Source organism: Onychostruthus taczanowskii, unplaced genomic scaffold, assembly GCF_017590055.1.
Source record: "Onychostruthus taczanowskii isolate IOZ18803 unplaced genomic scaffold, ASM1759005v1 scaffold2, whole genome shotgun sequence".
Lineage (NCBI taxonomy): Eukaryota > Metazoa > Chordata > Aves > Passeriformes > Passeridae > Onychostruthus > Onychostruthus taczanowskii.
This window is the reverse complement of record NW_024499239.1, coordinates 17,777,617-18,065,974: the sequence shown is the minus strand read 5'-3', so window position 1 is coordinate 18,065,974 and position 288,358 is coordinate 17,777,617. Positions and strand designations below refer to the sequence as shown.

The 288,358-nt window shown below is 39.1% G+C and overlaps 3 protein-coding genes across 3 annotated transcripts in view; 2 read left to right on the top strand and 1 right to left on the bottom strand.

Annotated features, from left to right (window-relative positions):
* EVC2 (EvC ciliary complex subunit 2) overlaps positions 1-43,022 on the top strand; it is a 61,495-nt gene extending 18,473 nt beyond the window's left edge. The window contains exons 8-22 of the mRNA XM_041403045.1: positions 3,542-3,676; positions 5,158-5,309; positions 14,665-14,989; positions 17,160-17,399; positions 18,944-19,119; positions 25,198-25,357; positions 25,834-26,294; positions 29,403-29,607; positions 30,903-31,025; positions 33,852-34,079; positions 35,771-35,979; positions 37,422-37,509; positions 39,756-39,949; positions 40,893-40,994; positions 41,468-43,022. Of these exons, the coding sequence (XP_041258979.1) occupies positions 3,542-3,676; positions 5,158-5,309; positions 14,665-14,989; positions 17,160-17,399; positions 18,944-19,119; positions 25,198-25,357; positions 25,834-26,294; positions 29,403-29,607; positions 30,903-31,025; positions 33,852-34,079; positions 35,771-35,979; positions 37,422-37,509; positions 39,756-39,949; positions 40,893-40,994; positions 41,468-41,741 (3,072 nt within the window). The 3' untranslated portion in view covers positions 41,742-43,022. The remainder of the gene's footprint in view (positions 1-3,541; positions 3,677-5,157; positions 5,310-14,664; positions 14,990-17,159; positions 17,400-18,943; positions 19,120-25,197; positions 25,358-25,833; positions 26,295-29,402; positions 29,608-30,902; positions 31,026-33,851; positions 34,080-35,770; positions 35,980-37,421; positions 37,510-39,755; positions 39,950-40,892; positions 40,995-41,467) is intronic.
* Positions 43,023-72,174: 29,152 nt separating this feature from the next.
* STK32B (serine/threonine kinase 32B) lies at positions 72,175-229,692 on the bottom strand. Its single transcript, XM_041402882.1, has 12 exons — positions 229,411-229,692; positions 201,869-201,924; positions 193,966-194,117; positions 143,105-143,278; positions 119,494-119,531; positions 112,740-112,829; positions 101,559-101,662; positions 97,896-98,012; positions 96,641-96,766; positions 91,790-91,921; positions 90,953-91,017; positions 72,175-72,313 (listed from the first exon to the last, which is right to left on the bottom strand). Exons 1-12 carry the CDS (start codon positions 229,484-229,486, stop codon positions 72,175-72,177), a joined length of 1,269 nt encoding a protein of 422 aa, XP_041258816.1. The 5' UTR covers positions 229,487-229,692.
* A 27,427-nt stretch (positions 229,693-257,119) lies between these two features.
* On the top strand, positions 257,120-259,807 carry CYTL1 (cytokine like 1). Its single transcript, XM_041402899.1, has 4 exons — positions 257,120-257,341; positions 257,451-257,495; positions 258,852-258,980; positions 259,158-259,807. Exons 1-4 carry the CDS (start codon positions 257,198-257,200, stop codon positions 259,236-259,238), a joined length of 399 nt encoding a protein of 132 aa, XP_041258833.1. The 5' UTR covers positions 257,120-257,197; the 3' UTR covers positions 259,239-259,807.
* Positions 259,808-288,358: the final 28,551 nt, after the last annotated feature.

Below are 288,358 nucleotides of genomic sequence, written 5' to 3'. Positions count from 1 at the left end.
ATCCTCCACCCATTGGGGAAAGCTTTCTGTATGATGCTGATACTCAAGCCTGACAAATAAAACTCTTGAAAGAGTGGCATAGTTTATGCTTCCTTTCATTTTTAACTAGTCATTCTTCCAATATGACTTTCTGTTCTTGGCTTCTGAAGTAATTCTGAAAAGTCGTTTTTAACAGGCCAAATAAACCTTCAAAATTGCATTGATTGCAGCACTATTATTCTTGTAGATAGTTTTTTTATTAAAAAACTCTCTACTTCATCCATCAGTTTCATTGCTAGAGTAATCCCTTCACCAAATTTGTTTCTCTGCCCCAGCCTCTCATTAATTTGACAGGCTGCTGCTGCAAGGGATTGTTTTTAAAGAAGCTGTAGCTTAGTTGGCAAGAGTACTGGGATTATTTGTCTTCAGGCAGAAGCAAAGAGTTTGTTTCATCACAGAACATTTTTGCCATGGCTGTGCATGTGGATAGTGCTTGCCTGAATAGATCCTGAGCACTAGACCACTCATTCCTTCCATGGACCTGTCCCGTGAGTTTCTCTCTGCCTTTAGCATAAGTAGTCTGTTTGGTGATTGGGCACAGGGGCCTCTTGTTCCAGTATTCTCTTCTGCTGGGATCTCTGCCTTCTCAGCTTTTATTATTGTAATAGATAACATGTCCAGACGTGGCTTTCTTGTAATTGAAGACCAAGTGCCCATTCTGTTAAAATGAATGCCATGATTAAACATGACATGAGCTAAAACTATACATAAGCTAGAGAACTCATAGACCCTGGATAAAGATCTAGTCATATTTAAAAAGATTGGACATTTGTATAGCTAAGAATTACAAATGGACTTGCCATAAATCTGTTTTTTGGAAACTCTTTGAGGTGTAAACCATGAAGTAACTGACTGGGTTAGAAAAATAACCTCATAAATGTTTTTTTTAAATTTGGTGTGAATTGATTTGCAGCAGATACTGATGTCTTAAGCCAAGACTGTAAGCTGCATTGGTCTCAGCTGACCATGAAAATTTCTGCAATCTGTTATTACACGTAAAACCTTTTTACTGTGCTTACTATTTTTTCCAATTTGAACTTGATAGTTAGACCTCAAAAAGTTCTTGTGAACTGTTCCGTAGGTAGGTAAAATTAGCTCAGCTGCATTTGAACTGAGGTTTTGTAACTAAAATGTGTGGTAAAGATGTGTGGAAAATACCATAAATTTTTTGAAAAATAAAGCTTAGAAATTATTTAACACATCATGTTTCACATGCATAATATTTGACTTTGGGCTCTGGCCAAGTACAAGGTGTTTTGCAATTAAACCAGTTTGTGCAAGGAAATTAGGATTAGCTGGATAAGGTGTGATATATTTTATTTCACTCATATTGTCAGCTGTCATAAATGCTCTCCATCTCAGATTTATTTATTAAAAATAGCTATTTAAGCCTGTTCATGGATATGTTAAAGTCAATGCACATATATGACTAAGTGGATAGTATTTGGGAATGACAAATGAAGAATTAATTACATAGTAATGACAGTGTCATGCTGCATTGGTCCCATCAGCTTTCACATGATTTGCTTGAACACTCAGATACTATGCTGTTCTTTAAAGTTTTACAAAGCCTTTCTCTTCTGTGCCACTGGAAGAAAGTGCTTGTTTTCCTGGAACAAGGTAATTTTGTGGGTTATGAAAAAAATATGAGTATTTCTCATCTGAGTATCTGTGCCAGATGTCATCCCACAGTGCTTCAGGGCCTGTCAGTACTTTGTGCCTGTGCCCTTGGCTGGGCGAGTTTGATGCTGCATGGGACACTGGTGAAAAGGGAAGTTTTCCCATCTGAGCCTGTTGCATGGGAGAGATGATAGCAATTCGTTTACACTGATTTCTGTGAGGCTTGCTTCCCTCACCATCATGCAAAGCGGTGGGAGCGTATCAGTTCTTGAAAGAAGCTTGGGCCTGTAATGCCTCTTCCCACTGCTGGGATGGCTTTAGAGGTTGGCTTAAGGAATGGCTTTTGAGACCTGCTGATGTGTCCGTGGTTTGAAGGTCGTTCTGCAGGGCCAACACTGGTCTTGACTTGAGCCAGGGCTCTGGCACCTCCCCTGCACCATCTGCTGTGGTGCTTTCAGATGGCATTAAGCATCTGCAGTGTTCTGCTTGGACTGACAGGTCCCCCCCAAAGACATGGACTGTCTTTCCAGAGCCCATTTTCTTTAAGTATAAAAGCACAGACAAAACTGCCTGCCCTGATGCAGGGTGACTGTCCCACCATGTGTCTCAGCTCTTACTTAGAAAGTACAGAGTCACAGTACAGCATAGCCACTGCTTTTTCTTCACCAAAAGAAAAGCAGCTTCTTAAGCAACTTCTTTCCAGCTTCACTGAATCCATAGCCTCACCAGATGCTTGCTTTTCCCAGAAGGCGAGAGAGATCCTTAAATTTCAGAGTGCATGGGAATTAGATAAATGCAAGTGGGTTCAGACAAAATGATGAAGTGGATTCAAAGCAGCTTGTTTTTTCCCTAAGTATTATCTACAGCATCTCCTGTTCCCTGAAAGTGGAAGGATCTCAGTCAGAGTCCTGATGTGACAGAGGTGTCCAATTTCAAGAAACAATTTTCAAATTGTGGGCCATGTTTGAATATCGTTTCCTATGCAGAATTACCATTGACTCTGTGGAATGCTGTCAGGTTTCTGTTCCAAGAAAAAACCAAAACCAGCTTGCAAGCAGCATGTTAATTATTTACAGTTCTTAGGCCCAGCAGAATGATCAGTGGTGAAACATTATACTAATAGCTGTGCTATGTTTTTCATTGAAAGATCTCATAGAACTAAACAAACACAGAATTAACTTTTGCTACATAGAGCATGAAGTAAAAATTAATTTTTAATGCAATTCAATTTAAAGATTCAGAGCTAAAGTGAAAGGTCTAAAAAGTTGTTTGTGGCTCATGGTTCTGCCAGCCTTTTCTGACTCAGGCTAATGCAGAAGCTGCAAGGCTGCACACAGATTGGGTGGGTGTCAGTTGCATGTTTATTCTGAACTCATATTGGTTCTTTCTCCCTGCGCTTTTTACTCAGTTTCATTGAATCAAGAAATGGCCATTAATTAAAGTAGCCAACATCTGACTGACTTTCCAGAGTCTATGAGCAATATCAAATGCCAGAAATTTCAATGAGACTTCTTAGGAGAGTGGCAACTTTGGAAAATAGGCTATTAAGTACAGGGCACCCAAAAGTCAAAGCAAAAAAATACAGTCTGTGGGGTTCTCTTGCTTGAATTACACAGGACAAGGTGAACATACCAAATTTAATTTGGACAAAGGTGAACATAGCAAACTGTGCTGACTTGGAAACCTATTGAAAATACACACTTGTTTGAAAATATTCATCAAGATGTAGTAATGACATAGAGCTGAGAAATCCTGAAGTTATGTGAAGCCATTTAAAAATAATTTACAGTTTGCTTACAGTTACAGTCTTTGAATTACAGACTGATCTGACCTTTTTATATATTAAAAATAACATTTTAATTAAATGATCTTTTCATTTTAGATTTTATACAGCCATGCCATCAGTGCTTCAGCATTCTTCATTGCTTTTTTTGTTTCCCTTGTGTTGACATGTGCTGTCTTTTTCATCATTTACCGAACCCAAATATTAAAATGGAGTTTCTGTAGTAAAAACCAGGTGAGTTGTACTCTCTGTCAGGTTAGGTTATTTAATTTTTTTCGCTGATCATATGTGATGATATAACTTGCTAAGATTGTCTGAAGAGTTTTTGAAGATGAATAAGAAGCCACCAGGTGATGGATTTGGCTCACAGGTAATGTAATCTCTATATCCTCTAAACTTCAGTGCAGTCAGGTTTAGAGGTGAGTGTAAGAATGATACCCTGATAAAAAAAACCTGCTGTTAGTAGCTGGATGTTGGCTCTAGATCAGAGGGGGATTACCCTTTGCCTGTTCATTTCTTTCCATATTCCTCTCTTCCTCCCCTCCATCCCTCAGAATTAGAAGCACGATGTTTCTGGGTTATAAGAAGGTGCCAGAGTAAACAACTTATTTTGAACACTGCAACTTTGGTGCAATTTGTTTTTCTGATCATAGGCATAGGGATTTGAATTTTGGTCTTCGTTTCTTCAATGTGCAATAATATCTTCAGTGATTAAGCAAAACTGATAGGATTGAGGATGAAGTATTTTCATTGTTCTGTCCCAGTTTGAAGTATTTCAGTATATATTGCCCAGAGAAAAAATACAGAATCTGATAGATACTAATCAAGTTGGTGCAATTCCAGCCATTCCTACTATTAATTATTTTTGTGTTTATGTAAACTATAACAACTTCATTTGGAGAGAGCTAGAGACCTTAGTGAGAATATTACAGTGATTGGAGCAGTCCCAAGAGAGGTGTGCTGAGAGCTTTGAACCCCTTGTCTGCAAAAAGGGTGGATCTCATCACTCTGGACTGACCAGAGTAGCTCACAAATCGCTTACAGCCTTTCTGCTGTTGAAAATTACACCATCAGTAACTTTCATTTACTTTAGGTCTGAAAAATAAATCTCTTTAAATGGAAAGGATGCAACTTGTTTCCTTTTACAAAAGAAATAGTGACAATGAATTAGTAAAAAAGGTCCAGTTTGGTCTAGCATCAGATATTTATAATGGGGTTTTTACACAATATTATTAGCCCTCAGTCTGAAGTCTCTGCAAACTGAATCACTTCCATCATGGATAGGATTCGTTTTTCCATGTTGTTCACCTAATAATACTGTAATGTTGCCATATGTAATTTGTATGCCACAGCAATTTTTTTTTAAAATTACCTAGAAAATTTAAAGTGGAAGAAAACTTCCTAGATGACTTTCACAAGTGTTCTGTGTTCTCCATTTCTTAATCTGTATTCCAGATCAGTTACATACTAAAAAAGATGAGTCTGAAATAAAAGTAGTATCTTTGATTTCAGATACATACCTGAATTGCACAACCTCTTTCTACTCTTTCCAGCTTTACAGTTTGATGATAAGTAGAAACCTGCTCACCCAGGGTTAAACTGCATTAAAATTAGATCAGACACTCATTATACATTTTTGTAATAACCTAAAAATTGCTACTTTTTCTCTTTTTTTTTTTTTTTTTTTGTTTGTTTGTTTTTTTTGTTTTTGTTAGGAGGTACAGCCTGATCTCAGCCAAAGTCACAAACTGGAGCATTCTCAATTTAATTCAGGTGATCTCTTTAGTGAAGATATAATTATGAATGACCAAATCATTGATATTCTGTCCTTTGAAGAACCTGGGAACATGCATCAGGCTTTAGAAGAGTAAGAATTCACTGCTATTACATCACATTTATTATTTTTATCATCAACCAAACCTTTGAATATGTTTTCAGTATTTCCTCATATAGTGTTTGTTTACATGTATTACTGCACTGCCTTAGGTTTTTGAACTGTTTTAGACAATCATCTATGGGAACTGAAAGCCATCATATTTCATATTGATTCACTTGTAGAAGTCGCAACACCATCTAGGCCTTAGACATGCACACTCCTCTGGAGTGTGTTTTTCAATCCAAATAAACACCTTGCTTTGTCTCTATGTGGTTCACTGTGTGAAGGGAAACTTCTTGGTGTGCAAGAAAATACTGAAGCAGTCTTCTACTATTGCTTAACAAAAGGGTGGCTTTTGTCCTAGAAAGGAGAGCCCCTGCTGAGTGCCACTATTACTGTTCAGCAGTGTATTTTGAAAACAGCTGGATCAGAGTCTAAGGTGTGACAGTTTGTAGTGCTGCCAGAAAGACACCGTGTACCTGTGATTGCTGGGACCACTGGCTAGAGCAGAGAAACACTCCTGGTATGTTGAAAGGCTTTTTGACAGAAACATGCCACTGTTAAAGGTCATCTGTTCTTTGGCTGAATTTTATAAAAAGTTTATGTGAGGATGAGCAGATGTTGCTTATGCAGTCTTACCATTATCTCCTGGTACGTGAGGTTGAAGGCAGTATTATGCAACTATAAAATTTGTAGAAGCTGAAAAGTTACAGGACCATGGATGAAATTTTCTTTCTTGAAGGATGACTAACAGCATTATTATTTTCTGCCTTTCCCTGATAATTGGGAACTTACCTCTGTAAATTGCACATTGGTCCTTGCTTTTATAACTGTATAGAAACTCAGGGTTTGAGAAGGCTTATCCTGAAGATAATTTCATGAATATTAAGAAGAACAGGATCAAACTTTTTTTTTTAACTCACTTTAGCATTAATTTATTTCAGGGATAGTTAGGTTCTAGCTAGGTTGAAAAAAATGCTGGACTATTTTCAGATACATTATGGATTTGAAAGGTAAATATTTTTGCAGACCTTTCTAAATGTTTCTTTTTATAACAGGTTTATTTCTAAACCTATAAAACAGGATTTGTATCCTTATTTGAGTATGTCTCCAGGGGCTGAAGTTTTTTAATGTTTTTATGAAGTTAGTGCATATGTCTCTTGCTTCCTTTTCTTTCCTCAGTTTTTATTTTGTTAACCTCTAAAGAGGTAGAGCATTGCAGTGAATAACTAGATGCCCATTAGTCAACACTCACTAACCTGCTTCACCTTCTAGGCTATCTTTTCCTTTTCCAGGGTGAGGATAGTAGATAGACCACAAAGATATACAGAGTTACAGTGATTCCTGCCATGAAAGATGATTGAAAAGGTGATGATAGGTATTTTCAGCCAACCAACATCATCTTGCTTGTATGCTAGCTTGGTAATTCCTTCTGGGTGTTTTGGTGCAGGTATGTTTCTTTTTTGTCTATGTGACACACATACAAGCTTGCCAGCATAACTGATATCATCCTTTTCATTGCACTCTCATGGTTGGAATCATTCTGGTCTGTCAGATACAAATGAGAAAAATACTCTGGAAAGTAAGAGCCACATGTTATTTTCTTCTTTGCAACATAAAGCTGATATTTCTTTTAAGAAGTGACAGTGCCAAATTGTTCAGGAGATACATCAGGAGCATGTGTTTGATATTTATGGACAGGGACAGCTTTGGAGTGTAGGCAGTTTGCAGTGTCAGGAGGATTGGCTAGAGAACAAAACATAATTTTAATGTTTCATAAGGAAGCTTCTTGGTTACTCATTTTGTGAATTTTGTCTTAATAAGTTATATCCTTGATGTACATTATGCAGCAAAATAGCTTGACTTTTATTCTCATTGGGTTCCTTGCTGTGTGTATTACTGAATATTGGCTTCTGGGCAGTGAACACTAATGAGGGGAAGTTTTTTGATTTGGATATTTGACTGGCACACTAGAAGATCATGTTCCAAAATGTTGCGGGTCTCTTTTTCTATATGTCTACAGGAGAATACGAAGAAAGCTAAGCAATTTGGGTTTGTGTCCAGTGTGATGGAGGTTAACCATTCTCATAGTCTCAAAAGATACAGATATGTTAAAGAGAACTTAATTTCTTTAAATGGCTTTCCACTACTACACCTTTTTTTTTTTAACCTTCATTTTGTACAGCTCTGCTTCCTTGAGTTTGTCAAAGCTCTAGCTGAATTTGAACCAGATTGCTGGTACACAATACATACTGCCAATTATTTTAGTAAATGTAATATGTACATTGCAGCTGATTGTTTCCTGTGGTAGAGGAAACTCAGGCCAATGTACTAAAGAACAGGATCAAACTGTCTCAAAAAAGCCGTGATAAAAAAATAAAAATTATTTACCATGATCTTAGAAGTTCACTTTTTCTTTTAAAATCTAAATTTCTTGCTGCACGTGCCAGTTTGATTTGCTATGGAGCAAATGTTTTAATTTTTTTAAGCCCTGAATTTAAACTGGAGGTAAGAATTACAGAATCATAGATTCTTAATGGATTGGAGGTGACCTTAGAGATCCTCTAGTCCCAACCCTCCCACCATAAGCAAGGACACCTCCCACCAGACCGTGTTGCTCAAGGCCTTATCCAGCCTAGCTGTGAATACCACCAGGGATGGGCTATAAATGATCATGTTGTCATAGCACCTAGACTTGACTATTCCTACACAGAAAATAGTGAGAAATGGTTACATGGTTAGAACAAAAAAAAAAAAAAAAAAAGAGGAGCTAAATTTCTGTTTTTCATAACTTGGAAAGAATGTAATTAAAAGTCGAGAATTTTTGAAGGGAGAGCATATTCAGTACTCTCTTTTTGTGAAATGTGTACAATGCAGGAGTATGACTAAATAGTAATCACGTTATAAGATGCAGTGAATGCTCATGCTATGAACTACGAACCCTGCATTTGTGGTTCTGTGTTATGAATGCTGCTAGAAACTTCACAAGTGTGTAAACTATACTCTTTTTTATCAGAGATCAACTGCTTAATATATGATAGGAACCTGTAAGACTGGGGAGCTGAAGAAAACAAGTAATTTAAAATTGATAAATACATATCTTTCTTCCTCTTGAAAATGCCACTTTTCTTTGATGTTGGCTAACTGTGAAGTGTTTAGAATTATAAGGGTCATTTCTGCTGTCTACCTGGAATAATTTATCTCATCCAGAAGAGAGTCTTCTTTTGAGAGTTGTGCTGTGCCTGATGCTTTATTCCATATAATTTTTAATGAAGATTGATATCTCCTACCATTTCTGTCATCTGAATACTCATGCTGCATGGATAGATCAGAAGAATCTGAGGAGATCATGGCAGAGTTGGAAGCTCCTCAAGCATTAATGCATAATGCATATAGCAATAATACTTATTTATTATTTTGTTAGTGTCCAGGCTGAAGTTGGTGTTTTTGAAGTCAGTGGTGATGTCTTCACCAGAAGCAGAATTGGGATCTTTCATACACTCTTTTTGCATAGTTGCTTTTCTGAGCAAAAGAGTGAAATAACCATTTTCTGAACTGTGTTGCAACAGCAGTATTGCAGGTAGATGTATTTTTAAAGTTGATTTTCTGAAGATCACTGATTTGTCATATTTCTTATTTTCTGGAAGCAATGCAGAGGTTCTCAGTGTCTTAAATGCTGCATTTTAAAATGTTTTCTAAACATATAATTGTAAGAATTGAAATACTCTCTTTATATTGCTGTGGAGAATTAAAGGAATCTGGTAGGTGAAACTGCTGCCAGATATAATGCTTAGAATTTCTATCAAGTTTTCATGAATCTTTGTTTTCTGAAGAGCTTCTGGTCTCTCAGCTCAATTTTTCATCTTTTTCCATTTTTTATTTATATATTATTTCTTGGCTGTATATCAGGAATCCTGGTTTTGGTTTTGTCAGCATTCTGACTTCTGGAAAGCTAAACTTAACCTGTGACTCACCCATGTAAAAGCACCCTTAGATAGTCCTCATGTACCTTTCTTAGCAATTTCGTTTACTGATGATTGTATTCTCTGTGGGCTGCTGCATGAGCTGTGCTGAGTTCACGCTTGGCTGTGTAAGTGCCACAGGGCTGATGGATGAACTTGCCCAGTTCAGAGCTGGCTGCAGGCCAGTGCAGTTAGTGGTGTATCACAGAATGTCTCCAGACCTGTGCTAACACAGCCTGGCAGCAGGCAGGGACCAGGGAAATGCAACACATCTCACACTGGCATGCTAGAAGAATTTGGGCTTGGGCAGTCAGTAGCTGTGGGTGGGTGTTCAGACCTCATTCCATTGCCTCTGCTTCTGCTTTAGTACAGTTGAAATCTCCTGCAGAGGTTTGTGCCTTATCATGCTGCAGCTGTGTAAATCCCAGCCCTGAAGTGTTTACAGCCTCTGTTGAGACTGGACCTAGCAGAAGAGCATGGAATGCAAAGGAAGGAAAAAAGGAGGGAGGTGTTGAAGGGAGGAAGGCGGTATGGGGCTGCACAGAGGGGTCACATTGACATTCTTTAAAGAACCACCAGCAAAACACAACAACAAACTAAACAGACAAAAAGCCAAAAGATAGCCCAGCTTACTGATACTGTATTACTAATCCCTCAGTAAATGGATAATTTGTGAAACAAAGCACATCAACAGCTTTTGAAGACCTCTAATGCCCATTATGCTCAAATTGGCTTTCTTTGTTTCCTGTGACTAAAGCCAGCACTGCAGGAACTGGTTTTTTTCTGATTCTTCTTGTCTGACTCTTTCTCCATCTTCACTCCTCTGGAGTGTGACAAGGCAACATGGACCATAATGTCTGGATGTTGTCCTCCCATTTCTTTCCTCACTGCAGCTGTCCCATCGTCACTGTGCCCGTGGGTACAGGACGTGCTGCTCTGGCTGTGACAGTGGGTGCCACTGGGCTGGGGTGCTTGTCTGGGTGGTTTGTCTGTCATTCCTTCTTTCCATTCTCCTCGCCATCAGGACTTGGTGCAGCTGCTGTGTCTTGGGGCTCTGAGTCGCTGCTGAAGTGGAAACAGTGGAGACAAAGTGTCCACAAATGGCTTTAAGTTAGTTAATTACATGCTTTTCAGGAGCCTTGTGTATTTGAAGCAGTGCTTGTACAGAAACAGCTACCACAGAGCTCCAGTCTCCTCTGGATACTTTTGTAATACTTGTGCTACTAATTAACTTCCATTGGCAGAGGAGAGATGAGCCTTCTGAGATTGACAGGCTTTTCTGTTTTGATGAGAAAATGTCGTTGAAGGGGAATTTGTTTAATGCTTCTCTCTCCCTTTTAGACTTCAGAAAGTTGTGTCACAGTAATTTCTTATCTTTAAATTCAGAAAAAAAGTTTTAAAAATGTGTTTGAAAGCCATTAGTTATTTTTATGACTGTTAAATTCAGCAGCTCTAGGTTCTCCTGTGCAGAAATTCTCTCTGTGGGCCTGTAATTTGAATAATAGCTCTTAAAGACACAATTACTTGGTCATTAATAAGTGGTTTCCATTTTTTGTAGTGTGTTGTGTTCTGGTCTGTCTTTTTTTGAATTAACTATGTTTGGTTTCCTGACCTCAGCTGCTTTCCTGTATTCTTTCATTAGGTCTGTGGAGGACATCAGTTGCTCAGGCACTCGTTCTGCTTCTCTGTGTTTGGCATCTGGGATTCTCCCCTTCCAGATCTCTCTAACAGATTTTTAAAACCTCTTTCTCTTCAAGTGAGTGAAAAAGCTTTACGCTTGCTGTTTGAAGTTTCGTTTTCTATGTGTCTGTTCAGCTTTGCTTCCCCCACCCTTTTGTGCCGACTGCCTTCTGTACTGTTCTCATCCTTTCTCTGCGTGCTTTGTCCAACAAAAGCTTTCAACTTTTTCTTCAATGGGTTGCCATCAGCTACCTGTACTTCATTAGCTTTCATGTTTCTATGATGCTGATTATGCTCAGGAAGTGAGGCAAGACCTTTTAAACATCAGTTATTGTAACAAGCAGAGTGCAGAGCATTTAAAGAAAATTATTAAATGCACCATGGCTTGAGGAGAGTGTCAGGCTAGAAATTTTTTTTCCTGTGTGACGTGAAACATTTAATCTGGTTGATTGTAAACACTGTTCTTCTGAGGGACTTGAATGAAACCAAATGAAAGCATTCATTTTATTATATGTATAGGATTCCTGATTTACTGACTGTTCGTGTGAAGCAGCATGCTAGGGGTGCCCTCAACCTCTCTCTTTTGAGTAAAGAGCTTGAAGCAAGGTTTCTGATGTGTGTAATGAGCTTGTCTCATTTCTGCTGGCTGCTATCTGAAGATCATGGACCAGAAGCAGAGCACATCAGATGGAAGGGAGCTTTCAAGTTTTTACAGCCACAACCTTTCTTCAGCTGCCACTGCCAAAAGGTGATTTGTGGGTGCTGTCTTCAAAGATGTGACCTGGGAGAGCTATGACTTGTAATTATGTAATTTTCTCTCTGCTGTTACCCTTGGTTTGGTGGAACAGTTCATAAACTTCTCTTCCATTGCTTTCTTCACCAATGTGCTGTCAGGAAGATAAGAATGTGAGTTGCATGTTAAATACACCTGAGGTCCCAGGAGCCTCATTATTCACTTGCTGACACAGCAGCATCAGGTGATTATTACCATTGCTCCTCCTGCATTTTGCATCATGTGGACTTACTGGGGTACTGTAGTTCTCCTTGAGGGTGAAAAGGAGCATGGGAATCTTGCTGGAAATTGAATCAGGTTGAGTCTGTAATGACTTGCAGCAAGTAGGAAGAAGTGCTGTGGGAAGACGAAGGGAAAGATAACAGGAAATGTTCTGATGGTGTTTCATTTTGGTTTTCATTCTTGGGATCACTGATGAAGAAGAGTGGAAAAGTAACAGGGAGGTGGGTGAGGAATAGCTTTAATCTTCTTTAAGGCATGCTTTAAAAAAACCCTGTATTTGTGATAAAGAATAAATTATGTGTTATGAACTATGTAACAGTGTGGTAGAGCTGTGAAGTGTTACTTTTCAAGGAGAGAGATGAGGAATTCAGTCTTTCACATCTCAGTAAGAAAGGGTTAGTAGGTGCTGTGGCAACCATCTATCATTGCATGCTTGAAGAACAGAAAAATAATGACTAAGGAACTTGTTGTTCCGGCAAACAAAGAAAGTTGTAACTCATAAAATTCTGAGGATGAGGCATTCTTTGGTGAAATTACCTAGTGCAACAATTGATTAAAATATTAGTTCTTTGTTAGGGGATGCTTGAAAGCCAGGATGTTTCTCACAGAAGACAGATATGCTTCAATTAAATAAGAGCCGCTGAACTTAAAGCAGGAAGTAAAACAGAAAAATAAATTTGGTGCCTTGGATCTTACCTGCTAGTAATGAATTAGTGAGTCTGTAAAAGAAAGCCTCCTACCACTGCCTCACAGCCATTAGAGAAATATTGTAGCAAAACGCTCCCATTCTCTGATTCCTTGTTTTTGTCTAAGTACATTTACACAACTCTTTTTTTCAAGTTGTCAAAAACAGCTTGATAATAGCTAGCTGTGTCATCAAAAGTCCTGAGACTGTAAGCAAAATGACTTAAGAGAAAACAGACATCTGTATCTGCTGTGTTGCTTCGGCATCCTGTTACCTTGATCCTGCTATCGCCTGCCCCTCTGTCCTGGAACAAGAAGGACTCTCCCCAGGGATCAGTGCCCTGAATGTGTAGGTGGAATGTTACCAAGAAAGCTGTGTACCTCCAGCTGCAGTGTTCATCTGTAGACAGGACAGAGAAACTGGATGCCTGTGTTGTCTTGGGGATATTGTAGCAAATATTAGCTCCTACAGGATCTTCAGATTACTGTGAGAAATGTTTCAGGCTCATGGTACTTCAATTGAAGGAATTTCTATATATAAGGAAGAGGGGTTCCTGTATATAAGGAAGAGGGGGTAAAATGGAGAAGGTTTAGCAGCTGTAGCCAACCAGCCAGCCCTGCAGCAGATTGCTGTGATGAGGACAGCCATCACCAGTGTGTTTCTGTGGTGTCGGGAAATTGCAACAGAAAATCAGTCTGTGGTGGATGATTACATATCAAAGCTCGTCTCCCACATACTTCAGGTATTTGAGTCATTGTAAGAAAACAATTCCATCCCATCAATTTCAAGAGGGGAGAATACATCTCTTGTGCTGTCAGGGAGGCAATGATGATATGTCAGTAGTTTACTTTTAATTAAACTTTACTTGCTTCCATAAGGAAAGGAAAGTTTGACAAAAAAAGCAAAGTGTTTCTAGATTTGCATATCTTCATTTATACAATTCTGAATGCAATATCGTTCCATTCTCTTGCAATTTTTCTTACCAAGATCTTTCCTTACCAAGATCTTTGCTATGGATTTGAAATTTATTCTGAGATTTTTCTGTAGAAAAATTAGACCAATAATTTAACGTAAGCAAAAAAAATGAATGGGTTTAAGCTCCTTAAAGTATGTTTTTTAGGTCCTAAAGAAATTTATGTATATGTGGCCCACACACAAAGAAGTATACAGTGTTGTATATTCATGTAATTTGACATTCAGGAGCAAAATCCACTGAATTTTCGAGTGCAGAATTGAGTTCAGGTGTAGAATTTAGAGTAATTACATTGTATATGAAATTAAAATAATTATAATTCCAATTTAACTCTACAGATAAATGAGGATGTATTTATATGCAACATGACATATTGCATTTTCTAAAAGCTCTTGTATTTCCATCTGGTTTTAATCTCTTTTCTAGAACTCTATTAATGTTCATAAGAGACAGATACCAGCTATTTTATTTGTATTAGCATAAAATTGAAACTGTCCCCTCTTCCCTGCTGAGAAGGGAATACACCAGCCAAGAATATGAAACAGTGGTGTATCAATCTAGATGGGTCAGTGAGTTTAGAACTATTTCACAAAGTCAGTAAAATGTGTAGTCTATTTAGGTGCCCATTTGATCTGCTTCCCAACAGAGATAGCGGGTTGAGGGTTTTTTTGGGGGGAGGGATGTGTCAGATATTTTTACTGGCTTTTATCTGAGGGAGTGTTTTGAGTATTACTAAAGAAGGGATTTTTCTTTTTCTGTGTGACATGAAAATGGAGGTGTGGACATACTTCATTAAAGTTGCTGTAGTAGAAGTTGACTCACCCTGTTGTTTAATGAATGATTACTATCATGATTAACAAACTCATATACTGTGATATTCCTGCACATCTCTGACTGCCATTTCATTAGCCGGTATTGAGTGAATCTAGATGCAATGCAGAGATTGAATGCTCTAGATACAAGGATCTTGTTTTCTGACAGAAATTTCCCGTAATCTGCGATTTGTAACAGTGCTGATTACCTTTGCACAGTTTGGAGGTTGCCAGCCTGACACGGGCAGATGCTGGTCTGGAGGCCAGTCGAACACAGATCTGTAAAGAAGTGATTGCTATGATGATGAAGAACATGGTCTTAAATCACAGCCTCGTTCCTCATGTGGAGAAGAAGATAAATTCAGTTTTCAAAAAGCGATTTCTCGCAATGGAGGAAGAGATTCAAGAGGAGTATGAAAGGAAGATGGTGGCTTTAACAGCTGAGTGTAATCTGGAAACCAGGAAGACAATGGAGGCTCAATGCCAAAAAGCACGAGCTACAAATGAAGAGGCTGAGGAATTAATGAAGAAAATTCATGAAAAGGTAAATCTGCTTTTAAGCCAAGATATTTTGCATCATATGTAGTTTTATGGAGATGGTTTCTCTTTTAGACTAGAACAGCTTAGTTTTCCTTCTAGAAGACTAAAGATCTACAATTAAATGTGTTCAGAAATGTAGATGTCATAATCAGGGTAGCTGTTATGAAGAAATTTTGTTTAATTCACCAGAAAATGAATTTTTCTGGAGACAGTCTGTGACATCTGAAGACAAAGGGTTGTCATTACCCTGTTTGTTTTGGGCTTTTTAAATAATCACTTATACTATTGCAAAGTGTTGTATTTTTATTTACTGTATTTTACTGCAGCACTTTCTGAGATTTCAGACGCTGTATGAAGTATTTTGCACATTCAGAGCAGAACAAACTCCCTGCATCATAAACCTTACATCCTTACATCCTTACATTGGAAGGTAAAAAGCTTCCAATAGTTATGTTCTGTTTTTGAATAAAATTAGAATATAAGCACAACCAAGGGCTGATTTCCCTCTGAAATGAGTGAAGGCAGGCAGAACAATCTGTATTTTAGACAGAGCGAGGAGTGGACTTCTCTTGGAAATAGCCTCTTTGTAATAAATAAATAACTGAAGTCAGAGTATGATTCCTTACAATGCTCCAGTCTTCCATGTATTTTTTTGAGTATATTGAATGCTTACAATAAAACTGATTACCCCCCTTTTTCTTTATTATTATTTTTAACGATTTTCTGTGGCTGAATTGGAAGGATTCTGATAAGTTTTGAATATTTCATCTCTGTAAGCTTAAAATGCCAAAATGTCCCTAGCTGATGTTTCATATTTGTTAAGAGGGTGACTCGGTGGGAACAAATAGTGCAATTTGTTACTTACTAGTGGGGCTTTGCTTCTGGACCACAAGTGGTATTTGCATATCACATACCCATAATTGTTTAGGTCTTTTATGACAATTCATGATTAAATTTTTTTAATATGCTTTCAGCAAAGTGGCTTTGCTTTGTAAGAAATGTATTGGTGTTGGGTCAGTCTGATCTGTATTGAAAATCCTGAATAGTAGGAGTCAAGCAAACAATTAAGGCCAGTCCAGTACCTGTCCTGATCCATTTACCATATCCTGTCATTGCTGTTGCTGTTGACTTTTCTGTCTGTAGAAGGACTTGGTTTTATACCTGCCACTGCACGTGGTGCAGAAGGGCATTCTGGAATGTGAGGGCTGGCTCACAGCCACTCTCCTGGGCAGCAGGTGTACTGACACCCAAGGGATGGCAGTGGAAAACAACTAGAGCAATAACCTCCCCTTCTCAGCCAAGACATAGAATTTCTGTTCCTTTTTGATTAATTATTTGCTGCCTGCAGTGTATCTCTTGGGAAAGAGAAGTGAAGTGCAGAGGGCAGCTCTCCTCAAGATAATTGGTATGAAATTTAGAACAAGACTGACATTGTGACTGTTAGGTAGCTCTGCTGGCATAAGAAGCATTCTTTGCTCTATGGGACATGTATGTTTTGATTCTATAATGACTTTATGCCATCTGAGATTAAAACTATGAATATGTAAGTCTTACTAGAGAACTAAGAGGAAATATTTCTGGCAAAGAAGCTTTTAAAGCAATAGCCATTTAATTCTACTCCATGGTTGTAAATGTAAATCTAAAACAATGCTCTTGGATTAGTTTGTAGAAACTGATGGTTAAAGTAGGTCACCAATAATAAAAAACTTCTCAAGATTTTTAATAGCATAGGGTTTTTTTTTTTCTAATTTTTGTTGTTTTTAAAATATGCTTATTATTCTTTACCTGGTATGCATTATATGAGTCTGAATCTGTTTAATTTTAATAGGATTTCAGGATTGATGAAACCTAAAAAATTAATATATAGTCTTTGTGTTGAATTTCATGGCATTTTATATCATTTATGTTATATAAGACTTGTGAATTTTAAAAGGACTTTATTAGTCCTTTATAACTGCCTTGGAAGTGTTATCTGGATTAGAAACTGGCAGCTGTACAACCCTGCCATCCAAACAGGTGACAACTATACAAAGTGTACACTTATTCAATATTAGCCTTCACATAAACTAAAGTATTTATAAAATTTATAGGAGCTAGTAGCAATGATACTTTAAAATATCTTGAATTCTGAAAATCACTTCTGATGCATTTATTTCTTTCTTTCTTTTCTGCAGCCTGCTATAGAATACAGAAGTCTTCTGGACAAACTTCACAGGCTGGAGCAGGACTGCCTGAAGAGGTTCCTTTTTGTAAAGCAGGAGGAATATTTTGCAAAGGCTTATAGAGAGCTGGCTGTTACCCAAAGAAAAGAGCTCCATACTATCTTTTTTGCACAAATAACAAATGCCACTTCAAAAGGAGAACTGAAGGTGGAAGCAGCTAAAACATTAGTGGAAGGTTACTCTAAAGTACAGGTAATAGAATGACATCTCCATTCCTAGCCTAAAGACAGAATACAAACCTGCAGTAACTTTCAAGAAATGTTTCAGGATTAATGTTATCACTTTCATAATGAGCTTTTGTAGAAAGTATTTTAAAAAATTATAATGCATTCATTATGCACATCTAGACATCTACACAACTGTATATTGAGGTATATGCATATGTTCAAAACCCCCTCGGCATCAAGTGCACTTACATACTTCAGAAGATGTACTGAGCTCCTCAATCCAAATATGTAGATTATTGAAATTGTGGTGTGTCTGAAATACTATGATTATGTACTTAGAGGGGTTCAGTATTTCCAGGTTATGTGATTGAGGGGTGCTGATATACTGTATGTTCGGGACTTAAGTTTTGCTTTCAGTTACATTGTTAACCTCTTGCAACAGAATAGCTTGAGTTGTTTCCTCATGGTTTGCTTTTTTTGTTTGGTTGGTTTTTCCTCCATTTGTGTTGAAAGTCAGTGCTCTGAATTACAAAAGTTCTGGCTGCTTCTTGAGGAAGAGTATGATTGTTGTGGTCCTGGAGGTTGGGGGTGGGGGTTAAAAGCAACACTGGAAGGTAGGTGTCAGAGCATGTAAGGCCCACTCCTAAAACCTGATGCACAACCTTGTATACAGGAGCTACACATGGGCCACTGTCAGAGGGAGATGCAGCAAGCACTTTGTGCAGAAGATAGTTAGGCAGCCAGGTCAAAGAGGTAGATAAGTGAAAAAAGGTTTGACTATGTTTTGGCTGCTCAGACATGGGTCATGTAACTAGCAGACCTTGTCTTGGCTATTTATACTAGCAGAATATCTGCTACAGAGCACTGTGTGCCTAACTCTGGTGTCTGCCCAGACCCACCTGTGGGTGTCTAAACCCTTCCTGTTTGCCACTCTTGGAAGGGGACATGGGTCATGTAACTAGCAGACCTTGTCTTGGCTATTTATACTAGCAGAATATCTGCTACAGAGCACTGTGTGCCTAACTCTGGTGTCTGCCCAGACCCACCTGTGGGTGTCTAAACCCTTCCACTCTTGGAAGGGAGAACTTCTAAGCCAGCCTATGTGCATTGGCTTTCCCTATGCTATACTCAGCATACATGGAAGAGTTAGTTTTGAAGCCAACTTACAGACACCTTTGAAAATGTGACCGTTTATGTAATCATACTGTACATTGTAAAGAACAGTTCTGCTAGCACTGGTAGGGTTGTATGTGTATGTAATTGTGATCAAATGACCTGTTAACTCAGGGCACTCAGGACATGCACTAACTGTTCAGGAAAGTACACACAGCATTGAGGTTATCAGGCCAAGAGCTCTGAACATCATTTATTTTGTTTTGTTGAAATAACCATAATCATTTGATGTGATCATGAGAGTTAAGTTGATACAAGCTTATTATTTTACACTTGTAGGAATTTTTAAACTTTGCCCTATTAACAAACAAATCTGCTCTGACACTCACAGATGTTAGCTGAAATTAGCGTTACATCTAATTAAATGTTCACATTTCTTCACATTCTTTCCTGTAGGTTGACATTGAAGAGCTAATGGATTTTTTGCAAGCTTGCAAGAGATATCACCTGAGTAAAAGATTTTCTTACAGAGAATATCTTATAAGTAAAGTACAGTCAAGGGATTCTCGTGTCTCTGCTCTTATAAATGCCGCGGCAGCCCAGATATTGAGTCTCATTAACAAGACAGAAAGGTAAAGCACTCAACTCTTTCCTTGTCAGCCATTTGACTACATTATCTTGCAGACAACAGACTCTTCAAATGTGTTTTTCTGTGTTACCTAGCAGGAGAGTTACATAAAAATATTATCTTGCAGTTGATTCTAAGAAAATATTTTGTGACTGATTGACTTCGTTAGTTAAATCCCAGCAGGTGCTAAGGTGAGGTTTTGTTGTCTGTGTCCACTTTGTACAGCCCAGAATGAATTGCTGGAAACATATGTAGTACCTGGTTGTAATTCTGAGTTCAGTGGGAACCAGACTGATGTAAGATTCTCAATGTCTTTATACATCTATTATTTGTGTAAATATCAGTCATGTGAAAACTCATGCCTGAGTCCATTGCCACATGTACTAGTGAAGACCATTTGTCTACATGCTTTATGCACAAATATCTGGATTTAACAGGAAAGAAATATTTTGATTCACTTGTGATTGAATGTGTTTGAGGAGCTGGACATATAGTTTCTCTTTTTGAGCTGGAAATCATGAATATTTTCTAAAGAAAATAGATTAAGTTTATAAATAATTTAACTGGAGGATTTTGACTAGTAGGAATACACCTGTTGCAGGGAATTAAAAGGTTGATATCAGGGAAGTAAAAAGTAGTCCTGGAAATGGATTGTTGTGGTACACACATTTAATTTATTTGGGGTATCATACCAGACCCAGGCTGACTGAGTCCTCTGTGATAGGATACTCAGAATCAAGGTAGAGAGGTAGAAATGGTGACTCAGCAGACACACAGAGACATAGTTATTTAGAATTGTGTGGCTGTGAGGAGCAGTGAGGGGGACATTGTGCTGCCACCCAGGGAACTGTGCTAGTTTGGAGAGATTAGTGAAGAGTCTGCCAGGGCAGCAAAATATGTTAATGTACAGGAAAACAACCTAGCACTGCTGCTGTTGGTCCTGTGCATGCAGCTTTATTTGTATATTTCAGATGTCTGTGTTGATGTCAATCACTGACAATATGTGAAATGTGCATTAAGAAAACTAGATGAACACTGATCTTTATGGTGTGTTTTTTCTTCCATAATGTTAATTTAAAAGTAATTTAATATTAGGAAGCAGGAAGTCTGTTAAAAGCTATCAAAGATTGCATCTGTTGATGTGACAAAATAATTTATCAGGGTGTTTATCAGAGTGTTTCCTTGCTTTTCTTTTTGATTGTCCTGTGTTCTGCCTCATTGGACTCATACTCTAAGTTTAGCTTGAATCACCCTGAGTTTATCCCCCAGATTCATTGGTTGGAGAGAGCTTCTTGCAGTAGTCTTGCACTGTTTTGCTAAGGTCTGCAGCTGTGTGCCTCAAAGACAAAGATGTCCTGGAATAGGGAATATAATTCAGACATTTCTTTCACAGAGTTCCCTTCCATCAGTTCCTGCCTCTCTTTAGAATTGTATTATAAGGTCTGAGATGTTTTCGGAAATGATGTGGTTATGTGAAAAGCCTTTGTGAGAACCTCACTGTGTGACCATTGCAGTGAACAAATGCAACTTCTTGAGCTAGAAAAATCAGTTTCAGCCACTGTTTAATGCCTATTATTGCATCTAACAGTCACGAAACAAATCATCTATTAAACATAAAGGAAAGGCACAGTGTTAGTTAATCGGAGACCTCACGGTTCTCATCCCCAAAAATGTATCTCAACCCCCCAGACTTCCAAAAGTAGCAAGTGTTATTACCAAGATGAAAAATTAATCTTTCTAGCACTCTTCTGTTAAACTTTCAGAGTATGCATTGTTTGGTTGTCTGTGGACAAAGGACGTGTGCCAATAGTTAGAGATAATCATTTATAGAGAAGCAATCCCATTTGGCTTTCTGGGCCTAGAACTAGTTATTTTCCTGTAACTTCCCACACCTACTACCACAGTAGTTCCTCTACAGACAAATGTTGGCCAAACTTTTATAATTCCTTCTTTAGGTGGTGTGATTGCAAAACTCCAGAATGTAGTATCTCAGTTTATTTTCTACAGGCAATAGCCTGAAATAGCCTACTATAACTCATAAGAAATTCTTAATTACATAACATAGGCTTGTATTTCAGTTTCTAACTAGAAAGTGATTTTGGGAATGTTTACAAATTGGAGCATTAAAATTTGAGCAGCAAGAGCAGTCCAGTCTGAATGGTACTTTAAATTTGTAACCATAGTATCCTCTTATTTTTCACTTTACCACTGAATCTGCTTGCTAAATATAGATACAGCTCTGTCTTGATTTGTTTTGTCCAGCTTTATAATAGACTACCTTAAACTTACTGTTACAAATGGAATTCTAAAATACAAAACTTAAATGGAGAAGAGAGAAAAGATATAGATTAGGTATACCACAGGTAGATGCAGTGATAAACCAGCAGGTACATATTGAGGGGAGAAGTCTTTTTAAAATGAAGCTTTAATAGTATGTTTAAAATTTATCAAATAGCAAGGCAATTTCAAATTAACAAGAAAAGGATTCTGTGGGGCTAGAAATGAATGTTATAAAAAGAAAAACAAACCCAAATCAGTTCTATGGAGGGCTGTGAAGATCTTAAACAGAGCAGCCAGAGTTTTCAAGCTGTATTTAAATAAAATGTGCCATTTTTCTGGACTAGTTTTTGAATATTCCATGTCTTTCAAAAATCAAGTCTGGACTGCAGTGCAAAAAAGCAAGAAAGGAGAATTTAAAATATAATCTGTGATGATGGATTTGAGGGATGGCTACATAGGCCCTTTATGTTTTTTCTTAAAGAATAGTGGGTGAAAGGGCAACACTTGAGGCAGTGTTTATCTTGGGTTGTTCTTGCTATCAAGAGAGGCACAAGGTTCTTGATGGTTTTAAACTATAACATCAGTAAAACATTGTGTTATTCTTTTGCCAGTATCTTCTTGTTCACAAGAAATATCTTTCTTCTTCTGTCTCTTAAAAATTGAATTCAGTTCTTCTGGCTCATTAGATACTAACAGTTGCAAACTCCTTTATAAATTTTTCCCAAACTTAAATTTTTTCTTTTTTTTTAAGTCCTCAAGGATTTCCTGTGTATTGTGCTTCTAAAGTGTTCAAAAGATTAAAGCAAGCACCTTATGCTGGTCTCACTCTTCTTAATAATCACCATTTAAATGGACCTTGTCCATAGAATGTAGTTTTCTAGTAATGTCTTGGCTGGACATTTGTGGAAGTCATCAGTAATGCATCACTATGAAGTTTTCTAGTAATCTCTTAAAACCTTTTCTGCTTGTAGTGCTCTGCTATAATGGGGGGGGACATTTATTGCCTTGAGTTATTTACACAAATTGTGATCTGGACAACAGCTAGGTGCCAGTTCAGCAGGTGAAATCCTGATGTAGCTGGAGTAGCATGGGTGGAGTCATGCAAGTTCTCTCTCTGTAGTTTCTCTATAGTGATGTGATTCAGCCTCAATGTACATTCAGGCCTGTACAGCTGAATTGATCTCCCTTTTGCTTTAGTGATGCTCCTGTTCCTGTTTCTAGCTTTCATGAAACAATTTTCCTTTGTTGGGGTCCAGCATTCTGGAACCTTGGTTCCCTGTAACATCAAATACAAAGTCCTGCTTTTCACTTCAGTGCTCTCACTCTGTATTTGATCCTTAATTTGTTGGCTTTCATTCAGTAGAGAGAAGTCAAGGTTTCTCTCTGAATGACCTGTGATATGGCTGCTGTTGTCTACACACTTCACCTCTGTACCTTCCTTGGTGCTCACTTTGGGAGGGTCTCCCTTTAAGCATCCTTGGCATTACCACAGTATTCTCCCTCATTAAAATTTGCTTTGTTCAAAGGTATGTATCTGCATATTTCTTCAGTAGTTAAATTTCTGGTATGCTGAGAGCAGGCAATTTTATCATACAGTCTATACTGTCTCATTACCTTTCTCCTCTCCTTTTGTCTTGCATTTCTTCTTGGAGTCCTTTGAGACTAGGACATCTTTTATTCCTAGTACTGTAATTGTTTTTATATTGTATTCATATGAAACCAGAAATGAAGGTGTCTTGCCAGGACTGAGTCTTTTAGGAATTACCATAACACTGATTAATATAAGTTGGCACATAAACAGACATAGGCTTCTGTGGTGGAATACTGCATCACCTACAGTTTTAGCTGTGGAAATGCTGGATCTCTAAATAAACCAGCTGAAACACTGTAGATCCTTTTTTTTAATCCTAAAAATAGGTAGCTATATATCATCTTCCTATGGTTCTGTGTTGCATGACTTTTCTTAAACTTTCATTTGCTGTGTGGTTCCAGCACATCTATCTTTTTCTATTGCAGATTCTTTTCAGTGTTCTGGACAGGGATTTTAATTGGATGCAGCAAGCCTGGGTTTATTTCCTCAGTACAAGAAAGGATGCAGGTGTTAAAAATAATATCTTGGTTATTATCTTTCCTCACTTTCTCACCATAATTAATTACCTTTATTCACCTATCTTTTGCCTTAGGTTCGGTCAAAAAGGAGGGGGAGTACTTAGTTACCAAAAAAAAACTTGGTGCTGTTAGGGAGGTTTTGACATAACACTGAATTTTAACATTGGTTAGTTTTAAGACAGAAATTATCTGGCCAAGAATGATGCTTGGTGGATTACTCTCAAAATGTTAAAAGGTATTTTAATCCTATTTGCCGATTAAAGAAATGCAATAGATAGACTTTGAAAAAGCTCTGCAAAAGAAGGATCTGTTTCGTTGACATAACTGTGATAAAGCACATCTGAGTTTCTATCCAGCACATGCATTATATAGGAGTTTTCATGGCTTGCTCAGATAGTTCTGGATGCTTGAGCAGAAGACGGGGAGGTGTGAATTATGGGTTCTGACCACCCTGGTTACAGTGCAGTGGGTGCAAACAAGCTAATTTGATAATCTTCTGCTTTATTTTAGCTCTTATTTTGAGGATTTTGGTTGGAATTAAGTTGTCACAGTAGCAATAAATCCTAATAAACCAAAATAAGACTCTCCTTTCTGGAGAAGGGCTTGCTTACCACATTTAAATACAATTTTAATTTAGGAATTGGGCCAGGTGTCACACTGGAATGAAACCTTGAAAGCCTGGGATTCATCTGAGTCCTTACTCTGTAATCTTCAAGAAAATGGGGACTGGATAGGTAAATTAAAAGGTATCTGTATAACATCCAGGTTCGGGTCAGGAATTGGTGCTTTCAATTCAATGTTTCGTGTTGACCTTTTCAACACCACATTTTGTAAGTCCACTGTGCTTAATAGAAGTTATAACTCACAAATATCCAACAGCCTGGTCTGAATTAAGATGTTCTTTTATTCTTCTGTTGAATAAGAAGGATTTGGGGAACTTGTAGTGTAAATGTAATAGCAGTCCTGAAATTCAATTTGAGTTTGTGGAGGTGGAGATTTTTTTAACTGTTGCAGCCACAGTTGAGATCTTGTTTTCTCTTTGACATTAAATACTGTAGCAACTGGAGGTAGACCATAATGTTGAACTTCCACTTGAAAGCACTGTGGGCTTATGACTGACAATTTGATGTTTCAGATAATTGAATTTTTTTTATTATTTTGAATTTTTATAATTCTTCTGATGTAAAATTAGTAGAAAGTATGAATATAAGTATTTTATGGATATGCTTTGTCTACTAAAAATGATTTTTCTTTTTACTTGATTACATACTTTAGAGATTTGTTTTTAATAAGGAGAAGGAGTTGTAAAAGACATAAAAATGGCATTCCAGGGGCATTAAATGGAAAAAAATTAAATATGCATAATATATAAGGTTTAAAATTACTCATTTGAATATCACTTACCTTACAAACCGATATGTAATTGGTTTTGCACTTGCCTGTCCTTCCTGTCCATCCATCCTTTCTCATTTCTTTTTATACACCTTCACAAATTGCCTCAATTCTGTGCTCATCTCTGAGATTGTCTTTGAGTATCCCCTTCCTTGTTTGATTCTCCCAGGTATCACTGCTAAAGAAACAAAGATTGTTCTTTGTGTCTATTTTGCTGAGCCTTTTTATGGTGCTAATTGCCTCATATATCCTTTTGCTCTTAAGAATTTGGGATAACAGGCTTCAAACACTGTTATTACAGAGCAGGTCATCTACCTGAAAGTCATTTGGGAATCCTGCTGGACCAAGCTGAGGCTGAAATTAATTTTGTTAAACAGAAATTTGATCATGATTTAAAACAAGAAAAGCAGAAGCTTTGCCAGAAACTCATTACCAAGCGAAGGCAGGAAATGCTGCAAAAGGTAATTATTTTCAATGTTTTTGTTTCCATAGGGCTTATCATGAATTAGAAATTGAATTAATTGAAAAATAAAATTTAGTTCTTACAACAGAGGTCAATACTGCCAGGATTGAAAATAAATGCCAATTGATTTTAACTGTGTACCACCATATTCTGTGTTAATCATGCAGTAATTGATAGCTGTCAAACCACATGATGATGCATTTTTTTGGGTGTTAGCTCTTTTATCTAGCAACAGTCCATATTATCATAGCCCTTGTATCTAGCAATAGTCAGAGTTATCACAGACCTTCCAGGTGCTTGCAAAGCCAATCTGTTGAGGGCTGGGCAAGCCTCTGGACACTGAGAAGCAGTTTTGAGAACATGGAAAAGCAAAAGTATGAAATTTTGCATTGCTATGAAATTCATACTTAAGGAGCTAGAATTCAAGATGTTCTTTTTTCTTAACTTTGTTCCTCCTTTTGGTAAATGAATCAGCAGAAAGAGCATCAGAAGGAGCAGCTGTCACTTGGAGACCCCTTCAAAACTACTGATGAGATTTCTCACTACCTGAGACACTGGAAAAATCTTCTGAGTGATCACACCACGGAATTTGAAGAACTTACTGAAAAGCTTGACAATGAGGCCAGCGAAGAGCTGAAGGAGCTTCTATTTAGCCTAGCAGAGAAAGCTGTTGAAGAGCTTAAACGTGTTCAGTGTGGAGTGTTTGTGCAAGAGCTGGTCAAGCTCAATGTGCCAAAGCTGTTCCTGCTAGAAGCTGTGGAGGAGCACAAAAAAGAAATGGTGGTTAAACACGCACAGCTTGAAAGGGAAGAACATGACAAGAGCATGGCTGCTGAAGAGCTGCTTCAGCTCACCAGGCAGAAGCTAAGCCAGGAGCTGGAAACAGGCATCTCAGAACAAAAGAAAATAAGGAGCTGGGAACAGTCAATATTCATGCAAGTATCTCTCTGCACGCTTTTCTTAGTTACTATGACAAATAGAAGATAACTGGGAGTTTTCACACCTGTCTAGTTGTAATTCCTAATGATCAATTCTCTGTTGGGCACTTAGGAATTGATTTTTTTTTTTAAGCACTCAGCTCATGCAGTACCAGTGGGTGAACACTGCAGTGGAAGTCTTAGGAAGCAGCAGTCTTGAAGCTAAAAATGTGGAATAAAGGTTTTATACTTCCATTCATTCCATGGAAAGTGTCACACATATTTCATTGATTGTTATTCTCAGTCTGTTCTTTGAGCTCCCACACTTTGGAAATGCCAATTAGTATGTCAGACCTAATTGACCTCAAATCCAAGTTGAATATATTCCTTCTAGCCACAAGTCAAGCCTTACTCAGCAGGTTTGGTTTAAGCTTTGGCACAAGTAGTCCCGAAGTGCACAGTGCAGTATCTGCCTGTCCAGCTCATGGCTCCATGTGTCAGACTGGGCTGCTCTGGCCTGTGGACAGAGTGTCCCTGGCACCAAGCCCTGACAGGCATCATGGCACAGACAGTGCTGCAGAGAGGAGTTCTGGCCCCTGGAAGTGTTGTGACCCTGGGGACGTGGGAAAGCAGGTGGTGGCCTTGCCACAGTTGGGAGGCCTTTCACAGGGAGAGTCCATGGCTGTGGCCAGGAGTGGTTGTGCCTCTCACAGTGGGCAGCAAGGTCCCTGAGAGATCAGGGAATGTTGGTGAGCATTTTTTCTTAGCTTTCAAGTACATTTATCTCTGGTTGTTCGACTGCCTGAGTATTTGCACTACTACATTTCCTATACAATGTCTATTTAATAAGAGACATTGTTAGAGACATGGGAACATGAGAAAATAAAATTGCAGCTTTAGGGGAAGCAACTGGAACAGGCAAACCTATAATAAGCTGTGTGGCTCTGAAGGAAATGTACCAGGCATAAGAGATTGAACAAGGAGGGAGAAAAAAGAAGAAGAAGAAAAAAAAAAAGACACTGGTAAAAGTTTCTTCTTCATACCTCTTCTTTAAAGCAAAATAGATTTGTATGGGCAGTTTTATTCAGACAACGTTTTCCTGCCACATATTGTAAAACCATATAGCAGGAATATAAAAAGAAATTTTACCCATTGCATTTGCTTTGCTAAAGAAGAAAATTCAATTTTTCCCATTGTTTTGGTTCTAATTTCAAGGGCTTCATATTTTATTCAGCATTTTAAATACTTTTCTGTGAGTCATTTATATGCATTTTCTAGCTTGTCTTAACTATCTCTTGCTTACATTGCCAAGAGCAGACCTGCAGGAATTTGGAGGTGGATTGTATGACCCATCAGGACTTTACTATTTCTAACTTAGAATTCCATAATAACTCTGTTCCAACCTGCGGTGTGCCTGTCATATATGTTAGATGCTATCTTTATTTGAAGCAGGAGTAAGCTGTTTGGGTTTTTTTTAAAGTAAAATGCAGGAAAATATATACAAAAAATGCAGCAACAACTGTCCTACCAATAGCCTGGAGTAAGCTGTTTGGGTTTTTTTTAAAGTAAAATGCAGGAAAATATATACAAAAAATATACAACAACTGTCCTACCAATAGCCCCTTAAAATCAGTCACGGTCTTTTTCCAGTCCATTGTCTGGCAGTTATGGTATTTTGATGACAGATGCCAGCTCTCATGTTTATGTTCTCATCTGCTGTCTAGTTTTCAAAAAGCATTACTTTGAATGATAGCTTTTCATTTTTGTTGCTTATTAAAGAGACCGTGGGTTAGCCCAAAATATTTCTGAAGATTGTTAATGCTTACAGTCCTTTTTAAATATAGCAAAACTCTATTTGCTGTATTTTATTTCATCTCTCTCTATATATATATCTATGTATGTGGATTTATGGCATGGATTTTCTTCCATGAGTTTAAGACAAGATGACAAATGGTTAAGGATGCTATAAATGATCTGGAGTAATCTTGTCTTTGTATGTGGATTTATGGCATGGATTTTCTTCCATGAGTTTAAGACAAGATGACAAATGGTTAAGGATGCTATAAATGATCTGGAGTAGTTTGGAATAGTCTTGTCTAAAAGTAAACAACTTTTTGAAGGAAAAAACTCATGCATTAGAAGTTTTTAACTGTTCTTTGCTGATTCAGTAGAAAGAAAAAAGGATTTCTAAACTCAAATATTTTAGTGAAATGATGAGGCAGTATAGGCCTGGTATACACTAAATAAAAGTATCAGTACTAATGAAGCATGCAGCATAATACTTTTTTCAATGAAAAGTCCTCTTTAAAAACATGCTGTTCATATTTTAAATACAAACATTTTTTGTGGAATAAAAGAAATTTCCAAACAAATAAAAGTATGTTATTTTTTGTGAAATATTCTTAAGGAAATAAGATACACAAGGTAAGAAGATGAATGTAGTCTGTGGTTAATCAGAACTGAGCATGCTTTGTTTTTAAATCAACTTCAGCTTGACCCGGTGATCAGTTCCTTAGAGATCTGTGTTGAGAACCTTATTTCTGGAAAATGGGAACTTTGAGTAATTCAAATTACTCTTAAAATACATTGCGTTTTTCAGACTGCAAAGTGCCTTTTACCATTAACAGCTGGAACCATTGTTATCTTCTTGTTGTAGAGATGGCATATGCATTTATAATAGAGAAATTTTATTTTATTTTTTCTTTCTCAGTAGCTGTGGCTGCTAAGTGCTGGGAAAGAGCACAGGGAGGCTTTATGGGAAGCTTTTATCTTGATTTCAGCTGAAGTTCAGGGATTGTATTGTCTGAAGAGGTGGAAGGATTCTATGCATAGGAAGTGTACTAAAAATATTAATTTATTTTTAAAATATTCAAAAGCTGTTTTCCTTTGAAAATGAAGTTTTACAGTCCAGGAAGCTCTATATGCAGAATTTAAGGTATCCTCAAGAGCATTTTGTACATGCTGAGCAGTTCATTGCTGTGTGTGGAATCACTAACTAATGTATGAAATAGACAAAAAAAGGATGATCACTGCTGAATAAGTGTTTGTGTGCATGTCTCTTACATTTTGTGCAATATTGCCTAAATCACTAAACATCAAATTGCTCTTGTGGTTTTTTTTTAACAGGCAACTTCTAAGTTTACCTCTCTCACTGTCAGAAGAAGAGTTGCTTACAATGAGGCAAGAGTTGCACTGCTGCTTCTCCCAGGTGGACAGCAGCTTGGCTTGGCCCAAGATAAGAGCAAGAACCTTGCTTCAGGCTTTTGAAATGGAGCAGAGGGACAGCGAGGTGCTGAAAGTGGAGCAGAATTTAGCAATGACCAATGAACAGGTGGGAACAGCATGGGATCAGTGTGGGCATGTGGAAAGGGTTCCTGGGGGTGCATTGGCTGCAGATCTGGGTCTGTAGCTTCTTCATAGGTGCAGCAGCAGCGTACACTTTTCCTGTCTGCATGGACCAGTGCACTTAAAGATAACTGTTTGGGCAGCAGTTGGATAAATAGGTGTTTTTCACATACACCTGTGTATTTCTGTTGCTTTTGTGAAAGTTTTGGGAGTTTCTGGAAAAGACACTTCTATGTTGTTTTGTCTGCTTAGGAAAGTAAAATTCCTTAGTTAGATAGTCTTTCTTGGCAAGAAATTTGGCATGATTTATGTTTCCTGTTTCCAAAAGATTTAAGTGTATGCAGACAGTTTGGGGTTATTTGCCCACATCTAAATATGTAGAAGATGAGGCATACTCAAAGTTAGGAAATATTTCCAACAAGGAGTCTATCTGCCTATCAAATCTAGCACTTTATAAAGAACCCTGTGAGGGGTGTTTAATTCCTTCAGTAAAGTGTAAAAGCTGTGGAATTATAAATGGTTTTCAGTTCTTATAAAGTATGGGGGCCAAAAATGTTTCCTGTATTAGTTGTGTCTGATGCCATCTTAAAAAGGAGGACTTGCCCTTGCTCTGTTTTGGTTCAGTTGTGTTTTCTAAACATGTAAACTATGCTGGGTTAATTGTGCTAGGAATTAGCCTGGTTCAAAGCCTTAATAGTTTCTAAAGTACTGAAGGAGGGAAATGACTTTGCAAAACCTTACAGTTGAACAGATGTTATCATTTCCCCAAGAGTACATATATTTAGTTGGTATTCTTGTAAAGAAATAGAAAGGTCAAGAGTAATTTGATTACATGGAACGGTGCTTCTTAATATTATCATGGTTCATTTGTGATTCACAGACTGTGTGTTGAAAACAATGTAGATCTTAAATTAATATTCTTTGTTCATTTTTAACTGTGCTGAGGAGACAATGTATCAGTTAAAATCTTCTCTTATTATCACTGCTAAAACTTGTTTAAAATCAAATTTATATTCTACGAGTTTTCATGGAAAGGATGAATATATAATTCTACTTGAAATAAATTTTTTTTAAAAATTCTAACTTTGACTGAATGTCCAAAGTGAATGTTCTGAATGAATAGGCAGTACCTTCATTTCAGATGTACTTTCTCAGTGAAAGTCATATTTTTCAAGTTTTTCATTATTTGGTGGATGTATCAGTAATACCAAGTAATAATTTTAACATTAGCATCCTCATATACCTTTTAAAAATAAAACATTTTTGCTCATCTTGTTACAGCAGCATTCTAAAATGGGAAAAACAGGATCCAGGAATAGAAATAAGTTAGATATTCTGAAGAAATCTTTACAGGATAAAATTTTAATTTATGAAGACTCAGTGAAAGGTGAAAATTTGAATAGGGTAAGTACAATCTTTTCTGGACTGAAGTCAAAACTTAGATCTTTAGTAATTAAAGATTGACAGTATTCTATCAATGTGAATAAGAACCATCGAAAAAAGGTGTAAGGTATTGTGACATGATGCATCTCCCTACTATTGCCTGCATTTATCAATATGTTGCATTTCACACTTAATAGTTTTTGCTTTGTTTTAATTTTTGCATCTTAGTTACAGAACTGGTTTCATGTCTCACCCCTCTTTCTTCCAATGGTTCTGGGGCTTGGTGTGTGCAAGATTGCAAGGCTCCCGTAGCTCCTGTGGTTTTCTAGGAAGACTTTCAAAACATGGAAGGTGCTTCAATGCATGCTTCAGCTGAGCAGCATTTAGTTCCTGGACATCTGCTAGTGCTGCTGAAAGTCCAAAAATGGATTCTTAGATCCAAAAGCTTTTTGGGTAGGGTCTGAGTTTATTTGTACAGAGCTGATTGAAAGGAAGTCTTAATTCTGGTGGGTACCTTTTAAAAACACACAGCCCGAATATAAAGTTAATCCCTGAGAAATGAGTGGGGCCGATCTTAATATGGGATTTTGACGGCTTTTTACTTCCCTGCTAGTAGGTGTTCCAAGTGATCTTTCACACGTGTACAGTATGGTTCATATTAGTTTTGCACATCAGCAGGACATTGCAATGATAAGTTTGTTAAACACAGGTGGTGCACAGCTGCAGAAACTATGCATGACAAGCAGGTGTCATTGGTAATTAAAACTGGTTGATAAATAATAGTTTCAAAAGTGGTTACAATATCAATTTTAGTACCAATTTGGACAAAAAGCTATTTTTGTACTTCTTTTCTTTTTACTATGCTTTTCATACCTGTATCCTGAAAACTGAAAAATAATGGGTCAACATGTTAATTCAGAAATAATTTCACTTTTATGTGAGAGCAACACATTTTTTGATTTGGTTGCAGGTGATAAAAGCAAATGTTTATCTAGTCTAGCACCTGGTCTTTGAAAGTGAGAGCAGGTGCTTGGGCAAGACTGCAACAAGAAGGCAAATGTGTTCTAGCACTGTTCATGAGTTTAATAACTGTGGTCTGAGAATGTTCTAATCCTTTAATAGAGGCATTGTAATTTTGACTTCAATACCTAATGCCCTGGTCTTCAAAATTTAGGTGGTTTTGGTACTCTTCCTTGAAGATTACTCTTCCCATCAGATTATGGGCTAAACTTTAGAGGCAAAAAAGTACTGAATGCTTGTTTGGTGAGTGTAAGGCAGTAAATACTGTCTTACATTTTTATTAGAATCTTGTTTTAAAATTGGAAATTTAGCTTCTCTAAACCTCTTTGTTCCAGTTTTAGATGCACCATCTGGCACAGCTGTTGTCATTCTAATTGTATAGCTGGTTTCAGAGCTGGCAAGAGTCAGAAAGAAACTCATGTGGCTAGGGGTAGATAGTAATACCATTTGAGGGATGCAGCATTTTGTTTATTTAAGAGGAGTTCATTTGCTGTATAATGTTGAAGGTGTTTCACCACCCTCATTGTAAAATACTGTGAAATATTTATTCCTATTTTAAAATATTTTATATTAATTTAATATTGATTTAAAGTATGCATTAATAAATATGTTTAAAAGATTAAATATTTCTAACTGTTCTGAAACACCAAGTAGTGGAGTTGGAGCTCTCAGGGCTGCATGTGCTTTCTCTGTTTGTATCTTTTCTCTCTTACAATCCAATTCTTTGGGCCCACATGAATAGTATAGGGAGAGAGAATAAAAACAAAGTGTTAATTGTTTTCTGTAGTCTTTTGAAGATTCAGCTACCTAAATGTTAGATATGCAATGTAGCCATTGGTGTCTAACCTAGACATCCACCTTACATGTCAGTGGAAATCCATATTTTAGGATATGAAACCTACTGAGAAGTATCTTTTCCTTTTCTTTGAGTGGGAAGGGAGCTTAGAGTGACAAGCTCAGATGGAAGCACCTAGAGCAGGTAATTGCAGCTGGCTGCTGTAGACATTGTCCCCCAGAAGAACAGTCACAGTGCAGTGTCCTTGGCTGTCAGTGTCAGTGGCACAGCCTGGAGAGCTCATCAGTCACGTGCATTGGATCCTGTGCCTGCACATGCTGCACTTGCCTTTCACCCTTGAATCGTTCCTGTGGATGTTCCATCAAATGTGTGGCAGCTACACAGTAATTCAGTTAAATCACATTGATTTTATGCTGTTTGATGTTGATCCAATCCAGTTCTAATCTTATTTGAAATCCATTGCCAATAGACTTTTGATTTACAGTTTAACTCTGTGTTATATAAGAAGATTTTTTGTTATTTGCTCAAAGAATAGTATGTTGAATATCATCAGTCAGCACTAACTGACACTTGCCGATTTGAAACTAAATGCAGCCTTTCTGTAAGTTCCATGCTTTTTCTAAGCAAAAGGGCATATTTTATCTGTCCATTTAACCATAGCTAACCATAGATTTATTTGTGTTTCTAGTTTTTAATTTTATTGTAATAAGAATTATATAGACCCTCTGTTTTGGGTTAGCATTTAATATTGAACTTTTAACTACCTGAAAAGAAAGCCTGATTGCTTTAAAGTGTTTGACTGTACTGTGGTTTGGGTTTTGGTTTTTTTTTTGGATTAGAGTAAAACCTTGGAATTGAAGGTTAAAAGCACTTATTGAAATAGTGTATTACATTATAAGATAACAGCACTGACTTCTTTGCTGTCATAATCCTACTTGTTAATTACAGAGTACTAAAATCATAAGTATGCATGTAAAGAGTTGTTGTTAATCTATCTTTTGTGTTTTGGTTTTTGTTGGTTTTTTTTTTAGATTAAGTATGAGTTACAGCTTGAAAAAGAGCGTCACCTGCGCAATCTGGAAAAGAAACTTGGAGAGTATAGTGCTTCTTTAGCCTTTCAAAAGACTGTTAAAAAATCCAAAATGCTGGAGCTGTATACTGCCATCATAAATGTGCAGGCTTTGCTCTTTGAACAACTGAACACATCAAAAACCCTGTCAAAACTGGAATGTATCCAGATTTTAGAAGCACATAATCCTGTAAGTAATATAGTTATTAAAAGAAAAAATTCTGTTAGGAAACAGCCACTGTTAGAGTATCTTTGCTTTAGCTGCTGGTTTGCAGCTTCTGGTGGCCCAGACTTTCTGTGAGTATGTGCACTTCAGTGCATTCAGTAAAAGACATAAAGAGAAGGAGAGCCAAGGAAGATTGTGTATTAGTATTTTTAATTTTTGTTACAGCTGCATGCAGGCCGAAAGAGTAGTATTTTGGTGGCTACTTAATATTTTATTGATTAAAAGAAAGACAGTTGAGAAGTGATTTGGACTCCTGACAGAAGAGTAAATTGTTGTGTCTGTCTTACAGAATTACTCACATTATAATGCTGTCCATATGCAAGATCCATAACCACATGATATGCTTCAGTTGCCAAGTTTTTAGAGATTATCTATACAGCCATACAACCTCCTACCTATCTCACTCCAGTCACACTCATGCAGTTTATATAGCAGAAAATCTGGAAAAACCTCTTCCCTTCACCATATTTATTACATATTTGATATGTGCCAATTTTCTAATCCTTTTTAATACTTCAGTGCTCCGTTTTCACAAGGACCTTTTTTTTCTGCATCTGCTATTTGAAACCATCCAAGTGAGGCTTGGGGAGAGCACTGGAGTAGAACAAACAAAATGGGTTTTTGAGAAAAACCTCTTTGCTAGAGGGCATCATTAGACAGCTACTGCTGTGAAAATTCCTTGTTAAATTTTAATGTGGTCATCTCTACAGAATTTCTCATAGAGTGGCAGTTAGAATGCTTATATGCCTCCAGTTTTCTTGAATTTGTGTTAGAGATGTAGGAAATTGTGAAAGTTGAATGTAGGAAGAGTATGTTTGCTTTTTATGCCATAAGTGTGGGTGGTCTTTTCAGAGAAGTTGCTTTTACCTTCTCTTTCTTGAACAGGTGAAGAAAAAGGAGTGAAGAAGGGCAGAAGTGAGACCTAGAATAGCTTAACACTGGGTTAAATGCAGCTGATGAGGCAGAGGAATATTCAGCATTTTCTCCAAGGTACAGGTTAGGAAGTGGGGCTTTGAGATAGTAAGCAATGGAAAAGTTGAGGTGAGATGGCAGTGATGGGAATATGAAGCTTTCCTTCTGGTGTCCAGTTTGACTTTTTGACAAAAGTGAGATTTTTAGCAAGGGAGATCCAGTCCCCTGAAGACTTTGGATTTTAACCTTTTGATTTTCTGAGCATTTTATTTTAACCCTAACTTTATCAGACTAATTATGAATTATTGCCTTTTAACTTAAATCCCTTTGATATTAGCTGTTAATTTGAAATAACTAAAATTAGTTAGTCTGAGTTTCTCAAGCTCTAGTAGATTTATGCAGCTTAGAAATGGTTCCTCAGTTTTGATCTCAGCCATGATGGCAGTCTAGTTGCTGGATGTCCTCTACAGTGGAAGGTTTTAGAGAGCATTCACTTTTAACACAATGAAAATTGAGCCATAGCTTTCCTCATTGTTCTGATATTCATAACGTGCCAGTCATGCTTACTGAAGCTGTGCAATGAATTGGAAAGTGTAATGACTGCAAGTGGCTGGGTAGAATAAGAAATGAATAAGGTAATATCAGAAAATCTGATGCCATCATCTTTTTTCTTCACTCCAAATGAAATTCATTCTTTCAAGTTATAATTTAACTTCTTATCATCGTGCATTTTCAACCTCTAGGAGATTGAAGAAATTGAAAAGAAGCTGGAATATGAGATGTTGCATAAGGAGTCAGTGCAGCAGCATCTAACGAGTAGGCAGAGGTGGATTCTGGATGGTTTGGGATTCACAAATGAACCTGTGGACACGAGTGCAGAAAGACATGTGACAGTTTTGTTAAGACAGGCCATGAATAAATGTAGGCAATTTATAAACCTGTACCAACAAAGGTAAGTTCTTTGGTCTCAGGTTTTACTATGTTACTGCAGTTCTTATGGATCATGAGATACTCTGGAGAAGCAGCAGGAGGAAACTACTGCTGCACTGGGGAGGGACCATGCATCTGTATTTGATCTCTGCCTTCTTGTGCTGTGGCCCAGAGCATAACTGAGGAGTTGGGAATATTGAAATTAGAAACATGAAATAATAATAACTTAGTAGCATTTAAATGGTGCTTGTGTGTTGCATGGCAGTCACCATTTTTTTTACAGGGATAGCAGAAAAATAATGATACTCCTCAGCATTAAGGAGGAAAATAATTTTATTCCTATTACTTTGTCTCCTAGGAAGATAGGGAGGGAGTTCAGAGCAACATGATCTGCTAGGGTCAGAGGAAATAGCTGAGACAATTTAAATTGAATTTCCATCTCCATTGCCGTAGTGTAGACTGAATTCCCTGGCACACAATTATTTTTGATGAGATGTATAAACTCCTCTTCAATTTCAATTTTCCCTGGCCAGTTTTTAAGTAAAGATACCAGCGACAAATAAAATGCCTCATGGGAGGTATGTAGAACTATCTGTCTTGTCATAATGGCTGCCTAGCAAAAATGGGTGATAATTTGCAAAATTGCAGCCTATTGTATTGCTTTTATTAGAGTTACAGGAGATAGAAATGACATTTCCATGTGTATTGCCCAGTATTAAAAGCCTAGCACATTTCAGGCTTCATGTAATGTCCTCAAAGTGTGCTTTCCATTAGAAAGTGGTTTTCCATAAACCACTGATATATTAAAAATGGCTGTGATAGTGATAAGTCTGTTTTAATTCTGAAAAAGCTGGAGCTCTGCTTAGTTTAGGTTAACAACTTTCCTGTTGCAGAGGTAAAGAGTCAGTAGAGGATCAGATAAATCTCTGCATGAGTATCCACAAGCTAGTAACCTATCAGGGAAGTCTTCAAAGAAACTGCAACTGGGCTTTACTTGAAAACTTACTGAAAGAAACAGGTTTTGTACTTTTGTGCATTGCAGGATTTGTACATGATGTCATCATGTTTTGGTCTAGAAAAGAAAAATAATCACCAGCAACGAGGAAGTTAACTATTTAATATCATATTTCAGCTACAAAAAGATCCACAACTTGCCTTAAAGTGTGGTGATAAAATTTAAAAAGGAGGGAAGAGGATGGGGACAGGTAGAATCACATTGCTTTGGAGAGATTTCAGGTTTGAATTGTGTGTAAGAGCATAGCCTTAGATTCTGCTCTGATGTTGGCTCGGAAGTTCAGGGAAGCAGGGAAGAGAATTCGGCATGTTTTAGAAGTTAGGCTGCTCGCAGCAGATTTGCTGACAGACAGATATGCTTCCCGAATGGGTGACCTTCCAATTTTGTTTCCTATAATACAGTCATTGCACCTGGGAAGATTTCAATGTTAATTCTGTCTTTCACTTCAGCTTGAGAGATGAGCAATGGAATTGCGTGGTGCTTGAAGATCTCCTGGAAAATATAGAAACTAATGCATTTTTGGCAATTTATAGTCAGGTAAGCATGAAATTGATCAAAGCTTCCAAGTTTAAATTACAGCTGTATCTGGATATCAGCTTTTCTTCTTTTTCGGGAACCATTAGATGTATTTAGAGTTACTCTCTGCTAGTAGTTGCTACCTGTTTTCAGCCTATACTCTCAGTCACATCAGGTGATTCTGAGCTACTTTCAGCCTTTTGAATTTTTACTGTTTTACTGAATTCACTGAGTTATACTTCTGTTTATTCATCTACAAATCCTTTCAGGGTTTGTCCTGTTGCATTTCATTCTGTGGAGAGCTGAAGTGCCTGATTTTCTGGTTAACAGACAGATTTACAGTTGAATCTTCATGTAATGAAAAAAGGGTCTTGTTTAGATTTTGATGAGCATTAAGAATGATTTGCATTAATTATGTTTCAAAATTAAATGATAGCAGGACTACTAGTTAAATTTTCTAGTATCATTACTCATACTTGTTTTCAAAAGTGCTTTAAAGATCCTGAGAACATTTAGCCAAAGAGAGCAGAATAGGTCTCAGAGATCTGTCATGTTTATTCTCACTTAATGTTGCATTTTGTAAGTTTAGAGAAGAATAGTGTTTAAAGACCAGAAGTACAAGAGAGTACTATAGAAATTAGACTTAGGTGTCTGTATTAAGATTTACGGCCTTATTAGCATTCCTCTCCAGAGAAGAATCAAATAATTTCTTTTACTAAGAAATTATTAGCCTGAGCAAACATCTTTTTGGTGTTCAACTTTGGTGCCTAGTCATGCTGAGAATATTTTAAGAACTGTACGAATTTACTGATCTCTCCTCAGTCTTAGGATATTGTCTTGTTAAGTCTGGGTGATCTCAGTGGTTTCCCTGTAAAGTCTATGCCAGCACTGAAGAGGCCAGAAAACTTTGGAAAGAATTTTCTTACCTTTTGGAGAGGATTCTCTGCTTGAAGGACAATTATGGGGAAAGGAGGTTGATTGATTTCTTTGTTTTGTATGGATGTCTAAATTTGGCTTAAGACTGCCTTGCTAGTGGTGCTTTGTTTCTTTCAAAGAGGATTCAGATAATCCAGGGATCTCCTAGATGAATTCACTCCTCTGAAAAGTTGTCATACAGAAAAGTAGGCAAACATTTGCTGTGACTTTTTGAAACTACTGTGGACAGAGAACCTGGCTGTCTTCCTGCATGGTGGGACCTTGTGGGTTTCTGTGTGACATGGGCTTTGTAGTCATCTCCTCCATCAACACTTACAGGAGGGTCTGCAGAGTGGTGATAACTCGGCTGTCATGAGTCATTGTGTTTGGCATGTCTTACCTAACTTCAGCTACCTGAGTTACATGTATCGCTTGAATAGACAACAGCAGCTTTTTTTTCTGGCATTCTTTGAGACATTTAACTTGCTTTCATTTGCTTTACTCTTTTTTTTTCCACTTAGTCCTCAATATATTGTAGACTTTTCATGTTTGATACACACAAGAGATCTGCAGAAACACCCTGGGGACGCTGTATTTATGAAAACAGAGCAGAAAATAGCAATGGATTTTGGTGTTTGGAGTGGGGCAGGAAATGGGACTGGCTGAGTGTCTATGGAACAAATAAATTTCAACTCAGTCAATTTGAACATTATATGAATGTGCTTTTTACTACTGACCTTTGGGCAAAAAATGGGCAAGACGTTTGGAAATAAAAAAATGCTACCAAAAGAAAAGCAGGTGTTTTCCTTCACGTCTTAATAAGCTGTTCTCTGAGCTTATCACAGAATTTGTTGTTAAGAGAAGCTGAACAATGAAGTGACCAACCATGACAACTTGTAAAGTTTTTCAAGGCTATTCTTCCCTCTGTAATTTTACAGACCAAGGAGTGCCATATTGCTTCCTTGCTATCTGGAAATTATTTCCTTATAGTAGTAGAATCCATAAATTAGTTAAGCCTTACATGTTAGAATGTAATTGTCATGTGGTTTTTCAAACCAAAGGGCATCAAGTACATGCCCTAAGCAAAAATGCCAAGATCAACTGGTTATATAGCATTTACATTGCCAAAATCCCAAATGAAATGGACCACCATGATATACATGGGCCGCTGTGGGTAGGAACAGTGAACATGAAAGTCTGACAAGTTGATGCCAAAACTGTCACTACTGAAATAATCTTCAGTAGTATTTTTGTTTCCATAATGACTGTTTATTTAATAACAGTAACTAAGATTGGTTAACATTTGTTTTCAATGCTGAATTTGTCTGTCTTCTACTCATGTGATCCTCTAGGAGCTCCGTCTGGCAGGTTATTTAGCTAAACTGACGAGGGTGCCAATGGGGGTGCTGCACAGGGCCCTGAACTTGCTGCTGCCCTCCAGCTCACAAAGTGAGGTCCTTTCTGTCCTTGATTCCATCAGTAAATATTCGGATGGTGCTGTTGAAAGTGACAGTAATGCAGATGAGTCTGGCAGCTGTAAGAAAAGGTAGGTGTGATGTTTTCTGGTAGACCACTGCAAGACAAGACTGTTGTTTTATGTGTATATCTGTTTGCTGGACAATGAGATTGACAGCTATAGAAAAAAATCACAGGTGCATAAATTTCTTTTGGACTATTTTTCTGGGGTAAAAATACTTTAAAACTGCTTCCTTGTTTTGTGAAACATTTTAACTATGATAAATTTATTGATAAAAAAATCATTTTATAAGTTCATTAATTGTCCTTGTTTTGTGAAACATTTTAACTATGATAAATTTATTGATAAAAAGTTAAAATCATTTTATAAGTTCATTAATTAAACAGTTATTTCATAGATTTATAAATCCTGTTCTGATAATTTTCCTTCTCTTCCCTGAATTGGAGTTTGTTAAAATATTTTCCTTCCACTTTTTTTTAATAATGCTCATGACACACCAGGTTTTAGGTGTTTGTAGCTCTTAAAGATGTAAAGGAGATCCTCCTTCCTAATAGTGCAAGTTGCAATGTTGCAGATGTCTGTCCCTTTGTAGTTAATTACTGAAGTTCCAAGTGGGCACTGAGTTTCCCTTTTCTCACAGAGACTGGTAACTCCCAGGGCCTTTGTCACTCCCCTTTATCCCCATTAACATGAGCTGAAATCTGTGCAGTACCACCAAGGGATGCTCCAGGACCTGGGCAGGGGACAAGAGCAGATGTTGTGGCACTGAGCCCAGTCCTTGGCAGATGTGGGTTCTCAAGGAACAGATAAGAGTCCTTGGTACCGTGCCCTGAGGTGTGATCTTAACTGATTTTAAATTATTTGTGGCAGGGCAGCAAAAGTGCTTGAACACTCTTACTGACTGCGTTTGTGCTGTTGCTGTCATGGGTTTGGTAGCTAAAGACAGAGAGGGAATAAAAATGTGTATATTTGGAGATTTGCTGCTGGAAATTTTTCTTTCCTGCTCCTTCAGGAAGAGCCAGGAGATGTGGCAAACACTGGAGAACAAAATAAGGCAAGATCTGATAAACAGAAATTTAGAAAAGATCCCATCTCTAAACAAGAGAAAAGACAGGTAAGGAGAAAACCAGAACAAACATACCTGGGGTTTTTTTTGTTTATTTAATGTCCCAAGATTCTTCTTACAGCTCTTAGAAATCAGAAAATTAGTTATAAGTATGCATTTTCTAACACTGTTCTGTCTAGTGCTTATGTTTCCTACAACATATTTACACATAATAAGCAATATAGTAAATACCTAAAAAGATTTTTGTGTACATATCCACAAAATTCTCACATTTTTCACATACATTGCTCATCTTCCATATATTTATTTATTGTGAGGTTGCCTTTCCTTTTGCAATCTTGTATCTCAGAAAATGATACGTGAATTATTTGGATTAGAATGAAAACTACAATTCTCTTTGTTGAAATATGATTTTCTTTAGCTTCAAAAGTCACCACTTCTGTGGCAAGGTATGGTGTAGGAAGCTGTGCATTTTTTGCCTGAGTTTTCACTTTTCAACTCAATTTTTCTCATTAATATAGTTTGATAAAGAAGAAGAGACTTGCTGTCTTGGAAAAAGCAGCATTCATTCATCTGGGATGTTCACCTGCATACCCTCCTGTGGGACAGCCTGATCCACCAGTTTCTCTGAACTCTGCAACTGCTGAAGCCATAGAGCTGTCAGACACAGGGGAGAAGATATTTTTGTTCCGTGAGCCAAGTGATCCAAAACTTGCTTTGCATACTTTTCCAAGGAAAAAGAAAAAGAACTTTCTTAATTCTAAAAAGGCTGCTCATGCAAACATGGACTCATAAGAGCAACTTCCATTTAGAGTATCAGTTAAGGAAGAGGAAGTTACTTAAAATTCAGTAAAATGATGAGGAAGAATGAAGTGTACAGTTCAAATTACATGTATGTTGTTTTAATCTGATTTGTCTGATATTGGAAACAGATGTAATTTTAGAATGGCACAGTTAGTGATGTGCATCTTGAATTTTTTAATTCTTGTCAGTGCTTTGTTGCACTAGGTAAATATGGGTGTTCTATGATGCACATTCTGGCAGGCAGGACTCTGTGTTCCTTCACTACATTTTGGTAATGTTTGCACTGATTTTACCATAGTTGTATTTTCATAATTTATACAGAAAGGTTATTTATTGCATATAGTAGGTACTGATTTACTATTTTTGTATTTATATTTTTGTGGTAAGCTGCGGTATAGCAGATGACATAGAGAGAAGTAGTAGATGAACCACATGTCCTCTGTTCTCTGATTTTATGTTATTCTAGTTAATTTACTGTTTAACACTGTGTTCCTAATAGAATTTGCAGTCTGTGTTCTTCAATGACAGCTGGTAGTCCAGCTCTTTAGCATGTATTTGTGTAATGAGCCTTACATCCTGGAGTAACTTCAGCATTTGGCTGTTTCTAAACTTACTTCAGTTGAGCTGTGAGTGTTGCTACAGTTCCAAACTTTTGCATATTTACAACCTGTTGCACTCTTTTTACTTGGTGAAGCGGTGTCATCACATTTGCTTAGTAGAAAAGTGAAAAATGTAAATGGACATGTAATGCCTTCAGAAGCTCTTCTGATTGCAGTGCTGCCAATTTTCGCAATTTTAGATATTTTTGAAGTTCTTATTCCTGAATTTCTCTAAATTGATGAGAATGTAATTTTATACTTCAGAAAGAGTTAATTTTTAAACCTGTCTAGTTGACTCAAAGAGTCCTATAAATATGAATCCAAAGAAGAGGAACAGGAAAAGCTAATTAAAATAACCACATGTATTTGTTGATATCTTATATTATTCAAGCCTGTTTTGAGGGGGTTGTAATTGTATTTGAATGCTGTGCTCTGAGGCCACTGTGATCATATGTTTTGTATTTTTTCATGTACAGATCTTCATGTACAGACCTTTTTGTTAATAGGGTGCCATATTATTTAAAAATGAAAATGTTACAATGTATGTGTATCTGCAGTTGGCATTTTTTCCCCTTCTTCTCTGACAAGTTTAAATATTCATTCCACAGAAGACAATTAGTGTTTCCTATGACTAATAGCATTAGAAAATGGATGTAGTAATTAGACTGACAGTCCTAATTATTATATGATTGCATTCTTCAGGCTTTTCATGGAAGTATTTGCTGTCACGGGAAGATGAGTCTGTCAGGGTTGTGGGAGTTCAGAGCTGCTGTTTTAACCATGTCTGGTATTTCATCCCCGAGGCACAAGTGGGTAAAGAGCAGGGTCTGTCCTGCCTTGGAAATGGGCCAGAGCTGCACAGGAGGAGCCTCAGGTGTTTCAGACAGAGGCAAGAAAGCAGCTGGGAAAACTTGCACAGCTCATGGCTGCAAGGAGCACTTGAAAGCTGAAGTGCCTTCTTGAATGTCAGTCCCTTCCAGGATGCCTTTGCAAGCCCAGGCTCTTCACTGTTACAATACAAGAGGGAAGTGACATGAACTCATCTGAATATTGATTACAACATCAATTTATTATCCTTAATAGATAATCTCTGTGTCTAGCAATAGAAAGCTAATTTGTAACTCTCTCACACCTCATCACAAATTTGAAGCAGTTCAGTGACTGTAACTTTCAAGCAGGGAAAGTCACTCTCTGCTATGAGTCACTCTCATATCATGCAGTACATATTCAAAGAAGCATCCAGATCTTAACATCTCTTGTGTCTTGTGAAAGAAGCACTAACTAGGAAATAGCCCACTTCAGTGGAGAGTTAACTTACATTCAGCTTTGAGTCACTCAAGAGGACAGAGGGCCAGCTGTCGATTGTGCAGTTTTGTGTGGGTGCCAGAGGTATTGCAATCCTTATTTCACAGCTGAAATCTCCCAAAGAAGGTGTGTTCTGGACAAGCCATTCAAATTCATCCCATTTGGTTTCACAGTCATCAATACAAGAAGTAATAGAAGGCCGACTTCTTCAGTATTTGAAACATTGTCCAAATCAATTGTGTTCCCCTGGAAGTTCATTGCTTTTCCCGTTGCCCTTGACAGTTTCCTGTGTACTCCCATCTCCATTGCACTGTTGCCTTCCCTCAATATGAAGCCATTGGACAAGGAGCCAAAACATACAAAGAACCAAAAATAACTGTCCTTGGACAGTGATTTAATCCATACAGTGAATAACAATTTACTGGCAATGGTAAATTTTATTGAAGAAATTATTCTCCATGCTAGACTAATAAACTGTAGCTTTGTTATGATTTTTTCAATATGTTCTTCAGTAATGTCAGCTTGCAGCTAACAGCTCTCGTGCCCAGGTTCAGGATTTTCAGGAGGCTTAGTTATGCACAGGCTTTTCAGCATTGTCAACAACCCACCTTTCTGCTCACCTTTCTGTATTTTTGGCTTGGGATACGTGGGTACTGGATTAGCATGGAATACATATTCCCCACTCTGTCAAGTTTTTATTCAAAAGAATACATTTTTAAGGTTGGTGGTTTTTTAATAAAAAGGATCCCACATGATGAAAAATATTTCAGGAAAGATGTACTAAAAATGTCCTGCAGTGATTGAGGCGAAAAAGCTTCTGTGAAACAAGCTAGTTGAGATTTCTTATCATAAATTTATATTTAATTTCTTTAACCTTGGTATTGTGTATTAATTTATTATGAAGTAGAATACACATGTTAGTCCTTATGAAGAATAATTCATACCAAGAGTAAATAACTGGATGTATCTGTGTCAAAGTCAATCTGTTGTAAACAAAAGCAAGAATACCTACATGGACCTTTCACTACAGAAAAATGTAAAAATTGAAGTAAAAGGATTGACACTTTGGTGGAAATAATTGTTATGTTTAATAGGTAACTTCTGTCTTCACTGATTAATGTAACTGTTTTGGGTTTAAATGAATTTTTAAACTGATAATATCTCTTCAATAAGGTCAGTTCTGCAAAGTACTTGTCTACCTTATTTGAACCTGGGGAACTCATGCTGCTTTCTTTCATTATCTGGTATTTACCCAGCTGCTATTTTAACACCTTCATTTCTTCTGGGGAATGTGAAGTTTTTATGCTGTTACTTTGTACAGCCCAGTGCCAATAATTACACTGCCTTTCGTCAACAGCTCCAGCTTCCCAAGAGACTGACAGTGGGATTTGCAAAGCATCAAATGCCAAGTTCACTCATCTGTTGCCCCGTGCTGTGCTTATGTAGCAGGTGCAGCCTTAGGTGTACCAGATAAAGCCTATTTTCCTTGCTGTGTTGTAAAGCTGTACTGTCACAGCCTGTTGAGAGCTGTGTGAGTTCCTGTGAATAGCAATACTGTGTGAGTGACTAACATTGTCCTTCTAGCTGAGTGCTCCAGGTAGGATTTAGCCTTTTCCACATTCTGTTTCTCCACTCAAGGCCTCTTGTAAAAATGACTGGCAAAGGCCACCAGCTCAGGTCTTTAGTCCTGTCTTCCTACTTGTTTTCTTGTTATTCACAGGGAGCAAGGCAGGAAAAGTCAGTCAGACTCCAGCCTTGTGAAAGAGTATACAGTGGGCTCACTGTTTGCCTTTGTGTTGCAGACAAACTGTGACCTAAATTTAATGTTAATCTCATTAATATGTTCCATGAGGACTGGTAATGTCCATCTCTGTATTTGAGCAGTCGTCTTATCTAAAACCTCTAGTTATTTTTCCCACCTCAGCTGTCACAGTGACCAAAAGCAATTTGTTTTCTCCAAGATTCTGAGATTCCTCTGGAGAGCAGAAGACAGATATTTGCAGGGAACTGAATTTTGAAGAAGTCAACATTGTTGGAGCATCTTCTTCAATTATGTCAGAGAAGTTGTCTCACAAAAGGGGCTGTGTATTTTCAACCACTTTTGCTTGAAAAAAGGTGACTGAATAAAAAAATAAATTAAAACCTGGAAGTGGCACGTATCATTCCAAGCCATAATAGAACTCAGAATCTGAGGACAGAAGTTGGCAGATTTGGGCATTGCTGGTGGAATTTCGTTCTTGATACTGTGTAATTGAGAATGACAGCTGGTTACAATGTGTGAATGGTTTTATAGTTACTCAACTGCACAAAGATATCCCTATGTGGTGTTCCAAGAGAAGTAAAATGTTTCTGTGCAGCTGCTAGTGAAGTCTGTAGCTTTCTAGAAGTTCTGTTTTCCCAGTTGAAGAAGGTAATCCTTGGGGATGTGTTTGGTTTTGTTTTTTGGGTTTTGTTTTTTGTTTTTTGTTTGTTTTTTTTTTAAACAAGGTCTAAGAGACAATATACAAATGTAGGTTTACTTTGCAATCTCTGAAAATAGTCCAAGTTGCATCAGTGCAAGAAGCTGCTTGTACAGCAGGGTTTTGTCTTTGGTGTCTGCAAACCCATAGAGTCATTCTGTGTCATCTCTGCTCAGAAAACATCCAGGATGAAGTGATTCCCTACAGATCAGCTCCTACCTTGCCCTCCAGAGTCTCAGACTTTTTGGCTGGAGATGTGACAATTTGTCACATGTACTGGGATCCAAAAACCTAAGAAAAGCTCTGGGCTTTTTTGCCAACTCCTTTCATTCAGTTTTAGTTTTCTGTCCTGAGAGGGTTAAACAAGAAGCCTGTGTGAATCCCAGTGGTGGATGAATAGAGATCTGGGAACTGAGGCCCTGATGCACTTCATTTCACTTGTAAATAGAACAACAAGTGAAAATCCTACCAGCAGTGGAATAAGGCAGTTTGCAGCCAGCTGTTGAATATGCAACATGGCCCTTCATGGAAATTCACTCCCAAATAGCAGTGCAGTGGTGGAAAGGGGATTTATGAGCTGTCTTCTCCAAAGCAGGCAGAGCAAAGCTGTGGAGTCAGCAGATTTCCTCTGAGTTTCTGATGCAAAGCAGTAAACTGCAGCTAATGGTTCACGTGCTGAAAAAGATCGTGGAATGCATCTTGTATGTTGCTGTTAAGAGTAAAGTTAATTTCTTATACCATGCCCAGAGTGTGGAAGTAATACAATGAGGTTATGAAATTACTTTGTTCTGAGAGTAACTTTATTGCTGCCTTTGTGTCTGTGTCTGAGGTTTTCTTCCTAACTGAAGTGCATGAAGAGAGCACTTCATTTGAAAGTAATATTTGCCAGGGACATGTAACAAGAAAATTATGATATGAAAAACCGTATAAATTTTAGAGAGAAAAAAACCCTGCAGAAATGACTGGGCATCTTCTTGGCTCCTCCAGTTTTTATGTGTATGAATAGTTCCTTAAATGTGATCCAATTTACATAAATAAGGATGTCAGGGTTTGGTTAATACAACCCCTGCAGACAGTGATTCAGTGTCATACGCCTCTAGAGAGTAATTCAGTGTGGCACAAAATCCTGCTAGCATGTTCTGGCTGTCTAGGCACAGGATACGTGCTGCAATTTCTTTTGCTATATTTTGATCATCTAAATATATCTAATCAAAGCTAAATGTCATGGCTTTCCTCATAACTGAAAGACAGGTACGGGCACTACCCTGGGATGGTTTCTCCTTCTCTTGGACCTTTTTGCTGTGTATGGCTTCTGCAAGGCAGAGGTGCATTGTCATTGTGCATCTCTTTGCAGGAGATACTAAGTTCCAGACATCGTGGTTAGGAGAGAGAACAACTGTGTTTTATTAGACTAACAAATGCATTTGGGCAAAGCAGAGGGGCTTTACTGCTATTAAGTTGTTTTTCAAGAAAAACCAGAACTTTTCAGCTCTTGGCAGTTACTGTGGTAATAATTTCAAACAAATATAGTATTAGAACTGGTCAATGTTTATCATGAAGGAATGTCTTTCATTTAAAAACAAAACTTGTTTAGCACACAATAAACAAAATTAAATAAAAACATTTGGGCTGGTTTGTTTTCACTTTCCTTTTTCCCCTTTTACTCAATTCTTTTAAATTACTAAAAATCTTTTTCCTTTTTCCCTGATTTTATTTAAATAGGACTTGTTTTGGTTTTTTTTAATAGAGGCAAAACATACTACAAAATGCTTGGACAAAAGAAGTGTTCATTTCAATCCAGTTCTTCATGGCTAAATCCACAGTCATGTGACCTTGTATTAGTACTAATAACAGGATATATATTTAGGGGTCCAACATCCAAAATATGATCTTCAATGATCTTCTCTAAAGATAACTACATTTCAGAAGCCTTGAACTGTTACTTTCCACAGTTACCAAAATGTTAATTAGCAGTTATGTTCCAGTGGTCCCAAAGTAGTCCACTCTCAGCGACACTACATAGCTTAGTGTGTGATTGATCCTGAAATGTGTTTGTCATCTAGAAATTTGGTGGGGGTGGCTCAGTGGGGGCTCTCCAGCTGTGTGCTGCTCCCAGAGGAGCATTTTGTGTGTGATCACTGGAGGGGCTGGCTGGCCAGGGGGTGGCTGGCTGGCTGACACAGAGCACACTAGCTAGAGAAATCAGAGGTACATGTACTTTCTTAGTTAAGAGTTGGGTTTTTTTCTTTCTAATGCCTTCCTAATGAGTCATCAGGGGAGTGTTTTTAAACAAGCTATTTTAATGTTTCATCCTCCAGAAACAGTCAGATATATACAAAGCAGTCCTAGAAATCATGTGAAGATGCAGCTTGATGGCCCTCTCCCGCCTGTATGAATGGAGGCACTCACTGTAAGCTTGAAAGCAGAGGTGATCCCCCTACCAGGCTGAGTTATGTTATTGCCAGAGAGGTAGCCTTTAAGGTGTCTAAATCCTTCAAAATCCTTAGTGTAGTTGTTCTGAAGTCTGAAAATCCAGTCATTCAAGTGGAATTTCAGTGGGAGGAGAAAGTGAGGCAGCACAGTCATCGGGGCTTTGCATTGGGCTTGTTCTGGACCCTTGGAGCAGTCAGACTGAGGGGAAGCTGAGTAACCCCTGTGCTCTTTACCTGCTGATGTTAAGCAACACTTTAGCCTAACACTTTATAACTATCATTACAAGATTTTTGAGTGAATGAAAGATTTCTGGCAAAGAGTTGAATTTTAGCATTGTCACTATGAGAAATAAATTTTTAATGAATGCATTTAATTTATTGCTGCCATTTGTCATGCCCAACAGCTCTTGCCCCTTTTCCAGCTTCTGTGAGTGAGGACTGGGGCTGAGCCCTTGGGGAGTCAGGCACAGACACTTCACAGGAGACTCAAGGATATTATGAGGCCAATGTGCTCAGGATGCTGCCATGCTCAGCTGTAACTCACCGTGCTGGGAGAGAGTCTTGGTTTTATTGCTAGAGATTGTGTTAATCAAAATGAATACCAACAAATCTTTAGACTCATGACAGTTAATATATACAAAGCCTGCAAGGCTATCTTGGAAATAGATTTGGCTGGGAGTGAGTGCATAGCTCTGTTGCTGAAAATACACAAGAAATCTCCCTCTGGTTGAGGATGATGCCGTTGTGTGCAGGAACTGCTGCTGCTGTGAGCTGAAAGGCAAATAGTTACTCATGTCCCATGCAATTGCATTACAGAAACTAAGTGTTGATCATACCTTTCCATCAGTCCCAACAGGAAATTTTATGGTTTGGTTGGTTTTTTTTTTTTTTCCCTAGTTCTTCCTGATGCTTGAATTAAAAAAAACCAGCAAGCTAAGAATGTGGATGTGCTCCATGAAACACCAATGTGTTAACACCAATGTGTTACATTACATGTTTGTGAAAGTTTCACTTGGAGCCAGATCTTGAGCACAGATCCACCATGTTAACAGATGTCTCCTGGTTGGTACCCCTTGAAGTTCTTTTGGTGATTCATGCATTTCTGCTACATTGTTGGTTTTTAAGAAATTTCTCTTTCTGCTTTAGCCTAAACATATAAATACAAGGAATAAATACATCTGTGCATACTTTCTGCATTTTAACTGGAAACAAATCCTTAAACCTGAAATCCATGTCTGCTCTATTCATCCTTGCATACCCTCCCAGTGACTAGGGAATTTTCATTCCATTTGATTCCCACCACAGCTAAAATGCACAATTCTATCTGCTTTGTGTTCAGCCAGTCTGGTAGCACTGAGCAGCCTTGCAGGGTGTACAGAATTGCAGGTGGAATGACAGTTACCAGATGACAACTACCAACATAGTGCTGCACACTGGGCAAGTACATCAAAGCACAATTTCCATCTCTTCCTTTTACTCATTTTCAGTGATAGTAATTATTTTATAAAACAACTGTTTGTGTTTTAGCAATATGGACTTCTAAATATTTCCATTCCTTCAGCATTTGTTTTGATTTAAAATGGTAAGGAAATACCACTACTAGAATTTCACAGAGGGGGAAATGAAGCACAGAATAATTAGATTTAAGGAAAGAGAGAGTGGTCTTTCCAGCAGATGCTACCACATGGCATTTATCCCATGAATATTGGTTAGGAGTAGATGATGCCATCACTTCCCAGCGAGGGGTGAAGAACAGCTGATGCTGTTTCACAAGTGCCCTAAACATGAAGGACTGGAGAACCATTGAGGGGGAAAAGCAGCAGTATATATTTCTTGAGCTTGCAACAATTTGAATGAGGGACTGAAAGTCTTTCTCTTCAGATAATGCAGTTATCATTAAAAAGAATGCCTTTATTACTGAGGCTTTCAGTTATTTCTTGAGAATAGTTTTCATTTCAAAAGTGCTTTATTTTCAATTCTATTGTGAAAGTAATCTCTTAAAAAAGAATATGATTGCAAAGTAGTTAGTGTGGAGTTAAGGGCTATCCAGCCAATTCTACCACTACTATTTCAGTGAAATGTGTGCAGAAAGAGATAGGGATGAGATGCCAGTTTCTTTTCAGTGAGCAGAAACCTGTTCACGTTACCATGAAGTTAATGGAATATAATGTCAGATCTAAAATTCAGGAGCATGGATAGACTCATCAGGAGGGGTTTCAATCAGCATGCAGCGAGTATAACAGCTTGAAAAATATGTGTGTGTATATAGCCCCCCTGAAGCTCTGTTTCACACAGCAGCTCCTGAGTACCAATGATTGTCCTGGCCTGGCAGAAATAATCCTGGGGCAGGAGTAGGGGATGACTTCAGAGTCACTGCTTACATAGGTCTGGATTAGTCACTTCATGTTTTCTCTGAACATAATTGTTGGTTGTAGTTGATAGTGGGAAAATAGCTATTCTGGTTGCCTTTTCTTGAATCAAATTTTGATTCGTTTCCAGAAAGATTACAAAAGTAGCATTTGCTCAAACTTCAAGTGCTTTTATTAAAAATAGGTCTGCTTGCAACCCTGGGGCTGTTGCTCAGGGCTGTAGTCATTGTCCTGTGCTCTGTGCAGGGCTCATGGCTTGGCAACAGGGAAAAGCAATCTCTATCTCTAAAGCCTATCTTTTGCAGCTTTCCCAAACCCCTCTAATTTTAAAGATTCCCATACTTTAGCATTTGCATTGCATTTATTTCACTGCTGGGCTGTGCATATCACCAAAGTGAGACAAAAGAGGTTTCTGGGAAGAGAAGACTTACAGAGGCTTAAAACCCAAGATGGCAAAAATGTGAATCCTTTTTCTAGAAATGTGTCTGCAAGGAGTATAAACTTCTGAACTTGTCAGAAAAAAAACAAAAGGCCACTGCTCCAGCTATGATCAAAAGTTACCTGGAAGACAACATGAAAAAATAAACTTCTGAACTTGTCAGAAAAAAAAAAAACAAAAAGGCCACTGCTCCAGCTGTGATCAAAAGTTACCTGGAAGGCAACATGAAAAAAAAATTGAGCTTTGATTGAGGCTCAGCTGAGAGAAAAATTGAGAAAACATATTGTTCCCTGTCTCAGTTCCTTCCCTTGGTCCATAGTCTTTCAGGTGGTGTGAAGAAGACAGGTGGGCTGAGAAGAGCAAGCCCATCTCTGGGACATATTTGGTGATCACCACTGTGCTGCATCTCCACAGCATCATTTTGCTCCTCAGTAGTGACTGAAACGGTCAGGGTGTGTTTGAGGCTGTGGGTGCCACCATCTGCACCCTGGCCCCAGCCCTGGAACTCTGCTTACCTGGATTATCCCTCTTTCATGTCCTGTCCCTTCCCTGCACTGTTCTCTGCTTGCAGCATCCATCTCCTTTGGATTTTTTTTAGGAAAGAGGGTGAGAAAAAAAGAGAAAAGGAAAGAAAAAGAAATAGAGAAAGAGAAAGAAAGAAAGAAAGAAAGAAAGAAAAAGAAAATAAAGAAAATGAGGAAAATAAAAATAAAAAATAAAAAGGCCAGGTATCTTTAGCAGCTGTACAGCCAGAGAGGCAGCAAAAGCAGGTCTCTCTGCAGTGCTCCCCTCATCTGAGATTTATCAGGTCTGGACAAGCACTGAGCATCTCTGTTAGTTTTTTGTCCGCTCCCATTCTGTCCTTTGGGAAGCAAAAGCAGCCTCAAAGAGCAGTGACAATTCTAATTCCTCTCTTTTTGCAGACAAGATAGCTAAATGCTTAAATGCCCTTCAAAAGAGTGACAAATAAATGTATTTTTCATTCAATAGAGTTCCTCTGTACAGGTAAGGAGAAAGTGGTAAGTGGCATTGTTAAATTTAATTTCACTTTGGCTTTCACTTTTCAAACACTTTAAGAGTTTTCTTCTCCTTTATATCTTCAAGAGAGAGATAAAAAGATTTACTGGAGGCTGTTGCTATGGTGCTCATATCAAGGTATCTGCATTCATTCCTCTGAACCTTGGTTAGTTCTTGTACATGTTTACATCTTTGTCTGTCTGGATCTATTTGCTCTATCAAAATTAACACAGTGCACCTCAGCTGGTAAAGAATGTGCCCTTGGTTTTGCCTTGAGAAGATGCAGAATAAATGCAATGTTAGAACAAAACTTGTTTTATATAAACAGTGGTTTACATAGGATATAAATAATTGTGTCAGGCTGCTTCAAAATGAGTTTTTTCTGCAGTCTGTCCATCTTTGTCTTCTACTCTGGCCAGGGCTGTTCTCTTGGAGCCACATTCCTCCTCAGCACGCGTGGGTGCCAAAGGAAAGCTCTGAGTATGAGTGGGAGCACCGCGTGACATCACTCAGGGTTTACACATTTACTCGTGCCTCTGCTTTCTAAGCTGGCTGTGTTTACTATGCTTACTGTGCAACTGTTGTGCAGTTGAAGAGAAAAGCAAAAATTTCCTATTTTTAGAGTATGAACATGTCTCTTTCAAAAACACCTCCTCACGGTTTGGTGACTGACAGTACAAGCTTTATCTCGCTACAGTTTGGTTTTGTACAGTGTTTATCACCACAGTGCCCTCACAATGCATCAGCACAACTGCTTTCCAGAGAAGGATCGTTCTTCTTGTGTGGGGCGAGAGCTGAGACATTCGAGGGCTGGTTTAACACCCGAGAAAACTGATGGCAAACCTGTTTGCTAAAGATCAAACCAGGAGTCTGTGGCAGAGTCGGGAACAGAATAACAGCTCAGTACTTTCACCTCTGGACCATTTCTCTCCCTCTTTTTCAATATCTTTGCAGTTTTTTGGAGTGTTCTCACTTGTCAGAATTCACTCATACACCTACATCTCTAAGATGATGTATTATTAAAATATTTTGGCACTCGGTATGTATGTTCTGCTTAATATTTGCAATCAGATAGAAAGTGCAGTTTCCAAAATGAGAGATCAGTGGGTGAAGGAGCAGTGATTCATTTTCTGTGGGAATATAAAGCATTGGTAATATCAGACCATTATTTTCTTTTCTTGAAGTAGACCAGTTAGGGTAAGATGTTGTATTTTGCTCTGCTTATATATCCCACGTTTGTTACAGGTTTTCTCCATTGATAAATAATCCTCTAACCATTTGTTTGCTGTGACAACAACCCAAGTAAAATTGAGGTTTATATGTGACCAAAAAACGTCTCAGAATAGTTGTCCTCTTGTTCTTATTTTAATTCTTATTTTGGATGGGGCTTTTAGCAACCTCTTGATCTAGTCAAAGAAGTCCTTGCTCATTGCAGGGGTCTTGGGCAGATGAACTTAAAAGGTCCCTTCCAACTGGAGCTATTCCGAGGTTCTATGATTTTGGTTTTTGCAAACAGAGAAAGATACATTTTCAAAGCCCTTATTGTGGCTTATTTTCTTTGCAGGGTAATCAATTTCTGGGATACTGAAAGAGATGTCATTTTTAAAGTGTCATGAACCTCCCCTGAAATATCCCACAAGGTTACTGTGAATTTACTTATTTAATCCTTTTTTCTTCCTGATTCAATTGAACAATCCATTACTGTATTTATATTCAGTGATAAAAAGTTTAGTAGCATAGACATATTCCTGAATTCCTTTTAAAAGTTGGATGCAGTTTCAGAGAAGCACAAACAATGCAATATGAGCAAGAATGATGGATTGCTGGGTGAATTTTGCTGAAACAGTCATAGGAAATACTCAGAACTTGGAACTAGGAATAATAGCAATGATGGACAGAGAGATCATAACTCTCAGCAGAGCAGCTATTGCTGTTAAATGGCACTGTGGGTTTAGATGACACAGCCCATGTATTTTCAAATGACTGCAAGAGCAGGACAGAACTAATTTAACCCCAGCTACATTTATGGCAGTTTGTTGTGCTAAAAGCTAGGCAGAGTGAATCCTGAACAAAAGTACTCCTAATGAAACAAAATCAGTGTTTACCAAGAATTGCTGCCTTCTGAAGTGTGATGGACAGCACATGGATTGCCTGAAATGTAATAGTGAAACAAAGACCCTGATTCCAGATCTTCTAATGACATTGGGAGGTTTTTCACTGGTTCAGAGAATTTGGGTTCTGGTCTTTTGGAAGCACAGTTTATCAGCCAGTCTGAAGGGCCTGGCACAGATGGGTGTTCTGACTGCTGCCACTGTTGCTGGAGAGATGCTGGCCCCTGTGCTTTTGTGGCTCAGCCACAGCAACTGCCAGCAACTGAAACACAATGTTTTTCTGTCTTTCTTGGTCTCATAGTAAATTAGCCCTGAATTCTTTGGCTGTTAAATCATGCAAGCCACTACAGATATTTAGTGTTAAACTGAAAAATTGCTCACTAATCAATCAATTGCATAAAAACCTCAAACAGAGCAAATAAATTGTTCAGCTGAAGCTATTACAAAATCTATTACAGTAGTAAATTAATTTCAGTTTTTCAATTAATTTAATTAAGTGACTTAATTCAATTAGTTTAGGCTTATTTTAAAACCCTGATCTGAGGACTGAATCTCCAGGTCCATATATTTTATTTCTGTCATTCTCTACTTCTTCCAGGTCTTCCCAAATTCCAAACTTGTCTAATTTCATTTAGCTTTGACACAGACTACTTGGAGTAAGTCTTGCATCTCTCATTTTTCTGTTTATCCCATATAGATTTAAGTTCCTGGACTTAACAATCAAGACTTTTTTCTGATTTTCTCTGTAACTAAAAGTTAAATTTTTTTCTCTGTTTTGTTCCAGGGTCCCCATATAATATGGGGAAATGGCTGAAACCAAGTGTCATTTAACAGCAATTGGAGGATCAAAAAGGAACAGTGACAAACTTCCAGATTAATATGTCCCTGAAGAAAAATGTTGACATCCTAAATTTTCCCCTCCTAGCACTAAATATGTGGATAACAAGAACTGTGCTCTCTGTCAGCCCAGCTTGGGCTGAGGCTGCATTCACCTCAGGAAGGTCAGCAGTGCAGCAGATTTCGGTGGCATCTCTAGAGGAGGCTACATGATACAGAACAAAACACAAAACCAAGTCTTGGAGATATGTCTAACCTTCTTTTTATTGCATTCTAATGGGAGGGGTATTTTGCAGTTGAAAAAAAAGAATGTGCATCTTAAATGCTCAAGGGACTGTCTAGCTGCTGTCCTGCACTCCCTGTATAAATTGTTCAGCTGGTGACTCGGTCCAATACCAGACATTTTCCACATGTTTGCTGTAGGGTTTTGTGTAACACAGCCCCTGAAATTGTTTCACAATACTGGCTATTACTGTCATCAGCTGGCTGAGACTGAGCCATTTGAAGGAGTGAAATACAGAAAATGAGCCTGTTTTTTCAGAAGTGTAGGTGCTTATGGAACCTGTGGGCCATTGTTAAGCAACAGTTAAACCTCAGCATGCTAAATATGTAAAATGATTCTAAAAGACTTGGAGTTTTGTAACCATTGAGATTATACAGTGAAATTAGTTAAAAAAAAATTTTAACCACAGTTTACATCTTATGGGATATTCTTCTACATTAATAACTCTTTGGTTTTAATTTTGAAAAAAACTCCACCAAAAAAAAAAAAAAAAAAAATAGTTATCATTGCCTAGGTTTGAATTTCCTGATTCCCACAAGGAAAAAAAACAAGATTTTTTCTTTACCAAAAATAATAAAGAATTATGAAAATTATTTTTTTAAGTATAAATGAACTTTTTTTCTGAGAAATTTTTATTTCCACATCTGCCAGTAGGCTTCTATGAATTTCCTGTGCAATTATATACTCGGAATTTTCACTAAAATGCAGAGATTTAATTCAGAATCATTATATCTTCCATAGGCTATGCACATTCTGTAGCTGGTTTTCACTCCCACATTTCCATCTCTATTTATAGTGAAAAAATGTGAATTTTATTGCTAAGAAATAAAATATTAATACAGTATTAATTCCAATGAAGCCTAAGGAAGAATATTATTAGAATATGACACATTTATTTAAATTTCAAGAACAATTTCATAACTACATACCTATTCCAAGAAGTCTTTAGAGAAGATGCAATAAAAAAATATTATGACATTCTCTGGTAGAATCCACTCCCAGAGCAAAATAGCCCTGTGATGACACTGACTCTTGGTTCTGCTTGGGTTTCATGCTCAGTATAACCTAACTCATCTGAATTTTTGCCATCTACCACATAACTCTTATGGAACATTTAAAAAAAAGTATTATCTAGATAAAATTCCTACAGGAGACACACTATAGTTGATAAAATTAAAAAGTCTCTGTCTCATAGTAAATGGGAAATTTCCAATTACATGCCATTGGATTTCATAAGTGGTGTTTGAACCAGATTTTCACAGAGGGAAATTGAGATGCTGCTGTGGTCTCTGTGTAGGTGACCTGCTTCTCTTTGACCACCAGCAGCTGGACCTGAATCAGCAAAGGGCTTTGTACTCCTAAGGCTGAGTTCTGAAAGGGCTCTGGCTCCTTGTGTGTCCATCTCCAGGTGAGCCTTCTGTCCCTACCTGCTCCCAATCTCTAGCAGGCACTGCAGATCTCTCTCTCCTAGGGAACACTGTAACATCCCAGGGAGGAGGTTACTAGGACAGAACACGGTTTCTAGTGAGAGTGAAATCCTGGCTCCTCGGGAATCAGTGGTAAAATTTCAATGGATTTCAAAAGGATTACAATTTTCTCTACAGCTTTATGTTGCCTTCTCTTGATGTAAATACCAAAAGATCTTCAATGACAGCTGAATTTTAATTCCATTTAAAAGAGCAGTTCCAGCAGGATGTATTAGGCTTCTGTTGACCCTAATAAGCTAGGAGAAAAAGTCAACAGCAACACAGCTGTATTGTTTGGAAGGAAGACACATAACAAAAATAGTAACATGAAAAGGGAAGGATTTTAAAAGGAAGAATCAAAAATAATAACACAATGTCTTGACATTAACAGTACAGGAGAATAAAATATTTTTGTCATTGCTTTCAGCTTTGCACTTTACATGAAAGCCAGATACTAGAAAGACTAGAAATACTATCTGATCTAGGCAAGTCTGAAAGTCTTGGTACATGGAAGGACTTGAGAGTTGTGTCCTAAAAACCTACTCATCTGAGTGTTCAATACTCCATCTGTTCCCATTGCTGACAATAGCAGGCCTGTGTGACTCTGACAAAACATCCTATGCTATCTTAAATGATGACCCCAGGAAAATATTAAAAATAGAAAACTACTTCTCAATTATTAACCTTTCTCAAGGAGCTTAAAAATTCCTTTGTAGCTGAATTTCCAAGTGTAACTGCACACAGGACAGGAATGAATTCTTGCAAACTCAGGAAATCAGAACAATTAATTATTGGGCAAGCAGGTAAGAAAGTATTAATAATATTGGCTTACAGTGACAGGCTAATATCAGAATAAATAAATATATAATGTCAGAATAAAACATTAGTGGTCCAATCCAAAATGCTGGCATTCCAGAGTCATTCCCTCCCATTCCCCGCTGTGTAGGGAAGCAGGGGCTGGGGGATGACTCTTCCCCCACCCAAGCATCATGTGTGCTGGTGGGGACCAGCATCAGCCCACCTGGCAGAGGAGGAGTTTGGGAGCCCTGGATCTCTTCTGGGCTTTGATTCCCTTGCCCTCCTGGACTGCAGTCCCTACATGGTTTTTCAATTTTTTTGTGAAGTGTCAGCTCTTGGTTTGTTTTTTTTTTTTTTTTTTTTCCAAGCCATACCCTGAAAAGAAGACAGATTTTATTTTTGTCAAGTACCATTCACTTGGTAAGTCTGACATATCCCTTAAGCTCAGGCACACACATTTTCTGCTTACCAGGCACACACCAGGCATCTCCAACAGGTGAAATGGGAGCACACCCCACATCTCCTTTCACAGGACTGTTGTGTGTAAAAGAAATAGATGATTTCTGAAGTTGTAGGTGAAAGGCTTGGCTTTATTCCTACCCTCAGCTGTTCCTTATTTTTTGCTGCTGCACACCACTACACATGTATTTGTGTGCTTGCTGGTGGGGCTCCTGTTACAAGTGACCTATTGTGTTCAGAAACAAGGACCTCCCATGCTTGCTCCTGAGTCCCAGCTGAGACATTAAAATTATTTGGTCATGCAATTGTCCACTTCACTGTCCACTGGGACACTGGTAGTGCCCACGAGTGTTTCCTCCTTGTGGGGTACTTTCCATGTGAATGTTTTGCCTTTGATAAATCTGTGCAATAAAGCAAGATTAAAAAGATTTTTCAGAAATGGAATCAAAATTAGAGGAAGACAGGTGCTGAATACTTATATAAAATAGAGAACTGTAAGAAGTTAACCTTAACATGGATATACTTAAAAGACTATCAATACTTACACATTAAACCTTATGAAATCACCTTGAAGGAAGATTAGGAAATTGGGATTTCTTTCACTTCCCTTCCTGCTGAGTCCAGACATTGATTAGAAGAGTATGAGAATGGAAGACCCTGTACTCCTGCTTTACCTAGGGTCTGATGGCATCAGCCAGCACAGGGCTCATTTCCTGTTGCCTCGAAGCTGGGTGCCTGATCCCTTCTCTGAGCTGCCTCTGGAGCCACTTCTCCCTGAGCAGAGGCACAGCAACAGCCACCCCTCTGTGAAGTGGCTGCTGATTACTCAGGAGAAAATTGCTCCAAATCACTGCCTATCAACTGCTCGTTTTCACAAGACACAGGACCCTCACACCTTATCTTTCAGGAGGTCTGTGGGATTTTGCAAGTGTAATTTTCTTGTTCCATCTGCTGGGAGGGATGCAGGACTCTGCCTTTTCTTGCAGTTTCTCTTTCCCATTAGTATACATTAATGAAGTGGAATGTTGTTCTGTTGCAGAGAATCAAAGTCCCATGGCATTTACAGTCCGGGAATTGCTGGTTTTTACAAATGGTTTCTGTTGGGTTTTTTGAGACCAAGAGGTAAGTATTGAAATAATACATGATCCTGAACAAATAAAAGGAAAACTAGGAACATCCAGTCTTGACAGATAAGGGAATCAAAGATGAGCAAGGCTCATTTATTTTCTGCTTTTTGTATCCAAAACTAATGCATACTCATGACATTTCTGAAGTATGTGAATACTTCAGAGAACTTCACCTGAGCAGTCAGTGCCTTCAGCAGGCTCTGATTGCCTCAGGACCCCATGAATATCATTCAAGATCTGTAGTACTGGAACAAAAGTAGGTAAGGGCTTCTGTTTACACTGTGCAGGTGAGACCTTTTCTTTTAAAACCTTTCTTCCAAAGTGAAGATGATGCTTACCTTTCAAAAACCCCATGATCAGAGATCTCACATAAAGGGAGGAGTTTGTTTGGTGCTCTCCTCTGCCTGAGGACTGTCCAATCCAGTCTCTAGGAAAGGCCACGAAGCCTGGACAGAAGGAAGTTTTCTCTGTAGAAGCATTTGACAGGACCCGTGCTGGAGCCTCACCACTGATAAGTAAATGAGACTAGAGGATGTTGACGTTGGAAAGGGACTTTACCACCTACTGCTTCTAAGTCCTACTGAGGTTCCCAAAATCTTCATTGCTATAAATCTGGGATGCTGCTTTTCTCATTAGTTGGAGAAATGAAACACTGGCCATAATTTCTGGATATTAAACAATCCCCTGTAGAAGAAACAAAACCTTTCTGGAAAATATTGCTGGTCTTTAAAGGAAAGAAAATCAGAAGTTTTCCACTGGGTCTGCTAGATTGCCTCTGGACTTTCAACCTGTGTTTCTGGGCTCTTGTGCTGATCCTCCTTTTTCTGGCATTCTCTATCTTTTCACTGTTTTTCTGTAGCCATATCATAATAATATTTTTCTATGTAAATAACTAAATCTGTCAAGAAGCCAGAAACCAGTATTCCTTTTTTGCTTTCAGCTGGTAGAAAATTTTCAAGAAACATATCCTTTCAGATAATGAAGCTTTGCAGAAATCTGCACTTTCCAAGGAATGTCTTGGTTTCCATGAAATGGGGAGAGGAGCCTTTCCTACCAGCCTTTTCCTCATCTCCCTGAGTCCTGGCATTTCTTATGACAGCTTTCCTGCCCTCCAATTTTGGAGACACCAAAAGCCGCTGTTGTGAGAGTGCTTTGATTGTTTCAATGCCTTCTGCTACTGAAATAATACTTTTGGAAAATATCTTCATGGGAGCTGGTGAGCTCTTATCATACAGTACTTCATTTGTGCTCATGGTTCCTCATCAAGTCTGGCAGAGCTTGCTCTTTTGCACAGACCTCTGTTGCCAGTGGTTGTGTTTTTCCCTTTCTGCCTCTATTTCTCCATGGGAAACTGCATAAGGGTGAGATGTACTTTGCTGGAAGGTTCACACCATTTTATAACACCATGTGCAGTAGAAAATTAAGTCTCTGCAGGGGAATGTGATCTGCTGGGCAGAAATTCTTCCATTCATTGCACAAGAATTTGTTCTGGCCTGACAGATCACTCTCACCCCAAGCCTTCCAGGCTGTTTCTTGTTGTGCTTTTTCTCCCCTCACTTACTCAGCCCTGGACTCCTTCATCTGTGCTGTCTCTTCCTGGCCAAGCTCTGCCAGAAGTCCCAGGCTCCACACCTCTTGATGTGTCTCAGCCTTAACCCCAACCCAATCTCCTTGTGTAATCTCAGACTTTAGCCTCATTCCTTGCTTTTCTCTTCCTCTTTTCAGCTTTTCAGCCCAGGTATTTTCTGTTCTGCTTCACCACCACCACCTTTGCTCCTCCTCCAGGTACTGCTCCAGCTCTTTCACTTCACAAACACACCACAGCAGCATTCAGTGAACCACATACCAAAGAAAGTCTGGATAAAATTTTGGGTTTAGGTTTCCTAGGGTTTTACTGAATTTGGTGCAAAATGCCAGTGGGAGAGGATCAAGCAGGGTCTGTGACCTGTGTCCTTCTGCCTGGGTAGCTTGTTTTCAATTGGGTGAAAATATGTCATAGGAATAGGATAAACTGGGATCCTGAGAGCTGCTTGTGGATGAGGCTGTGGAGCATTTGGCCTGAATTTTACACAAATCTTTAGACTGTAAACTTGGGGTTGTGCTCAGGTGCCATGTGTGTTGGACTGGGCTGTTGCAAAGAAGCCCAAACTGTGCTGTGATGATTTCTTTGCATCAGTTTGCAGTGCTGGGGACAGCAGGTGAGAAAGGTGTTAGAGTGAAGCCACATACCTTAAAGAGAAGTACAGAAAATATAGTTCTCTATCTTCCGTCTCAGTACAGGGTGAATGGAGGAAGCTGTACCTCTTGAAAATAAATCCACTTGAGTCATATACCAGACTTGGATAGAACATCAATCACTGAGTGCTTAAAATATGAAGTAGTAGGCAAGGGACCAACACCATTTCCAGTATAAGTTATATTTTTCTATGCATTTGTTCATGTTTAATTTGTCTATACATCTGTTCATGCCTAGCAGAAAGTAAAAGACTTGAATTTTTCATTACTGGCCATCTTTCTTCAGATGGGCTGTGGGAAGGGACTCTTCACATTTGTAGCAGACACTGATGGCTATTTAATGAGGTTGATATCAGTCAGGAAAATTACCATCAACATGTCAGAAAAAAAGATTTTGATAGATTTCCATTCAGCAGCTTTTACCATTTACCTTGAAAGTAGAAGAAAATGCTTCAGCTGACACTTGTTTTTATGTTGCTGCTTTGATCTTCCAGTGGAAATGGATCCATAATAGCACTAGTGACTTCCCTTGCTTCCTTTACAGAGGAGACACCTTTTCAGTAACATGATTTCTTGATAAAAGGAAAAGGACATAGTGCTCCTTATTTTGGGTCACTGCACATTCCTCTCTTTCCTCTAAATTTTGTGGATTGGCTACCTCACAGGCTGGCTGAACAGCGTGTATTTGCCAATTTGTTTTTGCAGCAAATGAAATGAATTTTCTTGGCCTTATGCACCCCATCTTTGCTCTTACACACGCTTCTTTTCTTTTTGCAAAACAAAATTCTGCATGAGTGTTAATGAAGGCTCTTGCCAGTTGTATTTTTTGTTTAAAAACCCCTATTTTCAAACTCACTCCATCCACTATGCCATATTCTTCATCCAACAAAAGGGGTCATTCAATGTGGTTGTGTTTTGAATAATATAAATTCAAAACCAAGCCTCATTTCAGGATATGTTTTAAATGTGCTTTCATAAAATGGTTTTATAAAAATGTTTGCCACATAAGAAAATGTTTGTCATCTAATGAAAGACAAAACCAAAAACACACAGACATTAAGATTTGTTGAAGCAAATAATTTTCTTCTAACTGATGTGGAAAAAATGCCTGAAATACATCAAAGCTACCACTGAAATGGAATTCATTCTCATTTTAAAAAGATGGAACTGAGAAGCGTTCCAGTCTCTCAGGATTTTGAGTTACAGTTTGAAAACTTTCATATGAATACTGATTAGAGAGTGGTAAGTTTTTGCCCTGTAGTTGATCTTGAGAGCAAGTAATATAGATGTGAAACTTGAACAGAATTATTGAACAGACATTTTTCCTTAATTTTATGTTGCGTACATCACTCATTGTGCTCTTCTTCACAGTCCTCTATATATGGACAGCGTGTTTTCTTTCACGGCATTTCCCTCCTGAACTGAAGATTTGTAAAATAATCTGGGATTCCTCAGAGACTGGGAAAAGACAACAAAAAAAAAGATGTTTCTTTCTACCGTGTGGCCTCCTCTCCTGGAAGGACGTATTTTAAGTTCCCTGGGCTTTGGAAAGTTTCAAACTAGAGGTTTTCAACTTTCTGGATTAATTTTCTCAGTGTTAAGCTGTCATGGTAGTTGCTGGTGTAGGAATATACTATCACCAGGACAGCTGTAGGGCTGAGCTAGATGTGACCTCGTTCCCCCAGGAAAGGCAGGAATTCCAACATCCCAGAGCCTGGGTGGGGGTGAGCTCTGTGTGTCTGACACGGCTGTTTGGGCCCTGCAGGGCGGTGAGATCTCCCTGTGAACTAAAAGAAAAAGGCAGCTCTAAGCTCCTGGTCCTGTATTTCCCTGGGCTCTGTGCCTCAGGATCAAAATTTAGAGCACTTGAATATTTCAGCCACTCAAATCCCTCATTAGAGCAACCTCATAATTCTGCATCCAGAAGATCCAGAAGGACCCAACTCAGCCTCTTTCTAGGCTAGATCAAAGATGATCTCGCATCCCCACAACAGAAATGGCATCCAGCATGGTTAATGAAGACCTTTCTTTGAAGTACAAAAATTACTGTTATTAAATATAATTAAAAGTTATTTTACTTGAAGATAAGACGTGGTGAGAAGCAGAGATGTACAGTTCAGAGTGGAAATTCTTGAGAGGAAGAGGGCCTTTAGCACTTGGGCATTGAATGTGGGCAGAAATGGAGAGGTGCAGAAGGGAAGTTTAAAAAAAACTTCATTAAATTCTGATGTAAACAGACAGAAATTTATCTGATAGCATGAGAGAAAGCTCATCGTGTGCAAGCTTTTTGCAAAAAAGCCTTTTGCTCTTAATACACTACCTCCAGGTAACAATAAGCTATGGCTGGAGCAACACAAATGTGTTTAAATGCTTTTTTTTAATGTCTAGACTTGCTGCTTTATGTTAAGCAAAACACCCTTATTTGGCAAGACATGATTTAATAACTAAACATTGTCAGATTCCAAATATTGGACCTGTGCATTTTTTTCTGTCTCCTAGAAGCACTCTCTTCTCTCCAGCCTGCTCTAAATACATTTCTAACTTTTCTGGCAGGAAATCTGCAGCTCTCGAATCCCTGGAGAGAAAACAAGATTTTATTTTTTAACACACTTGTTAAGATGTGTCTGCATTATGTCTCATTATACTTCAGCCCATTATTTAGCTTGGAAGATTGAGGCTTCTGGCATCCACGGACAGGAAAAATCTCTTTTCTGTCTTATAACTGTTATCCTATGTATGTTTTCCTGTAGGTGTGGCTTGTCATTTGTAAAAGGTTATGTATTCCAAAGCTGTTGGTGAACATGGGGAAATGAACTATGTCTCACAGCCACCCCTTTTAATTGTAGATTAATATGTATATGCTACATAATGAGCATATCACAGATAAAGAGCAGAAGGATGGCTGCTTTATTTTAGTGGAAAGAGTTTTGGAATAAATATCTTCAAGAAAAACAGAAGCATATTTTCAGCACCTTTTAAATCTCATAGCATTCATTTACAAAGTGATTTAAACAGTTGATAGGAAGTGAGAAAATTATTTTTGAAGCATACTAAATGGAAAAGATTTAATTTGGTCTTAGCTAGTACAAATAAAAATTCCTTCTTCAAAGAGAAAAAATACAGTCAAGTAATTGGTTCATACATATGTATGCTCTTCAAAAACAGCAGGGCTGTGTCCCTGCTATAGATACTGATTCAGTAAACCAATAATCTTGGTCCTACCAAGAAGAGTGGCAGCACTGCAGAGTGGAAGGTGAGGATCAGTATTGACACAGTCAAGGTGGGAAGGAGCAGGCTCAGGGAGTTAAACACATCATGATAGTGTGAAGTATTAGCAACTTCATGCATCTTAAATATGATAATGCAACCTCATATCAATAACTTCCAGTTTACAGGGAAATTGTAAACTGTCAGCATAATTTACACAGAAGATTTTCCCAGAGAGGGACATCACAATGTCTGAGAGACACAGAGATCTTCATTTGTGTGGGAAAACTGAAAATACTGTGAGAGGGAAACAGAAAAATATGTTTGTGGTATGTGTTGCCAAGGGAATATTTGTTTTTATAGAAGAGACAAATTACAGTGAGGGTAATATGAAGTAATGAAGGATCCAGAAAAGGCTTATTAGTCTTCAAAGTAAAAAGGGGAATAAAGGATTGTTAATATGATATGGTATTATTTTTAAAATGCAGTTCCCACAACTTGGCCTGTAGAATTCAATATTGCTGCTACAAGCTTTAGCAGATACTTTATCTTGAAGAAAATAATGAGAAGAAGGTAATGAAAGTTAGTGTTATGGTCTGAGAGCACACTGTCAGTCACATACATTTTCTCTGATTTCTCTGCCCACATTGTGTGGTTATGCCTCCCATTTGCAAAAAAAAAAAAAAAAAAAAAAACCAAAAAAAAACCCCAAAAAAACCACAAAAAAAAAGAAGCTATGACACTTACTTAAATAACAAACAAAAAAAAAAAAGAAGAAAAAAAAAAAGAAGAAAGAACCTATGACACTTACTTAAATAGCTGTGCCTATAAGATTGGAAAAACATTTCAGAAATCTCTTTAAAATACATGTTGAAACACAAGACAAGCAGCCTTACCTTATTTTACTGGCTGTTCAGTATTAATGTGTACCTCTGAAAAATGTAACATTAATCTCAATACTGAAGTAAGGAATTCTGGCTAAAGGAAACACTTTGAAACTCTCTGGTGGAACTGGGAGGGGGGTGCTTCAGAAGAGTCTAAGCATTTCCAAGAGCTTTAATTGCTGGAGTTTGTGGCTCAGCAGTACAGAGTAGGTGGGCCCTGATCTGGAAGGTGTTTGGATGACAGGCCCTGGCTGAGGTGGGGATGTGTCTGGGGATGCAGTTCGGCCGGGCTTCGGAAGGGCAGCGATTGTGTGTGTCAGTCAGAATGCTGGTGAGCAGGGGTGGATTTCTGTGCTGCAGGGCTCACGGGCAGAGCTTTGCACCCACACCTGGAGCAGTGAGTGCCCTGCCAGACCTTGGGAAGGCGGGATTCAGGGAGAACCACACGGGGTCTTGACAAGGGGATGCAGAAGCAGCAAGCCAGCCCTGTTGGCAGCTCTCCTCATGTTTACATGCTTCATTTCAGCTCTCCACATCTGCCTTCAGCTGGATTCTGCAGATGCAGTGATCTTCTGCTCAGCAGAAGTAGCTTTGTGTGCTCCTGTGCCCTGAGCTGAGGATGAGGCACAGGTTACAGCTGCTGTTGTCACTGCGGCTCTGCCAGCCCGGGCTGTACTCTCCAAGATTATAATGCCTGAGGGTTTGGATATAAATGGGAAATTTATGGCCTTATAGGAGATATTGAACGTAACTGAATGTAGAAAATAATCCATAAATCTGCATCATACTGGTGCTCATTACACTTGTTAAGCTGATTTCACTGTTGCCTGCTGCCCTGAACACTTTTTCCGGTTTTTCCCTGGTTTCAAGGTATATCTTACAAAGCTAGTTCAAATTGTAAATTCATTGCAGTGTCTGACTTACCTTCATGTTGGATATAGCATTTATTATGATAGGACTCAGGACTTAGAGCACACTTAGAGAATTCTCTCATTACTAATTAACATAAAAAAATTGCCTCAATACCTTTGCACAGAGGTTGGAGAATATTGTAGTCACGACAAAACTGTGTAGAAAAGTCCTCATTAAATTGTATAGTACTCTTCCAAGAGGGATTTTTCGTGTACAGAATTATCACTGTGGAAAAATTCCAGGGCTGTGTTATAGCACACATCAAAACAATGGATCGTAAGAAACAAAAAATTCCCAAGAGCACTAGTTCCAGCATAGTTTTGCCCATGAAAGTGTCTGTGGCTAAATCTAATCCCTTTTAAAGGACACTCCTTTTACATAACTCTGTATTCTTGGCATACATTTTAGAAGGACTTGCATTTTATGATTGTTCTCAGCTGTGTTTCTTTTAATGGATATAGAAAGTTGCAGTAGTTTTTTTATGCCTGCTTTGTTGTTTTTAATGGACTTAAAGAAACCCACAAACATGGAATAGCAAAGCTCTCTACCCTATATTATAATTTTCATTCCTTGGAAGGACTTACGAGGACAGTGGGGCAATTTTGTAAACAAATTGTTTAATTGATTAGATACATTGCTCCTTTCCAATTAAAAAGGACAAAAAAAGGGAGCTTGTGACTCCGAGCCAATTTCATTGATGTATAGAGCATAGCTAATATCAGTCATTATTGAGGTCCTGATTGCAGCGTGTGTTTTCTCACAAACATGATTATAGGAAGCTCATTTGCATCGCTAAATGAAGGCTAAAAATACCAAAACATTTTTCCCTGCTGGCCAGAGCATAGCTGATTCAATCACTAAAATACAGATAAACAAAAGTAACTACTCTGATGAAGGCTGAGATGATGAAGCACAATGTGCCTAAGAAATCAGTGATTTAGCTGGTAGTATGCTCTTCAGAAGAAGAACCACAAAGCTTCTCTTTAAAAATCACACCAGTCTATCATGGAAGTTTTTCTATGGCAGCAGAAGGATCTCTGGAAAATTTACATCATTGCTCATTCAAAATTCATCATAGGACGTGTTGGTAGGATGTGCTGAGGGACTGAACTGCAATGGATGTGTACGAAAAAGTAATTCCTGCTGTCCCCAGCAGGACTGATGGCCAGCTACAGTGAGTGGTAGAAGTTGTTGTCCCTTTTGCTGCAGCCCAGCACTGCTGACAGGGGGGTCTTTGCTTCTTAATCAGGGTCTGCATAGATGGACTCACTTTTTCATGGATGAAATTACTTGCAGGGCAGCAGTTTGTTCCAGGTCTCCTCTTGGGGCAGGTGTTAAAGCAGTGAGGCTGTCAGGGACAGCCTATTAAATATGTAGCTTTTTTAATTAATACACTTTCAATAGCTCCTTGTTTTCCAGCCCCACCAAAACTGTAAGTGTTCCTGTCCAAAACCTCTAAGCTTCTCCAGTGCTGGCAGCCACATTTTTCATAGCAGAAGTATTGGGATACCTATCCATATAGAAAACAGAAAAATGCTTTGGGTCTAATTCAGCCTACTTCAGCTTCTCAGTACACCTCATTACAGCATAATTTAGGTTTAGTTTAAACAATCAGAAATAAATTTGAAATTGTAATCACATGTTCCTGGAAGCAGAAAACATCTAAATTACTGAAATGGATGGATCAGTGCCTATTATTTCCTCTATAATATACTTAGCTGTCATTTTAAAAAATGTACCCAGATCTACAACCAACCCTCCTATTCCCCCAGATCTACAGGAAAATCTTCTGGAAATATTAAATTAATCATTTTTGTCAAGACTACAGACGAAAGGAGCCATTTGTACTTTATGATAGTTGGTAATTAAACATTTACAGTACTGTGCCAATATTTAATACAGAACTTAGAAGGAGCAAGCAGAACAGAAGGTAAATCTGGCAGAGTTTATCGTGGAGTGATGCTGTGGGAATGTGCATGTGGGATCAGAACTGCAACACCACAGAGCAAGAGGCACTGCAATAAACTGTGGTAGCAACAAAGTGCTTTTCCAGCTGTGCTAGACTTCTTTATCTCTTCCCTGGAGCAGAAATGAGAAAAAATATTTTTTTCTTTTAAATGACTTAGAGAAACCAGGTGAGATTTTGGGAGTCAAGATCACTGTCCAGTTTTGCAAGGCAATAAAGCTGTATAGAATAAATGAGTCCCAAAGAGTTTCTTCTGGTTTTATGACTGCCCTGCTTTCTTTTTGTCCTGCATCTAGCTGAATTTATTGTAAAAACCTTCTATGTCTTATTTAAGACTTCCCTGTTTTCATTTCTTCTGGAATGCCAGACAAGAGTATGTTTTTGTATTATCTTGTCACTCTAATACCATTTCTGTACTTAAGGAAGAAAACTGTTTAATGTCTCTTACTCCCATTGAATAGATAAGAAATTATCCCATTTTTTCACAAAATATCCCAACTTTTCGTAACGTTGGACTGCAACACAACAAATTGTGTCATCACCAACCAGATTAATCTGACTAAATGTCAGTGCACAATGTGCATGTCCACATCTGAGCTGTGTGCACTGATGTTTACTGCATGGAGGCAGAGCTACAGGGAGAACCATCTGCTAAAACAGACAATCAAGACAGGAAAATGCATCACATCCTAAAAGTATTTTTTCCCTTTTTGATCTCTATTTTTGAGCTGGGATCTGGCTAATTCATTTTTCTTTGTCTAAAGCAAGAGAGACAAGTCTCAACCAAGCATTTCTCAGGCATGTTCCCAGGCTTTGCGACTTTTCTTGTTGTATGTGTTCTGTCCCCACAAATCATATTCTATTAAAAATAACCTCTCAGTTTTCTCCTGCACCATTATCAGAGCTTCCCATGGAAAGACAGATAAAATTAGAGTCTTCCAGAGAGATGGGGGTCCATCCCCAGAAGCATTCAGAGCCATATTGGATGGGGCTCTGAGCACCTGATCTAGGTGAAGGTGTCCCTGCTCATGGCAGGGGAGTTGGGCTGGATGACCTTTAAATGTCTCCTCCAACCCCAACCATTCCATGATTCTTTGAGCCAATATTGGGTCTCCAAGGTATAACTGAGTGCATTCACTGATCTGTGTAATAAGTTGACACAGATAATTATATGCAGCATAAGGTAGAGCTTGCAGTCAGTGGAAGTGCCACGGACTATAGATAAAGCTGATTGGTGCCATGATTTCAGTTTTTTGCAAGCAGTACAGTTTGGGAAATGATTGTGTGGCAACAAGCGTGAAATTGAAGTGTCTGAGTGAGCTTGCATTCATGCACAATACTCTGTGCAAATATATTTAAGTAGATGCAATCTACTGAATAACCAATCTCCTGTCTCTAACCAGCCCAGTAAAGCACTGGCAAATACACCCAGCAAGAGACACATCAGGATGCAAATATTTGGTAGAATCCTGCTGCTAATTAAATTCTATCTGCAGTAAACTCCTCCAATTTTTAATGCAGTCACTGATGATCTTGCACTATGCAGATCTTTCATTCTACCACTTCCCATTCTATAAGCACAGGATTTTTGGGGGCTATGTGTGTATTAGCTGGCAGTGCAGCTGGACAGGAGAGGCTCTGCTGACCTGACATCCATATGAGCAACATTTGGGGCAGTTCCATCTCAGATTTTCTCTCACCTGTTTCTGTGGTCTACAGGCTCAAGACTGGGAAGATGGCAATAAGTGCTTTCTTGGAACACCTACTGGTGTCGTATCATTCAAAAAGCATCTGATTTGGGTGCTAAAATATGCACCAAAATGCAGTAGGGCTGTAAGGTTAGGACATTTACCTCAAAAATGCATTCCCAGTCTCAGTTAAAGTTCTAGCACTGTGGCATCATATGTGGCTGATGTACCAAATCACCCAGGGTAGCTCTTCTTGCTCAAAATAAAGATTTTCTTTCAGATCTAGATCAAGGTTCAAGATCACTCTGCATTTTGATTGGAACAGAGCAATAGGTGTTTCCAGAAATAATCTGAAATCTTATCTAGTTTGGTCCTTCCCAAGGGAAATGAATATCAAGTAAAAAAATAAAGCATGGATGGGAAATAATTTATTCTGGGCAATGAAATCTATCCTCTTATGAGCAGAAAAATTTTGCTCCTTTGCTTGATCATATGATTATTTCAGTCTATAACCAATTAAGCAAGAAGACCAACACCATGCTAGTGACAGACATAAAATCTTTTCCTTTGTACATTTGTAAACTGTTTGTTGTTGATAATACAGAACACCATATCATTTCATGGAGTGATAAAAATCTGTATTTGCGAAAAAGTTGTGACCAAAATTACATATAACATGAAACAAAATTTATAATAGATTCAATTACAAAGAACTTTGTTTTGTAAAAGAATGGAAATGATGTTGTAAAAATAGATTATTTCAAATGAAATGTTTTCCACTTCCAAAAACCTAACCTACTTGATTTAAAAAGTTGAAATGAAATTTGCTTACAGGTGGTAACCCTTCAAAACAAAAGCACAAATAGACAGAATAAACATGCATTTAATATCAAAATGTGGATGTACAAGTCGTAAAATATCATAAATGTTTGGAATTTTGGCTGCTGTTTAAAATAAAAGGATTTTGTGTCAGCAATATTTCGACCAAAGTAGGTTTCTTTCTATTCAAGATAGTTTCATCCAGAATAGATCCATGAAAACAGAGACACATGTAACTCTTTAACATTTTATAACACCTAGCTATGGATCTGAGCAAATTCTTAATGTTTTTAGCTCTCCTTACTAAGCTGCTTTTCAACTCTGGCTCAGTCAGCCTATTGTTACAAATAAAAAGGTGTTTCTGATCCTGTGTCCATTAAAGTCACTAGCAAAACTTTGACTTGGCCAGGGTCACACCTTTTACTACAAAGCAGAACACATGATGTTAAAGAACAATGTGAATACACTTACACTGCAACTTTTTCAATGAGCTTCAGGTATTTAAATGAAATTATTCAGTGTTTGGCTTATTTGACACTACATTAATGTATTTACATCATGTACATCTGCTATAAACTCAACAGCAGATGCTTGGAGACAGCTGTGTCCAGCACTTTCACAAAATTTCAAACTGGACCATTTAATTAACAGAGAGATTGGGGGTAATATTAAAGCCTTCAAGATAAAGCTGGCCCCAGTTGTCTCTTGCAAATATCCAGGAATGTGGCAATCTTTGAGAGGCTGCCTAACAAATTGTTTCAAGTTTTCTTCCAGGATTTTGAAAACAAAAGTCACGCTTACTTAAAAAAAACTGTATCTTGCTGCTGATGGTCATTTTTCCAGTGGCAGAGTCAAGAGGAGGGCAGAGTTGTACTTGGAAAATCTCAGCCAGTGTGCTGTGTGGGTTTGTCCTTGGCCAGGGATCCTGGTTTGGAGGGGCCAGGCGGGATGCAGGAGTGCAGAGGGAGAGGAGCCCCCCTCTCCTGCCTGTGCAGGAGCAGGGCTGGGCTCACTAACTGCTGCAGCCCCTGGTGCAGCCATGTCCCAGCAAATTGTTGTTCCGCCCGTCTTGGAGCTTCTCGTGGCTCTGAAGAGATGCTCTGCTGTCAATGCTGGAAGTCTGTCCACTTTGATCCTGCTGTCTTCTCAATCTGCCAGAGGTTAAAAACATGGATAGAGCTGTCATGTGCAGGTAGCTGTATGGGAAGGACAGCTGCTGCCTGCCCTGTGGATAGCCACATCCTCCTGGGTATAAAATGTTCCTGCATCATTTCACCTGCATTAACTGCTTGAGCTTTATAGCTGCCATTGCCTCTAAACACTGCTGATTGTTTCCTCCTAAATATGTGCAATTAGATCTTGGACAAATCCTGCTGCCCTTAAAGCCTTCCATAAAGAGCCAGCAGAGGAGAATGCTGGCTTTAGCACCTCTGCTCAGACTGTGACTTGGTAAAACCTCCAGCTAGCTGGAGGCTGATGAAAGCTGCTGACTGGGCACACAACAGCTGCCCCCCTCTGTTGTCCTACAAAATTATCAGTAATCTTCATGCATTAAAAGAGAAAAAAAATATGAGATGAAAGTATTTTCAGTATTCCTCTTGTTATTATTTCATGTTATCAAAGCCTCATGAGTGGTGTCAAGGAACACCAGCAACAAAACCATATGCTTAAAGACTGCAAAGTTATCTTTTGACAAAATTTTCTAGAGAACAGCAACAGCCCTAGAAACACCTGCAGTCCCCACCAACCTGTTATCAAAGAGCTTCTCAGCATTTCTGCTCAACAGCAATCTCTGTGATTTTACTGTGATTCATGTCATATTCAGTATTTTCCTCCAAACACTGTGTAAAGATGTAACTTTCAGAAAAGATATAAGGATTCATGGAGAAGCTATGTAGTGGGAATTTTTTTTTTTCTTTAACACGAACAGCTACTGTTCTGAAGGATTTTTTCTCTGAGTGTTTCTTTTCTCAAAATGGGAAATAATATTACTCAAAAAGGCACCAAGGCTTGGCACCAGAGACATTATGGAAGAGCGCTTTGGTACAGCAATTATAAAAGGTATATATGCTATACTCCAAAAAAACCCCCAACTTTGCAAGTAATATAGAATACCTAGAAAATAGTCAGTGGAAAAGCATGCAAAAATCAAATTTGAATGGTCAATTTCAAAGGCTTAAATACTTCCAAGTGGCGTAAACAATATGGAGACACCATGCTGAACATTCAGAAGAGAATGTGATGGGACATGAAAATACTGTAATTAAACAGATGAATAGGGGAGGCTGTTAAAGCAAAAAAAAAAAAAAAAAAAAAAAAAACCAAAAAAACTTGGAACACTGTGTAAAAGGGCAGTCACATTAAATGAAAAGCTGCAAGGCAGATTAAAGACAACAATTTAGAGGAAGAAATTGCCAAAAGCATTTTTGGTGAAGATTTTATGTGCATCAGAAATTCAATGGATACTGTTAAGTCTATAGGTCAGTGTATGAGTGAATTATTAGAGGACAGCACAGACAATGTGAGTCCCCAGCTGAAAAGCCAATGAATTATCTTCACCAATGTTCATGACAAATGAGCTGAGGAAGATTCCTTTTCTTATGAGAAATTTGTCCATCATCTCCAGTTAAAACATCAGTGAAACAGCTTTAGAACAGTTGCTTAAATTAATGTTGATGAAGCATTAAGACAATGGATTTTCACCCTAAGGACTTTAAGAAAATTATAATTTTTGCACAGCTGAATGGAGAGTGTAGCTCTTCAAACTGTCTTGGCACTATGGAAGACAGCAGATGTGATGATGTTGGTTATTTGTTGATTTGGGGTGCTTTTTGGTTGGTTGCTGGTTTGGGTTTTTTTAACAAGATTTTCAAAAAAGATCCAAGAGACTACCAAGAAAGCAAGAAAGTTCAGCTTGAGACTTGAAACATCTCAGGATCTGAGCTACTGGTACAAGACTAAGGACTTTGTAGGCATTGAGGGAAAAGACTGCAGTGCTTGGAAACTCGTGTTGCAAAGTGTGGGTGGCAAACCTTGCAAACTGCTGAACAGTGGAGTGAGAAAAACTTTGGCTCTATAGAGATCTGAGGAATCATTGTGTTGGTCCAAGACACGTAAGTGCTTTCTTCCTGGAATTGTATATTTCCTTTGTTTGTAAAATGCTGAAAAAGAAGGTATTTACTGCACTGCTCAATTTAAAAGGAAAATAAGAATTCTCTCAACATGAAGCAAGAAAACACCAATTTATAAATTTATTTTGAGAACCACTCAAACTGGCACAAAGGCAGAATGCATGTAGGGAGGACAGTGGAAAAAGGAGAAATAAAGCCCATGCTGAGTTCAAAAGATACCTCTGGCCAGCTTCAACTTTTTTCACTCTCTACAGAGGTGGTTAATAATGCTGATTTATTTCCATTATTTTCTTTTATCCTGTTCCTACTCCCAGGTCTACTATTGAAACAGAATACGGGGATTTGGAAATCTTAAAGAAATATATTGTTTTAGCAATGCTTCACTGTATTTCCTTTTCAGACACTTTTTCTGTATCTAGATTCACTACACATATTTCAAATTATCAAAGTAAGCAATAGGTTATTAACCTGATGATGAGATAAAAAATTAACTGCTATTTAACTCTTCAATAATTTATCAATCACTGTCAATTATTCAGTTATTAAAATTACATTAAGGATTTCACTCTAGGGGTTTAGCTATTGTAGACATACAAAAACCTGCTTACCAGAGTGCCCTTGGGGCTGGGAAACTGGACTAAGAACCAGGAGATGCTGATTCTGTTTCCACCCCTGTCACCTTTGGACAAATTGCAGCACATTTCTGTGTCTCAGCTTCTCTCATCAGATGTCAAGCAGCTGCTGTCAAGAATGATGGAAGCTGAGAACTTTGTGTCTCTAAGTGCTGCTCTGTGTCTCACAGGCCTGAGTGAAACAAGGAATTACAAGTCTGGTGTCTGTGATAATTAGAAAAGAAGGTGGCATGTGTAATCAACCAAAATATAATTATACTGCATGTATAATTATGCCTGTATGCATTATTGAATATATAAAAATACAAAAGTAAAGAGAACAGACTGGCTAAAAGCTAGCATAGAAAATAAAATATTGAACAGAAGAGGACTGCAACAACTATGGCAGGACAGAAAGAAAATCACAAACATTTAATGAAAGCCAGTAGAAAACATGGGGCCAGCAGGGAATTGCTTGCAGCTCAGCTTTGTTCTCTAGATGAAGAAGAATATTGAAGTTTGTCTTTAGGCTTCGTAGTAGGATAAGTTCCATGAGAAAGAATGAAAAGTTGCAGATTCAACATAACTGTCAAAATTGCAGATTTCCTAAGACTGAGCTGTCCTCCCAACAGCACTGCAGTTTCAGAAAAAATAAAATAAAGCAATTTGTTTGTATTTCTCTTTAACTCAAAACTGCAGACTCAGGTCAAGACACAAAGAAATATGTGTGCACAGTCTCTTCAGTTAAAATATTGGACTTACAGAAGTGAAATTTCTCTCTTTTTGGTGCATTCTTGGTTCCTTGGTGTCAAACCCAGAGCACTTTTCTGTCAGATGTTCTAAGCCTTTAAAAATGTGAGTGTCTTGACGTGTTTCCTGTAATCATGGCAAAATAAATGCAGCCTGGGCCATTCTGTTCAAAAATGACACTAGTGCAATAAATCATTTGTAGGAAGCTGCTTTCCCGTGAATGACTTCTCTTGCCTTTAAGCTGATGCAGCTACAGGCTGTGATAACTTTATAAAGGCCCATGGAGAATGAATGGATTGATGGAGACTTTGTGGTGGATCTGAAGCAGGTACCTGTTCCTTGCGCTGAATACTGTTGGCTAAGAATAAATAATAAAATGGCTAGCTATGGATGACAAAGTGAACAAGTGGTTCTAGTGGATATAGTCATATGGAACAAAAAAACAGCAGGGAAAAGAGGATGAAAATGAGTTTGAACTGTGTCTGTTGCATTTATTCCACGACAGTTCTGTACAAATACATAAGGAGTCTCAGAGGCAATTATGCTGGGAACTAAGAGTGGCTCTGCTGAACCAACAAAGAGTTTTCCTTCTTTTCACCGTTGATCCATGCAATATTGATAGTGTGTGACCCTGAGCACTGCACAGACTCCACTCCAGCAGCGAGGAAGAAAGAGGCTGTTCCAGACACTACAGGAATGCATCAAGAACAGTAACTGAACCTCCAGTCAAATCTTGGTTTTGTCAGCCTGTGTGAGCCATGAATTGGTTTTTAAGGTTCTTATTTTCTCAATACTCAGAAATTATAGTAGCATTCCTGCAGCATTGATTTCTCATACTGGATCTTGAATCTGATATCAGTCAGTGGAAGGGAATCCAGGGGAGAGGGAAAAATACTGGGTCCAAACCACTACAGCAGTACAGAACACTGGCATCAGGCTTTGCAAAATGTAGCTGCTGTGTTTGAGTGCCTTGTGGAGGCTGTTACACTGCCTGGTGCGTGGTACCACCTTTGTGCAGCTGATGCATTCCTCAGTGGGTCTTGCCAGGCTCTCAGGGTGAAACTGAAGGCTCAGAAATACCAGGAGTTGTCTCAAACTGTGGGCCTGTTCTCTGCAACCATGAGAGGACAAAAGAAACTTTCTACTGACAAAGAGAAGTCAAGCCAGGCAGAGCTGCCCCTCCCCTGAGACTCCCACACTCACCACATTCTGAAGGAAACTCTTTTTATTACGAAAAATCTGCAAGTGAGTTTGCCAAAGTTGCAAATCGAGTGTCCTGAGGGTGGAGGAAACAGAACAGTCTGAGTGGGCAGTGGATTTGCTTTGCCATTTCTAGATTTAGCATTTTACCTTGGTTTCTTGATATTTCACTTTGCTTGAGAAAATAGATGCTTTTGGTCTGGGGAAAAGAAGAACTTGATAAAATGAATTATAGAAACTAGTTTTATTGTAAGAAACAAAAGCCTATTAATGAAAACTTTCACATCCCTTGGGATAAGTCCTGAGGAATAAATAAATCTGTGGAATATTTATCCCAGTTTTTCTTCCAAGGGATGGGGACTGAGATCAGAACAGATGAGGCATATCTACGTTGGCTTTTTGAAATTCATGAATCCTGGAAGACAGTTTGCTAAATAATCAGAAACCCATCTCAGCTATATGATTTAGCAGCTACACAGAAGTAATGCTGATGGCTTGTGCAGATGGCCTTGCTGTAAAGCTAATTCTGAACATGTTGGAATCAGAGGAAGAAAATGACTGATCTGCCATGAAGAATGACTGTGCTCAGGAAGGAGCTATTTCATCTACATGTCTCTGACCATGTCATGTGTTTTGGCTACTGGACCACAGATACAGAAGTCACAAGGGGGACTTTTTAAAAAGCAGTAAATGTCCTAATGTCCAAATCCCATATTTTTAGAATTAGCTGGAAAATAACATACCACTAGCAACATTTCATTCTCAATAGAAAAGATCTAGCAATGATATTTTTTGAAGGACTTAAAAGAAGCCAAAAAGAGACAGAGATAGGCACTATTTTTTATATCCCAGCCATAGAAAATAGAAACCTGTAAGCTATGCCATACAACTAAAATTGCTCGATGTTATCATGTTGAAAAACTTTCATTCAAATAATTTTTACAGGGTGGTATAATTCTGTAGAGGGACTCCACAAAGCAAGATCCCAACAGCAGCAATGTCTCACAGGGATCCTGTCAGAGCTGGGGACACCCAGCATGTCCAGCAAGATGGAGCAAGTTGCTAAGATAGCCAAGGATGGAGTGAGAGGTATCTTGGCACTGAGGTCAGGCAAGGTGTCAGTTTGGTAACCACTGCTCTTTCCCACTGTTTGTGTCTAATTTTAATTTTTATTCTGTGTGGTATTGCTGCACCCAAATTTGTATACAAACATAACCAAAAAATGCCTGGATGAATAAATCACAACTGGTCAACACAATTTCTTCCTCAAGTTGGTGACTCTTTAACTATTCCCACACCACCACTGCCTGTCCCTGAACACAACTAATTTGTTTGCCTGATAACTAAGCACTTTTACCAAATGGTACAGATATTTCTTCCTAAGGAAATGGAAGTAGTTAGCAGCTGGTTATGGAAACTGGCTTCAAGGCTTGCTTCCACACAAAACAAAGATGAAATGCTCAACTCAAAGGGTTTGTAACATTTGTGGCAGTCTGGAGCTCCACAGACTATATCCCCATCCATCTCCTTTATTTCTAGTCAAAAGGTATAAAAAGGAAAACTTAATGGGACTTCGGAGTCTAACTGAACCTCCTGAACAAGATTTCCTTCTTGTGAAACAAGTACAGACTATATCTCTATGTTACTCACATTTTTAAGTGGTTTTATGTAGAGAAACCTATTCTAGAAAGAACAGAAGTATTTAGACTGTGAGGATTCAAAAGGGCTCACACCGGGTGTGATAGAAATTATAACCACAAAGCTGCTGGGTAGTTTGAACTTTGCATGTCGTATATCCCTCATGAAAAGGGAAATGTTTAGTTTACATCTCAGTCCTAAATAATAAGTGTTCAGTGGTAAGTAGGAGGTTGGCAGGTGGAAATTACTGGTGTTGGTCATACCAGCTCATTTTCTGCCTCAGCTCACCCGGCAGCCCCAAAAGGACCTTTCCCTTGGCTTGGCACTGAGCAAAAATATCCACAGCACCCACGATCTCTCATGCTTTAGCCAGAAGAAGTCACTTCCCCAAAATCATGCAAAACCTATCATTTATGAAAACCCTGTCTAACATCTATAGCAGCTCAGTAAATCAGACACACTGCAAAAACAGGGCAAGGTTCTGGTACTAAAATGTAGGTCCTGCAATGCACCCATGTCTTTTCAAAAATAATGGGCTCTATGCACGTGCATCTCTCACTCCACTTTGAAAACTTCACCCATTATTTTTCTGCCATCATTTTAATATCAACTGCAGGCAATGATTGTGGAAATACTGATGATGGAGCATGACTTCTGGGACAATGAGCAGCTTGGCTTGTCATCTGCTTCCCTCTGTCAGGAATAAGGATGGACTTTGATACACAGTCACTTAATAATTTTCTGCCTGCATGTTTTAAGGTTTCTCTTATAAATTGGTCCTTGCTGTGTTCTATTTTTGTGAGAATGGAATAAGCTGGCAGTATTTTACCATGGTAAATGAGTGTCACTCTCTTATATCTCCTTTATTCTGCTTACTAGTTTTCTTGTGCCAGGTTTTCATTCAACTATATGAAATAAGGAAGAAGTGAGCAAGGGGTTCTGATTGAATTATTTTTTAATTAAATAAGTATATTGAGAAGAGTATTTTTACTTTTCAAAACAAAATAGCCATAAAATTTTTCATAAAGCACTGAAAATACCTAGATTTGCTTTTTAAAAAAATAGTTAACAAAAATTAGGTGATCAGAAATTCAGACAATTTGCTTAATTTATACTTTCATTCATAAAGAAGAAAATAGTAACTTTGCTCAGTGTAAATCTTAAGGAACAGAGTCAAGTTTGTCCAAATACAATGAAATCCTCCGGTTTGAAAACATGTGCTCTAACTTCGTAACAACATATAGCAGAAATAATTGTCAATCCTTCTTAAATTACCTGGTAACCTGAAGATCTGACAAATTATCCATCCATTTCCTATTCCCCAGTGGTATCAGGGAGGACTCTCATGACAGACAGCTAACAGAGCACTCATGGAAATGTAATTCCTGCATTTTAGGCATTGGCTGCATTCACTCCCAAGGGTAGGGATCAGTGACTGGGAGCTGAGTGAGTGGCAGAGACTGCCTCACATCCTTCTGGCTAATCTCTAATCTGCAGACCAGAGCTGTTGCATTCCAGCTGCTTGTTGGGCGGCCTTTGGTCTATGATAAACCCTGAAATATGAAGGGATTTGCTCCAAAGAGTGATTTTGGCCTGGGAAAAAATTTTGCCAGGGACCACGTTAACAATGGAGAAGTATGGAAGTCTGCCTGTATACTGTTTTTAAAAATAGGTAGAAAACAGCAGTGACGGTGGAAAACACAGGATAAGGGGGAAAAAAGGAGTAACAATGAAAGAAGGAGAGTGAAACACTTTAAAAATGATGAAGGATTCAAAAGAATCCCAACCTTGGATATCTAATTAATTAAACTAAGTAATCATAGAGCTAATTAAAACTATCCCAAAATACAGCTGTATATAGCTAATTTCCTTTTTGGTTTGTTTACTAAAAATTCCACTTTACACCTCACAGAGGAGCAGAAAGCATGGGAGAGTTAATAGTGGGCTTTTCTTTTCTTCAGTCTCTTCACAGAGTGATCTCAGAAGTCTTTTCAGGAAAACAGAAATCACTGAAAAGTGTATGAATTTTCTAAGCGTTTCCGAGCAAAGAAGGAAGGCATAATCCCACCCTGTGCCAGAAGAAGCTTGGGGCAGCCCAGTGCAGAATCAAGGAGCTGCTGAAGCAGAGACAACACTCATCACTCAGCAACATCAGAGCTGAGTCACACAACTCCAGAGTGAAAATTAGTCTGTAAACATAGACAATTTCCCCTTGATCTGGAGTTTGTGTAGAGAACCAATGTGTGCAGAGCAGCTTTAAATGGAACACAATCCTCCCTGCTCTATGTTATAGCAGGTGAGTGTTTTGGGAAAGCTGAACCCAAGCAGTGACTCCATCTAACCACCAACCAAGAGTGGATGTCATGAATCTTTGGCACTTCCTGGAAAATGTTTCCAGCTATGGCTTGCTTGTTCTTGGTCTCCTGCCCCCATGGCTGTGGGCACACAAAGCAGCCGGTTCACAAGTGATGCTTTGTGCTGCATGAGATGCCCTTGACTACCTGACACAGAGAGGGGGGTCAGAGAAAAGAGCACCTGTGCCTGCAGAACTGACATTCAGAAATTATCTGAGTGCACAAATGTGGGATGGATTTTATGCCAGCTAACTGCAGAAAACTGAAAGATTAGTTCAGGCTCTCTCTACAGGGTAAATAGAGTCACCAACCTAGATTGATTTCTTTGGGTCTAAGCTATCCAGTATATGTATCACAGATCAATCTTGGGAGATACAAGTGTCTCCTCACTGAGTACTAAAGGAGCTTAAACTCCAGAAATGATTTTTAGATATATTAAGTTAAAGAGATACAGTCTTGCTGCATCTCTATAAAAACATATATGCCTTCCCTCTTTGAGAAACAGATTCAAGGCCCTTCCTGTTTAGTGGCTCTACCAGCTCAGCACAGACTGCACTGCTCAGCAGAGCCAATTTACTGCTGGATTAGAGCTAATTTGTACCCACACAGTTCAGGGGAGCAGAACTTGAATGGTCCCATCAGTCTGTAATGAGCACAAGGTGATGAACTCTGCCAAGAGCTGGGTAATGAGATCACCAGTGAGAACAGGGGTGCCATTGCCTGTTCATCCCTGCAGACATGCCCATAGTGTATCTGCCAGGAGTGGCTTTTCTGCATGACTTGGTCTGTATCTTGAAAAATACTTGGTCATCTACTTCCCATGTATTTCAGATACTCCGAAAAACCTTGTGTACAGCCTGTGGGCAGGAGTTGTTCACTGTCTAACCACTATTTGGCTCAGGCTGTCTTTGACCCCAGACATGCTCTCTTGGTACCAACTGATTTGATGGAAACAGCCAAAATCTCAGGTCTGTTTTCCTAATACACTGTGATGTATGTGTTTGGATAGTTCAGTAGACTACCAAGTAATTATTCAAATAACTATATTTTAACTCCATTTAAATTTAAATGAATGATTTTCAGATGAAAAGTTATGCTTTATTATAGCTGAATGTGAAAAGTAAAATTTTGGGGGTAGTACCCCATGAAGCACATATGTCTTCTTCTACCACTGACACTCACAGCATTTACTCCCATCCTTTCCTAGGGGAAATATTCTTAGAGTTTGGATAATTGATTCAGGTTGATGCTTCCTGCTGAGCAATTACACTCAGTAAATGGCTGTGAATATAATTTTCTATCAACCAGCAATTCATAATCAAACCTAGCGGGCTCAGGTGCACAAACGGCGTGAGTGACATGTGAAACACTGTCACTGTGCAGAAGGCAAGTGAAAAACTCTACTGGGGGCTATAGTGTATCGACCTGTACTGTCTTGAGATCTTGAGATCTGAGGTTTATCCTGGGATTTGATAAAGCAAAATAAGTAAAGACATGAAGTAAATAAATGAAGACTTCAAATGATGTGCAGTCATTTAAGAAAATGTGACTAAACCAAGTGATTAACATTAATATTAAAGCCAGGTTCAGATTAGTAAAATATGTGTTTCTTAGAGTGGGCTATTGTCTCTTCAAGACCAGGTGCATCCTAACCAACATCTGTCTTGTTCAGGCACATTTTAAAACATGCACAAAATTTCTAGTTTAAAGTGTTTGCAGATCCACATCTACAAGGAACAGGAAAATAGCTATGAAATTTCCCAGTAACATACTGTGCTCCAGACCTTTTGGGATGACAGGGGAAAAATTTTCTTTCTAGTTAACCAAAATCCACTTTTAAGACTGTAGGCACCTGCTCACAAATGAGGATATTTGTCACCAGCGTGGGCCAACCACCATCTTTAAAAAAAGACATTCATTTCCTAGCCTGCTTTTGGTGTGTATCCTGCAGGGTGTAGGCTCACCCTTTTGTTCAGCTACCTGCAGATGGATAGATCACATGGAGGTCAAGGGACTCACTCTGTAGCAGTTCATGGAGAAATGCAATCTGTGTGAGGAAACTCACACTGGAGTGAGGAAGAGTGTGAGGAGGAAACAGCAGCAGAGACAACATGTAGTGAGCTGATTGCATTCCCCAGCCCCATGTGCCCCTGTCACAGAGGAGGCAGAGGTTTTGGGAGTGGAGTTGAGCCAGGAGAAGGGAGGGGTAGAGGGAAGGTGGGTTTAAGATTTGGGGATTATTTCTTACTATCCCAGTCCTTTAGTTATTGGCAATAAATTAAACTAACCTTCCCCAAGCTGAGCCTGTTTTGCCCACAACAATAACTGGTGAATGGTTTCTCTCTCCCCATCCGTTCCTCAACCCATGACCTTTTGTTGTATTTTCTTTCCCCTGCCCAGCTGAGGGCCATGATTGAGTGACTTTGGTGGGCACTTGGCACCCAGAACAGAGTCAACACACCTCTAAAGTCAGTCTGGCCCTGCCTAATTATTTGACCTGACAATAAACATTCTCATGCTGGCATATGCATCTGAGAGTATTCAGGTTCAGTCCTGCCCTTTTCACAGCACCAACTTCCAGGAATCAAAGGCTGTGAATAGCCAGGGAACAGCCACAGCCTGCACTCGCCTCTCTGCAGGCTCATCCCTCTCCACCTATTTTCAATGCAGGATTTCTCTGCCCCAGTTCCAAACTTAGCTCCAGAAGAAGTCTGATCAATGGTGCAGCTCCTTCATTTCCTGTAGGGTGGACCCCCCAAAAGGAGACTGAGCCAGGAGTTCACTTGTGATTGCACAGCATAATTTGCAGCCTTCAGTTAATTACCAAACCTCCCTGCACAAGGAAGGGTGGTGCCTAACACAGGGATCCCCAGAAGCCACTCTACTGAACACCATGTCACCTGGGTTAGTCAATGTCAAAAATCAAACTCACCCTCAACAGGAGCATGTACTGAGCCCCAGGAGAGACACAGGAAAATTACCTCCAAATGGGAGGTCTTCCCAAAGGATGGGGGATGTGTCCTGGAACAGAGCAATGGGCAGTCTGAATCTTATCTAAATCTCTTACTGACCTAAGTCTGCAATTCTTCTCCTATTTCCAAAATGTTAGATATATATACATGCATACTTGCATATATGCAACATATGCATACTCGTATTCATAAATAGGTATATTTTACTGTTCTACCCTTGTGCTATTGTGAAGACTCTATGAAGATGGAAACCTTGTAAGCTGTGAGAAGCCATAAATACACATACCCAGCAATTCCACCTAACAGATTCCCCTCTCTCATAGTGGCCCATTTCACACACTAGGGCATGCTGTTAACAAATAAGCTGAGTGGAAACAAATGCCTGCTGTGGCATATTCCCCTCACCTCTGACATTTCCAGATTTCCTGAATCAATGACTGCATTAGAAGCCTCACATCTCAAGGACCTTGATGGATTTTTCCCATGAATTTCTCTAATCCTCGTCTGAATCTTTTTCTGTGTTTAACATCCAAATCACCACTCAGCAACATGTTGCATTTCACAAAAAAAGCATGGTTGATTTTCTTATTAACCTGCTGCCTGATAATTTTGTGACCTTGAGTTACCACAAAGAATGAATAATCATTGCTTAGTCATCTTCTCAATAAGTTTCAGAACATGTTGTTATTTATCCTCTTTCTGTCTTTTCAGTTGCCTCTTCTCTGAGTTTAAATTAGTTCAAGTTTATTAAACCCTTCAACATGACCCATGTCACCCCCCTGGCCAATCCTGTTTTTCTTGAAAACTTTCTAAGTCCTTTTTAACCTTTTTGAGATAAGGAAGCAGAGCTGTACGCAGAATGGAAGATGCAGGTGGAAGATGCTATTTATCTGTAGCTGTTTTTTTGCAGGAACATATCAATACCTTTCAGCCTTCCTCTAAGCATTGTGCTATCCACAGTCTTTTCAAACTCTCCCTCCTTCATAACTGAAGCTAATTTTGAGTCTGTTATCCTAAATGTAAAATTTAGATTTTCTTCTTCTGACTGTATTTGCATTTATCAGTACTGAGTTTGAGCTGCCATTTTCTCACCCTGAACCATGGCTATCATTATCTACTGCAGCTCTTTTCACTCAGATTTAGTTGTGACTACTCTGGTATCATAAGTGAACTTTGTGACCTCACCATTCACCTTCCTTTCCAGCTCATCTACAAATGTATTCAACAGACACATGGACATCAGAGTGACTGGCAGTAATAATGTTATCTCATTACTGGCTTGTTTCTGCATTGCTTCAGCAACTGGACACAAATTGCTGCCTTAAAACAGGACAAGGAGTTCAGTCTTCATGACTCAGTTGATGGAGACTCATAACAAGTGAAAATTTATGTTAGTGCGGGACAAAGAGAGATGAAGGCAATTACTCATGGAGGTAATTCCCTGTGGCAATGGAACAGTCATGACCTGTTATGCAGCCTTTATTTATCACAGATATAATTTGTCTCATGTAACCTACTTAAAAAATTTTTAAAAAGTACTCAGACTCAGATTTATACAGTTGTGCTTCCCCCACAAAGTCTGAGATGTACAAATTAAGACTCCTCTTTCCTCTGCCTGCGAATTGACTTCCAATTAGTCTTTATGAGTTGTATTTGTGTTTAGTTTTCTGTGAATAGAAATTAATTTCTGGCCTCCAGTGATGAGGATCTCCATCTGTTATCCTGATCCTTCCAGGCCCACGTTTCAAAGTGGAGAATGTGCTGACATATGCACCCTCATGCAACTTTCATTCCTCAAGTTGGATGGTGGACTGTAGCCATTATAATGACATCATTACTTGTTTGGGAAAACTTTGACCATTTTTGCTGGAAGATTTTAAAAGGATACTCCAGATACTGATTACCCTCTGTAGTTTTTTTTTTTTTTCTCCATGAAACCGTGAAGGGAATAGATTATTGAAACTATGGCATTTGTATGAGCAATCTTTTCTCCAAAAAAAGTGAATTTGAAGGTATACCTATAGGAAAATTACCGGTTTGGACCTGCAGTGCTCAAACTTTTAGGTAGCTTGGCTCACTAAGAAGAGAGTGACATTTGGATTGGTAATCCCAAACCAGTAATAACAAGCAGGAATCAGAGTCAGGAGTGAAAGGGCTCATGTGGGCAAGCAACAGTTGTTACTGCCCAAACACAAACCAGGTTCAATCACCATATTCAGAAAAGCATCTTTCCAATGAAAGAGCAATCTCCAAAAGCAGACAGATCCATTACAAAAGGGAGAAGAAAGGTTCAGTGAAGAGCAGTGTAACCACTAGAAATGCTCAGAAAGAAATGGATTTGAACTGAATTAAGGTCAGCAGAAGGGGTGAGAAAAGGACTGCAACCTCATCCAAAAAGCATTCAGATATTAGAAGGATTATGCTAAATATCTCCAGAGACAATAAGTGACATAAAATACGTATTAAGAAAATTTCATTCAATGAATTACATTGCAAATCATTACGAATATTCAATTTCAATCAAAGTGAAATTAAAGAGAGTATTCAGGGACTCTGGATTTGAATTTTAACAGACAACTAAAAGGAAAGAAAATGAATTAAAATGAGAGAGATAAAAAATTTGATCTTATAAAAAATATTAAGTAAGCATTTAATCTATGATATAGAAAAAAATCAGACAATAAGATTTTGAGCATCTTATTATACTTAAAATATGCTCCCTCAAGTTTTGCTCTTTATTCTGGGAAAGAGAGATCTCTGTTCACCTCGAGCTGTTCAGGATCATTTATAAGAGAACTAGATATGCTCAAATGGTAGAATGATGGCAGGAAAAGACAGAGTAATGTGCTTCAATTTGTGGCACATTTTTTAGTGTGCTAGCATTGAACAAATAATGAGAAGAGGAATAAGGTGTATCAGTACTTAGGGCAGAGACAAGTCTGTTCAGATCAGTGGGGACAAGACAGCTGAATATCATAATAATGCTATTGCAGCATATTAGTATTAAGTAAAAAATCTCCAAATTCAAAATCACTAGTAATGTTTTGAAAGTTTTTACTGGAATTATTAAAACATGAATATTTTCCTAATCAGTACTTTGTATTTGCTAAAATAGTTTTGCAGAATTTTAACCCATTTTCATGTACATTGGCTATATGAAATACATATTCTATGCAGTAAAATGTGGATGTTTGATTTTGCTTTCTTTAGCAGGCTGATAATTTTGATTAAGTTTGTGAAATGTCTAACTGAAAGATTATTCTGCCTGATAAGCAAATATTTCTTGTGTTTTCTTCTCTCTTTGATTTCTCACATCTTCAATCTTAAAGGGATCTTTCAGGGAGAAGAAGAGGCTCAGGACCATAAAAAGTAAGAAATATGATTTCATTACATGCAAATATTGGGTCTTTTTCTTACTTTCTGGTCATTTTCGGTTTTAAAAATTCATAAAGAGATGTGGTTGTATGTGAAGATCTGTTTAGTGATAACGGCACAAAAGTAGCAAAATAATCTTCGCTCAGCTTTTTAATAAAGCTACAACAAAACAGTGTGGCTTTATCTGTACAATCTCCCCCACCACAGACGCACACACAAAATTAAAAAAAAGAAAACTTGAAAATGTAGCCTACATCTTCTAAATGATATCAAATTCTTGAAAAATTGCTGGCAAGTCTATGGAAATACACATTAAGATACTGCAAAATGTTTGGTGCTGTGTTTCTGGATATAAAAATACAGAAATGGAATTAAAAACTAATTATTTTGCCACAAAAAAGGAGCCAAACAGATCCCTGAAAACTACTTTATATATTATTTTCAAGCTAATCAGTGTGTGGACCATTTGTATATCAGAGTTTATTTAGTTTATGTGTTCAAAACTAAGAGACTACACTGACACTTTTAACAATAGAAAACAAATCCTACAAAAGGATTTTCCTGTTATTTTACTTTGGATCAGGGCAGTGTGTGCCCCTCTCTTGAAGGTACTGGAAGATAATATCACTGTGGACAGCTGCCATACCCCCACATCACATCAAAACACACCCACACAGCCACACACAGATGTTTTAATTTGTAGCTCACATCCACTGAAATAGTCAACAGAAGATGCCCTTTGATCAGGACTGTGTAAGGGATACAAATCTAAGTGTTTTACCCACTGCTGACAATCACTAACTTCATGTCTTTGTCCATGAAACCCTTGCTAAAAACTTTCCTACAAATACCGATTTTTCATTCCTTAAATACAGAAAGCAGTAGAATAAAGAAAATGCAAACATTCTGTCTTAGTCTTCATTAAGAAAAACTTTTAACATACTCCCGTCTCTTTCACAATGTTTAAATTCTTTTTAGCACAGAGGGCCTTTTCCCTACCTCCCCCTGCTCCTCTCGTCTGCATTCTAAGGGTTTCTGATACTCTCCTGAGCTTCTTGAAAAAGCAAGTATGACACATTGCAAGATTTGCAGTGTCTGCTGCAGGATGAATGACACACAGTAGAAAAGAGGCTCAGAGTAGAACTACCAGCAAGGCATTCCAAAAAAATCAGATTTTGCTTTTCATAGCAGATATTTTACAAGTATTGGACTGCAAGATACTGTGTAGTTGTGATGGCTAACACCACAAAATTAACTATGTATTAACACCTGACTTCATGTTATTCAGTGAGAAGCATCTGAATTTTATCCTTGCATCCTTATAGTTTGGAGAGTCTCATTTTTTTCCCTTGAAAGACATGCTATTTTTATCCTATCCTTTATTAGTATTTATGTAGTATTCTGTGACACTGAAGCAAACTGAACAGAAGGCTTCAGTGCCAATAAAATGTAGATTTTTGCTGCTTAATATAATGAAGATCTAAGAAAACATGCAGATGGTTTCAACAGTTACTATGTAGAGGAACATAGAAGAATATCAAAATATCTGGCTGCATTAATCTGAGAGTGTTGAAGGCCTGCTTGGGATTGACACCTCACCTAATGATACAATCACATTTTAATATGTATTATATTTGTAGGAACAAATGGTTCACCTCTTTCAGCATCTTCAGCTGTTCCTAAGAACTTGGTGGGCCATGTGGCTTTGGAAACCCATGTAAGCACAGCCTCAGCTTGTACATCCAGTCCTGAGGGCACAGAAGGTCTGGGGGAACCCACCCTGAGTTCCTCTGGTTTATACTGCATAGCTTCTTCTGGCATGATGGCATCTGTGCCTGCCACAGCTCCTGTTTTGTTCTCATTGACTTCAATTCAATTTGCACTTCAAACATTTGACATCTGCTTCCCCCCTTCTTAACATTTTTTTCCTTGAAAAATACTACAGAAGTCTCTCCATGTCTTTCTTAAGCTATGATGCAATTTTAAAGAGAAATGGTTGTGGTCTGGCTTTAGACAATGCAGGATCTGTTACAGGTCTAAACCAAATATTCTTCCTTTACCTTGTCAAAGCCAATCAAGCAATGATCAAAACACATGTTTTTCTGATTGAAGTGCATGTGCTTTAGCTTTTGTTTCTATTTTACTTGTAATCCATTTAAATTTGATCTCTCATCAGCCTCTCAGAGTTCTTTATAGCTTGTGTTGTTACTGTAGCTGTGCAATATGAAACAAACAAAAAAAATTCCTATGCATAAAAAGATTTAAGAATAACACAGTAAAATCATGACAAGAGAAATTGTTCAAGGTAGTGAACACACCAATGAGATTTTGAGTGTCTTACAATACCTGGTGTTCTAACTTCAAAAAATTGTTCCGTATTGCATATGCCTCATGTATGACTCTAGAGCTGATGGGAGAGTAATGCCTGGAAATAAATTACTTGTATGAACAGTTTCTAGGAAACTCATTAAATTGATTAACCAATGTAATATTTTTCTATTCTTGTTATTATGATCTTAATTATTTTGAATTTTGTGGTTTAAACTACAAAGTTCAAGCATTCACTAGTTCAGCTGATTCAGGGAACCCACCAAGATTCTTCTTTAAAATTTTCTATGGGCTGACTTGGTCTGGCTTCTCCTCTTTTTGGCTTTTACAGAAACCAATGGCTTTCTTGTGCTAGAGATCATGCAAAATAACATGAAGAATCTGCTGGACCTTCCTTTTCTTTCTAAGACCTTGTACTTTCTGTGAGCAGTCTATATCAGTCAGAAATGTCCCACAGATTGTAACAGGAAGAAAAGTAGATCGTGGCATAATTTCCTTCATGCTATTGTGTGAACTGTGCAAAGCTGACAGTTCCTTTTTCAGTTTTAATTACAGACAGTAATTACCTGCATTGTATGCATTAAGTAAAATAGTCACAGCTTTTAAATTAATTTTTAACATCTCACAACTCTATTAGAAAGTGTTGCATATATAATTAGATCAAATTAAAACATGGAATTTGAATTCAAAAACTTGAATTAAATGCAATAATTTGACCAAAGACACAAAAAACCCCATTGTTATGACTTGTATCTGCTAATACAAACAGGTCCATAATGACTGCAACTCAGAGGCAGTAATTATGAGAAAGGCAGTGCATTAATTGAACCAGGAAAATTATTGATATCCCTAGGAATGTCTTGTGCTTCTGTCAGCCCTGACTGACCCTCAGATTAGAAGTTCTTGCTTCATGTCTGGGTAGAGGTGCAATTCCTAGCTTTGTTGAAATAGTTAATGCTGGAATACACTTTGTTGTTTTGTTTTTGTTTTTGTTTTTTTTTTTTTTTAATAGTGGGGAAGTATGAACAGCTTTTCCAAGTCAGAACAGTGTTGTTCATATCATTAAAATTTCATGAGTTATGACTTCCCTTGGTTTTCTTTGAGTTGTGAAAAAGCAGTATCTTTTATTGCATTCCTCTGTTTAATTACTGACAGTTGCTCTGGGGAGTTCCAGTAACATTTACCTTATATTTCTAACATACTTTCATCACAAGGTCTTCTGCTTGCTTGCAGAGATGCAAGAACTACAAAACCATCACACCAGAGACTATAAGAGGAAGAAATCAGTGGATTTCAAGACACAAGAAATCCAGTCTTTTAGGCTCTGCTGCTGTGATCATTAATCACCCTCCCTTACACTGAGAGAAAAAAAATAGTTCTCAATTTAATTTTAGTACTGAATGCTAAAGAGGCATTAAGAAATGCACTTACTTCTCTCTGTTGAATATGATGAATTCTTTCCTAACGGTTTCCAAGCACTGCTGCAGGTGTACGTTCTTTAAAAAACAGCATGAATAGGTTGATTAAAAAAGATGAGAAATCATAGACAAAGATCACAACAACACAAACAACGCCGAACAAAATGCTTATGAATGAATGCTATCAAGAGGCATTTCGAAGACTTGTTAAATTGGGCTGTGATGGCACAATCAATCTCATTCTTTTGGAAGAGAATTCTCACAAAGAATTCCTGAGGATTTTTACATCTGATAGTTCTAGGAAGAACAGCTTGCATGAACATTCAAAATCATTAGGAGTAGCAGCATAATTTATAAAACCCCACTGGAATGATAATTCAAGTCTGGAAATTATTATTAATATTCTTGGTACTCTTGGCTGTTCATACAATGCATCTTTCTATATGGCACACATTAGTCAAGAGTGGAAGAGAGAGCTTTAACATATTTATAAATAACAAGCCTTTTAACTGCATACTTTTCATTTTGGGTAGTAGTAGCAAATAAATACTCTTTGTAACTATTTGTCCATATGTGGGAAGTGTTTTTCGCAACTGGCAACAGTTTTTCATATTTTAAATGAGCATCTGTGATAATCTTAAAAATTATTATAGCTTAAAGATGTTGTTACTATTTGACTGAAATAAATGGTTGTTTTTCATCTTGCTTTGGAAGTGATTTATGCAATGTATAAAATGACAGACAGAGAGGTTGAGTCTATTTTCAGAGGTGATAAAGCTGAACATAAGTGAATTTGTCTATTAGAGTGTAAATAAAATACCACTTGCTGCAGTCACAGTCCCCATCTTACCAGTGGGCAGGTTTCCTTAGCTCCATCTTTGGATTTGTTTTTGGCAAGTCGCTTTTTCTTTTTATGGAGAGGCTTGGACTCCAAAATCATTTCTTCAAGTTCAAATGTGGGATCACAGTTCAGTCTTCCTTTCTGGTACAAAAGGATTCAAAGTTACTCTTTGAAGCATCATTGTGGTTTTTTTTTAATTTGCTTGGCAAGTGTTAACAGCAGTAATAATAAACCAGCTCCTCAATCACATCTGTAAAATGAAAACTGTCCTTTTAGGCCTGAAGTGATGCTCAAAGTTTAAATAAGGGAGATAAGATAAAAATCATATTAAAAAGCAATTATAAAGAGTTAGATCTTCTTCCTGGTTATAAACAGATATATTCCTAGAGTGACAAAAGTTATGTTACCCCAGTGAGAGAGATTAATCTGGCCCAGGGTCTTCATCAGAATATCAGTTAGTGCTGCAGAGTAATTGTGACACCAGTAATAGTGCAGAAGAGCTGGGGAGTACCTCTAAGACCTTGCTGAAATCTGATTTGCTCAAGTGTTGCAGTGGATTCATTTACTTAGATGCTGTCCATGAGAACAAAGGAAGGGGCAGGCCTTCACAGGTTAGCAGCATTTATATAAAAAAGGGTTCACAGTATTGTAGAATCCCAATTTGGAAAGTATCTCAAGGATCATGTGGTCAAACTTTTCTGGTCAAAACCACAGTGCCCAATCCAGACAAGATGGCCCAGCAACCTGTCCAGCTGGATCTTAAAACAGCCCAATTCTAAAGAATCCACCATTTTCATGGGCAGATTATTGAAATGGGTGATTGATGTTACAAGAAATTTTGCTCTTGTGTCCAGCTGGAATCTTCCCAAGAGTTACTTGTACCCAATACCCCTTGTCCTTTCCATGTGATCCCCTGTAAAAAGGGAGTCTCCATCTTGGTGGCTAACCTTTAGGTAGTGGGACATGGTGATAAGGTCTCCCCTAATTCTTCTTTTCTCAAGGTTCTGCAAGTCCAGTTCTCTCAGCCTTTCCTCTTGTGGCCTATTTCCCACTCCTCTGATCATCTCTGTGGCCCTTCCTTGGACCCTCTCCAGCCTGTCCAAAGGCTGTGTAGAGGGGACCAAAACTGAACACAATATTTCAGGTGTGGCCTGGCAAGTGCTGAGTGGGGCAATGACTTCTTTGTCTCTGTTGGTGGTGCACTTGTTGATGCAACTCCACATCCCCTTGGCTCTCTTTGCCATGGCAGCACCCTGGTCACTCACACTGAGCTTGGTGTCCACCTGGACCTCCAGAGCTGCTGGAGCCGTTCCTCAGCTGGATAGATCCCACCCTGTGCTACACCCCTGGACTGTATTTTCCCAGGTTTAAGCCCTAACCCTTGAACTTCATAAGGTTCTTGTAAGCCCACTCCTACAAGGGTCTTCCTGCAGGGTAGTTCTCCCAAGGTGTCACTTCCCCACTCAGCTTGGTATCATCAATGGACTTCCTCATGGTTCACTTGATCCCATGATCCACATCACATGTTAGGGTATTAAGCAGTGTTGGTCCCAGTATTGATCCCTGGGGGACCTCACTTGTGACAGGCTCCCAGTTTGAGGAGGAGCCTTTTCCACCTCCCCCAGGTGCAGCCCATCAGCCAGTTCCCCATTACATGGATCACTTTTCTATACCATAACACCTAAATTTCTCACAAAGGAGACAGTGAGAAACTGTTTCAAAAGCCTTAGAGAAATCCAGGTAAACAATGAGAACAGCTTGCCCCATAACAACTGAGCAGGTTACCTTGTCATTGAATATGATAAGGTTTGGAAAATCCCATTTGTCCTTGGAGAATCATTGCTGGCTTTTCCCAATCAGGTGCTTTATTCTAATCTGTTATTCTTTTTCTATCCATCCACTTTATTAAGGTTTTCCTTACCCATTACACATACTACTTAAATTGCTTTTGGGTTCTTCATTAAAAAAAATGTTATGCTAATTTCTGGTGCTTGAATCAAAATTTAAGATTCTTTGTTATACCAGGAAGTCCTTCACAAAAAATTTGCAAACAATTTGAATTGGGTGTTAAAAGCAACCTATTTTCCTCTGGGACTTCTGAGAGTTCAATCACACCATTGTCACTGTCAAGGTGGAAGTACTAAAATAAGTCATATATAAATGGCAGATATTTATGGTAAGCAAAGACACTAAGCAGCAAAATCACATCAGAAACTACTTGTATAATTTGTGATGTCCTACAATGAAACATTTGGTTTAGAGATCACTCCATTATTTTTATTCCTAGCAAACTCTGTATAGTCAGAGCATTATGTTTAGATATCTGATGCCTTTTCCTGAATATTATCCGGCCAGATTTAGTAGAATATATTTGGGTTTTTTACTGGCAGTTCACAGCTTATTTATATTTATTAAAAAATAAATAATATCTTAGGTTTCATCAATATCAGTTCGTCCCTTGAGCATCCTTAGTTTTTAGATTTGATTGAGTACTTTAAAAATATATCCTCTTAATTCTGAATCTTTAAAAATAAAAGCAAATTACATTTAAAAAAACCCTACAACAATTTATTACTCCAAGCTGAAAATGAAGTAACTAACTAAGCTATAAAGAAACACATGTGCTAGTTAAGTAGTAACTATGCTTATGGAATCAAATTAAGCTGTTAGAAATTAAGCTATGGGACATTGCTCCCATGGGCCTTCTGTGTGCCCTCCTAGCTGTAGAAGGCAGACAAGCTCCTGACAGTCAAAGCAAGCTGTCAGAATTTATAAAACTCTCTGGTTTCAAAACACAGGTCACAGGGGCCCCAGTTCACCATTTCACCAAAGGCTGAAAAATGTTGTGTGGCCTCAATTAATCAATGAAAATTTTGCTCGTGCTACAAAGAGAAAGTTCCTGGAAAATGTGTGACCAAACTTGGTCTCATGAAACCGCACAGTTTCTATAGAAAGAAATGTTGGGCTAGAAAAGAACTTTGGTTTACTGTTTTTCCTGACACAATTGATTGACCAGGTGGAACAAGCCTTGCAATATCAGATTCTTCATGGAAGAGTCTGGTAGAGCTTGTAATGGGACTTTCAGATTAATCTGGATAGATAAATGAAACATTTTATTCCTATTTCCTTTTAAATGTAGAATATTATTTTTCTTCACATATTACAGATTTCCCGTTCAGTTTTATAGATGCTGCCAAAACACAAATAAAATGAAACCAAATGTGAAAAGAAAAGCTATCTTCACAGAGTCTGAGACTCTTGGAACCCCACCTATGTTGTACTTTTGGGGATGGGGAACCCAAAGACACCTAGTATCTCCCTTATGAAATACTCTGTTGTGAAGTTTTCCACGTGCTGACAGTTGTGGATTAAACTTTTAGCTGGGAGTAGGAGGTGTAAACAATTGTTTGAGCTTTGCCTGAGAAGCGAGTCCACACCTCTGATATCTCAAAGAGCAGCTCTAACTAGAAAAAAGGAAAAGAGGAAAGTCAGTCTCTGCACATCTTGTAGATCCACACGCCAGGAGCATGGAGTGCAGCAGGCCAGGAAGGAGCTTTGTTCTGCATTGCTTTGCTTGGGACAGCGACCTGAGGGTGTAAAGGAGGATCCTGGCATGGCACAGCAATTATTCCAGCAAGTGAAAGAGTTATAGCCTGGTAGACATGACCTCTCCAACTTCTCTCTTGCACTAGGACTGAGCTAGGAATGAATGACCAGGAATGAGTGACATTCACCTCTCCAACTTCTCTCTTGCACTAGGATTGAGCTACAAAGCGAAAGGAAGGAATTTCCCCACAGATGAACATTGCTCTGGAGGGCCTGGAAGAGGGGCCTGTCATTCCCTTCTCCTGTTCTTGTTTCCTGCTGTGTTCCTGGTCTTTCTCCCAGGTCTCTGAGGGAGACCCTGCTTGCCATCCCCCCCAGCTGTCTTCCCCTGCAGGATGTTGCTTCCAGAGCGGCTCTGGTCAGGTGCCAAGGAGCCCAGCAATCACAGAGAGCAGTGTCTTGGCAACACACCTGGCTATCTTTGTTCCATTAGGCAATGCTCTCTCACCTTCAGCTGCTGAAGGGCTGCATCCTGTCCCCATCATGTTTATCATGAACTCTGATGTGCACCTGGATGAAGACAGGGTCCACCTATTCCACCTCCCTCATCTTTATTTACAGTTGCATAATTAAATAAACCACAGAAATAAATCTTGGTATGCTACAAATATGTTGTTTGGATAATAATTATAGTGCAACACGGCTGAAAAAAGTGAAGCAGCATATTAACACCACATTGTTTTGTATTCATGGCCCTGAAATACATTTAACTTGAAAATGAGCAAAAAGGAAATATTCCAACAAAAAATACCAAAAAATGGGACCACAGTAAAAAAGAAACCACCAGATTCCCTCACAGAACTGGAATGTTTTATTGTAAGAAACTGTCACAAAGAAAATAGGTCAGTCTTTTGGAACACTATTTTTTAAGTGAAAAAGTAACAGCATACTGGGATGTTAAAAAGTTTTCCAAATGTTATTCAAATGTCTAACTTTCACAGCCACAACAGTCTTCTTGGTATTCTTTGTCACAGAGTTAACTCTGACAATCATTTACTCCAACAGCTGAAATGCAAAGTCTGGAAAAGGTTTTCTTTTATTTGAAAAGGAATGAAAAAGTGAACCAAGGTTAATTAGTTTTTATTGGTATCTATTGAAATGGGACTAATTTTCCCTTAGCTGTGACTGAGTAAATGAAAATAGAATCCAAGGTAAATCACTGAAGAGCAATAAATACAAGCATAAACCAGTAAAAAGGCATTGATAATTAAAGTCAGAATTTACAAACACTGTTCACCTGGAATACTGACTTACGTTAGGAACAAAGCCTGGGGTCACAGCTTTCTCTAGAACAGCATCCCAGTTGACATCAGCTAGGTATGGAGAGTTCTGGATGTCTGCAAGGCTTGAAAGGCGACACTCTGGGTCCTTAATGAGCAGCTGTGATCAAGCACAAGGCATTTTCTAAGGAGCTGGATGCCATATAGAACAGTAAATGTATCACATACATAAATTGTATGATACATATTTTTAAGTAAGAAAATGGCTAGGGAATCTTCTAACAGATGCTAGAAGTCCCAGTTTGAAAAAAGAAAAATTAAAAGTAATAAGTCACAGGATATGAATACAGTTTAATTGCCACCAGATGGCTGTTGCAGGCATGAAGGGTATAAATGTATTAGCAACAAAAGTCTGCTTACAAATACACAAGAGCCCCTGCAAAATGAAACATCACAGATCAATGACACCCAACAATTTGTATTCTCTCCTTAATTTCTTGGAAAATACAGTTACACTGAGAATACTGGCAGCAATCAAAATTATCCACCTCACTGCACTATCTACTCAAGACTACTTTGCTAATTGCTGCTAAAGATGTATATTTTTTATTACTCTATTCAGACATTCACAAATTTTTCCTGTTCAAGTATCAATACTGATAATCTGAAATACCTAAAAGAGAGAGATTATCTTTGTGGTGTAGCCAGACAATTAAAGCAAACAAAAAACTGGGTTTTTAGGAAGAAAACAATTGTTAGGGTCATTCAGAAAGGGCCCTGCCTTGTGGCTTAGTGATGTTTACATAAAAGTGGCTCAACTTTGTTGTTGCAACTATAGCAACATGGGACAGGAAGAGAATCAGCCATTTTAATTTGTAATCTGCCTGTCTGGAAACTGCAGCAGAAATTCAGAGGGCAGAGTTGTCCTTCCATCCCTGTCCCACTTTCATATCCATAGCTGGGGAGAAATGAGGCTAGGGCACAAACGAAGAATTACTGATCCCCAGACTTTTACTATCACTAATGAATCAGCTTTAAAATAAAAGAAATTTAAAATTTTTACTTCTTTGAAGCCATGAAAAGCCTGAGTCTAAGCCTAAGAATACTGCACCTTCGGAAGAGAAAATACCACACTGCTCACATTCACAACAGCCTTGAATAAACTCTGCTCTCTTATCCTTGAGATGCTGACTGCCTAATGTGTGTGTTTGTCTGATGCCTTTTCCAGTGTTGGAGAGGCTTCTGGAAGAGGAGAGAACAGAGGGCAGAAGGTATTTGTGCTTTCTTACCTTTTTCAGTAGTGCTATCATGCCCTTGCACCATGCGGATGAGTAGTGAACTCTTTCGATCTTGAACATGTTGAGTATCTCATCGATGGGGGTGGCTGAATGAATTTCATAGGGCCTCTAGGACAAAGTTAAATCAAGAGCAAGTCAGAAAGAATGGAGAAAAGAGTGCGGACTAGTCACATTTTCCTGAGCTCGGTATTGTTTTACTTGAAAATATCAAAACCATGAAAATATTGTATAACAATTTTAAGTCTAATCCTTTGTGTGTGTGCTTTTCTTTGGTTGTAATGAATGCAATTACTCATAGATGCATTTACTCTGCAAGTTTTTCCCTTTTTTCTCTCATGCAAGGAAGTCTCAGTTCAAATGAGATGAATAAATAATTTTGTTCCTGGGGCATTCCATGTGAAATGTGGATTGTTTACCACTTTTTGCTTGTAATTCTAGTGATCAGTTCTTGCAACCTAAGCCAACAAAATTGTAAAGAGGTGGCTGAAAGGAGCTTTGTCATCCTAATCTTACTGAGTAGTAAATAAAGAAATTAAAAATGCTTACAAAAGTTTGTGTGAGAATCACAGTAAAAAAGGACTCCAACTCCCAATCCTGCTCCTTTGCTTTTTTTAAAATCTAAAATTAACACACTACATGGATCTGCTGTCATGTGTTTGCAGTGCCTAAATTCTTCTACAGATGAAGAAAATCTTTGGTCTTTGCAGTACTTTGTTCATTAAGTTTTTTCTGATTTATCTTTTATTACATGCAGAATTTGGAAATAATGTATTACATATAAATTTATATTCTTGCTATTTTCTGTGCATATACTTGTGTGTTTGAAGCAGGTTGTTATAATTATACTTAATGTATTTTAGTAAACATGTGCAGAGAGTGGATTGGTAGTGAATTAAGTTGTACCCAGCAGGTGATAAATATGTGATATGAGATCTGCAGCTAAATGCCATCCTGGCAGCAGTGTGCAAATTAATGCATCATAATTCATAAACAACCTAGAGTTACCTATTAATCCAATATCCTGAACAGCAAAGGGCAGATGCTCATTACCTTGACTAAGAAATGAATCATCCCTTTGCTAGTATGTGCTGGTAGAGGATTATAATTTAAGAATATTTCTAGGTGTTAGTTATCTAATCTGTTAAAGAATTGAATATTGTCTTATTCTGGGACAATTCATGCGTATATTTAACTTTCATACAGTTTAATCACAGTTTAATTTCGTGGACTTTGTGAAAAGATCGATGTTTGATGAAAAGCTGTATGAATTTTGTTTTTTCTTGTTAGCTTTCTTACCAGCAGCTGAATAAGGAGAAAAATGTACATTATGTAACTTATTAAGAAATGTTAGCTGTACTATGGGTAACCAAAAAAATGGTGCAGAAAGCTCTGTACTGGACACAACACGCTCCTGTATCTACTGGTCTATTTCAAGAAGAGCATGGTTTTGGCTGCCCAGCAGTGGGAGGCCAGAAATTAGAATGGCTGAAATGTCTTGATCACCATGAGCAGCAGAGGCAAATAAAAACAAAAATTCAGCTGAATGAAAAACAACTAATTTTTACTCATTTTTCATTTACTTATCACCTCTTGAATTCAGACTGTCAGCATCATACACTATGCACGGCTCTGAGGTGGAAAATCAAATTTGTGATGTTTTTTATGTCTAATGCTCCATCCTTTCTTGGCTCCTGCCTTTCCCATGCAGCATGCACCAGGCTCCAGCTGCAGAAAGCCCTGTGTCCAGCGGCTCTGCCCCGTGCCACAGCCTCCTCTTTGCCAGGGCTGCTGCTGCTGGGGCGGGTGGGCTGCTCCGAGAGCCTGCCCCTGTTCCTGGTGGCAGTGGGGCTGTTTCCTCTGCTGGACAGAGCTGTGGGAACCTGCAGGAGCAGGGGCTGCATGCCTGCAGGTTTAGCTCACAGCCTTGTGTGCAACCTGTGCCTCCACAGCCATCCGCTGCTGTGGCAGATGGGGCTCTGGAGCTCGCAGTTATTGAGATGGCAATGGGCCTCGGGTTAAGCACATCTCCTCAACCCACTACTACCTCTCTCATCATCACCTGTGCCAGTTTAGGCCTTGTTTAGACCACAAAAATTTAGAAAATACACACCTTCTCCTTGCCCATAGGGTGGTGTGAGCTGCTAAGCCATCCTCTGGCTTGCTCAGTAGCCAAGAGCTGCTCTTCAGGAGAAAACAAGCAGCTGGCTTGAGTGACTTGAGCAGGTTCAGATAGAATGTTTTTATTTAAAAAAAAACAACCAAAAAAACCCTGACTTATTCAGGAAAGACTGTATGAATCTCAGCAAATGAATATCATGCTATATAATTTTTCATTTTTAAAGTGAATTGTTGCATCAAAGTGATCTTTTGTGATTAGTCTTGGGAGTTCAGCTTCCATTAACAATCATTCATTGCTCTCCTTTCTTGGAGACAGTCACTGGTGAAAGGGTTGATTTAAACTATCAGAATCTTATTTTAATTTACTCTAAGTGCAGCTAGAACTACTGTCTGTGACTAGGACTGAGGATGCATTGTGCTTATCAACAGACTTTAACTCCTCCATTCCAGGAATAACATCAGTCTAAAAACTCCCTAAGGTTTGAGAATTATCGTACAGAAAAATTGATAATATTTCCTAGTTTGTTTTTGTTTGTGTTTGTTTTTGGTAAGAAAGGTGTTTAATACTCCTCTATTTTGAGAGATTAAACAGTCTTTGCATGGGAGAGATATTTGTCTCAGGAGCATGACTTTTGTTATTCCTATGGAAATACAAAATAGATTGGCCAAATTTTAGGCCTTTGAAAAAATAGCTTCTGCAGTAACAATAAACAAACACTCTGAAATGAAATTTTCCATTTAAAAGTAAGAATAATAATTCTTTCTTATTTCTATTTTCCTTTATCTGTTATCCTTTGTGAAATTGTGAGATCTTTGTGGGATGGATTGTCTGGCAAGACAAGGTAGCCAAACTGTGTTATTGTCATAATATAAAAAACCATACTGCAATGCAATAAAATCCACTTTCCAAAACAGAATGAAAAATAATTTAAAAAACCCTAAACAGCTGCTTTAGCTACATCATCCTGAAATAGTATCTAAATTACTGTTTTCTGTGGAGAATACTAAATATTTAAGCAACTGACTGAAATCCTTTGAAGCAAAACAGAAAAGAATTTTCCATTATCTCCTGTGATATTCTACCATGCTCAGGAAGATTTTTCATTAAGCTTATTCACACAATTGATTAGTTAAGAAACAAATGCACTGGCAGATAAGCATTTTCTGCAGTTGGGCCAAGCATCTTAGGATATCACATTAGATCTCTTATGGTATTAGCCAAGAGAATTAAAGAGAAAATAGAGTGTGAAGTAACTAAACTTCTATTTAAAAAAAACCCCATACCATTGTTTGCAATTCAGCATTATAAAGAAGCTGTTAAATATGAGGCCATTCCTTATCCAAACTGAGGCAAGTTTCCATAATGGATTTGAGTATGGGGTGAAACTTTCCCAAGAGTGTTTTCAGCTGGGGAAGAGCCAGGACGGCATTACTGACCTGGGCCTTGTACACTCAAATTTTATCCTGAAGAGTGCACTCAGGGGCACTACAAACTTGAGATTTTTGTTAGATAACAACAAACTCCATCATTCTTACCCAACCCCTCAGTAATTCATAGGCTGTAATTCCTAGAGACCACCAGTCTACTGGGTACGAGTATCCTGGACCTCCATCCATAAAAGCCTGGAACACTTCTGGAGCTAAAATTGTAAATCAAATGGAACAAAAAAGCATTTCATTAAGGTTAGACTATGGGTACTATTTCAGAGCTGAAAAATGAATAAGGACTCAACAAACTGGAATTAAATAGATTTAGAAACACAGCATTTTCAGGGTGTAGTTTCAGTGCCTTTTTTACTGGTAACAAGGAACCTTCGCCAAGCAGGGTATTTCAAAAGTCAGTCATTTCATATGTTAATTCTTACTTGGTTCATTTAAGTTATGTGAATAAAAACAAGTAATAGGAGGGGAAATCTTGGTCTGAAGTGTGACTTAGAACATTTAGGGTAATGTAAAGATTTTATGGGAGAAATATCTGCAAGTGAGGTGATTCTTCGTGATTGATGAAGGTGTTGAATATGGTAAATCTCACTCATTCTACATTTGGATAGAACTAATCAGACAGGTTGTAAAGGTATTCAACATAGGAAAATGATACTTAAATAGAAATCCTGACACTGATTTTATGATGTGAGAAACTGTCACAACTGGAAGAAAACTCTGTCAATGAAGTAATGACTTCCATAAAAGTAACTTCTGTGGATAAAAAGAAAATGTATTTTAAAAACAAGGATCCACTTAACCTGTACTAAATAATGTTACTGTAATTTCTTCAGAAAACCAGATATAAATAAGAGTGGATATGAAATGAAATTAAATTAAATGAGAAGTTGGTCATGTTTTTCTAATGATTTAACAGCAGAATCTCAGTACACTTTTTTTAAAACAACATTTTCACAGGAGATTTTCTAAATAACACTGTCCCTACCTGTAACATCATGCTAGATTACAATTACCATTTGAGCCTCTTCTGACCATGATACTGAGCAAGTCTAATGCACCACATTACCACTTACTACCATGGCCTCACTGTGTGATGTGCACACTGCAGTGAGTGATGCAGTCTGATCACACTTCTGACTGGCAGTTTGGGATTTGACTATTTATGGCATTTAGAGAAGCATCTTTAACAAATGGGAAGGCATTCCTTTTAGAGGAGCTTTTGCAGTCCTTGCATTATGGATGGCAATCTAACAATTTACAACTCCAGACCTGACTTCAGAAAGTCTTCAAGAGCCAAATATAATAGAAGATTTCAGCATCTATTCATTAGTTATGGCAAGACTCTAATTTGTAGAATAAAAACAGTGAATGTATGAAAGTGGTCTTATACTCTTTGACCAGCAGGACCATGTCTAAACATGTTTGGTATGAGATCTGCAGGTGCCTAAATGAACATTTTTTTTCTGGAATACCTGTGTTTGGAGAATAGGTGACCAGTGGATCTCTGGCAGAGGAAAACTTGTGCTGTGACCCACTATGACATAAATCAACAATGCCATAAGAGTCGTTACACTGAGTTAACTCTTTCTCACCTCCAGATGACATAGCTTCCCTTGGCATGCTATATCTTTGTGTGTATTTTAACTCTTATTTGTGTGCTGCTGGTGTGTAGGAACATCTTACAGGTGTGCAGTCTATCAGGTGGTGAGAGCATAAGCAGGATTCTTTTTATTACTTTAGTGGATCAATGAACTTAAATTGCACATCAGGCACCAAACTTACATTTTGAATATCACCACAGGAACCGTGTAGTGAAGGTTTGCTTGACTTAGCCCAATTCGTTATGGTTTTTGCCCACTGTGCCTAGATGATGTAAAACATCTCATTACAGAAAATAGCCTTTTGGCATTTTTACTGAACTATGCAGGTATAATGCTGGTTTCACTATTTCTTTTATAGCTTTAACATTTTAATAACGAGGCAGATCACTATCTGATTTCTGTGAGATAGAGGTGAAAGTACTTTCTTGATGTAACTTATGACATTGCCAGAATGGTGCAGCTGTTTTGCTAATTTACTGACTGACCTATTGACTTTTATTTTATTTCATTGTTCTAAAATCCTCAAGGTCAACTCATCCTACATTAAGCAGATCAGTAGAAAAAGCTTTATTTTGCCCTGGAGTTTTCCAGCTGTTTTCTCACCTTCAGCCGATGGCATTCTGAGGACAGAATATGAGCAGCTAAGGTACCCATTTTTAAAGCCCCCTTTGGCCCACTTTAACAGCATTATTTTCAGTCCAGCTGGAACGCCTCTCTGCACTCCATCAGCTCCAGTGAAGTGGTTGTAAACACTCTCTTCCCATGGTGGGGGGACGGGCAGAGGGTACAATATGATTTCAGCGTCCTATATACATGTTTCTTCTCAGGGTGAAATCTCAACCAAGTTGAAGCCAAAAGACCTTACTCTAGCTTGACAAGACTGTTGAATACCCATTTCACAGTAAGCTTGTGCTTAATGTGTCTAAAAGTCTTTTTGAATTGAGACATTAGGTGCCAACGCAGGGTTCCAGGCTGTGTGCAGACTTCTGGAGTTTGCCTGCTCATTCAGAAAGAGAGCATGATCTTACAGAAAGACAGCAGACCCTCCAAGTCATGGAATTAACCAAGCTCTGAAGAAATACAGCTATGAAATATAGGATATAATACTAGGTTTTGCTGTAAGAAATAGCTCTGTCTGGAGAACCAATTCAGAGTGTAAATTGGTTAGGATAAAAGCAAATAAAAACTCTGAAAGATAAAATTCTGCATTGATTTTCTTTAACACTGTTACTTAAATATCTGTAATCTTTTAATATTTGAACTTGATCCCAGGATCAGCTTGGACAGCCATCCTGCAGCCTGCTCTGGGCAACAGTTCTGCTGTGTGCACCTGCTGTGAACATATCCTCTCTTGCCATAACAGAGTTAGGATGAGAGGAATACTTCATATTTTACCCTCATGCATCTACACAGGCAGAAGTATTCTGCCTTCAAGAGTTTGTGTGAACAAGAGTGAGACTACCTGCAAGAACAAGAGTTTCATATTTTTCCCTTTAGAAGTTTCCACTGAACAAAGGTTTTTCAGGAAAATAAATGGGTTTAATATTGGGTTTGATCCTGCAGTTTGTTTTGGCCAAGAGCTGTACTTACAATCACATGCACTTAGGGGAAAGGCAGTAGATGTTTGCACGGCAGAAGCTCGACTTTTAAACAGTGAGGATAAATCAAGTAACAGCAAGTCTAGCAGCAAGAGTGAATTCAAAGAAAAGCAGAGAAGTGTTGGTAGATCCCACAGGTCCTCAAAGCTCCTCAACTCAATTTCTTTCATTTGGTGGGGAACTGCATATTCCTAGAGCTGCCTGAGCTCAAGAGCAGGAAGAGCAGTTCCTGCCAGCCTCACTGCTCACCCTGCTTTGAGCAGAGCTGGGGCAGAGGCTCCGGGGGCCCTGCTATCACAAGCCCCCTCGCAGTCCTGTGATCCTCAGGAAGCTCAAGCAGAGAGCTCCTCACAAAACATCTGAGTGCGGTGACAGAGGCCAGAAAGCCTCAATGGATCTTTACAGCTTCTGCCTTGGGCAGTCATCATGAACTGCATTGGCTCTTCACCTCTGCCCAGGTGCTCAGACACCTGGAAAACCTGTCACCCAAAGTACCAGGAACTTTAAAGTCTGGAACTCAGAAGCAATGTGGTCTTTTTGTTTGGGTTATTGCTTTTCATGCTTTGCAAAGTGTGACCTGGCACCTTTCATGCAACTTTTTGAAAATGACAAAGAACACCCTTTAAATATCAATGCCATTCTAAGATGGGACACCTATACTAATTTTAACAGAGCAAATAAAATCAGGAATGTCTCTTTGTCTTATATTATAATGAGTAATTTCACGTACTACTTTGGCAACTAGCCAAGCTAAGAGTCATTCTACTGTTTCTTTGCTGAATCTATATTTTTATATTAATAATATACTTTCATTATTTTATTGTTTACCTGCTTTGCTTTCTTGAAAAGTCATACAAATGAATCCACATTTGTACTGTATTATGTGCTTCTGTGCATTTCTTGGCTGTCCCCAATAAAAATTTTCAGTCAATACTTTTTTCTAACTAAGTAAAATAAATTTTCTTCAGATATGTATCTTTTGATGGTTTTGCACTGTATCTTTTTAATAATGCCATACTATTGCAGACTATAGGAAGTAAATAAATGGTTATTTCTGTCTAAAATGAAACCATACTAGAGGACAACCTACGAATAAATTGAATGTGAAAGTAAATCTAGTGGGTCTGCATCCATCTCAGAAGCAATGGCATAGTAGGATATCTTTACTCTTGTTCTGTAGGTTTGTGCAAAAGGGAGTAATTACTGACAAATCCATTCATGTATATAACTATCCATTGGAATTTTCGTACCAGTCATATGATCTGCAATGTGAATTATGTAGATGATGCACATATTTTCCTAAAGATTTGTAACAAAAATAAAATTATAAAAAAGAAAATTTTATGTAGCTGGTTGGTAATTATCTACCTTTATTTGTCAAAAGATATTAGTAACTAACAATATGATTCATGAGCTTGAAATACAAGAGGATATCAATGTGAATGCAAATAATGCTAAACCAAATTTTCACTCTTATGCCTATAGTAAAAGTCCATTTTATACAAAGAGTAAAGTGTTTTAAATAGGGTTTCTGAGAATCTGCTCAGTATTCATTAGTATCAGACCTTCATAAATTGTAAGTGATCTGGGTCTCTGAAATTCAGACTTTTAATTTGGTACTCAAAGGTGAGCTTGAAAATGCTGTCCATGATACAATGATCAATTTGAGGTCTATCTCTTGGTTGGCAAAAAGAAAAGATGCTGTTATTTCTGATGGAGCATCTACAAACTAACAAACCAGTCTATTTAAGCCATAACTTTCAAGACAGTCTTGCAAGATGGATTACTGTAAGGACCTGACTGTCAATGAAAAGCTAAATGTTGCCAATGACATCTGGTCATCAGTTCCTGCACAATGCCCTGTGCCAGTGTTATCGATATGAGAAACTGAAAATGAAACAGACAAACAAACAAAAAAAAAAAAAAAACCCATGTGTTTTGGTTTGTTTTTTGGTTTTTTTTTTTTTTGGTTGTTGGGGTTTTTTTTGTTTTGTTTTTGTTTTTTGGGGTTTTTTGGGGGTTTTTTTTTGGTTGTTGTTTGTTTTTTTTTTTTAACTGATCCAGTTCAGGTGGATATGTCTAAAACATTTCTTAAGAATGAAATCCCTGATACTGCTCAACCAGTTGTCTAGCTACAGCTCTCTGATATCTATTTGCATCTCAGCAGAGACCCTGCCTGTCAGTGAGGGGAACCAGAGGTTTGTGGTTTACTGGAGGGGTTGCAAAGCAGCACACACAGCTGCAGTCATTGCAGCAAAACAGACTTCAGAGGCGTGGGTCTTACTGCCATGCTTGAGATTTCAGATTAGAAAATACATTCCAGAGTCATTAACTGAGATTCAGCATAATATCCCACTGCCAGGTATCACTCTCCTTCCACATCTTAGTCCCTGATCTTGGGGAAAATATTGTTGTATTAATTGATATATATCCATATATACAATACACACAGCATAAGCAATATTTTGATTGACTGGCACAGGACAAGCTGTTAAAAGATTGGATGTTTGCATCTAACAAACTTGTGAATGATAATGTATAGAACACATTTACAGTTTTACCTTGCTGAATCAGGCTTAAGGCATGACAGATTGAGCTGAATAACAAATGAACCTGATTTTTGGAATAATATTCCAAGAACATTGAACTGAGATGTTTCAGTGAAACATTAATTGCTTTCTCAGCACTGTGATGATAATGTAATTTTCACTTTCCCCTGAGAAGTATATTCAGGGGTCAGTAATTTTTCTGGATCATGGTTTAAATAAAAAACAGAAATCAAACTACAATAATAATCAGTGATCTTCTATCCAGAGCAGAAGCTGTTTCAAGAGCAAAATGGAAGAAAACAACTTCTCTTTCCCTGAATAGAAATGTGGATTTGGTAAACTATCAATTTAGCTCCTGGTGTTTACTTTCTTATGTGCTAAAAAGGTCTAAATTATAATGGTCAGACTTCTGACTCAGAGCTTTAGACTAGCCAGCTGCTAACTTCTATTTTATAAGGCAAAATGCTGCTTAAAGCCTGGGCATGCTGGGATGGCAATTTTCTAGCATGAGGTTTTTACTTGTTACAGCCATGTAACTGATTTTGCACCATTATTCACATTATACACCTCAATAGTTTTAATACTCATACTTAATGCAATTATTCAATCAAAGTAAATAATTTAGATACCATTACCTGAAAACAGACATGGCATTTAGAATGCCTTATTAGTTTTCCATCTGGCTATATAACCTCTCCTGCCCTTATTCAGCCTGCTATCCTCATACAACCCTCTGCTTTACTCAACCACTGAACAGAACTCACTTCTTGACCTTGCACAGAGAAGCCCTTGGTGGCAGAACATCTGGATCAGCCTCAGAGAAACAACCTCGAGTTGCTACCCCTGCTGAAAGAAAGCCCAGCAGCAACAAGCACGTCACAGTCTCCCATTATTGAACATGAAATTGTACACAAGCACCTTTGTTACTCCGTACAAAAGCTCGCAGTGGCTGCAGGGCCAGTTTTTCTAGCAATTTTTAGAAGGGATTTTGTCCAAAAATATCCATTTGGTGTTTGGAAGATTGTTCCAGTGTATAGACAGCAGCTGTTCTGCCCAGTACTGAAATTAGCGGGTCTGTGTAATGGATTTTCAGGACAGACTGTACCTGACACACCAGAAGGATTGTTCCATGCTCCTGCATCACATACTCCCAGCAGCTTAGAAAATATTTTTGCACCAGTTTGTGCATGCAAAAACCTCGGGGGCTGGCCTAACCAAAACCCAGGAGTTATCCAGGGGGCAGAAGGGCCCTGCTGGGACTTGTTTGTCACCTCTGCTCCACCTCTGCTCCCCTTGGAACTGCCTGCAGAGCTCCACAGCACACCAGGCCCTTTTAGGCAGGCAATAAATAAACAAACAAATTAACAACAACAACAACAAAAACCAACCAAACAAACAAACAAAAAAAGCCCAAACCAAAACTACCTCTTGAACTCAGAGTGGGGTATTTGTTAACTGAAATAGTCACAGAAATGATTGTATTAGTAATTTTGCTGGAAGACCTTAAAGGATGGTAGCAGGTCAGAGAGCACAAAGAGGCGGTAACAACTTGGAGGTAACAACTTCTTTCCTGATCTCCTGAGGTTCCTCAGCTGCTTATGTTCCTACTCATTAGTGTGAGAGTGGAACCAAAACCTGAATGCCTGCTCACAGCTCAGTGTTCAGTCCCCTCAGCCATGTAGCTCCTAGCACCAGCTGAAAATCCCATCAGTGTAGGGAATATTTATTTCAGCACCTTGGAGTCTCACACAGCCACTCTGAGTTCTTTCTGAGAACAAAGAGAAGCCTCCCTTGTCATGATGACATCATGAGATTTCCCTGGGATCAAAAGGTCAAGTGATGACATGAGCAGAGAAACTCTGCAGATAGGCAGTCAAACCCCCTGTAGGATAAAGGTAGGATTTTTAAAAACCTAAACACTGCCTTAACTGCATTCAAAATGCAATGAGCTGCAAAACAGTATTTAATTTCAGAGCACAGTTTAATATGAGTGCAAGAAAAACCCAAGAATGATGACTTGAAAACTCAACTCAGAATTTTTCCTCCTATATTTTAAGCATCTGAGAAACAAATTTAGCTCTATGGGATGATTTTTGTATGTGAAAGGTTTATACCAGGACATCCACTGGCTTTCCTCTGAGTTCAATTGCACACCCACAGAGTATTAATTAATAAATATGGATGACGCATACATTTTAGAAGTTCAGTGGACCAGTGTAAATCCACAATACTCTGGTAATCTCAGGCACACAGTCATTCTTCACCATGACAGCAGCCTATGAAAGGAGCTGTGAAAACCTGAGATAACAAGCCTGTGAGATAGGAATGAGGTAGCTGAAACCTTTCACATAATTTATGACTGATTTTATTGACTTTGGATTTTTGTCAGGAGTATTTGTGTAGTAAAATGTATTTTATTGATTTGATTTCAGGTAAAGTCACAGTGCATCATTTGAATATCTTTAGTCCCTGGCTGAGAAAAACATCAAAAGCTCTACCTAGTCCCCCCCAAACTCTCCTACCACTAAAACCAAAAGTTCCCAAAAACCAAAACAAAAATAAGCAACAACAGCAACAAAACCACACAAAAAAAACCTCACATAAAAAAACCCCAAACAACAACAAACCTTAAACCCCCAAAAGTATAAATTGTGAACTGAAAGGTTTTGCAACAGTCAGAAATTATACACAGATCTATAGAAATTGATCATTCCAAAATATTTCAGTAAGGAAAAAGCATATGCTACAGGACTCAAACACACATAAATTTGGCAAAGTGAGGAATAAAAGAAAGGTGACACCTGTCATGCTTTCTAGATGTATTTTACTGTTTAACTTTTGGGTTTGTAGCTGAGCACTCTGTTGCAGGTTAGAGGGCCAGCACTGCAGATGGGTGCCCAGCACAGAGCATATTTGAGACACACAGAGATTTCTTGCAGCCTTGTTCACAAGAAAGAAATTTAAGAAATGTCCTTTTTTTTTTTTATTTTCCCCTCCCATACATTTCATCGTAAAGATGAAACAGTGTTGAAAGTATCAAGGTCTTACAGAAGTGCTTCCAGCCAGGCAAACACACACTTCCCTTTCTCACAGGAGGCCAAAGCAAAATCCTTCTGCAGGCAGGAGGAGTCACAGCTGAACAGAGCAGTCCATGTGCCAGGGACCGTGTCCTGCCCTGCCCTGGCTGTCCTGCTCCACATCCCCAGGCACAATGGAGGGATCCTCCAGAGTGCTTCTGGTCATTTGCTGGCACAGCTGTGCCTGCTAAAAGCCAGCCTGGTCTCAAAGGACATTTTGCATTGCTTGCCAGGGCAGGATGACAGCCTGAAATCATATGAGTTTACAAAGAGCTATTCCTACAACAAAGCCTTGATAACAGCCACAGGTATTGTAAAAGGTTTGAGCAGTGAATTTGTGAAGGTAAAATCAGGCACAGGTGGCACACAGGTTTCCCAAATCAGCAGAGGGCACACATTGCCTTCCACAGTCCCAGCCACCTGAAAGCTCAACACAAATTTGGAGATCCCCAAACTCTAAGAAGCTGATCTCATTTCAGCATTTCAGGTCACTGGCTTTGAGAGGAAGAGCTGCAGAAGCAGCTGGAAGTGTCCTGCCTTGCCAGGCTGTTGGCCTTGTTCTTTTCACATGTACTGCTGTCCCTGTCTTTGTTCCTATGCCCAATGGGTATTTCACTTGTCTGAATTAATTGGCTGGTTAGGAGAGGACATGGAAACTGATAGAGTTTCTAGAGAAACATTCAGGCTCAGGTACAGTGCATTCTGCATAAACTTTTAATAAGTAGGGAAATAGGCAGGGAATGCTTCAGGCTGAAATATTTGGGGCTAATGTGAAGTGGGATTAACCAAAGAGTTTGGGGCTAAAAGGCTAATGTGAAGTGGGATTAAGCAAAGGCTGCAGGAGCTGACTCACACCATGCTTAGCATTACAAGATAGGCATCTTAATCAGAACAGCTAGGGCATTTTTACAACACAATATCAATTCACTCAGTTTTTTCCTGGAAACCATTTTTATTTGGTCATGCTGCATGTGAACAAATCACTCCCTAGCAATTTCTCAGCCTATTTCAATCAGATTTCAAAGAGGAATGGAGGCTTTAGAGATAAAGTTTTTCTGTTTATTTCCTCACATTTGCCATAGCAAGAAGTGAGAAATCCTCTAAGTGCCTCTGCTAGGGGAAAGGCTGGAGAGTCCCCTCATATCTGATTAAACATAACAGGCTCCACATGAAAGTAAGACTTTATAAAACTTCAAGAGGGAGAAACAGCTTTCATCATATCTCATACTGTCATCATTGTGAAAACCAGCATAGCATAAGGCTTTTCTTACAGAAACTGCTGAGTTTCCTTGTTTCTGGTACTCAGCAGGTACCATGATTGAAGGTTACTTTGTCTTGTTACACCAAGGCTAAATTGTGGTTTGAATTCCTGGCAATAGAAGCTGGCCATCAACCATAGAGCCAACCTCCCCAGTTCTGTTGTTTTTCTACTTGGCTCATAGTCCAAACTTCTCAGGAGAAGCCACATGGAAAGCCTTGATACAGCCTTACAATCAGCAGTCACTGCAACTGAAAAGTCCTTGTAGATTTCACTGAAGTGGAATTTCTCACAAAATAAAAGGTATAAACTGAAAGAGGAAAGCAGCACCAATGAATGTCTGGCCATATCTGTCACATAATTTTGGTTTGTTGAAGCTTTGGTATCCAAACTGTGTGACAGAGAATCCTTACCAATCACTTTTCATCTGAAACAGAGGATTTTTACAGCTCTGAAAGCTTTGCTGTCTTCTTACAGCTCCAAATAAATGCAAGGATGATTCTTCTAACTCTTTCTGAGTGGTAGAGACTGCAACTGGGGCTTTTGCAGCATCTTTGTATTTCCAAGAGGTGAGGAAGATGCAGTGAAGAGAAATTAAGTTGGTGGATGGTGTAATAGCCTTCATAAAGGAAAGAAGAGAATTTTTGGTACTGTTTCTTGTTGTGAGGTTGATGGATATGGTGGAGATCCGATGAGTGGGGAGGAGGCTTCAGGAGTGGAACAACTACATGAGCTGAGGTCAACTAGACCAGATCCATTAGTGTGAAAAGGTAAAATCTTTTCCCTGTCTCCTGTTTTTCCCTTGACCTCCTAATGCTCTGTATCCCATGCCTCTGTTGCTCATTTCATCTAAGCAGATATACCATATATTCCTGTGGTGCAAATATATCATATATTCTTGTCTCAAGATGCTGGGATTTACAGAAAATAACACAGATTAATTTCTGCTGAATTTGAATTCACAAAACCAAACAGAACCTGACTAGCAGAGTGTAGAGACCAAGCTCCTGTACAAAAGAACATCCAAACAACATCCTTCATCTCTGAAGATTTTCACGGCTGACACATATATATACTGTAAAAAAAAAAGCTTTTTTTTTATGCTTTTACAACTTAAAATCCTTTTGCTATACCATTAGTCACCCTTAATATGGAACTTTTATTACATTTCTAAATGTATTGAAAACTTACCCATGTAGGGTTTTGTGCCAGCCATAGAAGAAGCTTTTTCTGAGCCTTTCACTATGGTTGCTACATTAAAGTCAGTGATATGAACGTGTCCTGCAATTACACAAAGTAAAAACAGAAGTTAAAATAGCACATAATACAAATATTTCTCACTTTATCTAACATTTAAGTGATAATTTAAAGAAACACAATTGGAAAGATGTAACATTAATAGAAACTTAATATTAAATGTTACTCTTAACTAGAAAAAAAAAAAATTGAAGCACAGTGATGGAATACTCTTGTGTGGTTGCCACTCTCTGTCTGCACTCCTGAACTGTTTTTGCTGATCACCCCTGAATCTTCTCATGCCATGAACAAAGACAAGAAATGGGCCTACAGTAACCTCAGATGTTTAGCAGGTCCAAGTGTAAGGTACTGCACGTGGATGGGGGCAATCTCAGGCACGAGCACACGCTGGAGATAACTCATTGAGTTATTCTCGTGGATGAAAACCTGGACATGCACACCCCAGCAGCTGCTTTTGTAGCCCAGGCTGACCCTGTCCTGGACTGCATCAAAGGAGGCACAGCCAGCAGGCTGAGGGAGGTGATTTCTCTCTGCTCTGCCCTTGGGAGACTCCCCTGGAGTGGGGAGAGACACTGACACAGGCTGCCCAGGGGGCTGTGGATGGGCCATCCCTGGCAGCGTTCAAGGCCAGGTTGGGGGGGGCTCTGAGCCCTGTTCTGATTGAAGCTGTTCCTGCCCACAGCAGGTGTGGCATCCACATTCTCTGAAAAATCCCCTTGCCCAGGATTTTTCTACTGGGAAGGTGAGAAGCCTCAGAGAAAAAGGAAAACAATTTTCTCTCATTTGCTTCTCGTGTGTTTTGCTCCTTTGGAATGTGTTTGGAGATTTAGCCACAGGTGATTGTTTCAGTGGATTCTGCTGTGAGTTATTTTCACTCATTGGCCAATCAGAGCCAAGCTGTGTTGGGACTCTGGAAAGAGTCACAAGTTTTCATTATTATCTTTCTAGCATTCTGTATGTATCTGTTCTGTATTCTTTAGTATAGTTTAGTATTCTTTAATATAATATAGTATCCTGAAATAATAAATTAGTCTTCTGAGAACATGGAGTCAGAGTCATCATTCCTTCCTTCATTGGGGCACCCTGCAAATACAATAAGCAGGAGGGTTGGAACAGGGTGATCTTGAAGGTCCCTTCCAACCCAAACCATTCCATTATCCTATTATTCTCTCTGTCTTCTATGAAGTAACATGCAGAAGCAGAATGTGGAGCTGGGTGTGACATTTGCCTCATCTCCAGCTGCAGTCACCCCTCACATCTCAGGTACTTGTGACACTGTCTGCAATTGCATCCACTACAGGTTACCTTCAGCCTGAATTTTTCTGAGTCTTCTCAGGGCAAAGGGGGAGGGGAGAAGAAAAATGCTATTTTTATCACACAACAAGTATAACATTAGATCCATAGTAGCAGAAGATGTGTATGTAACAGGAGCAGATCCCAAATCATCACCCAGTTGACAGCAGGTGACAAGACGAACGATAAGTGGCAGAAGTCAGCCTGAGAATGTGCTGCCTGACCTGCCAGACAGGATTTAAACTGCACTAATGAGGCTGAATGGCCCAAACCTTCTTTTACTCTTTTCCTGGGATAGTTTATGATAAGCATAGATTCAATTGAAGTAATAGTTGTTAATCCTGGTTTGTTATAGGCAGGTAAATGGAATAGAAATCCAGCTTGAAAATATGTAAAGCTTTAATTTGACAAGTCTTCTGTTAGGTTTTGCATCTTTGCTCAAGGACTGGTGTTGTGGAGTGATGCAGATGCTATCTCCCTGTGATTACATCTGGCAGTGCCATGAAGGACAGGGGTAGGACCTCCCTTCCCCATCTTAGCTCTGCACTCAGATCAGAATTAATATATCACATGTTGAGCCAGACTTCTGAGTGACAAATTTGTGTGGAGTTTTTTTTTATCAAGGTCTCAGTCTCGTTCAATCCACAGAATGGATCAGGCTTTGGGCATGATGCAGTTGTTAAGTGAGGGGAGGTTTTTAATCATGTTTGCTGCCAAGGATGAAAAGAGTGTAACAAATGACTGATGGATTTTGCCGTGGTGCCTGATGGAGGAAGAGCAATCTCAACAAAATGTCATGCTGCTCCAAAATCTAACCTAGATCCTGCTCGAAGTCCTCAGGAAATGTATCAGCCAGCCTCTAATTGTGCAGCTGTGCATGGGTGAAATTCTCAGAGGACCCTAATTTGGCCAGATCTGAGCTGATTTTGAAGGGGGAAAGGAGGAAGGTACTTTCCACTGCTAAACTTTAAGCTGTTTCTCCAAATGAGAGATACAGGAAAAGTTTTCAATTATATGGTTTGCCTGCTTTTTTTTTTTTTTTTTCCCAAAAAACCTGCCTGCATTTTATTGACAATTTTTTCCTAAGATGCCCAGACCAGGAAGCCCTCTACACATGACAGAGAAAAAGTGTGAGCCAATGAAAGGAAGGTGTTCTGTGGGCAGGGGAGGCTCCTGGTGGGAACTGAGGGCATGGAGAGGGGTTTTGTGTGGGACAGAGGGAGAGCAGGAGTGAACCCTGTGTGCCTGTGGTCAGTGAAGGAGGGCTGGAGGGTGTTAAGGTGGAACTCTGCCTGCCTGTGCACACCACTGGATGATTTCAACTCTTGTAACCCTAAGGGCTTGGGGGGGTCGTTTTGAGGGGGAGGTTTTTTTTTGTTTCTTTAAACTTTTTTATTCCTGGTGTAAATATTTCAAGAGAAAATTAGACCCCAGCTCTCTATAAGTGTCTTTCTAATCAGCCTCTAAGACAAGTTTTTACTGCAACTCTTGCACAAAGGAAAAGGGAAGGTTGCTATTGCTGCAGAGAATATGCTGGGATCCCACCTGCTTCTTACTGCTTGCAAAATTTCTGTTTGTGGGAACTTTTTCCCATCTGAGCTTCACACCTTGTGGTTGATCTCCCTTTCTGGGTATGATTGTGAACAATTAAATGTCCAAACTGAGTCTGTACCTTGTAATAATAAACAGAATGTCAGTGTCACTTGGATTTTGCTCTTATGAACAGTGAAGCAGAGCAGTGCACAACAGATTCAGCAGTCGTAACTAAATTCAAGTTAGTCCAGGGAAAGAGCTAATTTCTTAATCCTTGGAGCTGTGTGACCCCATACATAATAACATGATGGTAGAGAGAAGGGAAGAAAATGCAAATGACCACATTCCTTTGACTCTGCAGAGTGGTATTTCAAACCATCTCAGACTGCAGATTTCACATACACCAACACATACATTTGCAGAGGAAAGCATCTCAGTGGAAGTTGTTTCAAAACTACATTCCTTCAGTCAGCTTCCAGTTAAGGCTCTAACTACCCACAAAACACTGTGTGACTTTGGAAAGTTTTATGTGATGTGACTTCGATGTCTCGCTTTTCAACATGGCCTGAAATTGCAGTACATGAGGTAATCAGCAAGTGATCTGTGTTTGGATTTAATTTTTGAGGAAATCATAATGACAGTTAGAACAAGTCCTGAAAATTGTCTGGGGCTAGCTGACTAACATTCAGCAGAGGAAAATGTACATGACTTCAAACCTCATTGAACTTCTCAGCGTCTGAAACCCAAGGGGTGAATGTGATGTCAGAGAGAAGAAATGTTATACTGGGGTTAGTGCCATCAACTCAGCAGCACCAGAGCTGATTGTAAATCTCAGAACAGTAACATTTTGAAGTACAGTCAAATCTGATTTGCTGTCAGAATATCAAACCTATGAAGATTTAAAAAGCCTCTCTGGACTCATCTGTGCTATGTGTGAGAGCCTAAGCTTGTACCCACGTGAACTGGGCATGACTTGGCAGTCTGACATTTACCATTAGGGAGATTGGTAGAAATTGCATGGCTGTACATGGGTCCAGCAAAGCTCTGCTCTTCAAAACGTTAGGCTGCTGAATGGCCACGTAGGCATGTAAAATTTTCAGATACACTTTCAAAATCTAGACAGCTTCAGGTAAATTCAGTATGCTGGAACCTTTTGTCTTAATCACAATTGGAGGGTTAAACAAGGTGGAGTCCCCGCAATTGTCTCACAGACAACAGTATACAGCAATAATATTAGCAGTTCTGGTATTCAGAAGTTAATATTGAGATTCCAGTTATTTTTGAGTAGGTTTTTTCTTCCCATATTTGGTTTTAATGCCAAGATTGCTCATTGGCTACATCTTTCAATTTTGCCTAGAGTTTCCAAATAAGAGCTAAAATGTATTCAAGGAGATAGAGTTTTAAGGAAAACTTTGATGATCACAAATGAATATAATAATATATAATAAAGTAATTCCAGCTTCCATTAATTTTGTTCAGTCATAAGTTATTTTACTGAGTAAAAATACCACAATCAGATGCAAAAATCTATCTAAGAAACCCCCCAAACCCAATAACATGTAAATAGTTAAATCTAAGAGTGAAATACTAGAACTGTAATTTCAGTATGGAGACCCATCAGGAGACAGTTTCAAGATTAGAAATAACAATCATTCAGTGAAATTAGCAAGTCAGATCTTCAAAATTAACAGCTAGGTAGTGAATCTTCACATAATCTGTATTTAAGGTAAAGATCCTAACAGAAGATGTTAATGATGAAAAAGGAAGCAACAGAAAAGCTCTCAGAAATGGTCACTGGAAGCTGTTAAACTGTGAAAACCATGAGCCAGGAAATGAGACAAAGTCTCAGTCAGAAATGTGCATATCCAATTACGTGATGCTTTGTGTAAGCATAATTTGTTTAATGAACTGTAAGACCTAGGGGTAAAGTCAAGCATATAGGAAACTGTTGTGCCGTCTTAGAGGCCACAGGCTAAAATAAAGTTCCTTCCTGTACACCTGGTTAGGCTCATGTTAGGTGAATTTTTTATGCTTCCTCTGCAGCCAAATATGTTTGTGGTGCATATATTCAGCATATTTTTCCATTGAGTGAAATCTGATGACTTTGTTAAAAGGATGTTACAATGTTGCAGCTTAATGAGAGCTGTTAAGGACTTCAAGAATAGCTTTCCTCTTGCAAAAGAGCTTCACTTATGTAAGGTAAACCTGAAGCAATTAGCATGGGACAGGCACATGTCATACTGATGTCACCACATTTAGTGAGTTGAAGTGTACAGACCTTTTACAGGCTCCAGGGAGCTCCTTCCCCCACCCATGTGACAGGTCTGTGAACCTGTTTGAACCCATGAATTGGTGACTTCTGCTGACCAAGATTTGTGTGCTTGTCTGGAGAGGTCTGCTGTCTGCAGGTGTGCTATGAGGGAGCAGTACTCTGCTGCTTTGCAGAAGAGAGGCCATCCATCCCAAAATTCCCAATCTGCCTGCAGATAACTTGGTTACTGAATGGTTTATAATCAGAAAAAATCCCCTTCATTTTGCATGGTAGTGCTCACTCTGGGGTAGGTTCTTCTTTGTGGCGCCCAAGTTCGCATAGGTAAGCTCTCACAAGAGACCTTGTTTTTAACCACAAGGGGCTGGTTTGTGCACTAATTGACCTTGATGAGAGGCAGGGAGAGATAAAGGTGACTGTGCTTCCAAGGCTGTCAATCAGAGATTTAACACACTCATACTCATTTTGTGTTGCTCTTGCCATCTTTAATTCACCAGGACTTAAAGGCAAGATATTTCTGTTTCATGTATGTTTGCTACTACTAGAGTCTTGTGAACATTAGCACTTATGGGTCTGAAGCATTAAATTGCTGAAGTTCTAGATGGTTTAAAATCCAGTATTACTTTGCTTTATTAGCTTTCGTGTTCCCAGAAACAAACATCATCTATGTAGAATGTTACCTCTTTAATCAACTTTTACTTGTATACCCAGCAGCTCTACAATGAATTTTGAAACACAATTACATCATTGGCATAATTTCAATATTATAGTTTCTCAGAGATTTTCTGCTTTTAATCAATTTTGGAAGTAAACAAAGCACATCTCCTTTTTCTAACAAGGCTTTTTCCTCTATGTATTTCTGTTCTAACTGATACAAGGTTAATGCCCTCTTTACCTACATTTCTTATGTTTTCCCTGTAAACAGTTGCAAAAGACACATGACATTTTAACTAAATACTTCTTGGAGAGAGTATATGTTTAAAATTTAAAGAAATCAGCTGCTTTTCTTTCATACCATGTCTTTTATCTTTAAGAACATGACTTTAGTAGTAAAATTTCAAAGCTGTTTATTTGTTGTCTACTCCTTTTTATGCTATTTAAGCCAGAGCTACATGTATGGAGACAAACTTTGCAGTCAAATTTCCAATATCCCTATCTAGATTTTAGAAAGTTTATTTTAGATATCTACATGAGAAATAATTTGCTATGTGGAATTTCTTAGCCCTTCAGAAGTCCTAAAAGAGAAAATAAAGTGCTTGGTACTGTTCTGTTGGTAAGCACCTAAAAAGGGGTTATGGTGATTCATAGAATCCTGTTAATAAAATGCTAACTTCTTTTTACCAAGTGTCCCTGCTGATCTCAATTAATATTAAATTCCTTTGTATTCAGACCTTGAAAATTTCTGATCTGCACATTTCTTTGGCAATAGGAGGGGGAACGACAAAATCCACGAGGTGGTCTGAGGGAGCTTTCTGAGAAAGTCCAGATTTAGGTAGGAACTAAACACTGGAGGCTGACTTACAAAGCATGTCATGAGCATGCCACTGAGACCTCAGGAATTAGAGATTCTGAGAGAAAGCAGTACTCACTTACCATGTTCATCCAGTAGTATGTTGTCAGGTTTGATGTCCCTGGAAAATAAGGAAAGGAAAACATTACATTTTATACCCAAAGGAAATCTGCAATTTAAAAGTTTTCCTTGTTTGGGTATGAAGACTAAGTCACTTAAATCATTACAAACCCAATGAAAACCATATAATACATAAAGGCAAATTATTTTTATCTACATATTTTTGCTGCCCTGAGAAAACATGCATACTAAAGAGGCTCTCTGGGTTTCTATTTATTGTACTTTTGTTTGTTGTGATAAGGCACGAAATGATGACACAGACACTGCTGCTCTCGAGGGGAACAAAAAAGAAGAACCTTTATTTTCTGACTCCAACATTTATAGTTTTCCAAAGGTGACAGTGGATTGGAGGGTGACAGTGCCACCTCTCCAATGCCCCTGGACAGACCAAGGGTCCATCAATTCTCTCCACCTCCATGAAAGAATGCAAAACATAGGTTATTTACAGAACTGTGTGTGAGAAAGTTTGTTGAAAGTATGTAAAGATCAGAAGGCTTAACAAAGTCATACAAAATCAGGGCGACATTGTTTTCATATGGTTAGCATTGACATGGGTCTGGTTTTGAAGATTGTGTGCTTTATTCTTTATAGCAGCAGTAAAATGAGAAGGCAGATTTGCATCTAGAAGGTGCCTGATTGCTTCAGGGAGTCCACATTTGACAGAAACAATTTAATTGGAAGCATAGGTGGTTTACCCTGTCTGCCAGAGCTGCTAATCTGCCGTGCATGGTCACTCACAGACGGCAGAGTCCTGTGATCTGTCTTGTGCTAATTGAGTATGTCCAGCAGCTCTGCTGTCACTCCCAGATCCCCACTTGGCTGTCTGTGACCAAATACCATGCTGGGGAAAGGAGCAGGGATAAGGGAAGGTGGAGATGAGGACAGGCTGAAGCATCAGCTCAAGTCTGTCATTCTTGGCACAAGAGAACGATACTGCCCTAGAGAGCGGCACTTTCAGGATTATTTTCTGTTGACCAAAACTCATGCTGCTGTGAGGAAGGACGGAAGCAACTTTTCCCCAACACTGTCAGGCATTCCCATCCTCTTTCTTGGTCCAGAATTTCTGCCATTGGTGTGGAGATGTTAAGAGAAAATTCATGTCTTGCTTTGCCGGCCGGACTGGGCCTTGGTTGGGCTCACCTGGGGCTGGGTGAGCCGATGAGGCTGTGCTGTGTGACACTGTCCCGTGTGCTGTGTGACACTGCCCTCTGTGCTGTGTGACACTGCCCCATGCACTGTGTGACACTGCCCTGTGTGTGCTGTGTGACACTGCCCCCTGTGTGCTGTGTGACACTGCTCTGTGTGCTGTGTGACACTGCTCTGTGTGCTGTGTGACACTGCTCTGTGTGCTGTGTGACACTGCTCTGTGTGCTGTGTGACACTGCTCTGTGTGCTGTGTGACACTGCTCTGTGTGCTGTGTGACACTGCTCTGTGTGCTGTGTGACACTGCTCTGTGTGCTGTGTGACACTGCTCTGTGTGCTGTGTGACACTGCTCTGTGTGCTGTGTGACACTGCTCTGTGTGCTGTGTGACACTGCTCTGTGTGCTGTGTGACACTGCTCTGTGTGCTGTGTGACACTGCTCTGTGTGCTGTGTGACACTGCTCTGTGTGCTGTGTGACACTGCTCTGTGTGCTGTGTGACACTGCTCTGTGTGCTGTGTGACACTGCTCTGTGTGCTGTGTGACACTGCTCTGTGTGCTGTGTGACACTGCTCTGTGTGCTGTGTGACACTGCTCTGTGTGCTGTGTGACACTGCTCTGTGTGCTGTGTGACACTGCTCTGTGTGCTGTGTGACACTGCTCTGTGTGCTGTGTGACACTGCTCTGTGTGCTGTGTGACACTGCTCTGTGTGCTGTGTGACACTGCTCTGTGTGCTGTGTGACACTGCTCTGTGTGCTGTGTGACACTGCTCTGTGTGCTGTGTGACACTGCTCTGTGTGCTGTGTGACACTGCTCTGTGTGCTGTGTGACACTGCTCTGTGTGCTGTGTGACACTGCTCTGTGTGCTGTGTGACACTGCTCTGTGTGCTGTGTGACACTGCTCTGTGTGCTGTGTGACACTGCTCTGTGTGCTGTGTGACACTGCTCTGTGTGCTGTGTGACACTGCTCTGTGTGCTGTGTGACACTGCTCTGTGTGCTGTGTGACACTGCTCTGTGTGCTGTGTGACACTGCTCTGTGTGCTGTGTGACACTGCTCTGTGTGCTGTGTGACACTGCTCTGTGTGCTGTGTGACACTGCTCTGTGTGCTGTGTGACACTGCTCTGTGTGCTGTGTGACACTGCTCTGTGTGCTGTGTGACACTGCCCCGTGCATGCTGTGTGACACTGCCCTGTGTGTGCTGTGTGACACTGCCCTGTGTGCTGTGTGACACTGCACCATCGCTGGCACCTTGCACTTCGTGCAGGTTTCCATCTCCTTGTTCCCAGTGAGGAATTGCTAGTGTGGCAGAGCAATAGTTGAGCAGCGGGAGAAGCAGTTTTGGCCCTTGGGCTGAATTTTCTTACCTCAAAAGACAAGGAACCATAAACTGGCAAAATAAGCTCCTCAATGTCTGCAAATGAAGTGCAAACACTTCCGCCTCTGTAATCTCCTTTAGATAAGAGGTGGCTTGATTATTCCAAATTAAACATTTCCTAGATACGTTTTTTCACAATGTGCCCATAAATGGAATAATCAAAAAAATGAAGTGTTGCAAAAGGAAAATGTGTTACACCAGAATAATTTTTTCCAAATTTAAAGTAGAGAGGGACTTCTAAAGTAAATATTATACAGGAATAAGACAGCAAAAGCAATTATATTTATTGATTGCATGATATGAAGTCAGTCATCACCTAAGTTTCACATGTTTATTGACAGAAGGAAACCTACACTTCCCTTAGCATTCTGGATTCCATGCTTTCTAGCCCTTGCTGAGATTTATATGAAATTAATTTAGTGTATTTTTAAAATTTTTAGTGTTTTAAAATCATTTTTATACTTTGTGTAGTGGAAGCTGAGGAAACACAGTATGAATAAGAAATTAGTTTGGATCATTCTCTGCACATTTGGAAATAATGAACAATGAATATATATATATATATTCATATATATGTCTGTGTAAGGAACAGGGTCTCATTATGAAAAAATTATCTGGAATGGAAATTTAAAGTCATACCAATATTTCAGTATGAAATACTGTCTCTGCACAACTTACACGCTACCTATAATTGTCTGATTCAGCAGCAGTTCTAGTTATTTGTATAATAAAAGGAACATCTGTCCTAGAGCCTATTTCACCCAAAATCTTCCAGACTCTGAGTTCTCTTTCCTTTCCCCTGTAATCACTTGGCATATAATTTATCACACCATAGTCTTTCCTTCCCTGATTTCATATGGGTGAAGTTGTGAGATAAACTGTAGGAATAAATATATTTGTTCATATTATGAAACATGTTTGTGTTGTGTTTAAATTTGGAATTTTGTATTTTGTTGAATTTGGTTAAATTAGCATAGGAGATTCTATGCAATTCTAAATGCAATGTTATATCTAATCTCTCAAATAATGAGAGTTTTTGAAAGAGCTACTGCTCAGATAGTTTCTATATTTTCTAGTGACGATATGGTCTTTGGTTTCTGATAACAGTTTTATAATAAGAGTTGGAATTGTGATTTCCTGTTGAATTGTCTTTGTGGTTGATTTATGACTTGAAAATAAAGCAGTAACTTTCCATGGATGTAAATAAGTAAGTAAGTAATAGTTTTGACAGCTGAATTAAATATTTTAAACTTTGCCTTCCCAAATTTTAACAAGCACCAACTGACTCTGCATTTCTCATGTGGGTAAAAATGTACATGTACATTTGGGTCTTTTTGTGGCTTCCTAAAATCAGTGAAACATTCAACATCGCACCAAACTCTTTTTCCCAGCTTAAGAAAATGAAGAATTAGAATTATACAGTCATTAGCACTTCACCAAGAATAAAACTGATCAAAAGGAGAAATTCATCTTTATGAGCTACTGCCATGTGTATAGCAATACAGCACCCAGGGATTGCTCATTGCCATACAGTGCCTTTTTTATATATTTTTAAAGAAGATCAGCTCAAACAATTTTAATATCTGCTATGGTATTTCATCCTTAAACAGCCTATACATTATTATAGCCACCAGAAAAGACATTGACAAATCCACTTGACAACTGTATGTATCATCAAATATATTCTTCATTTAGTTTGTGTTTGTAATGTTCAGAAAGTCGAGTGGTAAAATTAGATCTGTGTTTGTCAGGACTCAGGACATTCCTCTGGCTGCTCTGGGTGATTCGAGACCCTGGCAAGGAGCTCAGAGACCTTGGCATGGAGTCAAAAACACCTGTGCCTTTGATTTTAGTCCCCGGAAAAAATTCCCATCTTTGTGTGAAGATTTACAAGCCACAAGAGTTTGAGGAGAATGATAGGTAATTTGCCACAGGGTGAAAAAGTAGGATTTTGGGGTTTAGAATGGGGGTTCAAGAGGCAAGATGGAGGAATCTGGGCATGCCCTGTCCTTCTTCTCCTTCTTCTTGTCCTCCATCTTCTGCTGGAATGGTGACACTTTTTGATTGGTTTAGAATAGAGATAGACTGTCTAATATAGGTGATAGGTATTGGAAAATTATTGTAAATAAAGTACACATAGTTCTTAGTATAAAAAGTTAACACTGTGCCAAGGGCAGGCACCATGCCACAACATGACCTGCAGGACAGATCTCAGAAGGTCAGAGAAAGAATGTGATAAGTAAGAGAAAATAAACAACCTTGAAAAGCAAAACCGATGAATCTTGACTTCTTCTGTCATGGGGCTGGGAAAAAAGAGACTTTCTAACACCTTGGGGGTCATCTCACCCACAGAAACCTGAGATGCGCTTACTCTTCCATCAGGCAATGGCTGATACTTGATACAGATGTGCACAATCCATAAAGCCTTTCCTACCTAAGGGATGTTCCCACTGTTGGCTTTGCTCATTTTGCTCCGGGGCAGGATGTAGCTGGGGGCAGGCACCACAGGGTGATGGCCTTGCACACAGCAGCGCAACCCCTCAGTCCCTGAGGCAGCCTGGTGGACCCACAGCCCTGCCTCAGACCTCAAACAGGATATTTTAAACTGCTCTCACAGCAAGTGAAAGTCGTGGGCTATTTTAAGCCAGAAGATAAACAAGTTTATCCAGTGTGACACTGCTGCTCTGGGGTGACACGCCTGGGGATGCCGAGGTGCCGGATTCACGGGGCAGGTGAGAAGGACAAGCACAGGGTCACGGCGCTCACACTGTGCCTTCCAGCAGCTCTCTGCTATGGGATTGGCCCCAGCCTGCAGTGAGCACTAAAAGCTCTGCTCTCCAGGGGCAGCTTCTTGAGAGAGAGAGCTCTAAAGGCTGCAGAGGAACTCGGGCACTGCTCTGCCCTTGCTCTGACCACTGCCAGCCAGCTGCAGGGCACAGAACCTTCAGTGGGGTCCAGGGAATGACTTGGCAGGCCCAGGTGAGTTACAAGTTACTGGAGGTGTTCAGAACTGAGGGCTTCTGGAGTCTGTTGTATTTAGTTCCTTTAGATAAATACTCTAATTAAATTCACTAAACCACTGTTTTAGTGAATTTAAAAGATAAATCCTCTTTAGTTAAGGAGTTTGAATTCAAACATACTGTGTAAGTGAAATTCTGGTTTGAATACACATTTTCTGAAAAAAATTCCCATTAGCAAGATGTTTAAACAGCAGGGTGTGAAATGCAGCACCTTAACTTCAGGGTTTTCCTGTTACACGTATCCCTAGCTAAGAGATTTAATTGAAACACTCATGTAATGATCCAAGTCCTTTGATCCAGTTCTTTGGAGAAACTGAAGGACTTTTGCAAGGATCACATTCACCATAGTCTGGATTCAGACATGCTCTGGGCTTCTCTCTCACCATTTATCAAGCAATGACCAGCAGAGCTATTCTGGACACTGATCTCATAAATACAACTTTGTCAGTCTTTACCAGTACTACTCCAACTGTTTTTGTTTGCAGAAATATCAGAGCCACATAGAAATGAGAGTAGAGGAACCTTCAAAGTCTTTTGCCCAGTGACAGGACAAGGCATAACAAACATAAAAATTGGCTCAAGAAACTCAAAGGTGGAAACAATCGAGAAAAAAAAATTAAAACCTCCCCCAATTCAATTGCCAATCATTCCATTGATATTGCCTGTGAAACCATTTCTAGATTTCTTCAATTGCCTTAGCTACAAATATGAAAATAAAACTGTCTGAAGGACGAAAGTGGAGTGAGAAGATGCTGCATATAATTTCAAAGTAGGAAAGAATGATTAATAATCTACTTGTATCTTTTATAACATCTAGGCTGTGTCCATCCCATGTGCTTGAAGATTTTCTCTCTGCATAGAGTAAAACCATGCACGTGGCTCAGCTCATGTTCATTGCACATGCCAGTCACTGTCCTCCCTGGAAAGGCTCACAATGGTTATAAAGGACTTGGGTTCAAGAATCTGCAGTTTTAATTACCTTTTCCACCAGTTTCTTTCTCATGTTATGAAGTAGGAGAGGGTTTCTAAGTCAAGAGGAGAAGTCATGCAGTCTTCACCCTTGTTGGTTTTCAAGACCTGAATGGATGAATCCCAAATAACCTGTTCTAATCTGAAGGCTGCCCCTGCTTTGGGAAGATCATTATGCCAGAGGTGTCTGGAGGTCCCTTCCACCCTGAATTAGTCTGAGTCTATGGAAAATAATGTATCCAAGTTCAAAGACTGTCTTACTTCCCCTCCTTTTGACTGCTAGGAAGTTCATGAAAGATTGAAGAAAGCGGTGAGAGAACTGTATATGTGGAATTTAGTGAGCCTTTGATATAGTCCATAGCAGTTGGCAGCTAGTGAGAGCTTTCACCTCTTAAATTCTATCATGGGGCTTGAATACTTATGAAGAAAATGGTAGGAATAAATAGCCTATCTTCATCTTGAAATGAGGTTAAAATTGAAATGCCCTGCAGTTCAGCACTGGAGAGATGTAACACAGTATTTATTAGCTATGGAAGTGGTAAAAGAATGAAGATTATATCACCTGAAGAGGACTCTGAGAAATCTCAGTAGGAATGACTAAATCTAGATGACTGTATTGCTAGTGTCAGATAAAATGACAGGAATTATATATATATATATATAATATATATATATATATATATATATATATACACATCAAAAGGAGAATCTGAATTGCTCACCTAGATTAATGATCATAAATAGCCTTCCAGAGGTTGGACTTTTGTGTTCATTATTAGATTAAATAATTATAATAAAAAGACTGAAAAACACGTGATTATGCCACTTGCTCTAAAGCTTGAAATTCAGTACAATCTCAAAAAAAGTTTCATCTGATATGATCAATCAGGATTTCATAACTTTTTGTCTCTGTTTTTACTGAGTGGACTTGAAAAATCTCTCTACAAAAGAAAGGAGTATCTCTGGTGAATTCAACCTTTAATTGCCCATTTTTCTCAAGAAAAAATTGATGGCTGGTTCATTGGCTACTGCTTCATAAAATTATTTTAAGAAGGTGCTATGCAGTAATTTTAAATAATATAGGTCATTCTGGTTAAATAATTTCTTAGGATCTATAAGAAAACAGTCAAAAAAGAAAAGATCTAAGGCTAAACAAAAAAAAATCCTTGTGAATAATGAACAAATAGATTAAATTTCTTAGTTAGCAGCAGAGACCTGTAAGATGTGATAAGACAAATAATAGTATCTACATGGTCAAAAAAACTTCTCTATTTGCTTTTGGAACATGAATGTGGATTCATATTCCATAAAACCGAAGTAAGCTAAACAGTGTTTTATTTTTGCAACAGAGAATTAAACTCAAGGTGATTATTACAAGACATAATTTAATAAAAAATGCTTCTGAGGCTTAAGCAAAGACTTAGCCATTGATGTGAACAACAGAACTACCAGCTAGAGTTTCTCCAGCTAAGATTAATCTAATTGATTAAGGAAAGCACTTCTACAGCAAATACAGAAACGGTCTACCTCCTGCTGCAGGGCAGTGGTGATGCCTAGAGCCCATGGACAACAAAACTCCATGGGTCACAAGACATGCTTGTCTCAGTCTGGGTGTAGTAACCCAAAATTCACATGTGAATCCCTGAAAATTCATTGGCTGACAATGAAGGCAACCCACGTCCTTGCAGAATGCTAAGGGTTTTTTTCTCAAAGATAGTTTCAACACATCACAGAGAAATCAAATTAGATGGATTTTGCGTTCTCATAAGGATGCAAAAGAAGGATTAGGATTCAGACAAAGGATAAGGATTCAGACAAAGGATAAGGATTCAGACAAAGGCCCTTGAGGTCAGTGGAAGGATTACACTGGCTTCAGTCAACATTGTTTCCACTCTAATCAAGGTTTTACAGTACATTTTTCTCTTTAGTGTTAACAACCCTACTGTTGTGTAGGATAAACCTTAAAATATTGAGTTTAAAATTTTTTCTTAATCGTGCTGTTTGTGTCTAATGATAATGGGTTTTTTTTCCTTACATAGAAATAAGCGATAAGATTAATACTAGGTGCAAAGCAGTTCTCAACAGCCATGAAAAGGGCAATGAGTTGGGAAATATAAGCTTCAGCTATGGATTATTTGAGTTCACATGAGGCATCACTGGATCAGAGCACTTGTATGATGTATGATAAAGGGTTTTCTCCTAGTTATGGAAAGAAACGTAAACAAATTCTGATTTTCACAGAGAGGGATCTTATTTCTTTTTTATTTTTTTTTATTACACTCACAAATAATACCAATATCCAAGGTATGCAGTTCATAAAAGAAGTGACTGTGTAGATATTGAGGTTTTCTTTAGCTGAATTTATTCATGTTTTGGATAAAGAAAAAGTCAATATATATTAGCTACTGTACAGTAGCTACAGTAACTACAGCCAAGAGATTAATTTTTCCAAATATGATTTCCTTCTGTGAGGGTGGCCCAGAAATGAGGTCTCTTCCAGAGCTGAACTGTGCAGGGCACCTGCCAGGAGGACATGCTCAAGAAATAGCCCTGATGAAATGTGATGAATCTTTTCTTCCCTTTGCCAACACCTCATCACTCATTTATCTTTTTATTTTTCTGTTCCTGACCAACATAGTTCCTAGCTTCCAGAACTGATCAATGGTTTAAAAAAAAAAAAAAAAGATCATAGTAAGAATCTCAGAGTTCTTTCTGTTATTTACAATTAGATGAATGGGAATGAAAAACTTTGACAGCTTCAGGCCTCTGATTGCCTGTTCACATACCACCCACTTAGATTTCAGCAGTAATTGCTGCCACTTACTGTCCTTTCACAAAAAGATCTTCAGAGCCTTCTGTTCCTGCTCAGATGTTGTGACAGTATATGGCCCTGTGCATCACTGTAATTTTGAAATTTAAACAATTCAGTAAAACTGAAAACAAGCTGAGAAGATGAGGTATTAGATTATTCTGTTTTTCTCTGCAATTCCCCCTCCTGGTCTTTAATGCAGAAACAAAAAAATCCATAACTACTTCCAACTACTTGTCTGGTAGCAAGCATTTACATGTTTCTAATCAAACTCCCATCATCCAGTCCATTATCACATTTTGGAGCCTTTTCCTTCTGTGGGACAAAACCATTGTCAAGTCTGTATGGAACATCTAACTGCTGTCATAATTTTCACAAGTGAAAAACCTGTCATCCATAAAAGCCTCTGGAGGCCCTACCTCTCCCTAAGTACATTCAAAGAAAATCTGGACACCTGGCTCAAGGCTTGGGACTGTAGTGCCAGTTATGTAGAAACAAGTTACTGTGATGCTGAGTTGTGTGGTGCCTGGAGTTCCTTCCTAGTTTAGTACTATTTTTTACCAGGTGTCCATGACAATGCTGGATTTTCTTAACACTTGTACTAGCCAATTTTATATAGCTCTGAAAATAAAGCTGTCAAAGAAGATATCAAAACATGTTTATTTACAAATGTCTTAACTGGAACAAGCTTGTTATTTTCTAATTTTATCCCCATGTGGAAATATACAAATATGAAAACATCTTCAATTATTTCCTAGCAGCAATAGGTGGCAGTAATGATATCTACATTTGTCTGGATGGCCAGTGGGCTTTGGAAACACTGTATTTTTCAGTTTTAGTTTGGATAAATAGTTGTAGTATATATTGTTATTCCAGGCTGAAGAAAACTACCTTTTTAAAATAAAGGAATCCTATAGCCTTTCAAATTTCTGGGTATATATATAGCCAGATAATAGTCTTCTTTAGCTACATTCAACTTCCAAATTTGCAAAGATGTCAAATCAAAAGAAAAATATTAAACACAAATTATTTCATTATATTGCTCTTATTGAATAACCCAAAATTGCTTTACTACAGAGGTAATTATATACTGCAGTAGCAAAAAAAATAGGCCAAGATTTTAAATGTTATAAAAGTGAGAAAGATTTGCCCAAAGGAGTCTGTGAATTGTACTTTGTCTCCTGTGTGCTGCAATGTATGATATGTCAGAGAATGGGATTGGAAAGTACCACTGCAGCCTTATAATCTGAGCTTTTCTATAACAAAGCCCAGGCTATATCACCCAGAATTTATCTTCCTGACACAATGGTTTTTTCAACTAAACATTTATAAGCACAAGCAACTTGCAGGCAATCTAATGCTTAGTTTTCATCTTGCCTGAAGGACTCCAAGTAATGACAAACGTTACACGTCCTTTGCTAGAACTGTTTTCTGGAGTTAATGTTACACAGGTACAGGTCTTGGAATTCCATGCAGTGCTGAAGGGAACCTGGGACAGCTGTCAACACTGATGATGCCAAATATCACTGCATTTCAAATAAAAAGCTTTTCAGCCAAATGCTTCTTCAGATCACAGGAGTCATTCAAAATCACCACGGAGCAGTAATTTCTGATAATCTCACAGCTGATGACTCTAACATTTTCTGTGTTTTAGAGTCAAGTATTACTGAGACCTTCTGTGTGTACATGTACAAGGGTCAAACCACTCTGCATGAATCAGCTTTGAAGAGAGGTGACACCTCTGATAACCATGGGAAGGGCATGACTCATTAGGCAATAACTGGAGTGTGGCACTTGGCAAGAATTATCTGGTACAGCAGGAAAGTGTATGCATTGCAATGGTGATGCTTTCTTCCATGGCCCTGTGTAGAGAGCTTTTGACTAGAAATAAGGGAGAATGTACTTGGTGTGTACCCTGACAGCAATTACAAGACTATCGGTCTCCTTCCAGTAGAAGGCATAGGCTCTATTCCAGTTTTCACAGGCAGAAATCCATGTGTGAAGCTAAATGAGAGAAGAAATTGATGACATTTGCCCTCTGCCTAAAGACAAATCAGGAGAACATTGTTACTGATAAACCCATTCGGCTCCATCTGTTGTAAAAAGCCAGCATCATAAGTGTGGTGTTTTGTAATGACTGAAATTCATATAGCTGCTCCTTTGTTTTTCTCTGCATGAAATATGGAATAGATCCATTCAGATGTATTGCATCCCCAGGAGTTTGCTCAGCTTACCAGGCAAATTCAAAAAGAAAATTTACAGAATTCCAAGCACACAGGTGTGCTTGTCAGCCACTGTTCTTAAGTGTGTAATTACTGTACAATATCCCTAATATTTACCTTAAACCCTCTACCAACTTTTATAGCTAAAAGTTCATGTGTCACCTGTTTGAGCAACAGTACCCACAATAATATTATCCCATTATTTAACAGCTTTTATTTCACCCATACCATAGTACAACTAATTACATTCAACATGGCTGGCAACTAAAGTGTGGTTCAGCACAGTGCTCTTCACATGCAGGGCAAGGAAAGAAACAGGAACTTCTGAAGGTTCCAGGCTTTCAGCAAGTGCCTGGGCTCAATGCAGCACTGAAGCTTCCCAATAAGCACATTTTCTGCTGATCTGAGTTCCAGCAGCACAGTGCAGCAGGGAGGAGGGCTGCAGACCAGAAATCAGGAAACAGACACGTGAGGCTGTGTGGTTCACTCTGATCTGAAGCCCCAAATCTCCCTCACCTCTGACAGCATCTCTTGCTGGCTTGTGCCTCTGACATGGGTATGAGTATTTGGACCTCCATTCCTCAAACTGACCACCTGGCATCCCATAATATACACAACCAGAACACATCACCAAGAGGATATTGAATGTGTTCCACAGACAAATGAGTTTTGATGTCCTGCATTTGCTTCCCCTTCTGGGTAATTTAATGAATTTAATGTATGCAAAAGTTTGCTGCAGTAGACCAGGAAGGGAGGTGCAGTATATTCTAGAAAAGAAAATTATATTTCATAAATTATTAAAAAACTGACCTGCTACTACCTGAAACATCAGTGGCATGTCCCATGACACTTTTCTATGTTGAGCTTCACATATCTTAGTAATAAGTTACTTGTAAGAATAATTTTGTATGCTCTTAAGAAGGAACATTTGCAAACAAACTCACAGAGCAATAAGTATGTGTATTACTGCATATTGCTGTTTAGAATAGATGAGACATGACAAGCAATATTTGACCCAAACCCAACTCCTAATTCAGTACACCAACCTTCTAAGAAGTTTCTCTATTCTAGGAGATGTCAACAACATATTGCTTGTTGCCTGAAATCAAGCAGCCAAGTATTCTAACTCCTCTTGAAGAGCCTGGATGAGGAGTCAGGAATTGGCAATCCTGTTTGAGCCCACAGACTGCAGTGCCTGGTTAACTGGATTACTAGGCAAGAATGCAGTAGGGTTGAAGGTGAGTTTGGACTCTGTGCAGAGAAACTACTGCTACAGTATCTACTTGCATTGAAATGATTAGAAGGATTATTCTTGCTATTTATTCAAGTGAAAATAGATATGAGATTCTGATCTCAGGTTAAAACACTTGGATTAGGTTCTATTGTGTATTGCGCATCTATTTACGCATTTATTGCCATCAGATGCATAAAAATCACAGTCATTGGAGTGCAGAAGTCATACATACGACTGCCTGTTTTTAGATAAACTGAAAGCTTTATAGATTCTTTTAGCTTTATAGATTTTTTGGCTAGGTTGGCTTGTTTGAACAGACAACTACAAAAGTACAGACTCCCTCATTTAAATCTTGGTGAGCTGTGAACTAAGTTTTTAAAGACATAAGAAAAATCTTGCATGCTGTGTAAAATTATAAAAACAACTGGGGATGTTCTCAAGTCAAATTATACTTTGTAAGGTGTTATCACAGAAGTGCAGGCAGGTGTTTAAGCCTCTTGCAGGAGTCACACTCCGGGCTCTCATTGTCTTGTTTGACGTCATCTCCCACCATGAACAACGCAATCCTTCTTACATGATTAATTGTGCTGTATTTAAAACACCTTGCACACCTCAGAATTTTTTTAGTTGCTGCCATCAAAAACCACATCCTTCTCATTTGCAACATGAACCTTCTGAAGCTCTGTATTGTCTTCTATCTGTGTGAGGCTTAGAGGGAGATGTCTGAGGAAGGAGCCCAGGGGTCCTTGCTTCCCTCCAAGGCAGGTGGACTTCACAAGCTCAGCTCTTTGTGGAGTGCCACAGTAATACTGGAAATACCCCAGCAGTACAACTTTTTGCTGCTTGTGTACAACTGGAGCCACATTTTTTCTTGGGGAGTTAAAGTCTTGCCTCATGTAAGGAAACTTGTGACCAAGTGTTTCATAGGAAGGAACAACAGGTAATGAGTGACCCCATTAACTGAAGAGTTACAGTGGTCTGATGTACAAGTTCAAAAATCTAGACAACTAAGGCTTAATAATTCCATTTCTCAGCTGCAGATCTCATATGCTATTCCATTTTGACACTGTCTCTTCCAAAAGTAAATATTAAACAATAATGACAGGATAAAAGACTGTTTGCTGGAAATGTACTTCCTTAAGTACACGCTCATAATTCTTAGTTTCAGCAGCAGAGGTACTCTGGGACTCAAGGAAATAAGCTGCTACTTTAATTAGTGTTAACTCTCTTTACATATGTAAGTGCATGTGTTTGCATTGGGGTGCATCTGTAAAGCATTACTGTGGCTTAGGAGATTCACAGAAGACAGCTGAAGGAGCACCACCAGGGGAAAATTCTGCAGCATCTCAAATTAAGAGGCAAGCTGTGACTCTCTGTGGGTTTTAAAGGCAGAACTCTAGATAACTAATACATTTAATTAGCATAAAAGCTGAGAAATGCAGCAACCTGGCAATAGCTTTTTGACACCGCAAGTCTTGTTAAGTGACTGTATTAGTAATTGTTACTGATTATTGAAAACACATCCATTATTTTTTATTGGATTTCATTCAAAATAGACCTCCGACACTCATTGAGTAGTCTTGTTGGTCTGATATTTTAATGGAGATCATATCTTAATTATTGTAGCACCTTGGGGGAGAAACATGGGAAATGTAAAACTGCATTTCCCCACACCATCAGCTTTTCTAGGAATACACAGAGATTGATCTTTATGTCCGTGTGTTAATTTTTATCTACAGAGCTCTGAGCAGAGGTTTTCACAGCTGGTAAATAAAGGCATACTCAAAACCACTGAGCCTTCAGTAAATCTCATCCCACTGACTGGGAATTCACACACTGCCACCAAGCCCCTATTTCCTCTGTTACTGCACCCCTATGTTCACTCTCTGCTCACTCCAACTTTGGTTTTTAGGGTCTGACTCTTTCCACTGCAGTTTTCTCTTGCCCATTTCTACACCGCGCTCTGCACTCCGTTGTCTTTTCCGCAGCCATCCCAGTCCCCCTCTGGACATCTCTGCCCTACTTGATGCAGGCAGATGATGTCCTTGTTTTGGTGCCCCCCAATCCATCTATCTTACCACCGATTTCTCTTTCATTGCTACTGTCTGTCCAAAGAGTAGATGCCTGAAATATTTGCAGTCTAAACTCAGCCTGATAGCAAAGACAATATCTGAGTATAGAAAGAGGACCCACAGTTTTATCATGAAACCCTCACATTTATCTTCTAATGTATCTGTGTCCATAACTAAAACTCCAAACCTTAAAAATTGTGACATGCACACTAAGAATATCACTGAAATAAAATTTGAGACTATAATGTGATTAGACACAGAATAGTCACTCTGAAAGGCCAAAAAAGAGAGATGCTCCAATTTTGTATTGTGTTTTTCTTGGGCTGGAAAGGACCTCCTCTGCATTCAGAACACAACAAAAGTTTCACATTTATAACAAGATGAAGAGCTAAATGCCTGAATTAAAATGGGTAGCCACTGCATAGAGGCTATTTCTCATTATTATTAGTCAGACTATAGAGATGATTTTGATCATCACTATAAAGAATGACCCAATTAATCTGAACCCAATTTAATAACTTTTGGTTTATTGAATGTGCACTGCCTACTAAGTCCTGTTCCCACCTTGCAAGGTCCCAGTTTGACACAGTATTTTAATGTCTTTCCCCACTGACAGTATTTCTTCATGTGCAAGTGCACAACAGTTGCTGAATTGCAGGTTTGCCTTGTCTCCTCTGCTGCAGGAAAGTACGATTATCCACACTGCATTATCCTGGGAAATTCCCCTGGGATAAATGTAAGCTGTGCATGCACATGTTGGGAGAAGCAGAGGCTCATCAGTAGCACTGTCTGTCATACAACATCAAAGCTTTGAGCTGCTGTGCTTTGTCCTTTCTAAAACCCATCCAGGGGAGTTGGGACAGGATTTTACAGAGAATACAGAAATGTTTGAAAATAACCTTGAGGGAGTGTCGTGAGGAGCATCCAAGGAGGGGTAGAGAGAAGAAATGCAAGGGAAAAAATTTGAGAAGGCAACTTCTGCATAACAAAACTGATGGCAATTTGTATCCTAATTGCAGTCCCTGCTCACAAGATTATTTATTTTTAAAGAAGAAACTGTCAGATGATCACAATTACAACTCTCGCTCTTTCTCATCTCTCAGTATATTTGTGAAGTTGTACTATGGAAACCACACCTCACTTGAAATATGAAAGCCATACTGAAAGTTTCTCAATGCATTTCCAAGGCATGAAGGAAGCTCAAATTGCAATATCCATTAATGAAGTATCTTTTGCCGTACCATGAACAGTTCACTCAACACCTGAGATACAGAAGAGTACTGCAGGCATGAAGAAATCAAGTAAAAATGCACTTTTTTCTTAAGTCTTTTTTATTTTGCCATATATTAGAAAAACTTACTTTGTAAGGAAATCTCCAAAGGAATGATAGAATACTTTATGTATATGTTGCTCATCCAAACTGAAAAATATGTTGCCACCACTGAAGCAGAAACAGGAGAAAGAAACAATTGTCCATATGTTGCTCTTGGTTCATACTTTGCATAGCATGAAATTAACAGTCTTTTTCCATATTCCCTTTTCCATCTACACACTTTAATAAAAGATTTTAAATTTCCTCACTGACTGCAAACAAAAAAGATTCAAGCACACCGCCTGCAAATCTGCCATTTCAGTGGAGAGAATATGCCTGCTCAGAGTCATGGTGGTGTGAAATTTCCAAGATACAAAGATATCAGAATACTTAAAATACTAACACTAAAGCTTTGAGGGAAAAGGGATTAATGTTGTATCACATATGGTTAGCTCTTGTTCTCTCCTCTGTTGGCTGGGACTTCACATCATTGCTCATTTCATCTCTCTGGATCAGCCTTTCATCCACTTTCAGATGCATGGAGGGGTTGGGGTAGGAGGTGGAAGGCCAAAAAATCAGAGTAAACCAGGCAGTGCCATATAAGACAGTGGATATTGTCATGTCTCTGTAGAAAGAGTGCCTAATAATTTTAATTATTAGCAAAAATTATTTGCATGTAGTTATTAATACTCTTGATTATTATATTCAGCATAACAGTATCAACATGCTGTTAATAAAGTGGGCTTTGCTGGCATAAATCAGCTGGGAGCAGACATCCATACTAAAATCACTTGAAGCTTTAAAGCAACACCAACAAATTTTTAATGGATTTCTCTGAAAGAAAGATATCTCTTATAACTGGCCACAAAGAAACTAGCAATATGATAAAGCAGAAAACTGGCATTAACCAGATCAGATTTGTGGGTGGAGACCTGAGTTAGTCTTGAATATAAAGCTCTGCTTTAGTTCTTTCAGCATCTTCTGCTTCAAACTGAATGTCTAAAAATGATTAAAGATTGAAATTTCAATACTGAGAAGGAGGAAAGGAAGGAAGGAAACATTAAAAGCATTAAATTTTATTATCCATCAATAGGATGCTAAATTATGGATATGAGGGATACATAGCATTTTAATAAAGCCTGCTTTCCCTAAAAGGTTTTGTAAAGGGATTATTGAAGAAAACCAGGAAGGGGCAGGAACACAGACAGGTGATGGCAGCTGATTTACATGGAGGTGCAACCAATGTTTGTCTTTGTGGTGTACACAGCACAGGCTGGTTTTCTTATTCATTGCTTCTCTTTTGAAAACAAACACTCAGACAAGTGTAGATATGATCTGGACACAAAGGACTGTATGATGGATTTAGAAGAAAGAGTTATTAATTCTTCTAGAAAGAATTTCAAACAACGTTATCTAAATCATCTTTTTTTTTTTTTTTTTTTTTTTTTCAATGATTTAAAGGTTTCCCGAATTCTCCCCCACTTCATTGACATTTAGCTGCAATCAACAAAAAACCCATGAGAAATCTCTCAAATCACAATGCCACCACTAGGGCATTGTGGACTTCTACATGTCTAGATCATATCTACCCTTGCCTGGGTGTCTGATTTTAAAACGACAATCAATCAATAAGAAAACCAACTATTGTGCTGTGTATGCCACAAACACACATTTAAGATGGCCTTGATTTAGGTTATCTTTAGCCACTAGTTTTGTTGCCTAATGCAAGATGGTCGGCCAGGCTCGGTGTCTAAGTCACACATTTCATCTCTTACCATTGACCAGACATGTAAATTCTAAATTATCTAGGGCTTGTGAGATGAGTTTTCCTTGGCTAAACAAAATATTTCATATAAGCACATTCCTATAATGGTACAATATTGAGAGAGGGAAGATGAAATAAAGGGACAAGAGGTGACTTCATCTACCCACTTGAAAACTGTAAGGAAACAAGCAATTCCCTGCTAGCTTCAGTGAGGCTGTCTCAGCCATGGAGAATCGAAGGAGTGAGGGTGTGATGGGCACCTTCTGGTATTTCACCTCAGTGAGGAAGGGAGAGCACATCAGGCCCACAATAAAGGATTGTGTCTGTGCCAGTGGCAGGAACCAGAGCACCTGATGGGACATCATGCATCTCAGAGTGTTCCCTGTGTCTCCTTCCAAATGCAGCCTGCTTTACTTCATTTGTGGTATATATACTCTGTATATGCAATTCTCTGTCTTTCCAAACCAGCTTCATTTATTAGCAGTATCTGATCTGGTATATCAAATAACTTTTTCTGTAGCTAAACAGAAGTAAAATTAATTTGTTCTTGTAGGGAGAGAACTCCGTTCAGAACATAAAAGGCTTGTTCTCTGTGTATTTGTATCTTGTGGTATCTAATTCTTTGTTAAGTGCATGACTGAAATTTAAATAGCCTTTGTGCCTAGAATTTATGAATCACATTCTTTTTTCATCTCTGCTGGCTAATAAGCATTCAGCAGGTGCTCAGGGCTTTATGGTTTGCATGGTGCTTCTTTTTTGACTGGTTTTGATATGTTTTCTGATTTACTTCTCTTATGTAGCTCATTGCTCAGTTCTTGTAATTTTTCCTCGGAATAATGTGGGCTAGCCCTTGTTTAAAGAACATAATACAAGGCCATGGAAGAGACATGGGAACACAAACTAAGAAAATTCAGAGGATGAGCCTCTTGATCTGCAATGATCTTTGATTCAGCTTATGAACTGTAGCCGTGTGATAGTTATTTTTTCCCTAGTTCATCTACTTCAGAACTGACTACATTTTTTCTTCATCTACACACACTTGCCAGAAAGTAAAATACTATTGGTATGAGCAGAAATCTGTAAGGAGCTGTGTTTCCTTTAGTATACCCAGCTAAATCTCAGGTAGGCACTATTCTGCCTGTGACACCTGTGAATATCTAGGGGCAAATTTTCCATTTCCAAGCAATTTTCAAAAGTATTTACTGTTTACATACTAAATGGAAAATGTTATGAAGGGCACCCTTTTAAGCAGAGTTTGTTCTTTTGCTGTAAGTTGTCACAAGCGAGACAGGGAAGGCCCATTTTAAAGTGTCTAATCATTTAGATGCTGTATCTTATTTCACCAGACTGTCAAACAACTTGGCAGACTCAATGATAATGAACAAACAGGTTCAGTTCTGAACACAGAGTAACTCTTGTCTAGCAAGACAACCTTATCCTGCAGTGGATCATCTGGCAGAGGAAAATGCAATGCTCAATTTGCCACCATTTTCCATTAGCTTTCGCCCAACCGACACTGCTATTGAGTTACTCAGAGCTGGAATAACTCCTGGTGCTATTCTCCATTGGAAGCAGAACTTGGAGGAAGAGAAAACAGACTGGTGATGAAACAACACAGACCTGCCAAGCCAGGCTGATTCCAGCCATATTGTGTTCAAAAAAAATTTTATATGTACACATATATATGTACACATACATAGTTTTGCATTAAATAAACTCCACTAAAATAAAAGTGTCCTGGGCACACTGATCAAACAGCTAGTCCAGTATCCTAAAATTGTGCTGGAAGGTTACTGCAATTTCCATTCCAGACATCTGCCACATCCAGCCTCCTCTCTAAGCAGATGAAAACCAGTGGAGCCAGACGGTGATGAAAGTTGTGAGGGCAATGCAGTTAACACTTGTCCCTTAGAAAGAGAAAATGTGATTTTTTTCAGCATGAGCATGTTACCAGGGCAGCAGCCACAGCATTGCAGGGCTAGCACTGCTCTGAGCCAAGGCTGTAGCTGCAAGAGCATCCTGGAAGGGACAACACTGGACCTACTGCCGGAAGAACTCACTGAATGGAAACAGGCAGCCTACTTTGGTGAGGAGGCAGGTGGTTTTATTGAAATGTATGCAACATTTGTGAAAGGAGAAGGTTGAGTTACTCATGGCTGAAATAAGTTTACTCAGCCTTTGATGAGAAAACTTTTGTCCAATACATTATTCACTGGCATTATACAACCAGTTCTGGAAGGAATGTGTTTAGTCATACCATCTTGAAATGGCAGAATTCCGGATTTGGTCCAAAATTTGAGAATGTTTGAGATGATGTATACTGTAAGCCTTTCTGGGTTTACTGGGATCCAAGGGCTATAAGAAATGCCACCCATCCAGCTTTAAAATAATAATTTTTTCATGTGAGAAATGTGGATAAAATATAATTACAGCAAGGCTGTGAGAAAATAAGGGGTTTCAGTGTAATTCTTACCTGTGACCAGCAATCTCAATATTAAGTTAGCTGTTGTATAAGTAAAAATTTATTCACAATAGCCTTCAAATAATAGCTTAAAACTTAGATATATTATTTTTAAAGTTTTTACAATTCCGGGTGAACATCGATGCAAATGCAAACATTTACAATAGAGCTGCAAGACACAGAGCAGCATTCATTGTTGTAGCATAATAAATAAATCCACTATCACAGAATTATGCATGAAAATATGGATTTTATACACATGGATGTGGTTAATAAAAATTGCAAGTTTCATAAATACACCAGAACAGTAGTGGGTTTCATGCTATTTATGGCTAAATTTGTCTCTGCAGTAAAAATAGTCCTATTGCTGAAATGATTGCCATGTTCAAAGTACACACCACTGACCACATCAACAAACACGGAGGGCATTGCAAGGCATCTGCAAGGGGAACAGGAGTAGTACTGATTTCTACACTTCTGCACCCATTCATACATGCCTGGGAATTCCTGTCCTCTTCAGCACCATTTCCTTTTCCAGCAAACTCCTTGGGACCACAAGTTAACCTAGAAAAACCCTTTCTGTCATGTTGCTGGATGCAATAGTAATGGAAATCTGAACACATTTCATGCACAACAGTATATAGTAGGAATTAAACTCCTGATTCACACCCCATATATTCAGTTCTTTATGATGCTGCAGTTTGAAAATTCACCAACTCAGTCTGATAAATTGTTTGACTATGCTTTCTTTGTAGCCAAGACAACATCTAGGAGATGTCTCTCAGAGGTTCCCTCAATGACTCTCTGACTTACTAACATTTTATTTTCCTTTTTGCTGCCAACACATTAATTTTAAAATGAAAGATATAATATAGCTTTGAAGGTTAGCATGTGAATGCTGACTGGAAGCACTTGGTAACAATGACATTGCTGAGGCCTGCTATCACAAGGCATAAACACCTAGCAGATCACTGATTTCATCTCCAAATGAGTTGGTATGCTTGCAAAGATAAAGGAATGACTAGATGTGTCCTCACTGTGCATCACTGGTGGCTCTGCTCCTGCACCAAATTCAGTCAGCACTGCATTCTGATGCCAGACATGCTACAGAGATTTAAGGCAGCTGAAGACCCATCCCACAGGCTGCTGTTCCAGGTGGTGGTGAGACAGAAGGCAGAATGGCCTGGGTCTCACCTGGCTAAATAACATGTCCATGGGTGGGTGGATCATTTGGGATTTTGTGGTAACTGGTGAGAAGATGAGTGGCAAAAGACTCCTTGTGGCACAGTTGTGTCATTTGGGCAGTGAGCAGTGAAGTGGGGCAGACATGCTCAGATCTCAGGACTACCAGCTTCAAAATAAACATCTCTTCCATAACACAGCATAGTCCTGAAGCAGATCCCTCGACACAATCCTATCTAACCAGTCGGTGACACTCACTGCAGGCTGAGAAAACGCTATTTTTTCCAATCTTTCTGTCAAAATTTTTTGGTGCAGAGTGAAAGTAAAATCCAAACCCCAGAACTTGCTCCCAAATGGAGCCAACCACCAGCTCTGGATGGCCACGCCTTCCCCCACTTCAATGCAAATCAGGAAGTGTTGAACCACTACGACTCAAAAAAAAAAAAAAAAAAAGTTCACTTGATTAAGTAATACTAAAGAGTCAAGCCCAGTTTCATACTGGGAACATGACAAGGTAGACATTGTCACAAAAAGCTATGAACAACCACAATGACAGTCCGGTCCTTCATTCTTTCAAAACCTCTGTCACCTTTCTCAGGCTTTTATGTGATACATTTTTAAGCTACAGACTTCTAGTAAAATACAAGTTTTGATTGCAAACTGGATTATCTCATTAATATTTTGCCAGCCTATTTGCATAAAAGATCTCATCAATTTGTTTTTCACCAAGAACATTCCTTAAGGTATTAGAAAAAAAGGTGAGCTGTAAGTCTGAGCTCCACTTTTGAAATACTCACTGAGAAAATAAAACTTATGCAAAACACATGGAAATACACTAAAATAGTATTAAACAGTGTATTAAAGAATTTTTTTGCAATATTTGCAAGTTGTATTATATTTGGAGTTCCAGCTGTAAGCAAAGCAAATGTTGCAATGTTTACTGGAATTTTGTCTTGCACAGTTTCAATAACACAAAATACCCACCTACCACTGCATCTCTGCTCAGATAGATTTCATGCTGGCCATTCCTCCTCTGAAAGTCAGACCATACTTTTTATTGTATCTTTATTGCAAAATCATGAGGCAGCTCTGGCAAGTGGATAGGATGAAAAATCTCCATTAATGTATTTGAAGGAATTTGTTCACACTGGACTTCGGGAGATCTATGGTACAGCTTAGTTTAGTTTGGTCTCTGAAAGCCACATGCAGATTTTGTATATACAAAACTGTATTTTTGCATTCATACCACTCTAAATCAGAAAAGATAACCCTGAATTTAGCCTAAAAAAGAGAGTAAAGAAAAGGTTCAAGCCCATAATTTTATAATTTCATAGTTACTGTTATGACATTAAAATAGAAGTTATCCCTGCTGCTTCAGTTAAATGCCAAAATGTTTAAAGAAAACAGACCCTGATTCCTGACACATTTTTCAAAGTGAATACTATCTTTGCTTCTGTATGGCAGAAAACTTAACAGATTGCTGTAATATAAAAACTACAAAAAGGATGCAGCATCTGTCATTGTTCCAATTGATTTGTACTATTATTCCTACTTCCCCACATCTCTTCCTCCTGACCTTCAGTAAACAAATTATTCTCAGCTTTAGGTTCCATAACTGCTCCCTGATCTTGTTGTGAGAAGCTCTGGTACTGGATTACAACATTTTTGTGTTCGGTAACACTAGGGCACTGGAGAATTAAAAATAAATTAAAAGCAATCAGGATGCTATTATGGGTTGTATGTAGTGTTTGAAGACCATAGTGAAAAATACTGTACATCATAGTATGAGATCAGGAGGAGAAAAGGGCAGTATGAGAAGGATACAAGGTTACTGAATGGCTTTGGACTGAAAGAAAGCACTTGAAAACCTTTCAGAGCCAGATTCCACCCTTGAATAGCAATGGGAATTTTACAGGGGTTTTGAATAAACTATAAAATCAGATATATGATAAAGTTCCTCTGCTCTGCCAAAAGCAAGCACCCCACTCCTCAAATGAAATCCACTCACCTGTGAATGATGTGGTATCTCTGCAAATAATCCAAGGAAAGAGCCAGCTCACAAATGTACAGTTTCACAGTTCCTTCACTGAAGTGCACGTTCTGCTGCAAATGGTAACGCAGGTCACCACCCAGTAAGAGATCAACCACCATGAACATGTCCTCTTCATCTTGAAAGGAGTACCTGGAGGAAAGAGTTACAGCTGAGATCTCAGGGGGGATGGTTTTTTAACCGTGCCTTGGCTCTCATTAAGGAGATCCTGATACGTCCCTGATTTGCTCAAAAGGCCCACACATTTGCTCAAAAGGGAGGCATTTTCACTGCTGAGGTCAGTCCTGCAAACAGGCTTTGACTGTGGGACTCTGAATGTTTAAGGGTCGTGCTTTAACCCCAGTGACCGCTAAGTACCGTGCAGATGCTCTCTCACTCCTCTTTCCCCCAGTGAGTTGGGGAGAAGAATCAGAAAAAAGCAAAAACTTGTGGGTTGTGATAAGAACAGTTTAGTAATTGAAAAAAGGGAAGTATAATAATAGTACTAAGGATAAAAACAGTAATAATTACAATAAAAAGGAGAGAAAGAAAACCCAAGAAGAGTAAGTGATGCACAACACCAGTGCTCACCACCCCCTGAATGATGTCAAGCCTGTCCCCCAGTGGCTCTCAGCCCTTCCAAATCTCCCAGTTTATATGAGCATGATACTTTATGGTGTGGAATACCCCTCTGGACAGTTTGGATGAGCTGTCCCATCTGTGCTCCCTCCCAGCTCCTTGTGCAGCTCCTCACTGGCAGAGCATGAGCCACTGAAAAGTCCTGGACATAGAGTGAGCAATGCTGAGCAACAGCCAAAACATCAGAGTGTGATCAACATTATTCTCATCCTAAATTCAAAACACAGCGCTGTTCTAGTAAGAAGAAAACTAATTTTATCCCAGCTGAAACCAGAACATGAAGGCCAGCAGAGCTTGAGCTACTGCCACACTACTCTTATTTTAAACACGGATTAACACCTGAATGCTGCTAAAACAGAATTTAAAATACCTTTAAGATTTTTACATTCTTAAATAACCATATTTTCATTCAGGTGACAAAATAGCTTACAAAGTAGTACCAATAAAATGGAAGGCCTTGAAACACACTTGGTATTTACACACATACAGCTCTAGTTCAGTGCTTATGGAAAGTATCCTGGTAGCATTGAGAGCTGCTGTCTCAGGGGTATTTTCCAGATTCAATAAATATACACAATGTTCTATTAGCTGAGTATTTTTTACAGCTTGCAGTGTAGGTCCAAATTCAATAAGGACTAAAACTGCAATTTTACTGCCTAACAATACTTTTTTTTTCAGTCAGCAACCTATATCTTATAAAATGATAGAGTTTTCATGGTTACTGACTGAATTCTCCTGGACCCTTTCCCAGAACTGCCTGCTGAACACTCTGAGGACCAAATTTTGATGTGATTTAAATCCTGTAAATCCAAAGGTGTAGCCAGTCAATGTATTTATGTATATATATACATAATAATGTTTGGGCAAGCAGGAATTTCCATGTGTTTCTACTTACCTTGGCTCTGCTGCCATTGCTCTGGTTTTTTGTGGTCTGAGTGAACCGACAGAAACTCTCTGGATTTAGTTTCTAAATGCAAATGTATAGGATACAGTTTTCCCAAATGGGAAATGGTAAATACCTTACTTCTGATGTGAAATCACTCTTTTCTTAGAAAGTATTTTAGAATTAATTTTGATGTGAAGTTATATTATCTTATACCAGGTATATATGGAGCACTGAGAGGTGATCCACAGTGATAGTGCCTCTTCCAGCATCACACCATGAGGTGTGTAATGTATGTTGGCTACAGATATGATTCTGTTCTCCTGAACTATAAAATTTATGCCAAGAAAATGGAAAAGTGAGAGCTTCCAGAAAATCTGTGCACACCCTCCCCCCAGAGGCAGAAAAGTCTATATTAGATTATTTTAATTGACAGTTAAGTACAGTTTCACTTTCATTCCCAGGCTTGCACTTACTGAAATGAGGCACTGCTTGGGGGTTGTCACAGATGGTTCATTTTAAATTTAATGCTTGTTATTCTTTCTGAACACAGTTCTGAGAAGTGACTTTCTCTCATACTCTGCTCTTCTGTTGCATTTCCGTGTGGCTGCCAAATGCCAGGAGGGGAAAGTAATTTTATTTGCATTAAGCTTACTTCTCAATAAATCAAACCTCTGAAGCAAAATGGCAAAATAGGTGGCACATGGTGTCTGCTCACCTCTAGAGAGGCAGAATTTTGTATCACAAAAACATATAAACAGGATGACTCCAAATACATTCAAATTCCTCCATGTATTGTGCATTACTGAGCCTGGAGCAATTGCAAAAGTAAAGCTTAAAAGTGTAATTACATTTAAGATTTTTTTTTTTTCTTTTTTGACACTGTTGTTATTTTAGGTGAAAAAATTGTAGCATTGAGCAGTGGTAAAATCATCGTCACAGAATGTCTTTGGTTGAAAGGGGTCTTAAAAATCATCTGCTTCCAATCCCCCTGCCATGTGTAGGGACACCTTGCACACGTTAGACCAGGCTGCTCAAAGCCCCATCCAACCTGGCCTTGAACACTTCCAGGGACAGGGCAGTCACAGTTGCTCTGGGCAATCTGTTCCAGTGCCTCACCATCCTCTGAAAATGTTAATTTTTCCCTTCAGTTACCACTTGACTAATGTACAGATTTTGTTTCCTTCTTTTTTATGTTATTAAAATAATTTTTGAAAAAAAATTGCAAATTAAAAACTCTACTTAAATGGTAAGTGATATATTGTGTCTTGTCTGGGACTAAAGGGCACTCTTGGTGTCTAAAGTCATATGATGATATGTCAATAAAAATGGTACTGATGCACCTTTAGTTTTGAGATATAAATGTCCCTAGTAATTTTTTTGGGCATAGTGTGAAAGTGGGGTAAAGAGTAACTGCTGTGAACTTGATTTTAAATCCAATTATTATTCCTTTTTTTTTTTAATTATGAGTATGTTTGAAGATGAATATTCAGTCTAGAAAAAGACCCATGAGAACCATCCAGAAATAAATGTGCAATCTCATTCACATCCAGGTAAATGCTAACACTTGGTAGAACATGATTTTCATGCCAAACATGTTTTTAGGCTGATATACTCTGGTTTTCTGTGCTTGTGAGCAGGGAATGTGGTCCTTTGTCACCTGCCAGGCAAGCTTTTGCACATTTGTACTTATTAATTATTTAAAAGAGAGATCAAATAAAATCTTTCCTACAGGGCTCAACCAACCTGCACCCATTCACTGCCTTGGGATTCTCAGGGCATCTCTGGGAATCCAGGCTGGGATGACAACAGATGGGTTTTGTCCAGGGCCTGTGAGATCTGCTCATGAATCAATCTCCTGCTACCATGCCTTGCCTCTCAGGTGAACACATGAAGTGCAATCCCTCAGGAGAGAGCTACAAGGCATTCCAGAAGTGACTGTACCTCTAGAATAAAATACTTTGAACCCAAACACAAAACCTAAATAAACACAACCCTCTACAAAACCAAAAATACCCCCAACAACACCAAAACTAAACAGGGAGACCTTCAGAAGTACAGCTTCTGAAGGCAGCATTCCCACATAGGACACTTCTCAGAGGCCATCTTGACCAGATCATGATTTGCTAAGAAAAGTTGGAGCAGATGATCCTTGAGATCCTTCTACCCTTTTATTCTATGATTCTGTGATCTTTCATGACCTGTGGAGGGAGCACATGTCAGTTTTATTTAGATGTTGAAGGTAGAATGATGTACACCAAGACACAGGGGTTGTGAAGCTCCCTATATCCTCTCTGATGTTCTGCTCTTGCACTCAGAGTTATTATTTTTCTTTTGTACTGATATGTGTCTCCGGTAACTCTGCTAAACCTGCCAGAAGTGCTGGTTCAGTTAAGACAAAAGCTGTATAAGCACAGTTTGAAGGAGCAAGCGCGTAGACATGTTCAATATATTGAGATTTTCCCACCCCCTCTGAATTCTATCCCCCCTGACACACATCTTTATGCTGCTCTTACACCCCTTCTTATGGGTAGTGGTGTCATCCAGTTGGGTCAGACCTTCATGGGTGGCATTTCTCTGTCTGGATCAGACCACAGTGTCATTAAGACCACTTCAAGACATTTTCTGGAAGGTAAAGAAATTCATGCTAGTGAGACTGTGTGTCTTTGACCTAGAGGACAGCTTGGGCATGGCAAACAGGAGGAGGTCTCTGGAGCTGACCAGCACTCCATAAGCAGATCTTTCAGCTACCAATTTTTAAGCTACTGAATGCAGAGCAGGAGTTTCTCCAGGTCCTGCTGTGCAGCTGGGTAACAAATGGTATAATTTTCCTCCTATCCTGCTTTAAGGACTAACAGGACTTTGTGTACCAGCTTAGACAAATGTGGTTTGTCATGGTCACAAGCAATCTAGTCCTATGCCTCTCTCCCTCACACAAATCCAGTATTCTGCCTTTACATAAGAAATGAAATATTACCTTTATGCTCCTATTCTATTGAAGTATTTTAAGAAAAAATAGCTTTTGATATATTGGTCTAAGAATTGAAATAGACAAGTGAAATATTGGCCATGAGAAAAAGGAACCTTTGAAAGTGTTGTTGCTGGTTGGGGAGGGGCTGGTGGCAAATCAGACCAGTGGAGATTAGTTTTTGAGCAAACATTGTAATTTTACTTTTGTAAGCTTCTTATCTGTTCAAAGGGAAATGACACAGAAAAAGGTTGATTGGTTTTTGAAATAAACTCAGTGGTTTTTTGGGATTTTTGTGTTAATCAGGTAGCTGAGAAATACCTTCCAAATGAACTGACACATTGTAACTTAGGCTGAATATTAATCAATTGATATTGAATACCAATAATACATTATTAGTTACCCTAAAAACAACATTTTAATCCTCCTTGAAATAAAAGAGTAAATGACTTGAAATAATAATTCTTGTTTTTTTCCTAAGTAGTGTCATTCTCCAGTTATAGGAAAACTGTTCTAAATACAGACCCAGCCTCTCCTTTTGCTTAGTTGAAGAAAAGTTTGAATGCATTATATTCATCTTTCTCCAAATTATGATAAAATAATAAAGCCCATAGCATACAGGGAATTGAATTTTTGAGTATCTTCAGACTGGAAGATAAACTATTATTGAACATAGTCCTCCATGGAAACACATTTAAACAAAGTACTTGTAGAATAAGTTGTACCTGTTTCCACATTTATATCTGTATATTTGTTTTAATAATATCTAATTTTTGTATTTATATAATATTTTTATTTATTATATAAATAAATATTTATTATATAAATTTATATTTTTTGTAACTCTGTCTTCATAAAAGCAATTACAGATGAATTATTAAGATAATTTTTCACCCTTTCATTCCTTGTTTTTAGTTAACCAGGTTAATTTTTCATTTAAATCCTTCCAGTTGAGGCACTCAGCATTCATATATCTTGTTTCATATGAATTACCTGGGGAAAATGACATAGTGATGGATATTTTATATATGATTTAAATTAAAGATTAAAAAACAGATTAGAAAAATTGCATCATTAAGACTGAACCGAACTTCATAATCTTGACGTGATCAGTTAAAGCAAAATATGCACAGTTCATACATTCAGATTACACTTCTGCTTTCCACTGAGTATGACAAATGATTGCTCCTTGGTGTCTCCGAACTACAAAATTAAAGAAGGATCATTTTACAGTTTTCCTGTGGTAACATTAAAGGGACATGGTAATTTTTTCAATGACATCATTGAAAAACCCTCCACTAGTAACTGTAGATTTCGCAGTGTAGATGTAGATGTCATTTCTTGATGTGGTTACTTTGCTTTTTTTTTCTTACCAGTCCAATTATAGAATACTCCTCACTCACTGTAAAGCAGCAACAGGTTTACCCAAGGTTTGCTGCATTGAAAAAGAGCAGGTCACTTAAAGGCCTGAATTATTTGACATTCGCCAAAGAACAGTCAGATCAGAAAAATAACAGTCCAGAGCTCTCTTGTATGGGTATGGGGGAATAAAATATAGACATAATATAAGGTGGTATAAGTATAGGAAATAATATCGGTAGTAAATATAGCAACTTTCATCAGTCAAACATCAAATCATTACAAACTGCCCTGTGCTGAGAAGTTGTGCTGAAAACTCTTATACTCACTGCGACTGCAAATAGCAAATACTTACCTTTGAATTACTTTTTTCATAAAATGAAGAGTCCAAGCTAACCAAATTAATAACTTTGTGGAAGTTTTTGTTTTCTGCCAGGCAAGGACAAGCCCCAAGAGACAAAACCTCAAGATTTATTAACTTTGTAAGTACAAATATGCAAGTATTTTGAAGGAATGTTGGAAATGTTCTTCATAATGTCTGTTTTGTTTATATTTCTATAGATTTCTTTGTTATTTTGGAAAATGGATAAACATTGGTTATTGGAATTTGAGATTTTTGCTTGCAAAGTCTTTAATAGAAGTCCATTGTTGGAAAGAAAAGGAAATATGCCTGTTTCCAAACTCAGAAAGACAGCAGTCATTTCCACAAATGTTTTTAAGAACAAAGGACGATTACTTCCTTTATTCTTCCCATATTTCTTCATAAAGATATTAAAATCTTTCAATATTCTCTACGAAAATGTCTGAGAACAGGGAATTTCTTCTATAAGGAATTAGGTTGTTCATGCTTATACCTTCTCAAATTCTATTTAGTGCTGAAGTGACCAAATAAAACCAGTAAGAAAAATGCATAAATAAAAACAAGCCTGAAATTAAGTTGAAAGATGACTAAAATTTGTTTCAACAAAGATAGTAAGAGACTTATTAGCACAGTAAATATTTACCATTAGCTCCCATACAGGCAAGGATTATGAATTAGAGACAGCTTAGTATTTATCCTCACAAGGAAGAAAATCTTCTCCCTCAAGAAGGTTGAGAAGACCACAAATCCTCTTTGATCTGGGAAAGAACTGTCCATCATCTGGACATGAGCTGGCCATGTGCACTCACATCCCAGAAAGCCAAAGCTGTCCTGGGCTGCATCCAAGGCAGGGGATGGGGATTCTGCCCAGGGAGGGGATTCTGTCCCTCTGCTCTGCCCTCCTGAGATCCCACCTGCAGTCAGTGCTGCATCAGCTCTGGGGCCTCCAGCACAGGAGGGACATAGACCTGCTGGAGCAAGTCCAGAGGAGGCAACCAAGATGATCAAAGGGATGGAACCCCTCTTCTGTGAGGAAATGCTGGGAGAATTGGGATTGCTCAGCCTGGACAAGAAAAGGCTTTGGAGTGACCTAACTGGGGCCTTCCAATACCTGAAGGGTGCCTATAAGAAAGAAAGTATGTAGGGACAAGACAAGGAATGACTTTAAACTGAGGACAAGTTTAGATTGGCTATTAGGAATAAATTTCCTACTGTGAGGGTGCTTAGTTTCTGGAACAGGTTTTCCCAGAAAAGTTGTGGATGCCCCTTCCCAAAAAGTGTTCAAGGCCAGGTCTGGTGAGGTTCTGAGAAACCTGGTCTAGTAAAAGGCATCCCTGTCCAGGTCTGCTGGAACTAGACGAAATTTGAGGCAGGTCCCTTGCAACCCAGGCCTCTCTGTGATTTTTTGATCATTCCTATATGCACTGTCAGAATTTGGCTCAGTTGAGATACACAAGTTACACGACCATTTCATGGGCAGGCAGCGAGCAGTAATGAACTAAACATGAAAAAGCACAATGCAAAATACCTGTTCCTTGCTCTTTTACTATGCACTTTGCTTTCAGCTGGTGAAATAAAACTCATTACTATGTTTTTACATGCTCAAACTGCAGCTATTGATCAATGCTGTTTTGAAGTATTTAAGTTCTTTGTGAATCCTGATCATTTAAGATGGCTTGTTTTAGAACACATTTTCTTTCACTCCTTCACCTGGTTCTAATCAACCAATATTTTGCTCCACCTAAAAGAAGCTTCTTTATTTGTGCCTCTAATTTTCCAAATTCTAGGGGAGTAAGAGGTCATTTGAGATGTAGGTTATAGTAGTAATTGTAGACTGTGAAAAAGGGCAAGCTAAGATTTGATGTTAGGAAGATATTCTTTTCCTAGAGGCACCGGAAGAGGTTGTCTAGAGAAGCTGAGGATGGCCTATTCATGGAAGTGTTCAAGGCCAGGTTGGATGGGGCATGGGGCTTTGAGCAGCCTGATCTAGTGGGAGGTGTCCGTACCCATTAGAAGTAGATGATCCTTAAAGCCCCTCCCAGCCCTAACCATTCTATGAAAATATGGTATTTTGTTTGTCTTTCATGATGATATGGTAGAGAAATAATGAGAGAAAGCATATGATTAAATGTAGGTGGTCATCTACTAAATGAGAAAGAGTTCTTACAATTTTCTGTTCCTTTTAGGCTGGGACTAAAGAGCTTAGGTCCAGGGTTTGCATATGACCCATAGTCATGTGAGATCTCTTACACTGTGATTAAATAGTGTTCACTGAACATTAAAATAGACACACAGAATAATTTTGGATGGAAAAGCTCTTCAGATGTCAGGAATTCCAAATCCCAACCTTGTCATGGATTGACTCTGGCACAGTGCCAGTGCCCCCATGAAAGGTGTATTTCCCAAAATGGTTACTGTAAGATGTGACCCGGGAACAGAACAAAGCAGGCTCTAACTTGGGAATGGAGGGAAAAAACAACACTTTATTAATCTACATAGACACAAAAGGAAGGGGGGGGAAAAAAAAAAACCACACACACAACAATCCACAATAGAACACTTTCAAAACACTCTTCCTCCCCCCAGTCCTCTAACATTCAAATCCCCTCTGACACATTAATTCTCAACCCAATACCCTCCTTTCACACAAGCTCCTCGCAGTCCATCAGGAGAGAGGAGCCTCCCTCCTGCACCATGGGCCTCCCCAGGAAACACAGTAGAACTTCTGTGCTTCCATGTCACACATGGCAGCTGCTCGAAGAGAAATCTGCCATGGTGACCATCTTCCTTCCATGTCCAGTGCTCTCACCACTGTCCATGGATCCAAACTACTCCTTAGTTCTTTTTAAGAATGCTTTTCACCCAGTTCCAAGAAGTGGCCGCCTCCCACCATTTGGGACACCTGTCCCCCCCATATTCACTCCCCTGGGGCCTGGGGCTCAGAACAGAGATCTTTCCCATCCTCCGTCCCCCCTCTCAATTTCCAGCTGAGGAGGATCAGTGTTTTTACAGCTTCTATTGTTTCAACACTAAAAGAGTTAAAAGCTCAGCCTGGTCTGGCAGCGGCTGGGCACCTTGCCCACCCCTTCTCCTCCCGACCGCTTTATCCTTCTCTCCAGGGGGGCTGCCCAAACCATCCTAGGAACTCCTCCACCCCTGCATCCCGCAGGGCTCCGGCTTATCACTCTCAGGCTGCATGGCCTCCCCCTCGCCCACCCAGACGCAGCTGGGCAGAGGAGGAGATCAGATCTGCTCACCTGCCAGACTCCACAGAGGAAGTCTCTCTGGGAATGCTCTGCTTTTAACCCCTGTGTGTTCTCAGAGGCGTATCCAAGTCCCCAGTGGCCACACCAGGTGCCAATTTAAAATCTGGCCACTGATTGGTTTGACCATAACTTTCCCAGAAGCTCACTTCCTGGTCAAACCACAACAAACCTCTTCAAAGCAGGGCTACTTTCAAGCTAGGTCACGTTTCCTGGGACCTTATCCCGGGCAGTTTTGAGAATCTCCAAGGATGAGAATTCCACAGCCTCTCAGCGAAGCATGTTCCAGCCACTCATTTAGTCTTGAAGAGACATTTTGTTTATATCCAATTAGAATTCCGCTTGCTGACCTGTGTCACTCGTCCTTTCAGTGTACATGAGTTTTTCTCCATCTTCATGTCATCACCACAGCACCTTTCACCTTTGGGTAATGGCTGTAATTAGTTCCCTCCCTCAGCTCAGCAGTGTCAAGTCCCTGCTCTGCTCTCCAACCCAAGGATAGTGATACTTCCTCAGTTCTTGTAGAAAAGGGCTGGATGAATTATTTCAAGGAAGACCAGTGCAGTAGGTAAATTTTGAGAAAATAAATGACATTAGTTGAAACTTTCATGAACATTTAAGGCCTAGATTTTCAGACAAATAAGATGAATTTTTGGTACACTATGAACAATCAAATGGAGGAAAAAACCACACTGCTATCAATTACTGTGACTCTGGAAACATTTTTATTCCCACATATTAAGAGCTCTGTTTTTGCAAAAGGCTGATCTCTAAACGTGTTTTCTCATAATTTGTTTTTCAGGAGAAAATTAATTACTTTTCTGGCTCATTTGCTCATATACTTGTAGACTTAATGGCACAGTCTCATGATAAAGTCTGTGTTTTCTCAAATATTATTAGATCAACGATAAAGTAAGACTTGCAAATGAATGCAAAATAGGATCATTTCTCAGTCTATTTGTTTGGGATTTTTACCAGACTTGGATGCAATATCCCCAAAGCTCATTTTAATTGTTCCTCTATCATGAAAAGCATGGCAGCTTTCACCAGCCTCACTCAGTTTTACTCTCTGAGACCAAAGTCTGCTCCATTCTTCATCAATTGTTTTCCAAGTGTTTTATCTTTCCAGCCTCACTCAGTTTTACTCTCTGAGACCAAAGTCTGCTCCATTCTTCATCAATTGTTTTCCAAGTGTTTTATCTTTCATATATCTTTTGTTGAGTGGAATAAAGAAAAGTCTCCACTATCATCTGTTCTATTTATAGTCTTTAAAATAGACACATCACAATTATACATGAGAGCTCTATTTTGTTTGAGCGAATTAGAACATATACAGGAGGCCCTTGGGATTTGTTGATACTCTCATCTGAATGCAGCCTCTAAACTCCATTCAGCTGTGTTGGAGATGTGCTGTGACTTGGCGAATGTTCACCAAGTTCTTCATTATCACTTCGTGTTATTATCACTGCCAATTTATAGCCCTTCACATGCACGTGGCACTACAGCAGTAGCAATTATGTCTGCAGTGCCAACGAGTCTCTCTTGTCCCCAGCTTGTCTCAAGCACTTCCAATTAAAGCAGGCAACAGACAGCTTGTGTGATGAACTCAGGGAAACTGCTCACACAAACAAGGGCCCCACCACCAACACAGGAAACAGCTCACCTAGGAAAATAGGTACCTGAGAAATCTGTGGGTGAGGAAAAAGCTCGTGTGGAACAATGGACTGAAAACTTGTACCCCATTTGAGATGGAGGTCAAGATATCAGCCTGTAACTTGCAGATCTTGATATACTAATAAACTGTGGAATAACGGAATCCTTTAAATTGGAAAAGATCTACAAGATCAAGTCCCATCATTAACCCAGGACTGCCAAGTCTACCACTAAACCATGTCCTTAAGACTCACATCTTCATGCCTTCTGAACACCTCCAGGGATGGTTACTCTACCAGCCTGTTCCAGTGCTTGACCTGGTCCACCTTGATAAATAGAAAATCAAGACCAAGATGAAGGAAGCCAGCATGGATGAGCAAGGACATCCTAACTGAACTCAGAGAGTAAAAATAAGAGTACAAGAGGTGGAAGTAGGGGTGGATGATCCAGGAGGAACACAGAGTTGTTATCTGGTCTTGCAGAGATAGGGTTAGGAAAGCCAAGGCTGACCTGGACTACTGCATCCCATTCTTGGCTCCCCAGTCCATGAAGAGTAAAGTTCAGGGCCACAAAGATGAATAAAGGACTGGAGCATTTTTCATGTGAGGAAAGGTTGGGAGAGCCAAGACTGTTCACCCTGGAGAAGAGCAGGTTTAGGTGGGATCTCATCCATGTGTACAAATAGCTGATGGGCAGAAATGAAGAGGGGGACAGGCTCTTCTCTGTGGTGCTCTGTGACAGGCCAAGAGGTAATGAGCACATATTAAAACACATGAATCCCATGTGAGCACAAGGAAATACTTCTGTGAGGATTGTCAAACATTGGTTGGACAGGTTCCTCAAAGGGGCTCTGGAGTCTTCCTTTGAGGAGATACTAAAATCCCAGCTGGGAAACGTGTCTTAGGTGACTCTGAGTGTTTGCATCAGGTGAACCCCAGATGTCACTCCCACAATTCTGTGATTCTGCAACTTTTTCATTGCAGCAGCTAACTGGCTTTCTAAACTCCATACAATTAAAGGAGTATTGAAGAACAGAGCAGAGGTTTGTCTCTGGAGACAATAGAAAATTTCCTCTGTTTCCCTTCCCTCTTTCTCACAACTTCATTTTTTTGAGGTTCACAGCTCAAAACCTTCACAGAAGGTTTTAAAAAAAATTAATTACCAATGCTAATAGCTAACTACTAAACAAGGATTTCACCTGATCAAATAACCCAAATAATTGGAGTACAGAGCAATAAAATTGTGCTGGGACAAGAGAAGTTGATGAAAGAAAACTATTACAGGTCTGGACTTTTGCTTTCTTGAAACCCAAAGTTCAGCAATGAAACTTGTGATAGATTACCACAAATTATTCCAAATTATATTTTTAACTTCAAACACTGCTATATTTTAGAGAAAATTTTGAGTCTTTTTTTTTTCAGTTTTATGAAGCAAAGAAACATCAAAATTGCAGCATTTATCATTAAGCTTCAATCATAATAAATTTAATCTTCAGCACATGATTCATTGAATGAGCAACAAATCACACACTGGAGTTAAGAATAGGTATATTTTTTTGCTGTGTGTAACCTTAGACACTGCACTGATTGTGTATGTGTATCTCTATGTTTGGCACCCTGCATGGGTTGAGGGGCTTAAATAGTGCTTTTCTTTTTCATTTACTTAGGCATGAACAAGATTTTCCTCTGAGCTACACAAACCCCTTCATTTTCCTGGTATGGAACCTAGAAAAAAGCAGATCAGTCTTTCCTTGCATGCATACACCTTCTGTGGTTACTTGGCTCACTAGAATGGGACAAATTTCCTATTATCCCTTCACTCTTCCTGACTTCGCCATAAAGTAAAATTTCTCACTGCTACTGAAATAAATGTTCATCTTATTTTGGTTTTGTTAGAAATACACAAACACTCTTCAACCAGCTTCCAGAGAATCTCCACCACTCCGGTATAATATAAAATAAATGAACGGTGAATAAAGCCAGCTACTCAAAAGGTTCCACTCAAGCAGTTTCTCTTAATTTTTGTCAAGAAAATAGTTAATTTAAGACTGTGATGCTGATGTATGATGCTTTCAATCATGTGTAGATGCCTACAAACATTTTCAGACATTCCTTTTAGTGTGATGTACCTTATTTCTTAATTGTAGGTATTTCTAAAATGTTAAATTAAACAAGATGGACCAAAACACATCTCACTGTCAAATCTTCACTAGCTCATTTCAGACTTACCCTCTTAATTGGCATGCAAGTTATTTTGCAAGCTTTCCAAACCCAAAAGATGAAGCAAAAATCTGAATAGTAATGTGAAGAATGTAGTGCAAAACAAATTAGGCTTATTGTTTCTCTGTCATTTTAAGCGAGGACAGAAAGCTGTTTTCAGTTTAAATTGAAAGACAATTTCTTTCATACAAAAATTTCCTTACAAAATTCAATTTCCATGCAAAACCCAATTCTTCTGGAAGGAATGTAAAATAACAGTGTGATTCAAGTGATTCTTCAAGCAGCATGAGCATACATGAAATAACCTTTTCTTTTTACTGTTGTTTCTCACCCATATACCAAATCTAGGAGAAACCTTAAAAATCCAAATAGGTGCTCAACAGCTTACTAGAACTGAGTTTCTAAGACCCAGTTTTGTCTAGACTGGGACAAAAGTCCAGACTTAGAGCAATTTTTTGTCCAGACTGCCTTTGGGTACGTGATTAATGTACTTTGGGTTAGAAAAGTAGTTCCTCTATGGTCACCGTGCAGTAAGCAGGACACCTATGGTCCTGCTCACAGCTGTGGTAACTGCCCTCTGGAATTTCTCTTTTTCCCACTGATTACAGAGGCAGACCAAGGCGATGAGGCTGATGTTTGAAGCAAGCTGGGGAGAATTCAAGTTCTCTGGAGCTTGTATTTTCTGTTTTGGGAAGTTCCTAATATGGTCAGCACATCACATTCACATGTACATTTTCACTGGTACAGAAGGGTTGATAATTATGACTGACCCTCAGAGAGCATTTTTTGTTTGATCAACAGAGAAAAATATAAGACAGATTTTCTGACTTATGCTGGTCTTAAAAAATTCTGAGTTCCTTCCATAACTGTGGTGCATACCTTGCTGCTGATCCCTTAATTGATTTTATATTTAACTCCAGGAAGATAAACCGTCATCTATGCAGCTTAAAAAGACAGGAAAGTCATTAACTTGCAAACACAACTTTATAATGCATAAGCCAGGAAAAAAGACAAATAATAAAAAGTTCCCTAATTTTCTACCTATGTTGCTCAACCCCATCTGAAGAATCTTTTTGTTAATGTTAAATTTCATGTAAAGGGCACCTTGTTCTTTAATAAGAACAAGAATTAGTGCAAAAAGACATGGAAAAAGTAAGGAGCCCTTCAGGTTAGGGATTCTGAATTGAGACACTTTAAGGCAGTTATAAGTAAATTAAATAAACACAGGCAATGTTTCTGTGCTTTTTAAAAATTTTTTATATTGTTTTCTCTACATTAACCCCAGCATATCAGTGAAGCTCAAAGGAAGAAAAGCTGCTCCAAAATCCCCACTGTTTAACGCATCTTAGTCCCACATAATGATAAGCATTTGAGTTTCTGCAGGTACTGCAGTGATCAGTCACACAGCTGGTCCCAGAGTAGCCTGCACAGCACTGTGAGGATTCAGAGCAGGACATCTCTGTGGTTATTTCTCAGCCAGCAGCACTTTGTGCTCATTAATTTGAGTATGAGCACTCAGATAATCACTGCCCATGATTATTAGTGTCCTGTCTCAGGGCAGCTCTTGTGCCAGGCCCATACCATGCTTGCTGCCAGAGGAGGCAATGAGTATTCCACTTGTACTTTGTGTGTGTGCCACATCTTCATGTCCCCTCCCTTTCCTATCGTGTGAAGTGGAACATCTTCCCTTGGCAGACCTTTTGGGTCTTTTCATTTTCTGAAATGTGCAGCACTGAGAGTACTGTTAGGAACATTCTTTGATGCTCTCAGCAGATAGAGAAGTTGTTTAATACAGTTCTTAGAGCATGGTTAGAACTACAGCTCTAAAGAAAAAAAGGAAGGAAACCCTTTTACTGCTTTATTTTATCCATTAATTAGACAAATCTCTGAGTACAAGTATATTTTTCAGAGAGGATGTGCTGAATGGGAATTTATGATCTCATCAAGTGAAAAAAACTCCAAACCCAAACTCTAGTTCTGCCTGTATTCTCTTTGTTTAAATTTTCTGGGAATGGATCTCAATGATTCACTTTCTTTATTCATTGCAACTCCTGCCAAAGAACAATGTTTTTGTCATGGCAGAAATTTATTTCAGAATATGAATAATCAAACCTGACTGCCACCCTTAGATTCAGAATCCTGTTTTTTCAATTCCAATTATAGTCACAATAAATGTTACCTTATAAAACTGAGATAACTCTCACCTTTCTAATTTATAGTTGAGTTTATCAAGTTGATTCAGAGCAATCACAGAGAAACAACTTCAGATGTCAACTACTATCATTCTGTCTCACCCCAGACATTTAAATTATTCTGCAAAATTGTCTGTCAAGCCTACAGTGTTTCCTCTTTTTTAAAATTTAACATGTCAGAGTCATGTCATTTGTGGTAACTTTGCTCAGGTTAATAGGGGTGCAGAGAGGAGGAGCATGTCAAACTGTCAGGAACAAGGGAGAGACCCCTTGAGAATGAGTGCAAAGAACATCACCTTCAAAAGCACCATTGCACTGAGGAAGGATCATGCACTAAATCCAGGGCTGTATAGAGAGCCTTTATCATCAGACATCTTTTTTTCCAGATGCAAACAGAAGTAGACATGAAGGAGTAATACTGAAAGCTGCCTCATAGGCATTACTTCCCAGCTTCCACATATAGGGCTTCTTGAACCACTATTTCTGTGTTAAGAATACAACAAAATGCAGCAGTAAATTAATTAAATAATTAACTGATTAAATATAAATTAATCAATTAAATAGTACATTGAAATGGACTTACTGGTGTCTATCAGGTGGACTCCCCTGACTGGATGTTCTGCACTAGTGCAGGCCACTGCCAGAGACAGGCTGTGCTGTTGGTTAAGGAGATGAGACAAGGAATAAAATGGATGCAATGCTTGTGGATGGCCAAATGTTCAGCTGAAGAGCTACAGCCCATTCTCTGTATTGATGAGCAAAAGGCTGGGCAGTTGCTTTTTCCAGGGACTCCAGACAGGATGGAATGTTGCTTCCTCTCCTGACCTGTCCTGCCTCTGCACAACTCTGTCCTGATCTTGCCTTGAATCTCTCTTAACCTGTTTCCTTAGAAAGAAAATGAAGGAAATTTAAACAACTGTGCTTCAAAATTAGTTTCACAGATACTTATAAACGTCCATGGAAATATCAGATTTTTATTTTTCTTTTTAACGTGTGCCCAAACACTACAAAAGCTGGGAAAGGCACCAGCCTGGTGACATGACAACTTCAGAGCAGGGCAGTCCAGACACTGAGGTGGATGTAGATCTTGTGGCTCAGGCAATCCAGCAGCCTGCACATGGGGGAAGAAGGCAGAAATCCAGCCTGGGAACTCTTTCTTCTTCACAACCCACTAGCAAAGGAGTCAAGAATCTGGCTGTCTAACAGTCCTCCAGGCAAGACAAGAAGGGGGCAAGTTTCCAACCAATTTTTTCCTTAATTGACATGTCTTCAGAACATTCGAATCGCTTTAATTGAGGTTCTTCTCATTTTTCTGTAAAAGTCTCAGCCAGATTCCAACAAACAGCAAATTTATCTTACTCCACATGAAGAGAAAATTATTATAAGCTGTCCCTCCAAGTTGTATTTGTCTTAATTTGAAGCAATAATTGAAGTGGATTTGACTCTCAGTGCTAAGGCTGGCAGCTGTAGCTAAATTGGATGGGACAATGGAAACAATATATTCCTTTAATAATCTCTATGAGACTGAAAAACCTTTTCATTTGGGACTGGGACCAAGAAAGAAACATGACTTTGTTGAACGCACTAACCAAGCTTCTAGCAGAGGCTGATGGAAATTTACACACAATAGCAGAAAGTGGGAAGATACTTTTAGCATTCAAATATGTAGACTGAAGATGTAAATTTATCCTCTGACAGAGGGAGGCAAATAGCTGCAGAAAAAGGATGTTTTCTTTGTGAATTCCTGTATTAACTACAGTCTTGAGTACAGACACGGTAATGCAGTGGAAGCAGTTGAGAAAGCTGAAATTCTGAGAATGAAGTTGGTAACAGCCTAAAACAAAAACTAGCAGGGACCTTTTTTTTTTTTTTTTTCTTGGCCTCACATTTTTCTGAATTCTTAGGCCACATCTTTAAATAGGCAGGAAAAAAGCAGAAAATTCTTTGTATCTATAAGTTCGTCTGTGTGCAAATATGGAATCACCTGTACACACCCCTGAGCACTACATCAGTAGATAAATCTGTCTGTCATCTCTCTTCTCTTTTCTAATTTTCAATATTCAGCGCCCTCACAAACTTGTCCTTAGGAGGAAATTATGAGTGCAGAGCATCCTGCACATCCTACTGAGGCTGGTACCCCACTGTTCTGGTTTGTGGTTCTGCCTCAGGAAAGGAAATTGTACTGCAAGATGTAGGACTGGTTGCTCTGCAAAACAGAAATTAAAAGAAAGGAAGGTTTTTAACAATGGGCAAGGCACACACTGCCTTCTGTCACTGCTCTGCATTTTGTCAACAGCACCCCATTTTAACAGGAGCACAGATCTTTGTTGTGTCTGGCCAGATCCCCAGGTCAGAAGTTTTTGACTCTGACTTCCCAGTGCAGGAGCAACCAGACAGTACTGGTTAGAGATGAAACAGTCTGTTTCAAATGGATACTTATGAGAAAAGCAACATGAAATTTCTTTGTCTTTACTCACCAGCTTATTATGTAGAAGGGAGAGAACAAATGTCCCATGGACTGTCATTATCCCTGCTCATCCCTGTTTCACTCCTGAGAAAGGATTCCATTTGCCAGCAGGGAGGAGGGGACTCTGGGCTGTGACACTGCCCAGCTGTTCTTTCACATCCAGCCTGTGGACTACACATTCTCCCTTTGTTTCCCTGCTGTCCTCAACATGGGTTCCAAGATCTCCATCCCAGGTTGCTGCTTGTAGAGATTTATATTGTACTAAAGCATCTCCCTTCCACTTTGGCTCTGCACCAAATACATCCACCGAAATTGCTTTCCAGTGAAGCACCTCTGATTTAATCACCGAGCAGTGATTAAGTTCACTCATTAAGTGCACATAGTTCATACAGAAAAGCAGATCCAAACCAGAACCTTTAAGCAAACCTTCTCACCTGCTGGGAGGCAGGTCATTCAAAAATAAGCCCACTAGTTTTTGCATAGAAATGACTGGCACTTTCTTACTTATGAAATGAGGAAAGAAAAACAGCATTTAATCAGAAAAGTTCAGAAGTGGTCTCATATGTGAGGTGGATGTGATGATGGTCTGTGCTCAGAAAGATAAGAGCAGAGTATGAGATAAAAATTCACCTCAAATGAATAATCAAGAGAATGATATTTAAAACAAAAAAGGGCTAATACAATTATTTTCCCAAGTGCCAGACTGTAAATCACCTTATGCACAGCCTCAAGTCCTCTCTCACAATATGGCAGAAAAATAATTAATAATAAAAATATGCATTCACACCCACCACACAAAACCCCAAAGAACTGGGTAAAAGCAAACAAAGCAATTACTACAGAAGTAAAAAAAAAAGTACATTTAAAAGACCTATTTAAGATATCTATAAGGGAGGATAAACTATTTTTTTGTTCCTTTGCTACCATTATTTTGTTTTTGGCACTGCTGATGCACAGCACTGGTGACAATTCTCAGAAGGATGATCTAGTGGGAACTGAAAAGGGAACAGAAGAACATCAGCATTTAGTGGAATGTTAATAGGGTGAAAACTGTGAAATCAGCTGATGGCAGCATGAGGCCATCAAGGTACCAGCAGAACTGAAGTTTGGTCTCCATGACAATGTCATAAATTGTGTATGAAATTAATATTTAAAAGGCAGGAAGGAAGTCCTCTGAAATACCAGGGTTTCATTAGAGAGCACACAAAAAGGCCAGTAGACACCTTGAACTAAATATTTACAGAAAAACATTTTAACAGCTGGAAAAGTCATCCAGTTCTTTCTCCAGGTCCTCAGCCATTTTCCACATCAGGGTTATAACTATATTCTCTGTAGCAAAACCTTTGTAGCATTGATGTAGCTCATACATTTATCAGATCTGCTGACATATACCTTTGAATTTTACAAATATTTTGAAATATGCACTTTTTTCCCATCTAAAGCAATTGTATTTTTATAGCTATCGAGACTTAAGATTTGGGAGGTTAAATTAAAAGGTGTTTTAGATGGTTAATGATTTCACCTCTAACAGGTGGATTGGCCTTGTTTTTTGATGTTTAATTGCACTGTGTAACAAAAATATTACCCAAATGCTTTTAAACAATCAGTGAATATCCAATTCATCTTCTTATAACTTCTCTTATATATAATTACAGAATACTGGGTATTTATTCATTTGCTTACTAAAAGAAATTTGTGTGTATTTGGCCAGTAATTCACAAGAAGACATTGATTGGTTTTGTTTAATTTTTGCTCTTTCAGCTTCTGCATGTCAAGATAGCGGGTCAAACCCTGAATTTTTTAATTTTGGGGAATTCTGAATGGTAAAATCTCTAGGACCTTCTATTTCTTCCTTTTTACACAGACATATCAATTGTTATCCTACAAGTGCCAAAATGAAGCATAGTAAGGAGCAGAAGAAAGAGAGATAATATTAACTGAGATTTTATTTCCTGAAGTCAAATTAGTAAGAAATACCATTTTCAAAAAGCCATATTAAGTTCACAATAAACTGCTTTTACTACATCAGCACACCAGTGACTTTTACACTAGTTCCAAACTTTAAAAGACATGAATTCAAGGAATTTCAAACCCACCTCATTTTCCAGCCTCTCCTGATCCAAATGAGAACATCCACTTTCGGGGAGTGTGCCAGCTCAGAGAATCAATCCCTTCATTAAAAGAAAACTGAAGTGTTCACAACTCATTAGCACTAGTCTTGTCAATTAAATCATCATAATTGTCACCTCTCCCAGAACAGACCCATTTCTTGTCAAGAGTGTTCTCATCTCTTACCAGCTCTTCCCCACACTTATCTGCGTGGTTCCAAAATCTAATTTTTCATTTTAAGTAATATCCTTCTTTCCCCTTGCTCTTCAAGTTCCCCTGTTCAAGGTCAGCTAACCACAGTATGCCCTTAGGATGAGGCACATGGGCAACCTGCTCTATCTGCTTTCCACTCTCCACATCCCACAGAGGCAACCTGTGTCAGTTTTATGAGCAGTTTATTCATATAATATCATCAGGGTTGCTGTTTGTTTCAGGGCAGGATTGGTTGCTATCAGCAGAAAAGCTGCTGTGTAAATCCACTCCTTGCTTATCCTTCTATTTCTATGTCCAGGGTTTAGCTCCTGTACCTCAGGAGTCATGAGATACATCACAAATACACCAAGATTTTTAAAATGAAATGTATGAAGCAAGTCTCCTCCCAGCAGTCATCTTTATGCAGGACAAGGAGACATCTTCAAAGCCTTTAAAGAGGAGTATCACATTGGTATGAATTAAAGAATTAATAGGCCTCAAGTACAATACTGATTAGTGACTTTTAATGGGTTTCACAGCATCCCTGTGAATTGAGTACTGATGTCTCCATTCTATCTATTTGAAGTAATAAGATAACCTAAAGCTGCTGAGAACTGTTCATCTCATTAGTGGAATCCAATATGGAAAGGATTTCTCAATTCCTGTCTGTGGGAACACTGCCAGAAGAGATCAGGTCAGCTCTAACATCAAATACAATGAAACCATGTTCAGTGCCTTGGTGTGTATCTTTCAATTATTTAAATACTCAGTGACTGTAATTGCCTTTCTTTCTAATGGTTGGTTTTAATTAGGTAGCAGCTCGTTAGTATGTCACAGTTCTTCTTTAAATACTCCAGTAGAAAATTTCTTTATTGATATTTCAGGTGATTCAAAAGAAAAAAAGGAAAATTTCATGACCAAAACTTCAGATTTTGGCAATTATTGCAGAAAGATTAGCTGATTCTATGCTGTAATGTTGTGGCTTTTAGTGTTCATATTATATCAAATTTCTAAAAGACTGATGAGATGCAGGAGTCAGGACATTTGTAATTCACTGGTGAAAGAGGTGATATGGCCAACAAATGAGTTTAAAAGTCTAATGGAGATTTGTTAGATTTAATAATGCAAATAAGATGCTGCTGTTTTCAATGAGTTGTTGGATTTTAATCAGTGGAGTCAATAATTGCCAACTACTGCTTATAGAAATGTGGATGTTCTCACAGAGTGGTTTCTGGGCTATTGCATCTGCAAATGTGATTCTCTACAGTTGTTGGGATGTTTATTGTGAATCATGACTGGTTAACCTTGGCACACGCCTTTACCTGAACAAACACTGTGCTGCTTCTTACCACTCAAATGATGCGTAAGTGATTTTATAGTATGGGAAACAGAGTAAGTGTTGTCAAAATAGACGTTTACTTAGGAAAATTATTCCATGCCGATGCAAAAAAGGAATCAAGATGAATATCATGATGATGATAATTATATATCACGTTTCACATAATTTAGAGAGAGGATCTGGAAGTTTAATGTAAAAATTTTACAAAACGTAGAACTTTTGGGTAAGGTTTATGAGAGTCTGTCAAAGAAACAAAACATCAGTCCACCTGTAGACCATTAACTAAAATAGTCAAGTGATCTAAATCACTCATTTATACAAAATTGCCTAATATTTTCAGGCCACTAAAGACAAAATTAGGCATTCTGATTGTGAGGAATCAATTAGGTGAGCTTTCCTGCAGCATAAATGATTGCAAGGTCCCATTTTCACATTTGAGAAGGGAGAGTTGATGGTACCACATTCACTCTTTACTCACACTTGTTCTGTCTCAGATCCAAGCTCTTTGAAGCTGCCCAAAGAATTTAACTATTGGAATAAAATTTAGTAAGAAAAAAATTCCAGGGTTAATTTTATTCATTGATCAGCAATATTTTTTCTCTGTTAATCACACAGAGGACACAGTGGGATTTGGGCAGAAGAGAACACTGACAATATTGATAAAACCAGATACACTTTATACTTTTGAGCCATTATATTTGAAGAAAAATATCATGATCTTAAAAATCAACACTTTCAGACTTCTCTTTTTGTTCCTTTTTTAGAAGTTTTAATTAATATATCTGAGCTCTTCACCACTACATGGTAGTCACACATTAAGTGATGTGCTTCAGACACAATTTTCCACAGTTCCTCAACTGCAGGATCTTATAAATAAATAAAGTCAACACATGGAAAAAATAAGCTTCTTTCATATTTTATGAATACTTTATCAGGGTTCATTCTTCCTTTTTCCACAATATTTAATTTCTTCTCCTATAAGCATTTGGATAGTTCAGAAATTCTTCTGAATGACACATGACACTCAACTGTCTGTTCCCCTGGTGAAACTGTATTTTGTCCAAAACACACTTTAGTCAATAAATGTCCCTTGGCTCTATTGTTTTAGTTAAAGACCACTAGAAATATTCCTGAACTATATTTGATTGAAGTGGTTGCTGCTTTTATAGATGTAGTTTTTGCAGTCAAGATCTAATTTGCCAGTCACTGACCCCCGAAACTTGGTTTCCAGTTGCCAAGGAAAATGCATGATGAAGTACAGCATATTCTGACTTCGATCTGAACATCTAAGCCTCCATTTGGAGGACAAACACACATGAATCAAAGAAAAGTATAAAACTCTGGGGTATATCCTAATTTCAGAGTAGCAGTTGCACTATTAGTTCTGAACTTTCTACTTGACTATTCACTTAATGGAATAAAATAGAATTGTAGCAGGAGGCAGAATGTGATTCAAACTCAAATCTGGTTTTTGAATTACAAATGGCTGTATTATCTTTGCACCAAGAGAAAGCAAAGTAGTAGCTAATAATCTGCTACAGAATCAACATACACAAGAGAAGAGAAGTTAATTTGCATGCTTTTCAATTTTTATGGAAGACTGGAAAACAAAATCTAGCAAGCAAGATTAATTTATATGTTAGAAGAGTACTTTGAAGAGAAAAAACACATGAAAATACATAAAGGGAGAGCAGTGAGGGAGAAAAATATCTCAGCAGGGAATTCTTCAGTTATTTGTCAAAACTAGGCAGATAGTGATGCACGAAACAAGTCAACACCTTCCTAACAATTGGAAGATGTTCCCAAAAAAAGACCAAAGCACAAGGAAAATACTTTTGCAAGAACAGCACCACAGTCATTTTGTATGCATTTAAATGAACTTCAGGTCTCTCAGTTTATAAATAAGATAACAGCTGGAGACACCACTGTTAGACACAGAACACATGTGAGCTGATCTTCAGCAAACCATGCTCACATCCCGCATCACAAGCAGTGAAGCCTGAGATGACAGACACTGCAAGCACATACAGTATTACCTCAAGTCAGGAAAATTGCTTCTGGTTTTAGTTTTGTTTTTTTCACTACTTTAAGACATGCTTAATGTGCTAAACTCATAGATTATCTTAAAGAGGAGAGATAAAGATTCCCCTCTTGAAAAAAGGTCCTCGTAGTAGACTTCTCAATCCCTCCCCACAAAACAAACAAAAAAACCTGTTACAAAACTAAAACCTACAAACAAACAAAAAAAAGCAAGCCAAAACCAGTTCCTCATGCACTGTCTGTTCATGTTGTCACTTTGATATTTGACCTTCCTGTGAGATCCAACATACAGAGAAAGGGCAATTTATGAGGTTCTGCTCCATGGAGTAAAAGGAGCATTTAATTTCAAAACGTAGGCAGCTGTGTACATTGGGTAGACAACATCTGTTTTGCATTAATGGTCAGGAGAGCAGGTGCTGACTCTTCCTGTAGAATAGAAATCAGCCTGCACTGTGCTACCATGCCAAAAGACCTTTTCTGTTCTTGTGCCTTACAGAGCTGTAAGATTCATCCATATTCTGCCCATGTACTAATGATTTTTCATCAATCCCCCTGGCATGCTGGATGATCCTGGCATACCCTCTATGTTCAGTCATTCTGAGTGTAGTCAATAGAGAGTGACACGCTTTTAAAGAGATCCTGGGGCTGAAATATAACTGGTGGCCCACATTTGAAGCACAATTCAAGCTGTATTTATCTAGACTTGAACTAATATTCTGTAGAAAGCCCAAACCTTTTCTTACAAATTTATCCAACTGATAAGGAAGCCATGAAATTCTATGGCCAGAGTGATCTCCACACATATGGAGCCAAAGGAGCCCAATGGAGCAATGGGACAAGGGAGAACTGAACTGCTCCTTCACCTGGCTTCTCCCAGAGCTACAGCACAGGAAATGCAACTACTTGATGGGCCACCCAAGTCTGAGTCCCACATCCAAAGGGATCCACACTGTGTATGCACATTTACATGTGTATTATTTCCCAGTAGGAGATTGTCACCCTGGATGAGGCCGCTTGTGAGTGCTGTGTGTTCTGCCTGTGCCAGTCTGTGAGCCTGGCACAAGTACGTGTGTGGTGCAGGGTTTGGTTACATACATGCCTGGTGGGAAAACATGCTCAGCCTTACCCCTGGTGAGACCTGGAAGCACAGAGCTCTACTGGACAACTACACTTTGCAACCCATGACAGAAACGGTGATATTTCACCTTCAGAGAAGTGAAATTGCATCAGCAACAGTAAGATTTTGCAACAAACTTCTTTCAAAGTGGGAATAATTTTAAATCCCTACTTATCTGCATCTTACAGATCTGATTTTAACAAACCCATTTGATGATGTTATTTCAGTGGAAAAATCTAGATAAGACAAGACATTGTGTCATTTCTCTGTTACTTTCCAGACTCTAACACACATTAATATGCTTATGGGTGTTCTGCTAGCAGGGATGGTGACATTTGAGTAGCCCTTTTAATTAATTTTGACCTTTTGTCGTCAATAAATAATTTCCAAATATATTTTGCCCTTGTTCAAGGCAATTTTTTGCTGTAGATTGGATGGAGTGTTGTGCTTTCAGAGTAACTGGTAAACAATGCTGGTGATCACTAAGCAGGATTCTTCTGTAGAAGAGCAGTGATATTGGAACAATAGAACCATGTCAGACTCAGAGATACAGACTGAGACCCAGTCAGAGGTGCTGGAAACTTACCAGAAATTCTTAAGTTCCCTAAATTATTTAATGGTGAGAAAAATCCAGGGCTTCCTGGCTGAAAAGCTTTGCTGAGCTAATTCTTCGGTATCAGTGGAAGATGTGCACTGCACCTGCAGCCAGGGCTGACTGTACCTGTCATGGTTAACTCCAGCGGGCAGCTCAGCCACTCACTGCCCCCACACTGGGGTGGAGGAGAGAACCAGAATGGGAAAAGTGGGTTGAGATAAAGGCATTTTAATAGGGAAAGAAGAAAGACATATATCCAAGCAAAGCAAAACAAGGAATTTATTTTCCGTGACCGGAAAAACACAATGGGAAAAGTGGGTTGAGATAAAGGCATTTTAATAGGGAAAGAAGAAAGACATATATTTTTTTTTTTTTTTACAAGGAATTTATTTTCCGTGACCGGAAAAACACCGGGCAGGCAGGTGTTCAGCCATCCCCAGGAAAGCAGGGCTCCATCACATGTATCAGGGAAGGCAAAACATCATTGCTCCAAAAGTTATCCCCTTCCTTCTCCTTCCCCCAGCTGTATGTGCTGAGCATGACTTCATCCATGAAGCCATATGATCTGGAGCATCCCTGTGGTCATGTGGGGTCAGCTGTCCTGGCTGTCCCCTCCCAACTCCCATTGATGAGATGCTGAGGAGCAGAAAGTGTAAGCACTGCCCAGGAACAGCTAAATCCCTGGGTCACCAACTGTTTCCAGCACAAGTCCCAGCACAGTCCTGTGCTGTGCAGGCAATTAACCCTAGCACAGCCAAACCCAGAACGGTATCTTACACCCACAGCTGCCCAGGGCACAGACAAATTTACTGCTTTTCTATTGCTGTGCCCTTCTGCAACATTCGTGAGTATCAAACAAGGCAGAGTCGGCAGTGACTGCTTTCTACTGATGTGCTGTGATGTGCATTTAAAGCAGAATGGAAATTTTAGCTTTTCACGCTTGCAGGCTAGATTCAAGTCCTGCTTGCTGCATAATGTTTGTTGGAGTATTTTTAAATTTTCTGAGCAAGACATTAAAAAATTTCAATTTGTCTCCAAGACAAAGTATTCCCCTACATCCTAAAGTCCCCAGTCAATAAAAATGGATAGGTTTTCTCTATAGAAAAATTATCATAATGTCTTGGGGATTAAATCTCAGAATTCAATTAATCCTGATTTTGATCAATCACTTCCCAACTTCTTTGCAATTTAAAGAGCTGCACAAGGGGAAAACAGAATATCCTACATGCCCAGCTTCTTGCTTTTGCCATTATAGTTGCCATAATTCATTATGTATGTCCTATTTTCTTTGTGGACTGTGAATGTGTCTTGGATTTAGAAATAACCAGTGGGTTGTTTCCACTCGCCCACTGCACAACACAAGCCAGAAGCATTTTACTCCAGCTTTCATTTACTAAGAATAATAATCAGTATTTGACTATATAAATTCGTTTAAAGGCATTTAAGCAAATTGGGTTCACACATTAGCTGGTATTCTCAAAAGAAGGCAGAAAGTTGTCCTGTGTGTACAAACAGGCTTAAAATTATTAAAAGTTAAAGTCTTGCAAGAAATTTATGGTAGTTGCCTGATGATTAAACCATCTTATGTTGTTTTTTTCTTTAAAAATCCCTCTCCTAGAATATGAGTGGCATTAGATTTTTGCTACAGGATGTGATAACTAAACCCATGGGAGTTTATTCTGCCCTAAAAATGCTCTTACCCTGTTTTACTACAACACAGAGATATTGCAAGTAAATATGAAAACTAATCAGGATAATCTAAGGCCAAAAGGAGCAAACCAATGCTTATTCTTGCATTCTGGATGCCATAAAGAAACAAGAAAATGCAATATTTAATACATTATTCTCTCTCTACCTGGACTTTGTAGATTTTAAGATCTCAAGAAAACCCTGCTACCATAGTTTATATGATGTGACACTTTGTGATCAACATGTATTTTTTTAAAAGAAGATAAAAATTAAAGATCATTTCAGCCCAGTTGGTCTATCCTGAAGCTAGGTATGTATAGCAAAAATCATCAATAAGATTTTCTGGCTAAAGTTAACTTTTTTCTACAAATCCTACTGAAACTGCTTTCCATCAGAAAATTTAGACCAATCTGACCAAAACAAAGTGCAAAAATCAGGTATCCTAAACTTATAACTGAGTAACTAATATGAAACATTCAGAAAACCACTAACTTTCACAGCAATAAAAAGTGCCCCACATAAGGAAAATTAAGTGTATATTTTTTGTATGCTAAAGGCCCAAGCTATATAAGACTATATGATCAACCCCTCAGTTTTTGAAGTCTAAACAGACATTGATGGACTTATGTGTAAGATTTCACTTTACCCTCCTCTTCCTGCTGCTGATCCACAGGACACACAGCTTGAGAAAAAAAGAAATTAGGTGAAAAGATTGAAATAACAGTAACAGTAGGAGTTAGTAACACAACCACCTGGTTTTTGCACTCAACGTCAGAGTGAAATCTCTCAACTCTTATAAAAGTATTTGCTAAACACAGGGAATGTCAGCAATAGACAAGGTCGTTTTTCAAACCACTACCACAGCCACTGGCTTCTAAGGGAGAGTGGTGTTTTGTGGGGCACCACCTATCCAGAGAGAATATGACATTCTCAGCTTTTCTGAAAAATTTTACTGAAACACCTTTGTACCCTGCATGGCAATAACTCATTTCCAGACAAACATTGCTTGAGATGTGACAGAACATTAATTAAGGGTCGGCTTAGTTACAACAACTTCCACTGATAGCCAAATGCACACACATTTTGTGCCGAGGCTTTGACAGCAAATATTGCATTTGGGAGACTGATAAACATCTGCTTCAACAAGACACTAAACAAGCTTCTCCATTTCTGATTACTTTTGTAAGGAAACATGTGCAAAGTGAGTAAAACCATTTAATTTATTCATTATATGGGTCATTAGATTTTCATTTATTAAAAGCAAACTTGTCACAGTACTGAGCTAGGATTATAATTAAAATTCATATGAAGTCACTTTGGCTCCTGTTTCCTTTATGTTTGTATTTGAGTGGCAAGAAAACAAACAACAAGCTCCTAGCAGGAGCCCTGATTACCTTACCCTTTCAGGTTAGCTTAGCACCATGTCTTGCATCAGAATGGTTTTTGACACGGGCTGGGGGGTTTTTTGGATGAAAGCAAATTTTGAAATTGCTGGTGCCAGGATACAATTATAAATACAGAAGAAATAAGCGTGGTCTGAGGAACAAGTGAGCAGTATTACTTTTGAAAAATGGGCTTTCCACTTAATATGCAATCTTAAGTTGTTAAATTTTTTTCTTATTTGGGATTCTGAATTCTGTGAAATGTTTTGTAAAGAAACAAATATGAATCATTTTGACTGGTAGCACAATATATTAAAATTGGATTTCTTTACAACCTGTATATATTGTAAACTAGGAAAATTCTGATGAAACATCCATATTTAATTTTTATTTTTTCTCACTGATATTTTTTTTTCTTTTGACAATGAAATATATGTATTCCCAAGAAATATATTTAAGTTTTCCAGTAAAAGACTGAGGAACATAAAATTCTGATTCTGTCTGGTAAAAAGAGAATCTATTTTTATATGAAATGGCAACCATGAGCATTGCTAATGCTCTGCTTTTTATTCTACCATATTTTTTCATTTACATGGTACCCTATGTTTTCTTTTCATAGAAGGGTAAGGGGGTCTGGGTGTTTGGGAATATTTTATGTTCTACTGTTGGCCTGAGAGGTTTTTTGAAAGAAGGTTTAACAAACAGTTTCTAATGGCAGTTTATCCATTTTTCAAGATGCAAAATTACAGGCAAAATAAAATAAGAGGATCCATATCAGTAATTTGTTTCACAGTGACACATAAATACTGTTCTTTTACTCTTACTAAAAAAAAAAAAAAATCTGTTGCACTAGGAAAAAAGGTCTTTGATTTACAGTTTCTTAAAGCTAAAATATTTCTACAGAATAGTGACCCTTTACTGAAAGAGACCAGAAAATGAGCTCACTTGAAGAATGGCTCCCCCTCTCAGATGAAGGACTCATGCACCACATGGTCAATACCTGACTGAATGCCAAAGAGATTCAGGGATAGATCACGCAACCAAAATACCGTGAATGCAAACAACTTGACCTGAAAAAATCTTTTTGCAGTTATTCCAGAAGATGCATTTGGAAAAATTAACACATTTGGCCATGGTGACTTTGCCGTGATGCTCATGGATATTTGTCAGCAGCACAAAACCCTTTAGGTTTGTTTTTAGGGCAGACTTCACAAGAACAGAAAAAGCAATTATGACACCAGCTTTCTTCTGGCATTCCTGAAACAAACAGCATACTTGGGCAGTGGAATTAAAGCAGTATTGCCCCATTCCTAGCTTTATTTTCCCTATATATTTAAAGAGTCATTCAAAAAGTAACTTGACTCATCCAGTTCTACTCAGATATTTATTGTGATGTTATATATTAAACAATTTTTCAATATATAAACATTTTCTTCACTGAATATAAAATATTTCAGAATATTAGATGTTATTATAGAGAACTGTGTGATATAGACTATTAGATGTTGTACTATAATATATTTCATTATATAAGAACAGCAATGACTATTTATTAAAGTGATACTGTTTTCCATCTTCCAATGGACTTGAAAAGACTTACAGAAATATTTGCCAAATAAATACCAAAATTACTGAAAAATAGAAAAATAATAAACCAGTAGCATGATAAAATCTTCAAATATCAGGGATTTTAGCATACAAGAATTAGAAGTGCCCCAAAATCAGTATGGTCTTACTAGAGGACAATGAAAAGTATCACTGGTGTAGCCCTGAGAAAAAAGAAATTTAATATGACATAAAGAGCACCATTGACACTTTGGCGCTGTCTCAGTGTTATTAAGCTGCTCTAATGCACCACTGTGTTCTTTGTGCAGTGTTAATGCAAGGAAAGAATGATATCTTAATGCAGGAAATTCAAATTAACTGTGACCCAACACTTTGTTATTGAAAGTGTTGTTGTTGCGTTCTTCTCGTAAAAAGATTCAGTGCCAACTAGTCACTGATCTGAAAGTTTTAGTGACCATCTGGCTATAGAATAGCATATACATACTGACAAAGATGTACCAGTTTTAAAATCCAAATTTGTGTAGAGTCTGCTAGAATCAAACCATTTAGACACTTCAATAAGTTGCATGCATTTATCATAATCTGTGTTCAGACAGCATAAGATGAAAGACCAAATTTATTCCCAAAAACATTTCTACAGCCTTAAAGCCTTCATACTTACAGTGGAATATTACTAAATATCAAAGTTAATTTGGTCAATTAATTGTTTATTTTATCCAACCAAGTTTTTCAGATGTCATTTTCCATTTAAGTAGCAGTGAATCCTTGCATGTTCCTCTTACAGGCCACATTTCTCTTACATTCATGAGAAAATAAACTCCTCCTGTTTGTTTCTGTTATGATCACTTAAACATTGCTGAGACAGTCATAGGACTAGTCTAAATGAGAAAAAATAAAGTCTTCAGGGAGTTTTAGCCAAAATAAAACTGACCAAATGAAAAAATAAATAATATCTGTGAAACTGGACTTCCAGTACTGACCTTACGGACAAGGTCTGAGGCTGTAAATCAGCTGGAAAGGGGCAGAGGAAGGCAGAGTTATGCAGCTGGAGGCAGAGGATGAGGCAGAGGAAGGGGCAGAGGAAGGCAGAGCTGTGCAGCTGTCAGAGCCTGCGTGCTGACTGCAAGGCAAGGACAGTCAGAAACCACAGCCCATGCATGCACACAACACCTCTGAATCAACCACAACAACACCAGGCTGAAACCAACAGCAAGAACAGGGATGGATCCTTAAAAATTGATATAATGACCTCTCAGATATTTAAGTGTCTTTCTCGTACCAACATTTGGCAAATTCTTTGCTAGTAACAGAGCTGATTATTGACTACATATAACAATTTTATTCACCTATATAATAGGATACATGCCTAACAGGATGATGGATGAGCGGTAAGACATTTGCAGCTTTGGAAAAGGGATATTATACTTCCTTTATTCTGGAAACTATTACATTAATAATGCAAATAGATATACATTAGTAAGGCAGGGAGAGGAAATAAAATGGGGGACAAGAAGGCAGAACACTGTCAGGTCTAGAGAATGAACCAGTTACACTTGGATCAGCTGAGGCTCCTCTGGTAACTGGTCCAGATACTGGCACATAAGAGAAATTTGTGCCTTCCACAGCTTTCAACTTCATAAATTCCCAGCCAGAAAGTCTCAGAACCTGTTGAAAATAGACAAGAGCTCTGTGGTGACAGAAACTGATGTCATTCTGAGTCAAACATTTGCTTCCACAGCAAGAAATTTTAATTGCTTTGTGATCAACATCCAAGAGATGTGAAGGAGAAAGAAAAATGTAAGAACAGGTTTTAAACACATAGAAACACTGTCTCTGTAAGAAGCTATACTTTCAGATATTCATCTCAAGGAAAGAGAGATTAGAATGAATATTCTGGGCTAAGAGCAAAATTACAGTGGCCTTATTAACTCAGAAAATTACACTGGTATAAAACTGGTGATACAATTCAGACTTAATGCAAATCTTCTCATCCATATATCTAGAACAAAACCAACCCCCAAAATATATAATAGCTATGTCTGGTAATTTCTTGCCTTTAACCTGCTGTAAGCCTTTCCCTTATGGAGTGATGAATGTTGCTAATTGCAATAAAAATGCTGTCACGAATGAATGAAATAATTTCACGCTCATTCTCTATGGGAATTTATATAAAGCCTGAAACAGGAGAGACTTCTGCCAAAAAAGAAAAAGTCTGTCATGTTTAAATTAATTCTGGGCTGTTCAGAACTTTAAGTGGAAGACAAAAATTACAATTTTTAAACTGTTAGTAGTAAATTCACTGGATCTCAAGAGCTTCTCCCTGAAGGGGAAGAAATTTTCATCTTTATTCCATATATATGTGTCTTTCAGTGTTATAGAAACTGAGGTGAAATAACTCCTGGGGTATGTTTTCCTTGCAATGCTCTTCAGAAGGCTTAGGAGGAGTGTGGTGTTCCCAGCAAAGAGCACACACCTAGAGCAAAGGCAAATGCCAGTGATGCACTGACTGTGTGTGTGACAGCACCCAGCTGCACACTCCTGACACTCAAGAAATTCAAATGCAGAGGAAGATGAAGGGTAGGTAATGATTTCTCTCTCTACAGTCAGCTCCTGATCTTTAATCTACACCAGGGGTAAATAATTTTGGCATTAGAGATGTATCCTTTTTTCTTATATGGTTGAGAACTTCATCTGAGAGTTTAGGCAGCTTCATCAGAGAGACACGTGCTTCACTGAAGGATGGACAGGTGTCAGATCCTTCTCAGCTATTTGTTCCTCTGAAACAAACTTTATTCCAGTAACCTGGCTGCTTCCTGTTTAAACAGAAGCAGACCTGGCTGTTGAAAGTGCTACACAAATGCATCTTTCATTTCCTCCCTTTCAGCAGCTGTTTATGACTCACCATTAGCAATTTTAATTATAAAACCCTCCAGTTATCATTTTTGCATTCTCCCATTATTGCTTATCACTACACACCTAAATCTAATTAATATGAGGTAATTACTGCTGTTGAATTATGACAGTCCTCTGTCTTTGCTTTAAACTAGTAAAATCAATGGTTCTGCCTCTAAAGAAGCCACCATCATAAAATATCGATCAAATAATTTTACAGTGTTGGAAGCAGTATAATATGGATATTTAAGACCAGCAATTAGCAGGAGACTTTGCTGAACACAATGACATTTAAATCAGTAGTGGATGTCCGAAATGCCAGGGAGAGTTATCTACAAAATGAAAGGGTTCTTACTGCTTAATGAGGGTTAAAGATTTTCACTGCTCTGGACCTGGGCCTTTAATACCAAATAATATTTGTTGCATGGTGCCTTAGGTGGTCAAATTATTGTGATACTGAGGAAGGACTTTTCATTTGCAAACATCCTGCCTGCCCTACTTGCACGCCCCAAAGGCACTGCAGCAGGGCTCATCCCATGTGCCTTTGCCTGATTCTTCAACACAGAGTTTGTGGAGTGCCCTCATAGCTTTATCTCTTCACATTCCCCTTGAAGGTTCTAACTTTACAGTCCTGGAAATAACATGGCACATGATCATTAACTACCATGATGGGTTGCAGGGCTTGGCCAGCCAACACACAACAAGGGCACCTGGGCTGCAAGGAGTCTTTGTGCCATCATAAGAAAAAACCACTGACAGGGAGTTTGAGGGAGTCCCAGTGTACAGCACCATGGTCCCAGTCCCCAAACTCAGACTGAAGCAAAGCACCCTGAAATGAGTAGAGCATGGGTCTGCAAGCATCAGCAACCACTGCTCCACTGCAGAAATCCACTCCTAGGGGGCAAGCAGTGTGCTCCTTGCTGCTACAGACACAGCCTGAAGCAAATAAATAAAACACAGCCAGACCTTTCAGGCACCTCTCTGTTGTTGGTTGGTTGTAACAATTTTTCGTCTTTCTCCAAGAAGGACAAACATGGAGTCTTGTACTATGGGTAAATTAATTTACCACTTCATGAACGTTTTAATTTTCTGTAATTAAACCAATACATCCCAGATTGGGTTATCACAGTTCATTCTCCATGGAGACAGATCTAAACTAAAGAGCCCACAGGTTCTAGAAGACCAACAGAGCTATGGGAAACCAAAACCTTGAATCTTTGGGGTCTGTACTAAAAATATGGTGTTCCAGTAGTTTCAAACACTGGACATTTTTTTCCCTTCACATTTTTTTTAGGCAAAAGAATCTAACTTAGTTGACATCTTAGTTTAGAAAAACTCATCTGAAAAACAACTTGCTGCAACTTAGATGGTAAGACAGCTACAAAATCAAAAGACAAGAGCTCTAACTAATTTTCTCAAAGCCATGAAAAAAGTTGATTGAGTATAGAAGGATATTCCCATTGGCAATGTGGATAGAAAATATTGTCTTCCAAAAGGCAGAATATAAAACACTCATTAGGCTAAGAATTCAGAAAAGTAGAAGGAAGAGTTACGGCATCTTTCACTTTACAACAATACCCTCAAAGACAAACAAGCAAACAAACAATCTTATAATAAAAAGCAAGGAAGACCCCAGCTACAAAAGAAGTCCTCCCTATATTTTACCCAAATGGATAAAATGGGTGCTTGTTTCTGTAAGGTTTTGCTCTTCTGTGAGTTAGTGAGATGCTGTAATAAGTAGATCACATATGGGAAATAAAAGTCAGGACTGTTAACATACCTTGGACAATAAAAGAAAGAGATAGATAAAAGTTGCTTTAAAAAATAAACTATTTCATCCTGTAGCCATTTTTTTGGCACAGAATCCTTAGTTTTCTCTCCATACTTAGATTTCAGCTCCACCCTGGTCCCTCAATTATACAGCCAAAGTCAAGAGGCTTCTTTCTTCCTCCAGAAAAGCTCTTCTCTCAGCCCTGCCACCTGCCTGCCTCGCCACAGAGGTGGTGTTACAGAAGCTCTCCTTGCCAGCAGCCTCTTCAGGCACTGAGCTACTGAGGTGGCAGGCACAGGCACACATCACACAGCATTTTACTTTCTTTTTTTCTCCCTTCTCTCTGGCAGTCAAGAAAGGAGTCGAGACAAAACAGTGTTTAAGAGATATTTAGACTGGTTTGTGTCAGAGGCCAAAACAGCAGTACTGCAGGGGAAGATACCATTTACTAGAATTATAACTGTTCCTGTCCTCCAGTGACTGTAATACTTGGGCTTTTTCAAGGGCAAAGGGTTTAAGTATCTGCTACTTCCCAGCTGTTTGGGAACACTTCTTTCCTTCTGCAGCATAATTACTCATAGTAAATATGCTTCTGGTTAAATTGTGAACCATTTTCATTTCTCTGAGCCCCTGTAACACTACTCTGCTATGTCTTATCCAACTTAAAAGTTTCTAGAATTGCATTTACTTCCTTACAAAGGCCAAATTCCATTTTTTTCTACCTCTGAGGCTTGTGCTGTCTGTGGGGATTTTGATGATGAACTACACTACCACATCCTCTACAGATCAGTCTCATGAGTACAGCAAAAGAGGATTCCAAATACTCTTTTCATATCCTCTTGCAAGCCAAACATTAATCCAGCCTTCATCTCCAAGACTTATTCCAGTAAGTTAGCATGGCAAAGTTTTGGTAGCAGTGGGCTGCAGGTGTGGCTTCCATGAGAATTAAGCTAATTTCTCCAGGTTGAGTCTGCTTTGCCTGTGATGGTCACCAGTGAATGATCTCCCCATCCTTATCTTGACCCATCAGCCTTCTATTCTATTTTCTCTCCCCCATCCAGCTGAGGAAACCAGTGAGAAGAGAGGCACCGGCAGTGCAGCCAGGGGCAATCCAAAACATTCACCTTTTCCAGAAACCCTCATTACCATTTCCACTGTCACTATTTCTACTTTCAATTTATCTATTCTCAGATTATATCAGCAGCACACAGAGGGAGAGGCAGATTTATTCCAAAATAAAATGAGCCAAAGGGGAGGGTTTTGAGTATCCCCACAAGCACTGAGCCAGTCTCAAAGCCTCCCCTGTCATTCCTTCTCTTTGAAGGCAGGCTGTCACCACTGTAATCAGATTCCCATTCAACTCAGTCATTTTTGTAATGACCTAATTCTCCAATGCATCCCGTACCAGGAGGTTCTGTTTGGTGTTTCATTTGTGATCCTTTTCACTCTCATCACATCTTTACACATCAAACCACTTTCAGAATTTTCTTTTTATAGAGCTACCAGCCATCCTCAGGATTTACAAATTAATTGTGTTCTCCAGCAGCCAAGTTTTGCATTTCTAAAATGTTACCAGAAGTAATAGGTGTGCCAAAGCAAACCTTTCTCTACAAAGCAGACCTTGTAATTGTCAAAGGCAGAATTTATGTAAATCATTTTCCTTAAAGGCAAGTAATAACAGAAACCACTTTCTCCAGTCCACTGTTACTTGAAAGTTTATAATGTCCATCCTGATTAACTTTTTGTGGAGACCATTTGTGTCAAAAATCCTTGGCATAGCTTGTCTTCTCTTCCATTGCAGTTCCAATATTTGTTTTCTTTTGATAATCCAGATTAAACAAGCAACTCCTCCTTCCACTACTCAAGTCCCCTCCAGAGTGTCCATCTTTGAGCTGTTTGGCCCTTTAGTATTTTTAATTGTGCCGTTTTATACCATTTGTGATGCAATATTTCCTTATATGTAGAAAGTGATGCAATGTACAAAATCTGATTTCTTATGCCTAGAACATTGCCCCTTTGGAGGAGCAGGGTGGGGATGTATCTTGCACTCTATAAATAGTGCAGTCAGTTGCTTGGGCCTTCAGAGACACCCATAAGATAACATCTAGAAGGACCCATAAGATAACATCTAGAAGGACCCAGGGTGAGGCTGAGGGTGTCTGGGGAGTGGGTGGAGCACACAATTTTCATAATCTGATAATTTACATACCACCGAGAACTGGGTCTGAGGAAGTCACACCCTCTTCAGCCAGCTCTTCCCAGCTGCTAACAAGTTTATTTCAACTGAACATGTTGAATAGTTGAGTTGGGCACTTTGCCCACTTTGTCATAAAATGTGACAACTGCCCCCAGGTATCAGACCCCAACTTTTGTATTTAGAAAGTTCTGTTGCTTGAAATTTCTCTTAGAAAAAGTGTGAGTGCCTCTGGCTTGTGCCAATGAAACACAGATGCAAGTTTTGGAGCTAAGCTCAGACCCTGATGCTCCAGAAAGACAGCTGAAAATAGGAGGAATTATTGTACGTGTGTGTTTCAGCAAATATGTCAGTGCCTTCCATCACACACAAAAGAAGGAGCATTTTAAGGTGGAAACACTGTTCACCAAAGTCAGCTGAATGTTTTGGAGTAGACTGATTTATTATGTAGGCCCATATCAGATCCATTTGACAGAAAGAGTATTAAAATCAAAGTTCTTGTCTGTCAGCCCTTAAGAAAATTTACAATGACTTCACAGTTCCACTCTTTGCAGTTCCCCATGGGGAATTCTGAAGCTATCTTGAATATCTGTCCTACAGGCTAAAACTGATGGCTGAGAACATGAATAGAAATCATATATTTCCAGAATTTTTTTCCTAAGCAATTTTTACAGCAAGATACAAACTTTATCTTAAAAATACCTATGTCAATGTGTGCAAATTAGATGAGACTAAAGTCTCATCTTTGTCTCTAGATTGAAACAGTAAGCAAATGCAACAGATTACAATTTGCAGTAGAATTGATGCCAATATTGGAGAATCTAGATGATTTTGGAGTTCAGATTTTTTTTTCTAGTAGAAGACAGACATTTAGAAGAAGGGAAAAAATAGATTTTAGTTGCAACGCCATTCTCTGTTAAAAGTATTTTAAGACATGATTTTCTACATATAATTTCTCTACACATGATTTTCATATAACTATGTAGTTAGCCTACAGCATAACAACATAATAACTCCTACCCTGGTTTTACTACTCCTTATTACTACATTAGTTAGGATAAAACCCCTTATTGTATTTGAATAGACTATTCTGCAAATAGAAGAGAGTCAAAATTGCAGATCAGCATCCCATAATAGTTTATATTTTTACAGAAGACTGCTGTAAATAAAGACACAGCAGTATAATAAGTGGCCAAACACCCAGACAATCTAATTATTTAAATGTACATCACATTTTTAAGACTACTGACCAGAATGCAAATTGTCAGTTTTAACTACTGCCTTTGACTGATTTCTCTCTCTCTCTGCTGTCATGGAAACCTGCATTAAAGGCAAAGAAACAATGGAACCTAATTAATGTCTCTTCATTCTTCTGCACAGAAAAGGTATTTGGCAGTACTTGGTAACATTATGGCAGCACATCCAACATGATTTTCAAATGCATAGCTAAAGGATTTCTGCCAAAACAAACGTTTTGCTATAAAAATATTTCAAAAGATAAGTAAGTCAGAAGTACAAGGTAGATAAAGGAGAGTCTCTCCCACCACTCTTCCCCCAGATACATTTTGAGGGTAAATTTAGAGGAGGAGACACCACTTTGAAGTGTTCTTGCATTCAGACCCTGCAACCTGATGGTTTCTGTGCAAGGTAAAGGATCACCTTGGGTTAGAAGCAAGAGCCTGCCAGGATGTCAGGGTGTGGGTGCTGACAGAGGGAGGCAGCAAGATGGTAGCAAGAACTGTTAAAGCAACAACTGAGAAAGAATTCTTCATTAAACTCTTTGTCACCTGCCAGGTTTCATTCTTCTGTGTACTGTGATACCTCTGTACTTTACTTCCAGATCTGATTTTTTTCCCCAAAGATTCTGTATTTAAAGTGGTACAAACCAGCACATCTTGCTTTTCCAGTCTTGCCCTTAGAAGAAGGCTCTGCAAACACAATGGTACACATGATGCTTTTATACCCTGCTGCAGCTTCATTGTACAAATTCAGTATTCACAGAGAATATGGGAAAGGATAGCATGGCTGAAAGTCCTAAAAGCTTAACTGCTACTTTTTGTTTATCATATAATGAAGTTCTGCAAGTAGGTTAGACAGGAGATAAAGAATAATACTTTTTTCCCCAGATTAAACAATGGATAGTTATAGGCTTTTTTCTTTGCCACAATTCTAGACTGCAAAAAAACCCACCATGTCTCAGGGAAGGAGATGCTTGTTGGACACTATAATTCAATTTCATTATAACTTTGCATCCTCTTCTTGTGAGAGTTATGAATTAATTAAACAAAGACTCTTTCCAATGTTAAACTGAATCACTTCACACGCAACTGATTAAACAGGGAAAAAAATTGAGCATATTGATTTCTGCTGATGTGCACCAAATTGTCTGTCTGTGGCAGTGACAGGACCCTGGTTCCAGCTGCCTCATGCTGTCAGCCTGGCTGGGAGCCTGAGCCATGACTCCTGCCCCTTCTGTGCTCAGCACTGCTCCCCAGCCCCATCATGTGTGACAGCCCCACCAAGCTGCTGACAGCATCCTTAGCTTCTTGTGTTGTATAGCTCACAACAAAGTCATGCTTGCAAGACTGTAAAGGCTTTGTTCAGCCAGGATTTCCTACTTAAACAGAAGCTGGATAACAATCTGGAGGGTCTTCTTTTTCTCTTGTTCCTGGGAAAGAGCACAGACATACCAGGAGAGCAAAAGAGACTCAGTGACAAAACATTTTCGGTTGTCTCACCAGTAAGAGAGATAAAAGAAAAAAAAAAAGTGTGAAATGAAACTGTTCATTAGAACAGGCACAGAAAAATGAATATAGGATGTCATTAAAGCAGGCTATACTTGTCAAAGCTTGTGATAATAATAATTAAAGATAAATTTATTCTGAATTGGGATTATCAACCATTGCCACTAGTTATGCAGATACTGGCATCAGTTGCACTAAATAGACAGCTAAAGAAAGAACCACGGGCAGCTCTATATTTATTGATGGGGCATCCTGAAGGTGGCACATCAAACCCTATTGGAAAGGTCATAAGATTTTCTTGCACTATATAGAGAAGGGAAAATGGAAGGAGAGAGGTATTAAACGTGGTTCCTCCAGCCACAGAGGAAACCCAGGGATCCATCTGAGCAAGCATCTGACTCTTGCTGACATACATCTGACAAGTGAGTGACAGACCTTGCTGAGCACGAAAATGATCATGATTGATTAGGAACACTGACAGACACTGTGTGGAGTTCTTTTAAGAGCTCATAGGAAACTTAAATACAAGCTTGCTGAAAATGCAGTGCCAGCAGAAAAGTGTAAACTCCTCTTCAGCACTGAACTTTGTTAGAGAGTCATAAAAGTATTACTTTTTCCCTGTTAGTCTAAATGGATCCTGTTGTGCTGCTTAGCTGCCTCGGGCTGCTGAGGTGCACAATGGTCAAACAGATTTTTGCTTGCTGTGTGGAGGAAGAGCTGTTCATTTTTTGGTAGCACACTTGCATGAGGCACTCACCTCATGCATGAGACTAGTCCCAAAGACACCCTGTGCTCTGTGACTCCAGATAGTCACAGTGATATTTTCAATCTGTCACTGCTTTTTAAAAGATTGACTCATCATTCTTATATCTTTGGGTGCTAATTGCTAGTGTCAATTTTTCATTGCAACTATAATTCCACTTTCCTCTTGAACAAATGCTAGAAAACTCTATGTTTCATTAGTACCATTCTGTAATTTAGTGATCCCAAATATGGATCACTATCAGTTTTGTCATTATTATTTCATTGGGACTTTGTTATACGCCATATTCCACTGACTTTTAGAGGAGGCATAGGACCACTTCAGGTTGCTTGGTCCAAACCATAATTTGCTAAAGACTGCAGAAATGCAGGCAACTCCACCACAGCTGATGATGAATGGAAGGCATTGCTGCATCAGACCTCCCAGACCCAGCAAAAATATGCAGGTGCTCACCACATGAACCTGGATCATGCAGCAAAGCTGGTACAAGAAATGGAAATTGTCCTACCTGTCAGTTCCACAGAGCTGGTTGCAGTGACTGGAAAGGATCCGTGCTTATCCTTCCCTTAGGAATGCAGTACTGCACTGTCAAGGCTACAGATGTCACCATTTACTAAGCAAGGAACAATAATGAAAAGGATAATATTTGAGACCAGCATAACATATTTTATTCCTCTTTGATGTCAATCTCGTCAATTCTAAATTATATCTCTACATTTTTAGTTCCTTATGAAGCTTATTTCTTAAAATTCTCTTTAAATGGGAACATTCCTGTTCCTTTTTATCATATCATTTATCAATTTCATTTATTAATTTATCAATTATCAAATTTTCTCTAAGAAGGAATATCTAGGTTTTGAATATTTTCTTCAAATAAGGACATTTTCCTCAAGAGAGAATTTCAAGTGCTCTAAGTTAAGATGAACAAATATTATAATAGATTTGATTATTTTTATAAAAGGTTTCAGAGTTTGCCACTTCCACAGAAAGAACAACCCACACAGAAATCTATTGTTCATCTATCTTTCATTGGAGAGACAAGAAACAACACCTGATTTTCTCTTCTGCTTCTTTTCAAATATCAGTAAAGGAAGTCCAGACCTTGAAGAATCTGATATGTTATATTGGTTACACTTTCTAATTAGGTTAGGTTTTGTACCACTGAAGGAGAAACATGCCTTCTCCTTTCAGCCCACAGTTCACATTCTCACCAGGCTCATTACCATTTTTGTTTGCACCTGTGTTTTATCTTGTCCTTCTCCCAGCCCATCTCTTGGTCAGGCTGTGAAAGCTATGGTCAAGAAGAAGAATTTGCTCTGTTAGGTCTATTTCACTTACTCATTTGTCAGCAAGGTTCAATCCCACTATCTCAGCTTTTGCAAGAAAGGATTTGCTCTCTGCACCCTGGGTAAATTCTGGTTCAGGTAGTTAGAGAGAATTTGATAGGCAGAAGTAATTTTCCTACTGGTCATATCCATTTTGCAGAGGAATTTAAATAGTCATCTTCATAACCTTTCTTTGTTCAGGATGTTAATTTGTAAAATGTACATCACCACAAAAAAGGAACCTTAAATCCTCCCTTATATGTCATGTACTTATGAAACATGAGAGTGATCTTCTTCTAATTAGAACTTTACACTGCACAACTGTCATTAATCTTGAAGCAGGATGCCATTAATAATTTTCTGAAGTCTCAATATCAGGTTCTCACTGCACTTTACAAGTATAATAAATATAATTTTTGTTCAATAAAATGGAATTAAAAGCACACTTATGCTGCAAAAATCTGTAGTTGACTTGTAAATTAATAAAAGCTTTGATAAATTTTAATGAGTTAAGGCAAAGATTCTCCTAGGCAGACAAAATTAATGCATTACAGAACTTCCTGCTTTGGTTTAATTGCACTATTTTCCATTTTAAATTCACACTGATACATTTCTAACAATGGACATTTTAAATTGCCTTGCACTCAGGATTTTTATTATTACTATTATTTAATCATTTATTTACATCTCTTTTACCCTTATATAGAGGCTTTCAGCTTTTGTTTTGTCCTTTTGAAGAGTTGGCAAAAATCATCCCCAACTTTTAATACTTGGAACTTGAAAAATACCTTTGACATCCTTGCAGAAACAAAAAGGAAATATGGCTTGGATAGATAACACATCACCTGAAGCACATAGATATTCAATTACCACTATTTTGATATCTCTCACTAGTTCCATAGGGGCTTTGGTTTTGTTTCTAGTATCACTGCTTTGACTTTTCCTTCAGCCTGTTATAAATAAAAAGGAAATCCCCTATGTGTTTTCTCTGGTTTGAATGAAAAAGCATCATCACTAAAAACACAAATATATTCAAAAGCAAACCAGGACAAGTTTCTATAAATGCTACAGCTGTAACATTTTTGGACTGTAGGATCTGTTCGGTACCAAAGTTTTGCAGTGGAAGTGTTAAGGACTTATTTTTCTTCTGTAACAATCACCTACTTTGCAGTGACACTTTGGATGGTTTTACAAATGCGTCCAAGACAGTTTTGCCTTCTGATGGCCATTCCACTGTGGCTGAGCTTTGTTAATACAGCACTGAGCTGCATCTTGTGCAATCTACATTTAACAGAGCCTTTACTACAGTCCCAGTTTCCACAGCGTAGAATTGATCCTGACTGAAAACTGTAGATTTACATGATGTACTCATTACTCTGTCAAAAGAACCACTTCACCTACAGGACCTTGGTTATCAGTCTAATTGCACACTCTAGCAATTTGTTTGTGTTTGGCATTCATAACCTTTAAAGCAGAGAATAGAAAAAAAACAAAGAAAAAGGAAAAAAAGCACTGCTTGCCAAAAGTGGCAATTGAAGAGACTGAAGCTATATCTAAGTGCTTTTCTTCTTTCTTTCACATCACATTAGATTGAGAGCCTCAAATCCCTGCTCTCATGCTCCCTTGAGAACAGCCCTGCCACCGCCCTGGAGCTTTGCATCTGCCCAAAAGGAATAACACTCATTCCTGCCATAAATGTGCACAGGATTCCTGCAGCTGTCCACACCACAAATGTGAGACGTAGCCAAGACTCACTCCAGGCTCAAGAGGGTCTGCTTTGGGTAGCAGCTACCCCACTGCAAAGGCCAAACAAGGTAAAAATTGCAAAATTATAAAAGGAACATGGCTGGAAATGACAATTTTTAGAACAGTAGGGATTATTTTTCCCAATATTTACAGTAAGATTCCTCTTGCAGAGAAAGCTTTCTGTGAGAAAAATTTATTAGGGTCAGCAAATAAAGTGTGTGTGTCTCAGTAAGAATGATGCAGAAGACACGCTCCTAAGAAGGGTCTCAGGGTGCAGAGAGACACACAGGAGATGAAACAGCTTGTGCAGCAGTTTCTAATACAAAAAAGATCAAAACTTAAATTATGCCGTTATGCCAAAGGCCAATTCCCACTTTTAAGAGGAATGTATTAAAGTTGAGCCCAAAGATATATATTTCAAGGTGACAGCAATTTCTCACAGGAAACAATTAGTCACTAGAATAAAACGTATCCAGACAGTGTCCCAATACTGTCAATTGTTATCTTAGGTTATTAAAATCAGCACAAAAAAATAAGTAACTGCTGGATCACGCTTTCATCAGTTGGTGATGATGTTACAGCTAACATTCATTTAGCAAAACACCCAGAGGTCACCAGCTGGCAGTGTTGAGTCCAATGTAATTTCCACAGCTAGAAATAATATCCTGAACATTTACAACTCAAGTCAAATCTATTCTATACTCTTTTCTTCCAATTATATTATCCTTCCTGCTGCCTCATCACCTTTCTCTGCCCTTTTTCCTCCATCATTATCTCTTCTAAGTCTCTAGAGAACAGAATTCTTTTCCGTCTTTTTCAATATCTTCACCTATTTCAGATTTACATTAATGCAGTGATGAATTAATCTAACTATTTGAGAAAGCTACTCACCATTTGCTTCATCTACAGCAAAAATAATTCACCCATCTAAGATCTGTGCAAGATGCTAAATATATCTTTCTCCCTTGATTTACAATCTCTTCTTGGCTGGAAAAGAAACTTTGACACTGTCAGATATCTGGAACAGATCAGGATTACAAGCCTGGCGTTCATAACCTCAGCTAAATTCACAAAAGAAACACATGTTGCATCAATAAAAACACATCAGTGACTGTTCTCCAAATGCACTGAGTCCAAATGGCACAGAAAAGTCTGTTCCTGGTCAGCTCCCAAACCCAGGGACAGGGAGTGCAGGTTTCCTACTGCTGGGAGCAGCCTGGCTGCACCCGGGCTCCTCTGGGATGCTGCTCATGCCCCAGCCCACAGCGAGGCTGGGAGTGGGCCTAAAAACATTTTGTAATATGAAATATTGGGTTTGAGAGTGCAGAAAGGATACCTGGATTTAAGTTACTGATACAGACACAGCCAAAGAAGAGGACACCAAACTCTTGCTCCTCATAAACCACAATTGGAGCAGCTGGGTACAACCAGAGAGCAAAGATGATTAAGCACCTTCATTATTTTCCAGGAAAACTGAATGTGTGTCAGGATTCTTTCATTACCATTTTGGACTCCACCACATACTATGAAGACAGACATCAGTACAGTTTACCTTCCCTTTTCATCAGAACTGACTGCTTACAGGCCAATTACAAACACCCAGCCTAGGTCCTAGCAGGAATCAACACAACCACCCTGTTTCTTTCCCTTTTCATCAGAACTGACTGCTTACAGGCCAATTACAAACACCCAGCCTAGGTCCTACCGGAATCAACACAACCACCCTGTTCCTTCCCAAAAATTGAATGTAATTATTCTCTTGGATCATGAACTTTACTCACAGCCCTTATTGTGGTGTCTCATGAAGTCAGAAAACCAGTCACAACACATGTAAGAAAAAAAAAATTTAATCACCCCCATAAAATCTTTTCATTCTACATTAGGTCACTTACATCAAGGCAAGTTAAGCAGCTACAAGACCACAGCCACAAAACAAGCTCACCTGAGATGGACCTAAACTACCTCTTCTCATTGCTTTGCTCTCTGATAGGTAATTGCTGTTCCTTGGTTGGTCGTTTTCATCTCTACCCAGCAGTAAAGCACTTGGCCAGGTGCTCTTGCTTCCCTAAGTTTGTAGATTTATGCACATTTTGATACCAACCTGAGGAGCAAAGCCACACTAGGGCACAGTCCAAGGTGACCTTGTCTAGAAAGAGCACCTTTCCCAGGGAAGTGTCAATTTCCCGTTGTGTATCTGTATATGTGTGTACATTGAGCAACCCATCCAATACTTGAGACTGAACAAATAATTTCTTGCCTCCAGAATCCTTTTTCCCTCCTCTTTTTTTACGTCCTCTTTCTTTTGAAGACATTTTGAGATACTAGATGAACTCAGAAATCCATGAACTTTTTTTGCTGCAATGTGTGTCCTTCAGTTTTCACTGGATTTGAAACTTAGTCTCACTGTAGCTGGCAACAGTAATGTACTTCTGTGGGTCTGTCATGGAATACATGCAGTTTCCATAGACTGGTAAGTGAAAAGAAAAATACATCACAGTATATAGCCACTCAGAGAATGCAGCTAACACTTCGTGGCTTGTTAAATAAATCCTTCTATTTTGTCTATACTAGGAAAATTACCTATAAGCTGAAAAAAGAAAACAGTTATCCTTCTCCCACTGTTGCTTTACAAAATGTTCTGGCAATTTAAAAAATTTTTGCAAGGCTATTAAAAATAAGATTACTTCAATGTTTCAAAACTTTTAAGAAATGGTCCAATTTTTTTTTAATTTTTTTTCAGTTCCTCATCAGCACAGAAACCACTTTGATACATGGGTTTTTGGTGGGGTTTTTTTTTTGTGGTTTTTTTTTTTTTTTTTTTTTTTTTTAGGGAAAAAGAAAATCTGTCTTTTGTGGTAAGACATGTTGTTTTCAGAGCAGCCAGTGGATGCTTCAAACATTTCTTCATGATTGAGGACAAAGCACATAATACCAAATCTACCTGCACTGGTACGGGGCAAGCAAACTGGCTCTTGGCTCAGTCCTAATGCATGTTGTAAGAAATGTATTTAAAACATGAAAGAAACACCACTCTTCTTGCCCAGGGGACACTCAGATATCTGGGGAAGGATGAACACAGATAAAATGCTGGATATCAGGGAGGAACAGACTCAAGGTGGGACCAAGTTGGCAGCTGACATTTCTACAGCCCATTCATCTGTGCTTGAAATGCCCATGACAAAAAAAAAAAAAAAATGGTGTGATAAAAAACAGGACTGCATTTTATTTTAAGAAGAAATTTCTATTATCAGAAATGCCTCTAAAGGTGATAAAAGTGGCTTTAAGCATTTACTCAATTTCATTTCTAAAATGAAGGCTATAAATCAACCCCAAACCCTTCCTGAAAAACACTGTTATCCTCCAAGCTTTTATGAGCATTTACAGAAGAATGATTCCTTCTGTGTCAGATGTTATGAAAGACAGTTCATACTTCAAATAATGTGATTTATAAGTTGAGATTGTGAAGTTAAATTTAATAAAGCTCAGAGAAGATGCATGAGCCTCAGAAGGCTTAATAAAGATCTTTCAGAGTTGAGATGCTACCCTTGTTTTGTATGAGCTTCTCTGTATTCTTGTGTAGGCTGTGGTTGCTGATAGATTCACCCACCACAGAACATTTACTTTCTTCCTTCTTCTTGTTCTCTCCTCAAGAATTTAACTGATGAAGGATTGTATACACACATCTCATTACTTTCTTCAGTTATCATGAAAAACTAAAGGACTTTCCAGTATTCATGTTTGTTTCTTAAACTGCCAGCTTTTATTTTTGGTCATGTAATTTCTCAAAGACAGATTAGTATGTTCAAGGAGTTGTTAGGAGAATTATTACTATTTTAATATTATTTTGAAATCCAGATAATAAACTTTTGAACATCAGCTGTTCACACCATGGAAATTACCACAAACTCATGAAAAGATTATCATGATGGAATTTCCTCCAAACATACTTTTCAATATTGATTTAGGATTTGACTTTTTCAATTGAAAGACGTAGGATTTAATTTCAATTCATTACAATGAAAAAAATAGGACATTGAAATTGTTCTTACAGAAAATGGTGCTTTATGAAAAATAAAAATATTTTAATTTCAGGATTTTAGTCACCAAAATCTTACCTTAGACAGGATTTCCAAAAACTGATATGAGCCCTAAGAGAGTGTGACAGAGCCGGGAAGGAGAGACTAGGCCAAAAGAACATTGGTATTTAAACAAGCTGAAGTGGTCTTATTCCCCTTACACCATGACATTACTGCTCCCTGTTAGCTTAATATTCCTGTTTCTGAAAAAATGCAAGCTTAGTAGTTCCTGTTACAGTTCCTTTGTGCATTTACAGTTCAATCAACAAAACAGCAAAATCCAATTCTGAAAAATGAAACTAATCTAGCTGCAATTGCTACAGAAGAAATGCAGATTCAACTGTTTCCTTCCATTAGTGTGTCAGGAATTGACTCATAGGAGCAAAACTCATGGATTAATGCCAATCATCCAATATAAGTTATAACTACAGTGTAAATGTATTTGATGCAAATTATTATTGCATCTAAACTGCAAGTAGAAATACATTAAACAGAGTTCCAGTTCACCAACAGTCAATGAAAATGTTATTTTAAGAAATTATTTCTGGGAACAACATATTTAATGACTATTCTATTCATACTTGCAGTGTTCCTTTTCCCATGGTAGAAATAAAAATGTAGTTTCAAATATTAAATAAATGAAACATAATATGTTTAAAAGCTTCATATGGCTTGAACAGATGTGACCATTATTCATGGATCATTTATGATCTTTTGTTCTTCACCTTTGTTGCAGTTCAATAACAAAGTTCATTATTTGAAGATAATATATTGAAGATAATTATTTGAAGATAATTCATTATTTGAAGATAACAATAATTCGTTATTTGAAGATAAGATTCATTATTTGAAGATAATTTCAAGTAGAATATCTTGAAATTCAGCTGAAATTTGAGACAGAGAAGTCAGAGGTCTGGAAAATTCTACTGCAGCCTGCAAGTGTAGACACTCCAGAAATATACCACAAGTTAATTTAAATTAATTTAGGATTGTTCAAGGCTAATTTTTTTATAGAAACATATTTTAAGCCTGATACAAGGAAAGAGTTATTCAGGGTAGACTAGGTTAATTTTGGGAAGGTTCAGGCTCAAGAATTCCCTTTGCTGTCCCAGGGTGAAATACAGGTTCTCCAGCAGTTCAGTAGCTCACTCTGCAGTCAGAGCAGTGTTTGAGGTGAGCACTTCAGGTGAAAATAATAAGGGTCAATGAAAGTATTTTTTGAAAAATTTCTACAATTCCAATTGTATTATTTTGAGTCCCTAAATGTCAGTAGAGCCTCATACAAAACCACAGAACTGCTGAACACCCTGAGTTGGAAGGGACCCACCAGGATCATCGAGTGCAGCTCCTGGTCCTGCACAGGACACCCCAAGGGTCACACCATGTGCCTGGAGCATTGTCCAAACACTTCCTGAGCTCTGTCAGGCTGCTGCTGTGACCCCTTCCCTGGGGAGCTGCTCCAGTGCCCAACCACCCTCTGGGTGAAGAACCTTTCCCTGATATCCAGCTAAACCTCCTCTAACATAACTTCATGGCTTTTCCTCTAGTCCTGTCACCAGTCAGGACCAGTACTTGTAGACAGATTGGTCAAATATAACCATTGCTAGAGACAGCAAATATAAAACATTGTTAGTGCACTGAAGCACCTTGAATAGTGTCCTGTTTGCCTGAAATATTTTGTAACTCTAGAGTACTGTAATTCTCTTTCATTTTCTGCATTTCTCATACACACATATAATATAACATTTGAGTCTTGATATCCTGTGATGGTATCTTAGAAGTGTAGGAAGGATGAAAGGCATCATAATGCCCAGTGCAATTTAAGGTATTGCTTATTTCAAGTTTAATCTTTGGTATAGAAAAAGAAAATTAGAAAGACTATTTATCATCTGAGTATAACTCAGTAATGGGAATCTAGCATTCTTTTTGTTTCACAATAAATATTTGATCTTCAGTCTTTCAGCACTGCTATGTTTATCTCTCAGATCACATTAACCTATGACTGTTTCTGTGCAGTGTCTAGTTACACAGTGGAAACTTCCACACCTCCTGAAAAAGAACAAAAGTTTGTGGAATTTCAAAAAAGGTAGACAAACACCTAACAGAGAACTCCACAGGCTCCTAAGATATATACCACATCTTTAATAGAGAAATACCAAGACTACAGCTAGCTGGAACCTTGGAAAATATACTGGGAAAGTTTTGTATTGCAGTCACAATGATGTATTTTTTTAAAGCCTTCAACAGGGTAATAGATTAGCTCAGATCATTCATATCAAGTGAAAAGCACATATATATGTATATAATTAGGTCCTTTTGGACCCAATTTGGAATCAATTTTGGGTTCAAATGCTTTATATTAGAGTGCAATTATACTAAAGCTGTGTTCACTCAAGACAGAACACAACTTAGATTTAATTTGTGAAAGGTGCTAACCTTGCACCAGGAGTGAGCTAAGGGATGGGCAGAACACTGTAGGTTGGGCAGTGACCTCAAGTAAGACAGCTAAAACTCACAAAACACAAGATCAGTGTGCATTGTAACCATCTGCAGCCAATCAAGCTATTCACAGGATGAATAATTTTCATATTATAATGGTTTATGTCCCCTCCATCTTTTCATTTTCTGTATGACACAGGTCATTAGATAAGGAAGAAAACTCTGCATCCCATTACTACAATCACTACAAAAGCCAGCAAGCATTACCACACTACATAAGAGCCAGCAAATATTTTAATCTGCTGGTGTAGTTGAAGCTAGTTATTGCTTGACCAGCATTTTCTCACAATCATGTGTGACCAAAAGATTCAGGGTCTAGCATGGAGAAGATAAGAAAAATTCCAGGTGACAAAAAGGTACTTTTTTGCTGTCCTGTGACAGTAATTTTTAGAAAGTAATTGAGTTTTGAATTTTCTCTGAATCAACTTTAAAAAAAAAATAAAAATGGTTGGATTTGATATTCCACAGCTTTATTAGAGAGGTTGAGTCCAGCTATTGTCAAAAACAAATGGGACAGGACAACACATTTCAACACAGTGTTGTAACAATTTGGAGAGAAACCAAAGCAGAAATGAACAGATGAATATGATGTCTGAATATAACATTCAAATTAAAAAAAACCACCTTAAAAATATTAATGAAAAATAAAACTCCCTGTGAAACCTAATACCTTTAACAAAGGAAGTCACCAAAAATCTTTTTTTTCTTTTCAGCTTTCCAGCCTTCCATATTCTGAACTGATTCAGCAACAAGGAGAAAATGAGAGCTCCATGAAAGCATTTTAATGATTTTCTTACCACAGATTGACTAGGAAGGGATGTTCCAGGCCTTGCATTATCTGCAGCTCCCGGAAAACATTGCGAACTTCATCTCTCTCAATGCATTTCTGTTTGTTCATATACTTCATGGCATACATTTTCTTGGTATCTCTCTTCTGTACAATGCACACCTAATTGGCAGCAAAGTAAAAGAAAAATTTTGACACCTTGAGAAAGTGAATTCAATTGTGACTTTGGAAAAAAGGAGTCTTTGATGATATTTCAATAATTCAGATCTGGATATTGCAACTGAGTAACACATTCACTTCACAGCTCTGCAGGATTCTTTGTAATAGACTGTAATTAAAAATTTACAAAAACCCAACCCTGTATAAGATAAAATGGGGACCCAGAAAAATATCATAACTTTCAGAACTTACATGGTAAAGCTGAGAGTAATATGCTGCAATGGCTGAAATCACAGACTATTTAATTATTCAGAGAAATTACTGCCTCCTGCCTAGGAAAATGCTCAGTCATTGTCCTCATTCCCAGAAGTCAATACTCACATCTTGATTACTGCATCATAAACCTTGCCTGTGTTCCCAAGGCTCAATATTTCATCTAAATATCAGAATTATGCTCCCTTAATTACTGTTGAAAGGAAAAGAATTTTCATACAGGTATTCATCATAATATTTCTGTATTCACAGGAGACCATTACAATGATTTAGTCTCTGGCAGTAAACATCCATGCTTTTGCTTTTACTTTATCTTTTTTTTTTCTTTTTTCTTTTGACAAAAGCCAAATAATGTAAATGCATGAGGAAAATCTTAGTCAAGAGAACTTCCACAGGAATTCTGAATTTCCTTTTGTCATGATATTTTACTTTGAGAATGCAGCTGGAGAGTGGCACAAGCACCACAACCAAGCATCAGTTAAGTACAATTTTTGGCAACAGTTCTAAATGTACTGGAAATATCTGGTTAAGGTATCTCAGGCCTGCAGTGTCTATGTTTAAAGATATTCTGGATTCACCTGGTGTGGGCATTGCTCTCTTATTTGTGTATTTAAATACATACGCATACATGTACACATACATGCTCCCATATTTTACACACAAAAAATTATACTATACACTCATGAATTCATGTTAAGAGATCAGATTACAAACCAGTGACAGCCAAAAAGAATTCCTTTGTGTCTGATTTTAAGGAACTTATGCACCCAATATTTAGGAACAATCAGGAGTAACTTCCCACAGCTGAATCTGGGAGGAACAGGGCCAGTAAAGTCAACCCATGGTTACTTCTCTGAAACTCTATTTTCATAAAGTGTGTCCTTGAGCACAAATCTACTCCAAATAGAGGAGTTAATAGAGCACCTTTAACCTATAATGATAAGGCATGATTAAGCAGTGTTTCTAATTACCTTTCCCAATATCAGGAGATGTTCTGCTATTAAGGAAAACAGGGATGGTAACATTCTGTTTTGAGCCCATCAGTGTTGCACAATGGTGAGTACTGAAGTTTTGTTTCATTTTTCACCTTGGACTGTTATGAAAGATCTGAAAATTGTTGATGCTCTTAAGATAACTAAAGGTCCACATTTGTATGGAAAGAACCCTGGCTGTGGAACAATGGGGAATTGTGTTTGGCCTTTTGCAGGAAGAAAAAGTAGCAAGTGGGATTGAGCTGAAACTGAGTGGGAAAAGTAGGGATGAAAATGAATTGTTCAAGCTCCCACAGGTCCTTCAAAAGCATAAGCAGAATTTTCAGGGGCAAATCCTGACATCATGTCATAGAATATGTGGAGAATCCACTTTAACGAGTCAAATTATAAAGTGCAAAATTTGGAGATTTTAGCTTAGAACCTAAGTCCAGAAATTCAGCCATGTACTTTAATTTGAATCATGATTTTCACGTACAACTTGGCCAAGAGTTAGGTGTTTTCAGAAGCCTCCCAGTCCATTACATTAAAAACCTCCCTATTGAAGGGTTGACTAGAGAGACTGCTGAGAGAATGGGATTTTACTCAGCTGAGAATTACAGGTTTGACCAATGTGGCAAATCAAGATCACATGCAGCACCGAAATATGTAATGTAAACCAGTTTTGCAAAGCTGCTGGGACTCCAGAAGGCACTCAGCTCTCTTACCTGGCAGTAAAGACAAGGGTGCTCAGCACAGCTGAAACAGACCTTCTGTTGTTGGTAGAAGCTTGCCTAACACACAGCTTCGAAGCAGAATGACAGTAAACATTTTCTAGCAATGTGTACCTACGCAAATCCTTTAACATGGTTACAAAATCAATAGGATTTTAATGAATATAATGAAGCTACTTCCTACTAAAAATCAGGAACCACAACCTGCAGCCATGTTGATGTTATTGTGAAAAATGCCTGACATTGCTATGACAGCACTGGATTGTACTGGAGATCTTCCCTGGCACTTCTACCTGCTGGCTGTCAGCTCTTCTCCTGGGCAGGATATCAGTGGATTGAAACTTTCCACTAAAGCAAGAAAGAAAGGAAAAGCCCTTGAGCCCTTCTCACATATGCAGTTTTAATGAGAAATGTTTAAGCTGGGGGGGGTTTTATTGCAAAGGAGCAATTTTAAAATAGGGATAAACAGGTGCTCTGGAACCTCAACAAAAAAATTCTGTGATGACTCATTATGATGAAAGTCTGTGCAGAATTGCCTTATTTACATGTATCAGTATGGAAGCCTGTCACACTCACACTCCCTCCATTTTTCTGTGAATATCATTTACCAAAGGCCAGACAGTGTGATGATTCAGAGCAAATATGTGTTCTGAACTCAACAACTATCCAGCTCCATAGTCCGTAGAGAAGGACAGCAGCCATCTCCATAAGATATGGATTTAAAGAAGTACAGGGGACTATCTCTGTACCAGGAATAGTTTCCCTCTAATGTCCCCTAAAGAGTCTGTAGATTGCCATTTTGGATATAGGCATCTGTGTTGTACATGTTTAAAGGCAGGCATTATGAACCCCATTAATTTTCTCTGGAATGGTATAGTGCTATTTTTAAAAATCTCTTGTGAAAATATTCCCTTTCTAAAGGCTTTTTTTTTTTTTTTTTACTTAGTTGTTATCACAGGGTGGTGTCTTTTGTTATTTCTGGTAGAAGGTAACAGTGAGCTGCCTTAAAACCTGTCAGGTTAGAAGAAATTTGACCAGAGAGTGACTTGAGGCCACTTTCTCTCAGAATTTGTGGGAGGAAGCCAATAGATTATGGCTGCAGAGCTAAACTTCATTTTTTAAGAGCAACATGTGCTGAGGCCCACTTCTAAACTACCATGTTGGATTTCTTCTGATTTCACATGCAAAAAAAATGGAGAAGATTGCTGAAGGAAGCTTCATAATGCTGTGTTGGCAGAGAGCACCCATGGGTAGCTTCAACAAAGTTCTTCCCAGAGCAAAAGATGGTGATGGCTGAAACATCAGACCTACTGCAAAACACAGATTTTTCCTATTTCCCACTAGAAGAGACTTACAGCTGCTATGTGCATGGTGTGGAAAGAACAAGGTGCACTTAGTGTCAATTTTGGTCTAAATTTAGCACAGGAGTACTTAGACTTCTCAGACTGCCACAAGATGTGGTTTCACAACAGGTGATAAAAGAGGAGAGAGGCAAACCCAGAGCCAGAAAACCTCTGCATGAGGCCAGTGTCAGATGGAGAGCTGGAAGCTGGGGCTCTCACTCCCCCGTGCTCCTGTACGGTATTTGGCATCTCACAGCAGCAGATGGGATGGGGCAGCCCTGAGGAGTCCCAGCCCAGCAGAGGGGCTGTGGCACTGCATGGGCAGAAGCTCTCACCCAGCACAGAGGGCTACACGACAGAAATCAGATACACTCCAGATGGGAATTGATGAACCTGCTACTGAGCATCTGCCTGAAATACTGCTCCCTTGTCTGTCCTACCCAAATACTGCTCCCTGGTCTGTCCTACCCAAGTGCTCTGAAAAACACGTTCTCATAGTCTTAGCCTACAAGCAGAGCTGGCAAGATTTACTCAAAGAAGCTGGAGAATGGATGTCTTTAGGCTGCCAGGGGATTTCCTTTAAATAGGGAGATTCATTCCCAGATTCCCCTGAGCAAAGCATGACATCTGGAGCAGCCAAAGCATCTGCTTAGTATCCTTTCATATTAACTCAAGCTAAAAACCAGGTCATAATACTGTCAAAAAATATTAATATTCTGCAGTTGTGTGTTATGTTGCTTTTGGGATAGAAGCATATTTTTTCTGAAGTATTTTGCATACTATTTACCCTCAGTCAGTGCAGACATGATTCTGGGCTCCCATATGGTTTACACGACTGTAATTTCAATTTTACTTCATCACAGGAAGTCACTGTTTTATTCAACCAAATGAATCAGAACTAGGTCTCGTGTCTCAGCATCTTAGACAAACAGGAGAGAGTTTGTACCTTGAAATTATAATTTGAATTCAATTTAAGGATGTTAGATTGTTTAATGTAACTACTCCCACGAACAGAGAAGTCAGAGAAAATTGGTACTATAATATCTCTGAGAACTAGTTGTTACACCTGAATACAAATTATTTTGCAGCAGTAACCCTGCAATTATGTGGTTATTATTGCAGTAAAGGACAATGAGAATTCTTGCATTTCAATTCTCGTTGGTTTTGTACTTATTGGATGATCTTCAAATATATAATTTTTTGCAATATTTTGTTTGAAAAGAGTGATAGCTTTACACATAACAATATTGAAAAAAATAGCCAGATGAAGCAGGAGACAGCACTTCTAACAGAAGTCCTGTTTCTACTGTCTCCGCCCTTGCAAAGGAGCCCTCACCCTTTCACACCATACAGGAAAACAAAACAAGCCTACTTTATGAAGGCTTGGTTGATTTTGGTTCACTCTTCTCCACGGCACTCAGGAAACTGGTGAATGTTTCTATATTTCTATAAAAATATCTAATTTTTTACAGGTTTATATAAGTGTGGTTCTTGAACCCACTTTGGGGAATCTGTATTGGTGAAAATAGAGTTGCATGATCCTCAGAGAAAATGTTTAAAGTATGAGTTCCCTCTAAACTTAAATCCTTATTTTGCAGTTGTCAAATGCAACAGGAAAGACCATGGTGTAACAGGTTTCTTTTTCCCAGATGAGTACAGGCTTCTGACAAATCACCTTGTTTTTCCTTCCATGGGCAAGGGAAAGAAAGAAACCCATTTTAAAATGACCTATTATAACATAGCCAAAAGCAAAACATGGTAAATCTGTCACCATTTCAAATGTCTGTCTCTGTGAGTCAGTCTTGCCTTTATTGTTCATTTACAAACCTCATTGCTGGCAACTTTTCCTATTATTGTCCTTCTGGAAGTACCTGGCAGCAGAAAATGTCAAAAAAGGATGCAAGACTGTTAATCTCTATTGCAGGGTGTTTACTGCTCGGGGTCTGCTGTGCTCTAGCATCTTGCAGAGCGTAACACCATGTTCAGTACCACGCTTTCTTAAACTGCCTGCTTCCTTTATGGCTCCTCTGTGGCCTTTTCTGTTTTCTGAGAGCAATAGGATGTTTTAAGACCTGCTCTATTTTTTTTATTTTATCGCTCTTGGTACAATATCTCTGTCTCTCTCTCTCAGTATTTCTTAAATTACTCTGGTTGCCACAGCAACCGTAGGCCTGTACAGGGTATTGCTGCAGGAGGTATCTGGCGTGGCAGAGCCCCTGTGCTGCTCAAGGTGATGCTCAGCGCCTCAGCTCCTCCACTGGGGTTGGCACCTGGCACCTGTCCCCCCAGCTGGCTTCAGGAATCAGCTCCCTGCCTTGCCTCTGGCATTTTCAGTTCACAGTCACAACATTTGCTGTCGCAGGAACTCCTAGGCCGTTTGGTACCAAATTCTTTGTATCTCAAGTTCTTGTCTTTTCTGACAAGTGGCCACCTGCTTTCAGCGGCTGCCTCTGTACCCAGCTCTTAGGGAGTCCTTAAGAGCAGGTGCCATCTCCTATAAACTGTTGCATATTTTTCAGGGAAAGATACACCACAGCAGTTTTGAGGAGGGTAGGTAGAGTAACCCCAAGCATGCTCTTTTTTTTCTGAAAAAGCCAGGCTCACTTCAAAGGTGTCCTTTGAGAGCTCAGGTTGCACCCTGTTAGGTGTTTGGGGACAGATACAGGAGGTGAGGTGTGAGCCTGCTAGCACCATCTTCTGTGTAAGCTGGCTGCTCTTTTGGTCAAGCCAAGCGATGGGGCAAGCTGTGGCAAAATGTGTGTGGCCGCTCATGGAGCAGTTCCCACACTGCTGGGCACACGCAGGTGCCCAGATAATGCCCCAGGGATAACACCTGGGGTGTTGTCTGGGCAGACAGACACTGGCACAGACCTGGTGTGTTGTCTGCTGCACACCCACAGAGGCACAGACAGGGCAGGGATCAGTGGTGCCCAAGCAAGGTGCAGGGCGCTACCCTGAAAGGAGCCTTTCTGCCTTCAGTGACCTTGCTTTGCCAAGGGCACAGACAGGGCAGGGATCAGTGGTGCCCAAGCAAGGTGCAGGGCACTACCCTGAAAGTGAAGGCAGCTCTTTGCTTGTGCTTTGGTCTTCATAAATCCAGGAAATTGTTTGTTTATTTGTCTGTGGAAGACCTTTACATTAGTTATGTTTAGCATATTCCAATTACTAATAATTCCTAGTATATTGGAAGGGAGCAGGTTAGAAATACTGATGAAACAAGTTTTGTTTGTATATTAAAAATTTGCCAAGTAAATTCAGAAAGAGGGAATCTGAAGCCAAAAATGCTGAACTCTGATCTAAGTAGCTATTCCTCTGTGAGTGTCAACATGATTTGGATATGTCTAACTTTTTTCATGTACCTAAGTTGCACTCTTGGACCTTAATTTAGTTTTACATGGTATTCCACCTCTGTATTGTGATAATAAACAACCACAGATTTCTGCTGCCCTGATTTTAAGGGGTTTTTAAGTACTTTTTTCCCAAATAGGATATACTCTTATTGACCTCAAAGAGTTTTCTGCTGGAAACTACTGAATTGAATAAGGACTGTGCCGTGAAGGACCATGCTGTTCTGCAAGAAGTATTTCTGGCCTCTCTAAAATTAAAGTCATTGTTCTGCATGGAGGCCAAGAACCAGCAAAATCCTTTGTGTGTTCTTAATGCATGGCTACAGAAGTGCCTACCAGCACTGAGCTGCCATATACTCAGGAATCATTGAAATCAAGAGCCAGACACCTGTTGATCAGTCACCTGATCAAGTATCACTTATATTTCACCTTCAGATGTAGTCCTGTGAGAAGTGGTTTCTAATATTTTTAAATAGTATTTTCTCTGACTTTGTGTCTTTGTGTTATATGTGGCTTGTGGTTTTATATTGTAGATTTTAAACCTTGTTATAATCACTATTTGCAGGAAAGAAATGTTGTCTGCTCAAGTGTAAACAAACCATTAATCTTCTCTGTTTCAGAAAAATCCTGTTGAATTGAACAAACATTTACTCAGTGATCATAATTATATTGTATGTCAGTTTACACAGTCCCAAAAGGATTTATTCTATGTAAAATGCCTTTAAAATACTGCAATTATTTTAAAGACACAAATAAGCTCAGAGATTTAAGAACAAGATCACTTTGGTGGACTGTCTAAAGAAGTAGTCTGCTCCTACCTTTTTGTTTATTTTTTTTTTCTAGGACAGATTTCTAAGTTCTGCTAATCTCCATTTGGGATAATTAATTATTATAATAATTATTGCTCAATTAATTTTAGTTAATAGATTATAATAGTAATAAATTAATGAAGAGACAGTTCATACTGGTGCTCAGATATCCTTAAGGAAAAGGTTACAAAACCTATATTCTTTCACCATAATCAAGCCAGAAAAACACAAAGGTATTCCCTATTAGACATTAAGCTGCTAAAAATAAGTTGATTCTTACCTTTCCAAAACTCCCTTTCCCAATAGCCCGCAATATTTGAAAGTGGTCAAAGTTAACTGCAAAATAAAGGAAGAGAAGAAAAGGAAAATAGTTTGTAGTGTGCTAAGTCAGAATCAGAAATCAGATAAGAAAAGAAATTACAGTGTGTCCAACTAGTATCTTTTTACAATGTGGTATTTCATTTTTCCTCTTAAAACACCAAATATACTTAATAGCTAACAAAGAAGAAGTTTGCTTTAAAATATACTGCATTCATTTTGTTCCTCAATTCATCCTAGATCAATGTCTTCAGTGCCCAGTATCTCCAAAAAGAAATATATCTCTGTCCTAACCAAGTAAGAAGACAAAAGTTAGCATTTTTCAGCCCCTAGCAAAAACTGCTCAGCATTTTCCGGAAATATTGAGATGTACTAAAAGGACACTGAATAATTCAAGTAAGTAACAGCCTCTACCTACAGATATGTAATAACATATGGTTAGTATTTTTCCAGTAGTCACTCTTCAGGATAATTCCCGTACTTTGTTACAGTGATGGAAGATTGTCCCATGATGAGGTAGTATGATCATCAAAGTTTTCCACCATAATGCAATACATAATGCTAATATTGTAGAGTATTTCATAATTTTAGCATAAGTTTGTTTTGAGAGATTGCATTTTAGGTTGGAAGTGGAATGGATTTACTTGCACTTCAGGAAAATCTGACAGCACAGCCTGCTCTAGACACTGAAGTGCTTTGCTGGTAGGGAGAATGAGATTTCATTTCTCAGAAATGCCATTTTTATTGGTGTTACATGAGTTTCAACACAGCATGACCTTCAAATCTTCATTGGTATATCTGGTGGTTTTAAAAAAATTCCACCATCCTGAATAAAACTGATGCAAAGTCACTGAAATACAAACACGACAATGTGTGATACAGTTTTTATGGTTACTTCTCAGAAAAAATCACACTTAGAGCTAAATTCAGTGAACCAGAGATGACAAGGTTTAGTGCAACATAACAACATTTTTTAAAATTAAAACTTATATTCCTGGCTTTGGCCATGGACCTTCATCTATGCACCTGTCATTGATGTAACAGTAACCAGCAAAATTGTGGAGACACACCATCACTGGAAAAATCATAGAACCATACAATGGTCTGGGTTGGAAGGGGCCTTAAAGATTATCTCATTCCAACCCTCCTGCCATGGGCAGGGCCACTTTTCCCTAGACCAGCTTCTTAAAGCCCCATCCAACCTGGCCTTGAGCGCTCCAGGGATGGGGCAGCCACAGCCTCTCTGGGCAGCCTGGCCCACATCCACCCAAAAATATGGTAACAAGAACAAACACAACAAAAATGTGTGACACATCAAGATGGAGGAGAAAATTCTATAAAACTCATAATATAAATGTTTGCCAAAAAAGTTATCCATCTCAAGCTAAGCTTTGCATTTGAAAGGTTGATAGCTATCAAGCCTCTAAAACGGGTTAATATCTTACTTTCTCTGTTGCAATAATATCTCATTTACACTGTTAACACTACAAAGAATTTGTTTATTTATGCTTGCTTATACTGCCTTCAAGGAAATATGGTTGCTCCTTTCATTAGTGCAGCATAGCAACCACCTTCCTGGTAATTCCGGAGACAAATCAAGCCCAGAGCTGACAGAGCTGAGCAGCAGACTTTGCTCTGCAGCAAACAAAGGTGGTGAATACAGCAGCTTTAGAATTTGGATACTGAAATAAAAATGCATAACCTTGGAAAGGATTTATAACTTGGAAACTGAAAATTGGGAAAAAAATTTGAGCTGAATCCTGTGAGAGTTGGGGCTGCCCAGATGTGTGAGAAGCAGGATTGTGTGTCAGCAGCCTGCAGCTGGGCTCTCTGCTCAGGGGTTTTACAGTGGGACACTCTCTTGCAGTCCTTGCAGGCCAGTACTGGTCTGATGAACAAGATAATCAGTTTAGCAAAACCCCCTTCCACACAAACTTATATCCACCTAAATCCTGTTCCCACAGTCATCCCTCCAAGTGCATGACTGGGCTGTCTAAGATGACCCTTAATTTAGGTAGGAATTTAACACAAAGTAGAAAATATCCTAGACAACATGTTAATCTCATTAATTTCTTTGATATGGAAAATAATCCAAAAGTTCAGCACAGCATGCTGGTGGTTTTTGTGTCACTCTTCTGTTTTCAAACTTTCTTATGTTTCTGTTTATTTTGCTAAAGTTTTGACAAGCACGTTCCTTAAAAAAACCTTATTTTGAATTTGTTCTTTACCTTGCAGTCATTCAGCTGAGTCCAGTTGCCAAAACAAGTGAGAAATTGTTGAAACAGTCTGTAATTATCTCAATTTGAGTCAAGTCACATTTCAGTAATACTTGACTATGTTATATTCTGAAATCTGACATGTTTGGAAATACATCAGTTTGAAGAATGATTTTGTTTTTGTAAAACTAAGATTAAGCATTTATCTGTAGCTATGTAAAGGATATTTTTTTATTGCCCACATAACTTCTATTTCTCTGCACTTCGCTCTTTCCTGGGTTTATTGCTCTGAATGACTAGAGCAACTTAATTTTTTAATTAGATTATTTGTAAATTGGACTTCCATACAAATGAAATTATTAAATGAGACACTAGAACATGGAGTTCAAGATGGATTACTAGTAAGCTAAATAAGTGCTTAAAAATCATAGCCACAACAATTGATCAGATTTTCTAATTTCTATATTTAACTTCAATAGAAAGTGAGATGTTACATTTTCATAGCTTCATTAAGAAAAAACCAATTTTTTTTCTATAGCTAACAGCCTCATGAGCCTTATTTAAATTAAGGTACAATGATTCTAATGCATTTTTTGCAAGAGAAAATAAAGCCAATTTTAAAAGACTGAGGAAATATGTAAACATGCCTGAGCTTGCATCTAAAGTGAGCAAGGCTTGCAGCCACTGTGGCTCTCTGGAAAGGGATTATTCACTGGAGGGAGACAATTCAGTCTCATTTGATCGTTCAGACGTACTCCCAGCATTTCAGATTCACAAACTCAGGAAGTTCCTCCCTTGGAATATTAGAATATACAGAATGAAAAGTGGGCTACCTTGCAGCTGAGATTAATACCAAATTCACTGAGTAAAACTAAGGTGCTACAAGCAACAGTTCCATCCAGGGCAGAGCAGCACCTCCCTGATAACTGTGAAGGGTTGAGCTAAGTTCACTGCCACCTTGGTACTACTTTAGCTACACACCCCAGGTGTTTTCCTCAGATGCTTTTAATCTCACACTCTCAAAATTTTGGGCTAATTTTATTCATTTCAAATTTTTTTCCACATTCTGTATGTGCTTTTTTATCTTTTCTGGTGAAAATTCAGTGCCAAATATCACCACTTACTTCTTGCAAGAATTACAGCTCATCATGACCTCTGTCATTTTCCAATGTTGAAAATATCATCAAGTTCAAACACAGCCATTTCCTTGGTGCAAGGAAGGACATCATGAGTATTAAATTCCTGTCCTCCAAAACATGGCGTGTCTTGTTCTTGTGGTGCCTGGGTGTTGTAGCTAATGACATTTTTCTAGTGCAAAGACCCACTGAGATAATGCTATGGCTGGCAGAAGGACATTTTCTTCAGTATCAGTAATATGACTATTACTCTTTTGAAAATAGCTTTCTTTACTCATGCTTCAATTCTCAAGAGAATACTTTCTTTTACAGAGAAAAAAAAAATATTTTCCAACTCTTCGAGCACTTCTTTCATTTTATTACCACACCATACTTTGGAGCTCTTACACATTGTCTCAGAATTTGAGTATAAGGATATGAACTATTTTCAGAAAACAAAATTTGTTTGTATTGTCTTCAGATAATTTTTCATGCAATAAACCCACTGTTAAACTTATTAACAACACCATGAGAGAGTTTATTTCCAGTTTCTTTCCTATCCCTGAGGATAAAGTATATTTGGAGAAAATATTCATGTCACAGACTTGTGTTTTTACAACCACACTGCAAAAACACTGGATAGTTTTAGTGGAAATGCCTATTCTTTTTTTAATCAGCACTATATACATAATGATATATTTTAAAACAATGAAGTATATGCATTCACCTCTGCTGCATTATTCACAAATACCATGTTTACTTGAACCAAAAAAACCCAAAGAAGTTACATCAGCAGCACACCATTGTGTATTATGTGTTTCATTTATGATCTTACAAAGGAATACAAGATTTTTACCCTTTCATGTGCAGTTTTACTGTTCAAAATATTCTCACACTGTACAATATTTGTTCAAGTGTAAATTACATTTAGCTAAAGAGGCAATATGAATATTGGGTGGATTCTAGGTAGAGCTGACATCTGTTTTCTCACCGCTGCTGAGGAATATTAATTGTATATATATGTGACTAGTCCAAATACACTCAATAACCACTACCTGGAAGAGCTTTGTTTCTCCTAGAGAAAATATACAATTGAATGTGGCCAAAGCACAGGCATTCACGTGCTTTGCAGAATGAAAAATAAAGTAGAGGCCTTTCTGGAAGAACTTGATAAGGTAAATTCAGGCTCTCCCTCCCTGGTTGAGTCCCACTGATTTATTTGGACTGTCTGGGAGTAGCCAGAGCCAGAACATGAGCACTAAGGCATTAGGAGATGTACAGTAAAGCCATATTTTTAACACAATGAGCTTTTCAACACATCAAGATTCATTCTCACTGATCTCAAGAGAAAACAGAAACAAGGAGACATGATGTGGACATTAGCCAAGAAAATAGATTTTTATTTAATTCTGACCCATGTCTTGCAAGTCCATTTTGGGGTGGTTTAATGCTTCCTGTTTCTGTGAATCAGGAAAACAGAATAACTAAACCAAATAGATCCTTCTAGATTGGGCCTGTATGGTTTGACCTGAGACTCACTGGATAGCACTGCTGTTAGGATTTCAAACTAGTTCTGCAGTTTTCTTTCCATGTCTGTCTACTTTTCAGATGCTCCAGCCTTTTCCAGGGAGGGCCACTGGCTGTGCTGACAGAGCCTCAGTAGATCTTAGCAGCTATCAGATCTTGTTAAAATTGTTGCTGTCCTTCCACGCAAAACACATAGGATGAGTAACCAAGTATACACAGTCATATATTTTCAATACTAATAATAAAATCCCCTGCTTGCATGGACATAGATAGGACAAATATGAAGAGAGCCTAAAAATTAAATTAAGGATCATAAAATGGTTTGGACAGTCATAGGGAGTGACATTCCATCATGCTCTGTTCATGGTAAGTGCATTAGTGAAGAAAGACTCTGCTTAAATTAATGAAGAAATTAATTTCTGCTGACAGAATGATAAAGCCAGGCATGAATTGAATGAAGAGTACAAATCTGCATAGCTCCACAGGTTCCTGAGTAAAACAAAACATTGCTACACATTATTTGACTGGGAAACTTACTAGTTAGATAGAGACACATAACCAAAAAAGAAGTTTCAGAGTGGTTTTACCTCACTAATGATGAATCATAATCTTTCTGATCATATTTAGGGGCTTTGTATTTAAATTGTACTACAATTCTTCATGATTAGTGAGTGTTTTAGTATCAATATAAACTAATTATGTTAATATGTTTTTATAATTATTCAGACTTTATTTGCAATTAGAAATAATTTAAGATCTTTGTATGCAAAACAAATTTTCTTTAAAATTCAGCTAATTTTGTTTTGAACTGTACAATGCATTTCAGTCTGATCATGTTTGCATACTTCACTTTCTTCCGTGGAAGTGAAACATTTCTGTACTCTCAAAAGACTTTAATTTCAGAGCTCTTGACTGATCCAAAGTGGCTTTTTCACAACAGTTCATTTCTGTATTTTGCTTCCTTGTGAAGGCACCTGCAGGCTGGGATGTGTGGCTGGGCTCACCTCCCTGTCAGTGTCCCCACAGCACCTGCACAGCCTGTGCCCTGTCCCCGCTGAGCTGGTGGCCCTCCCGTGCTGGGCTGTGGGAGCTGTGAGCAGGCACAGGTCTGCACCCACAGAAGGGACACAAGGATCAGACTCCAATGCCTTTGAAGAAGTGTCACATCACAGAAACGTAGTCCAGCTTTGAACCGGGCCAGAAGGAAATCTGGAAAGGTAAACTTGAATTCCATTCAAACTTTCAAAACTAGATTTGTTTTCCCAGCATAAGGCTTAATTTTTTATCTGGGAAAGTAACAGCATTTGAATTTGGCAACAAGTTCAATTATCCATTGAAATTGTTTTCAGAGGAAAAGTCTGTTTCAAAAGAAAAAAGAAAACACGGTGACCGACTTCTTGTTATCCTCCATCTATGTCACATTTCAAAGCAGACATAGGGGAAGCAACCTTTTCCCTTATTAAAATGGGGAGAAAATCTCAGTATCAGGGTGTCGGAAAACCAGCAATGTAATTTTATTTATACCTCTCTTATTTATATATTCTATAAATAAATAGCTGATACCATAGATAAAAGAGTGGGATAAAGAACATCTGCTGTGATGCATTACAGAAATTCTGATTTCCTCATGTCAATCCTCCCACAAGGCAGTACTTCACATGCAATTTAGCTACACATTTGATGAAATTCACAGAATATTTAGACCATGCATGGCTTGTTCATCCAAAGCAGTGCCAGCATCATGGGGTTCTACACTACAATTAGTGAAATCCACCTCACATCACATCGTTAAAATGAGTGGGGTTTTCCCTAAATGGCTGGGAAATTTTCTGAATGTGTTAGTTAAAATGAATACTGGAAAGAACTAAAACAGCCTACCATTTTTTCAAAATGCTATAAAAACAGACTAGAAGAATTTGGTGAATCAGCTAATAATTTACACTGTTACAGAACAGACATGTGAGAAGTAAAATTGAAATTCTAAAGAAAATTAGCATTTGAAAGTAATCAAGTTGCTAAGTAAAAAAGATCTAAGAACTGATTCTCAAAACTCTTCCTTTTTAATTCTGTAAAAGAACATGACTGTATTTCTAATGCTGTTCTGTAAAAGCTGCAAAAAAGAAAAAAAAGATAAGATGAGATTTTGCATTCACAAGGAAACTGTGACTCCTTGGTAAACAAGAATCTGTTTGAACACAGGATCAAATGAAAATTTCTTTCCAGAGCTGCTTATTAAATAAGCCAATAAGCCAAATTAAAATGATACTGCCATTAAATACATCTATTCTGAAAAATGTATTAGGTGTCTGCCTGAAGCCTGTAAAACAAAGTTTTCTCCTTGGACGAGTAGAACAGACTGCAAATTGTTACAGCTTTTCTCTGAAGGAAGTTTAAACTGAAACTCCCGAGCGCCATCCCACAATATCCAGACCTTGCCTGGGAAATTGGCTGTCTATCACCAAACAAAAAATCAAAAAAAGACATCTGATGCTTTCAGGGATGTGGGTGTCAGCTTCTGTGAGCCACTGGGAGGGGTTTGTCTGCTAGCCACTGAAGTCAGGACAGAGTCTTACAGCTGTAAACTGTAGTAGGATTTTGTGGTATTCACATCCTCTGAACTGAGAGAGATGATTCTCTCTCCCAGGATTTTTCCTGAGGAAGGCAGCACAGAGGGAGAAGAGAAAACAATTCTTATCTCTCCTTGCTGCTCCTGTTGTTTGGCACATGTGGAATGTGTTAAGGAGATTGTTTACTGAAGGTGAGGGCTGTTTGGGTTGATTGGCCAGGTGGGTCAAAGCTGTGTCCTGGCTGTTGCCAGACAGTCACAGGGTTTTCTTTAGTATCTCTTCAATATAGTTATATTACAGTATTAGTGTAATATAATGTAGCTTAATAAAGCATTTCTTCAGCCTTCTGAAAGGTTGAAGGTTGCTGTTATTGTTATCCTGTGGAAAAACAGGTTTCTTGTCCTGTGGAAGGTGTGGGGATGTTTAGCTGCTGCTTTGCTCCACGAGAATTTTAGCACAGATAGGATGAAATTAGCTATTCTTTCTGAAGGATTGGGCACAGATAGGTGTTTGCTGGCAAAGATTAGTTGTACTGATCAGAAGAGCTCTTGTGGCTGCATCTCTCTCCCACAGTATTTCTTGAGAGCATTAGATTAAAAAATAAAGTTAATTTTTTTATCTTTATACCTCTTTAAGACTAGTCTAAATTTTTACCATGACAATTCCTCATTGGAGATTTTAGTGTGCTGCCTCCATCTTCAGACAGGTTACTCTGTTTCAGAGGTGTACAGCAGTACTCTCAGGTGGCTGGGGGGAAAAATAGAGTAAATGAAAAGCCAATTCTTGCCTGTGGTGGTTTGTGTGAGCAAATCCAGGAGGAGGTGAGAGAAAAAACTATTCTTATAAATAAATAATCTCAGTCTGAAGAATACAAAGCAACATGAAAGTTCTGTTCCTATGAGTATGGATGTGACTCCAGCTCCAATGAAAGCAAACAGAAAGTTACCTAGTTTTAGAGTTTTTATCATCATTCTGCTTTGTGTCTTGTTTCCATTTTTTGTCTTTTTTATTTGAGAAGGAAGAGAAAGAACTACAAAATCAAAAGGTCTTCACTGATCTCATCTGAAATGAAAAATTTTTGAGTATTGATTCATGATGGTTTTTGCTTCACTATTATTGCTGTCTGTGTCCATTTAGAGTGAGTGCATTTCTGATTTTTTTTTTCTGAAATGGGAGCATTTGAAGAAATTCTCCTTTTCTATTTGCTTTTGGCTTTTCACAGGAAAGATTTCTATTTTCATACAGCCTAATAATGAAAGGAAGTAGAAAATATTTATATTTCCCACCATCAGAAACATATGCTTTGGGCCCTACACCACACCAAAGATCTCTCACAGTCCACCTCACCAACTGTATTTTAGCCCTTTATGAACCTTTTCATGTGATACTATGATGAGAGCACATGATCATCCAGGAAAAGACTTGTTCTTTGAAAAACTGACAAGAAAATGAGGCAGAGAGACACCATGTCTGGCACACTGCAGCAGCAGGAACAGAGAAGAGCACAAGCACATCCCTTTTGGTGGCAGTTTGGGTGCTCAGACCAGACTGAGCTGATTGTGACACCCTATGGCACACCTGTGATGCTGCTTTGGTTAGAAGTCTGGTTGCAAAGGCAGTGAAATGACATGGTCACCTCCACAGGGAAGTTGTAATGCTTATTAGTACAGAATTTGTGTATTTTACTTTAACAGGAATTGCTTTGTGTCAAAGTAGAGATCAAACTCTGATCCCTGCCCGGTTAATATACACGGACACAAATATTTGCATCCTCCCTCACACATAAGTGAGCACAGACAATAAAAACAAATTTAAAACTATCTGTTGAGCATGTCTTTTGACTTTTGATGGCAACTCCAGTAAGGTAACCAATTAATTTTCTGAAAATAAGTAAGAATAGTAGTAATCCTATATCAGAAAAATTTAAGCTAATATAAAGTTCAATTGCTATTATTTGAAGGCAAAGTTGATCATTAAATTTAAAGAATTTTTAATTGTTTCTTATTAATAAACAACAACAAAAAGGAGGTCAAATATTGCTGTCAGAGCTTGGCAGAAGATAGAAGGACATGAAAGATATGTTATCATGGCAAAAAGTCATCTGGACAATCTAGTAGGAATCAAGCCCAAATTCATAGCATGTCCTCATTGGCAGTGCAGTACAAAACAGGAAAGAATGACTGTCTGTGTAACGTCACCATTGATGATGTCAGCTGCAAAAAATTAGCACAGACAATGATATGTTTTAGTTGTCCTTTTCTTTGGGATAATGCAAGATCTTCAGAAGTCCTGATGATGACTAATGGTACAGGCAATTACCAAGGTGAAGCTTCCTTGACAAATATTTAAGATTTAAAACAGCAACAGCTGAGATGGCTTAAAGGAAAAAGAGACAAAATACAACAGTGGCAAGCATGAAAGGAGGATAACACTGCAAAAAGTCAATTAAATTTATAATAATTCCTGTCCCAGGATATCATCAATTGGAAAGCAAGTTCAGAAAGGGGTAGAACTAGCACATCGTGAAGGCACAAAGTGGGAAAGACTCAGACTGTGACTAAGCAGAGAGATCTGTGCAGAGCTGACCCTTTGCAGAACAAGCACAAATAACACTCTTTTAATACTACTTCCATGCCCCTGGAGGTGGAGGGTCACTGATCTGATCAGTCTGACAATGTGATACCATGGACTGAGAGTGAAAATTCGAATGTTTGTGATAGACTGCCAGCCCAGAGGATCTTGATTGTGTGGGTCAGTTTAGTGTAATCCTTCAGCAGCATAATTTTAAAGCAGACCTTTTCAACATCTCTTTATCTTCTGTTATAATGTCTGGTTAAATATCCATCAACTGAGCTAAAAAAGCCCCCAAACAATCGGACTCCAAATACATAGGCTTTTACTATTAGATTTAACAGAAAAGCAAAAGGAATTTGGAGTGCCAAACCTATAACTCTTTTTCAACAAAGAGCAAATAGCACTAGATTGTTGTGAAAAGCCTGTAGCAGCTGATCAGGGATTTTACACATTGGTGCATAACTCAGTGCTATGAAAAATGTCATGAGAGGTCAGATGTTCCTCTGGATGGACTGAAATATGGTAACAATCCTCACCTTTGCTAAATAACTGATACTGATGTCTGGAAATGGCACAATCCTGGTTAACACCATCCTGAAGTCAGAAAGGATTTGCTAGTAGTTGAAAGCAGCACAGAGCGTGGTAGGTATGTTCACTTGTGCACAGGATTCAGTGTGACTGGTCACATGGAGCTGGCCACGTGAAAATGGCCACACTGTTCTATGATTCCATGAAAGAACATGATTTTCTCTCTATTTAGACTCCACTCAAGCTAAGTGACATGAATAACTGGAATTATTAAGTTTGATGCATGGCTAACAGTGAAACTGTGTTAAGTCCATAGCCCTGACCTCACTGTCACACAGAAAGGATGAGGATTTACTCAGGCAGTGTCAAATCTCCAGTATAACCAGAGGTTAGTTTATCGTAACAGAGATATTTTGGCTGCTTCTCTGTTCTGTTAGCATATAGCATTCAGATAACCTCTTTTCCAGTAGAAAGGTTCTTTTCATTGACTCATTTGGCTCAGTGGAAAGTAATTGGAACTTCTCATCCATGTATCCTGTTATAACCAGCAATTTACAAAATTTTGCTATTACAAACCCACACATCAGTGAATTATTGTTTAGAGCAGTGAATTATTTTTAAGCTCAGTGAAAGTGTCAATTAAAGATCCCTTTTTGTTGCCATCAGAACAGTTCTGTTTTGTGACAGGAGAGAGATTTGGTTCAGAAATGCTATTAACTTAGTAGCACTGGAAACATCAGAAGTCATCAAGGAACAGCTGGATTGATGTACTGGCCCTTATCACAGCCAGTGAATAGCAGGGAAGCCTCTGTGAGTCTCCATGCTTTTCATAGCTCTTTCAAAAGACACTGACACTGAAACTAAGGAGAAAAGTTTCAGGACCTGCTCCAACATAAAATGTAAGACATCTGTTAAGTGATAAAATGTGGCACCCTTTTGTTGAGAAAAGAGAGATTCTGATTGACCATGTTGTTCTCTTATGGATGAGCTGACAAAAACAATCTCTGAAATCATTGCAAGGAGAAACAGGGTGACAGGTAGAAGCAGCAGAAAAGATACTCCTTGAGAAAATGCATTGCTACAATATAGAAAATCTAAATTTCACTTTACTGTAATAGACTTCCCTGTGAGATCAGGATGCACATAATGGACTATGAAGTATCTTTTTCAGCTGGAAAGTGGGAATATTCACCTCCCTCAGAGTTTCTATGAAAATAACCCCATTAATAACTGAACTGGAAGGCTCTCTGAGGGAAGTTGCTATGGGAATAAAATGTCAAATATCAGTGTACCAAACTGTTTTGTCCTGCAATAAAATTTATCAGAGTGATCCCCAGGTGAAGGAAAATTCTTTAAATTAAGTTAACAACAAAATCCTCAGTGAGACATCCATCAATCTTATGCATGCAAAGGTCTCTGTAATTCCAAACACGCCAGAGGAGGCAAATAAACTTCTTTGCTCTCAGCTCCTCGGGGCAGTGGCTCTGAAGGCATTGTTCTTGCGAATCAAAATGAGTCTTGGTGCTCTGTTAATGGGAGGCTGGGGACCCCTGTGAGGAAGATTTTACTCAAACACCTAGAGACATGAGTATGAATTGTTCTCTTTTTCTTATTAATTCAGAACCCAAGACATGAGGAGTCTCTCTCCAGAAATGAATATTGAAGAATTATCTCTTCTATTTTTAACCATAACTACAAATTAAATACTTGGGATGGGTAAGGACACTAAAGATCAGAATCATTCCCATTCCAATTGGGATTGCCCCCCATCAGCGATTTTAAACCAAACCATCACCGTGGGCTGCAAATAAACGATACCGGTTCTAACTAGCAGCAGAAGTATGCTTGGAGTGCCCCTGCCTGCTCCAGCCTCCAGAGGCACATCCCAGGCACAGCCTGGGCCTGGCTGGGGGATCCAGCTGCAGGCAGCGGGGTTGCACAGCACCAGCTGTGGGTAGAATGGAGATTGTGAACAGGAAAAGCTGCTCCTCATCATGGAAAAATACAGTATTTAATTAAGTACACAGCACCCCTAGTGAGTACATTTAAGGGGGCCAGATTTCCAGTAGAGGAGAATTAAAGAAAATTTCAAGTATTCCATTACTGCCTGACCACAAAGTAGCACCTCAGAGTCCAGCAGACACTAGATATCTCTTAAACTGGTCAGATTTCTATTGACTGTTTAAATAAAAGATACAACATACTTTTAAGAGGGCTGACCTCCTCCATTAATTCTATCTGTTAGCCTACCCATAGTTATCCATCCTCTGCAGTTAAATGACTTTCACTATGTACTTCAGTGCTCAAGTTGCATTTTATTCATAGGTCTTGCAAGTGTTTTAAGCTAAGTTATATCTCTTAGAAAAATAATGAAATCCGTTTTAGAGTTGGAACCTCAAATCCCAGCCTCTGAGGCTGCAAAGGCACTGACCTGAACTCATCTTGACAGTTCTGATTTTTAGAGTTATCTGGAGCCAGGAAGAGGCATCTTTTTGATTCTAGCTAGGGTTCATAATATTTCTTTGTGTGAATCATCTACTTGCATAAGAATCACTCCACCTTCTCTGCCATTTTGGAGGAAAGAAAGTCTCACAAAAGTTTTTTTTTTTATTGTTGATCAAACATGATCAATTTTTTCAGCTTCAGATGAAGTTATATCCTGACTTGTTAATTATCATTAACACCTTTGTATACATAACGTTTTTTGTGGTTGTTTCTATTCAGGGTGGTATAGAAATGATAGGGGGGAAAAACTGATTATAACAGCTATATTTAATTCATAAAAACTTCCATAATTTCAGTGCAAGGCATATTTCTTCATCTCAGTGTTTACAGATAAATATTTGATGATGGAATGGGTAATTTTTCTATGGAGACTGAAAAAATGGGCTGACTGCTGTACATAAAATTACCATCTAAGTGTAGAAGTTTTTTTACTTGGTGTTGATGATTTATTCTCTCATCATTGTGTTTCTTACCTCTGGGAAATCCTTGTACACTTATTTAGAAGTTATTTATAAGCACGCTTATTTACACTCCACAAGCAATTACACCAAAGCTGATAGGACTGTTCACTGCAGAAAACAGTAAATATGAATAAAGAAAGCAGGCACTTTATCTTATCTACCCACTACTAAGATTAGGAATTGTCCTTTTTTCAGCTGGAATAGAGTTAATTTTCTTCTTTGTATCTATTATAGTGTTGTTTATTATTATTACCATCATCATTATTATGATTTACTTTATTTTAATTGTATTCTTATCTCAACCCCCTCGTTTTACCTTATTCTGATTCTCCTCTCTATCCAGCTGGGAAGGGGGCAGAGCGAGCAAGGAGGTGTGTGGTATTTTGTTGCCATCTGAGATTAAAACCACAACTGAAGTGAAATATTAAAGACTTCAAGAAAAGAAAACATGGATGCACTTATGAAACAAACCAAATCCCCCTCAGGTCAGCTGGTGCAGAAGTGACTGAGGAGAGGAGGAGGACTTCAGAGCAGCCACAATTCCCAGGTTACGGCTGGGAGTTGGCACTAACAGCAGAAGGTCAGTAGACTCTGAGCTACAACTTAGATTTACCTCATATCATCACGTAACAGGAAAAACTAAAAATATTCACTTGGCAAGCAGGGTGGAGAGCTGATAGATATTAATGTAAAGAACACAAGTTCTAATTTTAACCACAGAAGTTTTTAGATGCAAAGCACAAACAAATAGTGAGCTGCAGAGGATAAAATTGCTCAATGTAGCAGAAGGCTTCTTAGTGCCTAAAACATTCAGTGGCACTAAATGTGCTATACCAGTTCTGTATAATCACAGAAACAGAACCTCAAATAAGTTTAATTATAGATGTTAGATGAAAATAATGAATACTGGTGACTCAGTTCTAGAGTTGCCTACTGCATACACCGGGCACCGGGTTTGTTTTTTTATGAGACTAAAGCATATTAAAAAAATCTGTGTATATATAGAGAAAAAGAGGGAGAGAGAGAGAGAGAGAGTCCCTAAAATATATGTGTATTCATATTATATTTTCTCAACTAGAATAAAATGGCAAATCGTATATCAGAGCTCTTCTGGCTATATATGAAAAAAATATTAAACAAGTTTGGCATCTTCAGAGTACAGAATGAAAAGCTTATGACATAGCAAAAAAAATATTGTAGCTCCTTTTTTTTTTTTTTTACAGGTTGTGAAAAGGACTGGAAATCATATCATTAAAGACTAGAAGAAACATGTTGTATACAACAGTTGCCAGCAATCTTTCTTGGGTGATCTGCTGGGGTGTATTCTTCTTTTCCAAACTGGAATTTAGTGCTTCAGGAAGATCTTTACAATATCCAGGACATCCTGTCATTCAAAAATTCAAGATATCATTGATCCACACATGTCTGTGGATAACAAGATGCATATGAACTACCTAGCAGAGGAAAGTTAGATGGCTGAGAGCAGCCCGCAGTTACTCTCAAATATTTGTATGCCCAGGGAAGCATTTAAAATTCTCTGCATCTCACAAGTGAGAAACCTGAATGCCACAATCTTTTCTCTGTAATGGACAGCTACAACAGTGAAAGAGCCACCTTCTGTAAAGGCATTTTAAAATCCATGACTGTGCTTCATCCTACACCGCTGAGACAGACTGATGGCTCCTGGCTTGGGAGCATCAAGGACCTGAAGTCAAGGCAGCACTCAGCCTGAGTGCTTGAAACCACTGAAAACGTGGTGTCTCTTCACTGCCACACATTACTCAATCTTTTCTACACAGCAGAAACCTCTCATCACTCTCAGAAAAGCCTTGTGAAAGCCATTCAGAGAGCAGACGTTATTCCAGGAACAGCTGGAATTTGGAATTTGCCTCCACTTGGATGTCCTGCCTCCCACAGCCACAGCCAACACCTGTGAACCTGATGCCCAGTCCTTTTCCCAAACTATAAATTTTTTAAAAAGGGAAAAAAAGGACAAGATATACTGGGTGATTGTAATTTTTTTTTCTTTTTTTTTGCTATTTTGAAGCCACCCAGGCAACTTTACTCTAGCTGCTCTCTTCCCCTGTTACGAACAGAGAGCTCACTAAATCCAAAAAAAAAAAAAGAAAAATGAATGCCCTGCTGAACGTTTTGATTGACAGCAAATGTTAACTACACTATGACTCCTTTCCAGCAAAAATCGCACAGCACTTAGTGCTGACAATTTTCTTCAATAGAGATCAATAAGTCCTTCCAGAAAGCCCTTCAATACTGAGATTTTATGGAGAATTTCACACTGAAAATATACTTCTCTTTCTAAAGTACTTTTCATTTGCTACTATTATTTGCACCATAAAGATAACTAGTTTAATAACTTAGCTTAAAAACTTGGGCAAAAAATCTCAAAGGCATGTCACTGGGCAGGAAAAATGTGGCAATGCAGTTACTGAAAAATCACATGAAAAGGCTGGGCAGAGAAGAATTTCATGAATCTGCATAAAACTTCTGGCTAATCTGTTCCTCATGCTATGTCCAAACCAATCTCAAAAAAAGCTAACTTGGTTTTACAGCAATTCCCCACACATAAGATTGTATTTCTGTAGTTTTCACATGTTAAAAGAGTCAAATACGATCTGGGCTTAATAGTGACTTTTCTTACTTCTCAAAATGATCTTTTGATGATCTGGGCTTAAAAGAATGACTTTTCTTATTTCTCAAAATGATCTTTTGATGATCTCTTGTTGTTTGACTTCAAGCTCTGTGTAGCAGTTCACAGACCTTAAGATGTGGTATTGCCCCAAAAGCTTTTGCAGGCTTTATAGCTTGGAAAAAGATTTATCTAAACCTTATCCCAAAAGGCACAAAATCAGTCTTCCTAACACAATGTGAAAGCAGTCCAGGGGGAAGTGGAAGATCGTTTCAGAAAGGTGGGAACGACACTCGGGAGGCGGACAGCGATTTTGTGATTATATTGTGTCTTTGTTTTAACAAGTAGCTAAGAACAGTTCTCATTGCTCAGCAAGGGAGGTGGAACAATCTCAAAAGGAAATAATAATTACTGGAAGGATTAACTCAGTTTGCATTTTTGTATCTTAAATAAGGAACAGAAGGTGTTCCCTTATCACAGCTAAAATAGGAAAAAAAAGGAAAGCATTTTTTGTCCACTGCAGCAGGTTGCCATGTAGTAGATTTATCTTACTAAATACAACAGTCCTTCTTACACAGAACAGTGTTAACAATAGGAGGATGAAATCACTGCTCTATTTTATTCAGGATCATACCAAGCAAAAAAAATGACAGGGCAGAAAAGTACATCAGGTATAGAACTTATCTAAATGTTTTTAAATTTCAGTGAATTAGAATTGATATTTATTTCTTGAAGAAAAGGGAAAAAAGAAAGAAAATGAGAAAGAAAGTGGGAATAAACACAAAACCAATAAAATATTACCAGATAGAAGTTAAAAGCACTGATTTAATTAATATTTTGAGTCAGGTAGGATAGATTTCATTAATATATCTAACCAATTTTTTTTTTTAATAGACGAAAATAGAAAAAGTTTAATGAAGTATAAAGCAGAAATTTTCATAAGTTGTGATATTATAAAGAAAATATTTATGGGAATATAAAATTTGGGAAATAAATTTCAGATTCATCAACCACATTCAGTTATCATTAGAGCCTCAAAAACCTGTTTAAATAAGCTGCCACCAACCCTGGTGAAGCTTTCTAAGAAGCATCCTTCAATTTAAAAGGAAAATGTCTCTGTCTTAATTACAGGATGAATGAAACTTAGGTGTCTACGTTGCACCTAATACCCATATCAGAAAATACAATGCAACATTTCTAAGAACAAAGACATTACAGTGTTTGATACTTTTGTGTCAAGACCTGTGACAGCAATCATAGAAAAAGGGTGTAGGAGAAAACCTGATTATAAAGAATCTTCCATTAGTTGTAGCAGAAATAAATCATATGCAAAACTGGAAGAAGAACCTTGATGTACTGACTAGCATAGAATAAATTGAAACCAAAGAATCTACAATACTTTTTATGTTGGAAAACGCATCTAAGATCTTTAAGCCCAACCATAAACCTAACACTGCCACGTCTACCACTAAACCATCTCCATAAGGCCCTGATCTCCTGTAAGCTTTCCTTGCCAGGTTGGAAAATACAGAAAGCTGATAGTCTTTAGGAGAGAGGTGGTGAACTAAGGAGACTTTTACAAACACCTTTTTGCAGAGTTCAAATTTCCAGTGATTAAAACCAGACCTGTCCAGTGACCTCACAAATCCTAACCTTTCCATTCAGACTGTTTAATTTCCTTATTAAAATACACACGTTGAGGAGAGTCACAGTGGAAATTAAGGAGTTAAAGATGAGGTCAAATTGAGCATGTGAGAGACAGCTGCATGTAAATAAGTCTTCTAATTATTGGAGTGGAAAATAACTTATTTAGGAATGAAAGGAAGGAAGGCCTCATTTCTGTGATACAAAAGTACAACCCTACTCATAGCCTTGTTGATGGATATTTGAGGTGAATGCTGACTGCCTAAGGGAATAGACCAATGTATAACATTCAGGTTTTCTTGAGGACAAGCTGAATACACATCACATGCGGTGCTTTCATTCTATTTGCCAGATTTTACTAAGTGAGGTATCTGAAAGGGAAAGCCTGGTAGTACTCACCAGTGAACAGATGCCTTCTTCCTTTCCTCTTTCCTCCAGAAATGTGTGTTTTATATAGGTACAGTACTATAGTGTAGTATATAAATAGTATATATTGGCCTAACTATAAAACTGTACTGTATACGTGTAATGTAAAATTTAAACAGTATCATGTTAATTTCTAAGGCTCTAAAATTAAATACAAGGATGTTCCATCAAATACTGTATTAAGAGAATCAGTTCTAAGTCCTGATGAATACATTATTGTCAACATCCTCTTGTACTGAGAAGGTGGAGGCATCCTGGGCCCCACCAGTGCTCATCTGCAGATACAGTGTGGTTTGAACATACATTTCTGATAAAGAAAATAGTTTCCTGGGATCAAGTGCAGCCAAATAAAAAACAGTGTTATTCTTCAAAACATTTAATTCATTAGACACTGGACCCTAGAAAGTAAACTACCTTTATTCTTATTTAACAATAGGAGAAAAAAAACAAGACTTTTGCCTGTTCTTTTTTTTCTAAGACCCTGTATTTGCTATTCATGCTGAATTTTGATTGAGTTCAAGGAAACCCAGAGTAAGATTTAGTTAAGAAAATAATTTTTATTGATCTCTTCAGTTTTTCGTGTTTATATAATAATAGTCTTTTACTTTTTCCTGTTGCTGGGAAGCTTACACAGGGTTCAAAAGTACAACAGCAAATTAGGCAACAGCTCAGCACAGACCTACATTAGTCAGTAAGTAATGTCATTCAAGGTAATCAATTTAAATAGCTCAGGAAAGTAAGTGGAACTGTGCTCAAGAGAGATCACGCCCCCTGATGAGAACACTGCTTACTACTGCTGCTCTTCTCCCTCCAAAATGTCCAGGTTTTTCCTGCTGAGTTTGGTGGGTGTCCTGTACCTCTTTTTCCTTCCCCTCACATGTTTTACCCTAATAGGATGCTGTGGAGCTCATCTACCAGACTGAACTAGAAGTTTTCCTTTTTAATTGAATATTGTCTAAGAATTTTTACTTTTTATTGATTGATCTCAGTAGCAACCTTTTCCACACCTTTCCCATCAGGTCAGCATTAACTCACTCTGACTAAGTCAAAATGTTGTGAAACTGCCATAATAACTTGACATTCTTTCCTCTATCCTACCTTTCATTGCTTAGTCACAGGGATCACTGCCCACCAGGTTTTGCTTCAGGATGGTTTCACCTTCTGCCTTCTCAAGCTTGCTCTTTTAATGATAAATGTAGAACAGAGTGAGTCTTGTGCTTGGCCAACAAAAACCCTGCCTTTGGTTTTATGCCCACATTCAGAAAATACTGTACAAAGACAGTTCTGGTGAGACAGTTCTCTGAGGGTCTGTATACAAGACCATAATTCCTTACTATGTTTATTTCCCAAAGATTTTCTTGGCCATTTTCTAATTCTGCCAGGTACAACATTTGATTCCAGGCTGAACTTCATCCATTGGACAGTATGGCACCCAAGGTTCACAAAAAGCTCCCTAGTAGCTATGCTGACCTTGTAAGCCACATCCACACATCCACATTAGGGAACTCTTTCCCTCTGATGCCAAGTGCTGTCCAGGACTCAGTGTGTGTCACGCTGCAGCCAGGTGGGGTGAGGTAGATCTGTTCCCCTTTGTTCTATGGGAAGCTGTCAGACCTTTTGAACTCTACTGGAACTGAAGCCAATATTGAGCAGTAGAGTCAGTTTAATATCGCTGTACATTTGAAAACCATTTGTCCTGGGTTAAAACCGTACATTTACTTCTCAGATTGCCACCCCTTCCACCATTCAGCTTTTCCAGTCCTTCAGAACCCAGCTCTCTGAAAGCCTTCTTTGGCACAGAAAACAACAGCAGAACAGCTGAAGGAGCAAAGCCTTTTCACTTCAAGCAACAGCTGTGGACAGCGATGGGAGACAATGTCTGAATTTGTGATGGAGGGATTGTAAAAGCAATGGTGTTGAAATTGAGAAAATAATCTTTTTTTTTCTGAATTTATTTCACAATCAATTTTTTCCTTGATCTTGAATAGGAGTCTCTAAGCTTACCTCGCTCAATGCTTGGATAACTTTGAATTATTTACACTTACTTATTCACAAAAAACCTATGTTGATATCCACATAACACATGTTGCAACAAGGGTAAAATGTTACCTCTCCTGAGCTCTTCCTCAATAACAAGCACAAGAAATTCCTTCACACTCTTAGAGTTAGGTGTCATGCCAACCACTTCTGCAAATTTTGGAAGTCTACAAAAGCAGCAGCAATGATTTCCATGATGCCTTTGTTTAAGATGGAGGTCCTGACAAGGAGGTTTCCATTGAAGAACTAAATTCTGGAATTGTAGTAAATATTGTTAGGAAGGATCTTTAAAATTTATCTGGACCATCTCTAAGATATTGTTGGCACAGATTTTATTGAATCTGGATGATGTAAAATTAACTACAATTGACAAATAATTTAGCTGTTCCTGGAAAGGATCTTTCTTCTAATCCTGACAGTGTGAGGTAAATCTGATATCACACAACCTTTTTAGGATATTCAAATGGAACAGAGATGCAGCTCATTTGAGATAGCAAGAAGCTAAGATGAAAGTGCCAGATTCATCTTCTTTAGAGTTCCCTGTAAAAAAGGGAAAACGGATATAGTATTAAGCTTCACCTCCAATTATCATTTAGTGTCTGAAGAGGTCCACATTATTTGTGTGTGTTGTATCAAAGCCTGAGCCAGGAAGAGAAGAGAATGTTGCGATATTCCTTCTGAACCTCCTTGGACACAGACCATGTCAACTGTCAACAACAGTTTGGCATTTGGTACCTCTGTGGCTACCTGAAATTACCACATTGCTCTGTGCTCTCCGTTCTGTCTATATTCTCCCACTGTCTCATATTGTGCTGTAAGTGTAAGCTCAATGCTGATCTCTTTTGCTCTGTGATTGTACACACACTGGTATCAGGGTTTCTGAAGTGTTTTGCACTACACATAATGGAGACTTCCTGTCTAAAGTTCAATAAATGCAAAATAAAATTGTATAAAATTCAACATGGTCATAAAACAAAGTATTAAAAAATCCAGTGGTCTGAATCTAATCTATCTAAAGTATTGATATTCAGCATAAAATAATGCCTTTGACAGCTGTGGTTTTCAACAGAACTGCCTTTGAGCACTGTTTAAATCAGATTTTGATATTCTTATCCAATTCAGTTCTAAAGGGAACTGGAATATTCATCTTTGCAAGGAAAAAAAAATAAAATGCAATGTAACACACCAGAGAACTTTCATGAACAAACTAAAAATCCAGCAGAAACATTGATCCCACATGCTGTTTGCTGCTCTCTCTAACAGAAAGTATTTAGGTTCCAACCCTTTATTAGACTGTTCTTTAGGGCTGTATCTCATGAAACAAGCAGTTTGAAAAGAGTGTGTTATTATCCCCGTGATCCGAGCAGCTCTGTGACTGCATCAGGCATTGTCCATTACAGCTGTGAGGCAGCAGGATGATGAGCACCATCAGATCACTGACAATAACTGGACACTGCATACTCTGTTCTCAATCTGACTCACTTTGACATTTACCCATTGCTTTAAATTGGTTCCAAGCAAAACTCTTGTTTGTAATTTTTCCCTATGTCACTTTATAGTTCTCCAGCTTTCACTGCACTTATACATAAACTCAGCCATTTTGCTCAGAATTTAGCTACCTGAATCCATACCAATTTCAGGCATTTTTCTTAGGCTCTTTATCTGGGTTTTAGGCTTTTAGTACCAGTCTTTTCAGCAGCTAGCCATTTAATAATGATGTTTTCTGACACTCGCCAACAATTTTAAATCCTTCATTTAAGCTGAAGGCTTTTCTACAGAGGAGAGGTAGAAATCAATTTTAAATTACAACTTCAAATTGGAAGTTTAACTCCAGAGGATGGATGCTATATTCTCTAGTACATAAGATTTCCATTGAGTTCTGCAGTTGTGACACTGCAGCAGAACAAAGCCTTGTGGCTCAGGCAAGGAAGTTGGACTCCAGCACTTCCTTGAAGTAGATAAATAAGCACTACAGTGAGTCAGGGTCTGGCCATGGAGAATAAGCCAAGGCATGCTGCTGTGCCTCATTCCCCACTGACAAGACTACACTGAAGCACAGCCTGTACAATGCCCTCCACAGAGGGGTGCTCGAGCTCTGCAGCTTCAGGGTGCTCAGTGAAGGTTCTCTGGAAATACATATTTACCTTGAATGTGAAGTCATGTATGCCAAAACCATAAACAAGCTCTTTAAAAGTTCAGTAGACTTATTTCTAAAACTAACTGTAGCAAAGCTGACTTTTCGAGCCCTCAAATAATCAAATGGAACTGCCATATCACTTGGCAGGACCAACTTCTAACACTTTGTTTCTTATCCTTACTTCTGTATCTTCCACCACAATGTAGGCAAACACCTTATTCCTGTTTGATAGTCATAATATCTCTCCTGAGTCAGCTTTTTCCTAAATTACTCTTTTTGACTATTTAATTTTCACACTTTGAATATGATTGAAATTTTAACTGAACACAGTCAAGCAAATCCAGCATGAAAGACACCCTTTACAGGCACTAGGTTATTGCTAATATATTCATTACTTGTGATATTTACAGAATTTGCAAGGAGAATTTACCAATGGTGAATATTAGCCTTACGCTTCTATTGCCATTCTTGTGAACATATTGCTGTTTTTGAAGAGTTGAACATGAAGAAAAATTTACTTCTTTGCTCTCCTGATAGTAGCACTGGATATACGTATTCAGGAGAGGGTAGTTCTTATGGGTATAGGAAATATTCAAGGTGAATAGAGCCAGGTTCCTTTGCTTCAGTAGTATTAACCACAGTAAAACTGTTTTCCTTTTGCCTGAGTTGACTACATAATTTGTGTAGTATCTTGCTTAAAATGCCTTTTAAGTGTCTGAAAAATATGTTATAATTCCACACCATATAAGGGTCTTGCTTTAGTAAGGAGTAGTGATGCTGCACAACAGCGGATGTAGTTCTCTATGCAACCTATACAGCAATAAAAATCAAGAAATGAAACATATTTTGCTATATCTTTAGCCAGAGTAAAAGGTCCAGGCAAACAAAGGGCTCTGTTCCCTGGATTATTCCTAGCTGTTGTTGTGCCTTAACCTAGGCTAAGAAGAGAAAATTAGATAAATACATCATGGTTTTACCAGAAGTTTTTTGCACATGAGTAACCAGACATTTTTCCTTGATGACAAACTTATTTTGTAGATGATAGAGCAGGCTTAAATTGAATTTTTGTCAGTTTCAGTGGAATGGGACATAAGGAAGTATAAGCAAAGCTGAATAAGGTGAGGACTGACAAAAGACAAAATGGGCAGCTGTGCTGGTTTTGGCTGGGATAGAGTTCATTTTCTCCAGATCAGCAAGTGTGGGGCTGTGCTGGGGATTTGTGCTGGAAACAGAGCTGGTAGCTCAGGGATATTTCAGCTATTGCTGAGCAGCACCTCCACAGAGCCAGGGCCTTTCCTGTCCATCATCCCACCCCACCAGTGAGGAGCTGGGGGTGCACAAGGAGCTGGGAGGGGACAGAGCCAGGACAGCTGACCCCAACTGACCCAGGGATATCCCACACCATATCCCACACCCTATGGCTTCGTGCTCAGTATATAAAGTTGGATGACAAAGGAAGGGGGAAACATTCAGTGTGGTGTAATTTGTCTTCCCAAGTCACCGATGGGCCCTGCTCTCCTGGCTGTGGCTGGACACTGCCTGCCCCTGGGAAGCAGGGAATAAATGCCTTCTTTTGCACTGTTTGTGTGCACAGCTTTTGCTTCCCCTGTTAAACTGTCTTTATCTCAACCCATGTAACTTTTGTTCTGATTCTCTCCCTCATCCCGCCTGGGGGAAGTGAGCAAGTGGCTGTGTGGGTCTGAGTGAGTTGCTGCTTGGGTTAAACCATGGCAGTAACACTGGAAAAAGTATAATTTAGAAACGGCAACTATGAGGCTGGCAGGGGTTAAAAGCAAAGAAGATTAAGTCTGGATATGATCCAGCTGAATACTTACACAAAGTGTTCAGTGGTCTTGATAACTGACATGATCAGTGTGGTCATAATTTAAAACATTGCATTAAACAGAATCAGAGTGTTGCAAGGAAAGAAGTGAGTGATCATCTTTGAGATTATGAATAATAGAAGTGGACCAAAATTCAGTCCTGCAAAAGGCCATGTGCATAGGAACACCAAAAATTTCTCATGTGAATTGGAGTTCATCAGTGGAAATTACTGAGCAGGGCACTGACCACAGGATGACAGAACTATTCGTATGGTATGTCCATGAAAAGGGAATATGTAATTGTAGGCTGTGATAGAATTGTTTCCAGTGGAGAACAGGATGTATTCTTTCCAACATATGGTCCCAGGGAAAACTCACCTACAATTCTGTGTATAATTTTGGTTATCTGTGTGAAACCAAGACAGGTTCAAATGCAGACAGATGCAGGGCACAGAAAGTGAGAAAGCAGTAGAAATTATAGAAAAACAGAAAAGGTTTGCCTACAAATCAAAGAGCGAGAGGAGACATTTTTGCTGTCTATCAAAGCCCCAGAATAATCCTGGAGGGGGAGAGCATTTTAAACTAAAAAAAAATTGAATTAAACACAAATCTTGTAAGTAGGTGAAGAAACCTAGTCATGAAAACAGATGTTTCTAACCATTCAAAGAGAGAAGTTCTGGAAGATCCTTCTAATAAAAATGGAACACAGAGAAATAATGTAGCTGGTAAAAATGGTATGCATTATTGCCTTTAAAAAGATTAGTGTATGATAATGATGTGTTGTACTGGCTGTAATAACTGGAAACTAACAGCACGTAGTTCAGTCTTCTGGTTCTCTAGAATATTTTTTCTATTACCCTGAGCATGGAGGGGAGTCTACATACAGTTTACAGATTGTAGATCTACTCAATGGATCAACACCTCTGCCCATTAGAAAGCAGGAGCTGTAACTCTGGAACAGACACCCCATAGGCTTGTCAGGCAGCACCTGGGTGCTCTTCACACACTATTTCCATATATTTATTTATTAACTAATACACTATGTAACTTTTTTCTATGATTTACAGAGTGATAATAAATGGCTTTAAACCTTTACTTCCAAACTCATGTTTTATTCTATATTCATCATAAACATTCATGGATATAAAATGGCAATACTTTTTTTTCTGTTAATTTTTATAATTTTAAGAGGCAGCTGAGATATTATGCACAATACACTAAATAGATTCATTTCTAATATTCCTGCATCTTGATATACAACTTACCTATTCCAATTCTCTATGGATTGATTGTTATTCTTAAGCAATTACACCATCTCAAGAAACAATTCCACTTTCTCTTGTTATACTTTTTCATTAGCTTTTTTTTATTATTATTATTACATATTTAGTCCAATATTGTGGGAAATGGTGACCTTTATAGCTACTAGTGGGAATATGAAAAAAACAGCTTTATTTGTGTATTAAATTCTGCTAGATACATTTTCAAAGAGAAGATATTTCCCCATATTGTTTAGGTACTTGAGAAAATGCCATCCTGAATAATATTTTGTAAGTACTATTGGAAATTGGTAATTGTTTCAAAAGCAATGGACTCTTCTGAACTAGATGGTTGTGCCAAGCAAAGTATATTAAGAGGAATAAAAGATTATGTTAGCAACATTCATAATGGGGAAAACCACCTCAGAACAAAACAAAACCATGCAAAGAATAAATAACGACCTAATTGAAATCCATAAATACTTCATGTGCTCTTTTTTTATTAGCTGTTAATAATGGCTGCATTGCAGAAATGCTTTCTGGACAGAAAGAGAACTAAGTGCCATGAAGGCGTTTCTGCAATAATTTACTATTGAACTTTGTTCATTTTGATCAAAAACTGACCATAATTTTGTAGCATGGGGAAAAAAAATAATAAAGGTGCTAATAATTCATGGAAACTGCTAACTCAAGAGAGCCCAATCAGAAGTCTTCAAAGGCAGGAGTATGGGTATCTTTTTACCTCAGGGTGTCTGGACAAGATTTACAGCATGCTTTCACTCTGGGGTATTTTTCAGTGAGTTACCTCAAGGTTTGCAACACCAACTGTGCAGGGTTGAGACTTTGCCTGGGGAGAGGTGAGGGGGGCTCTTTTTCACTTGTATGTTTACACAGCATGACCTGTGGTAAAGGTCTGAAATTTTCTATCAGTACAAGAAAACAGCAGCTATGGCTCCACAACACACAAATGGTAATCAATTTGTCCCATTCCCCACACAAAAAATGGAATGGAAACCACACCTCATCATGCTTTGCCAAGGAATAGGAAATAGTAATTTCATCTTAAATGCAAGAGGTAGTCACCCTTTCAAGCACTTTACATGCATTTAAGATGTTTCCCCCCTACTAGGAAAACACTACATGTATCTTTATGTGCCCTGTACATATAGGGCAGAACATACAAGGTTTTGACTTGTCATGAAACCCAGGAAGCCAGTGTGAGTCTATTAAGACACAATCACTTCCTAATGAAATATATTGGGAACTTCTGGGGAAGTTCCTCAAAATTAAGCACCCATTGCCTAGGTAGGCAGCAACATCTATCCCATAAGTAACACTAAAAACATTTCTACATTAATATACAAATATCTGCTCTCTAAGAGTGCTGTGTTCTCTCTGCTTCAAGACCCCAAATTATTTTAATTGAAATGCATTCACACAATTCTAATTAAATACAGTCTACATAGGAAAAATTACACTGAAATGCATAAGGAGCAAAGAAACACCACATTTTAGGCAAACTTTTCCATTGCCTTCCACAAACTTTACAAGATACACTTTCTCATGGCATATTACCTAGGTAGGGAGTAGAAACTCGGAGTAATAGAACATGCTAAAAAAAAGTTTCAGAAAGTAAAGGTGGTGGAATAAGTATAGAGTAAGAGAGACATCACCATTTAAAACAGGCAGGTGGGCAAAGAGACGACTATAAACAAAACGAAAAGCGTGGGCATCCATCTCACAAACTGTGCCCATTCATAAACGCAGGTTTGAAGTTACCTGCCATGTGCTTAAACCCCAGCGGACGATGTGCTAGACTTGAGCCCGTGCCTAAAAGCAGCCAGCCACTCTCTCGGTGAGGATGGCAGGACAAAGGCGGGCTCTCCCGCCGCTTCCCGAGCAGCGCACCCGCAGCTGGAGGCTCCGCGCCCGCGGCTCCCGCACGGCGCGGAGCCGGACCCGCCCGGCCGGAGGTGCCGCGGCCCCGGCGCAGCCCGGGCGGGGCGCGGCTCGGTACCGCGGACAGCTCCGCACTCACCGTCCTCATTCTCGTCGAAGACGGGCGCCCTGTGGGAGTGGCCGCCCCCCATGTTATTCCGCGGCCGGCTCCGCATCCCCCGCCGCCAGCATCCCGCGGGGCGCGCCGGCCGCACCCCGGCAGCGGGGCAGCTGCCTGCCCGCCGCCTGCCCGGCCCGGCCCGGCCCGGCCGAGGGAGCCTCCGCAGGGCTAGCAGTCACCCTGCGACATGAAAGCGATCCGTCTGCCCCTGGCAGAGACCGCTGCTGGCTGGCGCGCACCGACTTGGCCCTTCTCTCATCGCGGAGGGGCAGGGGAGGGAGGGAGGGAGTTAGGGGAGGAGGGAGGGAGGGAAGGGGGAGGAGGGAGGAGGCGGAGGTCCTGCTGCCGGTGGCTTTTGGTAAGCGGTAAAAGCTGGATCTACCTGGATCCTCGCGGATCCTCCCTCCTCCGCTTTCCCTCCTCCCAGACCTGCACTGGGAAGAGCTGAATCCCCGCTCCTGCCCCGGCAGCGGGGCCAGCCCCCCGTCCTGCCCTGCCCTGCCCTGCCCGCCCCCCGGCGGCGATGTCTGATGGGCAGTGGGTGCAGAGCCCTCCTGCCGCCCTGCCAGGCTGGCAGCACCGGGTGCCCATCGCTCCCGAGGCGCGGGAGAGGCGGGAGGGTGAACACTGCCCTGGGTCCAGATGGATTTTTGTTTTGCCTCCCGACTGGAGGGGGCGTTCATCGCCGACAGCCCGGAGGGACGCGGCCGGCCGACCGAAGTTCGCTGAGTTTACAAACTGGCAAGAAGAACCCAAGGGAGCTCCTCCGCTCCCTCCCGCTCCCTCCCGTTCCCTCCCGTTCCCCGGGCGGGGCGGCCCCGGGAGCGGCCGGGGCGGGCGGGGCGGTGCGGGCAGCCCGGCCCCGCAGCGCCACCTGCCGCCCGCGCGGGGCAGCGCCGCCTGCCGCCGGGGCGCTGCGGGGTCCGGAGAGCGGCAGAGCCGGACAGGGTGAATGTGTGTGTGTGTGTGTGTGTGTATAGATAGAGGGAGAGAGTGTGTGTGTGTGTGTGTGTGTATAGATAGAGGGAGAGAGTGTGTGTGTGTGTGTGTGTGTATAGATAGAGGGAGAGAGTGTGTGTGTGTGTGTGTGTGTATAGATAGAGGGAGAGAGTGTGTGTGTGTGTGTGTGTGTATAGATAGAGGGAGAGAGTGTGTGTGTGTGTGTGTGTGTATAGATAGAGGGAGAGAGTGTGTGTGTGTGTGTGTGTGTATAGATAGAGGGAGAGAGTGTGTGTGTGTGTGTGTGTGTATAGATAGAGGGAGAGAGTGTGTGTGTGTGTGTGTGTGTATAGATAGAGGGAGAGAGTGTGTGTGTGTGTGTGTGTGTATAGATAGAGGGAGAGAGTGTGTGTGTGTGTGTGTGTGTATAGATAGAGGGAGAGAGTGTGTGTGTGTGTGTGTGTGTATAGATAGAGGGAGAGAGTGTGTGTGTGTGTGTGTGTGTATAGATAGAGGGAGAGAGTGTGTGTGTGTGTGTGTGTGTATAGATAGAGGGAGAGAGTGTGTGTGTGTGTGTGTGTGTATAGATAGAGGGAGAGAGTGTGTGTGTGTGTGTGTGTGTATAGATAGAGGGAGAGAGTGTGTGTGTGTGTGTGTGTGTATAGATAGAGGGAGAGAGTGTGTGTGTGTGTGTGTGTGTATAGATAGAGGGAGAGAGTGTGTGTGTGTGTGTGTGTGTATAGATAGAGGGAGAGAGTGTGTGTGTGTGTGTGTGTGTATAGATAGAGGGAGAGAGTGTGTGTGTGTGTGTGTGTGTATAGATAGAGGGAGAGAGTGTGTGTGTGTGTGTGTGTGTATAGATAGAGGGAGAGAGTGTGTGTGTGTGTGTGTGTGTATAGATAGAGGGAGAGAGTGTGTGTGTGTGTGTGTGTGTATAGATAGAGGGAGAGAGTGTGTGTGTGTGTGTGTGTGTATAGATAGAGGGAGAGAGTGTGTGTGTGTGTGTGTGTGTATAGATAGAGGGAGAGAGTGTGTGTGTGTGTGTGTGTGTATAGATAGAGGGAGAGAGTGTGTGTGTGTGTGTGTGTGTATAGATAGAGGGAGAGAGTGTGTGTGTGTGTGTGTGTGTATAGATAGAGGGAGAGAGTGTGTGTGTGTGTGTGTGTGTATAGATAGAGGGAGAGAGTGTGTGTGTGTGTGTGTGTGTATAGATAGAGGGAGAGAGTGTGTGTGTGTGTGTGTGTGTATAGATAGAGGGAGAGAGTGTGTGTGTGTGTGTGTGTGTATAGATAGAGGGAGAGAGTGTGTGTGTGTGTGTGTGTGTATAGATAGAGGGAGAGAGTGTGTGTGTGTGTGTGTGTGTATAGATAGAGGGAGAGAGTGTGTGTGTGTGTGTGTGTGTATAGATAGAGGGAGAGAGTGTGTGTGTGTGTGTGTGTGTATAGATAGAGGGAGAGAGTGTGTGTGTGTGTGTGTGTGTATAGATAGAGGGAGAGAGTGTGTGTGTGTGTGTGTGTGTATAGATAGAGGGAGAGAGTGTGTGTGTGTGTGTGTGTGTATAGATAGAGGGAGAGAGTGTGTGTGTGTGTGTGTGTGTATAGATAGAGGGAGAGAGTGTGTGTGTGTGTGTGTGTGTATAGATAGAGGGAGAGAGTGTGTGTGTGTGTGTGTGTGTATAGATAGAGGGAGAGAGTGTGTGTGTGTGTGTGTGTGTATAGATAGAGGGAGAGAGTGTGTGTGTGTGTGTGTGTGTATAGATAGAGGGAGAGAGTGTGTGTGTGTGTGTGTGTGTATAGATAGAGGGAGAGAGTGTGTGTGTGTGTGTGTGTGTATAGATAGAGGGAGAGAGTGTGTGTGTGTGTGTGCGTGTGTGTGGGTGTGTGTGTGTGTGTGGGTGTGTGTGAGTGTGTGTGTGTGTGGGTACAGAGATGGACAGGGTGAATATGTGTGTGTGTGTGTGTGTGTGAGTGTGTGTACAGAGATGGACAGGGGGAATGTGTGTGTGTGTGTACAGAGATGGACTGGGTGAATGTGTGTCTGTGCACATGTGTGAGTGTGTGTCTGTGTGTGGAGATGGACACAGATAAATATGTGTACATGCATGCACGTGTGTGTCTGGAAATCGCTCCCTTCTAAGAGTGCATTAGGGAAAACTGCCAGCACTGGTAAGGGATTACACGGATCACCTGCCATGTAGCAAACAATGAGAGTTTCTAGACTTGCTGTTGATATTTATAGACAGAAAGAGCTGTATCACTCCCTTACAAAAATTCTACCGTTAGCAACCTTTGAGGTGAAGTAGAAAAAATTGTGTTTGGCACTTCTTCCAAAGGAAAACAGGTAAAAAAATTAAATATCTATATTAATACTGTATCCAGGTCAAAACCTTTACAGTTCCTCCAGGGGAAGCCTGCAGACAGAAAAAAAAAAATCAAATGGAAGTTGCATTTTTGGCTTCTTCACTGTTACATGGGGAGAAGAGGGAGGAGGAATAGAAGCCAGAAACTAGGATATATGTATTTCCATATATAAAGGCAGAAAGGCTTTACCATTCTCCTGTAATATTTACCACCCTTTTTTCAGTATAGCTCTTTAGAAAAGCCCAAGCGCAAATACTACAAAGCAGAACTTTCAGTCTCTTTGCATATGAATTTTACCTGCCTTAGTTACTCTCATGACCTGTCTTTGAACCCTATATAATGCTGCTGTAACCTCTCTGGGAAAGGCTGATTAGACCTAAATGAAGTGGGTAAGATCCTGCACTGTGTGGCTGAGAACTTAGAGCTTACAGCTTCTACAAACCCAGAAAACTGATAAATTCAGACATGCTGATGTTTTTTCCATAAGTAGACGCACAGATTGTATCACCTGCTGATGTCCTTTACTAAAATTATTTGGGTTACCATTATTTCCATGTAAAAACATTTGAAAAATAGGGAAGCTTTCAAAACTTTGACCCGTGATTATTCTTCTAAAATGGAGTCTGGAAAGCATGACTTCCTCTTTGTTATTCTTTTGTTTATTACTCACCCATCCAAAGATTTAGTCACCCAGTCAGGAGCAGAAATAATGTAATGTTACTGAGTTTGTGTTCCTTCAGCCAGAAGACAGCAGTAATACTTAGAAATCACAGACCTTCAGCTCTCTTTTGGGTTAACTGATGCTTGGTGCTTGATGTTAATCCATTTTCTTTAGCAGGAACAAGGAGGACTGCACTTAGGTTTCAGGACTTACCTTCTGCCTGAGCTAAGGGCTTACATCCAGTCAATCTGACTGCTTCAATCCACATGGAAGTGTTTCAAAGTGTCCTTCCAAGTAACATGAGGAACTAGTTTGCCAGTAAGCCCCCAGGCTGATCATTTTACACACGAGAAACCCATCCATAGAATATAGATATGAGGGATGAGCAGGAGCAGTTTGGTATCCCATTGCATGCATAAAATACAAATTAATTGAAAACTACTTAAAACTGCCTCCAAGAGTTGTTCCATTTCTTTTTTGTGCCTGACTTCCTTCACATAGACCAGAAGTCTAACAAGTTTTCTGAGATTACTTTCTTGATTTCATATGACAAGGCCCATCATGAACCAAAACAGTTCTAACAATTTACAGAACAATGAATTGGATCTATCCATTAATTAGTCACTCCAAATAGACTGGTGTGTTGTTTTGACTCCTTTTTGACAGCTTTGCAATAAAGCTGCCCTTGATCTGTGCAAAATTCAGGTTTATGTTTAAACCTCAGCATAGCTTGGAGGTTAAGACAAATGGCATACTGTGTTAATGTGAAATGTGAAAATTATCATTTAGTAATAAAGTATTGATGAGACATTATTTTTTTATTAATTGATAACATGTAGTGCTTGTACTTGAGTACTGCCAGACATTATCCTTCACAGTCATTTTCTGTAGAAACAGACAAAAAAAATTATCTGACAAGAATTGTTGGGTTTGCTGGATGTATTCCTTGCATCAGTGTCTGAGCTAAGATGTGTTTGTATGATACTCATCATCTTCCTGGGAGCATCAGTGTTTGTGCAGCTAAATCAGAAGTTGTTTATCTAATGGTGTCCAATGGTGCCAAGTTTAGATGTGTGCTCAGAGCCCAGCCAAGACTCAAGGAAACCAGTGGCAGTTTTCCAGTACCTTGGACATGAGTAATATCAAGCCTTGGACACATGGGCTGCTTATTCACGTGGTCCTGGGCTCCCCTTTGTCCTTTGCAGTCCTGAATGCATGCTGAACTCCTAACAGAGGCATAACTCCAGCATCTTTTTTCTTAAAAATATTCAGAACCATCTGAATTCCATTGCATCTGCTTCAAATTTAGCAACAACTCTTCAAGAACAATTACTCATATGTTTTTCCAATTGCTTTTGTAAACCAGAAATAAGTCTGAAATTCTTTATCATAACATCATGCATATCAGCACAGCTCTCTGAAGCCTGAGAATTCTCAGAGCAATTAAATGTTTACTCTTCTGGGACAGAGATTTCTAAGCTACAAGCAGTTTCTAAGTCTTGCAAGACTAAAACCAAACCAAATTTCTCATGTTTATCCTTTCTCTGAAAAGACAATCAGGTTTTTCTTGAGATAAACAAAGTTCTATACTTAAAAACACATTTTATTTTTAGCAGGTAACTGCTGCATAGCCTATGCAGAAAAGACAGGAAGGGAAAAGGACAGTCAAATAGAGCTCTTTTCTTCCCCCTCTTTTCTTTATCCCTTCCTCCTGCAATCAGCATGAACATCATTTTGAGACATTGTTTTACATTTTCATTTAAAGCCTATGTTGTCTGGGTTAGATTAATAGTGATTTTTCAGATCTCCACACAGCGTTAGCAATAAAGAAAATCAAATATGATTACACTCCTTTGCATTATAAAACTTCCCTCAGGGAATTGAGTGGTTTGAAGCCAGTAATTCTGTGATTACAGTTTTTGTATTAAAATGCTTCTGATGAGACTTATGGGGTGAGAGTGACCTTACAGTTCTTGATTTCACAGCATACCTTGTTGATATGCTAATATTTTTAATTGCAGACTGTTTATACTGACATGTTTGAATACTATCCTGGAGTTAACAAAGAAGATATTAAAATAGCATCTTTGTCTTTATGGTTATGACTACTTTAGAAGGAAAGATGATGGGTTAAAATAGTCCCCTCCTTGGAAACCAGTAGGGTCACCTGTTCTATTCTATTCTATTCTATTCTATTCTATTCTATTCTATTCTATTCTATTCTATTCTATTCTTTAACTTTGCACAGGACTGCAGTAAGCTCACTTTGGCTGTTCACTATGTCAGCTGCAGCAGTGGTAAATCTGCTCAAATCTTGTTTCCAAACCACATATACTCTTCTGTGACCCCTTTCAGATCAGTAGGATGTGATAAAAGGCAGAACATGCAGAAATCAGAAGAAAAATTTTGTCTTTCCATAGCTTGCTCTCAGAGCATGGCCTCTGCTCATATTTATTTTTGTTTTAGAGAACTTATGCTTTGGGAGTATTTGCTAAAGAACCAAGCAAGAGGCAAGAACCTGAAGTACAGTCTGACTGTCTTCTATTCCTTCTTCAGGCATAAGGGTTTGCTGTTCCCAAGAAAGGCCAGAGACTGTGCAAATTGACTGACTCCTATTTCACTCCAGATGATTTTGGAGAAAACTCTTTCTCCTAAGACTCTATCAAAATAGTGTTAAACCCCTGGAGTTTTATTGAGATTTACTGTGAAAAGCAGTGGCTCTAATTGACATTATCTGCCATATCCATGTGAGAGACAGAGTATAAGTTCAAGCTTAGATCAAATTTTCCAGCAAAGGGTCCAAGCACAGACCAAAGTTTCCTTTACTTTTCCAAGGTTAAGACAATGCTGGAAGAGAGTGGCTTAGTTTGGCTTCACAACCTGCTCTACTTACTGCTCCTTCCCCAGCAGTCCCATCTCTGTTCCCCAAGAGACCAGTTTAAAGCATAACAGAGTTTTGGACTAATCCCAATATGGGTGACCAGGCATTGATTTGTGTGAGGATACAAGCATCTATTGCCAAGATAATGGAGTATGGAATAAATTCATGGACAAGTCAAGCACAATCAAATCTCATGGTTGTGAGTGTTTTTTCCACCATTCATTTTACAGGAAGGCTGACAGATTTCACTAAGGGTTATTTATAAAAAACTGCCAGCCAGATCCTTCATTCGCATTGCATCTGTGTGAACACAGCACAACACCACAACACAACACCACAACAGTGACCATTTACTCTGACCTGCTTGTATCTTCAGCCTTCTTTCAAGAGAAAAAGAAAGTGGTTAGTCACAGGTAAGCTTAGGAAATCATAGAAAACTTTTACCACCTTTAAAAGGACATAAAGGGCAAGAACAAGGACACCTAAGTTATATACTAGACCAAAACTGGAAAAATCTGTTTGTACAGAACCTAAACAGGTAAGAGGAGGAAGTTGGTTCTGTAGTACACCAAACGCACTGGGGTCCTCATAACAGTAGGTTTAGGGCTGGGCTTCCAGTTAAGTTCTAGTCTTACTTATCATATATACTTTATCTGTACTGGGAGGCCAGCCAAGTAATCAAATGAGATTAAATTACCTACTTGCACAGCAAACACCATTCCAGCATTGGCTCTCTTAAAAGAATTCCCAACCCACTGGAGTCCATCCGAAGCTGATTGTCTATAGAAAGGAAGTCAGCTTCCTGTGCCTATTCAAGGAGTGAAAAGAAAATGGTTACTGGAATCTAAGATCAAAGTAATTACAGGTCCAGAATTGCTGGCCCCAGTTTGGACGTATTGCTATTGAGCTGTGGTTTTGCAATTGGCTTCAGTCACAGCCTGATCAGGTCCATTATGCCCACCTTGTGATTTGACGCTGTTACACTGAATCTCAGATTGATAAGTCCTAAGCAATTTTCACTGCAGTATATAGCAGAAATCGCTTCAAAATAGAGAGCATTTTGTTATTTTGCAGCTTTTACCTGTTTTCTGTGGAATTCAATGTGGTATGCACTATTTATTACCCTCAGCACAAAAATAGCATGGAAAACTTGTGAAAGATTTTCCTAAGTACCTTCCTTGAGATGACTGAAGTTTTGAAGTCCAGGGTGTGAGAAAGCAAACCCCAGTGGTACAGCTGGAATGTGAGAAACTTGGTGTCATCTCTGCAGGATTATGTGTGGCTGTCCTCTTAAGATCCCTGGTAATACTCTGGTCTGAAACAGCTGTGGTGGTTCAGAGTCAAGTGACATAAGACCAAAAAAAGTATAACAAAAAGTCAAGAGATTGGTCTTTACTGCATGCAGGAAGACAAACAAGAAGCATGGACGAAATATCTTCTGCTTATACAGACTTTGGTCACAGCCTTTGGTTGTGTTTGGGATGTTAAAAATGAATTTTTCTATCCCTTCTGAGGTTGTCCAAACAGGTATAGGACAAAAGACTTGTGACACCACAGTACATTGTTCTGATCAACTTACTGCAACACCATGTAATTGAGCATATTCAGCTTGGGCATGAAACTGTGACTTGGGATCCCCATGTTCCAGTCCTTCTGCTCATGGTCTGTGACCACTACACTCCTCCTTGTCTTTTCACCAGGTGTTTTCATGTACAAAGTGTATTTTTTTAAGTAGGCTTCTTGCAACCTAAAGAAGTGGCAGATGAAAACATCTGAAGCTCCTTTCCTCGCTTTAGAGAGACAAACTGGTTCCAGCACCTGACACACCTCCTGCCCTCCCCACAGCCAGGAATTGAAAGGAGGTCTGTGCTTCCCAGGGCAGCCTGCTCTGCTGCTCTGCTGCTCAGCAGTGCTGCCATTACCCTGCCCTATAATGGCTCAGCCGTTCTCCTTCACAGTCTGCACCAGCCCTGTGTGGTTTATGTTCCCCTCAATCTTAGCTGTTTAATAAGCTTTATTGCTTAACGATTTTTCCCTTCCTCTCTCCATGTAATATAGCTGTATCAGGAGCACTGGGGATTCTCCATTAATAACTTGTCCTATTGTGTTTTGTCACGTCCTTTCTTGTGACTAGTAATTTATCAGCGGCATTGATTGATGTAAAATTATAGACTTCCCAATCTTTCCTAGCCTGCAGTGTGTCTTTCAAGAACTCATAAAGTAGCTCAAGTGATGAAGAGCCCTACTTAGAAGAACAGTTAAGAGGCTGCTCTTTTAGAGCTATTACATTTGGGCTATTAAGGCAAAACACTTAAATAGGCGTGCCAGGATGACTTACACCTCTCTTGTTTCTTTTCTTCTCAGGAGTGTAGCTACACCTTCTCATTTTGGTTTTGTGTTGTTTTGGTTTTTTTCTTTTTAATTTGGACTTAAAAATCCAAAGCTGCTAAAGATGCGTATTCTTATCTCAGAGACATGAAAATATAAGATTGTTATTTGAAAACTGAAGTCCCCTGCTGAATTCACAAGATCAAACCAAGCAAGTTGAGGAACAATTATGGTTTTGGACACAGGTAGCTGAGAAATGAAAGAAAGGAAAATCAATTGTTCACAAAAGTGGCACCTGGATGAACTGTTATCAACAATAATTGGATGTATAAAATAAAAGAAAACATTAGTTGCTGAATAACCCATTCCATTTGCTAAAATGTGTCAGAGTAAAGCCTAGATAGATGCATTAATTGTTCAAGTTTGCAGCAGAGGGGGGAAAAATTCGCATTATAATTTACAGAGCAAGCGAACAAAATTTAAAGGTTGTCACATGTCTGCTGAAAAAATAAATAAGAATCCAAGGTTTTATAAGTGTTCTTGAAATTAGCAATATTCTTATTTTGGACTACCTTAATTGCTTAGAGGGTAGAAAATAAATACTTGCTGATAATTTTCAAGACAAAAAGCTGAAGAACAACACAGTAGTACTAAGAAAAATATCTATATTTTCCTGTTTTGTTTGCTTTGCTCTGCTTCAGATTTAATTACATCTCTCTTTGCCCTTGTCTCATAAAGAGATTTGCTGCATGTACATTGATTACAGGCATACAAGACTCTGATCTGTGCAATAGGATGGTGGAAGAGACAAAGTAGGAGGGACAGGATTAAGTGTGCTGTGCAAGTGAGGCTCAGTAGTGCTTGAGAAATACATGGGTTTAAAAAGTTAGAGGTATGTAATTTCACCTTATGAAAAACAGCAGGAATTATGTATCTGACACCTTGTAATTTACCTTTGGTCCTGCATAGGCATGGGAATGCATTTTGCTACCATTGCTATTAGATTTACTGGAATCATATCCAATTAACACAAGAGCCCAGCTATCTGTCAGAACCTTGTTATAGAGCCAAAGCCATCTCCAAGCTCTCTAAAATATGCTTCCATTAACCCACTAAGATCCTTTACCCCCTAATCCTGCATTAGTTCAATGAAAAAAATGAGACTCATAAAGCTTTCATGGAGTCATGCTTGTCTTCTCAGCCCTAGGATTTCCCTCAGGTGAAACTGCTGCAGATGTCCTGAACAAATATGTGCCTAGGACTGTGACCACATGCATTTTTGTCCCCCAGCACTGGCTACATTGGCATTGCTGGTTTGGTTTGACACAGGAGTGCACTTTTCAAGCAACCCTCACAGCTGAGTGAGTCCAAGTGTGGATTTCTTTGGGAATCCAGACCCAGAGGGTGCTTTGCAGGAGTGCACCCTGTGCAGTCCGATGGTGCTGGCTTCTAGCCCACAGCACCAGAAGGGAGGTCATCCAATGAACCCCCTAAACACACACACAGCATGGATATTACTGCCTCAGCACCAACTCTTTCCCACTCCAGATCTGCCCCAACAGCACTGAACTGACTGCTAGTATAGACAGAGAAGACATCTCCAGGCCTCTAAATGTTTCAGCCCCTGTTTCACAATTTTTTTGCCTCCCTTGTCCCTTCCAAACCCCCATTCCTAATGTTTCTGTCATTATCATGAACATGAAGAAACACATCATCAGGCCAATTGCAGAGTTTAGCTGTTCTTTCTTTCTTCATTCCTTCTCTAAAAAAAAAAAAAAAAAGAAAATAATGTGAAAGTGCACATTATGGAAAAGGAGTGGTGAATAAAACTCTCTTGTTATGTACAGTCACAAGGGCATTTAGTTCCATGTTACACTGCATCTTCTCTCAATTTTAATTCAAACAATGATTGAAGGAGAAAAATGTGTAAAAGTACCAGGAGAGGCAGCCTATTTAGAGTTCTCAGTACTGTGCATGGGTGCAGGTGATGAGCAGATCACAGCCAGATACATCAGCTGTCCCTGGGAGCCAGCCAGCTGTGAGAAATGAGTTTGGCTCCTGGGGGGATCCTGCAGGATAACACACAGTCACATCAGTAATTATTTTCTGGTTAAAGTACAATTGGACACCCAGTCTGGTTCAGTCATGCTTGGTTAGGAAGGGCAAGGAGCTCTTTCTACACAGACTAGTCAGAACAGAAGGGGAAAATTTGCTCGGCTCATGCCCTCTGGGGTCCTCTAGGATTCCAAGTATATGCAACTCTGTAGATGCCATTGATTGGATGCAGTTGTGAGTCCTTATAATGTGAAGAAGTTCCTATTATTCTGCATGTCTATTTTATTCAAATATTATAGCACTGTTTTCCTCTGAAAAAAATCTGAGTGGTGGCATAGTTAAATTCAGGAAAGAAGCTTCTGTCAAAGGTTAAATTTACAGTAAAATTATGCTTTTAAAATATCTTAATGTTAGCAATTTTTATGCCTTTAAAAGTAATTTTATAATTAAAAAGTAATTAAAATTTTCAGTAAATATAGATCTATCACAGTGTCATTTTATATGTCTGATATTTTTCTGACTTTTCTGGACACAATCACTCAGGAAAGAAGAGAAAGCAACAAGAGAAATCAACACTGAATGGGGATCCAATTTCTCCTGTCCTGATACAGAAAAGAGACTTATGACAACTTGGTCTAGATTTTAAGTCTTTTCAGACATCCTGTAACCTTCAGTGCTCTTCACCCTTCAAGCCTGTTTATTTTATATCTTTCCTGAATTCTTTTTTGCCTTCCTGGACTCTTTCATGAAAGGGAATAGAGAGAGGAAGTAGTACAGTAACAAATGCACAAAATTTTCTACAACTGGTGACACAATGTAATGTGTGATTTTTAGATGAGTTTTACAATTTTGCCTCCCTTTAAGGATGTTTAAAATCAGCTTTAGAGTACATTTGTGGGAATCGTGACGTTTATAGACAATTATCATTCCTGTTAGAACCTTAAAAATGGATCTAGCTTCCAGGAGGATCCTTTTTCACATGCATATAAAGGTGTTTGTTTCTTCTGCTTCTGAACAAACCTTCATGAGCACAGAGTTACAAACGTCGATGCTCAGCAGCTGCTGCCACCTGCCACACCCATTCTTCTGCCTTTGTGTGTATTTTCCACAAGGAAAGACCCATTACATCTTCAAGATGGAAAATGAGCCTAAAGTAGTGATATAAATGGTGAACTGGAAATTAAAGAAGCTGAAGAAAACATGGCTCTTGCTTCCATAACACTGGAGCCAAAATCTGATTATCATCACTGAAGGCAGCTTATGAAAATTGTTTATTTTGGTATTACAGTTCCCAAAAGTAGGAGTCCCTTCATGTCTCCTGAAAAGCATGAGAACTTTTCAGGTCAAAGAAGTGTGATGTTCACCCTACAAAGGGCTTTATCCCTCAGCCTGGAGAGGAGAAACTGCAGCAAGACCATGGGTAGGAGCAGAAGCTCCTGCAGGTAGGCAAAGTGAAAATATTTGGGTTATTTTTCTGCAGAAGGAAAATGTTTTATCTTGCTTATCTGTTTTGTTTCAACTCTATTTGCAGCCTTTGTCTTGCTGGGCTGGGAGAGGGTGATTTGTGATTTGGAGCGCATTTTTGTGCCTGAATGAAGTCGGAGTGTGCTTGCTTGGAGGGAAATGTGTTACTGTTTCTTGCTGTGACACTGCTGCTGTTGATTGAAAGGAGCCTGCTGTGCCTTATTGCTAAAATTACAGGAATCTTCAATAGACCGACCAACAGCCCTTGGAGGGGGATAAAAAACTCAGAAAGGAAAATGTTGATATAAAATTATGTTGGTGGTGAAGTTCGTTGATATTAACTCTTTCTGCTATGAGCCCAAAAGTGACCTTTTCTCACACAGGGTGCTGGAGCTTGTTCCAGGAGAAAGTATTTGAGAGTGTGCTCACTAATGAGGATTTTCCAGAAATCCAGGCAGTTTCTTGTGAGTCATCTCACAAGAATGGGGTAACAGCAAGGGCCAAACACCCCAGCTCATGCTGATCTACTGTCGCCCATGGGCATGGCAGCAATTAGGGAGCAAATATGCGCTCTTGCTGGTTTCAAAGCAATTTGGTTTCAGTTGATCACTGAAAATTAATAGACCAGAAAACATCCCATTTTCTTAAGAAGAATACTACAGGACTATTGGAAGGTAATATGTACAAAGGAGTCCTATTCTGCACTGACTAAGGGAAAAATGAGCAATATCCATTCTAGTGTGTGGACTCTAGGTGAGTATTGTTACTGAAGCACTCAGTAACCCAATTATTAAAGGTGCTTTAGAAGCTGCTTTTGAAACTGAATATTACGCAGGAAGGAAAAGAAGGCAAAATTGTAAAAGAGTGAAATATGGTGAAACAATCAAAAATAAATCAGAATTTATTTTTGGTTTTGATTTACATGCTACCTGTACCTAAAGAGGTATGGTATGTTCAGTTAGTGAAGAGATACATTCCAAGCCATTGGCATTGTTTATGCTTGAAACACATCTGAATGTTTTCTTCCTATATTTTGTGAAACCATTTACTTTCTTGCCAAAAAGACCAGAAATTATTTTTAGGCAGCATTGAACACACAGCTCATGCTTGCTTGTACACACAACTGGTGTTTGCTTGCTTTATTGAGTGCAGAACTTGCTGGTCATTTACCACCATGATTGCTTGCCCATGGTTCATTCTGTGCTCTCCCACTTCCCATGCCCTCAGGGTTCTCATCCTCACTCCCAGCAAGGCACCAGCTCACAATATTTCATTTTCAGTCCTTAGTGTCATCAAGATTGAAGCCACTGCAGAGAAGAAAACAACTCTCAAGCATGTGGCACACACAGTCCAGTGGCTGGCACTGGACTCATATATCCAGTGCCAAATGAGCCTCCGTTAGAGAATTGTGGACATTAAAGTGACAGGAATTGAGCTGAGGCCTTCTGAAGCTGAATACACGAGATGGAGGAGGATAGCCAAGTTCTTGGTGCTGTGAAAGCCCTCTGCTCTGTGATGTGTTAGTACAAAAGAAGAGTTTGCTTTTTGGGTTTAAACCCGAACAGAAAAAACTGCCCTGTAGAAAGACTGACACAGTCAGAGTGCTATTCATCCTAAATATTGCCAGATGAGATAAACTCCAAAAGCAGCATTTCTTCTTCTAGGGAGAACTGTTGGAGGAGGAGCTGGCTATTCTGAAAATCCCATGCACACAAAACCCCCAAATCAGTTACAGACTTTCAGATGTATGTATGTGCTCTTGGAAGGAAGAGAAATTGGAGTACCTTCTCAGTGTGCTATCTCAAGAAGGAATGATTCATTGATGCCAGTAGACACAACAGTGAAAAATCCACCACATTAACACAGACACTTTTCATGTATTGATTTCGTGAAACAAATTCTAAGCAGGCATGCAATTGCCAGACAAGAAAATACATCATTATTAATGGACTGTAAGGAAACAACCTGTGGAGAAAAATGGCAGTAGGTTAAAGAGAAGTGTGCAGAGGTTACAGCAAAGTTCTGTGACCCAGAGATCATCTTTTCACCACATGTTTACACAGCTTCTAGCTCAGTGGGAGTCTTGATCTATGGCTTTGCCCCCTGAGCTGTAATCCATACAGCAGTGCTAACAACATATGTCATCTGGAAATTAGTCTCCAGCCCTCAGCAGTGTAGTAGATAATGACATGTGGTGCCTTCTTATTCTGTGCTTCAGATGTCCTCTAGTTACACCAACAGTAGATTTCACTCCTTCACTGGAGGCTGTGAGCCAAAGACAAAAGGAATTAAAACAAAAAAGCATGCATAAACAAAAAAAAAAGCAAGAAATCATTACAGTCCCTAAGGCATCTATGCTTCAGAAGGACCAAAGGCCACATGGTTTATTAAAGAAGATTCTGCATTATGCATTAAAAGCTCCAGCACAGAGTCCACCTAAGCATACCTCACTTGAGTAGGTATTTGTACACAAGTCTTTGTCCATAACTTTTTCTGGGTGTTTTTTATGCTCTTGGCACACACATGCACACAGTTTCAAGTCAAAGGGTGCCCTTACTGAGCTCACCAGCAGGCTGAGAACCTTGAGTTTTACCCCAAGAAGAACACCATCACCTTTTAATCAGTGCTCTCTTTGAAAAACAGGTCAGCATCTGATGCTGGCCTCTAACACAGCTGAAGATCTTTCAGGGATTGCACTGGGAATTCAAGTAATTTATACACCAATTCTGCAGCAAGAATCTCTCAACATCAGCAGTCTAACCCAAACTTGTTTCGTATTTCTTCTAAGAATATAGTTGTGACATCTGCTGTTTAATGTTAGCTTAAGGACCAGAATAATCTGAAGGGGAAAGAAACACCCTCATTTACTTTGGTCTTATCCTAGTTTTTAAGTATCTGCTTTCTAATTACTAATAGAATTCTAATAAACTCATTTGCTAATAAAGGATGGTGTGTTCAACGCTGCCCAAAACACACATAAAAACTTTATCCCTACCCAGCAGTGACTTTTAGTAAAACAAGCTGCAATATCCATTCCAGAGCTTGTGATGTTTTCACCATGAGCAGAATAATTTTTCTGTATCACTGCAGCCTCTGGCACCTCTTGGCCTTTGCTCACCAAAGACAGGGCCATCCACCTTCTGGCTCTTCCTCTGCTCCACTGGTGGAAGCTGGTAATGGAGGGAGCCCCAAGAGAGAGCCTTGAACTCAGTGCCCTGAGGGGCTGTGATCCTTGGGGACTTTTGGGCAGCAGAGGAGGGGCCCCTATCATTGGGTCTGGCAGGACAAGTATATCTCACGGTTTGTCCTCGTTTTTGGTCATCTGAACCATATGCAAGCAGCCCACAAATCTGTGGGCTGTTTCTGTGATCAGAACCTATTAAAAAAAAAAAAAAGTTAAATAAATAAAAATCTTGATAAATAAAAGTTCAATAAATAAAAAGAGAGAGAAAGAGGGAGAAATATGTTAAATAAACAACAACAACAAAAAAGGACTAGAATATAATACAATTTCAGAGAGGCTCTGGCCTAATAGCAGCTCTGTTTCAGGGCTGAAGCCAAGTCCTAAGTGAGGGTGAGACGCTGATAGTTTTAATCAAGTTACTGTATCAGTTGTCCAGTTCCTGACACCAGCTGCCAAAGTGGATGCCAGCATCTGGCTCCACTCAAGAATAACATAGAACTTGATATTTCTCATAGCTCTGCCTTGAGTGAGTGAAAAGAAAAGAATGCATGGAAGAGTTATCATACCTACATGACTTCTCTTACCTCCTGACTTGCATGATTCTCCTCCAGAGCCACATACTGTGCAGCAAACTCTGACTCATGACAACAATTGCCACTCTCCATGTCTGTCTCATACATGACAGAAGCAAGCAAGTGCTGGATATGCAAATATTTTTTTCCATGTTGTTGGTGTTTTTTTCACTCTGATATGGCCAGAAGATATAGGGCTGTCCTTGGACAGTGCTCCCTGTGTTCAGAAAATGCCTATATTGCTCCACAGCCCAGCTGGTAAAAACAAAGAATGTGAAAACACAATTCAACATGCGCTGAAGTTCAGATTCCAGACCCAGTACTGGTTTGTTTTCTCTTCAAGCGTTGAATTCTTCTAATAGAAGGCCTGTGTGCGTGTGTGTGTGTGTGTGTGGTTTGGCTTCAATATTTCCTGGAGGAATGTGTCCACACAGCTAAACAAAATACCTCCCTGGGGGCAGCTTGGGCTTCACGGTCGCTGCAGCACAGAGAGAAAATTTGATTTTACAAAGAGAGAAATGGAGTACATCCTGCCAGGGTATGAGAAAATGTCATGCTTGACATCATTAATGGTCAAATGATAACGTCAAAAAAATAATATTTTCCTTCAGTGCATTTAGATCAGGTGACTTGAAACCTTGTCTATGTCTTTGGGAAAATAATGGGAGATAGATACATAAAAATAATCAATATTTTCCAGCTATAAAAGGACTATGGTCAGACACCTTTTCCAAAATGCTCTTACATTGTGCTCTTACAATGCCTTGTAAGTTGCTTTTTTTCTTTTTCCCTGAGGCTTATTCTGCTAACAAAGAGGTGTATTAAATACAGAGGAACAAAAAATTTGCTCAGATCTTTTCCTTGTGCTTGCAAATGTTGATTTGTCTATAGGGTTACTCAGGCCTGACACCAGGTCTCCCTCAATGAAGGTACAGCTTCCTCAAAGAACAACAAATACATTTAGCCTTTTCCTAGCAAGCTCAACATTTGATAGAAAGGCTTAGAAAATGCAACTCACGGAAGAGTTTTTTTGTTCCTACTCCTATCAAAGCACAAAGCTAAACAGAATGGGTTTATTGGCATCAAGAATGGACAGAGTGTGTTTAGAAATGTAACACTTCTTTGAAAAATATGTGTAAAGCAGAATCAAAAAGTCTGCTTTGATCACTTTGATACTTTCCTGAATGTGTTTGGTTTCTTTGACTCCATTTGCTTCATTTCTCTTTGGTGTCAGAGAGACAATGGTGTGGACAATGCCATCATTCTCTGCCCAGCACATTATTACAGAAGCTCGTGTACCTAAATTATGCAGTAGGAAGAATTGGAACTGTATCTTTTTGATGTGAACAAAGTTGATGCCAATCTTTTTTGGTAGCATATATTTAATGAATAAAACGGGTTGATGGTCGGTGTGTAGCAGCTGCTTTGCTGCCTGTACATGTGCTTTTCATGTTCCCCAGGAGCAGAACCAGCCTTTCTGAGAGCACTGTGTAGCTGCACAGTGCTGCTGGCACAGCAGCTTGAATGCTCCCTTCAGACAGGTGGGACAACTGTCCTCCTCTGGCCAGACCATTGTCACATCCTTCTCTGGGCTGGACTCCAAGGCCTCCAGCCTCTATTCCAGGCAGCTGTGAGCTCTGTCCAAGAAAGCCATGGACCATTGTCCCGTGCCTCTGCAGCTTCAATTCTCACCTCAAAGTGATAGCTGCTGGTCAGCCACCAAGGCAGAGCCCAACACAAAGGGTTGGGCACAAAAGCAGAGCTCCTATTTTGCCTGGGCTCTGCAGTCTCAGTGGGCCTGACCTTGAGGGGCTGGGATGTATGTGTATAGTGGGCTACAGGAACACCTCCCTTTCTGTCCCCTGCTACAGAATTCCCAGCAGCAGCCGTGGCAAAGTGGATTGTGAGCAAGGCAGGCTGTGTTGGGTCCAGAGTGCCCTGAGCAGCACAGCTGGGAGCTGGTTTTGGTAGGAGAGCAGGACAAAGACCCAGCTGTTGGAAGAGTAACTGAGGTGACAAGGAAAGAGAGGTAGAAGGGAAATATGGGCATGTTGTCCCAATTTTCCCATACACTGAATAGTCTCACTGTTTCTTGCTGCACTCCATGCAGTCTGAATTCATTCTCCACAGCTATGGGTGGCCAAAAGTGGCCAATACGCCAGACGAGCAGATCCCTGCATTTATACCAGCACCAAATCTCCTTGTCCCTGCTGGCTGTAACTCCTCTGACACATTCTAAGATTAAAGTCACCTATTTCATGGCAATTCTAATGAGTGGCTAATATTTATCCCAAGATTAATGAGCAAGTATGTAGTAATTAACTTAGCACCTTTTTTTTTTTTGCATCCTCCATAGTCAACATATAATGAGTTCTTGCACTACAGTATAAATTTTATGTGAAATCTCATAGATAAACACATAGTGTTATTGGATTTGATTTTTTCCCATTAATCCAGTCTCTAGCTATCTGATTTTTATTTCTGATCATTTATGTTGATACCGTTCACATTAGGTTTACATTAGGTCAGTGGAAGGGTATATGGTAATACTTGCCACAAAGAGTGTGATTGTGATTAATAGAGATTAAAAATGTGATAAATATCAATTAAAACTTCAGATGTGTGTCTTTGTGTTACCAGGAAGTCATTATTTCACACAAGCTGCTTGGTTACATGATGATGAGTACATTAAGTCTGGATAATTTAAGATAAACAGACATGGTTTTCCTTTAGTATTTCCTCAAGATTACTGGGGAATTGGGAATGCTCTTTCGCTCTTGTGCATGCACACATGCTTTTACCCTTTCTGGGCTACTTATTTGAGAAACAAAGAATATTTAAATTGTCCCTGCAGACTTTGGGTGACTTCACTTTTGTGTATTCTATATATATGTATATCAGAAGGACACTTTACATTTCAAAAGCAACAGTTCTCAGTTTTTTTGAAGACAGCTGCTTATTTCAAGAAAGCTTCTCATTTGCAAGGGTAACCTCAGCTCTCAGCAAGAGAGATCACTGCAGTGATATAACTAACTCTCATTGCTGATAAGATTGCTTTTTGCCCAAATGCAGTTTGCCTAGTTTTCAGCTTGGGAAACTTCTTTAGATTCTCCAGTGACTTTGCCAGCTAGACAACGACAGCATCAGAGTGTGAATCACACCATTTCAATGGGCTGATTGTGAAATAAATATGAACAGGAACAGCAGGGGGTAGCTTTTCTTTAGCAGTCACAATTTCCTTTTCACTATATGCCCTTAAAATGCCCAGGCAGACCATTAGCAGAGGGGAAGATTGATAGAATTGCATTTACATCTTAAATCAAGCCAAGCCCTCTCTTCCCCAGCCACAACCCTTCCAAAACATCAAACAAACAAAACAAAACAAAACAAGAAAAGCTGCAGCTAAATAGAAAGAAGGGAAATAAATGTTAATTTGATTAGCCTTCCAATGGAAATTAGCTTAATGGTCCAAAATTAAAAGTATAGATGTTTAAGGCTTTGGCTGTTCTACACATGAAAGATATAGTGCTCCAACTAGAGTGATTCTTCACTGAAAATATTTCTCTTTGTGCCATCCCTCAGTGCTTTCCTCACTACATTACCCAGCTGTAATGTGGTCTCACTTTTGTGTCACTACTTCTTGTTTCTTTTGGGAATATTTATAAACCAAAAGTTTATAAAACTGTGAGAGTAAGTAGGCACTTCTGCTGAGGAAGGCCCCTGAGCCAGCCTTGGCTCTGCCACCACTCAGGTGGTGACCATGAACACACATCCCTGGCCTGGCACCTGCTGCCCTGGGCTCCCCATGCCACTGCTTATCCCAGGGCTGGGTTAACCCAATGTTGGGAACTCCCTGGAAAGCTGCCTGAGAAGAGCCCTGCAGGCAGGAGGGGTCTGTCCAGCACCTCATCCTTGCAAATGTTCTCAAAACTGCCTGTGAGGATGACAGGGCAATCTCCAGGTGTAGGCAAGACCCACCACAAGCTACAGATTTATTCTCATAGCAAACTATCAACTGTACCATGTATGTATGCAGCTGCACTCCGTGTATCTTTGTTCTGGTTTGAAAGCAAAACCAGGGAGAGACTGCAAGTCAGAAATACAATTTAATAGGAAAAGAAACCCCAAACACATGCAATAATGCAAAGGAAAAGCCACTGACAAAGTCAGAATACAGCCTGACACCCTGTTGGTCAGGATGCTGGTAGCAGTCCAGTTGGATTGGTGGCTGCAGCCCTCCTGGAGTAGCAGATGTGCTCCTGTTGGAGCAGGGATCCTGTAGAAAGGGTGTAGTCTTCCTCTGAAGATCCAGTGGAAAATACAGCTGTTCTCTGGGAATCCAGTGGAAAGACTGACTGTTCTGTCCCAAATCCCAGATTATATCCAGGTGGGGATGCTTAGCTCCTCCCCCCAGGCAGAGAATCTCACAGTGGGCTGTTATCATTCTGTGTGTCATGGGGTGGGTCCATTAGACAGAAATGGTTCCCAGAGGGAGTTATCTCTGAGTCATAAGGATAAGGAAAAAGCAATGCCCCTCCTGGTTTCAGCAGCTCTTGGGGATGGAAATAGAATACATCTTAATATTGTAACCTAGGACAATCTTCAACTCATTCTTTCCTTCATCATCTGACTTAAACAAAACCAATCTAAAACTATACTTGTAGGGACACTTAGTCATCTGGGAACACATGTAATATGTGATTCAGAAACAGAAGGAGATCCTTTTTCTGGTTTATTTTTATCAAAAGAATTTAAAACAGAAAAGTTGTTCAGGTTTAGGTGGCAATTATATCTGAAACACAGTCTGTTGTTAACACTGGTTTCTGACATTGTCTGGTACTTGTTTTTTCTTTGTTTCAAGGCAAGCTGACAGAACAAAAATACAATTACTAAGTTTATGGATATTTTTTTTTAATAAAATGAACTTCCACTCATTTTCCTCACTTCTGGATATTAGCAAGTAGAGTAGATCCTCAGCTATCCCCCTCTATTTTATACATTTGTATTCTTTAGAAGAGTATTTTAGCTGTACAAGGTATTTGTCACATCATTTGGTTTCAAGGGACTGACAAAGCTCTGAATCTGTGTTGTGTCACCAACTCACAGGACTCCAAAGGTAATGCTCTGTGAGAAACAAGAAATAATGTGACTGATTTACTCTTACTTTGGCTTCAGGGCTTTTGCGCTACTAAGGCCAGTGAACTGAACACAAGTTTTAATCTAAAGTGAGAATGTGGATCCACAGGAGTCTGTGATTTGTGTTACTGATTTCAGAGATGGCAGGATTTCTTCCACTATTCTTAGTTATAAAACTTGAAAAGCTGTGTACAGGAAGAAAGCAGAACTAGGAAGACATGATGTACTGTGTGGACTTGTACCTTGCCTTCTCAGCCAGCTGAGATGAGAATTTATGTTACCTTGCAATTGCTGGAAGTACTGTTATTTGTATCCACAAATACACACAACAACCCAAGCTATGACATTTGCAGTTTTCTAGGCAAGAATAAGTAGAAAACTGTGCCTGCTAGCATGCTAAGTGGCTAGTAAAAATCTCTTACGTAGGCAGTAGTTCAGCAAAGGCCCTTTGGATCCTTGTTTGGCTTGGATTTGATTGTTATACAGAGCTGCACTTTCAGTCTCATCAATTTTTCTTTCAGTGACACAATTTTTCTGAAAAGTGCTGGAATACTAGTCCTAAAAATTACAGTCCTTCATCTCCTTGCATATTAACCACAGTGTAGACAAGAGCTCCTTGGAGGGACAGCAGAGAGCTGAGACCTTGCATTTTTCAACATTTGAATTCCCCAGGGGGTTTGTATCAGGGACAAATTTGGTAGATGAATACCTTTATTTATATCACCTCCAGCATACTCCTTGGTGGCTGACATAATTTTTCATCATGAGGGTAATCAGGGAGGGTGGGAAGCTGACCAGCAATGATAAGACCTGGAGCTATCTGCCACATTTGCATGTCAGAGAGAGAGAGAGAGAGAGAGAGGAGGATGGAAGGCAAGGCACAGCAGGAAAGTGTGAATAACTTGAAATACTGCTGCTGTAAACATGAGCAAGGCTCCCTCCTTGAAACCCTGCTATTGTAACCCTGACTGCAGTGTTAATAAAGAATGGTGTTACCTTGGGGTAGCTCACACACAGGAGTGGTCTCAAAGCCCAGGCAGGGTCCAAACAAGGCACTTGTGTGCTACTGGGACAAGGCAGCTCTGCCAGTGCCCATGCCCAGGGAGGGAGCCAGGCTGAAAGCACCACTGTTATTTCACTGGAGAGGTCTGCAAGTTACTCCAAACTAAAATTGACTTTTCTTAGCAAGACGGTGAAGGCTTAAGCCTCTAAATCCTGCATTACTTGAATCAATACGCCTTGCAGTCACTGAAAAGAGTATCCCTGACAAGGCTAAACCGCATAATCTCCCGTCTCCCTGGTGCTGATGGCCGAGTTCCCACCGTGTCTGTGGGAAATACCATTATCCCCATTATGGAGACAGCAGTCAGGACAGACACAAGCCAGGCTATCCTGCACTGCAGTGACAGACAGACACTCGTGTGGACATCTCCGTGCTGTTCTGGGCTCTGCCATCCTCCAGAGCACCGTGTGGCCTCTGGGTGCAGGACACTGCTGCTGCCCCAGCCCCTGCTCTGCTCCAAAGGTTGGACACTGCCTACAGAGAGGCTGGTCACCACAGACAGTGCAAATGATTTGGTAACCGGTCTGAGGCAGCACAGGGAAATTATTCCTGTTCCCAGCTCTGCTGGGCTGTTCTGTCTCTGTCCTGGACCACAGGACTCCCCATTTCCATATGTTTTTCTTCAGGGAAAGTACGGAGTGCCAGGTTCATGCCAGCAAGACCAACAGATTTCAGAACATCTAATTTCTTTTTCTGACCCAGATGACTTCACCTGCTTCTATAATTATTTTATGTAAGAACAGACTATTGAGCAGTAGCATTAGTTTCCTCAATATGTATGCAAATTTTTAAAAATAACAACAACAAAAAGAAAAAAGAAGCCTGTACTGTTGAGTAAGCAAAAAGGACTTTTACTTAATTATCATGTGAAAACAGCCTTCCAGCAGCAGCCCAAAGACAGCTTTGAGATCCTGCCTGCCTTACCCATTGCTCATAGCTTGGCCAAACCACCCAGATCACCAGCAGAACCTTAATGCTATCAAGGATGAGAAAATAAAACAAAACACATGGAATTAACTCCAGCTTCAAATGCAGGCACACAGTGCTGCCACATCAGGCTTTCCTCTGTGCCAGGAAATGCCAGCGTTGTGCACTAGACCCCCAGACTCAGGGCAACGTGTGAGGCTGCACAACCTGTGCACCGAATTCCAGCCGATGTGTACAGAAAGATGCAGCAAAGTGTACTGCTGCACAGCAAGGAAAGACATGACAAACAGACAGCACCTTAACCAAGAGGCTGGGTTTCCAAAAACTCTTATCCTGAGCTGGAAGCTTGCAGAGCAGTTAAGCCCTGCTGTGAAGCAAGAAGTGGCACCTTCACCACTGCAAACAGCTGAGTCACTCTGGGCTTTGAGGTGCTGCTGAAATACACAGGGCTTTCTCTGTTTTACTGGTTTTATGTTTTACCTTTCCTGTTTTTCAATATAATCAGAAACACATTTCATGAGGTGTCTCGTGACAGATTCCAACTATTTTAAAATCAACATTTTCATTAAGCAGGTGGAGTTTGGTATTAAGAAATCAGCAACTTGCAAGGGCTTTTATCAAAAGTTGGCGGACACCCTGGTAGACTGCTCAAACATGGGAGGAATTTCTGGCTACATAGTGAGTCCCTAGACTTTTAGAAAAATATTATTGTTTGAGTTTTCAGTAAATTGGAAGCAAAAAGACAACATAGTCAAATTTTTCTTTTCATAAAGATATGTCATTTTTATTAAAAATGTTATGTCATTGTAGGCTTCTAAGTTTCTTCTCATCCCATGTGTCTGCTTTTGCTATGGAATATTCCTGATATAAGAGTAAATAAATGCACTGTGAAGAGCACTCAGAGATGTAGTGACATCATCAGCCTGAAGAGGTAATGCAAAATTGTGAGAGTGGTCCCGAGCCTTTGAAGTCCCATGCTCACTGAAAGGAAGAGCATGACAAAGATGTATCTGTGCTGGAGATATCCACAGAGTGATGGTTATAACAAACATGGAGACACTGACTGACCCCTGCTGTGCTCCCTCCTAGTGCCAGCCTGAGCGTTGTCCCACAGACTGGAAGGGCTATAAATAGCTGCTTCTCCATAGAGGCAATCTTTAGGCAAAATTTGACTATAATATATTTTGATCCTTTGTCCCTTCCCCTCCTGTAGCTCTAAATTCTATTTCCATGTCCATTTTGAATATTGCCTCTAAGAGGCTATTAGCCTTTGTGAAGAACAGCTTGTGTTTCCCTGTTAAAGACCTTCTCTGCCCAAGGCAGGGAATGCACCAGAATTAATAAGTGGCTTTGCATAAGTGACTGGATAAAAAACAGTCACTGAAAAGATTCTGGAGTTTCAAGGGCTTTGGTAGCTGTGTATCTGGCTGACAGTTGTGCCAGGTGTCTCAGACTGAAAGCACTCCCAGTGCATGGTGTCACTTGCAAGTTCTCCTGAAGCCACCACTGAGCTTCTTAGAGAAAGAAGAAATTCTTTCTTCTTTCATACATGGACTCATAACTGGACCATAAACTGAATGAACTCAGAGATCAAGGATAATCTTGCTGATGAGCTACAAATAGAAATAACTGAGAAGAAAGCATTTGTTTAACTTTGTTTAACTGAATTGCAGATTCTGCATGCTGAGATAGGCAGTAGTGCTGATGAGATACTGAATATTGGAAAATACTCGTTTGGGTCAGAGTCAACTATGCAAGTAAATCTGGCCCAAGGAAGAGATGTGGGTGAGGAAATTAAACTCCAGTACTTTGTGATTTTCAGGGGGAAAAAACCCCCGTACTCTTTCTGAGGGTAGCTGAGCAAAAATCTCACAGCAAATTATCTCAGCAATTTTTCTCCTTAACAAAATAGCTATTTGGGGTAGGGTTTTGTTGTGTTTTTCTTGTTGTTGTTTTTTGGGGGGTTTTGTTGGGTGTTTTGTTGTTGCTGTTGTTGTTGTTTTGTTGCTGGTGGTTGTTTGTGTTGGTTTGGTTTTGATTTTTTGGTTTGTTTTGTTGGTGGCTTTGGTTTGGTTGGGTTTTGTGGGGGGGTTGGTGGAGTTTTTTTGGTGTTTTTTTTTTTGGTTGGTTGGTTGGTTGGTTGGTTGGTTGGTTTTTTTGTTTTTTTTAAATTTGATTAAGTGTTTTGATGAAGCCTGGATCCAGCCTTTTCTTTCCTAAGTCATCCTTGGCAGCAGCTGGGTTGCTGACTTGTAGTATTGGGAGACCATTTTTTGCTGTTCAGAAAACTGCTGTTCTGGCAGAGCAACTGCATTTTAGCAGCTTGCCAAACATGACTGTGATAGAAGGATAATATTTCACTCCTACCTTCAGCTATTCTCTACAACAATGAGATGGTGATTAAGAGTCTGTTTCTTCACCAGCAAGACTCCCAGTCAGTGGGATCCTTTCCTTGGACGTGCGCCAGGTCGCTGTGTTTAGATCTATGATCTGGCTGCTGGGGTCAAAGGCTTCCTGTCTCCCTCTGGCCTCTTCACTGACTTGTCCAGGCAGCTCTTCCTAAAAATAGGATACAGCAGTCCTAAATTTCCCATAATCAGGACTCCCAACTTCTCTTTCCTCTCCAAGCATCTACCATTTTAACATTCAGGAGCACACGCTGTTACTAAACCAACTTTTCTTTATGAAGGCAAAGTGCATAACGAGACAGTACTACACAGCTCTGTTCTCCTATTTCCCCCAGGTGTTTTGGTGCATTTAACTCAGAGTTCTCTGCAACATATAGAGTATGTCTTTTCCTCCAAAACTAGTTTTCCCACATTAAGATGAATCTTCCTGGTGAACTACAATAGCAGGGGACTGCAGTACTTCATCAGATACTTTTTTGTTTTTGTTAATACCTTATTAAAATCTGAATTTAAAAATTTGGTGGTGGCATAATTTTCAAAGTAACCAGTTCTTCATTCAAGGGTACCTCCATTTTACAGGACAATTGACATATAAAACAACATATGTTCAGCTTTAGGCCTGTATCCCAGCATCTGTGTTACTCAGCTCTGTCTGGCATCTAATAAAAGAACAAAGCCTCATAAATTCAACCCAGAAAGCAAAATAACTTTTATACTTTTATCAAAGCCATATAGAGATGTATTCACTTTGCTTGAGACTATGAATGTGTAAATACATGGGTCTTCCCAAGCAGCAATCACAAGCACTATTGGTTTGATTGACAAATTGTGAATTATAGAATCATAGAATCAATTCATTATAGAATCCCAAAACATGCTTGTTTTGGGAGCATCTTTAAAAATCGTCTCATTCCAACCACACTGTCATGGATGGGGACCCCTTCCACTAGACCAGGTTGAGAGCACAGTCCAAGCCAGCCTTCAACACTTCTGCAGATGGGGCATCCACAAATTCTGGAGGCATACTGTTCCAGTGCCTCACCAACCTCACAGGAAAGAATTTCTTCCTAATATCTAGCCTAAACCTACTCTTTTTCAGTTTGAAGCCATTCCTTGTCATGTTACTACCAGTCCTTGTAAAAAGTTCTTCTCTATATTTCTTGTAGGCTTCCTTCAAGTACTGGAAGGTGGCAATTAGGTCACCCTGACGTTTCTCTTCTCCCGGCAGAAGAATCCCAATTCTATTAGCCTTTCCTCATGGGAGAGCTGCTCCATCCCTTTAATCAACTTGATGGCCTCCTCTGGACTCACTGCAACAGGTCCATGTCGTTCCTCTGCTGGGGAAGTTTGCTTTTTGGAAGGATTTCTCTCTATCTGCAGCCTATGTAGTCCCACAGTTCAGGGAAGAGACAGGATTAGGGCCTGTGACACTTTGAGAACCCTGTGCTTTTCCTTACATGTATTTCTGCTGTTCATGATGCTCACTGTGTTGTTTTCTCTCTGGAATGAAAAGAGCCAGTGGTGTTTGTTTTTGTTACCCTCATTCCCTCTTTCCCTGCTCTGGGCAGGAGAGCTCTTGCAGCTCTGCCTCATAGGCTGGCAGGAAATTTAAGACGGCAGCAAGCTGCTGCTTGGACCACCCCCAGACTTTTCTTCCTGTTCATGCAGGAGACTATTTAATTGAGAGCTGATTTGTCCAGCTTACTCACTGATGCTCAGCAGTACCTACCTAAGCAGTGGGAGTGATTTTTTCCCTCCCTTCCTCCTCTTTTGGACACACTGTCCACCATGAAGATGCTGCTGCTCCTGGTTGCTCTGCTCTCTGCCGCCCTGCTAGCCAGCGCTGCCCCTCCGACCTGCTACTCCAGGGTGCTGGCTCTGAGCAAGGAAATCACAGAGTCCTTTAAGGAGCTGCAGACCTCCAAGACTGTGGTAAGTCCACCTAAAAACTGCTCCTGCACAGACTCTGCCGGTCGCCACTTTTGATAGAGATTCCTCTCAAAACAAAATCATGACAAGTCTTTCGTCCTCCTTCCCGCAGGACTCGTGTGTGGGGACGCTGCCCAGGCTGTACTTGGACATACACGTAAGTTTGCACACTTCTTTCTTACTGTTGTGCAGGAAAATCAGCTAATGAAAAGGGAGAATAACTCTTAATATTATACCCCAGAGGAGTGATTTAAAAGGTTTTTTTAAAAGCTTAATTAACTGGATAGATGAGTGACAAAAAAAAAGTCAGTCTGAACCTTATTAAAATCCCAATGGACTTTCTGAGATTTTACTTGATTAAAAATTTTTAAATTAGGAAATCAGTGTTTTTAAATTATTACCATATGCACACAATTAATTTACTGAGACAGAGCCTTTTCAGAAGTTAAATAAGTGCAACAAAACTTTCAATAATTGTGTAAAAGGAGAAGTGTAGAATTAACTTTCTTCATTTAATAATTCCACTTCATTTTATATCCTGAGTGGTTTTTGGCATCTAGTTTTAATAAAAAGCAATGTAGGAATAGCTTGCTGGCTTTTTCTCTTTTAAAGAGCTACTTGTTGAATACAGAAAGAAAAAGTGTGCCTGAAGATATGGAAATGTGATACTGAGAAAAAAAAAGCAATAATTATCTCCCAGCTAAGAAAAAATAACCTGCACACACAGTTATTGTCCTAGTGTTCTGCAGTGGGATATTTGACATGTTTTGCTTTTTTCCAGTGTTCAGCAGAGTAGACAAAAAATAGAAAATATCAGACAAAACAAATTTCTGACACATTTTCCATAAGCAACTACTCCAAGTTTTGTAATTCAGGACATTCTAGATCCCAATTCCAGAGCTGCCAATGTCTCACATCAGGACAAAGACCAAGGAATGTGATTCCAGTACCTCAGTTTCCCTGGCTTTAAAGCAAAAGCTGGGATATTTATTTACCTGCTTCACAAGGACATTGTGAAATTCATGTTGTCTGTGTTTTATTTTGATAACATAAAGTCTGAGGTAAAAATTTCTCCAAAAAATCAGGACTGTTCATGGTTTCTCCTATTGTACAGGAATAGAGGAATCAGATCTGTAAGATCTTGATAATCTCTTCATCTGCTAAATCATGTGCTCTCTAAAAAGTGAGAGACTGCACCTATTCTGTAGAATATTCCACCTACCATGGGAGCAGATTTGATTGTATTGGTGCTGCTGCCTCCTAAAGCATGTGAGAAATTACCTGGCAGACTGACACTGTACATATGCAATTTTCCAAGCACTTGTTTTGACCAAACATCTTTGTTATAAAATACTGATGATTGATTTGCCTGACTAAAGGTTGCATAGATTACATGTACATAGAGGTAGGAATTCAAGTTTCTCACACAGCAGTAAGAATTTTGGAATAGTGGACGAGGAACATAAATCTGTGTTTGTGCAGGGTTACACAGACCTCTTTTCGTGCTTTGCAGAATTACTGTGTCTTGGCAAAACTCCGTGACTTTGTGGCCTACCCTGGGTGTGACAGAGTGGTTGAAGTGAATGAGCTGAAGGAAAAAGCCCGGAGCCTGTACACCATCTTGATCTCCTACTGCAGAAGGGTAGGTCAAGATGCATCAACAGGGGCAGAGTCCCTGCTTTTAGCCCTGCCTGTCTCCACACTGTCCCCTGACCACCAAAACTGGATTAGGACCAAGCTTCTTACTGTGCTGTATTTTGCCTTCCTCTTTTTTTTTTTTTTTTTTTTTTTTTTTTTTTTTTTTTTTGTGTTTCTCCAGGACCTGGTGTTCCTCACTGATGACTGTAATGCTCTGGAAATTCCCATTTCACCTCCCATTGAACACTCCACTGAGAGTTAATGACAGTTAACCCAAAAGGTAGACCTGGGAAAGTTTCAAGGAGACCAAAAGTCAAAATATGTATATGCAGTCTATAACATTAACAACTAAGATATTTTTCAAGCACACCAGCAATATAATCTCAGACCTACCCATTTTTCTCTGTCTTGGCAGGAAATTAATTGCATGCCTTGCATACCTACTGAGCTGCTAGGGAACCTACCATTAGGGAGCAGTTTTTCGTTTGGCAAGGTACAATATTTCAGCTTAGCCAAATGTATAAAGTATGTTTTGTTTAAACATCAGAAACTAGATTTTTTTTTTATTTTTACTCTTTTATGAATAACTTGACTCATATATATATTCTCTCTTGACTTAGCTGTTTTTCTTGTATTAGATGGGCATGGAAGGGACCATATTTGTTTTTCTTAGAATGTTTGATAGAAGAAGAGTCATGCTGTACTGACAGATTTCTCTGCCTGTATAGCTCATACATGTATATATATAGAGAGAGATAGTTTTTGATGTAGGATTTGTGAGAATAGAGATGAAAGAAACATGTCTCTGTGGAAAACTAAATAAAAACAATCTTCTAATCCAAGATACTTGTGTTGCAATATATCTTTCAAGATCAAGTTGAAAGGCATCACTCTTATAAACTTTCTTTTCACAGTCACTTGCAAGATGTTTTTCCCAGCATAACCTTTGTTTCCATAGCAATGCAAACTTTGTTGTGTCTGCATGCTTTGACCATGCGTAAGTTTCTACTAGTAAAATTTTTCTCTACTAGAAACAATTTGTTTGCTGAAATTAGTGATTTGTTTTTAATAGTATTTCTGGGTTGCGAGATAAATTCTGAGCCAGAGGCTCAGAAAGCCTATTAAAATTTCAGACAGTTTTTTGAGACATAACCCATATAGTTGAGCTAGTGGGATTAATAAAATTTCCAGACAGTAATTCCAAAGTCATGGGTGTCTTCAGAATGCGCAGCACATGAGCACACAGCTTCACAACCAACAGCTCTTTGGTGTCAAGAATAGAAAGCACCTTCCCCATATTCTTGGAAGTAGCTGCTGTTACCTCAGACAATCCCTTCCTTCCCCCAGTGTAAGTAGTTCCTCACTCTCCAGAACAGAATTTGTTGACCGTTCATCTACAGCACTGCCAGCCCTGGTGACTTGGTCAGTGGTCTCATCACTTTTTATAAAAGCCCCCTCTTCCATAATTGGGTGTTTACACAACAATCACAACTCTGCTTGACATCCTGATGGTACAAATCAACATTTGACAACTGTTATGTAAATAAGTGAATAATAAGATTAATTCAAAGCAGAAAGAGTGTTGGCGATGGGCAGGGAAGGGTTTTTTCCTTCATTATGGAACCACCTTCTTTTGTTAAAACTACTAGTCTGATTTTAGCAATGGAAAAGCAATGGGAAATTTGACTGTGCCTTTGAGTCATAGAATAAGGGTGGGAATATCTGACGCCAGGAGAGGTACAGGGGGTAGAAGTAAATGAGGGCTTTTCTTTCCAGTTTGTTTCAATTCCAAGTGTACATTCGAGAAAAGTGCCTATCGGACTTTGTAATTCCCCCTTGAAGATTAAGTCCTCATGTGCTAACCCTAATGATCCCTTAGATGAGCCATTCTGCCCACAGTGGTTTCACTCCAGTGTCTCTACAAGCATCTGGTAGAGACAGTAGCAACTCAACAACCTAGTCTAGTACCAGGCTAATCTCAAAAACGTGCAACAGCTCAGATGGTCCTACTATCAGGAATATCATTGCTTAGTTTGCCTTTCAGAACCCTTCTCTCCAAGCCAACAGCCTCTGTACAAGACCCAACACATTCTAGAGACACCAATACCTATTTTTCTGCATCATTTGGACATGCCCAAGGCAAACTCATTCCACAACAGCCATATTCTGCAATAAAGGCACCTCTTAGCATGCTGGCAGGCAGCCTGGTATCCACAGAAGGAGAATGTAAGCACTGGCAGGTCCCTGGATCAAAGAGAAATACAGGTGGAGTTGAACCATTTGCTGTCAGACTCCACATTCAAATTTTTGCTCCCTCTAACCAGGGAGTGAGACCCCTCCATTGCTTCCTTCCTTCCTGGGGAAGCAAGAAGTGCTGGGATAACATCAAGTTCTAGCCACTTCCATAAAAACACCAAAACCACATCACAGACTCTGTTTTTCATATCTTCATACAAAGCCAGCCATGGATGAACCCTGCACGAAAGTGTGGTGCAGTCACCACAGCTCAGGGTGCTTACAAAGCTAACCCAGGGACTGGACAGTACACATGTTTGGAAACTGGAAGCAGAAGCTGTTAATTTTTGGCTGTTTTTTCCACCTCCAGATGTCACAGGTTTTAAAGACTGGCCTGTTGTAAAGCTTGTATTTTCACTTGGCAAGCAAACTGCAGAGCAAGATGTGTTTTCTCTCCTGCAGAAGCCCATACCACAGTGCCTTGAGTAAATGTGCCGGTAACTGTGGCATTTCTGCCCCTGCTGCTTTCCTGTCACAGGGACACACACTCTCTGAAATTGAGTATTTGATAAGGATTTTCTCATGGATCTTCTCAAAACCCCTCTTTTTCTTTATTGAGGATAATAAGCCTTCCCTAGACATGTTGATGAAACTTGTGATCCTAACTCCAGATTTCTCCCATGATGCTCCCATTCCTTCAACCATCTTCCAAATATATTTTCACCTGTTTCAGGCTGATTACTTCTGTGAAGAAAATGTAACCCAATTTATTTAGTACCAAATATCTTGCAAGAATTCTTTGGAATTGGAAACACAATAGAAATAATTGTTTTATTTGCACTGGTTTTGTTAGTGGCTTTAGCTTTTTCATGACTGACAGGGATACACTCTGCAGTACACTCAGCATGGCTGCTTACCAGCAGCTCTGTTCTGCGCTGGTACATCCTCGTTCTGCAGAAGCTGCAAAAAGCAAGTTGGTGCTTTGGGCACTGTACATACTTAAATGGACTTTAAAAGCCAATCCCCATTTGCAGATGTTGTATATTTTATTCCCAGAATCAGGTTTTTCTGGTCGTTGGTGGGCTTTTACAAGTGCATTCCCTATGGCTTATGCTGTGACTCTCGCTACATCTCATATGACATTTTTAATGGAGAGTGCTGAGAGCAAAGCTATGCTCTTTCAGTTCACAGTAACCTCCTGTCATTCAGACTGTCTTAATAAGATTTGAGATTAGACGAAACCTTTTTATGAAAAATGTATTCTTCCAGATTTTCACAGTCCAGGGACAAAAAAAAAACAAAAACCCACACTGATATAGATATATAATACACTTATAATTTGGCAAGAAAACATCCAGCCCTCCCCCTCAGTACAACATTAAGTTTATCAATTTTTAAGTCATCAGGTATATAAGGAGCAGTGGAGCCTTTCATGCAGCTGAGCATTTATTCCTGCAACACAGCAGCCCAGACTCATTAGGGCTCTGGCCAACAAGGGAGACTGTGGAGGGATTAAGAAGGACATATTTGTTGTAATGTGCCAACTGGCATCTTGCCTAGTTATTGCAGAATATTACTATAAGCACATCATTAAGAAACTGCACTCAGTTTGTACAGTGATTAGGGAAGAACTGTAGAAAGACAAAGCATCTGTTCTGTTTTCTTTCCTGTTGAAGGAGGTTTGTTGGAAGGAGCAGTCAGCCCTAGGAATAGGTTTTCTTTTGCAGATTTCTCTGGCTCTGCAAGAAGCCTCACTAAAGATTTGCCCTAGGACTGATAAACTCTCCCTTTTATTATATAGAATCCCTAGATCTTGGTACTGTCTTTGCAAAGCTATTAAAAATATCATTTTCCAATTTTGCAAAAAATTCATAGATCAGTTTTACTGGAACCAGGTCCTTTCCCTTCTCTTTTTTTTCCAGTCAAGTTGGCTTTCCTTACATAGGCACTCTGTTCACTTAACTCCTCATACACTGGGTTTTTTGAAATCAGGAAGGATGGAAGACTTCAAACAAATAATTAGGTCATTCAGGGTGATGAGGCTCCACTGGAGAGAATGTGATTTGCTAGTAATTAAAGTGGTACAAATATTATGGGGTTTTTGATTTGTTTTGTTTCATTTTGGTTTGGGTTTTTTGGGGTTTTTTTTGTTTTTTTTTTTTGGATTTTTTTGGGGGGGGGGAGGGGCTTTTTTTTGGTTTTTTTTGTTTTTTTGTTGTTGTTGTTGTTGTTGTTGTTGTTGTTGTTGTTGTTGTTGTTGTTGTTGTTGTTGTTGTTGTTGTTGTTGTTGTTGTTGTTGTTGTTGTTGTTGTTGTTGTTGTTGTTGTTGTTGTTGTTGTTGTTGTTGTTGTTGTTGTTGTTGTTTTTGTTATGAAAAGGGAAAGTGTTAATGCAGCATTGAGGAGGAATCTGACCTTTTAGGTTGTACACTTTGAACAGAGCATTGCTTTGTCCAAACACCACATTTGGAAGTGCCCATTTATCCATTGCACCATTTGCAATGCTTGAGGTGTTTGCAGGTTCCCTTAATAAGATTCTGACCTAGTTTTTCCAAAAATTTGCTACAATGCTAAAGTCTGGTAAACAGTGTTACCTTACAAACATTTAACCACTGTACTTGGACCAGTACTTTTATCCACATTAAAATCTTCTCATTTTTGGAGTGTATGGCAGTGCAAGTGAAAATTACAATGGGCAAGCTCCAGCAACTTTATTTGTGCAATCTTTTGGGTACACAATTTTCTTTTGCTATGGCCAGGAACCCTGTGCCATCCAGAGTAAACAAACCTGTCTGCAAGGGAGCTCTCGGTAACTAAGTCAAAATTCAGAGGCAATGTCCAGAGAAGGGTCATGATCTTCTTATCAAGGGATTTTTCACAGTCTGAGTTTCCTCAGCATAGGGTAAATGTATATCCTGAAATGAATAATACAGCAATGAACAGAAAACCTATCAAAATATTTATTTTTCTAATACAAATAACTATATAGATGTATACCCTGAAATCTTGTGTCATATTTGCAGATCTATAAAGAGGATGTGTTCAGACAAATAAGAGGATTTTGAAGCCAAACAGATGGGGGGGAAACAAAAATTTCTGCTAAGATGTTTTGCAATAGATTGGAATACATTGGCATTACTTCATTAATATTCAAATCTTACAGAAGGAAAAACCAAAGTCATAGGACAAGAAAGAAACTCAAATCCCCTACTGCATCCCTTAAGCCCAAGACTAGCCTGGCTATCACAGTTCTTTTCTGGCAGCAGTTGGCTTGAAAGACTTTGTGAAATAGTTGATCTAGAAAGCCCACAGAAGTTCAGATCAATCCATTACAGGCCCCACTTTTGTTACAAAGTTTTACCAGGAATACAGTTTACCCTCTCAAAATTTGAACCCGTTGCTTTCAGATTTATTCATTACAGAAATGAGGATTGGATTGTTATTTCTTGTCTTTGCAACAGATGTTAGTTGAAAGACTTCCATCTCTCTCTCCCTATTCTCCCTATTCCCTATACAAATGAAATTCTTTCAATCTTTCTTCATTGATCAGAGGTCTAGAAAATACTTCTTGTTGCCTTTCTTTTATCTCTATTCACTTGTTTCCAGTCTTTTTTGGAACACAGTGCCTGACATTAAATATAGACATCCAGCTGAGGCTTTACCAAAGTCAAGTAGTGTAGAAAGAAAGATTTATTGGTATTGCCATGAAAACAGTATATTACAAAGGAAAAATTATCTCCAAGTATTTGGAGACAATGTTTTACTTTTTTATTTAAATTTTAAAATGAATATAAAATGTTAGAGTACAAGTTGTCCTCACTGCTCCATAAAAAAAATGTTTTGGGGAAAACAGACAAACAAAAGCAATGGATAATGAAATACAATGGCTGCCCCTTTTGCTGTCCTGTCCTAACTAGTAAACACTTGCCTTCCTAATGAGAGTGGCTGCAGTCAACTCACTCCTTGGCAATGGTCTCTGGTCCATGCTATCCCCTAGAACATCCAAAACTTGTTTGGAAGAGTGACATCTGCCCCAGGTCAGAACTGTGCCCAGAACTGTTATAACAATTTCCAAGTAGCCAGGCATGCTTCAATACCTGGAATGCTCCTAACACTGAACAAATAAATAACTGATTTAGGAGCACAGTGTTACAGTTGTTCTGGGAGAGCTGTGCTTTTCAAATTGTTAGTGCATTTCATACTATTATTGAGCTCAAACACAAACCCTGAAGTAGCAAAGGGAACAAACCCCAGATCTTCCCAGTCTCCTGGTGACTTTGTCACTGGATAAGTACCAGATAAATCAGTTAGAAAGGTGTTACTCCTACCGAGAGATAAAGAGAAGCAAGAATGTCATTTTGAGCAAACTAAGGTCAGACAGAACACGAATTACTTAGAAAGGGAAAAAAAAAAACTTATTTGAACATCACAACCTTTTTTGTTTTTCACTGTTTAATACAGAGAGATCTTTTTCTGCAGTTGCAGAATTAAAACTTTTTTTCCCACTGTGAGTTCACTGAGGTCCATAAGTGCTTGGCTGTTCCTGTCTTCTTATGACAGCTAGACAGTCAGGAGATGTGGACTTGGAAAGCATGTTGTTTATCAAAAATTTTTCCTTAATCAGAATACAGAGGCCAGGTCAAGGAAGAAAAGAAATATACTCAGGATGTTCTATAGCCTCCCTCTTCTAGTGAATAGGTCACTAGCCATACATCCAGGAAATTTTTGCATTTGATGCCCCAAAGCAGAACAATCTGTCTCTTAGTTGCTGTGAAATATCCTTCTGGCCTTAGTGTCCTCCTCTGAAATTTGAATAATGAACCATAATTGATTTTTAAAATAATTTTTTCCAAACTCAGTCCTTGACTAAAACATGTCTTGAGTACCTTTTGTTCAGCCTTTACACTGATCAGATTGTATCTGATTAGTGTAAAGACCTGACCCACATCCAGCTGGTGTAGTTCAGAGCTGGGGAAGCCATACCTTTCTTCACCTCCTTCTTTCATTCCCTTCAACCACTACAGTCTCATTTGCATTAAGTATCTGAGTGTGTAATGATGAAGAAGTCCTAGGAGCCTGTCCTAGCCCTAGAGCACCTAGCTGTGTGTTCTGAGTTTTCCCAAGCTTGTACAGATACGAGAAGAAAGTCCATGGCCAAATTACTTGGAGCATGGGGTACATAGGTCATCCCTGAAATCCTCTGCATTAAGGGTAAAAGATGCCATGGAGTGGTACAAGAGAAAGAAAGAATGATACAGCATCACTGTTTGCAGGAGCAGGACGGCTGGGCAAACTTCCACCGTGGGCACAAAGAGCACACAGAAGGTCAGAGCCACATCTTCCCCCTCTCCCACACCCAGCTCACTGCTCAGCACTTGTGAGAACAAATGGGCCCATCCAACTGCCTGAGATAAACTTGACATAAACCTTGTCATGTTGTCATGACTTACAGAGTCAAAAATGTTCAGCTGATCCTAAAGGTCATTTGGTCATTTTGGCTGAACAGGGAACAGAAAATGGGGATGGGAATGAAGAAAAACTGGGAAAGAATATCCTGCCTCCTTGGTTTTTTCAAAGAAAGATACTTAAATTTCCATAAAACCCTTTTCTTCAATCAGTGCAAATTCATCAGTCTTCCCCCAGTCTCCTGTAATAATATTTTATCACTTTTGTCCTCATAAAGCAGGCTTATGCATAAGAGAAATTATGCAAATAAAATCATTTCTAATCATCACTGTCTTCAAAGGAGGGCAACAAAAAGTTTCTTTCAAAGTAATCTATTGATAAGGATAATTATACTATTAGGCTTTCTCAGTCATCTCTTCATTCACACAGTAATTGCTTTCAACTTAGAATTTTTTATCAGCATGGCATAAAAATCTGGATAGAGGTGTAGACAGGTGAAGAAAAGATCATGAAGTGTTTTATTTACATTAATTACACTTCATAATATCTCTGACAACTCAGAAAGAGATTATTAAGTTCAGGCATTGAGGCCTTTAAACAGACAGCTTATTTTGTTATTCAAATGTGGCTTTGAGGATCTGTGTATGAACACTGTAGCACAAACAGCTAGCCTAGAATCAGACAGCAAATTGATGACAGTGACAAAAATAAAACAGATGCAGTTTGAGCTTTCTCCTCCAGCACTCTGAGCGGTAACTCCAGCACATCCTCACACCATCTGGGTGTGGTTCACAACCAGGATTTTACATGGCAATCAAATAAATTGCTATTTTATTGTTCTTGGCAAGCTTTTGACCAAATCTAGGTCTGTGGTCCAAATTTAAAATGTATTATGATATGTGCCAGAACCAGTGTGAAGAAATATTTTCTCCATGTTAAAACTATTGTCAAGCCAAAGAAAGGTCAGCCTATTCTCTGTAATACTCTCACAGTGACTTGCATGGGACTCAGGATACTGAAAAACACAGACTTGTCACAGCCAAATGTACTTTACAAATTGCCTTTTGGAAAGAACAAAATCTAGAATTCAGCAGCAAACAATAACTTCAGAACAGCCGTGGATTCCTTAAAAATATTGAAATCCTGAAGAACAATAACAAACTGTTTAAGCTGGATTACTAAAAGACAGTAATTCATTATAAATGTCTTCAAAGGCCAATTCTGCAGCCAACACCACTGAGACCATATGATGTAAATGTCTCATACACATGGCATGTTTAGAGTCAGACATCAAGATAGGGCCCACACCTCTTCTCTCTTTCACCTGGGCAATCAAATGCAATTTCATACAATGCCACAGGATCAGGGTTGACAAATCTTATTAAAAACGAGGAAAATTAATCAACACATACAAGAGGTCTTAATTATGTTACTGTAAGTTAGCACTAGTATTTTAAGTGTGATTTGTACTAACTGTAATGATATGTTATTGAGAATTTAGGGTAGAGACCAGATCAAGTAATGGATCCTAGTAAACAGGAAGCTCTAGCAGGCAGCAGTACATCCTTTTATGCAACTATGCAGACTAATCAATACCAGGATCTTACACAAATATACAGTGTAGTTAAAGGGATGTTCTGCCATACTGCAATTGCTGTGGGACCTAAAAGAAGACCCCCAGGAGGGGACAAACATCCTGCTCTTCCTCCATAACACAAACCCTGCAGGAGTTGGCACTATGCTAAAACTTATGCAATGAGCACAAAGGGTCTGCACTGATCATAGATTTGCTAAAAAATCTTTATAGCTTTCTCTTACTGCTACTTGGAGCAAGTCGATCTGTTAAGTTGTAAGTAATCCTTGTTCACTGCCTTTCCAATCTGGAAAATGGATCCTGTGTCTCAGCATTTGAGTCATTGAGCTGGACTCAAAAGAAAAAAACACAGCAGAAACACTCCTGTCAACTTTTGAAACTGAGTGCTACATAAGTTTTAAAAGCACATTTGCAGTGAAGACAGTGAAGTTGGCAATAATAACTCACACCTTTCATCTCTGTTTTTTTCCTTAGCTTGAGCTCACCCTTAAAAGACAGTATGCTGGTTGGTTCAAACAGGTTTTACAACCAGGATTTTGGCATTTCACCATTTTTGCTTTTTGTCTGTTAATTTATGATTCAATTCACCAAGTCAGATTGCAAAGTCAGATAACTGCTGGATGGACAGTTTTTGTCTTCTTCACTCCACTTAGCATCATTGATTTTGAAATCTGACTCTCTACAGCTGACTCAGGGTTTATTATTAACAATAGCCAGACAAATTTTGATGCTACTTGATGTTGAAGACAGCTTTGGATAAATTGAAGGAAGATTGCTGTAATACAAGAAAACACGAATAACTTTGTACGTCTGGAGTATGGAAAGTTTATTGCCATATTTCATTTCTCTTTGCTGGAAGATACATGAACTCCAATAGATAAATTTGTCCCAAATGTGCAGAAAAGAGTGCAACTCATAAAAACTGAGTTCATTTATCCTTTCAGTCAATTCCCATAAATAAATTCCCAAAAATGTGATTTATTAGTATCCTGTTATATAATGGAAGTTGCAGACTGTAAATCTATTCCCCTTAAAATTACATTCTCTGTGCTCCACACTTTTCAAAGAAGATATCTTGCTAAAGCAAGAGCACCTAAAGGCCTGCATAGATAATCAAGGAGATCCTGTCAAAACTCAAATATAAAAATAAAGCTCACATGAGATGGCATTGGGGTCATAAGACCCAGGAGGAATATAGAGGCACTGTCTGAGCAATCTGAGACAGGGTTAGGCAAGACAAAGCTCATCCTGAATCTGGCAAGGGATTGTAAGGGATTCTACAGTTCCATGGACCTACATTCTACAGCAGCAGCATGGAGTCACTGCTGGAAGAGCAGGAGCCAAAGTGGAGGCAAAGGTGCTTACTGCCTTCCTCATCTTCCTCTTTACTGATAAGATCAGACTTCAGAAATCTCAGCCCTCAGAGACCATTAGGAATGTCTGGAGCAAAGACTTACTCTGGGGGGACAAGAGTTATGTGAGGAACATTTAGAAGATCTGGACCTACCTAAGTCTGTGCAGCATGATGGGTTTTACTTGTGAGTGCTGAGGATTAGTGTCATTTAAGGCCACTCTCAATTATCTTTGAAAAGTCATGGTGTTTGTGGGAGGTTTCCAAGGACCAGAAGAAAGCAAAAGTTGTATCTTTGAGTAGGTAAAAAGAATTTGTGGAATTGCAGGCTGGTTGACATAACCTCCATCCCTGAGCAAATGCCCCTGAGGACTATTTCCAAACATGTAATGGGAAAGTACGTGATATGCTTGGTTGGGATCTATGAAGCAGAAAATCAAGTTTAGCCAGCCTGACAGACTTCTACAACCAGCTGATGAGAACAGTGGGTGAGAGGACAGCAGAGGATTCTGTTTACCTCAACCTCTAAAAGGCTTTCCCATAATATCATCAAAAACAAACTGGCATACAGCCTAGAAAAATAAACAATACGATGGATTGAAAACTGGATAAATTGCCAGCTTCAAAGGGCTATTATTAGCAGAATGAAGTCCAGTTAGAGGCTGGCCTCTAGTGACATACCTCAAGGGCTGCTGCTGGGGCCAACAGTTTTGGTCTGTTCTACAAGGTCCACTCCTGGAGAGGAGCAACCCCAGGCACAGAGCGTAGACCAAGAGTCCAGAAAGAATCTTTGTAGAAAAGGACCTGGAAATGCTGATGGACTCCAGATTAAACACATACCAACAATTCCCAATTGTGGCTGCAATGGAAAGAGTGCTGCCCACAGCTTGATGGAAATGATCCTTCCCCTCTGCTTCCCCCACTCACTCCTACTGTGCGGGTGGCCAGATACTGGGACAGGCTGACCAGAGAGATTGAAGGGTTTTTATCTTTGTGGATATCTGAAGTGTAACTGGGCAGGGTCCTCAGAAACCTGTTCTAGTTGATCCTGCTTTGATCATGAGGGGTGAATTAGACATCCTCCAAATCTGAACCTTTCTGTGATTCTGCAATGACATCCATGTGTTTTTGCAGGCACATGATCCTGATGAGTATCTCTAAGGAATATAGGTTAGTGCAGCTTTACAAAAGTTATCTGAAAGGTTTATTCTGTTCTCAGCAGAGAAAGGACTCCATTAAAATGCAGTTTATATAACAGACTCCTCCAGTGCAGTTTTTCTTTTAAAACATTTTCCTCCAAACTAATAGTTTCTCTGACAGAAGGACTAAATATAGACTTGGTCAAAAGAACAGTTGCAGCAGTCCAATCTATTTAAACAGCTCATGCGGGATTTTCCATTTACAAGAATTCTTTGCTAATTTTTACACTTGCAAATAGCTTTCTGTTAAGTCCATCTTGGAATAACAGAAACAGTAGCTTCTGTCATAGAAGAGAGGAAGGTGGGAAACCTGAATGTTGTCTTTATTTGGAAGATAGACATCTTCCTTGAGAACGGAAAAGCAAACTGAAAAACCCACAATTATTCTTGAAGAGCACAGAGGTGAGTAGCACTTGACATGGCTCATTCCATGAGTTGCTGCCTTCCCATGCTCGATCTCTTCCCTTTCCCTTCTGTTCTGTGACCATATACTCAGTGTTAGAAATATTCCTCTAGGGAAGACACACTATTTCCTTTTCTCTCATTTTTAAATTAAATTCCTAATCAAGTCTCAACAAAGAAGAGATTTAAGATACCAAAAGCAGAACCATCACCACCTCTTGACAGCATAGGATGATTCTGATGGCCCTAAAGCCCACATTGTATCTTTCCCTCAATAAAAGGAACAGTGTGTTGATGTGGTTCCATAGTGAGCACAAGGGCTGGATGGCCCACCAAAAAAACTTGTCACCACTTGTCACCTGTTACTACTTTGTTTAATGACTGTGGGCTCAGCTCAACAAATTAGGTAGATATTTATTCATGAAATCTATATTTAAATGTTATGCTGATTTGGAATAGATTTTAAAACACAGCATAGATGAGCTTCTAACTGGATATTATAGAAGATTTTTGCAGGAAAATGTGTTCTCAGGCAATGTACCAAAGTAAGGTGGACCTATTTTACTTAATCCCCTTATTAAAACTAATGGTTTATGCTGTTCCAGTAAGAGAATAACAACAGCAAGGTTACATAAGATGTTCTCCTGAATGATATGAATCCTTTTATATCTAGGGAAATCAAAGTCTCTTTTCTCCAAGTACATAAATGTTGAGATCATGCAGGGAGCTATTAATAAGTCAACATTTATGAATTCTAGAAGTACCTTATAGACCAATAAATTGGAGGAATTGTGCAACAGAACTATACTTTGCAGATATGTGGGCATGAAAAATGTCATTTTAGTAATCCCTTTGAATTCAAGAGATTAGTCCAAAGAGAAAAGTTACCCAGTAACCCAACACTAAACTTTCCAAAGGTTAAACACACAAATACCTTGAACAAGATTGGGTACAAGCATCTCAAGAGTTGTATCACAGTAATAGAAGCTGTCAGAAAAGTGTGGATAAAATTTATATCCACCGTAAAAGACTAGAAAAAGCTTAAAAAGATTTAGACACTATTATATGTCCTACCATTGAGGGAAAATGTGTAGGCAAGAAATAAGGTGTTTGCACAACTTACCAAAGAGTTCTGCAGTCACCAAGAGAGATGAGTCCTGCTGTGCCTATCAAATTTACTTGTGGTCTAAACAATATACCTAGAAAAAAAGCTAACAGATGTATTTCCTTCAATTTTAGAAATTTCTGAGACAGTTTTGATTTCTGAAAAGTAGAAATTCTAGCTTTTATGGTCATATCCAGAAGAACGGGGTAATTCAATGCTGTTACAGAACAAGGGTAACAGCTTTTGCTCCCTTTTCAACTTTCCCCCACTCTAGAAACTTGTTTCAGTTAATTGATGCTGATAAATGCCCAACTTTTGTAAGGAACACATGTACATACTTACATATATGTACATTTTTAAGGGTTTTTTTTTCCTCCAAAACCTACTGTTTATTACTTTAACCATAAACACAATATACAATCACCTCAATGAGCCAGGATCTCACAGAGGTTTTTTTTCCTGTGGTAGACACCACAGAGGAAAATAAAGCCTTATCACAGCAGAAAGAACAAAAAACAAATGTGCTTTATTCAGCATCACAGGAGGCAAGACCTGCACAGGCCAAACAATGAAAAGTCATAGCTGAGGGGCAACCCCACCTTGTTTGGTTCATTTCAGAGCTGTCATTTTGTGGTCATCATGTTATACCCACAAAACCTGAAGAGTTCCTGTTTGCTTTGAGTCTGGTATTCAATGTTCAAAGCTCCACAGTAAGACCAGGTCAAAGTCTAAATGAGCCTGGCAACATCATGACTCAGATGGAGAGAATTAGAAGCTCCATTACAACAAAGCAAAGCAAAACAAAGCAAAATGAAGCAAAATAAAGCAAGAAAACTGCAACAACAACAAAAAAAATCTTTGACCTATAATCCAGCAAATTGATCCACGTAACACTAAGCAACTTGAAGTTCTGTCAAACCTAATTATTAAGAATACACTTTGCAAAATTTAAGTTGCAACAACTGAAGTGAGAACAGTTCACAGAATCCTGTGAACCACACAAGTCCTCTGTTAAACTATTACTCTTGCTTCCACTAATTTGGCTTGAGATAAAGATAAAATTAATTTTGCTTTGGAGGCAGCACACTAGTGACAAGATAGAGAATCCTACTCTAGGAAAGAGAGTGATTACTGAATGACTGTAGTTCTGCCACTTAAAGCTTCCTTTTTTTTCTTATGCAAAAGTGACTTGAAACTATCCCATTTCAATTACTGATCTCATGAAATCAGACACTCATTAAGGACTTCACTTGCTGCATTTGTGAAACTTTTTGACATACATTGATCTGACAGAAAAAGGAAAATACCTGGAATTTATGATAGCTCAGAGTGATGAATGCTGGACAAAGCAAAGAAGAGCAGGTTGTGTTAGAAATAACCTTGTGCTAAGCAATGGACAATAGAGATAAAACTTGAGATTGAAAAGGAAGGCTTTTCTAAAAATAAAAATTAGGAGATGTGGAAATCAATTCCAACAGTCATCTGTCCAACAATACAGGCTTAAACTCAGAAAACTGACAGGTTTTCCTGGAATGGGTCTGCAAATCTTCTCCACCTGGTTTGCAGAGAATGCTGAAGATGCTCTTACTGGCATTTATGGGCATGTGTGGACTGGCTTTGCCCTCCTCCTGTGCCTGACACTGACTCAGGCCAGCAAGATCGGTGGAGAAACTCTTGTGGACCTCAGCCAGATCCTGAACAGCCTTTGAGGATTCAATTCCTGCTTAAACTGGGCAAAAGTGTCCTCCTGCCTCCAAATGCCGCCCTATTGCCCCTCCACAGCTCTTCACACACTACACCAGCTTTGCTCCGTTGCTGTAAAGACTCTTAAAATACTTCTTCCTTACCTCAAGCACATTCCATGGATGTAGGCAAAACCACATGCTTTACAGTAAAAGATGCACAAATGTCTGTTCTTTAACCACTTAGAATGTGATGACTCCAGTTCCATGGTCCCATAAAGCATTGTCGTTTGCCTCATGTTTTATGAATGAAATCTTTTTAAAACCCATTCATATAAAAAATTCAACTCTCAACAGTATTTTCCTCCCAGGCTTGCTTGGAGCTAATTTTAGATCCAGCCACAAATTCCTGCTAGTTCACAGCCATCAGGGATGCTGGGGATAAATCCTCCATCTGTTCCCTGACTTTCTAGTCATCCCTTTTCTGCCAAAGGAATTGCTACTGATAGAGAGAACCAAAATTTCTCACTACCCCTGCAGAGAGGAGAGGCAGAACACACATGTTTATAAGTGTTTGGGATGCTCAACTGTCACTCAGGTCTTGTAGGGCCTGAAGCTCTTTTATCTCTCCTTCCAAGGGTGGAGGGAAGAGCATCCTGTGCAAGCTGTCCTGCACCTCCCCATCCCACCCCCATGCTTCTCCTCTTTGCTCTGTCACCCTGCAGAGAACAACCCGTGCAGCCTGCTGCAGGAGAAACCATGTTCAAGGGACAGTGATAACAAATAGAGAGGCACTATCCAGCCCTCCAAGAATGCCACAAGGAGAACTTCTGTATGCTGATATTTAGTAGTAATGGAACTGAAGAATTTCATTTATCAGCCAGTGTCAGTCCCAAGGAAGAGAATTTCTGCTTGTGATGGATTTTAATCATGTGCATCCAACTGATTTTGGTGGGATTTCCCACCAACCATACTTCTGAACATGTGCAAATGCCCACTGGATCCAGAGCAAATACAAACAACCCTGACACTGCTGAACTCCCACTTCCACCAGCTGCTGAAGACAGCCAGGGAGCAGCTCTGGCTGTAATACAAGTAGGCAGAGTTCAAGGGTGGAAAGAGTAAAACTACATGGTGGCTTTGTTCTGTTGTGGTAACACCAGCAGTAGGTAGGCAGGAAGAATGTTGAACAGCTCTCCCTACACCTACATGCCTATTCAACATGTGAGTTGCCAAGATTTCCCTGTCATTTTTCGTATATGTTGTCATAATTTAACCCCAACCAGCAACAAAGCCCCCCACAGCCACCCGCTCACTTCCCACCACTGGGATGGAGGAGAGAACCACCAGAGTAAAAGTGAGAAAACTGCTGGGTTGAGAAAAAAAGCAGTTTAATAGGAAAGTAAAAGTTTTACATGCAAGCAAAGCAAAACAATGAGTTCACTCTCTGATCCCAAGTGCAGGCTGGTGTTCAGCCCTGCCCAGGAAAACAGGGCTCCACCACACATATCAGTGACTTAGGATGACAAAAGTCATCACCCCAAACATTCCCCCTTCCCACTTTATCCCCCAGTTTATTGCTGACCCTATGGTCTGGAATATCCATGTAATCAGTTGGGGTCTGCTGTCCTGGCTGTGCCCCCCCCCCCCAGCCCCCTGTGCACCCCCAGCCTCCTCACTGGTGGGGTGGGAAAGGCCTTGGCTCCGTGGAAGCACTGCCCAGCAGCAGCTAGAGCATCCCTGTGTTACCAACACTCTTTCCACCACGAATCCAAAACACAGCCACACACTAGCTGCTGTGAAGAAAATTAATTCTATCCCAGCCAAAATCAGCACACACCACAGTTTTCTGAAAGGAGTATTCCCCACAGAAATATCCTGTGCAGACACAAACACAAGTGTTTGAGCTACAAGTAGGATAATCTACAAAACAGTGATGTAAACAAATCAGATCTGGACACAGTCACCCTTGGCAATAGTCACATCTCTTCCTGGTTAATGGAGTTTTAAGAGTGGAGGGATTCTATCTTGGGATACATTGTCAACATTCCCACCACACCAAATTACACAACACCATGGGTGGCTTTCAGGCTTTCACAGTGATTTTTATTTGGCATATTATATCAAGCACATTAATCATAGTAGATCTCTAAATAAGCTATGCTTCTATGGCTGTTCTGTGGAAACTGGAATTTCTTATTATTCCCCTTAGATTTTACAATCAGAGAAACATGTAATTATTTACCATACAGCCCTGCTGTGTTCAGTTAGTACTTACTTGTATGTACAACCATAAAAATTATTTTTCTCTTGTCAGTGTAACATTCTTCCTCCAATTTCTGATAAGACATCATAGCACCTGCTTCACAATACCCTAGATTTGTCATTCAGAAATCTGGTCAGCTTATTTTCAGTGCAAGAGAACAGCTTATTTTCTTGCTTTAGGGGATTGTGATTCTATTTTTAATTAAAATAGATTTATTTCCTTCTGTTATCACTAGGTTCAGACTGCATTTTCTCAAAATGTATTCAGGCCAGAAAGAAATGTGGAAACATGCAATGAATCCTATTAAACCTGAAATAGTTGTTTTAGCTGTATTCAAAAGCCAGTCTGGTTTTGAGGTTTAACCAGGCTCTTGCAAAGAACACCCATTCCTTTCTGCACTATACAATTCATAAAATGGCTTCAGATTATGAAAAAAAAAAAAAAAAAGGAAAATTCTACTCCATTCTCAGTTATAAGAGTGTTTATTTTTTCGATTTGATGAATACATCCTATTGAATTGATCTTTGAAGATGCTCAGAGTTTTCTGTTCTCAGTACTTGCCCCACACCTCTTACAGCTTAACTTTTCAATCGATGAAGAAAGTTCTTTGAAATTGCAAGGATTTGAGCTTTCCCTGAACTTCTTTGTTTGGAGCAGGATGATAAAGACAGTAGAACAGAGCAGCACTTTACTCTGATAAGGAGAGAAGAGCAGAACAGCACAGCCTTGGAGCAGTAGATAAAGGATGTAACTTCGGCAAAGAGGAGCCATGCAAAGCACAAGCAGGATGCCAGCTCAGCTCTGCCAGACTGACAAAGCAGAAGTTATGCAAGACAACCCTATTGTGCCTACTCAAAAGTTGAGGTCGAGGAACAGCCACCTAAAAAGGACACCAGACTCTGAAGACAGACCCCAAAGAAGGAAATAAGGACTTCCCATAGGGGGTATAACTGTGTGAAATAAAGTAATACGTAAACATCAAGTAAGAGGGCATAGACAATTAACATGTAATCAGTGTGTATGATCAAAACTGTTTACTGATGCTTGGGGCACTCGATTAGAGGAAGGATCCTCTGAGTGACCAGCATGCTGCAATAAAAAATTCCTACTTTCTCATACTCAAAACTGTGTTAGAAAATTTCTATCTGGCCGATTTCAGTATCTGGATTCAAGGGAAATCAGTGCTATGCATCAAGGAAAACCTTTAGCATCAAGGAAAACCCCTCAGGTGTTCTATTTGAAATTTATGGAAACAGGGCAGTGTCTTCAGAATAATGCTGTTCTCCAACATTTGTGAGTGTTGGGGTGATATTTAGGCCTTAGTGAAATAATAGAGGTCACTTATTCCTGCTCCCTTGGAATCAGGATTTCAGACCTTCAACTAGTAGCATACACCATTGAAAACTTGATATTCTTAAATAAAAAGCTCCAGCCTTTCATTTTCCTTCAAACCCATGATTCATTCCATCTTGTGGCAGCACAGGTAGCCAGACACAAGTGAAGCACCTATTTTTGTCTTTCTGCTGTTTCCTTTCCCTCCCTCAAGGATCTTGGCTGTTTTGCCCCAGCAAGAATATTAGGGTGGGCAATAGGAGTGTTTATGTGGTGACTCTAATATTGTCCTCTTTTCTCAATATATCTGCTTCTTAAAGCTTTATCAGATTAAAATTTCTTTATTCTTCCTTCTGTGGGGGAAAAAAGGAGATTAAATGCAGTCACAAAGGATGGATACATCATTTCAGGTGCAAGGCTCTCAGCTTCATGGCAGGATTTAATATCTCCTTGATGCTCACGTGGGTAGCTGGCTTTTCAGTTTTGGGAAGCTGAAGTATCTGATCTGTTTGATAAGTAATTCAGGAATGAGGATTCCCTAGATGGGATAGAGGAAAGTGCTATTCAAGTCCATACTGCCCCACATTGTGAAGTGTGGCAAATCGCACTCCTAAAATCCTCAGCAGAGGTGCAAGGTAACCATCCAAGAGAAGCTGCTTCCTTATCCAGAGGAAGCACAGACTGATTCACAGCTTTACAGCTGAGAAAAGCTTTTCAGAAGCCTTTATTCCCCACAGGAATGTGAGTCCACTCTGAGACCTTAAAGCAAGAATGCTATATTAAGTTCAGACGTGATGCCTTGCCTCATTTTACGATGTGTACTAATTTAACTCCTTGTCAGGCTGTGGGGAATAAGGTGACAGCACAAATGCTGGGCAATTAAAATCAAAGTGAATATGAGGTGAGTATGACTAGTGGCTGGTTACTTGCTGGTACCAGATGGAGCACATCATTTCACCCACGGTTCATTGACAGCAGCGCTGTGGGTGCTGACACAGCCACATGTTAATCCCCTGCCACCTGTGTTTCCCATTCAGGAATCCATTCAGGAGCTGAGCACCAGACTTGTAAATTTTCCTCTTTCACAAAGAGGTATTTCCACTTGCAGTGGATTTTGTTGTGGGAAAATATTTATAGGCCAGCACTTAGAACCATCTGGTCAGTGTTTAACAAGAAGCTGAAGCATATTTTATTCATTCAGGGGCTACCCTCCTGGCTAGCAGCTAGCTGCCAGGCTCCCTAGGTCATTTCCCCCTCCCTATCATATCCTTCAGAGACTGATGCAGTATGTTAAGCATTGAAAAAGCAATCTCTCAGGTAAGTCATCTTACCTCACATATGACCTCACATATCTGTCCTACAGACATGATCCTTACTTTCTTCACCCCAGGGTTAGGTGTCAGATGTTGGTGTACACAGCTCCTCCTGCATCCATGCCAGAGCAGGCAGAAATACCCTGCAGCCATGTTCTCCATCTATTTCAGACAAATTAGAAGCTTCAAAACAACCTCAGCATATCTGGTGGGGCTGCTGCACTCCTGCTTTCCTCTTGGACACACACACCCACCCACCCCGTCCTTTGCAAAAGATGATTTTCAGACAACTCCTTTACTGCACTGCCTTACCCCACAATTGCCTGTGTCCCAGGGGCAGGGTAGGAGGCAGAATCACACAGCTGGGGGGGACAGAAGAGTCCAGCTTAGACTGGGGTGAGCTGCTGGGGAATCATGATGATCTGCAACAAGCTGCCTCAACCCAGGAAATGTGGAGCTGCACTTAGGAGGCAGCAGCAAGCCCCAGTGAAAGGTAAAATAGACTGGGACTTGACTGAGGCTGAGCAATGGGGGTGAGTTCTTGCAGTCAGGGCAGTCATGCCCACTCTGGCAGAGCACCCTCGGGCTGTTTGCCAAAGCTGGTGTACACATACCCACAGTGTACCTTCCTCTCACAGCACATCTCATGCTCCTCAAGCGCTTTCATGTCTCAGCTTTATGTGTCCAAGCTACACCCGCTGCACAGGTCATTCTGACAGACAAGCTGTTGCCGTGCCTCCATCCTGCCCAGACAGTCCTGAGGGTCCAGCACCCCTGAGCAAAGCAAGACCTAAAGACAGACCCCACCAGGTTGTACAGAGAAATCCATGAAATCAAGGGTAAGTACCAGACCTCTCATCCTCCTGCCTCTACAGGAACAGAAAGCATTTTCCAAAAGGGTAGGGTTATTCTCTCTGGTACATGCAACTAACATAGCTCAGTTTTTCAGAACTTCTTGAGGCAAAGACTTTAAAAACATTAGATAATAACTGAAAACTCCTATAAGAAACAAATCAACCAATTTTTTTTGTTACAAATTTTGAAGTAATTCTGCATTCAGAATGCAATTTCTTCTTCTTTGAAATGGGCCCAATGCCTAGAAAATAGTACCTGTAATTTAAGTCACTGAGCCATTAACTGTTCCACATTGTAGGTTTTTGACACCTCTTGTTTAGGAAAAATTCTTATTCTTGGCCTTCTTATCCCTTAGCAGGGTTTGGTTTTGTTTTGAGAGTGTTTTTCTCCATGGAAGAGAATTTCCAAAGGGTAGCTAAATTAACCAGGCCAGGAACGTATGAATGTAGATACTTTTGCGGTTGTGCAACCCCTGAGGCAGAAGATGTGGATGACATCATATCTACATAAATTCCACCTGAATTCCTGATAGCTATGACTGTATTTTACCCCAAGGATGTCCTCCCTTCCATATCACTTGAACTGTGATGAACTCACTACAGAAAGCTAATAAACAGTCAAACAAATTTCTGTTTTGTCTGCCCATGTTTTTCACTTCCTTTCTCCTCAATAGCTCATTCATCAAGCCAAGCAAGAAAAAAACCCCACAGAACTACTTAAAATAGTAGTTCAGCCAGCATATTGGCTTTGCTACCGTGTGTACTACATACAGACTGCCAGAAATGAAAAGTGGAATTCACCTCATCAAACAAACTTTACAAATTTGTTTGAGGATAATATGTCAGTAGAAAAGCAGATACATATTTGAGGCCCAAATTAAACACCAGTGTACAGTTCTTGAGTAACAGAGTCACTGCTACAGCTACTGTTTATTAGCAACCCTAGGAAACCTCAACCAAAACATTTAAAACACTGGTTTAACTTTTAGTCCATCTGATCTAGTCTCTTACATTTGGTGTTAATTATCAACCTGTGCTTTAGAGGAACTGTCATCCACAATGATGTAAATAGAAGAGACCTCCAGATATCTGAGACACAGAAACAATCATTAATGCTCAAACAGTCTGGTATTTCTCCCTTTGACACTTCCATGTCTTGATTTTAGTGTGGCAGATGCTAAGACATAAAATGCCTTTTGTTGTCTTAGGGCCAGTGTCTATCATTCTTTATTTCTTTTGGCATTAATGGCATTGCATTTGATAATACAAACTGTTCCCATCTTAGGAATCAGGTCTTATGTGCCAGATGTCAGGGCATATGAAGGCAGCTGGAGACAAAGTCCATTCCTTTGCCTACAGAAGAAAAGGTCTGGCCCAAGGGGTTTTCACTCTGTACTTTTCTTCAAACATTCAAAGCTCAGTTTAAACATCACAACTGTCAGTGCAAGCACAATAGAAGTGAACTCCATGACTGAAAAGTTATGGAAGCAGGGAATTTCCTCCTTCTTCCCCCGCTGGGCAGTGTTGATGGGACTGCCTGCACCCTCAGGATGTGGCTGGAGGGGCTGGGTAACCTGGCCCTGTTACAGCAGCAGGGATCATTAATACCTTGTACTTCTGTCAAGCTCTAGGATCAGTACTACAGCAAATGCTTTGTCATCCATAGGGATGATTCAGGAATGAGAAGGAGGAAAAAGATGAAAGATATAAATTAAAAACTGCAGGATTTTTCTGGTGCTTCTATGTCATATAACTACACACTTCCCTGTCCCCAAAGCTATCAGGGGCCCATAATGGGGCTGAGAGCAGCAAGTGTTCTCCACAAAGCAGAGACACAGGTTTGCTTCAGTTATTAAGGAAATTCCTCTTCCGTGATGCATTGGGGCAGCAGCAATCTAAGAAGACAGATGCTCCTGAGAAGAGTCGACCTGAATTCATGAAGTTATTCCATGCTGTCCAAACACAAGTATATCTTATGTCTTTGGTATTAAATGACCTTTGGAACAGCACTTCAGATTTATCCCAAATTGACAGTAACTGACAGGCATAAACTACATAAGGCTAAAAGGAACTTAAAGTGAAATAAATAAGCTGCTCTTACTGAGAACGTGCCAAACAAAAGGTCTGTCATCCCAGGCAGAAGGGAGACCACAAGTAAGAGCTGAGTGAGACTCTGCCTCTATCCCCAGTTTTCTACATGACTCAGTACAGTTAGTGCATCCTGCAGCATCCAGGTGTCCTTTCTCTGTGGGGTGGGAGAGAAATCTACCTCATAGAAATATCTATGAGAAATATTTATTCTCAAGGCCACTTCATTCAGACCTGCAATCCCTCTCCTGCCTTTTTCAGAAACAAGCAACCACTTTATTCCACAGCAGTCCCGCCAGTGAGATGTAGTCTGTTTTACAAGTCACACTTTAATGCAGAAAACAGAAAGGCAGCCTGATAGTTTTCTGTGTTTTCTGTGTTTTTTCAAAAACTTTTTTTTCCGTAAGGGTTCAATTTTCCTGGCTGCACAGAGATTAAATCCTTGTTTTTTTAAAAATCCACCAGGGTCATAACATTAAGCCTCATCTGACTTCTGCTTTGCCTGTCATCAACTGCTACCCTTTCCTTATGTTAGCCAGGATCTCCAATGAGCCAAAGCAACACCAGGGATGTTCAACAGCCATAGATCTGAGGGCACTGTGGGAATTTGAATTGTTCCTACATATTTTTACCCTTAATTCAACTTCTTAAAATATGGGAAGATGACCCATTTTCATCCTTGCTTAGCTAGAAATAGATCAAATTACTATGACCAAAGTGAAAACAATACAGCAACTCATACAGAGGTTAAACCATGAGCAATGCAGACATGGGCTCAAAAATCCCAGATCTTAGTACCCAGTAAAAATGTAAAAGGATAAGCAGTACCAAGATATCTCCTTGAGTTTGCAGATGATGTGAGATGATATCTTTAGGAACTGGAAACTCCACCTTCTTCCCCATGATGGTAAGCTCAGAACTATGCAAGAAAATAAGTATTAATCAGGACTTCCCCACTGTGGGAAGGATTCTATCTGTCGCAAAAAGAGAGAAAACCTGGCCTATCTATGGAGAGTTACATCCTCATCCTCCAGCTCCTACCACCCTCCTCCTTGGAACAGAAGGAGGCACTCCTGTGCAAGGCACAAATTTTGGTGTCACTTGGTCAAGAAGGATTTCACATTGCCCACTCCTGAGCAACACCTGCTGGAACCTGGAGCCCTCACCAGTCACCCTTAGTGTGCTTTTCTGGAAGCAGCTTCGTTGTCCTTCCTCGCCCTGCAAACAGCAAGCAACAAGGAAGACTCTTACATGATGACTGCCAAAATCTTGTCAGGGTCAGGACATTGATTGTCATCTTTTGGAACAGCATCTAGCAACAGCTTGGGCGTGTTCATACAGAGATAAAGAGTGTGAACTCTGTGATGAGGGTCTAAGTCCATCTCAGAGCAACCTGGGGGTCCCCTCCTTCAAAAGTCTACAAAATCTCCATTGACAAAATTATTAAACTCACTGCCAAACTTCCAGATACTTGGAGAAATTAACAGTATAATCCATGTGGGGTCTACATATTCTGTAAAACATGCTACAAATGCTAAAACCCCACATATCTTCCACCAAAGCTTTTTCACTCAGAGAGGAGATAAAAGAGGAAAATGTGTCTTATAACAGATGCTTTTTTACCTGGTCTTAAAAATCATGAATGAGACACAGTTGGGTGATAAAATGCAGTTACCTTTATAAGGATCCTTATTGTGCACAACATGCTGGAATACGGCTGAAAAAGCAATGAAGATCCACACCATGACAAAAAGTGGGCACCATTTTATATGTTTAGCAAATTAGCATAACTAAAAAGGATCACCTTTTATCAGAGACATGGGTGATTAGGTAATCCCCCCTGGTCTGACCTTTTCTGAAACTCCCCCTTTAGACAGTAACTAAACTTTGTTTATGAAGTGTCTCAAGAAGCTGGTTTTAGCCTTAATTCCCAGAAATCTTAACCCAGGAGCTTGGAGCCTCTAGGGAATATTTTTTGTCTTTCTGTCCAATAGAGTAGGTGAAATGCTAGCTACAAATCTGTGTAGTTATGCAATAATGGGCTACAGTGCTACAAATATATATATATGAAGAATATAAAGAATATATAAAGGAAAAAGGCAAAAATCAATTCACCATCATAACCATGATCTAAAATCTTATTAAAAAGAATGGAGTAATGCATTTGTAAGCAAAGGACTACAGAATCCACCCAGCCTCACTGTGATGGATGTTCTCATCACTGTGGCAAGGGAAATCTCCAGCAGTGAGTGAGCAGGGTTATCCCCTCTGGCACCTTACAGAGGTGAGTCCCTCTAGACACACTGACAGACAAGCAGGAGATGTAAAACTGTGACACAGGATCTGTGTCACATCCAGCCCTGCCACTCCATGGGCTGCCAGGGTCAGCCACAATGACAGGGTGGAACAGGAACAGGAAATGGAACAGGAACAGGAGCAGGAATGGGCTGCAGTCTCTGGGATGTCTGGAAGGACACGGGAGGCACACAGGGGAGGGAGCAGGGGGAAAGGGACATCTCCCAGGAAATTTGGTGATCATTGCAATGCCACTACACATCCAAAGCAGTGCCATATCTCAGCTTATTCCCACATCTTGCATGGTTTTTTGTCCTTCCTAATTTCAACACCTCTCTAAACACATTGCCTACAGGGCAGAGAGCTCTGCAGAAGTACAAAATTTCTAAAGAAAGAGAGCATTTAAGAGAAAATATGTTAACCACAGTTTTTGGTTTTAAGATGACAGCAAGGCAGTAAATACCAGGTATTGTGTGAAGTTACCCTTAGTAAGAGCACTTAAAAGACATGTACAGTTCTGAATTATTTCCTCCAAGCTTTACACAGAATTTCTTCCTCTGTAAAAAGAGACATAATCAGCTTACATGCACCACACTTTCTCTCCCTCCTTAGATTTAAGACATGCTTTTCAACTCACCAGTCCTGCTGTTTACTAGTTGCTGCCCTGTCTGGCAGCTTTTGCCAGACTGACTTCATTTTGAATTCAAATCCTCACTCAATTTTCACAACACAAATAAATTTCACCAATCAATCTAACCTGGTCCCTAGCCAAGGTGAGACGAATTAGTCACATGTAAATTAAGATAGATGCACATCTGATGTGAGTCACTGTATTTATCTAAAAAAACCCAGCTCTCTCCACTGGGGACCAAGCTTTAAGGGATTATCATAGAGGAAAGAGCGAAGCAGGGCCACAGCAGATGTCAGGACATAGCAGCAATGCTGGCAATGGCCACAGCCTGCAGAGCCAGCACCACCACCAGCAGACTTTGAAGTTTCTGCCATTTCCAGCATCAACACCTTCTTTCACTAAACTGTTGCAGGATTCAGCATCCAGTGTTAACTCTCATGCGTCCTTTGGGGCAAGTACTGATGCACCTGAGCAACCTTTCTACACCAAAAGAAAAAGCAAATTACTAAAAACGCTTTGTTTTACCTTTATCTTGGGGCTGATTTTGAGAACACTTTGTTTTTCAGCAAGTGCAGGGAACATTTATGAACCAAAAACTGAGACAGGAGAGAAGCGTCTGAGGTTTAAAAATAACAGGGAATTCTTTTCTCTGCTTTCTCCTTCTGCCCTTTTCCCGTGTCTGCTCTCAGTTTGGGAGCAAGGGCTATGTTTGGTCAGCCAGTACTTCACGGCCCCTCTGGAAGCAGCATCCATAGCTGCACACTGCTATCTAGTGGTACAGCTGCAGATGGTCGCGGGAAGGAAGGGCTGGCAGATCTCATCCCAGGGACCACCTCTTTTGCACTCTGAACCTCTGTCATGACAAGAGAATCTGTGAGGTTATAAATATTCACTCCCCTTCAATAGCCAGCACGCATGAAAAGAATGTATTTTGTGAAATAAACCCATTTTAAAATGTACTTCATATACTCTACATTTCACTGTTTGTGAAGGAATTTTTTCCTTTTGGACCAATGGGTGAGTCTAGCCCCATATGATTATGGAAGATGAAACAAAGGGGTTATTTACCTTCCTTAGAAAGAGAGAAGGTAGAAGAGAAATTACAGACCTCTCCTCCTTAGTTATTGCGCCCTGAAGGAGCATCTGTGTTGGAGGATAAGAATAAGAGTGGCTGAGGTTAGAAGGAGCCTCTGGAAATCACCACATTCAAGTTCTCTGGACAAGCAGGGCCACCTAGAACCAATTGTCAAGGACCAGGTCCTGGCTTTTGAATAGCATAGAGATTGCACAACTCTAGGCCAGTCCACAGTCACCCTCAGAGTAGAAAAAAATTAGTGTCAGAGGAGATGGTTTCTGTTCTGTGGCTGCAGGTCCTAACCACTGCCAGCAGCAAGTCTCTGAACAGCCCCTCTGAGCTCTAGTTCAGAGAGAGAGAAAACAATGGCTTATAATCAGGAAGGGATACAGTTTGAGATTCTCATCTTTATTGCACTGACAAGAACAATTGTGTTGCCTGTGGACAAGTCATCCCACATAGATAATCTGAAAAGCACCAGACATTAATTGAACTAAGTTAGTATTTGGGTCTTAAAGATGAGGACTTCTTAAATTGAATTATCTGTCATAAATGTGGATCACTGTTATTTCTCAAACATGGGTTCAGACTCCTGATCTGTATTACTGTAACAGCCACTAATCACCAGTGAGACATTATCCTACAACCTGGCAGACTTCTGCTTTTTTCTTGGGTATTAAATATACTGCATGAGCCATCACTCTGTACAGGCTCTTCTTTTTCCTGCTCTGTAGTAGTAAATGATGAGGACGTAATTGTGGCTTAGAAATAGTTTCATGAAACAATTGAATTTGTAGAGGCTAATCCTGTTTGATCAACCATTTTCTCTCAATATCCTTAGTTCCTCTGAACTTTGTGGGTGCCAGGTATCTGTAGTGCACCCACCACCATCTCTTCAAAACAAAATGAAACAAAAAGTTTAATGAATGACAAAAGAAGAGGGGAGATGTGAACTGAGAGTAGCCCAAGCTGCCCTTGGTAGCTTCACTGGGAAATTGAAGAAGCTGCTTTCTTCTGCATGCTTCAGCGCTTGGGTAGGAAAATAGTTTGGAAATCTTAATTTGTCTGCTGAAAATGTGCATCTGAAGATGAGCTGCTCTGTAATACTGGATCTGCCATGAGATATGATTAAGCAGAAGAAAAACATTTGAGGTCTGGGATGAACATCTGTTGAGATAATGAGCAGCAGAGTGATTGTTCTGGAGGCAAACAAATTACAACCCTTTCACCTTACATCACAGCCATACCCAATGGAAACGGGAAAGGAGGCCTGAGCAAAGGTAAGACTGAATGGGACAGTATGAGTGGGACACAGCTCTGGCTGGGAAAGCTCAGGTCCTTGAAGTACAAAAAAATTTGCCAGGAAAGCTCAGACAGGAGTTGATGAAAACACATTTGCTTTAATGGATGATACTGTAGGTCCTACCAAACTTATCTGGTAAAAGACCACCTACATCTTACTTCTTCCTCCAACTCACACTTTTCCAGCCCCTGCTGCAGTGTCACTGTGGGATTGTGACAGGATCCTTTTGATCAGACACTCCTTAACTAGAGACAACCTAGTCCCTGAGCTTTTATCCGGTGAAGCTGCTGCTGACCACACCATAATAATTCACTCCATGCCATATGATTTTACCACAGTACTTACAGTATATCTGGAGTGAACAGAGCCCCATTTCTTCCTAAGACTCAATATAGATCCCAGGGATGTGGAAAATGCACACACTTGAAACACTACCAGTCTCGGGCCTGAATTTTTATCACAAAATAATTTCATAAAAGCATTAAAACAGCTTAAATCTGGTTTAGTGTCTTGTCTTTGGATGCAGCATTGCACATAGGAGCACAGAGGAGGCAGAAAAGTAAACGATTCCTTTTCTTTCTTCTATTTTCCCAGGACATTTATGTTCTTCCTTCAGGATTTTGAGACAAAAAAAAAAAAAAAAAAAATCAATTTTGCTGTTTATTGCCCTCCTTTTGCTCAAAACACTGGTGCAGCTTGCTGTCCACCAGATTCCCCAGGTCCTTCTTGGCAGAGATGCTCTGAATCAGATTGCCCCCGGCTGGTGCCTGGGGCTATTCAGCTTGCATTTGCCTTTGCTGGATTTCAGGTGGTTCACATCTGCCCGCTTTTCCAACCTGCCCAGATCCTTCTAAAGGGCTGCACAGCGCTCAGGGCAATCATCCAAAGCTCCTCTGAGCTTTGTGTCATCAGTGACCTTTCTGAGGAGGCATTTGCCCCTTCATCCAAGTCGTTGATGAACAAGTTAATCAACTCTGGCCCCACATACTGAGTAGTACAAGCTGAGGGAATCAAAACCTTCAGCACGGCTGATTTATTCGAAATGGAAAGTGCACATGGTGCCATTGCTCCATTTGCTGGCATGTTGCAGATATTTGTCCTGCTGATCACTTATCCTTTGGAGCCTCTACATTACATGTGCACATTGTGAAACATGGATCTGTCATCCAGTGTAGGAAAGCAGAGGATTAAGGCAGTAATGGCAGGTAATTCTCTGGCCTAAGAAGGCAGGAGAGCACAGTGTTGTTATCCT

What these genes read in the sequence shown, in the direction of transcription:
- STK32B (XM_041402882.1), bottom strand. Translation starts at nt 229,486, where the DNA reads ATGCGGAGCCGGCCGCGGAATAACATGGGGGGCGGCCACTCCCACAGG. An exon ending in GGAAAGGGAGTTTTGGAAAG is followed by an intron (nt 194,118 to 201,868) that starts GTAAGAATCAAC and finishes GCTGCCAATTAG; the next exon opens with GTGTGCATTGTACAGAAGAG. An exon ending in CATACTACTGGATGAACATG is followed by an intron (nt 112,830 to 119,493) that starts GTAAGTGAGTAC and finishes GTGTAATTGCAG; the next exon opens with GACACGTTCATATCACTGAC.
- CYTL1 (XM_041402899.1), top strand. Translation starts at nt 257,198, where the DNA reads ATGAAGATGCTGCTGCTCCTGGTTGCTCTGCTCTCTGCCGCCCTGCTA. An exon ending in TGCAGACCTCCAAGACTGTG is followed by an intron (nt 257,342 to 257,450) that starts GTAAGTCCACCT and finishes TCCTTCCCGCAG; the next exon opens with GACTCGTGTGTGGGGACGCT. An exon ending in GGCTGTACTTGGACATACAC is followed by an intron (nt 257,496 to 258,851) that starts GTAAGTTTGCAC and finishes CGTGCTTTGCAG; the next exon opens with AATTACTGTGTCTTGGCAAA.